We start from the raw sequence: 210,850 nt of genomic DNA, 5'->3' as shown, positions 1-210,850 counted from the left end.
ATATAGAATTATAATAAAAAATAAATGTATATATAAATTAAAATATCACATTAACGTAAAATATGCAAATACATACAAATATTCAATCACTTATTTTACATCTGTGGGTAAATTATTTTATTTATTATCTTATGGTGTACTTAAATATTTTCTATTATATATAGAGTATTAAATATTTAACATATAATGCTTCAAAATATAATTTTATATATATACGTTTTTATAATAAAATCTATGTAGCATTTCAACCCTTACAGTAAGCCAGTCTCCCGCTAGCCTTCACATCGGTAGGACGCGTTATTCTCTTTCGGATTGTTAACTAAAATGTGAGTGTAAAACATAAATTACAATATATTTAAAATAATCTTATATATATTTATGGTTGTTTAATTCATTATATATTATATGTTGAAGTGAATTTCCATATTAAAATTTTGATTCTTATTTAAAAAAAAAAATATTCTGCTATCCTAATAAGATGCATTTTGTGAGTATAAGAATAGATATATATAATGTTTTTTTTTTTAAGTTTTCTTATCTGTAGATTATAATATATAAATAACCATAGATAATATATGAATTATTAACATTTAGCTTTTTGAAACATGATTGAGCTTTTCATATAGAAATGATTTTAAGTCAAAAATTAAGGGTGAAGCGGATAGCTTTCCACAATTCTACACGGACCTCGATTTAAACGTACAAATCTTTGTTCATTTTAATATTCTTGTACATATTATATCGAAAGATTTCATGAATTTTACAAAACAAATAATAATATTTTTATAATGATATAATATTATATTAATTTTGTTTATCATTTGTACATAGCGAGGAAATGCTTTCGGTTGGTATTTCATATGTTTGTATTTTTGTATGAATGTTACGAAACATATGTCAATCAAATATCAAATATTATTTATTTTTATTTAAATTAAATAAAAACAACGGATACATTATTCTAAAAAAAAAAATTTTAAACGTTTTTCATTAGGTCGTTCTGAAATATATCAATGGAGATAAAATCGAGGCGCGCCCATGTATTTAGCACTTGTTTCGGATGTAGAATTCTTTTCTAAATTAAATCAATATAATGAGGGTTGTGACCCCCGACAGCGTTCCATTAGTCTGGGGTTTCACAAAGTTGATTTTCTCATATAGAAAAATTCTTAGTGCTCGTCGGGGGCTATAATAGTGAAGAATTTATTATATTCTATATGGAAATCAAAAAAATAATAATCGTATAATAAAATAATAAAGCCACAGATATAAAAATAATTCAAATGATTCTGATACAAATGTTCCGTATATTAATATATATACATATATATATTTTACACAACAAACATTTTGATAATTATCGTTTCATATATGTGTTAACAAGACGAGCGAAGCCGAAGTATATGTGTAGTGTTAGAATAAATGTAAAAATCATGTCGGCGTTAAGTGTCTTAACTGGTCCAGCGGTAAATGGGAATCTATTGACAAATTAAAACCGTGACGTCACAAATATTTTTTTTTTATTCGAATTTAGTTTTATCATGTGTCTGTTTAAAATAAAACCTTATTATAGCGAGATTTGTGATAAATCAATTAAAATTCCACAGTTTATTCTTCTTTTGTGTAAAGATCTTTTACGTCTATGTTACTCAAATATAAAAAAAAGTCATAATGTTTCCCATACTAAAAACATTCTCAGTTAAATGTATTCGACATTCTCATTTATAAAGTTAAATTAATATTTTTTGGTTCAATTACGTATTAATTATTAATATATCGCAACGAATCAAGCTAGTTACGTAGTTGATGTGTATAATAAAACAAACACATATATTTTTATGAAGACATTAAAAGGATATACGTGCCTTATTTATAAAACAATTTTTAAAGACATTCATATGAATAAAAAGACATGCACTTTGTCCTAATAAATATTTATAGATATTTTTTAATTATTTAAAGTATATAATGTATACATTTCAACAATTAAATGCAAGCAGGCATTCATAGTTACTCTTAAGTCATTCCTTTTTTCACTTTTAATACAGATCATTTCAAATGATTAGACAAATTTTAAGACTATAGATAAAAATTTGAAATTTTTAGTCTAATTAAAAACAGAATACGCTATTTATTATAAATTTTAAAATTGAAATAAGGAGCGTACTTTTAATTTTGAAAGCAATTACTGTTGAATTTAAAACTTTCTCTCTCTCTCTCTCTCTCTCTCTCTCTCTCTACATATATAGATATATATATATATATATATATATATATATCTGATATAAATAACGTATTAAGTAACACATAAGATCATTACAACTTTTCAAATCGCAGACTCCGTTTGAGACCACTTCAGTTGAAGTGGAATATATCGCTCCTCAGCTTCATATTCGACTTCGGCTACAAGGATTCCTATAAATAATAAAATAAATACTAAAATGGCCTAGAAAAGAGTTCTAACTCTTTGTATTTTTGTTATGAAGTAACAATTTTAAATAAAAAAATGTCACAAAATTATTAAATTTTTTCTCGTGATCGTTTTTGAAATGGGTCAGACTATGCGACTAAATTATATGATTTTTATATTCAAAGACATGATGTCTGTTAGTTCTTAAACAAAATAAAACTAGTACAAAATTTATTAATTTATTACATTACTAAGGAATTTTTTGTTATCAAAATTGTCAAACTTATTATTATATAGCTATGATTAATTTAAATGCATCAAGTCTTCATCTAATTTTAAATTCTTTCTTCACATGCACATGTTTTTCTGTCAATGTTAAAACTTGTGTCTCACAATCTGAATTAATTTCCTCTCTCGTTCAGTCCTAACGGACGTGACGTCACGTTTAACCAGACACAGCCTCCGCGTACATTGTGCAGATGAACATTTCAAGTGTCCCAATTAACATTTGTTCGCATCCAACAGAAAGTACAGGGGTAAATGACATAAATTGATAGAGTATTAACATTTTTTTATTATTACGTGTATATATTTTGACATCAAATAATATATTATCTATGGTTTCAATGTAAACGTGTTTAAACTCAAAATGTATACAAAAAATTTAAGTATTTCGACATTTTTATATAATATGAGGATTTTCTCTTCCAATATTTAGTTATGTTACTTGTTATTGGTCGATCGTGCATTGATTTGAAACTGAATTTTTAATGTTGCTTTAATGTATTTTATACAAATTACAAATAGACATTTTTTTGTCAATATGTTCATGACTGGGTTATAAAGGTTTCGTCTCAGTTATTGTTAGTTTCGAGAGAGCCCAGCCCAAATCATTCCTTAGGAAAATAACGAAATGATTATTGTGTTGTATTGTAATGGAATTCTGAAAATCCATTATTTTATTTTGATTAAAAAAAAACATATTTTATAAAAACAAAAATTGAATAATTGTTCAATTGTTATAAGACATTAAAATATTCATAAGATAAATGTGATGCGCGAATAAAAACGATATAGTAATAGAGACGTCTGCTAAACAAAAATTAGGAATAGATTTCGAATGAAAATGTCCGTACCTGTAACCTTATTACTCTCCCGGGATGTCGATGTACGCAATAGCCTTCTATCTTGCATGAACCTTAGTTTTGAGATGTTGAGCGTGTTTCATTGGTATGGGGTCCATTGAGATTTTGCAACTGCGGTTCGTATCAGGGGCTCTTCTGTACCCTGTGCCAGCGACACACAAAACTCGACTCTGGTTTCAGACAACGGGCAAAGCTCTTTGATGGGATGGTTATTGGACTATCAGTATGCTTTCATAACTTTTTTTATGAGAAAGGTGGCAAACGACCAGACGGCTTACCTAATGGGCAGAGTCACCCATGGACATTAGCAACAAAAGAGACGTTGCGGGTGCGTTGCCAACCTTGGTTGTTGAGAAAGAGAGAGGGGTGGGAATAACGAAATGGCAGGACACGGTGGGAACAGGGAAAGGGCAATTCATTCCCTTCACCTCAATGGCGACAACACATCCGCAACCATTTTGCAGATGTCCACAGGCGACTGTAACTACCTCCCATTAGATACCATCTGCTAGTTTGCCCCCTTACCATGAAAATAAGAAATCTTTTGTTAATTTATAAGTGTCGAAGAAACATACGAGCTTGTTTAATACTGTGAGCTTGAAACATTTTAAAACGCTATTATAAGGTACTAATATTTAAATTATTTTATCGATAAGCTTTATTGATAAATAATTGCTTCTCATTCGATAAAATATCCAATAAATTTGGGAATTACATCCCAGCTGGTTTTAACTGTTGAGGTTAACTGATGAGGACCATTTAACTAAGGGATTATTCCATTAATAACACTTCCCGTATTGGATATGAAGATAAGTGATTTCCTATAAATTTTTATTTATATATATATATATTATTAAATTAAATTTTTAATAAAAATTAAGTGACAATTAATTTATAAAAATCTTATATTGCTTTATATGTGGAGTTGTAATATTTTCTTTTTAATGGTATGGCTTCATTCGCACCGATATTAAATCTTACTTACAATAACCTTAGAAATGTCATGATTGTGTTTAAAGAGACAAGTTAGGGCGACAATAACATGGTATTGGAGTGGAAATCGTTTGAATTGCTTTTGATCTTTAGACGTCTGTATTAAAATCTCGTGGTATTTTATTTATTTCTAACATAGAAAATATTAAACTGAATGCATCAGACGCTCGGTTCGTTTGGAAGGCGTTTCATAATTTGTTTTTGTGACAGTTCATTGACAGACGCTGGGTGACATTGACGTTAGCGCTTTTTCTTTGTATTATCTATGGATTGAATTTTTGTATCTATATTTCATTCTTAAAAACGTACATAGTATATTCTGCCAATGTTAATGGGGGGGGGGGGGGGGGTAAAATGTAAGACTGGCCGGTTTTATTATATTGCGTGTTTCATTAAAGTCATTTAATTTTAATAAATGACATATATTAGAAAACTATGAGGTAGAATTTATTAATGTATTCAAAATTAATAAAAAATTACGGTAATAACTAAACATATATCAACAAAAATTCGTTAAGCATAAAAACCTGTTCCTAATTTACGAATCAAATATAGATGGTATAAAGATATAGAATGTTCCTTGGCCCAGACGAAATCCAGACGGATTATGACTTAACCTCTCCGAAGGTTAAAAGGTTGTAGTGGTAACGCCTATAACTCTCTTCTAAGAAGGTTCTTGAAAGAAGAGTCTTAGAATAATGATGTTTTTAATAAACAACAAATAATTACAATATCGTGATGATTAATTTCTTAGTTTTTTTTTTGAGAAAAAGAGATTTATTTAATCGAAATAATCACATTAATTGATGCTGATCATTATTATTATTATTATTATATTTTATTACAAAGTGTACTTATGTTTGTCGTAAAGAGATTACACTAGCTGAACCATTAAAAGCCTTGCAACATGAGTAAGCCTCTAGTTTTCAATTATATATGTACATTATATATAAGGTTTTCAATTTATATACCAATCATTTCGCTAAATCATATCCTGTTCCATTTTCTGTACATATTATTAGTTATGAAACAAGTAATAATTCATTTAGCTATTTGTATTCAAAACGGATTAAACAGATTTCTATGTAGAATTATACACACACATACACACACACACACACACACACACATATTATATATATATATGTTACATGTAATAGGTATAGAAACTTTTTATAACATATGTTTTTTTATTAATTTATGTTTACTCCTAAGACAATCTAATAGCACTGTTTAAACTTAGAAAACAACACTCTACAACTGAAAGCAATTGTTTTGTTTGTCTATTTTATAGGAAACTATAAATGTCTGCGTGTTTGTTTGCGATAAATCCACATTCTATAGTAACTTTCGAGGTCAATCATCTTCGATTTGTGTATACTAAGTTTTGACAGTGACGTTTGACAATGAATTGAAAATTGAAGTTTATGGTATATGGTCCTTACAAAAGACATAGCTGTACGGACTTTCTTCTGTTGCCTATTCTGAACGGAACTAATTTAACCAAAACAAAAGGTCTACGGTCCTACAAATAAAAAATTGGAAAAATATTTCAAGAATCAAGTGCGAATGAGGCCATAACACAAAAAATTAGATGTGTCTTTCTTAAAAATTAAAAATATTTAAATTCATCTCGATATTTAGAATTTTTATTATACAAAATTTATTTTAAGGCTCTGCAAAATGTTTCAATTTGTAAAATGAACTGATGTTGTGAAAATATGACTTATCGGACTTTATTTTCCCTCATTTTATTATTACTATAGTATTTCTTTTCTTTTTTTTTTGAATATTTATTCAATAACTAACCTGAATTGCATGTTTTCGATTTCAAAACTGCTTAATTTGTAATATTTCAATCGAATCATGGTGACGTCTTTTGAATTTAGAATTTCGAATAAAAGTTTTTTCCTGCAATTTTCATAATAATTTAAAATATTTTAAATATAAGTACCATACGATGGACCGTTTTCAAATGTAAAAATTATTATCAAAGCCTTTATGTTTACGTATTAGGTTAATATTCCTTAACTACACACGTAGCTCTGTGTTGTCATAAAGTAGAGTAATCAATATTTCGAAGTACAAGACATGTTAATACAGACCCTTACTATATATATATTCTGTCAACATAATAATCATCCGATGATTGCACAGCAAAGGCCTCTTCTTCCTCACATGGAGAAGGTTAGAGCATTAATCACCAAGCTTGCTCAAAGCGGAATGGCGATTTGAAACTTATAATTTGAAGTTATAAGTCCAGGTTTCCCCACGATGTTATCCTTTACCGTCTGTCAGTGGTGTCTAAATAGTCTTACAAGAACATATGACTCGGAAAATTCACATTGGCACTTACCAGGTTTCGAACTCGCGCCCTCATGCACGAGACGGGCCTTTAACCTCTACGACACCTAGAATCCATTTACTTTTAACTGCATTGAAACATCAATAACCGATTTTTCGATACATCTATCATACTAATTGATAACTTGTACACAGCTCCCCTATGAGACAATATACTTCTATACTCAATCGAAAAAAAATTCCGAATCTACATCACATATTTTTTATTTAAACGAAGCAAATAGGGTGTGAATTAAAAGAGGTCTAACAATTTTACGCTCATGGACTTATAATTGTTAAAATTTTGCATAAATTACACGTTCGTTGCTATTGAATAAAATTTTATATTATATTAATAAATTCAATAAAAATTTTGTGTCAGTAATAATCCAGAATCGTTTAAATTATTGAGTCTAAATTAAATAATTATAGGTAATAAATAGGTAATTGCTAACAGTTGGTAATAAATACATTTTCATAAATCCTATACAATAAAACTCATATATTATTTTGTCTCTATTCTCTTCCACGTTGTACTAAATTTGAAGTTTGGTGTAGAATACTGAAGTATTTTAAATACTGTTTTTGGTCTTGTGACAAATTTATTGAAATTTTAATTACAGCAGGTCGAAGGTTACAACCAGATTCATTATTATGATCTAATCTATGATCACGTTAGTTATAATATATATCTAAACAATAAAATTAGAATAGAATGAGAATGAAAATAAACATATATATTTTTATTAATTAAAATTGTGAAAGAAGAAAAATTTTGATATAAATATTTTCTTTGAATTTGGATATGTTTGTCGAAATGGCTTACTTAATTTTATGATATGTAGTATATATACGTATATATATATATATATATATATATATATATATATACGTATATTTTCTTATTGGAATTATTGTCTTTCATTGTAAAGTTAGTTCTAAAGTTATCTCGTAAACATTGCATTTATGTTCACGTGGTTAAAGTTATCTATCGTTGTCATTAATTCAAGTTATCACGGAACGAATATACAAAAAGTTTGATAGGTTCTACGTTATACAAAAAATATCGAATCTAACATATTTTAAGAATGTATTAATTAGTAACAATCACTTTATTTTCATACATTTTCTTTATTCAATTCACAACTCAGACTCGCTGGTTATATAATCAATATAAGGCTCCGTAAAGTAATGTAAGACAAAACTTAAAACAAAACCACTTATTTGTCACGTTTTATTTATAATCTTCGGTTATAATTAGTATATTGTTATGTTTGGAAAGCATTTTATAGTCACAAAATGGCGTGATTGAAGACAATTTGTACAGTACGACCTCACCTTCTCTAATGCTATATCATTTTGATATTATTGCTTCGTTAAATCCATCTTTAGATTAAAATTTACTTATTAATTTCTAATTGTATATACTCTGATTATATGCGGTTTGTATGTTTGTTTGTTGTGAATATATACAGAATTTTGCTAAATAAATTTAATGTTAAAGTGATATTGTATTTCTATTTCATTAACTACTGATATTATTTTTTATAAAAGTTGCTACGAAGTTAGATAGGTTTTTGGAGACGGAGATAGGATTTTAGTTCGTAAGTAGGTACTAGGTTGATAAGTAAGTTGTATTCCTATAAAAAATGTGAAGGACTACGTTAACAACGGTCATTTTCCTATTAATTAAATTATCCATCAAATAATGTATTTTAATATATTTTTTTATTTACTTTCATAGTTTAAAATATTACCAAATGAGAGATATTTTCAGCTTTAACCTTATAATTTCATAAAATATTTAATTCTTTAGATACAGTGAATAAATGTTCGTGAAAAAAACTTTTCCGACTATTTTGATATACATAAAATTTAGGTCGTAATTATAATATCATGGGAACACATTGAATTAAGAAATGTATTGTTTATTAAAAATATTGAATTATATTAAAAATAATTATAATATACAAATTATTGATAATACGCAATTATCTTAAGGAACCAACACTTCCGATAAAACTAAATATAATAAATTATGAAGATTTTTTAGGCTTCGTTCTTGATATATAAAGTAAGCGGAAACTTACTTAATTTTACTTCGCAGATAAACGCGACAGGTTTAGGTAATCAAAAGAATTTGGAAGAAAAATGAGTTGTAATATAAATGCTATGATAAAATGAAAACATGCTTTGAGCTGATATTTATTAACTTATGGCTTTGTCCGTTTATGAATTTTGTTCTTCGTTAATGTATATACAACTGTTCAAATGCATTTGGATTTCCTTTATGCATTAAGTAATAAAATGTTTTTTGGACTATAATGATGGATATATTTGAAAAAACGTGCGTGCGTCGGTGTCCAGACCAGATATGTTTAAGTATATTTTAAAGCGAATCGTGACAGAGCCCACGGTTCCTTGAGAAACCAAGATGCCCAAAGACTATACCATCAAGGTCAATAAATATTACGAGCTCACTAACGAACTCACTAGAAATACGTTCGTCGTGGATTTGTACGCGCTAGTCTCACTTCTACTGCGAGAGGTATAACAGCTAAATATCTCTCCAACCAAGAGACTTGGGCCTGTCCAGAACTAATATCAATCTATTCTTGGATCATATTTTGAAGGCAGCCCTTGAAGGTTTGTTTCAAATTTGGTTAAGTAGAGAGAGGAGCTTGGACGATGGAGGTGAGCGTTTAAGGCGCGTTAGATAGGGGCCCCTTAAACCTATACCTGGGTCGCAAATCTCAGGCACTGTTGAAGCTCCTCTCCCTGAAACGCAATGGACCCAGCACCCGGCACGTGAATCCATGGAATGCTGAGAAGTTTTGTTATCTCTGTTTAAATCGCTACTATATTTATACGAGTGTTATTATTACTAATTAATTTATAATATTTGTTTTAATTTCTTCTCTTAAATGAAATTATCGTTTATTAAAGATCCATGGAAATCGGTTCAATAATTTCGGAATTTAGCTAACATCAATCTAATAAAAATAGACATTTATAAAATTACTCTATGTTTTGGTATCATGGATAAAATTTTAACTAGTGTCATGTCACAAACGGACTAGTTTTTTACATATATGTCGAAGAATGAGAGCATTTTAAAATCCGTATTCGACGTCACAGCCCGACATGTTGAATTTCCTTTAAACAATCAGCACACCCAACGCAGACATGAATGCACTACTGACAGTCATAGTGACATCGATAGCTAGCAAGACAATTTGACATTAAAGTATCCATGGAGGCTTCACAAGCTGCCAATGAATAAAACGATTGACTATACATTTATATCAGCTAAATCGAACTAATATTTTTCAGTCTTAAAAAACTACATATCAAGATGTTTCGGTTACTTTGCGGCGCTACATTAAAATGAATACTCGTGAAAGTCTTACATCTCATAGCTATCAGCTACTAACGTTTATATCGGATTTATTACAAATTCATTATTTTAAAGAGAGGACGCCAGCCTCGCTGACGTCACTAATGTCACTTGTTTCAGTACGTTCCAGATATTTTAAAATGAAACTTCAATTCTTCTAAATGTTCTTGTATTTCTCGAAGGTTCTTCATAATCACATTCTTTATGATCCGCACTCGCTGAATTCTGCAGTCCGCTGTCGTGCGTCCAGACGTCATATTTATACCAGAATTCAAACATAGTTCTATTCTCTTTGATTTCGTTTTACTTTTAACAATAGTAACGACGACCAATAAGTTGTTATAATAATTGATGACAGCCTTAAGTTTCCATGTTTAGTTTATTTCCATGTTGCATCCGTCATTGAAGCTGATAACGCCGATATATATAATATATTTTCTATTGTCCTATTATATATCATGCAAATTATTTTCCCTTATGCGCCGTCATTAATATTAATATTAATTGAAATTTATGAAAAATGAACGACTTGTCGGTTTATACTTAAAATATATAGAGTTCATTGTGAAATATTTGTAAGGTCGGTAATTTAATTTGCATTTTGAAGCACGTCGGTTCTTTTGGTAATTTTTGATCCTCACATAAAACTGGTTGTGCCTTTATTTATTATTTACTGCATGGGCTCACTGAAAACTTTGTGCGGATATTGTGTTATATAGAGAAATGTTTATAAAAATACTATAAGTATATTCTCTATATACTTATGGTTAGTTTTTAATGTTGTATGTAAAATTTCATTATGTATTATATACGAAAAAATCAATTTAATCTATATTTCTATTGAAACGAAAAATATGTTTCTTTTTACAAATATATGGCAGTAGGTGGTCTTAAAACTGTGTTCTAAATAGTGATTGAGTCCGTTTGCAGAGTTAATTTGTGATATTACTTAAGTTTAAATATTTGATAAAAAATCACAAGCGAAGAACGAAAATTATGGGTATTATATTGAAATCTTTAAGATCCTTTTGTTATAGTATCCTGTATGTAAATTGAATCAGATTGCTGACGAAGCAAATGTTTCCTGACGAGCTTTATCCTGCAGATTATTAAGGATCTAATCGAGAAACTGTAATCCTTAGTTTTTGAGAAGTAAATTCTTTTCATCATTAATTAAAAAGCTAAAAAAAAAATATACTCACATCACGTTTTTGTAGCTTCGGTTTGTGGTGGCTCGATTTCGCGTTTTTATTTATAGTGGAATTCAATATGACTTGATTTTTTTAAAAGTAAAAGTATAATATATAGCAATTTGCTTTTAATGCCAAAGGTGGAAAATGAGCAGACGGCCTACCTGATGGAGGTAGTTACCGTCGTCCATGGACATCCGCAACATAGAAAAGCTCTTTGGCTTTGGTCTGGAATAAGCAAAGAGTTTGGTTTAGAATAAGTCTAGACTCATATAAGCATATGAATCTTGTTGTTATATAATATTAGCTATAATAGTATATGTCATACGGGTGAATAAACTGAAATATTCCTTAAAATTGTGCGTTTAATCTTAGTGTTTTGTTTTATCCTTGTCAATTAGATAACTATGGGAATATTTATATATATATAGATATATCAACTAAATATAAGAGGAATATTTAAAGGGTCACTCATATAAATTTATATTTTACATTAGATTTCGAATGATTATTATTTACTCGTTACTTATTCGTGCATGATTTTACAATAAAGTTCTGTAAGACCGAATAAAATATTGACAATTAGTGATGTTATTCAGGATTTAATACAAATATTGACGAAATATGTTGTTTATTGGAAACCTTTATTTGAATATAGACTTTGATTTGATTTTGCTGAGTTTAATTTATCTATGGTGTGAATATTAAGAAATTTACAATTAGCAAAACTCATTTTTGTATGTTTTTTTTTTTTATAACATTATTAATAGATATTTGGTTAATAATAAAATCTTATTTTAACGGTTGCAACTGTTTTTTTTTAGTTAAAAATATATACATATATAGATTATAAGAAACACGTTTTCGTAGACATCGTAGAGCGTTGCTACGTTGTCGTAGCACTTTAGATTTTTTGTTACGTATTACGTGAATTCCACTTTGTGATTACAGCCTTCGACCCCATCAATATTATAGAAACTTTTCTACTTGACACTTCAGAGGTTGCGATTTAACTCTCTTAAAGCCTTTTTGGGAAAACCAATACATTTACTTTTCGTGAGTGGAATAACTTTGTTAATATTTGCTTCAGATTTACTTCAGATTTATAAATAATAAAAAAAAATATATATAATATTTACATATTATGAAAAATCAGTATCATTATATGTTTTTCATATATTAAACCACATAGAAATAAAAATTTACTTAGATTCAATTAATGACTTTGATTTTGACCTCACTCACTCACATAAAAAGATCGATCAGGTCTATTTACATTCTGAAGCCTAATCCTCGATCTATCCCAATATTCACCAATTTTCCCAGTCCTGAGCAGGCTGTATCTAGCAACTAATCACAACCTTCCATAAAATATCGCTCCACAATACATCACATGATATTCTACATTTACCTAAACATCCATCCATTGTCTCAGCGTCTGGGGGTGACCATCGCGCATTTTCACTTCAACTTACTTATCTTTTGTGTTATCTGCAACTTAAATTTTATATTATAAAATTCTTATATCACCTCATCTATATACGTTTTACTATTACTGTCCAAGTATTTGATATTTTCAAGCTTACATGTTTTTTTTCCGTACTGTTTTTTAGCGAATATCAATTAGATTTGGAGAATATATGTAAAAACCTTATGGATCTTATTGAAGTTAAATATAGATGTTAACCAGTGAATTAACTGAATTTAGAGTCCCTTATTTAGTTACGTGTAAGCTGTTGACTTTGAAAACCTTTTTGCTTTTTAGAGTCAATACGAAGAGATAGAGAACAATACGATACTTTCTTGTCTAACAATCTAAAGGAACTGTCAAAGTCAAATGAGTTTGTGACGAAGGACTTAAGATAAATAATGGTACGAAATAGCGAAAGTGAATACTTCTCTATTTTTATTTAAGAAAATCATTATTATATGATAAATATTTGAAAGGCACTATACGCGTTTTAGAAAAATAAATATTTTATTATAATTGTTGATTTTTGTTGCGATACTCAATATATTTAAGGTAAATATATCACCTGTATGTCGATGGTCTCGCAAAAAAATCTCGCATCAGTGGCAGTCTTAATAAATCCACTTCTATAGCTTTGAAGCTAGCAAAGACTTATGGAACGTGTCTTTGAAGACATGTTCCATAACTCTTTGGATTAATGTAAAGAATATATGTGCAAAATAAAAAAAAAATATCTGTGCATTATGAAAATTTAAATTTTATTTATGTGTATTTATTATAATACAATTTTTTCACTTTAAAAACACTCAGGTGAGATATAAATGAGTTTTTACAACAAATTAATTACAATAGTACTATAAAAAAAATAGATTTGTAATATTTTTTTCAAATTAATGACTTGTTTCTGATTTTTTGTTTAGTTTAAGCGAAACTCTAACAGCCTTCAGGATTTAAAAATAAGGGATGCCCTTAGATGTTAATATTACATAATGATTACGTTTTAAAAATATAATGTGTGTGTTATATATTTTAGTAATTACCTAAACGATATTGTTACAAGTATAATATAATAATTAAAATCTATTGGATCTGGATTCGTGTACATTGCTCTGAAATCGATTCCAGTACAGCGAGACACACGAACCGACCGTCTCAAGGTTAGACCACGTTAAAGTAATTAATAAATTTTAAAGTTTTACAACGTACTTGTCACGAACGAATACATTAATAGTTTAATATAGTATGAGTGATAACTACGACCGACGTCTGTTATACGATGAAGTGGAGCGTAACGTGTTGGTGTTGGTAATGTTATGGGCAGTTTAAGACTCGTGGTAATGCATTCAGTACTAATGTGATACATTCGTCATAGTGTGGGCCCTCATTGTAATAAGTTGGCGCGAGACAGTGGCGAGTTAGCCTTGCCAAATACACTGACTGTGTTTCACTCGTCTAGAGTTGAATGAACCCGATAAATTGGGTAACGTATTTTCATTTACGTCATATAATTTTTTAACAATAAGTAATATATTCTAATAAATTGATATTAGCAGAATTTAATAATATTGAAATAAAATATTTTTGGCTTGTATAAAATTAAGGAAGCCAAAGTTAAATATTTTAAATTAGGTCTTTATACGGTAAATATTATCAAGAATCTTGATTAAACTGCTCGGTTCTTCAGTGAAATATATTTTTAAAATGAACATTTCAACATTCAATAAAAAAAAAACTGTTTTATAAAAGGATACTATTTAGGTCACGGAGATTCTTCGCTTTTAATTTGTAACGTATTTCAACTTAATTATAATTTAATTTCTTATTTAAACATTCATAAAAAAATTATAATCAAACCTGGATATAAAGGAAGTCTTTAAATAAATCAAGATATTATAAATCTGTTTTAATATTTAGTGTTTAAGAATAGCAAGAAGGTCTGTTCATAGATTATGTATTAAATTGTATTATTTATCAGAAATCCTTCCATATTTTCCCAAATTGTTATCTGTCTTAACGTTTGTTTACTGTGAAGTAACCGTGATCAAGGGAATACGGGTGAGAATGTCTGTCAGACAAGCTATTTGTCACATAGCGTCAAAGATTGAACAGCTCGCTGATTCGCAACAATATGTAATATTACAAAATCAATAATTTTTATTTTAAGCCGAAGTATATAATAACATATTTGTCATTATTAATAAATAAATCGGTAAGATTTTAAAATGAAAATATCTAACTATTATCGCTCTGTGAATAAATAGCACAAGCTCTTTGAATACATACTAAAAGCCAAACATGTTTATGTATTTTTTATATCAAACATAGTAAATATATTTTAAATTAATATAAATCTTTATTCATTTAGATTTATTCGTATTGAAATCGCTTTCATTTCAAACGAGCCCAGCTGTGACCAAAACCAAATCTCTTATCCTTTACCAATGTATTAGTGTGCTTACTTAATACAAGTCTTGCGTTTTGAACTCGTCACTGATAGTTTGAACGTTTTTCGTTTATTTATCATCTGCGATATATATATCTGCGATATATATATATAATTTCTACGTACATCCAAAAAGCATTTTTTAATGTCTGTCCGTCTGTCTGTTCAGACTAATCTCTGGAAATAATCAACCATTATAAATGGATTTTAAGGGAATTTTACTTGCAAATTGGTAACCCTTTAATTTAAAAGCCTTTTTCGTAACTATTTTTTTAATCAAAAGTTCATTGTGCTGAGGCAATTCAGTAGTTACCCAGGCAGAATCTGATTGAGGAAATTGCGGAAAATCATTTAAAGCATTATAACGATAACGCGGATGGTTGATTTAGCGTAAAATGAGGGCAAAACCGTAGGCAATAGCAACTTTTAAGTAAAAATTTTGAACTGTCCATTCACCACAGCGAAATTAGACTATAATATAAAAAATAGACTATTTTGGCATACACATAAAATTACTTCAAAAATTAGTTTCATATTTTTAAGAATGAACAACAAACATGACTCTTCTCAATTTTATTTTAAAATATGCTTCTCCATTATAGTGTTACAACTTACCCGGTCGATACTTTGAACAGAGAAGTCTTAACATGAGCATAAAATTTTAAATATGGCTAAATAAAATACAATAAGTATGAGAAATTAATTAATATTAATAATTGAATATTTAATACATATAATATCATGTTGCCAGCTCTCGATGTCAATAGGAGGAAAGTTCCAAGAAGTGTTGTGAGGAAAATAATAAAAATTCAAGTCGGCAACATTCAATAAAACGGGGACTAACTTTTTGTATAAAAAAGAAAACTTTCAAAACTTGTTATTGGAACTTAATATACAAATATATATTGAATTTAATAAAACGGCAGTTTATTTGAACACAGAGACACGACTTATTTATTTGTACCGGATGACATTATATATCCTTAAGGATAATTATTTAAGATGACGGTAGTAGATTTATTTTATTTGATAGGTATAAAATTTTAACAGAATTATATTATACGTTTAATTGAAACTACTATTTTTTCGGATAAACTACGCGTGATTTATTTTTGTAAAAAACTACATACTCCCAACATTTCGGTTACTTTTCAGCAATCATGATAACGGGCAGACGAGATCTCGTCTCATCTCGAATAAAACTCGCGAAAATCTTAGATCAAATTATATTATACGTATTGGTTGATTTATAACGAGCCCATAACTTTTCACGATGTTTATTACAACAAGCGACATTTCCATCATTATTATGCTCGCTCCAGCTATCCAAGGTGACTACATCGAGGTCTTTGATAGTCATCTGTGGTAAAACTTCCCACATTATAGTATTAACGCAGGTATTTACTGAATGAGAAACGGGGAACGCTTCGTATCTAGTGTGACGAACTTGTGTTAAGCGGATACGACGTTAATGAAGAATATTTACCATTTGGTACTGGTTCATAGAACATTTACTCTTTACTTAAACGAATTATTTTGAAATATCTTTCTATCTTAAATTCATAAGATAGTTCGAAAAATCATTTTACTGCCCAACATATATCACATTATACATCGAGTACACTGAATAACAATAAAAAATCAAGTAAAACTTTGAGGTTATGTAGAAAAAGTTTAATCATAAAATGTACAATCATTTTTATTTCTCATACTTTTAGATAAAACGTATTTTGTCTGTGTGCTAAATAGTCGCCTCTGTTTTTAACGCTCCAACGATCCTCTGAACTAAACCACCTCATTAGAGACGCTAACACGTTTGTGATGCTTATCTAATTAGCTAGTTCGGTTATTTAGCTAGAAAACGTCCTGTTTAGTAATAAATTATATAAGGTGGCAACCGGAGGTTCCAGGAAAACTACGAAACATACTTATATGTGTATTATAATAAAAATTACATATTAAAACTTATAACCTACACCTAGGACTACATGATTGCCCCGATGTTAGGATAGCAATGCCATTCCATAGCTTGTTTGGTATCAGGAATCTTCTGATTCACACGGCTTGGTGTACGTTCCGCGGAGTCAGCGGCGTCACTCGTTATATGATATTTCATCCCTACAATGATGTTGCCCCGGCGATGTTCATTTATTTTATAATATGTAACGCGTACGTAACAAATACAAAAATGCTTATTTATTTTATTCATATCTACTTCTCTTAGGAACACTATGTTGTGACTGTTCGTTGTCCGATCTGAGCCTATAATTTTCTCTTATTTGTTATGTAAGTTCATATTTGTTTTCAAGTTTATATAGTTTTCATATTTCAAATAATTTTACAGTTTATATTCCATATTTATGTTTTATAAATTTCGACTCAACCTTTTCTATCAATCGACCGATTTAATGATTATTTTAAAGGACATTTGCAATTTCAATCCTCGTTGACAATTTCTCGAGTTCGTTGTTAGAGAGCTCGTAGACGATTTTCTAAGATATCATTATTAAATAATTCCGCGTTTCCTCGTTAAAGCACTCCGTTATTCGTTATTCTCTCGAACGCATTGATGCGTTCACAAACTTCGTCTTTTTTTGAACTGTGAAATTGTAGTGATTCATTTAGTTCCCGTTATTATTTTTAATAACTATTTCTACTTCATTGGAAATATTACTAATATCTTGTCACTGATCTCTAATTGAGTATCTAGCTATTTGTCTTCCTCTTCCGGAATAATGACAGAGCCTTTTCCTGGCGATTCTTCTTGACAGTCATGGCAAATCCAATCAAGATTGAATGTCGCCGATTCAGAGTACTTTTTGTACTATTTTATATACTAAACCATATATTTTTTGGATCCCAATATTACAGATGTACTGTTTAATATATATATATATATATATATAGCTATATATATAGCTATGATGAAGTTTAACTAAACGGAATAATTAAGTTTTTTATTATAGTAACATTTTAAACTTTGTCAATTCAATCGAATATTAAATAACAATGTACTGCAATATAAAATCATAATAAATATATAAAAACAACCAATATATTGCAAGTGTTAAAAACACATATGCGAATATATCAAAATCAAACTGTATAGACTAGTTTCAGCAACTGGCGATGCTCACACAACAGTACTATAGCCTAATTTATCATGGAATAATTGTCTCCAAGCGCGCTCTGTTCTCTGCGATATTGAATTATAAAGTTTCTCAATATCAAACTCGTTTACTTCAAGCGAAATATCAAGTTTTGTTATAAACGATATCTCAATTCGCGAGTCTATACACAGGTTTTTTTTATTCTGTAATAGAAATATTTAATTATTTTGTTTCCTTCGAGACAAAACTTTGATTTTGTTAGGAATGACGATTCGTTTTTTATTTATATATATAAAAAAATATTATCAAGAAATTCACAACTTCATAGGATTGTGATTTTTTTAATTTGATTTACCCTTATCGTTTTAGCTTTTCATTCTGAAGCCGTAAAGTAAAGCGAAATCAAAGTTTAAGATTTACGAGTGTTAAGCTATGATCTGCAAAATATATTTTTCTTTTGAATTACAATAGTAACTGTTGTTAGATATTTTAAGTCTCAGTTATTGTGGGTGATATCTATAACAAATCTACAAGTTCCAAAGGTCATTATAAAACTATATGCATCTTTTTTTAAGTATTGTTGTTGTAAAACCATATCCGTTATCTACTTTAGAAACAGGAGGTTAACTACTAAACAAAATTTCCTTTAGTATAAAGAAACTATGTCTTAAAAAAAATTGTAATTGCGTTTTTTAAAAATAATAATATAAAGAGTCAATAATAATGAGATCCTAATGAACTAACGGAGCACAAAAATATGCAAAATCAACTGCAAAATACATAACAACAATTATCAGTCCTACCAATATAATAATACATTGAAATAAAATTGTAATTACTACCAATTACAATATACATCACGACACCAGCAGTGCTACCAACATCATAGTGAATGATAGCTTCAATCGAATCAATTATCCCTGATGTATTTCAGCGCCTGTGGATGACAACTGCCAGTATAGTTAATGACTTTACAGTTAGTCAAATTATTTCTAGATTATACTTAATGTATGTTGTGTAGTAACTGAAGTATTATTTATTTTATTTATCGAAATATCGATTTTTGTCTATTGGGGGAGTGATAAGAAATCTTTAAAATAACATAGCAGTATCAGAATAGTTTATGACAGTAGTGTACTGGCAGCCTTATCTTAAAAAAAAGGTGCGCAATAATAAAGCATAAAGCTAAAATAAATAGAATAAAGCTCATGTCAAATAGTTTGTTAATTTTGAGTGGGCTGAGTGAGTTTATATAGAATCTGTTTGGCTTTCTTCCTTGATCATGGACTACTGACGCTTTATTGAGCTTTTTGCAAATTATTCCAAAATATAGACTTCCGCATAAAAACTTGCATATATTCGTAAACTTGAAGGCATACAATAGTGTTCCACAAGAGGCTTAATGGGTGGGCTTTCAAAGTAAATCCAGTCCAGAGAGGTAACAGCTCATAAAAGATAGATACAGCGGTCACGTCTGCTGTGGGCAAAAGTGACAAGTTCAAGGTCAACAGTGAGCAATAAAGCCTTAGTAATAGAAGAATTAATATCAGATAAACAAGAGGGTAAAAATTCCCCTCAGGCTTTAGGTTCAAACAAACAAATTGATCAAGATCTGTTGTATTGTATGTATCTGGGTGCTGGGCTATCAAATGTAGGATGAGAAGAGATTCTGTGAGTTAAAGATGGAGTGGAGAGTGTGGATAAATCCATGAACGAAAGTATATTAGTGGAAGTTTGAAAGTTATAACCAGTAACAAATAAATTTAGGAGCAACAGTAGGGCATGGGTGGTTTAGGGGAATTTATAGGACACATAATAAAAGGAGCAATGAGAATTAATGTTGGTGGAGAGAAGGTGTTAGAGATTATTTGATTAAAAAACTGAATTCAAATATGACGTGATATGCAAGATAAGTATATATTGCCACGACCCTAAATAAATGGAAAGGTATACGGGAGATGATGGTATATATTTTATTTCCTAAAATTCCGTGTGATTCCCCCGGAAATACGTCATAACAGATATCACGTGACACAATCTGTTGTAGCTGCCGGGTATAAAACATCACTATTATAACAATAGTCTGATCATATTCGAAGAATAATTATATCATACTGATATAATTGATGCGAAAGTTTGTGTGGATGTATGGATGTTTGTAGAGCTTTTACGTGAAATTACTAAACTCATTTAAATGAAACTTAACAATAATGTAAGGGGCATAGGCGGTAGAGCTTAGCTGTGGTCAAATAACTACAGCTCAAATATGGGCTGGCTCAACCGGGGAAGAACCACCCTCTCACAGAAGATCGGCGTGAAGTAGTCATTAATAGACTGCGTTTCGTCCGATGAGTGAGAGAGCCGGTTGCCCTTACCTAGTTCCCACCTTTTCCTGTCATTTCCTTATTCCCACCGTTCCCTTTTTCTTAACAACTAAGGTTGGCAACGCATCCGTAACATCTTTATTGCGGATGTCCATGGGTGACAGTGACTACTGCCCATCAAGTAGGCCGTCTGCTCGTTTTCCAACTTTTACATAAAAGAAAAACTAAACATCAAAATCAGATAAAGGTTATATTTTATCCCAAAATTCGATATAGCTACAGTATCCGGCAGAGAGTTGTATTGACTGAAATCATAGATATAACTGACAGATAGTTAACATGTTTATTCTGTAACACAATCTATACATTTTCCTCTGAACCTAAATCCAAAGATCACGCGGAAGAAGTCGCAAGTAAAAGTAGTAAACTATAATAATGAGTATTGCATAATTTAATCCTCACAATGAAATGAGATGATAAAATATAAATATTTTTTTGATAATAATATTTTTATTTTCATCATATATTTATTCAAACAAAAGTACCGAAGAATTTTTTGCTCTCTCATTACAATTGAGATATTGGGTTAAAGTTTTTAAAAAGTAAAAAAAAAGTGTCAGCAACTATTAAATAATAATAATAGTATTTAAGTTTCAATTCCTCATATCACTGATTGATATGCTATACGTATAAAAAAAATTATAAAATGTTTTACGCTCAAAGTTGTAAATACAAAGGATCTTTAATTAAACGGGAAAGGTTTGGTATAACTTTTACGAGCAAACTTTGAATTGGGCTTTTAAGACTCTTATTATAGTCTTAATGAGAAGTCTTGCAGCTCATCATACATAGAATGTAATCATTAGTCCAGGTTCACACCAGATTCCGGTTTGAGGAAATGTTAATAAATATATTACCTTTATCAAATGAAAAACAGGCCAATGAATTTCTAAGGGAACTTCTAGATCTCTTGAATATATATATAACTACCAAAGATTATAAAAAAGTAGACAGCTATCACTGCTTTTCCGCTATAGTTAATTTAGTTGAAGCTGTTATTAGTAGAGCATTAAAATCAGAAAACTTTGAAAGCCATGATTACATTTCACCTCATAGATATGAGATATTACTTAATGAAGTTTTTATAAAGAATACCATAAAATAAACGGCTGCAATAGTAATTTATTATGACATCTAAATTTAATCGAACTAAATAAATATAGAGCAGTTGTCTAGTTTCAAGGAAAATCAATTAAAATCAGAAATCAATGACAAAAGATTTGCAAAATACTAACGATATTATCAGTTATTTATATATTTTCAAAAAAAAAATAATAATAAACTAAACAAAATTTCATAAATATTCCTCTGGTTTTTGCTTCTTTTATATATAAGATAAAAAAATCTATACAACATTTTTGCAAATTTCAAAAATGTTATATTTTTTTGGAAAAAAATATAATCTTTATGCCACTCTGATTACGTGTTTGAGATTATATACTTTTGCGTACAAAATTATCACATAAAAAAACCATACATATGCATTAGTAGTTCTAGTATATACAACGTTAAAGAAAAGCTGGTTAAATTCACAGCCTAACAGTTACGTTTTCCACGAACAATTATACTTAACTATTAATATGAAATAAGTCCTTACAATAAAAGAACTTCAACGAAGAATACTAATATATGTATGTCAATTCATAACCTTGTTATTTATGTTATTTTTCTTACTTATATTATATTTTTTTTACTTTAACAGTACAATAATTTTTTATTATTTAAATATGAACTTTGTTAAGATACTTATATAATGATGATATCAATAATCTTTTTCCTTCTTATATTACAATTTACAAAAATTCTATGACAATGATAACGTAGCATTAGTAGTACGCAGAAGTAACATGTTTTAATAATTATGTTATGTTAAGTAAATTAAGCTGAAAGTTTCCACAAACCAGAACTAACTTGACGCTAACTGTCTTCATCACGTCATCAATGAAGGAAACGTCTTTCCGAGTCATTACAAACATCCTTGAACAATTAGGTCATGTTATAAACAGACAAACATAATATCTAAGACTTCCACGAGTATTAACTTAAATATAAATGAATATTTTCGTATTTACTACGCTTTTTATTTTATTTTACATACTCCCGACATTTCAGGCCAATTAAGAGTACAATTTCTTTACAAAGAGCGGATGTATACCAACTTCATTGTCAGTGTGACTTGTCATACATTGGACAAACAAAGCATCGGTATAAGAATGAAATATTAGTTTTAATATAATATAGTTTTGTTTTTAATAAATACTCGTTATTATACTTATTATATTGAAATGCGACTTTGTTAATTCAATATTAATCATTTTATTTAATGATATAATTAACTGAAATGTCAGCTTAAAGTAATACTTAGTTGCATCCTTTGAACACTTTAAGTTAGGCCGTTAGTTTTTATTTTAACTTATTCCTGTTATATTAATTACTCAAATTATGTAAAATAAAGTGAACTTATATTACATGTTATATTCAAGGACAGTACGTAAATAAAACAAGGCTCTGTAGCGAAATACGTTACCATCGATCTAACAAGTAGAGTTCAGTATACTTACCTTGAGTTCTTCGTTGCAATAAATACGAAAGTTTAACAGTTTGTCATTCATAAGGATCCCAAATTATAGTATTAACTTTGGTCACTTAATGTGAAACTGAAAACGCTTCGTGTATAGTATGACGATGCCGACTTGTACTAAGAACGCTGATTCAAAACATGTCAATATATTAAAAAAGCTATTACTGATTTTATTATATCAGAATTTAATCAATTATAAAAATTATGACGTAATATCTTTGATTTGAAAGAGTGATCTAAATTTCTTAAAGATTCTGAATCATTAATGAGTTTAAACAAAATTATCAAATATTACAAATGTTAAGAACAAGTCAATTCGTTTTACTATTAGCACAATAAGCAGGGTGTATTTACGTGTTTTTAGAAGTCGCTCTCGACTGTACAGACATGTGATCTCCATCGGCCTTTCGAAGCCCACTACTGAGCATATGGAGAAGGTTTGAGCAATCACCACGCTTGCACAAGGCGAATTGTCATTGCGAACGTATAATTTGAAATTAGCAGGTTTCCTCACGATGTTTTCCTTCACCGTCCGTCAGTGGTGTCTAAATACTCTTAGAAAGTACATATTACTCGGGAAAATCACATTGGTACTTGCCAGGTTTTGAACCCGCACACACATGCACGATAGTATATATATATATATTAATTGATTTATTATCTATTAAATATTGCTTTCATCGATTGAATTTCCTTTAATTATATTTTACATTGAGTAACCACAAACATACATTCTCGTCCTACCAAAATTGTTAATTTATATTAAATATTGAAATACAGAATTCTTAAAATCCAAAGTGTATTTTAAATGACTGTCTACTCAAAGTAACATAATTCCTCTGCGTATAATATACTTAAAGTTAAGTTAATAATTATATTGCTTAAAATTTCTTCCAGAGTCAAAGTAAAACTTATATAATGATGTCCAAGATTTTCACATGTATTTAAATGAATCTAAGTTTGCACTTTCCTCTCCTGTGCCCGTGATCAAGGTTGCTGTGAACGAACTGAAACGAAGGCATTATTTATATATAAAATAATAATTACGTAGCATTGGTAAAACTTAGTTTTATATAAATGAAGCTTTTAATTTCATTCGTTTACAAAAATATTTATTTCTCACTTTAAAACCCTTTCCTAGTTATATATTATACAATATCAGCCCCGGCTTTGAAAGTGCTCCTTACCAAAAATATAAAATAGCCTATTTAATTTTAAGAATTATTAAACTTATATTATGATAACTTTCACATGGTACGCCCGATTTAAATGATTTTAAAAGTAATTTACAGATACTAATGTAGGCTTGAAAACGAAAATGAAATTAATTTATTATGATAAAACTCAATACCGTATTTATGTAAATAGCTTTCCAATAAACGCTTTAGGAATGCCAATTTTTAAAAGTTGTAAAATGAATATAGTATGTTATCCTTAAGGTATAGATATATTTCACCGAGGACTTTTTTGTAGACCTATATTGAGACAAAATTCTACTATATATTATTTTGTTATATCTCAAAGACTTAAGGCAGTGTTTTCGTTAAAAGCTCTCAGACGGCTCATGTTTTCCCAAAATCTTCAACAAATATCGTTAATGTACATACAGGTAAATACAAAACCTTAACAAATTATATACTAAAACCTTCCTCGAGAATCACGCTATCGAGTGCTGATAACTGTTTGATAATCGGTGCAATAGTTTTTCCGTTTATCGCGAACATACAGACAGACAGACGCGGCGAGCGACTTTGTTTTATAATATGTATTGATACATATGTATATAATTATTTGACTTTAACTAAATAATTGTATAGTATTTTTTTTATATTGAAGCAATGCTTTCAATTTCAATTCCAAATTCAAATAGATAATATTCTCTGCCAAATCTATATACACGAGCCGGATCCGAACCCGCAGCATCCAGGACTTAGATGTCGTATCCGTAAATTTAAATTATTCAAAGAACTATTATAAAATAAAATAATTAATAAAATAAATGATGTAAATGGAATTAAAAGTATAATTAACGTATACTCATAACATATATAATGTTATTATTATTTAGTAAAATTTTATTATATCCTTATAAATATATAATTTTTTAGAAAACTCTAGAACTTTGTTTGAGATAAGAATAATGATAATGACTTATAATGATTCTTTTAAATTGATATTTTTCTGTTTTTAATTCTTAATTATATAACGAAGTATCGGATATCTTGTGTTTAAATACACATACACTTGAAATATGAAGATGCGTCGCCCAATTCATCGGGTTCATTCAACTCTAGACGAGTGAACCACAGTCAGTCTATTTGGCAAGGCCAACTCGCCACTGTCTCGCGCCAACTTATTACAATGAGGGCCCACACTATGACGAATGTTTCACATTAGTACTGAATGCATTACCACGAGTCTTAAACTGCCCATAACATTACCAACACCAACACGTTACGCTCCACTTCATCGTACAACACACGTCGGTCGTAGTTATCACTCATACTATATTAAACTATTAATGTATTCATTCGTGACAAGTACGTTGTAAAACTTTAAAATTTATTAATTACTTTAACGTGGTCTAACCTTGAGACGGTCGGTTCGTGTGTCTGTACTGGAATCGATTATAAATAAAGTCATTCGACTTAAAAATGTCCTTAAAAACATTAGTATATTTAATTTAAGTTTTTAACAAGACTGAATTGTTGCCAGCATCTTTCAGGGCATATTGTGGAAATAATATAAACTTAATTTCAGCAGACTGCTTAGGAAATTACGTATTAATTTCTTTATTTTCATCAAATACTATCTGCATTGGAATTTTATATTCTGATTTTCTTACATTTCATAATAAAAAGCATAACATTAATAGTGAAATATAATATATTTTACATATAAGTATATTTTTCACGCGCTCAGATGATTTTGAAAATATTTGAATGAGGATGCTGGCAGACATTTTAAGGTTTGGTGACTGACATTTACGATTAATTTAAAAGCTTGCTTGCTAGCTTCGATAGTAGATTGCTTCATACATACGTATGTGTTATTATATAATATTTATGTACATAAAGTAATTGTATTCTGGTTAACATATATTTAATAGTTAATGATTGGATAGAACCTCTCTTAGAGTAATAACCTTCAAACTTCTATAAACGAAATACTGATTATCTAATAAGCTTCAACATGTAATTATTTACTGATTTCAGTATTGTTTTATTGTTATTTAGATCAAAATAGTTTATGCCATATAAAATTTAACGCTAGAATGTATCCAACATAAAATTTACCTCATGGATATGAATTATTTTGATAGACAATATCTATTGAAAAATTCTTTCCAATATATTGATTTTCTGTGTCAACATTTATAAAGTAATGAGATCTAAGATTTTTGAGAGTATTCATTGAAATAAAAATAATATTTTAGGATTAACTACGTTATTTTTGTTGTATTAACTACATACACCCGAAGTTTTGGTTACTTTTCAGTAACTGTGATCGCGGGCAGACGAGATGAGAAATAAGATAACTATTAAAAACTAGCATAAAATTGGGGGACATCTTATTAATTAGAGTATTTGTATTTATGTATATATATATATATATATATATATATATATATATATATATAGAAGAAAAGAAGAAGAATGTGTTTCTAATTAAGAACCCAGTGCTTTAAATTATTTTTCATATGGCTTTACTTCACGCCATCTTGATAATTTTTTCCAAGGTTATTGACCTTAAATTATGAATTTAATTTAATTTAAATTTATTACCTAGTTAATGATTAAATTTTATTCATTTTCTTTCAATAACAAAATATTGTATAGCCGGCTAATGTATTAGTTACTTGTCTAAAAAGGCTTTAAGTGACAGATTAAATGGAAATCAATACCTTTTACTCCGCCTATACGACATAAAGCTGGTAAGTTAATAACTAAGTTAAGCCATCATGGCTGCCAGTTCCAGCGAGATTGTGTTATCCTTTAATGTAAGCTTTTTGTAAGTGTATGAGTGGGAAATCTTATTTCCTCAATGCAATATATGTGTATATATATATAAATAAGATTTCCACAGATAACATTTAAAAGTAAATAGGAATTAACAATTTAACTAAAGAATGTATATGCTAGTTTAACGTATTAATTACTAAATGAATGTAAAATATAGAGCGATTCTTGTTATACGTTGAACAAACTGACTCGACTTTAATAAATTATTTCTTTATATTTTATCATTAACAATTGTTTCATTCGTTTTAATATATTTCTTTGCGTAACCATTAATAATATGCCTATTATTGTTTGTAAGTATTTGAAACCAGTTCTAAAAATCGAGAGACATTCGCTGAAACATTATTTTTCACTGACAAAATTTGTTACCATCCTAAAAGAAATGTTTACGATTCGCTTCTTCGTTTTTATGTTTGTCGTGATTTTTTAGAGTATTTTCATTTAGCATTACGAGATATAAAATATATCTAAAGATATGTATATCTTCCAAAGGATAAAAATTGTCATTGTGGTTGATAAAATATTTTAAAATGTATATATAAAACCATGCGGAATTACCTGTGCTATGAAATACGGCGTTTTGAGTAGCACAGGGGCACAGATCTAACTAACGTACTGTCTTAATTGTGTACAACTTGATTTTCCTTGAGACCAAGTTATTATCATTCAAAATTTTGTTACCTGGTTGAGTAAAATAATTTAAAAGATTCTTTGTTTCAGTGAGGATTAGGGTGTAAAGATAAAAAAATTACGTTGACAAAGTTGGAATAATAAAATTAACGACATTTCAATATTATTGAGGATTTCTTTATTGTTATTTATATATTTATTTAAATATATGAACTTTAAAAAATTCAGACACATTTTAATTAAAATAATTTAAATTTGAATAAGTTATGTGTAAAAAAAAAAGAATTTTATAGTACATTCCTTTTATATCGAAATATGGTTGAAATTTAAATATATCCTCAAAGGAAATTAAAACGCGAACTCTATGCTTACTCCGGGTGTGCATCACGCGACATACGGAGCGTTAGCAGGTCTCCATTCATAAATCTTTTCAGGCATTTACGTAGGTTATTTAATGAGAACCGTGAGACGCTTCGTGTATAGTGTGACGTTGTAAACTCGTGCTAAGCAACAATATCTAGAGTAAACTACGCTTCTTCTAACTGTTATATTTTTATTTTTCAGATTTATCTCGAAGATTCTAACCAAGAATGTCAAGTTCATGTTAGTTTAAAGTGAAGTATATTGTACTGTAAGTGTAGTGAATAAGTGTCAAAATGGGTTGCAATACCAGTTCTGAGGCTAAGGCGGAAGAGAAGAATTCAGAAGAGAACAAGACTAACACACATACGGGTGAGTTATTTTCTGTATGTGTTTCTTTCAGAGTTAGATGATATTTCACTAAGAAACTCGATTAATTTTGCAATATATATTGGTGACAGTGGTGATTAAAATCCAATTTTTTTTGGCATAGTTTTGAATTCACTAAAACGAAGTTTTAAAAAAATACACATGTATTCAAATATAAAGAAACTTATTGTTTATAACGTACCTTCTTTTATTAATATTTTTCTTACTTCTTATATATATATTTATATATATATTACTTTAAAAAACAGTCTTATTTTTTACTTCATAAAAACTTGGTTTACCAATACGTATTACGCGATTTAGTAAAATACATACATATTCGTACAAAATTAATAAAAAAGTTATTCCTCAATCAGTTTTAATAACGTAACTATATTATATACACTGCAATATTTAATCTTTTTCATTCAAAAACTTTGAAAACACCTAAAAAAGGCTTATTATTTAAACAATAAACAAAGCTTTTTTCTCGCCTCATGAAAGGATTCGAGTTGCTCAAAGAAAAATTGTAAATCCTATTGCTGAAAACATTTTGTAATCTTGAATAAGTTGATATGTATTTCCTTGTGATTATAACCCTATATAAAGTATGTTTTATACACAAAGTATTAATTAATAAAGTCCAAAATTGTTAAGTACATTTAGCCCTCCTTTTGAGGATGAATTCCTTGCTAAATTTAATTTAAAATAATTCGTTCGTTCAATTATTCATTCGTTATTTATTCTTCCCCTCAGGGTAGATTATACTGACAATAAATTGCTTTTTCCCAATCAGTCCGTTTCGTCTCCTCAATGACGTTGACAGTTGGGCCGGATGGGAAAATGTCAGTCGTAACGACATCACAGTTTCCCAGCTTGTGAATTTTACGGAGTTCTGCATAGTTTTCATTTTAGTTCTCATTGACTTTTTAATAGTATATATGTATATACTTAAACATGTATTTTTTATTTTAATTATGATACAAAAAGTGTGGTGTTATAAAGGTGACCTGGACCGTCGACATCTGTGTATGTTTGTATGTCTTAAAATCTTAACTCTCTAACATAGATAATTTTCAATGCCTTTTTTATTTAAAAGCTAGTTTTCACGTTAATGTTTGATTAATATCGGTCCATCAGTGAATCATCGTCCTTCCAAAGTGATGTCAGGCATTTTCGGCCTATGATTACTCGATTAAGAGTTTTATTGCCAATATAATCGTTAAATGGTTATGTTATACATTTTAAAAGAAAATTTAACAGCCTGATCAATCAAGAACATAGGTATTGGTGACGTCACTCTTTTAAAAAATAACGAGGTGATACTAACTCCAACATATATATATATATATATAATTACTGTTATTGAGATATTTCCTTTATTAAACAGAATAAGTTTCCATAGATATAACTTAGATAGAAGGAAGCTAAATAAAAAGAGTTTAAGGACATATATTAAAAATATTTAATTTTTTGTCCTTTTATTCTCCACTAGATTTTACCCGCGACTCGGTGTGCTTAAAAAAATTTTAAGCCCCGCATGGACCCTGCGCTCCACTCGCGCGTGATAACGCATAATTTCGTAAACGGGATTCGGAATCGGGATAGCAAGTAACCTTAGATACGCCTCAGTCAAAATCGGTCCAGCCATTTCAGAGATGAGCCGGAATAAATAGATGGACAGACAGACAAAAATTGTAAAAATCGTCATTTTGGTGTATGTATGTATTTATTCATATTCACGTAGTAAAAAACGGTTACTTGAATATTACAAACAGACACTCCAATCTTTTTTGTATGTATCGATTGGGCCATTATTGAATTTTCATATTGTTTTGCATAATTTAAAATCAATTAAATAAATTTGGTAGTGACAGGCCTGTTCAGTTTATAGAAAATATCTGTTATCGCCTTAAGAAACTCATTCTGAAAATAAGGTTGTGAAAATAATATTTTATTAACGAATATCCAATTATTGAAATTAAAGAGTTAATACATAACTAATTTGGATTTTTTTAATGTAATTTAATTTTATTTTTAGTTACTATTCATAAAACAAAACATTGAATTAAGAAATAATTAAATTTTTTATTTTTTAATTTTGCCGAGTGATATAAACAAAAATGATTTAACAAAAACATAGTTTTTTTAAGAAGTTTTGAGTTCCAAGAAGCAGTTAGAACTTACTTATATAGACCCACAGACAAACACACACACAAGTGTTTGTTTTTGTGTGTGGGTGTATGAGTTTCTACGTAAAATATGTATGTGTAAGTGTACACATACCTATATATGTGAAGTCAATATAAATAACAGTAGTTTTTACTTGAAGCTTCTAGACGAACAGTAGGTAACCATTTATATAAGGTTTGTTTGATTTGTTAAAGGAGTATTGAGAAGGTATAGCAAAAGTAACTTAATGACAAAGCCATGTAGGTCGTTTATTAAATGAAATAAAACTAATATTTTTCGGTTTTGTTTCGCGTTTATAATTATTTTTATCAGCATACTCCCGACGTTTCGGTTAATTTGCAGCAACCGTAATCACATTTTCATTGTCAATGAATTTAAGGATTTTATTTTATTTACGTCATACAGACAGTACACGGCAATAAATATTTTTCGAAAAGCCATTATCTTTTATTTATTTCGAAGATTTAAATGTATATAAAAAAGGAAATTTACATCTAAAGGCGTAGGTCGAGGATCTCCATTGGCGCGTCTTAGAATTGTAATAGCCGATGAAAGTGAGAAATTTTTTAAAAGTATTTTAAGGCTTATCTAATTAGCCTTCAATTCATTCAATAAAAAGTTTAAGAAAACCACCTAAAAGCATTATGTTTCTTTAAAACAAGTCTAATTATTAAATTTAATTTTATTCGGTGATGATATCTATAGACTCTTTCTTTATATTGAAAATTTTTCTTACTAAAATTATTTTAAGTAGTAAAGTTATTGTTAAGTAGTAAGATTATTTCTTTCGATATAACTCATACCTTTTAGTAATGTCATGAGGTAGTGATAGATGTCGTTTTAAAGTTATTACCAGCGCCATCTAGTACAAAGATTGATAATTCCGGAAAAACATGGAAATTGCTTCAATGAATAGTCCAAACAATTCGGGAAAAGTCCGGTAGGTGGCGCTTTACAGAAATATAAATTAACCACAGGCACTATTAAAATGAGATTCCAAATTAAGACGTATTATTTGAATATTAAATATTAATATCACAAAATTATTGAAGCGTTAAAGTCTATGTTAATGATAAAGAAAAACTAATAATAACTAGATACAAATTAAAATAAACAGAGCCAGTAGCCAAAGCCACTAAAAACATTTAGGCAATCAATAAAAATTATATTAAATCTTTCTATCTTGTAGATATTTCAAATAAAGTAAAATAAATACGTCCAAATGTACAATTTTTTTCGTGAATAGGACCATGACATTATAAACACAAAATTTTGTGGAACAAGTAAGTTTGAGCTAAGAATACATATGAGACCCTTCTACCGTACCCTTCATTTGGGGTCACGGATATGGGACAAAAGGTAAGGCTTCATTCACAATGCCTTAAGTTTTTATGTAGGAGTTTTAAAGTATAAATTGGTTTTACGTTTTGTTATTGATTTTTATTAAGAGTTTTCGTGGTAATAACTTATTGACGACAATTTCAGTGTCAATAATTTTTTTGATGATAATCGTGTCATAAATTTTTTCATATAAATTATAAGAATTAAAGAGACTATGTTTCTGGTTGTATTTCCCTTGCTTAAAGCGCAGTATATTTAAAATATACTAACGCTAATTCATTAATTAGAATCTGATACACGTGATAATATGGCTGAACCGATTTTGATAAAACATGTCACATATGTATTCACATTAATTGAAAACGGAATGTTTTATACACATTATTTATTAAATAATAATAATTTGTCATTAAATACTACATTTTTCGTTTTGCGTGAAATAAATTAGTATTTTGCTAGCGATTTGCATTTGAATATATTAAATCTTAATGAGGTCTAATGTGTATAATATAATCCGCACTTCCTTTTAACCGACTTTCAACAAAAAATTGCTAAAGAGTAATTGTAAAATTAAAACCAAATTATTTATTTATATTTATTTTGCGTTAAAAAAATTGTATATTAATTTTCATTTTAAGGTCATTAATTTTAGGCAAATAATTTACACGTAAATAACCAGACAAATAATAATACACATTTTAATTTATTCTAAGATAATAATTTTTTGGAGGCCTTTACGAATTAAAATTATTGAAGAAGTAGTCTTATGTGGTTTTTTAAACATATATAGAAATATGTCTTAATAAAAATATTTACCTAAGTAGCTCTTACTTAGGTAAACCTTTTCTATATATATAAATTATATTAATTTTGTAAATTTTTATTTTTATTGTAAATTTATTATCGTCAAGTGTCATAATAATTAAATAAACTTGTTAATCAAAGTTACAAATTAGTCGATATACCAACACAAAGGTTCCTTTGTTTGAAGTGCTACGGTGCTACGGCGCTACGACGCTACGGAGCTACGGCGGTATAAACGTCTACAGGCGTTCTGATTTAGTCGTTTTAAAATATAATTATCTATTCTGTAGAGGAAATCTTAGTTATCTATATGACGATAATAATTTTCAATTAATATTTCTTAAATATAGTTAATATTTAAGGAAATAAATTATATATTCGATTTTGATAATGATATGAAAAATAATATCTTCTCATATAATTTGTAATAGTATTGTCATGTCGAGAAAAATACACAGAGAGGAGCCTTAACAGTGCCTGGGACTTGCGACCCAGGTATAGATTTAAGGGGCTCCTATCTAACGCGCGCTAAACGCTCACTTCCACCGTCCAAGCTCTTCTCTCTATCTAAGCCAATTTGAAAAAAACCTTCTAGGGCTGCCTTCGGAGTACGTCCCAAGGATGAATTGATATAAGTTCTGGACAGGCCCAAGTCTTTTAGTAGGTTGAAGAGAGATTTAGCCGCTATACCTCTGGCTCCCTCTTCTACCGCGTACAAATCCACGACGAACCTATTTCTAGTGAGTTCGTTTGTGAGCTCGTAATATTTATTGACCTTGATGGCATGATCTTTGGGATGTTGGTTTCCCAAGGAACCGTGAGCTCTATCATCACAACGCGCTTTAAAATTCGCGAATACGAAAATATTTAAGGTTGTTGAAAAGTGCGCATTATTTAAAACATTTTCTTTAAAATACTCTTGAATAAACCATTTTTATGAATGAGCTATATAAGAATTACAATAGTATCTTAAAATGTATCGCTAAGAGTTGAAAGCTTATTTAATCAATATAAAAGATGCATTATGTTATTGCAAACATTTTATAACGCCTATGTATCCGGCCATTTCCTTTAATACCGAAACAAGGCCGCACGGACTGCGACATAAGTATCGACCAGGAATAACCCCAGGTAATATTGATAACATTCTGTTTATATTACTTAAAACGAACATAATAATAAGCAAATCATAACTAACAAGTAGGGATAACACAATTTTACATAATAAATATATAATAAAATTCACTTTATAATAATTTATTAAAATAAAAGAATAAAATCGCATATAAGGATATGTTCAATGCAGAACTTGAGTGGACGTCCGTATGTACAACGGACCCACCATAATCGAATCTAATATGCACACTATAACGAGCTTTAAACCAGCACTAGAACGGCTATAATCGGCTGCACTGTGTCTATCAAAGAATCCGCTCACCGTATATATTCTTGGCTGTACGTCACAGTTGCTTCTGCCTCCGAACAGGAACCACGCTGCCAACGACGGCAGCGATTTTGAAGTACTCAAAAAAGTTAAAGTGGATTTATTAAGGAAATATTTGAAAATAGTGGAGGAGAAGTTATTTCCGGGTGAGTAATTTTTTCTTCTTACTCGTGCGGTATATTTTTTTACGGACGGGCTATATCCTATTTAGCTTTTAATTGTTATTATTTGAGCTGTTTAGGAAATACTTAATAATATAATATGAAAGGTTCAGGCTTTTGATATCATTTTGATTGGTGCGAGTATAACCCGCCACTTTAAAATTTTCATTGGTGGGCGATAATCAATATCAACTTTGTGACATTATTTGAACTAAAATTTAATTACCTAAAACATACAAAAATTATGTATATATTGCAAATAAATATTGGAAGATTGATTTTTATTAGAAATCCATTTTTAAAATTATACCTGTAATAATTAGGTTAGAATTAATTAAAGGCTGCGTGCTCGTATGAGGGTGAGTTATTCTTAGCCAGAGCAAGAAAATAAACGTATTTTTTTTTACTCTATAATGGTATTGTTAAATGAAGAGCTATATTTTTTTTTTTTATAAAATACTTATACAGTGACAGTTAATTTGGAAGGTATTACAAGAGCTTTGTATTATTGAAGCACTATTTGATTCTATAGTAACCCAACATTCAATGTATAATTTTTTTCGTCTTGATACATAAAATAATAATAAAAAATAAAAAGAACGCCTGAAATGCCATAAATATGGACATAAACATATTTTAGAATCGCTCTTTATAGACTTAAATAATTCATTTAAATGAATAAAACTCGCGAAAATCTTAGATCTCATTAAATAATTCAATTATATTAAAGGATCCAAAAACCACAATGATGTAATAGACATTGGACACAAGATTTATTTAGACGTAAAATTACCAAATTACAGAAAGTTTCGAATATAAATTACTGGAGTGTTCAAATGTCTTCATTAATTCGTAGCCTTCAAAGTTCACTCGCTTTTTGGATCAATAATCTTGATACATCAAAATTTTTCGGATCAAGTTACCTTGGTAGAACTCACCGTTAGAGGCTTTACTTTTATTCGGACTTAATATTATAATATATTTGAAAATTTGTTTTTCACTTACATATAAATTATTATATAAGTGTGAAAGATTTTTTTTACAATTTTGTTCCGATCAAAGTAATTACTATTTCACAACAAAATGTCCGTTTTATACACAAAATGGCGGCAGATCAAAAATGTCCGCCGCATAAAATTGTTCTTCCGATCTCTCCCACAGGTACTATCTATATTTCTCTGTATTGGATGTCATTTCTTTTAAGTGCATGTAGCCTGGGTCAAGAGTCATTAATATTGTCACCGGAAAGTCAACAGTTGGGGAGATAATTAGATTCATTGATTTCCTTGCAAGCACTTATGAGTCTAGGTAAAGGTTCATAGCAAAAAACTCTACACGGTATAACATTACCTATAACTAGTCTATAAAAGTCGTGGTGGCCTGGAGGTTTAAGGATCGCCTCTCATGCGTGAGGGCGCGGTTTCGAAACCTGGCAAGTACCAATATGATTTTTCATAGTCATATGTACTTTCTAACAGTATTTAGACGCCACTGACGGACGGTGAAGGAAAACATCGTGAGGAAACCTGGACTTATAATTTCAAATTATAAGTTTGAAATCGCCAACCCGTCTTGAGCAAGCGTGGCGATTAATGCTCAAACCTTCTCCATGCGAGAAGAGGCTTATGCTCAGCAGTGGGCTTCCGATAGGCTGATGATGATGATAACTAGTTTTATTTTAGTTTTGGGGCGTATTAATTTATATAGTATGTTTATTTAAATGAAACTAGTATTGTTCGGATTTACTACGCGGATTTTATTATTTAAAAACTACATAATCCCGACGTTTCGGTTACTTTGCAGCAACCGTGATCACGGGCAGACGAGGTGTCACCTCGTCTGCCCGTGATCACGGTTGCTGCAAAGTAACCGAAACGTCGGGATTATGTAGTTTTTAAATAATAAAATCCGCGTAGTAAATCCGAACAATACTAGTTTCATTTAAATGAATACTCGCGAAAATCTTAGATCTCAGTATGTTTATTGTTAAAATAACATTATCTTATTGTCTTCTTATCTCAATAAAATCTCTGAGCTAGTTTCTATTAGAATGTCCCGCAAACGCTACTTAATCTTGGAAATTTTTTTACAGCACTTTACGCACTGCAGTGAAATGTTCCTTTTAGCCGTAACCTTTGTGTCCCAAAATAAAGCTGGGCATGTAATTTTTTGTTTGTCAGAAATATATATAAACTTATATTACTAATAGCTTTACAAGCTGTAAGAGCTTTTGGATATGATATGACATTCAATTAACAAGAGACATATTTAAAAGATACATATGACAAATACTGTGTATAAATCTGAGAAACAAAATAATGTTATATATGAAATACCACGTAAATTGTTACCATTTATTCTTAATTAATATTAATACGAGTCCTCACAATTGCGTTAATTGGTTTAAATGGGAGGGAGAAATTAAGATATCGTCTGAAATGAAGTCATCTTCATGTGTTCAAGCGTTAAATTAGTGTGTACATCATAATACATATCTCTCTGACTTTTGTACAGTACAGTTATAAAGTTACTTACATGGAAAGAAAAAAACTAGCTCTTATTCAGTTTATTTTTATAAACTTGAGACAGTTTATATGACGAACATGAAAAAATTTCTCTGAATGTTCGCAAAAGTAAAAATAGATAAAGGATGGGACGAAGTGACTAATGTTTTTTCATAAAAAAACTTAAGATCTCTGTGGAGACGAAACAAAAAAGTTGCTGGCGATTGAAAACAGTTTTATTTCAAAGAAACTGTTCCCATCAATTATTTGATGAAAATGTTCAGTAACTATTATAGGTAGCGTTGTGTTTTTTTGCTATGTATTGTCACAACGTAATAATATATAATAAATTGCAAGTTCATTGTCTATTAAATAGAAATGTCTTTTTCGTTTGTGGATTATTTATTAAGTACTTCAATTATCAATGAATATTGACCAAAAATATGGCTGATGAGACAACAAAGGAAGCCTCGATATATATTATTTATAATCCTCGGACAATATTCTCTTGGTAAATAAAAGGGGATTCCAACATTGGAGGAACGGTTTGCTATTTTTGAACGCTGCTTATCTCCTGTGGGAATCTTCTCTGGCATGGAACAAAACCCATCCTCGATCAAAGGGCACACGACAATGGCATTACGAACCGTTCACGATGGAAAAGGATTTTAAATTGTAGAGTTTATAATATTATAGAAGTGACAATAACAGCCTTAATATTTTCTCTGGGAAAATATTTGCTAGTCTGGCTGGTCTACCGGTTTTCATTACTTTTTTTCTTAGAAATATATCTTTATATCGTATTTAGAATTGTATGTTAAGGAAATCTACAATATAATATTGATATATTACAAAAAATTGAAGGAACTAGAGGAGGATCGACATAAATAGAACCTTCTTATAAATTTACTAGCAGGATCGATAGTTCTGTATGCTAAATGAATTTGCAATTATATCGATTGGTCTTTGACGTCATTTCCTTAATAACTTAATTGCTTTAAATATTTAATTATTTATCTAGCTTTTGGTCGCAATTTCTTTGCTGAGTTTTCTATATCGCCGAAGGTGACTATTAAATAGACTTCTTTAAGCCTTTTTCCTTCTATAAAACATTACTCAAAATTATTTAAAGTGAGTAAAATTTTAACTCTGAAGTATCCCTTAGTTTTCAAACAAAGAACAAATTCGTTCGTAGTTACACTGTCAATAAGAAAGCTGAAAAATATTGTTCCATTTACTTTATCACGGAGGTCACAGGTTCGAATCCAGCTCGTATCTGTAAATTTTACATTATATGTATATTAATTGATTTTTTTTTAAGTATCACTCAATATTGCTTTTACTTATTCATGGAATATTGAAAACGATCGATAAATAAATGAGATCTAAGACTTTCGCGAGTTTTATTCATTTAAATGAAACTAATATCATTCGGATATGCGCGTGTTTTATTTTTGTATTCAACTACAAACTACCGACGTTTCGGTTACTTTTTAGCAACCGTGATCACGGACAGACGAGATCTGAATGTTCAATATAAAGTGTAATTTTTATTTTTGGAGTTTTATAACCTTATATGTACAATAAATATAATACATATGTCTATATTAATTAAGACTATTTCATGATTTGTTACATACACTTTACCTTTACGTACAATAATCTTACATAGCATGATTCTTAATAGGCTTATGAGGGTAATAGCACCACTAATACCGTGTATACTGGGCCAGTAAATTTGGCTTAGTGGATACACAGTGTGTGGCAATTTAGGCTTTATCACATCGTTTATAGGTACTTTTATGGTGTGTATATAAACGCGTTTCGGTGGTTGGGCAAAGAAATAACGTATATTGGATGTAGTGGGGGATGTTTGTTAATAATTAACGCATAAAAAATACAATTTTCCTAAGTACGAGTATTTCTTATACGAGAAATATGTTTAGATTTTTTTTATTCACTTTAAGTTAAATGTTAATAAATAAATGTTTTTACATACACAGTTTTTGAATGAAAAATCTGTATTGCTGAGAGGAAGGGTACATATAGCCGTATTAAGATTTAATGTACGATTTGAGTGTTAGTAAAAGGAATATTTTAAATCCATTGCTATTAATTTTGGCTATTAAATATGAGGCAATATAATGAATGTTTTCAATAAAGAATCAAGAGTACATTTATATCAAATGCCATAAAAATAATCCAGTATTAATTTTTAACTGTTAGTTTATAGAGTTGTTTTTTGTATTATTCATATTAATGTTTCAATAACATTTTCCAAGGAAAGACGATATTCAGCAAAAGATAATTTTATGGTAATTTAAACACAATGACCTTATTTTGATCAGAGTCATTAAATCTAATATATTTGAGTCATTATTCTCGCATACTTTAATAAAGTTGTGATGTCAGCGAAAAGCCTTTATTGGCTCTTATCGGGTTTAAGGGAGGGAAAGGTCAAAATGTTTATCGACGGTCATTGACCTTACTTAGTTATCTTAGTTGACCGATAAATAAATTGTTCCGAACCCACTAATTCTGTTAAGAATTTCCGAAATAGTTTCGTTATTGGTTGTTGAAAATCATTTGGAGTTCTATTAATGTATAAACTGTAGGGTTACGAAATAGTAACTTCAATCTATACTGACACACACACACACAAACACTTACACACACACACACACACACACAAACACATACACAAATATACACACACTCAAACACCTTTGGAATCACAAATTAGTAACAATATAATCAATCAATATGAATAAAATCAAATGTATTTATTAATTATAAAACGAGCAAAGTCGCGTGCAGAATTGATGTTTACAAAAAACAATTAATCCATTTCTCTATGAATTTAGAGTAGTAATAATTTGCGTAACTACAATTAAAAAGTATGAGTTTTAAAAGCTTAGTTTACTAGAGCTTTTATTCAACGGATTTATACAATTTTATTTTAAACTTTATCATATGATAATTTCATATATGACATATGTATGCAGATAATATTTTCATATAGAATGACATATAGTAAATTCATATTGGAATTTATTAGTTTATTTATTATTTATAATACATTTATTTGCTTTCGCTACACACATAACTTTCTCTACTCCAATTTATCGGTATCAGAACAAAGACAAACAAATTGTTAAGTAGTTTATATATATATATATATATATATATATATATATATATATATATATATATATATATATATATTCAAAGGTTATATTCAAAGGTCATATTTTTATCAGCATTGATGCAATTTATTTCATATAGATACGAGTTAATATAAAAATTGCTAATCGAAGTATATTTTTAAATTGTAACTTATATTGTTTATTTATAAACGTATGATATGATGATGGTATTTTATTATTCTGTTCGTGCTTATTGGAAAGTTCAGATGTACGCAACATTTTTTAAGGGTAAAAATTTTGTTATACTATATACAATATCTAAATTTCCTTTTATTATATACATATTTGTTTACTTATATATGGTAGAGATCTCTTTTAAGAGATAAATTATCCTTTGTACATCACTCTTCTTTTGTAACAATTTTTTTAAGTCTTGGTACATAAATAAATAAATAAATAAAATATAATGTATATATAATACGCAAATTAATATATTAAATTTTGATTTAAAATCAAGGGTGGCAACACATCCGCAAAACTATGCTGTGGATGTCCGTGGGCGAGGGTACTACCTCCATCAGGTAGGCTGCCCTTTCGCATAAAAAAAGGTTGCAGGTAGAATTTTACACCCTGTATTTTCTATTTAAATTTTAAAACAAGTACCAACACAACATTGTTTCAACGCCAGAAAACATTATCATACGAAGAGAAAGAAACGATTTATTTGCACTGTTTATATTATTTTGTATTTGGAAATAAAGCAGATTTACAGCGATAAAGAATAAAATATATTGTTAGTCGCAGGCAGGTTGCCAGCGATGAAAAGTCATTCAATCCAAGCCGGCGACATTTTGAACGTTCTAAAGCCTTTTTTGTTTTAATTTATTATACAATTACAGTTTTTTTTTACGCTTTTAAGTAAATTGTATTTGGAGTATAGAACAAATATTTTTTTATTTCCGTTAGAGAGATTTATGTTACAACTATAGTAGAGGAAAGAGGTTTTTCATATTTGAAATAATGTAAACGACATTACAACAAAAAGACCTGCTGTATTTTGTGGACAATGTTATTGATCGGAAGAAAAATTCCAAAAAAGTTTTTATCCTAAAGATTGATGTGCTTTCTAAATTGTAAAGTTCCGCTTATAATTGTTTGGGAGATAAAACAAAATATTTTCCTTCAATTTAAATTCAGTCAATACATCACTAATAAAAAAATATATTTTTTAAAATAATAACTTGAGTTCAATAACATGTTTTTTTTTAAATATATGTAACGATAAAAATAGTTCGTAAACCAATTAAAAATAAATGTCAGAATGCAAAGATATTCAATTAATAATTGAAAGCTCAGTTTTCTATAATAATGCTCAGTTCCGAGTTACTCATTTAATGACTGCTCAGTGAAGTGACGCGTTCAGTACTTTATTGTAGTGACGGTAATAAATTTTATCTGCGTAATACATATCTGTTATCTGAAGTGGTCACTTCAACACTATCGTTAAAAATAATACTTTTTTACATCTTTTATGTTTCATGCCGTAATAAAAGTATTTTAATATAAAAATAAATTTAACCGGCTTAATATTAATTAATCCGCTAGTTTTTGTGTTACTGAGAAACAGTTTCTTTTTTGTAATGTGAGTTTCAGCATTATTATAATAAGTTGTGAACAGCAAACTAAGCAGGCTTTTAAAATATTGCTCACATAAAAATGTAGTTTGTTAATTGAAAAAAAAACTTTTTATTTGACCAACTCGAAGCTCAACTTAACTGAGTAATGAACATACAAACTAATATTTTACAAATCAAATTAATATTGTCAACTGTTATTCTATATAAATATTTATTTAATTCAAAAGAACTAAGTTGTGACCAATTAAAATTACATTGAATTGTTGTTTGAAAAAAAAAAAATATTTCAACCAGAACAGAATTTATTGTAAGAGTAACAAAAAGTCCTGTATTTTTAAAAGCTTGATATATTATATTCAGAGAGTTTGAGCGGTCCTGCTATGATAAAACAGACGACAGAATTATAACTACTTGCATATTAAATAGATAACAAACGATTCAAGACAAAGGGTAAATATCACTATATATTACGTTTATATTATAAGTGTTTTTAACCACTAATTCAGAAATTGGGGTAATAAATAACTACAAAATATTGTATTCGTCAATTATATATCTACCTATAAAATTTTAATATTATATAAGTAAAGAAACATATAAATTAATCATAAAATATTCAATTAATTCAGAATTAATTTCAAGAATAAGACGTCGATAGAAATGTTTAATACGATCCAAAATTATTTTGCAATATTTATAATCTAAACATTTTAAACAAGCCGTCCTAGACGAGAGATGCTTAAAGACTTTTCTAGTTCCAACTTGTTTACAAATCGCATTTTTATCACGCTTTGATGTTGTTATTCAAAGAAATATTATTGGTACAATGTAGTTTGTAACACATAAAAGAATAACATTCGTAAACGTGAGTTATTCTGAGTAATTTAGTCTGAGTAAAACAAAAAACATGAAGCACTCTTGTATCGTATGAAAGTAGTTGAAAAAGAATGTTCTAAGAAGTGATATAAGCACAACGAACCAGGGACAAGCAATATACAGAAGAATTTCCAGGAATTTACCCTGAACATTTTGCATTCAGCTCGTGATCACAGATAAAACTTTTCTCATTATATGACGAACAATGGAAAATCGCTTTCAAAGTTAGTTAAGGGTGGCAATCATATATATTAGAGTATTATTTTAGATTTCAGTGTTCGTTAGAACAACGATTAGTTTTGATATTTAAATAATTGAGATTTAAATTAAAAATTACATATATAATGAAAAAAAAAATCATTTACACGAGCAGGATTCGAACCTGTCATCTCTGGAAATACACGTTCCATTTGCTATTCAATGAGTCTATGGAGTCATATTAGATAGTATAGAGAAGATTTGTAGACTAATCTAATTTTATTATTTATACAACATATTTATGAAGGACCCAAAATATATGTCAATATACATAGCATAATTGTATTAAAAACTGAACATAATATATATATTTTTCAATAAAATGATTTCGTCAGTCATCTGCTATTGTAAATTTTGCGAAACCATCACCTGTGTACGGTGACTTGATATATTTAATGGAAAAGCTGAAATTTTGAGCGACAGATAATTTATTAACGTAAAATTTATATGGAAATGAGGTTACATGTATAACTTTATTATAAAATTTTAATTCCCCAGCTTTCATTGTGGTATTATAACGTCATTGAATCCGATTATATTTTGTAATAATCTTATATTGAAATTTGTACCGAAAAAAGGAAAAAGGAAAAATTGATTGATGAAATTACTTATTAAAGTAAAATTTAGGACTGATATAAAGATGTTTATATGGGTGTGGAATACGCAAAGGAAATCTTATATATATATATATAGCTGTATCTGCAAATAAAAATATTAATACGCAATTGCTAAACAAGTCTCTTTTATTGTATTGTAGACAAATTGACCGAAGACTGATAGAGACGTAGACTTAACATTATGGCTGAAAGATTTCAAAATTACATGTAATTATTACAAAAAGTACACATTTACAGATCAGACAAAAAAAACATACAAAAATTTCAGTACAATTCGGTTGAAGTAATGAAATGAATTAGTTATATATGTATTCTGAGCATTTCTGTTAAATAAAACTAGCTAACAACGTAACAGAGGATCGTGATACGCCAACACAATGAACGTATAAAGAGCAAAAGGACAAAGCTTATATAGAAAATGTACTTTACTTTCGTCTTTTATACAGTTGGTTAAATTTTCTTACGTCTTAATTTAAATATATATGTTTTCATAAAACTTAAATGTACAAAAGTTAATAAACGTGAGAATATTTAGTTTAATTTTATTTTGTACAAAGATTTCGTACACACCTTCGATGAAAATTGTTGTTGAATAATTATATTACATTTTCATCCTAGTAAAGTTTAGATTTCACGTTTGATTATTGTCAAATTTTTTGCATATTTTCAATGCATAGTTCGCTTCTTCTGCTGATAACGTGATTGAATACGTAGTGTATGAAGCCTGTCTCAATAACTGTTCAATGTAACACTTGGATCGATAGTTCCTGAAATTAAATCATTCAAGAAAACAAAACACTATATATGTGTGTGTGTGTGTGTGTGTGTGCGTGTGTGACTCCAACATTGATTTTGACTTAATTCTGGTATATGATCATAAAATTAAGAATTATTTTCTTTACTCGGGCAATAGTACTATCAGCTTTCTGGAATTCCATTCATTAATGAACATTTAAATTAATTGAAAACAAACATTCCACCCTCCGTTGAAGTATTGACAAAACAAACTTCCTTTAATAGATTGAAACGAAAATGTAGGGTGGTTATGTAATGTTTAATTTAGAGAAAAAAAAAATAATAAAATTATATTAAGTCATAATTAATTAAAAGATAATATGACTTGATTAGTTTGCATTATGAATTAAACGATTTTAATGTCACTGAAAAAATATAGAAGACGAAATATTTATGAATATAGCAACCTTATACATTTACACAGAGAATAAAATTTTTGAACAAATTTTAAAGTTATATGTGGTTTGTGCTGTTAAGGGTTTTGGGTTAAATATAATTAGCCGGGGGTTATTACATTCATGAATGCGGGGCCTCACAAAAAAACCTCTCGTCATATTAAGTGTACGAAATTATGAAGTTTAGGGGAAAAACGATAACTTTCCCTTGATATGGGTATTAAAATCCACTTTTTAGGATTATGGTCGAAGGTTTCCTTTGGTTAAGTTTATTGCATAAGACAATGTTTTATTTATATTTATATAAATATAAATAAAATATGAATAAAGACTTCTTTAATTAATAATCTTAGTAATTGGAAGAATGTTCACGGCGAATTTATATTAAATAACAAATTATTTAACACAAAATAGTTCCTTAAATATAATTTCGTGATACACAATAATAATGCTTGTATTGAGCCAGTCTAGATTATCTTCTCTCACTATGACTAAAACAGTATCAAAGTGCGCATAAAATAATATTGCTTTAGCGCCAGATTTATTTGACTCTTTAAAAATATTATTAATTCAAAGGCTTAATTTATACTCATTAGAACATGTTCAGCAATGTGGAACCAGTTGTAGAATACTCGTATAATATGTCAAGTGAGGCCTATTCTTCATTAAAGAAGTATCGCTTATGATCTCGGTAAAAATATATGTAACACAAGCCTATAGGTCTTCAGACAGAACATTTAAATTATCTTAAATATAAACTAATAGGACGAGTATATCGAAAGGCATTTCCTATTTTTGAATTCCTTATACATATAAGGAATAATAAATAATGTTGTCCCATAAAAATAGCATTGGTTTAAACGAAAAAATCCTCTGTAAGGCTGCGTTTGAATCATACGAATGACGTCATCACGCCTGCCCGCTACAGGCTCAGAAAAATGAACACAATTCGTCTGAAAATTTCGATTCAATTTCTCTGTATGAAATATTTGATGACTTATATTCCTGTGTGGATTTATGTGTTGATTTCGTATAAACTGTTGATTTTATGAATGGTATACTGAAGCCAATTTTTTTAATACTCTATGTAGACTGAGAGTACAATTCATTTACTCGTAAGTTACTGGTAATATTATCAGTTACTGATTGGCTATCTGGAACAAAAATATTAAGTTATTTTAATCCAGCAATAGAAAAATGTATATGGAAAACATTAGTGTTATATATCAATAAATTATATTGTCTTACTTTATCTATTTTTTAAGATAAATCAAATGAACAATAGATATAATAGTGTTTCGATTTCTCGTCCCACATAGCATTTCAAGTTGAAAAACCAACGTCATCAGAACGGTATATTCAGATCATTAAAGCTGAAAGCTTTCTCAATTACCGGCCGTACGGCATTATGTGAGGAATAAACTGTGTATGTGATAGCATTGTTACTATTTCACAACAGATGTCGGGTAACAGAAATAGTATGAGCAACTCTATACATTTTCTAGCTTATATTAGAGACTGTCCGCGTTGTTATAATAAAATGATTGTGTATGCAAGAAAAAACATCGCTTGACATTATTATATTTGTTTTTTAATTTTTTTTTTTTTTAATAATTCAAAATGCATTAAGGTATCACTTAAAAATGTATTTCCATGGCATTTCAAAAAAATATAATTAAAATAAAGAAAAATTAAACAACCAAAGAGCTTTTTTTGCGTCAACAAATCAAATGCTATGCAGGACATCTGTGTTATCTATGAAGAAATATTATTTTGACATTAAATGCAACATTTTTAATAATGAAAATACCTATGTCTTAGATAACAAATTTATAGAAAATTTGCGAAATCTATCCGCTACTTTGTCGCGGTACACGCACAAGTGGAGACGTCCATTATCTTTTGTATATAAAACAATATTAAAAGCTTTAAATACTTTGGTTAATAATAAGTATATATGTATATTATAGGATAAATTTAATGTTTTATCACTTAAAACATTAAATATTCTTTAACCTCTATCTCTCATTTTCTTAAGACTTCCTAAATCCCTAACTACCTTCCTAAATTGCTTCTTGATTGTTCTATTCTGTAACGTAAAATTAATACAAAACTAAATTTGTCAACTATTTAAAATTTTACTACAATTTTTTTTTCCTAATCAATAGGTTTTTTCAAATATTTTTTCAAGTTTTTTTTATTTGTTATGTAGTGTATACAAATATATATATTTACATTTATAAATATAAAACAATCCCCGAATAATTTGTCCATATTACTTTTGAGTGTCCCCACAATTTCTTTTTACAGCTTTTGTAATCATCGGACAAAGATTAAATGATACGATGGTTGAAGTTATTTAAATTATATTTCATAAGAAGAGTTTCAGAGCATTTCATAAATGCTGTTCTAAATTCAAGTTAAAGTGGACAATATAGGACTATTCGATATAAAAATATTTGAATCATTTAATAAGGTTTTATATATGTATATGTATATTAAATAATATAAATAAAGCAATTTACCGGATAATTTACTAAAAATATTTTAAAACTTTGGATGAAAAGCAAAATATATTGATTAGTGTCACGTTTTTAATTGAGGTTAACTGAAGAATCCATTGCTTTTTTCCCCAAGGAGTCACTTATCGATCAGTTCCTACAGCGATTTTGTTTTTTGATTGTTACGTTTACAATATAAATTGTGTTTTTGTACTAATATAATAATATAACTTTAAGCAGGTTTTTATATACACTAATAGCTGTACAGGTCTAAATATTTTGATTTCCGCCAGCAATCTTATTATACTTTACGGAATTTTAACAATAGCTTGGGGTGTTTTTCATTATTTTATGACTACATACTCCCGACGTTTCGGTTCGTAGTAACCGTGATCACGGCCAGAAGAGATGAATGTTTACATCACTGTTCAAAACAGGCTTTCATTTATTGAAATTTGAAATACCATTGTTGTTTTTTTCACTTTTCTCTTATAAACTATATATTGTATAAACACATATTCTGTTATCTCTCTCAAACATCAACGTCAGCTTTCATGAGTCACGTACAACCAATGTTGAAGTCTGCATGCAAAGTGTTCTTTATTTATGTGAAAGCTGGCAAACGAATAGACGGCCTACTTGGTGGGTCGTAGTGACCGTCGCCCATGGACATCCAACATATACATATTATGTTGCGGATGCGTTGCCAAACTTGATTATTGAGGAGAAGGGAGGGGGGAATAAGGAAATTGCAGGAAAGGTTGGGAATAGGGAAAGGGCATCGGCTTTCGCACTTATCGGATGAAACGCAGCCACTAAAGGCTACTTCACGCCGATCTTCTGTGAGAGGGTGGTAGTTCCCCGGTCGAGCCGGCCCATGGTCGAGATATAGTAACTTGACCGCAGCTAGGCTCTACTCCCTCAAAAAATATACATAATATTTCAATAAACAAAATTAAATCATACTTACTAACACCCCTGACTTCGTATGCTATATATTGCAAATATTTGTAAAGTCAAATGAGTTTTTACGCTTTCTTAGATAGCTCACGTTAATATTCGTTAGTGTGGTATAGTATTTTAGTACAGGTTTTTTAAATTTAAGTAAAAAATATTTTTCTCTATTTTCATAACATTTTGCACTATCTATCTGCTGTAAGGTCATGGAAGGTCATCTCTATCCTGTAAAAGTTAGTAAAAGTAGATTAATATATATCCGGTCAAGATAACGTTGTTGCATTGACTATAATATATTAAAATAATCTATAATATTGATTTAATTAATAATTTTAAATAAGACTTCGTGTTTGATTAAAATAATTCATTTTTTAATTAAAATAAAATTTAATTAATTTAATTGAATTATTCCATATTATTCAAAAATAGAATGAATTAATTCTTATTTTAATCCGATTAAAGTTAATTTTTGTATTATAAATGCGTTTTCACGTTAGCTTTTCGGCGTTTATCTATAATCTATAGCTGTAATTAAAATCTTGGAGACAGAAATATTGAGTCTCAATTGGTTAGATTTTAATAGATGCCTGATTCTTAAGAGATTAGATAGAAAATAATATAAAATATAGTTTAAATGTATACATAAATAAATGGAAGTTTTTAGTTAAGGGTGCCTAAATATAACAATAAGTGAATGTGTGTATGATATTTCATGTGTGTGTGTATAGGTTATTTCATATATATAGGTTAATATAGGTTATTTCAAAAATAATTTCTGCTTTCATACATTTTATTTAAAAAATGTATAATAATAAGTTTGAATTACAGACGCTTCTTTCGGTTTGACGAAAAGTATTTCATATTAACCGTAATCCAGAATGTTTAGGACAAGAAGAAAAGATAACATAAGATAAGATAAAAATCCCTATAGCAGACTGTTTGTCTTTATACTTTCAAAGAGCGAAGTGAAATGGTTTGCAGTATGGGAATATTTTTTAAGTAATTCACAAACATATTTCGTCGAAAAGAATGTAACAAAATCGTAAGTAATTTGTGTTTTATAATAAAAAAGAAATTCTAATATTAATGTTTAACCTTTCGAGCAATCATTGGAAATATATTTACTTAAAGGTATTTTGATTTCAAAGTATAGCACTTTTAAAGTCTTTGATAGCAAAATCATTGATTAAATTTTAGCAGCCGTTAGTGAGATGAAGGACAGTCAAAGCGCAATATGGTAGGGCGTGAAATATTGACAAAAAAAAATCGACCTTTATCAGCGTAAAAGGCAACGGAGCTTTTATTTTAAGTTAATAATACTTTTTACCTTAGAGACATTCTAAAGGATCTCATAAATTTCTCCGAGCGAAATGTTTTTTACGGGTCCATTCTAGACTGTTCCAATAAAAGTAACAGTATTGTTCAAAGTAATCTTCAATTTTACAAACGAATTATTAATTCTATAGATATTTCGTTGCTCTTAATGTGTTTTTATTCAAGGCTTATTTGTTTCAATAGCAAGAAAATATAGCATGTACAGAGTACTATCATAGTAGAGGGTGACAATATCAAGAAAACGTTTTGCCAATACATTTGTTGTCTAGCTGAAATCACTGCATTGCGTATAGTCCATTCACTGCACTATGGCACTGAAGAAGGCCTTAGGTTAGTAAGGATTTTATGGATGTAGTGGAACGATATTTTTTATTGTTAAAGCTATTTCCACTTTATATATATATATATATATATATATATATTTACTATGTATTCAAATCAATTGGTACATTAGAATAGGTAGATATTAATAAATAAAAAGGTCTTAAATAATGCGCTTCCGTCGGAAAGTTTTAGTGGCTTAAAGATATATATGATTTGTTTTATGATACACTAACAAGACCACAGAATTATGAATGTGGATATCTTAAAATTATGTTGTCTGTGGAACAATGGCGATATCATTGAAAGTCAAATAGGAACTTCAAACTAATTTTGATCAATAAATCCTATCTGATAAGTCTGAGCCGTAATAAACTTGAGACCTGTAAAATGTGCTCTACGTGAACGGAGTGCAAACGACTGGCTGACTGACAAATACAATGAGAATTTTATTATAAAACACAAGTGTGTGTGCTTTAGACATATGTTAAGTATTTACGTCTTGTTATAATAGATAAATAAAAACAATGATGTGTCATTTTAAAAATAAAATAGGTATATTTTATATATTTCTCAGTCAGGTTATGATAGTTTTAAAATTATATTGTTCCTTTTCGTAAAGTAAATAATAAAAACCAAATGAATCCGTGAAATATTATATTGAATGATATTAAAAACAAGTTTGGCTCAATTAAATAGAATTTATTAAATAAGAACAGACCTTCAAGTGATGTATGTATTACGTACAATCAGGAGAAGTTTTTTCAATAATACTCAGCTAATAACATATGATGGTTGGCTCCTTAAAAGAATTTAACTCGGACAGTGTGTTCTGGCTTTACCAGGGAGTTTCAGGCTTTCTAAGAACTATGAAGTATATACATAACCTTATGTTTGACAGGATCGCAAGATTCTTATAACGTTTTTTTTATATATTAATATTATCACTTTCTTTTCCTTGTAAAATTTACTCATTTTTAATCATAGCACACCTGATATATCTTTTCTAAATATATGACCCCAATAACTAAAGATGCCATTTATATTAAGTTACTGGCTAAAGGCTTTCTTTCTCAAACTAATATATTTATTTATGTTTTATCTAAATGTATATAATATTTTTTTATTTGAAAAGCAAAACCTTGAAATTTTATACCATACTATGTCTTATAAGGAAACTGGAAAAGTAAAAAAAAAATCACTTGTGTAAAATAGCACATATTCCTTTTATATCGTAAATATTTTAACCTACATTTATATTATAGAAATATGGTTTAAACCAAACGTAAATTTAACGGCTGTAGAAGTTGAATCCGTTTTGGTAATCACTGGATTCTTTAACCGAACGTAATTTAGTTTGAAAAGTTTTCAATAGGATATTAAACCTTCAGGCACAATGCTCTAGAAATAACCTGACCAGTGTTGTAATGCCGTAGTTTCGACCTCGATATTTCGGTTTGGTGTGTAAATAAAACAGTTATGCGGAACAAAACACTTTGTTTTCAATAACTTATAAGGGTTTTGATTTTATTTCAACACAGGCCAATACTATATACATACATACATACATACATACATACATACATACATACATACATACATACATACATACATACATACATACATACATACATACATACATACATACATACATACATACATACATACATACATACATACATACATACATACATACATACATACATACATACATACATACATACATACATACATACATACATACATACATACATACATACATACATACATACATACATACATACATACATACATACATACATACATACATACATACATACATACATACATACATACATACATACATACATACATACATAGTGAATTTTCTTATATTTATATATTAATAGAATATAAACTATCTGCAACAACAAAAAAATTCTAACACTAATTTTTTTTACGTTTTTTTAAAGAAGTTATGTGTTTGTCATAGGTAACTAGTGTACGTGAACGATGAAAAATAAAATAAATTACGAAGCGATAATGTATATACAGCTTAATAGTCTAACAAAACGATCGCTTGCTTCGTGTTTATTTATGACGAACATATTTTTCGTGTTACATTTCATTAGAACAAGGGCCGTTAAAATTGTTGCAATCAGTGATTTACTTTCAAACAATTCATCGAGATAAAATATATATATATAATAAATAAATGCCATATATAACAAAGAGATTTTCAACAGTGAGTTGTTTAAAACCAAATTGATACTTATATTATGGAATGTTTATATAAGTGTTTATTAATTTTTGTAATTCTAATTAAATAACTAACCTTTTATATGGCTAGACAGATTCAGATGGAATTGATTTTATATAAATAGGATATATTATTAAGAAGCTTTAAATATATATAGTGTAGTCCAAAAATTTGAAAACATTACTAGAACTTCTATGTTTTCACGTACGACGGAAAGTTTGATGGTATTTCGATTATGGCTTTGTACGGATCACGATTCAATCAACTCCGCTCTAATAATCAACGAGGTATTTTCACCGCACCACACCGATATGAATATTTCGTCATTTGCATGAGTAATTGTTTTTTATATATCAAATAAAACGTCCCATTTATTTAAATATTCGTTTATTTGAATTTACATTTGAAATATATTAATTAATTTAACTATCTGTGCCCGCGGCTTCCGCTGCGTTTATCATGACATCGAATAAGTCTATGTAAAGTTATACGTACCTTCCTCAATAAACGGATTTTTTACCGCAAAAAAGTGGGTTATTTTGATCAAGTCGTTCCTATATCACAACTTCCAGTCAAACAGATAAAATCTTTAGCGTTATTACAATATGATATTAGCATTAAGGACGGTATGATTGTTTTGTACACTTATTAAGACTCAAAAAAATACGGATTTATGCTACAATCAATTCCGATGTTATATTCTTAACAGTTCTATAGAAACGCTTTTTGTAATTAGATATTTTGAAGTGTAAATGTTACATGAACATGTAGTTTATTTGAATGGCAGAAAAAAAAATCGGGGCGTTGAAATAATATTGGGAATACATTCGTTGGATCGATGTCCATAGGTGGTCATCATGAAACATACACACACCAACATTGCCTAGGGATATTTAATTTTTACCACATTATATTAAATTCTGTAAATATTTTGTTAAAACAATTATATGTGAAATTGAAGTTTATATTGTGGTTTATACTTGCAGTACATAAAAAGAGATGCATCAAAGATTTTTAATTAATTTTTTGGTTATTTTATTTTTGGGTGTAATTTTTACTTTGTACATAATGGATTTATGTGGGAAATTATTAAAATTAAAATCATTAATAAGAGTTCGGCGTCGGTTATTCATGTTCAAAATTAAGTTATCCAAATCGAGCTGTGGTATCCGGTCCCAGGTTCTTTTCAAGTGCAGGAAAAGTTGTTCTTCTGTTATCAAATTTGGAGAAAAATTTAAAATAGTTCTTTTTTGTAACATGTTCCATGCGAGTTCAATGGGATTCATGTCGGGGGACTCAGCAGGCCAGTCCATAACCCTGATTTCATGTTCTTATTAACTGTGGTTACGCACAGTTGATACCAGCTCAGCCGTATGGGCACGGGCACGGGCATTGTCGTGCATGAGTTGGAACTCCTGACCATTTGTACTCTGTGTGTGGTAATCACAGTTTCCACTACCTCATGGCGGTATTTCAGTGCATTCATGTTCCCTCTTATACAAATGAGATCGGTTCTCTCACCGATACGAATACCAGCCCATACCATAATAGTGCCGCCTTGATATGAATGGACTTCTTGTGGATGCTGGAGACGGCTTCATCTACCAGGAACTTGCCAAACCCTTAATCTTCGTGAATCCGGATGAAATCCAAAACGAGACTCATCAGAAAAAAGCACCATGAACCATTGCTCGTCACTCCATGCGAAATGTTCTCAATCCCACAATATTGGAGAATATATCCGCGATTGCCACGCCGTAAAGCTGGAACCCAACAAATAATGGTCAGAATGTAGCCTTTGAACCATATGGGTTGTCTCCCAGCAATATTTTGAAGAAAACGGTCCTGTCTAGGAGTGGTGATGCGACATTTGCTTGAATTCCGTTCAGCGACATCGCCTGTAGCCCGATATCGTGACCATAACCGGGAGATTGCATTTTGACCGGTTTGCAGAGTTTCAGCAACCACGCTTGGTATAGCGCCCGCTTCCAACATGCCTACAGCTCTAATCTGCTCTTCCCTTGTCAAATGTCGACGTGACATAACAATAAATGTAACACACGTTGAAATTACCAAAATTGAAGAAAGGAAAAAAATGTGTAATCACTTTAATTTTTCAGAAATTCACTGTTTTATTGTAACATGAACTAACTTTTCGACGGCCAAATTCGAATAATCGACATTATTTTGTATCAAGATGAGTTTTTTTTTACTTTTTTGAATTTGGAAAGTAGTGGTGGAGAAGAAAATATTTTATATACAAACTTTTTTTATACAGTAAATAGTTTTTAAGTTGAGAAGTCTTTCATGTAACATCCCTATATATTGTTGATGTGTATACTTACAAATACAATACATTCTTGTAAATGTCAGTCACGATAGATTAATCTAAAGATAAATATGTTTGAAAACAAACAACTATACATTTTTCTCCATTTCATTTTTACAAAAATACATTATTGTAAAGCTTACAAAATAGTCTATTTTTATTTCGCTAAGGCTCATACTTCATATAATAATAGAAAAAGAAGTTCGGATAGCATAAATTTTATAAAATTTTATAAATAGTTTTAAGCAGCTTATTAAAAATAGGTTTAGTCTTCAACCCTGTTTTCTTTATTAAACAAATAATTAAAAAATATACATTTATATAAAAAATAATCACTACCAAGAAATAAAATGAAACATAAACTCTTAAGAACTTCAATTATTTTTTCAAGCGATATGAATACTGGCTTGATTATAAAAGACTTGCGACCCAGGTGTAAGTTTGAAGGTAGTAGAACCTAGCTATGGTCAAATTACTATATCTCGCGTATGGGCTGGTGCGACCGGGAAAGTACCACCCTCTCACAGAAGATCGGCGTGAAGTAGTCTTATACAGCTGCGTTTCGTCCGATGAGTGGTAGAGCCGGAGGCCTTTTCCCACACTTTCCTGTCCTTCTAGTCCCCCCTTTCCTTTCCTCCCTCTCTTCCCCAAATAATGGTGGGACGTGTCCGCAAAACTGTTTTGCGGATGTCCATGGGCAATAGTACTACCTCCGTCAGGTAGGCCGTCCGCTCATTGGCCCCGTTTAACATAAAAAAAAATAAGGGGACCCTATCTTACGCGCGTTAAATACTTACCTCAACCGTCCAAGCTCCTCTGCACCTAGCCACTACTACTTATAGCAGAGCTACGTAATAGCACTTTTATTTAAGATATAAAAATTATGAAACACTTAAAAAAAATTCTTTATATGTTCCAAAAACTAAAAGCATATTTTTTACAATACTTATATATTACAGGTTGATAACAGATATACAGACAAATAAAAACTTTTATTCGTATGAAAGATAACAAATAAATAAATTATTCGTAACTAATTTAATTGTAATATCTGATTACATTTTATTAATTCACAAACGTTACACGAATTAATTACTACACAGTGATTATTTGCTATTTCTAATTTCATCGGATTCGTTGATTAGTGCAGAGATTATGAAGGATTATCTCAAATCAATAAACGGTAACCGTGCCTAGGTTTACAAATTTAAATGGGTAAAATAGAGCTCACTAAAGAACTCACTAGAAATAGGTTCGTCGTGGATTTGTACGCGGCAGAATTGGGAGCCAGAGGTATAACGGCTAAATCTCTCTACAACCTACTGAAAAACTTGCGCCTGTCCAGAACTAATATCAATTCATCCTTGGAACGTACTTCGAAGGCAGCCGTATTAGGTTCTTTTCAAATTTGGTTAAATAGGGAAAGGAGTTTGGACGGTGGAGGTGAACGTTTAACGCGCGTTAGATAGGGGCTCCTTAAACCTACACCTGGGGCGCAAGTCCCAGGCACTGTTAAAGCTCCTCTCCCTGCAAGCCGGCACGGCACGACACGGTGAATCCATTGAATGCTAAGAGGTTTCGTTTCTATATAATCTTATTAGTACGAGCATATTATCAGATTTTTTTGGATTATTTTGTATCTATTATCTCTTTGAAAAGCGACTATGAACTGATAGAATTTAGAAATGATATGACAATGACAGTTACTGCGATGATACTATCATAAATGTTCAAGACTTTATAGAAAAGATTTTGATGAAACTTTCCAATAATGTAGCTTTAAGATCAGAATAAGGATAGTGCGGTTTACACTGGAGCAAATCGTAATTATGGAGGTCACATATGATAAAGGTCACTGATAGTTTAAAATTTTATATTAAGTATGCATTATTTATTTCTCTTTGTACAGAACACTGAAAATAACGCTGACATAGTCCTGAAAAAAAACTAGTTTGAGATAACTTTAAGTTTTTATATACGAATAAGGTAGCCGTATATAATGAGACCAGTTGTTAATTACTATACAAATTTTGCAATTTTAATTTTAAACTGAATATTAGCAACGAGTCAGCATTTGTAAGGAGACACTAGCATAAAATTGTATTACCAGATGAAATCTGAGCTGCCTCTCACCTCGAAATGTGATTACGCTATAATTCTTCAAGACTCAGGCTCGTAATTCTTTCGCAGTTCAAATGTCAATCTTATAGAAAGACAATCCTCTACTATTTACCTATTGTCATTAACTTAGTAATATAAGCTTCCAGATATTTCAGCTTAATCTAGTTATCTACTATTAAAAAAAAATCTAGTTATTAAAAAAGTTTTTAATGAACGCATCTACATATGTAGTTTCAATGAAACAAAATTACTTGAATAAGTTTTCACATATATTCATAATAATTGATCAAAGCTTTTAATATACAGAATGTTTTCATTAAATTTTGGAACTTTTTATAAAGAGTAATGATTCTAAAAACTTAAAAAAGACACGTAAACAAAATAAAAGTATTTTATTCTTCTATATAAAGCCTGTGTGGGATTATATATAAGAATTAGGTATGCACGAAATATTTTGTTCATGACTGAGAAAGTTTGCTGGCCATTAGCTTGTTATGTTTTGTATGAAGTGAATGTGAAACAAGTAGGTTAAAATCCCGCAACCAACAAAGGCTTTATTGCATTAACGTCGGTAGTGCGCTAATGGACGGTAAATATTTCACCTTAATGAAAACTACAGTTTTAAAACAATTAAATTTTATGGCAATGAAAACATTTTCGAAATCAATTTTTTTACGTAAAATACAGTACGGACTAATAAGGGGAAATATACATAAATTTTAAGATTTTAAAAATACAGTTCTTTCACAGTACAGAATTATACGGGAAAATATACATACATAAATTTTAAGATTTTAAAAATACAGTTCTTTCAGCAAAACCTCGAGTACAAATACCTTATTTTTCTTCTTTTGTTTGCAAACAGGTCTAGTCTTGGTTTTCGTTTTTACACCACAATATGTGTTTGTGGGGCACAACAGTTTTCACGTGTAGGAGATATTTGAATATTGTACATACTAATATATATGTCTGTGTGTTTCATTAAGAAAACATGCATTTTTCAATTTTATTGTTCTTTTTACTAGCACAGAAATTAATAATATAATAAGTAAAGTAACTTGGTAAAGTAATATTAAGTAAACGCCTTATTTGTTACATAATTAATTACGTATTACCCATATGCCTACATACCTATCTTTACCTACATGCTGACATGCTTAGCTCATAACTCTGCGAACTATAAGTCTGGTTCGGCTTAGCGAGGTTTAACCTTAATCTTCTTCGTCTGTACACTTTAACCTAATTTTTCTAAATACAGCGCCATCAATCAGCAATTGTGAGCCCAAAATTCCTGTAAATTGTTAGATAAAATTAAAACAAATTGCTCAAATGATGTAATCCAAAAAGATATAAGACTCATATGAAAGAAAAATGTTCATTACAATTTTATTCACTAGTTTTGAAATCCGGATTTACAAGTATATTATATACTTATATATTATATGGACCTCATATCTCAATGAAAGCAACAGTACTCAGCGATATAGAACAAAGAACTTCAAAAATACGCCATCTTGTTGTTTTATTTTCTTTGCAACTTAAAGTTATTCCTATTTCTAGCCCATTTCTTTAGGATTTTTTAAGACTACTTTGTTAGTTTAAGATGTTATTTGAAAAATATTGTGATAACTATTACATAGTTATACAACATAAGTTATATACTTTCCATACTGTTGCCAAGAACGTCTTTGATTAAAATTTTATTTTAGCAGATACATTTACAAATCACGTTCAGTCTGATGTGGTTAATTCGTGTAAAACCTTTGATGTCAATATCATATTCATTGGCATAGAAACTTCTTGGATTATTGAAGGAATTTGCTATTATTACGTAAAACAAATCATTACTGAAACTTTTTAAATTCACACGAAGTACGTATACAAATATTTGAAAATGTAGTAGATTAAAGGAATTTGTAATGCAAAGTAATTTAAAATGTCAACAAAAACACTAATGCTAAGTAAAGAAAGGTTGTTTCAATAGGTTGGATAATAACTAAACTTATAAGGGTGGTTTCACGTTTTATTATATAACAATGTTAATATATAAAACGTGCTTGTTAAACACTCGTTGATTAAAGAGTGTTTTTGATTTTTATCTCTGTAATTTAACTCATGAGAAACTTCCTCAGAAGCAAAATATGCGGGTCTATGGAGAACTCTGGGCGTAACAGCTTGTAAAGCAAGGGAAAATACTATCTCGTTACGTTCAAAATTAGCACAAAGGCTTTTGTCAAACTTAACCTAAATTGGACTAGAGGCTTACGGGTTTATGTCGACAATTTTGGTAACTTAATCTTTTGGAAAAAAATTAATGAACAATGATTTCATAATGCACATCATATGCTAGTTTTTGGACGCTAATATAAAAAAAAAATGATATATAGTAAAATATTGATATTAAGTTTGATCACATTTTATACAAGTGATAAATTTTGATAAAAGTAATTCATTATTTTGGCAATATCGTGACAAGTCCTGAATTAAAAAATTGCGACAAGTTTTCACATGTCAAATACTTGAGCCAAAGTGAGCGAAAGTGAGCCAAAAGAAGACAAAAGAATTCAAGAGATGAGTTTTGCTCTTGATGACATACTTTGAGACGAGGTTTCTTGCTGAGATCGATAGACACAATAGCAGTCGCTGATTTATGGAAGAGCTATTCTATTCTAATGCATAAGTAAACAATCTGATGCAAGTAAATTGATGGACAAAATATGATAAGTGATGTAGCGTATAGGAAACTTAACGGACGAATAGTGGACACAGCTCACCCATGAAATTTCTTGAATAATAGTCTCGGGGAAGAAAAGATTTCTTTTTGAATTAATGCACTTAGATCCTAATGCAGGTAGTATTAGATTCAGGAGGACAAGGGCGGAATAAAATTACACCAATCAGGGTTAGTTTTTATTCAGCACTGAACAACTTTAAAATCTTTTCATATTTATTTTGACAGTTGGATGAACAAAATAAACTGAACCAACTAATAAACGAGACAATTAACCAGCGAAGCACATTAAGTGATATATTGTTTATACTTAGATTACACAGTATATTTCAGAAACAGCAATTATTACATATTTTCGAGCTTCCTAATATAAGGCTACAGGCTACAATCTTAATGAATAAAAATCATATTTTCCTTTAAATAACGTGTCACATACGAAACTTCCACGCTTGGGAACTGTGCTTAACAATTAGCTTTAGTAGTTCCATAGAAGTTGACTTCCAACGTCTAAAGTTTCTTAATGTTCTCCCAAAATTCAGAACTCTATCTCGCCTTTGTTTAACTTTCAAACAATACTTAAAATGTAAAAGATTGTTAACGTCAGTAACGCCAGCTAGCCGGAAGATAGTAATTTAACAGTTTTTTGACGAATTGTCAATACAATAAAGATGCGATTTGAGTTATCTTAACAGTACTATTCCAATCCTATCAAAAAAGATTGCATATCATTGAGACTGAGATGTGCCCTAAGTTTCTGTTTCTTTTCCTTATTTTCATAGTTTCTAGGACGAAGCCACTTGATACTTGAGGAATCTGGTGTTGATAGATTGGAAAATCATTTATTTTACCAATGTCTGAATGTTTGAAGTTGACTGTGGATTCAATCTATATTTTGTAGACACTATATTTAATTCATAATGAAAATGCAGTCAAATATGAAAAATAAACCTAGTTTTTTCGTATCCTTATCTTATGTACGGGTTTAATTTTTAGCACACACAAAACCACTTACATAAAAATGTATGAATTATTATATAATGAGCGTAAACTTGTTTCTAAAGAGGTTTTAAGAATCTCTTCCTACTAAGTTTAGAAGAATTTATGGCCTATAAAGCTTAAACATTTCCGAGGAAAAGTTCTCTTTTTCTTTAGAACAAGCTCTTATGGTCCAAATAATGTGGTTGCGTATATAATTTTCCTTTCGTAACGTGTCAATGATTTTGTGTGTTACCTTAAACGAATTTTTTTTTTAATTTTAGCATTCCCGAAATTTTCTTCCCACTCTGTTAGAATAATGAATTTTAAATATATTTATATAATATTCTTTAGACAATAAAAACTGCAAACTTTTATCCGCAAGAACTAGAATGTGGAAAGCAATAAATAAATAAAACGTATTTCTAGATTTGTCAATAAGTAGATAATATAGCTGAAAAGAATTCAATTCAATTTATTTTTTTAATAAATAGGTATTCCCCCGGCTTTGTCCTCATATTAAAACCGTTTTGAGATACGCATTATCATTATTAATTATTATCAGCCGTTAGATTTTCACAAGATTCTTTAATTAGATCCTGAATTGCTGACAATGAACTGCCTCAGAACAAGTCCCTTTCAATTAAAATATGATTTTAGATATTGGTCACTAATCAATGACTAATCTAACGAATATTTTCTCGGCTAGTAAAAAGTATCCTAAGCTATTCTCACCTCCCTGCGAACGAACGTTCCGTCAAAATAGGTTCAGTCGTTTCAGAAACAACAAAAACAAACAGGCAAAAAACGTTTTTTTTTAGGTTGCGTAAAAAAAAAACAATGAAAATAACGTCCAATGAAAAGCTATTAAATTAAACTTGTAATTGACACTTCGATTTCATTTATGAGTCTATATTTATAAAGCTTACTTTACTGTCATGTTAACATCAGCTATAAAAGCACAGCTTCTATAAGACATTTATAGCTTGACTGAAGCATAGGATACCTATATGTATATCAAGATCTAAATTACATTATATATGTGTGAACTGTACCAATTTCAATAAGTTATAGGATTTAAAGGATAAACCAATTTTATAATAATAATGAAATTCCTTATATTACTAGTACTAATGGTATTTATAATTCATTAAAAAAAAATTAATATCCTCGCTATAATAAATTAAGGAAGACTTTTATATCCAATGGCCCAGATGTTAAAACAATTTTTTTTTGCAAATGTAAAGATATGTTCATTGTAACACATTGTAAGTGAATGTAAATTCTTATGAGAAATATAATTCTTTATACCTATTTAATAAGTGATGAAGAATTAGATGTGTTCCAAATACATTTACCAATCGAAGTATGAGACGAAACCTCTCAGCATTTCATGGATTCATCCTGCTGGTTTCGGATCCATGTCGTTGCAGGAAGAGGAGCTTCAACAGTGCCTGGGATTTGCGACCCCGGTGTAGGTCTAAGGGGTCCCTATCTAACGCGCGTGAAACACTCCCCTCCACCGTCCAAGCTCCTCTCTCTTCCTCACCAAATTTGAAAAGAACCTACTAGGGCTGCCTTCGACTTCGACGTTCCAAGAATGAACTGATGTTAGTTCTGGACAGGCCTAAGTCTTTTAGCAGGTTGTAGAGAGATTTGAAACTAAATGAAACTTACGTTTCCTTTGTGAACTTAACAAATATAGGTTGAACGTATCGTGAGTGATACTAAAATATTCCGTCTTATGAAATTAAAATTAAAGACTAATTTTAAATTTTAGAGTTTATAAAATATTATAATAAAAGTTATCATTACTTTTTTAATGGAATTATATATGGATGCGTTAAATATGGGCCCCTTAAACCTACACCTGGGTCGCAAGTCCTGGGCACTGTTAAAGCTCCCTGCAACCTGATGGACCCGGCACACGCACGTTGAATTCATGGAATGCTGAGAGGTTTCGTCTCATTGGGGTATGTAATATAATAGGCGATGCCATCATCAAAGGCTTGTAATTTTCGTCTTAAAATATATAAAGGAACTTTTTAATTTGGTTTGAAAACTTTTATTAATCAAGTTATTGTTGTACATCGAGTTATTTTAATTCTTCTGTATTTAGTACAAATCGGAGTTTTTATTCAGACAATTCATTATAATATCTTCTCATACTGATATTATTAAACAAAGAGTTTGTATGCTATTCGTTACACAAAAAATAATAAATATGTTCTTATGAAATAAATTAAGAATCTAATGTCGTTTAAATAACTAATTTCAACATTTTTAAAGCACTCGAAATCTATTATTCATTTAAATATAGGGACAACATTTTCACTTGTTTTCCTTTAACTGAAATCAACCCCCTTACCATCGTTTTTGATTCCAAATATCTATTTGCTTAACAACAACCCAGTAATATTTTAATATTCATATTGTTAATTTAAGATAGTAAATAACACTGAATAATTTGTAAATGAAGCAACAGAAGGTAATGAAACGGTAAATTAATTTATCGTATTCATAATACAGGCTTTTTGTGACAAGTCTGAGTTATGATAGTAATTTTGTTTGAAATAAAATTGTCGCTGTATATTACACCGTCATTTCGCATGCGTTTTTCGTCTTAATAAAGCAAACCAACATATATATTAATGAAAATACAAATAACAATTCCATAATTTTAATAAAATTTTATTTGCAAATAAACTATATATGAAGATGTATTCACAATATAAATCTAAATTCTCAGCCTATCGGATAACTTTTCGTTCATAACTTTATATACATAGTTATAAGTTTGTTCAGGCATTTTATGAAATTACCTATAGCTATGTAAGCTGCACATTCATTTATGGGTCACGCTAAAAAAACGTGTCGTTGAATAATTTGTGAGTCTTCGCCCTAATTCTTTCCTGTTCTCATTATTATGCAAATGAATTTATACGATCCCTGACTTTGTGAAGCGTTCGTGTACTACTGAAGTATAAAGCTCTTCTGAGCAACGCATGTAAGTTTCAGTTTACAGTTGTTGGAAATAAAATCTTATAAGGTAAATGTAGTGTTTAAGGAGAACTTATATCCACTGATTTCTCGATAGAGGTTAAAATGTTACTGTCCTTAACTGAAACCAAATATGACGCAGTCCTTTCTTAAAATGAAGATATATGTAAAAAATTATTTAAAAAAAAGGAAATTTCTTTCAAAATTGTATTTTAACACAATTACTTAGATAATTAAATAAAGTACAATTAAAGGTGAAGTTGTAACTTACGAAAATTTATTGTAACTTAAAAGTACCTTGAAACGAATTCTAATAATAGATCGGGACAAAGGGGATTGCGTTAGTATTGATCGACGTTTGTCACAATGTCAGATACCTTCGGTCGAATCGTCCCTAAAATGAATGATTGATATTGTCTTTATCCGATATAATGTTATAAAAAAAAAATTTGTAAAATTTCAATTGGAAACCCCGAGTTTCATTGATTTGAAGTAATAGAAAGTAAAATGTCTTATACAAAAGAAAAAGACAAATTTGACCCAAGCAACTATACAATAAATAAATTTTAAAAGAGTTTGGTATAAGAAAGAATCTAGTAGGTACATTCATCATCGGCCTATCGGAGCCCACTGCTGAGCAAAGGCCTCTTCTCACATGGAGAAGGTTAGAGCATTAATCACCACGCTTGCTCAAGACGGGTTGGTAATTTCAGTCTTATAATTTGTAATTATAAGACCAGGTTTCCTCACGATGTTTTCCTTCACCGTCCGTCAGTGGTGTCTAAATACTCTTAGAAAGTACATATGACTCGGAACATATCACATTGGTACTTGCCAGGTTACGAACCCGCGCCCTCACGTATGAGAGACGGGCTTTTAATCTCCAGGCCACCAGGACTTATTTTCAAAAATAGTAGGTACATTAAAACACTTAATAAAGGGTTATTTCAAGACTTACAATAATAATTCATAAAAGTATTTGGTTCATTATATTTTTGTATCACATCAAGCGGAATGGCAAAGCGATGGCGTTGTAATGAAAAACGCTTTAAGATAGAATCGATACCAACTAAAGGTCTCCATTTACACGGGCGAATAGTTAGATTCACAAAGACTATTCACTTCTTCTATACAGCGCTTTGAGCACAAATTTTAATATGCCTCACATAAATACATTAAATACAATACATATAACACTAATATCTGGTTTTCAATTTCAACATCCCTATTTACTTTAAATAATGTGCAAAACCCTTTTTTTTATAAAGGGGAAAATCATCATATGTCCTCTTGTCCTGGGTGGGGCAAGAGGGAGCGTCAGACTCTTACTGACTAAAACCCCCCGTACCTTCTCCTGCTCCGAGCCAGGCTGCGGTACATCATTGCGCTTGCACCCGCAACCCGGCTTGGCAACGGCTCTAGGGCCTCATCTGTGGTGGTCTGATGTCTCTTTGAGGCGCGCGCGGTACACTAAGCGCTGTATGCTTAGGTCTGGATCTGATCGGGCGACAAGCTACCCTATGTGCATAACCCTAGATTCTTTAAAATATCAACATAATATATATATCAAGTAATATATTACTACGTAAGAAAATCGTTGACATTCTGAAATATATTCTGATATATAAAGATATGTTTCAGTTACGAGGCCGTTTTATATAAACCACTAGATTTTATGTTTTCCCCAAACTATTCTTTATCTTTTATTATTTTTGTATAAACAAACAATTGTGTCACAAATATTACTAAGAAAAATATACAAGACTTTTGCGAGTATCCATCTAAATAAAACTACATACTCCTTACATGTCAGTTACTTTGCAGCAACCGTGGTCACGGGCAGGCGAGATGAACTTTTTTTTTTAATTTTCGTCTGAAGTCTGTAGTTGAAAGTTATAAAAAACGCTCAGTACATCCAAAAATATAACTTTTATTTACTAGGATAATGTAAGTAAGGTGACATACATTTATTTTATCACTAAAACTAAGATATACAGTAATGATTTCTAAGATAAAGGTGAGTAAAAATTTTAATTAATCTTAATGAACATTATAAATTTTGAAAAGTCGCTGAGTCAAGTTAATTTCCATGCGAGAACGTTTGTGTTTGTCCTATAATTAAATTAAATTTCTAATCTAATTCATTTCAGCGTATCATAATAATCCAATGAAGCCTTTAAGGTTTTAGATTTTATTTCCAGTGAGTGGTTGGACGTCGTGAAATTCTCGTGTGATGTGATGTGTGACACATGTGATTTAGTTTCTTAACATAAGATCGTAAAGTATATATGTATTTAATATAGAACATAGTGTTTATTAAAATAATGTTATAAGTATAGCTTATAGATGTGACGATTCTTATATACATATCGTGAGTAATTAATAAAAATTTTAAGTAATTAAAAATTAAATACAATTTAAATTCACGCTATTAAAAGGTTTTTTTTTTATCTATTTTCGAGTAGAACATTAAATATTTAAGAGTATTAAAATCCCAATTATATTTTTTTTTATTTTAGATAAATAATAAATAAGTACCTAAATTTATAGGAAACCAAATTTAAACATGTCTCGCGTGTGAAAGGTCTATAACTCAAAACGTAATGAGTTCAGGCAATCAACATAAGTACTATTTTGCTTTACTGTTATTTGTTAGCATGCTCTCATTGAATAATCAATAAAAAAAAATCATTTTCAAATAAAATTACGTAACTTAAACGCAAATTACGTTTGGTGTTTGGTTTGATTTTTTTAGTGTTATTAACAAATTTTCCGTTTCGTATTATATACTTTAAAAGTTTCATCACATAGTATATAATGGTAAGTTAGTATAATATTATATGAATAAAATTGTTTCGAATTTGTTCAAAGTTTAAGTTTCAAACGTAACAATTATTTTCAATATTATCCATCCATCCGTTTTCGAATGAAAAACATTCGAAAAATTTTGTTATTTACCACTTATGTATTTAAAATTAATCAATAGTGGTATGTAATAATACTCTCTAATCAATACTTATTAACACAATAGTCTTACGAATAGTACAATTACCTTCAGAATTTTAATCTGCATGATAATACATACAGAAGAGGTTAATAGAAAATACAAGCTATTTTCTAATTCAATCTGAATTTTTAGCAACAAATTCTAAATCTGAAATTAATTAAAAAAAAAACTCTTACTAAAAATTAAAAAAAAAAAACAAAAAAAGAAAATTGTTTGCTACCCCTAGATGTATAAAGAAACTTTTAACCCAAAAAATTATGTATGTACCAAGAAAATATCATAGTTACTCAAGAAAAAGAACAAATACAAAGACTGTACTCGCTTTTCTTACTTAAATCAAGCGAGTATTTTTTTGGTGAGTATTATAAAGCATTCGTGACAGCAATCATAGATGATTTCACTTTTAATAAATGCGAGAGATTTCTTATCATGAAGCCCCATTAGCTGCTTCACGTGTATACACATCCGATCTGATTAATTACAGTACCCTCGCTGTACCCTACCGTAATTAATGTAGGCTATTATAAATTCCCTATCCAATTGTACACAAAATTCCAGCGATATTATTCTTCCTGCTAAAATATCAAGGTTTGCTTTTCTGTTCGTAGGTTTGTGGTGTAATCACAAATGCACTGGTATATCTAAAATTAAGTGTTATAAATTTAATGATATCTAAGACTTTCGCGAGTTTTATTTATTTACACGTCTCGTCTGCCCGTGATCACGGTTGCTGAAAAGTAACCGAAACGTCGGGAGTATGTAGGTTTTAACAAAAATAAAGCGCGCGTAGTTTATACGAAAAATATTAGTTTCATTTAAATGTGATAAATTTGATTTTTTTTATCTTTAAAGATGAAAAACGTGTATACGTAATAACCTATAATCAGACGTATGTTAGTATAAAAAATGTATAAAAAAGAATTGTAGTTTCTTTGGCACAACGTCAAAGTGTATATTACTGCAGAATCCTGTCATTCCAATTCTGCATTTCAGAATTATTCCCCTTTTCCTGGCAGCTTTCCACCTTAGATTTAAATTACGACATTTTCCCCAAATATATGACCGTACTTTTTGGACTGTAAGTCATCATTTTGTATTTCGTTTGATTTGCAAATTCATTAAAATGAAATATTTTAAAAACTCTTTTCAACATTCCTTCAGTTTTTAAAATGAAATGATAGAACCGTTATTAACAAAATTATCATTTATTTAAATATCGTCGTAACGTAAGTCGGTAAAGAGAGTAAAAAAGAGCTTGTGTAGAATTTAGAATTTAGTATATTTTACATTCATGTTTCTTTTACTTCATAACATACTGAGAATAATATTTTGTGTTAAATTATTGATGAGATTCTACATACTATTTGAGTTATTAAGAATATATTTTTTATAATTAACTAAGGTTTAAATTAATATTTACATGATTTCCATACCGGTACTTAAAAAGGTAGGGCGTCGCAAATTTCACTATTGTCATAGAGTTTGATCTAAGTTACTATATCTAAAATTATGCCAAGAAAATTTTTCTTCCTTAGTAGTTATAACCAAAAAAAACATTTATTCTTTGCGACGCACCGATGCTTGCCTACGTATTTCCCCAATACACTCTATTTCATTGTCCTGTTACATCAAGTTTTGTTTAGACTCTCTGACGTCATCAAGCAATAGTGATATTTGATCAATTAATTATAGTCATCCTTTGATCTCTCTGTGAAAGCACTTAGTCGTAGAAATCTGAATATATTATCATCTGGCTCTATATATATCGTGTCTTAATTAACTAATAGGTTTATTTGAACTTAGGCCTTCAGTTTATTTATAGACAAACATCCCTGTAAAGCATATTGTTTCAAAGGTAAAATACAGCGTACAATGTCACAATTAAATAATTTAGTTATCTTAACAATACTGTTACATGTCATTGTACTATAAATTTATGATAAAAAGATAAGTTTATGTAAAATTTTAATTTTTTCCATTACTTTTATTATCTAGTAGTGGCTTTTATAGTAATAATGTAGTCTTGAATTGTGTTTTAAAGTAGCTCCCGAGAGAATACTTGTAGTCTGAGATGTTCTATAACGTCTCCCGAATGCAATAAAAAAGACAATAAAGATGTTTTAACAGACTTTTAATGTTCTATTCAAGGTCCTAGTTGAAGTCGCTTTTGTAATATCTTAATTATAGTTTTTGTTTTATGTGTCTAGTGCAGTCCTGCGGTTTTTCCTTTCGTATAAAAGTGGTATTTTTGATGGATTTTAAAGTAATTAGTGATATAAACAAGATATTAGTTCTCGCTGAATGTTTAAGGACAAAAAAGTGTTGCCTTGTGTTAGTAATATTTTTCTTACAGTAAGTCGTATTTTAAATTTCTAATTTATTTTTACTTCCATCGGAACACAATCCTTTTCGCTGTAATTATAGAGCAAAATAATCGTTACTTATTGTAAAATATTTTTTATTATACTACAGGTATTTAAACGCTACTTCATCTGCGTAAAACTGGAAATTGAATTCAAAGAGACATGTATATATTGTATTAATATAATAAATATGTTAAAAAATCGTCAGCAACATTCATGATCTAACTTTTATGATCCTGTGCTAGTGATACGGAATTACGAGCTAAAATATAAATTAAGTGTTATTGTTCAAACTATAGTTTCATCAAAATCCGCTCAGTAACTTATACTTGAGAGAGCAACACATAGCCTTACATACGTATAAACTTTCTCATTTAAAATATTAGCGCGACAAGGGATATCGTTAATGTAGAAAAAATATAAATACGACTTACACAACTATGACAATCGTACATAGGTTTATAAGACCTTAATGTTATTTTACAAGTATCAGTATGAAAAACGTTCCGTTATAATAAGCTATACCTATAATTATAATATTTTCTTAAAAATTCTATCAATAGTCTAAGTGTGAAATATCCAATATTAATATTTACAAAGCCTCTTCCATTTAAGTATTTATAATTTCAATTGAATTGATAAACAACCAAGGTGTTGCAGGAATAAGTATCTAAAATACTTCAACCTTTTGTTCCGTATCTAGTACTTGGCCTAATTAATACGAAAGAGTAATGTTGGTGCCAAAATATTCCGTTTTTGGTATCCATTTTGCTTTGGAAACATCTTGACAGGCCTTTTTAGGGCTTCATTTACGGAAATGAGTCTTTTGTCGAACGAATACAAGAGCGCCGCTGTTTGAGTCGGCTTAAAGAATATTTTTTATGTACAATTACTTTATGAATGTCAATAAAATTATCAGGTTTGTAGGATTAAGTGATGCGTATATAGCCAATTAGATAAATTTAAAGCTTACCAAAAAATATAACTGTTTTTTGAACAAGTTAATTACGTAAAAAATATATCTCGCATATATTTTATTTCATTTCATCTTTTACATTTAAAATAAAACAAAATAATTCAATTTTCTCGTTGACAATTTTAAATTCGTCGTTTTTTCGGTGGACTTCACTGTGATTTTTCGGAATTTCAATCATAAAATATCTGACTGCAATGTTTGATGACATCGACTAACTATGTTTAATGAATTGTAATATAATAACATTCTGAACTTTATGATTCATACCTATATTTTTACGAATCCATCATCATAACAATTGAAAAGGCATAAGCTGAAATAAAATATATAATTAATTAAGTTTTTAGGATTTTTTTTATATTATTCTTCATACCTTATGAAGTATGATATGAAAAAAGAATTAAACATACAAAAACACCTTCAGCTTTGATAGTAATGGAATAAAATCACATTAACTTTCCAGAGGAGAAACAAAAAGAGACAGCGCAGGAGAGTAAGTCCGAAGAAGAAGCGGCGACGAAGATACAAGCGGCTTTCCGAGGTCACAAGACCAGAAAGTCAATCAGTATGAAGGCTGCCAACAAGAATGATCCCGAGCCGGAGCCAACAAAGGCTGAATTGGAAGCTGAGTTCCGAGCTGATGATAAAGGTAAGGGTGATAGAAACTTCGTAAAGTCTAGCAACAAAATCTCTTTCATGAATTGTCAGTGATTGATTAATGGTAAGTAACCTAATACCCTCTTCAATTCCAATACGTCTGATTCCCATTTCTTTGAATCTGTGAATTAAAATCAGCGTAATTGATTGTGTCCTATAAGGACACCGAAATTGATATGCGTAGTTTTATTTTTATTATTAATATTGAAACTATTCTTGTTTACGTTTTACAATATAAGTGTGATAATATTGTTAAGTTTGATTGTTGTTAGTAACAGTATACAAATATTTTCCCACGTAAATGTTTTTGTCTATTTTTTTTTTATATCTTCTTTATTTGTATGAGGCCAGTATCTTTAGCTCCCGTGTGTTAAACTTATTGGTAGATTTTCGTCAAACGTTTTCCATTCCTTCATTTTAATTAAAAATGTATTTACAACTGATTATAATTAAATATGTTAAACTAAGGAGTAATAGAAGGTTACTATTTGGAGCTTTTGACTAGGTCAATACTTACAAGTTTTGTTCAATAATCCTTTTCATTACATTTGTTTTATTGTATATTACCGGGTGACTATAAATCTAATCTATTGATTTAAAAAAGGCTGAAACACACACATACGCATAATAACACGCGCACACACACACACGCGTGATATAGTCCAGTTCTGGTCAAGCTACTACAGCTCGAACATGGTCTGGCTCGTCCGGGGAAGTACCACCCTCTCACAGAAGATCGGCGTGAAGTAGCCTTTAACGGCTGCGTTTCGTTTCATGACTGAAAGAGCCCGTGGCCCTTTCCCTTTTTCCACCCTTTTCTCCCCCTCTTCCATAATCAAGGTCGGTAATGCATCCGCAACATCTCTTACGTTGCAGATATATATGGGCGACGGTGACTACTGCCCATCATGTAGGGCCTCTACTCGTTTGCCACTTTTCTCATAAAAAAACACACACATACAAGCACACACACAAACACGTACTCAAACACACACGCAAACTTTAGGTGTAAAACAAATGAGTACAAGATTCCGTAGGTTAAATAACACAAATATCGTCCCCGCAAATCTCTCCCTGTTATTTATACGAACGAACGAAAACATGTAATAAAACATTGGCTCAAGGATTCAACATAATTTAAATAAAATTCTAAGAGCACTGATATCCTCACGTCTGATTCTGATTTTTTACAGCCTACGGATTCTTTGCAATTTAAATTGCAAATCCGGAGACTTTCAATGGATAGCTCCGACTACATTCCTTTTACGTTCTAAAAATGTTCTTATTTAAAATGTATTCATTCCCGTCTTCAAATTTTGACTTCCCAATCGTGGCATTAAGGGAATTCGAAATAAAATTTCGTTGCAAACTCTCCTTGTAACTTTCCTCATAATAATGTTGTTTCTGCTTTAAGTTGGATAATAAATGTGTACATTAAGTCTTAGTTCTTAAGGCATAAATGTCTTATAAGAACTATTTCAAATAACACGCGCTGTGTGCATATAATTTTAAGTAAATTAGATGCTAATTCCTTCATATCTTAACGAGTGCATGTACATAACGTATTTAATCCTTATCCACTTCTTTTGGGCGTGTTTTTGTTAATGATTTTCAATTAAGTAAGTCAGTTATTTTTTATATTTTCAATACTCTTATAAAAATCATGTTCACTAAAACTACATTGGAATAATTGTAGACTATAACTAGAGCATTTCTTCTATTAATAATCAACTCTGTTGTTGGTGTTTCGTAATAAATATAATTTACTTAGCATTTGTTATTCATTCCGTTTACATATTAACTGAGTTTCTGAGAGCCGACCATTTTGAATATTTAAAGGTTGTCGACGGAGGAAATGCGAATTTATTTCAAGTTTATATATAACTAGCTGTTTCATACAGTTTAGTTTGTTGTTATTTATATATAAATTATGCAATATATGCATTTGAATTTAGTGTTATTGTGGCAATAGTTTCTACATGCGCCATCACTGAACTACCCGAGAGGTTCGTGTGTAAAAAGTAGTCTGTATCGTTTTAACGACATAACTACGTCCATGGAAAGTAGTTTATGAGTTATTGAGTAACAAACAAACAAACATCGAAACTTTTCACTTGGTACTACTGAGTAACGTTAGTAGGTAGTTGGAAAAAGTAGAAAATATATGTAGTTGTAGGATTAACTGTTACCCTTGTTTCTATTGCTAATATTTTATCAGTTCAATGTTTGCCTATTCAGACTTCAGCTGTTCGTAAATACTACAAATCAATATTTATCAGGCGTTTCGCAGTTCGGTCGATAAAAAAAAGGATTTACGAAAAAACGATTAAATATTTTTTTTTTTATAAAAAAACTTGAAAAGGTTAAAACGATTTTTTTAATAAAACCGATCAAAATAATCTTCGTGAAATGAAACAACGAAATGGACATTTTAAATAAAAAAAAAAAACTAATTCAAAAGTATCAATGAATATAAATGATTTCATATTCGGAAGATAAAAAATGAAGGAGGGCTTCGATTTTAATAAAACTTTCCTTGTTCCTAAATTGTTCGTACGGACTCTTTATTGAAAGTTTCTAATTGAATAATAAATGTGACTAAGTTTGTCAAAGACAGTTTGACGAAAATAAGTTTATGTAGGATCATCATGAGCTTTTGCTTAAATATTTTCCTTTCTCGTCTTATCCAAATTCAAATAGGACGATTTATATAAAGAAATCTGATGTTACATATACGAAAGAAAAAATATAATAAACTTTTTTTTAAATTCAACTGCAAATATTTATATGAGAATTATATGGGGTGGCAACCTGAGGTTCCAGGAAAACTACGAAACTTACTTATATGTAATACATACACAATACATAATATAATATTATAATAAAAATTACATATTAAAACTTATAACCTATACCTAAGACTATGATCGCCCCGATGTTAGGATAGCAATACCATTCCATAGCTTGTGTGGTATCAGGAATCTTCTGGTTCACACGGCTTGGTGTTCGTTCCGCGGAGACAGCAACATCACTCGTTATATGATATTTTGTCCATACAAGGATGTTGCCCCGGCGATGCTCATCTATTTTTGAATATGTATCGCTTACCTAAAATGAAAAACTAAAAAATTCTCAATCTTAAAAGGACGCATTAGGTATTGTGTAATAGATAAAACAAAATAATATTAGTGACATTACAAACTGTATAGCTTTATTTTTAAATGTTCTATATTTTAACTCGTTGATATTAGATTACAATTGAGGTTATAAACTGAAATTTCTTCGGTTTCCTAAATATAATATTAAAAGTAAGACGAGATGAAATGTCATCAGCTAGTTTTGTTATTTGAGAGTATTTGTCCACTATTGCTGACCATTAATGGAAACTTTGTTTATAAACATGTAACCCGATAAATGTCTATATTTTTTTTAGCTTCAGCACTGTAAATTTAGGTTCAGATGATTTAGTAACGTTAAAGGCATCGTAAAGGACACGATATGAGAATCATATCTCAGACAAGGATCTCGTATATCGCAAACCGCAGTGGAGCGTCTAGGATTTATATTTCTACAACGTGAGGATAGCTTTGTACAATGATGCTAAGGTTATGGGGTCTTTACCCTAGTATGAGTCCAGATTATTAAGTCGGTTTTTATAAAATATGTGTAGACTGAAACGATAAAAATGAATTGTTTACGTAACAGGTATAGTGCACCATATAATCGTGTAAAGACTATTTAAATACATTTAAATTTTACTTCATATTTATGATTAAAGATTTAAATGTTGTTGGTGTAATATATTTTGAAATATACATGCTTTTTATAAATCTGATTCAACCATTACCTCGTACGTCACCTGAGACCTATTTCTTGAGGACTAATAACTTGACACACTCCTGATAAATAACTAACTGATACACAATCACCTCTTGACATTTTTCTAAACAAAAAAGCTAATAAAATAACATGGAAAATAATATTAAATTATTTATTTATTATGATATCTGTTTCTAAATTAATGAAAAATCTAAGACTTTAGCGAGTATTTATTTAAATACTGAAAAAATAACTACATACTAGACAAGATGAAAATGTTAGACACTTTAATTTCGTCTGCTCGTGATCACGGTCGCTGCAAAGTAAACGAAACCTAGGGAGTATGTAGTTCAAAATAGTAAAATACTCGTATTAATCCGAAAATATCAGTTTTGTTTTAAAATTATTTTTATTATCATGAATTCTCAAGTTAAGCGTAGAACCTAATTTGTAGTCTGCAGTTAAGTTTCCCCTATAATGTATTGTATAAATTTTACTTCCACGATGTTTTACATATTTCTAAAGAGCATTGGAGTGAATTCTATTATTTTAAGGACTGAACGTGAACAAAGACCTAAATTCTTCGTGCCATCGCTTATCGAATTCTCTTTGTTTCTCCTTCCTTGCCTAAATTTCAATAACTTATACCAAAACTACACTTACAAGTCAAAATAAAACTAATATTATATCTTATTAATAATAGTGTAAGGCACGAAAATATATTTTTGTTAATATAAATGCATTCATGAGGTTACTAACCAACATTTAAATGTGCCATTCAGTTCAGCACGTTCCAATTCTAGCTTATATTCAGAAAATTAAGCTCAGAAGTTACATTTAAAGTTAGTTATATTTGTTTCTCAATAGCGGAGTTGGAATTAGAGCCAACTAAATAAAAATAATGTAATCCCCTTATTACAATGTAGGTAATTCTCTTATAACACTATCGATGACCAATAGTTGTAGTTTGTACAAATGTTTGATAATACATTAATATATATATATATATATACATATAATTGAACCTGTTTATTCTTTACCTTTTTTATAACAGCTGTAATATTTAGAACACCACCAAAATATTCTCAGTTATTTTTTTTTGTCAATAAAAACACAGATACTTGTTTCACAACTTAAATTTGCCTTGAATGTAAGATTAAATTTTTTTTTTTTTTATAGAAAACTGTATTATTTTTGATATGATTGAAAAATCATGTAATTCACATCTTACTTTTATGATACTAGAAGTCTAATGAGATCATGCGTCTAATGAGTCAGACAGTCGAGTATTAATGTAATAAAACTAAGATTTTCGAATTAACTAAGCGTTTTTCATTATTTTAGCATTGCTATATATCGTCTGCCCGTGACAACGGTTGCTGCGAAATAACGGAACGTCGGAGTATGTAGTTTTTAAATTAATAAAATACGTGTAATAATCCGAAAAATATTAGTTTCATTTAAATGAATACTGTCAAATGTCTTAGATCTCATTAACTTAACATTTTCTGTCGTAACATTTGACTTCGTTGGGATCTAAAATTTGTGGTGTAATGTCATAATCCGATGTGCATTACCATATCCGAGAAAATAGACATAACACTACATATTTCAGAACACTAGGGGATACACCGTTTTTGATTGGTAACCTTGAAGTCCAAGAAATTTAACCTCATTAAGGTAAAACGACACGTATCTAGTACGGATAGTATTAATAGTTGTTCTGCCAATATAATTGCTGTATAATTTTATGTAACATAAAGTAAAGGCCAGTCGAAATACAACAGAATCAAATTCAGATCCTTTGTTTACCTAACTTACACCTTTTTATGCTGACAACGTATAATATTGTAGGTAAGTAAATAATTGAGATCTAAGATTTTCGCGAGTTTTATTCATTTAAATGAAACTAGCATTTTTCGGATAAACTACGCGTGTTTTATTTTTGTTAAAAAACTAGACATATCGTCTGCCCGTGATCACGGTTGCTGAAAAGTAACCGAAACGTCGGGAGTATGTAGTTTTTTACAAAAAATAAATCACGCGTAGTTTATCCGAATAATACTAGTTTCATTTAAATGAATAATTAATTTCTTTGTTCTTATATTTTTTCTTATTATGAATAATTTCTCATTACGCGGTTCTCAACTTTTCCATCCACTTGTCCTACTCCATACAATGGTAGATTTAAGAGCGCTCAGAGGTCAATAGGGACTGTCATTATATTAAGATTTTGAATCTTTTGAATCATGTAAGCAGGCTTTCCGGCTTTCCACATTTCCTTCTGACCCTTATTTTATGTTACTTTAGATGACGTAATATAAAAAGGTATACACACGCTAAAGACTCAAGAATTATGTGCCTGTTATTATTTTTATATATAATTTAACGCATTTTATGCGTAAATAAGGATTGAAATAAAAATCTTAATATTGACCTTAAGTTTCAAAGACAAACACTCTTTCAGAATCCTATACTTTTATACACAAAGCACTTATAGCTATTTACGCAACTACTTTTTAAAATGATTTAATGAATATTTACATAAAATTCTATGTTAAAACCTACTTTGTCTTTGAAAATATTATTAGTTCGTTTCTATAAATATAAATTTTAACGAGACTAAGTCGTTCAGCACTTGCTTTTAACAACAATTATTTGATTGAATAATAATACTTTACAAAATTATTGTAAGCCGAAAATATACTTTTAATGTACTAAACATTGAACCTGAATAACTACTTATATTAGTACTTGTTACGTACGCGCTACATATTATAAAATAAATGAACATTGCCGGGGCAACATCGTTGTATGGATAAGATATCATATAACAAGTGACGCCGCAGACTCCGCGGAACGAACACCCAGCCGTGTGAACCAGAAGATTCCTGATACCACACAAGCTATAGAATGGTATTGCTATCCTAACATCGGGGCACTCATGTAGTCTTAGGTATAGGTTATATGTTTTAATATGTAATTTTGATTATAATATACATATAAGTAAGTTTCGTAGTTTTCCTGGAACCTCCGGTTGCTACCTTATATAATTTACTGAATAACAAAAAAGTGTAAACATGTTTCTTATCATTTGAAAATGGTTCAACGCCTTTCCCTTAACTTCCTTTTTTGTTAAGTATTTACTTAATATAAAAAAAATAAGTAAACAAAACAATTTTAGTGTTGCTTCTTGTTGATGAATCATTTAAATGAAATAGCTATAAGTCTTACACATATATATTATCTGTTATTCCAGAAAACAGTAGTAAAAGTATAGTAATGCTCTCTTGAGAGAGACTATTTGATATTATGCCAACAAAAAATATTACTCTGGCTGCGTTCAAAATACATTTTTGTTTCTTATTTGGGTTATAAAAATGATATTGCAAGGATAAAATTATAGCTCAACGTTTTTTTTTACAATGCTGAAAGGAAAATCAATCGCTGGGTAAGATTTATGATCTGTTCCCGGCGGTTCTATCGGTTTTTCGACTTGGAGTTCGTATCCATATATTTATTTGTACAAATTATGTGCTCATCCGGTTAAATGTATTGGCTTTTACTGTTTTAGTTACAAAGAGACTTCAGCGGAATCATTAGCCGTTGAAATTCTGTTGCTGATTGTCTTGAAATAATCTTTTTTTATAGCCTTTAGTCAGATTTTTAAAGTTTTCTCTTGCAAATGGTTAGATATTAAAGTACCAAAATCAGAAAATTTGAATAATTCTTATCTAGTAACTTTTACATATAAATAATCATATTATTTAATTTTGTGATCATTGTTTATAGATTGATGAAATTAAAATTTTGTTTGTTTTTATATATTAAAGGAAAAACTTGTAAATCATTTTAAGAAATTTCAAATATTAGAATTAAGTTAGGGGAAGCATAATACTAATTCCTTAGCATTTACGAAGGAAAAATATAATGTTATGAGTATTAATGGCACCATCTGTATCTGTTGAAAAAAATACAAGAGGATTAGTGATATTTTTTAACGGGAAAAGTAATGAAAGAGCACACAAAAATCAATTTAAATATTAAGTTCATATTCTGATAGCATCATTTATATATTTTTATTGCACCTTGAGATACTGTAACAGTTGATATATTGTGAAGGAAGTGACAAGTTTATGTGCTGACCACTTCGCTACGTCGTGAAAAATTAATATCGAGAATGTGCTTGAAGGAAAAAGGCACGATACGGTACGATAGAACAATAAGATAACAATACTACACAATATCATGATTACTACAATATTTGTAGTAAAATGACTTCAATCATTCATACTGTACGGTGCAAAACTATTCAATAAAATCTGTAATATATATTTGTAGTTTTTACTAAATGGGATTTTCTTTCTTACTTAAAATGTTTTGTAAATAAATGTTTAAGAACGAATCGCGTTAACAAGTTATAGAGTTAAAATGACCCTTAGAGAAATAAAGTGTATTCAACGTCAAACAAAAAGCGTCAAGCCTGATTTATCTGAGCTGTGGTTAAAGGCTTAGAATTCCAGAGCCAGTCAGTAGATTGCTTTGATACAGCACTTACTATGGATAGATGTAATCCATTGTTACTTAAGACTAATCAACGAGGCATAGCTTAAATTGACTATCACTGAGAACTGTACAAAGTGATGTGTGTTTGTACACACATATGTACAAGAGTGCTTGTTCTGTGTATGTTTCCTTACTATTACAAATATGACTATTACTGTTTATCTATAAGTGCTTCACGAACTAAGTCCTATTATCAAAGTTAAACCTATCATTACAAAACTTGAAGTATCATTAAGGTATCAATATTTTCCGGGGGGGAGGGGTTTCTAAGAAGGACAAGTATACTTGTTTTCCTAATGACTGAGATGTTTATATATATATATATATATATATATATATAACATCTTGATGTCAAAATTAGTGCAATCTTAAAAACAAAAATCATATAGTAATTAGATTACCTTGGACTTAATTGATACTATCAAAGCAGTAAAAGCCTTGCATTGTAATAAAATTTTTCTTAACCCAAAATTTTTTGGAGAAGTGAAAGTTATCCTTCATAGTATATAAGTTCTTGAATTTACAACGCGCTAAAACAAGATTCATTCAAGAATAATTTTCTTCCATTCTAGTAAGATTTCTTAAAGAAGATGGATGGTTGTGAGTCCCAAGTGAAATTTTGCTGGTAGACGAACAACAACAATATTTTTTTACAGTACTTTTCTGAATGAAAGAAAAATGTATTATTATGTTAATAGAAAATATTTACGTTATTTTTATGCTTTGACCCGTAAATATTCGTCAGCCAGAAAGTTATAAGTAGGAAGATGAGGCACGGTTATGCAAGTTACGAGAAAAAAAAGAATATATATATATATATATATATATGTATATGTATGTATGTATGTATATACAACTCGTATTAGGTATTTATTAGAATGATTCTCGAAGAGAATATTGTTTCACAATTTGAGAATGAGATTTATGATCTGACTTAAGTAATTTCACAGTCCGACATCGGTTAAGACAAACCAGTGAGACTTGGACTGTGATCGATGGGGCTGAATAACAAGAAAATTTTATAACAATTTGTTATAGCAAGCAAGCTATTTCGTTATTCCTCCTTTGATTGACTTCTATTGTGAAAGTTAATTAAATCTACATATTCCAAATATAACAGAGTTCATTGAAGTTGCAAAATCAAATATTAAATAATAATAAAATGGGTAACACTGAATTTATAATATGAATTTTGGTTTGAAAAGTCACAAAGTTTTTGAATTGTAACAAAGACTGCAGCGGTCCGTAAATTTTACGACACACTTCAAGTGGAGTTCTCAACTGAGAAATGTAACTCACAGAAAGGAGCCTTAAATCAAAGGAAGTTCGTTAGAAATTCAAAGCATCTTATATTAATATAACCTTAAATAAAAAAATATGACTTACCTCAGGAAGTTTACTATGACTTATGACTAAATATTTTGCTCACTAAATCAATGCAGTAACCAAGTTACCCCGTACAGTTCCAATGGAAAGATGCACTGATGTAAAAAATACAGAAAGTAACAATTCAGATATCATTCATCCTAGAGAGACGGCTATATTTTAACATCAAGAGATAAAATGTTTTTATATGACTATAATTATGATAATAAGAAACAAGGCATCTCCACAATCAAGGTCGGCAACGCATCTATAACACCTATGTTGCAATGTCCATACGCGATTATAACTACTCACCATCAAATATTCCGTACGCTCGTTTGCCTCATTGGGACATTAAAAAAATGTTATTAAAATCAACTAAAGAAAAAGGAGATTTTACTATATATCTTGTTTGTTTTATTTTTACTGTATAAATTTACGTTCTAACAACGGCAATTAGAGAAACCTCAACCCATTCCTTTCTTTATTCCCAAAAGAAAAAGTTATAAAAGCTATCCTCAATACTCTGATCCTTTGAGATACATTGTTTTGTATTTATCAAATCATACAGACAATTTACAGGTATACTACGATTAGCAATCTATATTTTGATTCTTATCCTAAAGACATAGGGATTGTATTTCAATGATAATATTAAAGATGAACGTTTTCGATCTTTGTCAATGCAGAGGTAACTAAGATAGATAATGCTACGTTAGATTTCTTACTTTGTAAAAATAGCATTTTATGTGACACGATCACGTCTGTATTTATAATATTAACATTGTATTATGATGTTAAATAAGGCGTAAATTGTTTGGGGGAAATAGTTAATTAAGTTTATATATATATATGTATATATAATTTGTGTGTGTTTGTGTGTGTATATATAGTGTATTTTTTGTACTAATTAAATCATATCCACAAATGCTAAAATAAGTAAATATTCGACAATATTCTAAACGAAATATTCTCGGTCTGTTATTACTGTGAATTAAAATAGCAACATATTTTTAAAAATATCTTATCATATAGAAACATAAAAGCTGAAATCACCTTTCACCAGATTAAAATCTTATAGAATTAATTTGATAGTTTTGTAAATTTATTTAATATTTTTTTATTATTAATGAAATTTCTTAAGGTTTATCTTCTTTTAGTTTTCTTTGAGTATCTCCTGAAGTTGTTTCTAACGGTAAGCTTACTCGACTCTTATTAAATGAGTATAACCTCGTTTAAATCTGCTATAGTTTTTTTTTGTAATTATACTTTTATATTAAATAGAAGGTGTTTTATTAAATATTTTATTCATTACCTTCTTAACATCCTTGTTTTGATATAGCTATTGAATTTCTGTTCGCGTTTAGACTGGATTATTTTTTGTTATTACTGTGACTGAGGCTTACCATAAAAAAGAATCCAGAAGAACGTAAAAAATATAATTTAAGTTGTTTTGTTTTCAGTATCGTGAGATAATGGATGTCTTTTATTATTCTGTATACTTTCTGCCATCCTTTTGAATACTAGCTGGAATGGACTTTATACCTAACCTGTAGGCTACAAAATAGTTAAAAAAGTCAGGCACGGTCACGTATCCATCAAGAAATCTTATATTCCATTAGACTCAAAGCAAAATGGGAATGCATTTGTTTGAAATATACACCGAAATCGGAAATTTCGAGCTTCAGTAAGAACTATTTAATCCGGCTAGATTTACTATACGGCCAATTTGGCTCGAGCCACTTTCAACCGATGCCATCACGTTAGGTTTACAGATTTTTGTTTATTCTGTATTTGAGATCGATTTGAATGAATATTCAGCTGTAGGGATTTCATAACATTTTGAAATCTGATAGGCGAGATTTCAATTTCAACAACTGGGAATGGAAGATCATGAGATAATTTCAGAGGATTTATCTATAATTATGATCAAAAATCGTTCGTTTGTTTTTGTTACAGCTTGAAGCATTCACTTTAAATATATATCACATAATAAAACATATATATTTGATATATACATTCACAAGACTATAGTTAATATAATATTCTTAGAAAAAAGATCAGAATTGACTTCTTTAAAAATAATATTGGATACAATCTCACTATTAATTTATAAAATTTACACGAAACTAAAAAACATTTTAATTTAATAACTATAAACCATCTCGATTTAAACTTTTCGTTAAATGAAATGTGAATAAAGAAGAAACGAAAGATTTAAAAACATTGAAAAATAACTATCGATTGATCTCTCGCACGAACGCGTGTTACGAACGAAATAAAAAGTCCTGATGTCCTCTGACAATTGCTTATACGTCGTTCGAATCTCTCCTACGCTCTCATATTCTTACAATATATATAGTTATCAAGTAATGTTTTTTCACTTACAGCCTGGTAACTTAACCTACCCTCGTGTGAGTTAGTTGTCAGCTAAAAGATCGGTCATAGCTATTTAAGCTTCAATAGTTTATCAGACTGGTTGTTCTAAAGTAGAGGATCCTTGTAAAGTGACTGAGAGTAAGTGAAATTATTCTGATTAGAAATGAAGTTATTAATAAGGATATAGAAATTGATTCTACGTGATAATATAAAATATTTACAAATAATCATCAGTAAGTGTCCGACAATCTTATTCCAATCATGACAAGTTTTTAATCCAATTTAATCGAATTAATTAGTTTTAAACTAAATTTTACGTCGTTATATAAATTTATATCCCATAATACAATTGTTCTTATTGTCATTGGAGCTTGGTTATAAACATATTCTGAACGAAATAGCGTATTTTAGTTACAAGTAATACATAATGTGAAAGTTATTATATTAATTATATTTTCCTCAGAGGACGATATGAATAATGACACCCAAAGCATGTATTATGCAAGGTCAGAGCTCCTCCAATCGCGTGCTAATTAGGAGTTGGGATCTGCTCATCCCAATTCGTCCACTAACATCTCAATGAATTAACGTTATGCCTGTAATGACTTATACGTCCTATATATATATATATATATATCCTTTCAATATTGAAAAATTATTATGCGTACACGTAATAATACAATAAATCATCTAATATCTTATCTAATCTAATCTCATCTAATCTAATCTTTATTAATTTTTTTTCACAGTAATAATCTTTAACTTCCTTATAATAAAAAAAAATTGCTCTATACATCCTTTAAATGTATCAGTGAATGGAATGCGTAGTTTTATTTTCGTTTTGGAGACCCACAAATTAATCTGACAGCACAAAACAAAGCGCTTCCATTTGTATGGAGTTAAACCCTTAGTTTATTGCATAAAATATATATAGATTATAGGCCATCGACAAATCATATTAATTTAGCCAATATACATAACAAGGATACGACATTCCTTTGTTGAACAAAGAGTAACTTTTTGTTTGTTGTTTTAATAAATTTTAATACAAACACCACTTTAATCTATGATCACAATCTGTTACGCCTTAATGTTAACTGAGACACGTGTATGTATATGATGCCCTTCCTTGTAAGCGACCTTTAGACTCAAGGTTGTAGTTATTGTTGCGGTTATTTCACTTAACTGCCGCAGATAAGTTGTTCACGTTCAGCGTAATGTATGACTCTTTAATTCCTTCGCCCCTGACCTATAATATCCGGAAAATTTATCGTACTAATAGCTTCGAGATCGCTTTAATGTTACTGAATATATAATTCTATTTGATGTAAAATTTTGAATAATGAAGATATCAAGAGAAAGAAATCGTTTTTGAAAATTTTATTCCATTCCGACATCACATTTATTTCCATTGATGAAACTGAATTATTTTTAATGTGAGAGAAAAGAGATTGCAGTAATTGTAAAAAAATATATTTTTTTGAAACCCAAAAAAAAAATACTGTTTTTTTTGTGCAATTTTACAAGCAGAAATATTTTTTTATTAAACACATATTCTAACAATAGAAAAAGCAATTTTACGATTCGAATATGTTCATACAGAAAATTTTAAAAGGCCATTATGCGAAGTCATTTTTGTAAATTTCTCTTTTTAGTACAATGGAATTTTGCAGAGCGCTCATAATTTATTCTCGGCTCACAAAGCCGGCCTTCCCTCTAACAGGAATACCAAACAACGTTAAGCTCTTAACAATTTCAACACTTCAAAAGAATAACATTTTGAGAAATGCAATAAACGAAAATGCAATTCATTTTAACAATTACTATTACATAATTTTTTTTCATTTAAATTCACAAAGTTAACGCTAAGGAGCAGTTCCTTAGCGTTAACTTTCAGTTCTATTTATACTAACCTTTTTTTTCGTTTTATATCATAAATTATTTAAATATCTTTATATTTAACAGAGTAATGTGAAATACGTTATTAAAAAAAATACCTAATAATAATTTAAAATGATTACTATGAAAATTGTTAAAAAAAAAGTTAATATAATATTTTTGAAATGATTTTTTTAAATAAATATATCAAACATTTTTAAAATTATAATAAATAATTATAGGACCTGAGTATAATAGAAGATTTTTAAACAAAAACCATTGAAGTTTCCTTGAAATGTTGACATCCTACTGGAAAAAGATCAAAAATTTTAAAAACCTGTACACAGCTTCCCAATTAATGACTATATTTTAAGATAATGAGATCTGACTTTCGCGAATATTTATTGAAATGAAACCTAATATTTTTCGGATTATTATACGTATTTTATTAGTGTAAAAACTACACACTCCCGACGTTTCGGTTACTTTGCAGCAGCCGTGATCACGGGCAGACGAGATGTCAATGACTTATTTTAAGATATTATTTTTTACCAAATACATTTTGTGGCCAAACTTTTGGTTATGACATCAGGTTTTTTTCAAAGTATGATGCTGAACTGTTTCATTACGACTAATAGTGAACCAAGTCTGATAAGAACGATATATAATGGAAATCAATTCAAATATAGTAGTTAGTGGAATAATAAAAAAAAAATCTAAATTTAAACGCTGATATCATTGCCATAACCAAATATTTGATAATTGAGATCCTATAAAAGTATCGTAAGCTGAAAAAAAAGCTAATCAGTAGAACGGAATGTAAATTTGTGTTAGGAATTTAGAAAATTATTTTGCGACACAGCTTCATTACTTAGGATTCCTGACGAAAAATAGGTCAAGTTGTGAGAAGTGACTTTGGAACTGAAATTGTTGAGGTTTGGAGGAAGAGACATTCTCACAACTCAAGCGCATAGTTTGAACAACTAACTTGTGCAAAGTTTAAAGTGGAGCAGAATCTCCTTTTTATTTCATGTTACTTAACTGAAGAACTTCGATAAAAACATTAACCATGTCATTATATATATATATATATATATATATATATATAGAATAAAATATACTATATGAAAGTAATAGGAGAACTATGTATATCTTGTTATATTTATTTGTTTGTCACAATTGGATTTTGTCGCATGGAATTTATTATAAGAAAATAAATTAAAATTATAATATTAACAGCAATAAATTGTTATTTTTCTTTCGGTTCTATAAATTAATGAAAAATCCAAATGAGGCTTATTCTATATATATATAATATAAACATATAAGAGTAATTTAATTTATCAACTTACGTGATACAATGCACACGAGTATAGTTTGAGCCTATTAATCTCAAAGTTGCCATCTAAGTTAACACATTGCACCCAGCTAAGTAACTCTTAGCTTAGACTATATGAGACCAAAGTTTAGGTGCTGTGGCTTTAAATAAAAAAATTATAGAGCAATGTTTGTTTTCTACTATCGTTATAATAATTATTTTTCCTTTATTGAACTGTATATGACTTGGTTATTATCCTACCTGATACAAAGTACGAATATTAGTAGGTGGTAAACGCACTTTTTCAGCTTGCATTAAATACAACGAATTGTAAGTGTGAGAAATCACAGACACAGGAAAGCTGTTCTGATTCTTTGCTGGGTTTATAAGGAAGTAGGAAGTCATTACAATTCCTAACAAAGAATGCTTTCCTGTAGGGAAATTTGAATTATTTAAACCTAATCTTATTTGTGTAAGGTAATACACTAAAACACTTAATATATAATGTTTTTACTCTTGTTTTGAAGAAAACGTTTGTCTTTGATTGTATACTTTTTAGAAACTAATATTATCTTTGTTCGTTATTGTATGAACGATAAAATATTATTTACATATATTTTTTTAATAATTGCATGTATAAGATTAGATAAATCTTAAGTCACTTAATAATAAAAAATATTTTAAGAAAACTAAAAAACACTTTCATAGAAAATTCAACTAAAAAATGGAAAATAAATTTTTATAAATTTGAATTAAAAATAGTGTAAGAAAATAATATTTTAAAAATAGTTTAAAAAGCGTGGGGTGCTTTTCAAGACATTTATAACCATTATTGATAACAAGCACCCCACGCTTTTTAAACTATTTTTAAAATATTATTTTCTTACACTATTTTTAATTCAAATTTAAAAAAAAATATTTTTCATTTTTTAGTTTGATTTTCTATGAAAGCGTATTGTTTTAGTTTTCTTAAAATATTATTAATCTTTCATTTTTTATGTTGAATTTTCTGTAGAAGCCCATTTTTCAGTTTTTTAAAACTATTATTTATTTTTTTAAGTATTATTTTTTAAATCAGTAACTTATGCGTTAGATGAGTAAATTAAGTGCCTGCTGCCTTCCTTGGATAAGATTGGCGGTTCTCAGGTTCCCTCTTCGAAAATTTTATCTTAATTACAGTCGGTAACTTATGCGAGAAATAGGTGATCGGCGCGCGCGGTAATTTTTTCCTTTATTGGTCTTGACGCAGACTCTACCGGGTCCCGGGAAAACAAAAAACACTAATCCTGATTATCCTAGTAAGGATAACGGGTCAAACTGTTTAAAATATTGAATTGTCATCGGCCCTTAATAAGTATGGCAAATTTCGAGTTAAAACGTCGTTTTAAAGGGGGTCAAAATCATGTTCAAAGATTCCGTTACATACTAACATACTTACATACGTCTGAAGCTAATAAAAGAGAATTAAAATCAACATTTTCGACAGCACTCTTGAAACTTATTCAATGTAATTGTTTTGCTGGGGAATGTTTTTTTTCGGGTGTTTAAAATGAATGAGAGTTTCTGTTCAAGATGATTAAGTTATCTTTTGTTTGATTAAATTTCGGCAGAAATTGTTTAAGAAATTGGAAAACCTGAAATTGTGAGAACACTTTCAGAAAATATTAAACTAGCAGTATTAAAAATAATAGGCGTTTTATATTATACAAGAACGTTAATTGGAAGGAATGATTACACTATGCAACAAGGTTTTTTTTGTTTCATTAGATTTACAGTATGTAATTATTTTTGCCACCTTAAACTATGGAAAATATTGAAATAAAATTGTTCTATCACATCAAGTTTAATAGTGAAAAGCACATATTGACGTCACTTAAAATTACCTATATAATCAGATACATAACTTGTTATTCTACATTAAAAATACCTTTTATTGGAACAACAGGCTTTGCTCATATACTCCGTAGTGTTAGTATTCTTCTCGTGTCTCCAGCAGCAATCTACAAGCTTGGCTAGCTCCCCTCTACCCTGGCAACGCCTCTCGTATTCTGCTTTTCTTAATGGAATCTTTCACCGTGTTCCTCACTTACTGAAGCATAGTTATCAGGAATTAACTTAAATGGGAGTGTAAAAAAATAATTTTCAATGACATTGCAACCTAGTTTGCGATAAGCATCAGCATCTGATAAATGTTTTCATTAAAATCGGGTGTTTTGTGAGTGTTGGGATTTTTTTTTGTGACGTCAACAAAAACCAACCGTGCATTTTAATCAAAAAGATTCGAGGATCGATTAAAAAGTAGGATCACTGATAACAAATAAATTTCCTTATATCAGGACCGATGAAAATACCTTCTTTAAATTTGGCTTCATTTAGTATAGGAAATTTTTGTAATTTTTGTTCTGGGACGTGATATGTAAATGTTAATATGTTTTCTGTTGTTTTCTAAACATACCTAATACAAATCACCACCCGGAAGTCAGAGAATTTTTTAACGTTGCATAGTTTCATTTTTGTTGCTGACCAATAAGAGATATTCTAGATATATGTAGAATAACTACCTGACTATAAGATTAGTAATAATTTTTCAAACAATTCTTGGCATCCAAACATAAGATAGGTCAAGACTGTATCGTATTCATTTTAAGCTTATAGTTTATTACAAGTACTTACTGTACGCCATTCTCATTTTCTAGGGACAATTTCTACAAAATAACTTTAAGGCTATATAAAAGTTATAGACTATTGAAGAAGGCAGTAGCTCACAGATTTCGTTTAAGATATTTAAGAAAGAAGAAAGGTTATGACTTCGAATATGCCATTGATCAATGATTGTATGAATGAATGATAAAATCAATGTTACACTAAGAAAATATGTGAAAAGATTAGGATAAGGCTAAAATAATGTCAAGATCAAATACAAAACTGATTAATTGACTCTCTGTTAATAAGTCAAAAGTTTTATTAAATTATCCCAAAGAAAACAAATCCGTAAGCCCCTTACAATATCTATATAAAAGTTATTTGTAACTTGCCGGGTATTTTTTTTCTAAAAACAAAACTGAAAATAGTTTTTTTGCGAAGTTGGAGATGTTTTTTAATTGGTTTTTAGCCACACATGCTCCTGAAACTTCGTGGCTATTAAATTTGTTTAGTTTTGATAAAATAACTACGGAAAATACGAAGAAACATGAACTCATGTGATAAATGTCTGTATGTTTATTTATATGTCACTTTCCTGAGAGAACATATATATATATAAAAGGTGGCAAACGAGCAGACGCCTACTTGGTGGGCAGTAGTGACCTCCGGCCATGGATTACTGTAACATAGATCTTGCGGATGCGTTGCCATCCTTGCTTGTTGAGGAAAAAGGACGGGTGGGAATAGGGAAAGGCCATCCGGCTCTCTCACTCATCGAACGAAACTAAAGGCTACTTCACGCCGATCTTCAGTGAGACGGTTGTAGTTCGGAGTTCGAGCCAGCCCATGTTCGAGCCGTAGTAACTTGACCACAGCTAGGCTCTATCACCTAAAAAATAATATATGTAGTATTAAGTGGTTTAAAACACAACATATGCAGATGAATAGATATGTTTATATGATACATACGTTTATTTCTTCTTGAACGTTCAACGCGCGTTAGATAGGGTCCCCTTAAATCTACACCTGGGTCGCAAGTCCCAGGCGCTGTTGAAGCTCCTCTCCCTGCAACGCGATGGACCCAGCACCCTCAAGGCAAATCCATGGTACGTTGAGAAGTTTCCTCTCTAATCTTTTTACCATAAAATATACATGATTTTTTTAGATTTTTCTGTATAAGCAATTTTTTTTATCAAAATAGTCATTATTTTTTCTATAAAAAGAACTTCTGTTATTTTTATTTATAAAAAAATCTAATTGGCAGACAACAAGAGATCACTAAGACAATCTCTCAGCATTCCATGGATTCACCATGAGGGTGCCGGGTACATCGCGTTGCAGGGAGAGGAACTTCAGCGTTTATATCTTGATTTTTTATATATTCAAATGAATATTTTATTAAGAAATACATTTCAATTACATAAAAATACATTTGAATGTACGAACAAATTCTTACCTTTCTAAGTTAGGTCAATCAAAAAAAATACTATTTACAGTTTTTTTATTTAGTTTTTAAATATATATAAACATATATATAATTTGAAATTATAAATCTAGGTTTCCTCACGATGTTTTCCTACAGCCTCTGTCAGTGGTGTCTACATAATCTTTGACAGTACATTATACTATGAAAAATCACATTGGTAGGTAGGTTTCGAACCCGCTAACTCGTGCACGAGTGGCGGGCCTTTAACCTCTAGGCCACCACGACTTAAAATAATATATGTTATGCATCAAAGTAATAAATGTATCTTATGTTTTATGAAAGATGAAAAGTTTTAACAAATACAGTTAGTTATTTAAATATTAAATAACATTGCAATGTAAGGATCTATGATATAAGAAATCATTTTATTTATCCGTAATCTAAGTATACTTCTATATTATTGATTTTTCAGGATGTATTATGACCTTTAAAAAGAATTTATTCTGTTACTATTTCTATTATTAGAAAGAATTACTACTACTAAGTGTCATTAATTCCAAAAATCTGTTTGTCATTAACAGAAAGACATATAAAAAACCTGTAAAACAGACTTAAAGTTTGCTTTATGAACTCATTAGCATATTTTTTATTAAATATTTTGCTTGTCATTTAAGTAATTAGCAAAATCAGTATGACCCGCTTTTGAACAAATTAAATTTTTTCTCGCTTTTGAACTCGTTTATGGAGTAAAGCCTTTTCAAGCTACAGTAATTTGTAGAATTCTAGACTCCTTATACGAGGTATATCTTGAAGGAGAAGCAAATAAAGGATTTAAAGCGGTTAAGTGCATCGGTGCGTGGATAATACGCGCCTAAGACGTATTACTTAAACTCCCTCTTTCTCTCTCGTATTTGTTTTTACACACACATACATATGTGTAAAAATACATATATGAATTACATTTAAATGCAACTAATATATTTTCGGATATACTACGCTGATTTTATTATTTTAGAACTACATAATCCCGACGTTTCGGTTACTTTTCACCAACCGTGATCACGGGCAGACGAGATGTGAATATCTGTCAGTCGGTCCTTGTTATTTATCACCTACCGCCATCGATTTCTTAATTTTCTGGCGCACCGCTCTGGATGCCGGCAGAATGCGCTTACGGTGTCACGAGGTCCTGCGGTGTGGTCACAGACATGGGATTTTATATTTTTAAGGAGGATCCCAGGTGTTGGATAGATTCAAAATAATAAAATACGCGTAGTATATCCGAAAATATATAAGTTTCATTTAAATGAATAAAACTCGCGAAAGTCTTAGATCTCTAGAAATGATTTATATGGATGACATTGTTGAAATTCTAGTTGATAACTGTTATTGCAGAACAATGTGTATCTGTTATCTAAAAACAACAAAATATCAAAAGGAAATTTATTTTAAATATTGCTACAGCTTTCCATAACCTGCCATCAATCATTTTCTGGAATAATTTCTTGCATGCCCAAACAATCGCACGAAAGTTAAATCGATGTACTCGTATAGTTCGTGTTTAATAAAAAAACTTTTGTTCGTTTTATACAGTATAGAATTTTCTCTGTTAAATTGTTAATATTATAATGAGTGTTATATAGAGTGCGTTTCACAGACAGCTAGAGTGCTAGGAATACTACTATACTTACTTATATGAATATTATAATAAAAATTACATAATTAAAACTTATAGTTTATACCTAATATTAAATGATTGACGCGGTGTTAGGATAGCAATCATTTTCTATCTTATGTTGCGTCAGGAATCTCCTGGTTCAGACGGTCATGTGTTCGTTACGCGGAGTCAGAAATATTCAGTCAGTCAGTCTATTGTCAGTCATACTATTTTGTTGCCCGACGATGTTCGTTTAATTTTTAATACATTGCTCGTACGTAACATGAGTCATATACTTTTATTTCAATGTGTATTTGCTATAATTTTAGACATGTTTAATTATTTTATTTCATTAAAAACGTATTATTTCTCAATATTATCGTTTAACGTGAATACCTCGGGTAGTTTAACAAACATGTGTTTAATAACGTGCCAATATACATACATTAGAAGTTTATTTAGTCAAAATCATTTTCGTGTTTTCAACGATAAGGGCCGTTAAGTAGTACTTAACCTGACACGCCATATTTAACGTGAATAAATAGTTATGGTTACTTGATATAATATATCGATAAAAAAATACTAAAATTTTTTTGTTAGTATTGATAACATTATATTATGAGCAATTCGTTTAATAAAACTAATTCAAACGGGAAACAAATAATTTCTTTATTTAAATCTTTACTATTTCATTGGTCAAATTAATAATTAAGTAATAGTTACTAGTTGGAAATAAACAGAAAAACATTGTTCTTCTGTCGGAATAGATAATGTTATTGTATATTGATTCATCAAAAACATTGCACAGATGTTTCTTTAAAAATAAATAACTAAAACCCTCATTTAAATCATTTATTTTTGCTCCCTACTACTTTCTCATTTAACTAAAAGAATTCCACTCATCTAGCCAGTGAGTTTGAGTGGGTGACTTAGCGTTTCTATGCATGATTATATTTTTGTTTGAATAAATAAATTGCAATCTCAAGAAGGAAACTATTATTAAAATAAGTCTCCTTATATATAATAATTGCCTTTTACAAATATTAAAGACATATTATCCCATTTTTTAACACGCTTTCAAGTGATTTCAGAACATATTTTCTATTACCATTGCAATTTTCTTTTAACACACAATAATACCAATGTAATATAGGTTTTATTTTATTGGCGATAGGGTTAATATTTCTGTGGACCACTCTCGCGTTACTTGGGTAAATTTTGTATTGAATAGAAATGGTATTGTCGTTTAGAGGATTTCTTTGCGTTTTATTTTAGAATATTTTCATGTTACTAAAGAATATTGTCGTCTCTTCACTCAGTTACTGGTATATTACAAGAAATAAAATAATTTAATATAATATCGTATTGGAACAATCGGACGTCTGATTATAAATTTAGTTACTTTTTGACTTTATTTAAAAGCGATATAGAATATTTAAAACCAATATCAAAATCAATATCAATAGACCGATTAATTAATTAATTTAAAAATTCACATTCCTAACGGGATTTTTTTTAATATGAATATATATATATCTTAAAACAAACAACATTTTCAAAAGATTTCTCTTATTTGTAATTTATAAAGCAAAGCATATTCGTTTTAAAATTGTCCAAAAGGTTTTTATAGATTTATATTAAATTAATTAAAAGTGTTACTGGATATTTAATACAGCGTCTCCAAAGGGAATAAATTTAGAACTTTGGTTCCTTGTTCGATTTAAGGACAAAATGTTGAGATAAGTTTTGTATAAAATAACAGCCCTTTATTTTTATGGCGTGGATTATGAACAATTATGTATTTGAATTGTTCTACTGAAACAAAATATATATGGTTAATTTTTAATACGTAATTCGTTTTAAGAAAAAATTTAAGGAAAAAAAAATCTAATATTTGAATTAACAATTACAACTCCTAATAATTATTTTTCAACTAGCAATCGCGCTAGAGTAAAATTTCTTAGTAATAAATTAAGATCATATAGGTACGGGTAACCATTATTATTTTATTTTATATTAATATCTAGATATCTCAAAACGCTGATAGTATTCATCTTATCTTTCTAAGTAATGAACTATTATATCCCTAACATATTAGTGCTCAGTCTAGACTTATAATACAAGACAGTTGGGCTGAACAAACAATAGGGTAAGCGGTTCAACAGAAATGTTTGCATGACTGGAACGAAGAGGAATTAATATATGCCGTATCATCAAAATTAATTTTAACCAACAAATCATATTAAATTATATATTTATTTCTATACTATATATACTATAAAAATATTTTTATAAGCATATCATATTTTTGTAATTGAATATGACTGAAGAAGAAATATCTTAATTTTTTTTTTTTTTTATAAAATGTCAGTAAAACTATACAATGTTAACGAAACTTGCAAAAATTTTATAACAAAACTAAATTCACCATATGTATATGAATTTTAATGTTAGTTCAATATAATATAACGACAGAATTACGTTTTATATTCATTAATATTTACATGAACTTTGACGTCAAAGCCATTTAAATTTTGGTGACGGGACTGAATTTCATTTAAAACTAATATCAGACAACAAAGGCTGGATATCTATATCGGGGAAAATTATTTTATTATGCAACAAAATTTTGTAAAGTAGGTACGCTGCAGTTAAATTTTTGTTTTATTCCGAGTATAAGAAATATTTTTCGTTGACATGTAACGTAAATTTTATAACATGGTAAAAGTTAAAATCTTGTAAGAATAACGGACCTTCAAAAATTTATTAGGACATTTTTCGTCCAACAAATAAAAAATTTGACATTGTCAGATACACCACAATTCCAGTGCGAATGAAGCCATAGCATAAAAACATTAGAATGTTATGAGAATTTATGATTTAAAGCTTTGAGATTTCTTTTTGAAAACAAAAATGCAATCTATTAAAAGATCACTTCTTCGATCCTACATTGATCTAACATTTTTCTGTCAATAATATACTATTTTTGTATAAAAATGTAATCAAACTATTTATTTTTAATAAAACATTTTTATATATCTTTATGTTATTTAAATTTCTTTTTACAAATCAAAGCATGACGTAAATAAAATTATGAGTATCTTTACGAATTCATTGATGACGGTTTTGAAGAAACGGAGACCTATAGAAGATCCCTTGAGGAACCAAACGTAACTGTTTTAGAAAGAAAGGCATCTCATTTGAATATAAATAGCTGATACCTTTTATATAAACAACCATTCCTCTGTAATACTAAGTTTCTATAAATAAAAACTAATTTTAATTTCTTACTCTGCATTTCATGATGAACTACATCAAATGCTTAGGAGATACAAAAATAGATAGAGAAAATTTACTAACATTTCGCCAACAGCCCACGTGCACGAAGATTGAAAATATTGGTAATGTGGTATCCATTTATATTTTCAAGGCGAAATAAGCAATCCTATGAAGATATTACGCGATATTGAAAATTCATTCAAATATTTATGATAGCGGAATAAATTGCTCTAAAATTTTTCACATTAATATATATAACATGTCATATAAATTTGAAATACTTGTGCAATTTTATAAATTTAAGGAAAGATCTGACTGAAGCGATTTATGGGATATGATTGATGAAATAAAGTATGGCGAATAGTCGCCAGACATGTTTTTAACGATAAGTTGGTATCAGGAGGAGCAGACTTTTATTAAAAGCCAATCCACCTATCTTACGGAGCCTTTGGTAAATTATATTAATTTAAATATATATATATATTATTATATATTATTATTTACAAGGACAATTTAATAGGAGATAACTTTACACCTAATATATGTAGGTATAAAGCTGATCGAAAAAATGGACATCAAAATAATTAATCTTCAAAACTCCTGACAAACATTTCAGAGGTTATAAATAGGATAGATTGTCGTAAATTATTGTTTGTTTGTGTGCAAGATTAGGACGTTGACCTTTTTGGTAGTACCTAATGAAATCTTATAAATATTTTAAGGAATCTTTAAGTGTTGAATCAGTAAATTTAATGAAGATAATGTAGGTTTTATCAATAGATTATTCTCCTTTCTGTGAAGAAAAATACTCTGGCTAGGGTTTTCGTAAATGCAACGAAGACAGTGGTATATTTTTTGTTTTCAACGTGAATTATTATCGTTATTCGTTTTAGAGAAGCAAAATTTTTCTATAAAAAGAGTTGACGCTTTTTCAGATAGTGGTTGATATGTGATATTTTTTTCTAAACTGCATTGGAAATTTTCAATGCTCATTGCGTCTTATTGGCGTGTCCTTTTTTTCCTAGCTTTAATTTCGTATATTTGATATTAAAATAATCATATCTGTTTAGTTTAAAGGAAAAACGAAGAGTCAATAAACGCTTATTACAATACATTATACCTAATTTTAATGAATTAAACTCGTCGTTATAAAAGGAATGTGTAAATTAAAATCGAAAAAAAAAATGAAAAAGAAATTCTTTGGAATATTAATTTTAGTTATTTCAGAAAATAGTACCAAGAAACATTGTAATATTTTAAACAAATTCTTTCACTGCATTTTATATTTAAATTAACCTTTATGACCCGGTTATTCCCACCTTATCCTACTAAGCATTATGCATTAGAAGTTAGCTCCAATATTGCGCAATTTCCTTCAATATTACCTTTATTCAGGTTATATTATACAAGCATATCTGAATTTAAAATATAAATTTATTCCTTAAAATATTGAATTTTAAATACTGGATAGCATTTTCGTTAACTTCACTTCTACGTAATCAATTAAAATTTTACGCATACGAAAATAAAGGTACGATTTTTTTGATTCAATATTTATATAATTCTTGGTTGAATAAAATAAAAATGAAACATTGGTAAAAATGTCAAAATATACATTATTAATTCAATGTTCACGTAAAAAAATACGTACAAGCTAATGTCATGCAACATTGTATGTGAATAGGTTCAGCCTGTTTTTATATTCATGGAATAACATATGAAAATTAAAATTTCAGATTCCTCGTAACTAGAAGCTTCGAATTTATAACAATATAAATAAACACAATGAAAATATATACTTATATATTTAGAGGGATATTTTTGATGCTGTAATCGTCTCAACTTAAACTTAGATACAAATTATGTGACATTTTACGAAATAAAGATGTATGAATTCATATAAAATTTATCTCACTAAGATAGTCATTCGAACGACTGATAAATAAGCAAATATTTTATTCTGTTCCTCACGTTATGTACGCTAGGCCCCAGTCACATATGTTACCCGCTCTAAAGGGACATGTGCTATTTATACAGAAAGGAAATTTATATACACCTTTCAGAAGCGAAATATGTTTCAATTAAATATATTTTATTCAGTTAGGTTCAGCATCTCATCTGTAGTTAAGAGGTAGGAATAAATCATAATCATCACATACATTTTGTATTTAAATGAAACTAGTATTTTTCGGATGAACTACGCGTGATTTATTTTTGTAAAAAAAAACTACATACTCCCGACGTTTCGGTTACTTTTCAGCAACCGTGATCAAAATACTAGTTTCATTTAAATGAATACTCGCGAAAATCTTAGATCTCATCATTTTGTATTTAATTTTTTAAGTAATATAAATAAACTGAAAATAGGGAAAATTATACGACAAATGGCAACACATATACATTTTCTAATGACACTATGAGGTTAATATACTTGAATAATAATTGAAATATTATTTTTTTTATTTAATTGTAGGAAAACAAATTCGAAGCTTAATTTAAATATAATTTCTGAAATTGAAAGACGAAATATGATATTTGTCATATAAATGATAAATATAAATTTATAATTAAAATTCATAGCTATGAGAATAAAACGAAGCAGTAGAATTAATTACTTCCCTGTTAGCTGATCTGTAGACAATTACTGGAACGCTGTTATTAGTTCAAAACTTCAAAGTGAATTTCTAGTAACTGGATGCTTGGTAATAAAGCCTTAGTGCGCTCAGGCTACACGTCTAAACAAGTAGAAAATAATTTTTGTATGAAAAGTAAGAAATTAAAATATAAGACTTTAAATAGTAGATAATATAATACTTTTTTTTGTAAGTAAATTTTTCTTTTCATTAATGTATTATACCGATGACTTTGATGACTTTGATTAAGTCTCAAAATATTACCAAAAAAATGTACAAATTGATCCATGTACAAATTGATCCATATATTTATGTGTAAATTTACTTATATGTGCGGTTTATTCAGTGAGAAAAACATTAACTATAACTTATAGAATAATAATATATAATTAAAAATATAACTTTTAAAATTATTACGACCTTCACAATCGCCTACATTCTATACACGTGTGGCATTTATAGGAATATATGCCAGTTGTTCATAAGCCTGAGTACACAAAGGGGCTATTTCAGTATTTTCCTATAACCCTGCCAGTTGAACTGGAATGTATTCAATAGAAACAATCTAAGAGCTAACAGAGCATCGATGAAAATTGAATTTAGCTTTGCGACAAAGCAAGATGAACGTTCGAAATTGATAGATTTTAAAAACCATAGCGTAGAAAAGAGATTCGAAAAACACGTATAATATCAACGAAATAGAACACAATCTAGTACTGTAATAATAAATTACCTCAAGAAGAACCTTGAACTGTAAAAGTACATCAAAAGAATCGAAATGATTATCTATTCTGCCTGAGTTCACTCAATGGGTTCAAATTACAGAGAAGTGTAGCCTCAAGGTTCTTCTACAATTATCACTGAACAGAAAATTACAGCCGTAGAATTCTTGAATTTCAAATTTAATGCTATCATTTTATAACTACACATATATACACATATTCTTCACTGTATTTATTCAGACTAAATTATTGAATTATTTAATACATACGAGTATACTTCGGATGGGTATTTTATCTAATTCATTATTTATTTTCCTATGCTTAATCGTATCATATACATGTTTAGATCGAAAACTTATTTTAAAAACTGTTGCTGTGGACCAAATTTATTTTAATTACTGAACAATATAGAGTGACTGTCATATTTTTTTATAATAAAGGGGGGGAAAACGAACAGACGGCCTACGTCATGGAGGTAGTACCGTCGCCCATGGACATCCGCAAAATAATTTTGCGGATGCATCGCCACCCTCGTTTGGGAAGAGAGAGAAGAAAGGTTGGGAAAAGGGTGGGAAAAAGGAAAAGGCAACCGGCTCTCTCACTTATCGGACGAAACGCGGCCATTAAAGACTGCTTCACGCTGACCTTCTGTTTGAGGGTGGTACTTCCCCGGTTGAGCCAGCCCATGTTCGGGCTGCAGCAATTTGACCACAGCTAGGCTCTACCACAACAAAATATACTTTATACTACAAATTAGTTATGAGTGAATTGTGTATAACTGTAAATCAATGAAGTACACTCTTGGAATCATGTTTGTGTAAGTAATAAATGTATTTTCCTTAATGACTTTACACAACTTCAAGTTCTATGTAGATGAAAATGTAAGTTTGTTTGTTTTAATTGTAAGGACCTATAAATAAGTCGACCATTATAGTGTCGTATTTCCATAATAGCCTTCATAAAACATAAAATATCTATTCTTTGGCTGACAAGGTTTGCTTACAAAATATATTAAAAGCAAACTTCCATGGAAAATAAACAAAACAAATCCATATATTAAACAATCGGAACAGATAAACTATAAATAGGATTAATATTTTAGATTCAGATATACGAATTAATCTTACTTCCTATTCCTTGTTACTTTCATAAAATGATTCAAGGTAAAAATAAGATATTTACTTCCACCTCTAAATATTTCGAATACAAACTTTAATGCAACTTGAAAGGGGAAATATTAAATTATATTTCCTTTGAAACTTCAGTATAGTGAGTTGTGACAAGTTTGAAAGAGACTTCGGTACGATTGTATTGCATACATTTGCTTTTTGGTCGTGTTTATGCAGGATGAGGCATCTACTGAATTGTGTTAACATTCTATTCTATATAAATATATATCATATTTATAATTGTATGTATATTATGTTTTTTAAATAATAATCGATCATGCAAAGTGCGGAAAAATGTTAGTTTTTCTTCATTATCTCCTAGAAATCATCCATTATATCCCAGCTCATTATTCCCGTGAAACACGGAGTATAAGAAAATCTATATGTAGAAAATTTACATCCCAGAAACATATCTGCCTCGCCCAAGATTATAAGATTATTTATAAATTTATTCCTATTAATCTATATAAATTATCGTTTTGGACTAATTTATACGTGATTGTAGTAAATATTGTCTCCTATATAAAATTATTTAAAGGATTTTTTTTGTATATCATATCCATATAATGAATAATGCTACTTCCGTTCGAGTCTTGGCACGTTCCTATCAGAAGCGTCGATTAAGCGTTCATCTCAAGAGAGGCACTCGTTGAATTTTAACCAATGCTAAATCTAGAAGAAACTAAAGTCTCAAAATCTTGAAATATATTTTAATTTGTGTTCGACGGAAATGAGAACTTGGATTCCTTTGTAAGAAAATGCATTATGACATGAAGTATGAAAGAAAATTCTGGTTTGATATTCACAGAACGAGCTGACTGTGAAGTGGGTAAGCAAAACTACGTTAAAGTGTGTTACGTTACATATTATAACTGAAATGTTACCTTGATATAATTATTTTAACATAAAAACGTAATTTACTAACATTTCGTTACTTCCAAGTTCTTGTGTAACAAATTATTTAAATTAAATCTGAATTATATCAGTACGTTAGCTGCACTGCTTCATAGTTTTATAAAATCATTAAGTAATTGAATATTCATAATGTGCATTCCTTAGTGACGCAACGCAAGATATTAATATTGCATTACTTTTGCTTCTTTCACGTCGAATATGTGATAAAATTTTTAAAAATATAAAAAAATTTTATATTTTTTTATAAAGAAATTATGTTTAAGGAATATCTGGTATTTTAAAACAAAAAGCCTTGAAACAAAAATGCTTTATAGACTCGAGTAAACCTTCGCGAGGAAAGTTTTCCAATAATAGTTGGTGGGCCGCTCTTCATAGCGGTAACAAGCAAGTTCATGGAAGAATAGCTTTGTTGTGGTTATTTTGTTAGCATAGTATAAAAGGTTTAAAATTTTTTTAAATTTTATTTATTTTAGGAATATAACAAGATTTTTAAGGTTTCAAGTAATAACTACGCCGTTCGATAAAAAAAATTCCCGCCAATGTGGACAGTTTAGTGTAAGTGAAATATTTGATAAGCTTTAAATAGTTAAAATTCTATAAATAATGTTATTATAAATATAAAAAGCCTTATGCCGGAATTGTCTACAAAAAAAAAAATTTCGGTATTTTTTTCCCACAAAAAGCAAATCATTTGCTTCCGACCTTCCTCGACGGGAATTTATGAATTTGGGAGATAAAAAATAATGAAACGGAATTTATTCGACGAAGAGGTACGAAATATATATATTTTTTACCAAAATAAATGTTTATACTTAATAGTATTTCAAGAGTAAGTATGTATAAATTATACACGTAAGCACTACTAATGAATTATATGAAACTTCACTTATAAGTCAGGCTGAAAATGTTCATATTTTTCATAAAAAAAAACATAGAGCAGTATATATTAATTTATTATATTTTAATTTAAAATGTTTATTTTTCTTATCACAAATTACATTATTAAGGTAGTTTGTTAAAGATTAGATTATACTTAGTTCTTAAATGTCACTTAAAGAAAATAGTTTTATCCATTAATATGTCTTTCTAAAAGAATTTTTTATTTATATATTAGTTTTATTTCTCATATTAAAATCATATATGCTATTGACATTACTTCCATGAGTTATATTTTTATTGTTCTTATTCCAAAAATACCCAATGTCTACGTTTATACCTAAGCATCAAAATATAGAAGACTAGTGGAAAATTAATCAAATCTTATAATTTTTAAATAACGCCCTGTCATCTTAGTCCTAACTCCTTCAACAATGTAACCCACAAATGGATCGACTTTCAAACTTACCTTTTTTATAAAAGACTTAAGATTTTGCTACCATTTTGTTTTTTGAAAACAATAGACTGAGCCTGATGTTGTGTTTAGAAGAGAACGATCTGTTATTAATTTTAGAAGTACTATGATAAATTGTTTATATTAAGAGCTATACACAGCCAGCGTTTTGATCTAGAGTATTAGTCACTTTGACGCCTCGAAAATTGTTACGTTGTTTCAAATTTTTATAATAAAATAGAGCTGTGTCGTTTAGTTAATGATAATGTCAGTATGAATGTACCGATTTATTAACAGAATTTATTAATAAATACAATGAAAGTGCTGTCAATGATAGATTTATACAAACCTAAATATACGGGTTCCCTCACGCAAATCCACTCACACATGCACGATAGTTAGCGCACGCACGCACACACATACGTACACCGTGTCTATGTGTTTGGATCATTACAACATAGATAAATGGCTTCTTTAAAATTATCGTTTGTCATAAACTATAAAAGTCAAACAATATAAAATAACTAAGCTAAAACAATAAACCAATGAAATCTAGATGAACATGAAGGTTTTTACGCTAAATAATGTTTAAATTTGGAAGCCTTTTATATCCAATGGCCCAGATGTTAAAACTATTTTTTTGCAAATGTATAGAAATGTTCATTGTATCTCATTGTAAGTGAATGTTAAATTCTTATAAAAAATAAAGTTCTTTATACCTAAATATGTCAAATAATTCTACCAAAACATTTAAATAATTCATTCGCATTACTGTTTAAAATAAGTAAAGCTCATTTGTTTGGGCACATAAGCTGTGGTACTAAATGATGGATTTATTTGAGTATTAATTTGAGGAAAATTAAAAAAAAAACCTGTAATAAATTATTCCTTGTAACTGATGGTGAAATCAAAAAAGTTATTTGTTTAGAATGTATAGTTATAAAAAAAATTGTGTTCAAATGACCGTTCCTCTTTCTAAGGCACGTTAACCAAAATTGTAAGTTTGTACACCGATCAATGTTAAAGATTTATAAAAATGTACTGATTTTTGCTACTCTTTGGTATAAAAACTATTGAACAAATTTTAATCAAACTTGCCAATGATGTAGCTTGGACGTGAGAATAACATATAGGGTCAATTTATCCAAAAATACCCTAAAGAACATTTCATACAGTTCTATGTCGTTTGAAGTCAAGAATATTTATAGATAATGCTGCCAGTTGGTAAAATATATTTTAGGTATACATTATTAATTTTTCTGTTAATCAAATTCTTAAGTCAATATGGACGAAGTCGAGGTCATAAGCTAGTGAAATATCCCATAAAATAATTCATTAAAACATAAATTTTAATATATCAAGGGAAAAATAATAAAATTATTTGTCTTGGTACTGCTGAAGTGCTTTCGAAAAGTCTTGAGCATTATTGACCTATATTGACCGGTATGGATGATTCGATGGTTAATATGAAAAGCAATTATTTAACCGATATAGGTCATATTGCAGTTTCCTTATCCTTTTTTTATAAAATTACAGCAATTGATGAATATACTCATAAAGTATTACTCGATTTTTTTTGTTTCAACACGAATCCAAGCAGACAAAAACAATTCAATTGATGTTGAGATATTTATCTATTATAATTTTAGTATACCTGGAATTTTTTGTACGTTTGATGTAATAATAAAATGACTTTTGAAATATTCGTCAGTTATTGCAATAAAATATGACACTTGTTAAATGGAATGGAATGTAATACATAGAATTCTCTTATAATAAACTCTGCAAATGCGGTCAGTCAAACAACCCATCTTTATTTTCTCTGAGAAAGAAAGTACATATCTCTATAGTAGAATTTTGTGAATAAAATTACAAAAAAATCTGTTTCATAGTACTCTATGTAGATCAAAATTGTTATTAATAAAGTATTTATTAAGGCATATTTCTGATATATAAAGCTTGAATTACAATCAATTGAATTCTTTATATTTTTTGAACTCCTGTATATAGCACCTATTAATTTGCCACGAATCCGGTTACAACCTACAATCAATCAACCCTATCGCTGTCAGGATTTCCAAAGTCGGAAAATGCCAACCGAAAGGAAAAAAGCGAAACTACATCCAACCATACGTTAACGTGATAAATGGAAATACAACTATTGTGAAATTTAGTAGCATTGTACAATGTGAAGGCATTCTTTTGAAAGGTCGCTTTGACCTGAATCCATGGAAGATATATCGTCCGTGGTGAATACTGTCTTTTTGATGAAGGTACTGTAATTGTTGGACATATAAAATTTAAGCAAATATTTGTAGATTTTTAAGATTAAGAGAACTTCATGAAATATCATTAATAGGAAAAAATATACGATTGTCGTTGAAAGCATAATTTAGTTAGATTTTTTTTATTATTTATTGATTTTTTTTTTCAAATCTAACTCAAATTTAGTTTTAGACTTACCTGAAATTGTAATTTTTCATTTATGTCAGCATAACTTACAATTTTGTATGTTAGCATAGTTACAATTTTGTATGTTAGCATACTTACAATTTTGTATGTTAGCATACTTACAATTAAAGATTCAAGTAAGTAAAAACGTATGTTAAGAAAAGTACAATTACTGACATATAAGAAGTCTGTCAATTTATATATGAAATTATTTTGTACTTAATGAGATCTAAGATTTCCGCGAGTTTTATTCATTTAAATGAAACTAGTATTTTTTCGGATAAACTACGCGTGATTTATTTTTGTAAAAAACTACATACTCCCGACGTTTCGGTTACTTTTCAGCAACCGAAAAAAAGAAAAAATACTCGTTTCATTTAAATTATTTTGAACTTTAAATGACTAATTGTGAAAACTACATATCGCCTTCTGTAATTGATTTATTATTTCAAGTTCAATAGTATAATAGGTGTCACTATGTTTAACATTAAGTGACAACAGACACATCGAGGAATGTATATACTATATGTGTGTGACAATGTCATCGTAGTTTGTTTTTATTACTTAAAAAAAACTAAGATGACATTGTCACATACATAAATATTTTGTAAGACATTTTATACGAGACATCTTTAGGATATAATCATGTGAACACAAACGTTTAAACTCTGACTGTGTTGAATTTCCTCAAAATGTAATACAGTTTTCGCATAACTGAAATATAAAATAAATAAAAATATTTTATTCGTGTGATTTTTTTTAAATTACAAATCATTAAATATTCAACAGGCATTGTTAAGAAACAATTGGAGCCTAAACAAACACTAAACCAAAGAAAATCCGTTGGTATTTTTTAAAACATTTTACCTCGCAGAATTTTTTAAAAGCTTTGCTACGAACAATCATCGGTTTTGTAAAAAAAAAATTTAATAGAATTCGAATGATTTTCGTATCAGCGCTTGTTCACGGGGACCATTGTTTTGGCTACTTTTATGCGGCTTAGTTAATCTCTTTTCCCATTTAATACCGACCTGGAAAAGATGGGTTTAGAGAATCAGATACAACAACGAATAAAAAGACATCTTTTTTTAATTAAAACTCCCTTTAATTTACTCTTCAATTTATCAAGTATTTTTAAACTATACGTCAAAATCATATACCGAAACAAATCCAGCACTTGCTCGGGTAATTTAATACAATTATAAAATAATATATAAATTATGTCTCGTCCATTCTACCCGACACTGGCAGAATATACTATGCACGTCTTTGAACAGACGAAGGACATATTTAAAACAACCAACCAACCAAAATAATATATTTATTAACGCGAAATCTTTGTTTTAGAATTATGCAATGCCGCTACGAAGATTCAGGCTTCATTCCGAGGTCATCAAGCTCGCAAGCAGACTCAGGTCGAGAAAACCCAGGAGCAGCAGGACAAGGTATGAACATTAAGGCCTTGCAGGTGTGAGCATATAATCCAGGCTATTTAAAGACATACATATATACGACAATAATTACTTTATTTTTATAGTCCTGTACTGTAAGTTATCAAAGCACCATTTTTATGTTTATTATATATATAATACATATTATAGGTTATATATATGTATTATGTACACTCAAATAATAGCAAGTTTAATAACAACAGATCATAAAAGTACAAGTACAATTTCTAAACGATAAATTAAACAATTGACCAAGTATTTATTTTTTTAATTTTCCATTAATTTTATTTATAATACTAGCTGTTTTCTAATAATACTTGTTTCGTCCATTAGGATTTTGTTTTATTATTTATATTAAGGAGAAAAAATTTAACTCTAAAATTAATGTAACTTAAGTTACTCCTAATTACATCAGCTATTTGATAGTGGAAATTCCATCTTAACAGACTAGTTCTCTTAGACATTAGTAGAAATAAACAGACAGACTGAAATTGTAAAATATATTCGTTGGTATCCTTACAGTATGCAATTAGTAAATAACGGTAAATTATTTTACTATAACATTGTCATTTATTTAAGGACCACATTTTTTTCACAGGAGGATATAGAAAAGATTGATTTGGCAGACCCTGAACTCAATAAAGCTGCGACCAAGATCCAAGCCTCGTTCCGGGGACACAAGGTTCGCAAGGATACAAACTAGAGTGTCCACGAGATCTTCTCTTAGCAAGAAAACCCTTTGTATTTATGGCTTAGAAAAAGGACCCGTGCACTTATCCGTAAATAATTTGATATTTTCTTCTAAATCATTGTATAATAATAACAGAAATGTTAGTATAAACACTTTAACAACTTTGAATACTTCGCATTCACTGCCAGCCGTTTCGGTTCATACATACAAAAGGTTTTTCATCATTGAGGTATCAGTAATCGAGTATTCTACGTCAATTGTCTACGCAAAATTAAAATCATATCTATAACCGATTATATTAGGTGATGTCAAGATGTGCATTATATAATTCTTTGGAATTACCTTATATAAATTATATGTATGTTATGTATTTGTTTTTTGCGTTTTTTTAATACGATATTGAATCTTGTATATTTAATTATTATGTAATTTTCGCTAAGATGTTTTTTTGTCCTTTTAGTACTCATTAAAATCACCGCGTTACATAACTTATAAATGTAATTCTACCCTCAGTAGTTAATTGACTTGTGATCAGGTTACTGAAGCGTAGAGAAGACGAGAATTGGATGATTATGAATTAATTATATATGTAGGTCAGTACTGTTTTTTCTAATACAGATTTTTTGGTCATCCTCATTAGTGCATTTATAATAATAATCTTGCTTAGAGCATTCCTAATACCAAAGATTTCTACCAAAAATAATTTTTATTTGATTGAATATTTTTCGCTTGACTTTTTTTATTAATATTATTTAAGTATTTTTTTTGTTTTATGTGATAAGTTTAATGATATAAATTTATTGTTATTATGTATAATTCAATAATCGCTTGTTAAAAACGTAGTCATAAGGAAGGTAGATTTAGAATGCTTATTTTGAACACGGTTGTATACTATTGATTTGTTACAGTTACAAAATATAAATTCATTTTGCGTATTTTTTTTTTGGGTACATTGAATTTCTTGTATATTGCCGGTTAAGTAAGTTATTGAATCATTTAAATAAATATATTCGCCTACATTTATATGTGTTTTATTTCATTTTATCCAAAAAAATAGTTATACTTATACATCGAACAAAGTACTATCCATCGCTAGTTCTAAATCACAAATGTATATCACAACGTTAAAAGTATGTCGGAGTTAATTAAATACTATATAATATGAAATTATTAATTATTACAAAAAATCGTGACAAGCACAAAGGTTGGTTTAATTATAAAGTGATGTTGTTCGTTACAATTTAATTCGACCCATGTCAATGTCAAAATGTAACAAAATTAACAGACAATATTAAGCCCGAATCCAACTCGTTATAAATAAACGAAACAAAATAAATTCATATTTATATCAAATTTATGTTGAAAATGTTAAATGTGGTATACCTTTTATATAAAGATTCTATATTATATTTCAAAGGCGACTTTTATAATAATTAATCCCGTTAAATAATTGCACAGAACCAAAATTAATTTAATGAATTTTACATTCGAATTGAGTACTAACTGTATGTTAACTTTTAGTTACGTAAAATTTTATTGTGTCATTAAATGATGAAGGGAAATAAGTAAAAACGAAGATTTATATTCTCTTCATCCATAATTTTTTTATAAAAGGCTTAAGTTTATTTCGCCTGTGAATATTCTTTAATCAATCATAGCTACCAATACCAGAAAAGTTATGTACCACTTATAGCTGTATAATATAATATTTAGGTGTTTGGTAATAACACTAAACAGATATATTACATCACTGTCTAAAGATTTAAAATAATAAAATCCGCTTACTATATCCGAAAAATATTAGTTTCATTTAAATGAATAAAACTCGCGAAAATCTTAGATCTCACACTTTATGCATCTCCTCGAGCGCAACCTTGATGTTCACGCCGACGGAGTCCAAATTAAAAATTACCTTATTTTCGAATTAAACAAAATTTACTAGAATGATATGGTGATCTGTCTGTCTCTGTCTGTCCGTGATCACGGTTGCTTAAAAGTAACCGAAACGTCGCGATAATATAGTTTTTTAAAATAATAAAATCCGCGTACTATATCCGAAAAATATTAGTTTCATTTAAATGTAGTGTGTTAAATATTGGCAGCGCCATCTGCCGGGTTGATTTGTGGATCTAAACCATCTGGGGTGCGTTCCAGACGTATACAAAAAATTACTCATATCGGTCCAGCCGTTAAGGAGTCCAGTGACATACACAAGGAGAGTAAGCAGAACTATACACATAGTCGAATATGCATATAAATATAATGCCATGGAATTATTTATAAAATTTAACCGTGTCTTAACTTTTGAACCCGGCCTTTGCTATTCTAGGCAACAAAAGCTTATTCCTATAACGAGTTCGACGTAAGTAGCGTAATGGGAAAGTTACCTGCATGATTGAATTTTATTAACGGATGTAGTCTCTAATTGACTTTGAACAGAATCACAAAGTTTCTACAGAATGTTTTAAACTGAATATATATTATGATAAATAAAATTACTTTATCGAAATAACTAACACCGTAGATAATACGGCTTGAAGTTATTATGGTTCTAATCTTTATGAAAATATAATTTATTCTTCGGCCTGCGATAATTTAAATGCAATTTGATTTTTCTTGGATTATTTCTGATTATCAAATCGGTGTTCCTTAGAGATTTACAAATTTTTGGATCATATCCATTCATTATTTTGTTCCTTGCGTCAAATAAAGTGAAGGTCTCGTATTTAATAGGAATGTCATAGTATCGATCCCTTTCCGTGTTTGTTACTATTCGATGCCCATTTGCATAATTATCTGCATTAGAAATAGAATTCGTATATTGTTCTGTCACGGAAATTCCATTATCTTGAGCTGATCTTTGTGATGAGGAATCAATATTAGAATTTCCGTTTCCATTATTCATATTTGGAAGTTCATCTTTCAGTGTTGGAGCAGTATTTACGTTGTCTTGCCTATATAACACGACATTGATATCCGGGTCTAAAAGGGTTTTTCATTAATGTAAGAATAAAGAATTAATGAGTAAAGAAAATTATAACAGTGTTATACAAACCATTTATAACGACTTCAATATCCGACGTGCTTTTAGATTCATCAGTGATGTCTTTGGATTCATCACTGTCTTTATCAATGTGGTTTTTTGAGATTTTACCTGCTGCTAATATTATATATTTTATTGTACTTGCTTCTTTAAGTTCACTATATTTTTCTTTATGTGTAGCAGATTTATTACTTTCTTCTTTTATAAGCACATCTACATCTGCTTCTTTATTTGATTTTGAGATTTCCTGTTTGAGATTATCAAATAATATAGAATCGTCTGAATACACACTCCCATTGACATTTATATCTTTATCTGTTGTCACTTCCTCATTTATTGTGTTATTATTTTTCATTTCATTTATATTAAGCTTCTTAGGGCTTTTTAGTTTACTTTGCTCGTAATTTTTATTATTTTCATCCTCAAATTTTATATTTTCGCAAATTCTCTGTTTATCGTCTTTTTGGTTTTTCGATGAAACAACTATAGGTTGGATTTGTTCATTTGGAGTTTTTTCACCAATTATGTTGTCTGTCGTCTCTAATTGTGTCACTATTTGATCCGTTATTGCATTTGGTTGGATGTGTTGATTTTGCGGCAGCGACAAAGACATATTAATTTCATGCTCAGCGTTTTGTGCTTTTGCTTGAGATATTTTTATTGGTGACTCGTAATTTGAAACATAGGGATTCAAAAAATTCTCAGATGGTTTATGGTAATTATTTAGCGCTGGTTTTGGATACTTTTTCCATTCTTTAGGGATTGTTTCTAAAACCTAAAATTACATCAACGTTCATTATAAGTTTTTAGAGAAATTCTCGTTTAAACTAAACAACAAACTTACAACACCGAACACATTTATTTTCGTTAAATGAAAACAAAAGAAAAAAACACAATAAGTCTTCATTATACCGACAAGAAAAGTAAGTGAAACAGTAATGACTGTAAAGTTTGTTTAAAATCTATAGCAGCAAAGCTATACGGTTTAAAAATATTTTATAAACAATAACTAAATTAATTTTATATGCATTATACGATGTTAGCATTATGTCTACAAAAATTATGTTCGACAATATATTTCAAAATTATACGAGTCATTAATATAAAGTTTTTCGTTCAGATTTAAAGATATCACGTTAGGAATCTTCTTACTTTCTATTCCATTAAAAATATTATAAAAAACTATTTAATAAGATTATAAAGTAATATTATCATGGTATAAATACTCCCAGATATATAATTTTATTATTTTGTGCCAACAAACATTTACTGAGGACTGAGTTGTATAGAAACAAAATATCGACTAATTTAAAAACGTTTACAAGTAAGGCGTAAATAAAATTAATTTATTAAGATTTATTGATTGATTGAACGTTTAACGAATATTGTTTTTAAGGGACTAAAACATATGCAATCAAATTTTATAGGGTGTGTTTTACTTCCAGACGAAGTTCCAGGAAAACTTACTTATATATATTATAATAAGAATTAGGTACATTTTAAAAGTTATAACCTATAAGTAAGACCACACAATTGCCCCGATGTGAGTTCAGCAATGTGATTTTGCCAATTGCTTGTGTTGTGTCATGAATAATCTGGTTCGCGAGGTAAGTTGTTCGTTCCGCGGAGCCAGCAACGTCAGTCGTAATATGACAATTTATACATACAACAGTGTTACTATGGCGATGTTCGTTTAATTTCTAATAAGTGTACATAGCACTCAAATGTAAATTAAAACGTAGGAATTTTTAAAGAAATAAACAATTTAAATATAGCAAATTCAATTCAAACAAATAGAATGATAATTTATATTTTTTTGGAAGAAAACTTTATAGAAGACATTTGCAAGATGACAGTGGATTTTAGGTCAACAATGAGAATAATTAATAACTCCATTAAATAAACTTTATAAAAGTGTATTATTTTTAAAAACATATAATTTTTCGTCACTATAAGACATTGCTACCTTGCCTACGGTTGATGTATTACGTCTAAAAGCCGTCAAGAAAATTGATAACTTTTATATCAATGTTATGTTCTTTTAAGTTGTCTGTGAGAATCTATTAACCTACAATTATTACTTCTTTTCAATGCTTTGTAAAATTTTGATGGAATTATTAAATAAATTGATGAAAATTATACCAACAAAAAATATCAGTTGTAGAAGATAATACAAAAATATATGTATAGTTAAATTAATTTTCCATCATAAAATATATTTTTATAATCACTAGAGTGGATCTTTTTAAAGATGTATTCCATTACGCCCACAGAACCGACGAGTTAAGCCGATCGGGTAATTCTGTTGGAAATATTATAAATAAGTTCTTAGGAAAATGTTTTCAAGATTTATTTTCCAGGAAAAATGTATATTTTAAATTCATCAAAGCTTTAATATTTACTAAAATATATAAATTCGTACATTATGTTATATAACTGATAGAAAACTGGATAGAATTCAACAGCAGCTGAGAAAAGTAGCACAAGTAGAGTTACGACTCTACTGATGGCTCTAACTAAATCCAGACGAGAATTAAGAGGTAAAGACTTCCGAAGCGACCTTCCCTCGTAAAGCACATCCTTTGGAGGAACCACCTGTAATCATAAAAACTATTTATATACGTAATATCCATACAAATATATGAATTATAGATAGTTTATTTAGTACCTGGAATACTGTACCATCTTCTATATTAGATGGAGGAATCCCTAAGTATACTTTGAAACAAGGCTGAAATTAAGGATGGCCAAATGTTGCAAAACAATTTCCTTTACTTAAAACAACTTGATGTCAAGAGCTATTTGGTTTATAAGACACAAACGAACTCATTTTTGATGATAAGTATTTGCAAAATTATAAACCGGGGCGTTTCTGGTTAGGTTGGAAACTAGGCAGTAAGTGAATTGAATTTGAGAGCTATTTTATGTTACTAAAGCAAGTCTCTTTAACGTAACATTAAAATGCTCAAACCTCCATTCTGAATATTGAAAGGATTTAAAAAGGAAAGTGTCCTAAGCTTCACGGGTCTTATCCAGTCTAAGATCGACCACGTAGTGCCTACTGTTTTAAATGCTTTTCCTAATAACCTCATCAAATACTTTCAATCGAGCAACAAGATAACTATATAATTTTGTAGTTCAAATTTAAGTACAATGTATGCAGTAAAAAAGCTTCATCAGTTACATGTACATAAGTTAGTTGTTACCTTTTCGTTATCTCCTTTCACATCAGCATGGATGGGTTGTGCATGGTTTGTTAGAATATTAAGTACGCCAGATTCATCGCGTTTCCATCTCGGGACAAGCGCACCCTGGAAACATCTCTTGTATTAATAATGAGAGCTACCTATAACTTACACTAACAATACGCCGTTTAAATTTTAATTTATTATGCAGCTAAGATATTGTTACAAGTGGATCCATCCGTGCCGTACTAATTATAATATACTATAATCCTTAGAATTATTTTTTTATCACTGATTATATTTACTTATAATACAGGACCATTGTTATTTTGTGATGGCAACATTTAAGTATCAACCTATGTGTGAAAACTATAAATACTGGCTTCAGCCATTTTGCAGGGCATTACTGGAAGTAACGCTGAACATTTAAAAACAAATCTGAAACTAACTCTGTAACTCGAACAATATACATCAAGAAAAATATCTGCTCTGGTTTGAATTCATCAATTATTTTTTTCATTAGTTCTAAAAGGTGTATGGGTAGAGTAATATACTTAACAAAATAAATACAATGAGATATACTTGTATATTTTGAAGTAAGCGACCGGACGTAATTGCTGTATAAAATTAATTTAAAATTTTTAATTTTATTAACGAAATGAAATGAAGCGAAGCATGAGACAGAATTAATGCTAGTTGGGTTTTTTAACACCACTAAAATGATATTAAGCTATTGATATTAAGGATCCAAAAACTTTCAGACAAGTAACGAGTAATGTTAATGAATATTGCGAGTGAAAAGTTTTAATTTCTTCACTCTTGTATTATTCGTGTACCGAATAGTGAAGGCTTTAGCGTTATAGTCTTATACCAAGAATTAGACATAAAAAATTACCATTAATAAATAAAGTAAATAAAATACTTAAATGTTTTTAAATTCATATTATTAATACAATACTTACTCCGTCAATTTGTCCTATTTCAACAAAAAATAGTACACATAAAACTGCCTTAAGCATTTTGTTTCACAACATTGTTGGCAACAAATTAAATGTATAAAAATAGTTTTTATTGCTTGTATAAAAAAAATCAATTTATTTTTTATAACACGTTCTATGAAAGAAATTTACCAAAATGTTGAAAATATTCTCTCTGTTGATACTCTTCGTAGTTGTTAAAAGTCATCAGGGTGTAAGTATTTAAAAAATTATTAATAAAAAACAATTGTACATATTTTCTTATTACTTCTTGTTCAAACTTTTCGTATAAATATATATAAGATTTTTTATATTGAAAAAATTTATATATGTATCTAGAATTATTTAAAAGTTGAAAACAAATGTGAATCTTCAAGACTGAAGACAAATTGTTACATAGCAATTATAAATATTTTTTTATAGCAAAGAGTACTTTACAACGATTATAGCATGTGTCACAAGCATATCAGTGGTTCTGAGAGACGTTTTTATTACTAGTAGATAAAATTTATTATACCAGTGAATTTACTTTACACCAATTTGGCTATAAACAACAAAATACGTGATTGGATCAAAAATCAGTAAAACATTGCCATGCCATACAAAAATTTCGTTGAAATGATTTAGACGCTTCAGAAACTTATTTCATTTGATTGAAAACAAAATTATCTTGATTTGACTTGATCAAAAAAAAAAAATACATTTTATTTAAAAGCTGAAGTTGTAACCAAATATTTAGCTAGGATTATCCTCACATTAATTTAACCTTCCTGTATCGTAATCAGTAATAATAAATCAAATTACCTCGAGCCTTTTCAAAAACTAAATTTCCTTTTAAGTAATCTCTTAATAACCAGAATTTAGATCCTTCTGAGGCTTATAAGTCAACAGGTTTAGGCAATAGCCAAGGAAGCAAGTCTTCAAGGTTGTCTTACGTCTTATTTTTGTTCCAAGAAATAAAAAGATCCATACACTGTAAACATTTAAAAATTTTCTGTTGCATTAATGATTTCTCGTCACGACGATATATTTAAGTTATGTAATTCTTAACACCAACTAAATATATTAAATGCTTTTCATTGCTTTAAATGTGTATTGATTGATGAAAATTAAAAGATTTTGCTTACCGCATAACACGATCAACCAGGTAAATAAAATAGCAATATTTCTTTACTAAGGATAAAACGTATTTTGTGAAATTAGATGTGTTTTTCGAATGATATATTATTCTGCATATCCCCTTATCTCTGTTGGGACAAATTCTATTCAAAATAACGTATGAATATCCATAAATTTACGCTCGTAATACCCCGAAACATCAAACAAATTAGAAGAAAAACTTGTTTATTTTCATAACTTTCTGATTAATTCCTTATACAGTGTTTTATTAAGGCATATGTTAAGACACGACTCGTCTCGTTATTCGTTAATTTGGACAACACTGCTTTAGTTTTGTTACATCAAAACGCATCGGGTATTTCTAGAACGAATGTAGAAAGTCCGTTTTCACATTTGTGAAGTGGAATATCCACGTATAATTTTCATCCAAAGCCTTAATTATTTTATGAAATTTCGTTGTAAATAAGGTCTGTTTTATAATGCACTAGGTTTATACTGACAACTCTGGGCCAATGTATTTATACTAATAAACATAAATTAATTAACTCGCAATGTGTAACACGTTGATGAACGTATACAGAGTAAATTTAAGCTCTGGAGGTCGTGACCTAATTTAATAATAATTTTGATAAACCGACTAGCGGGAAAATGACCGGTTTTTGCTTGCCTTCAGGAGGTATATGCCTTAAACAGAACATATATTGTGTTGTCTAGAATTGTTTCAGCTACCCAAGTTAATGACCCGATCTCGTAAAAGCCAGGAAGGATGATTGAAAGTAATTTGTTTTACTATTTGTAACAAGACAGACATATAATTACTTTACTTTATATTTATATCTCGATCATCAAGTGTCGAGTTTCAATTAAAAGAATGCTTCATAAAACAAACCCGTTAAAATAAAGTTTCGTGGAATTGGTAAAGTTCATGTCGCAGTAACATAATTTGTAATTTTATTAAATGTCCGTAAAATTATATTAAAAGCTTGACTCTGTTCTGACGTCGAAATACATCTGATTATATTGAAGTATGGTTCATGCAAGCTGATTTCTCTTTATTAAGACTTACCAGTTATATTCCAAAATGTCTTATTACTAAGTTGTGTAAGCTACATCTATTTTCTGATATAGCCTGTTGTTTGCACTTTGCTTTTTAATTGATTTACCTAGATTGAGGTCCTCTACATATATATATTTTTTTTAATTAAAGAATAAAACTGAGTAATTTTTTTTTATCGTTATTCGATATTCAAATTGTGTAATCTTTCATGAATAGAATGATTACGAATTCTATGAATTTTTTTTGAAATAATAGTTATTGTTTGTAATATTACACGTACCTGTAGCTGATTTTTTATTATACATATGTATATATTGAAAGGTTTTGAAGTGTAAAATAGTAAATGTCGGAGTGGGGTCCAGGCCGTGGGTTTTAAAACAAGTGACGTCAGCATAACTGACGTCATCAATTACTTTATTCGCGACTGTCGTCAGGCGCTGAGGTATTGAAGGTAGCCTCGTAGACAATTAAAGGAATCTGTTACTTCCTCGCCTCTATTTATTCCAACATACACTCATTATTGTGACTACACTTGCGCTGGTGGCTATGCGGGTGGCACCTGATAATTTCAACTACCCTCAATTATTAGTTATTCAGATAATAAGAATTGCGCCTACATATATTTTTCTATTAGTAAGGATATTATTCTGTAGCTGAACCTATTAATAATACGTAAGTTTTATGATACAAATCGGAGTAAGAAATATGATGGCTTTTACAGAAGATAAAAAATGAAGGAGATGCCCAGACGGCTTTGATGCCACAGGAATTAAATCCAGAGTTTGCGTCGGATAAGGTAAATCATTAATATTAGGAAACTTACTAACCTAACATCAAACTTAGATCATTATCCCCTAAACAAGGTTTTGTTCATCAATGTATAGGAATTATATTATTAATGTATTTTTGTTTTGTTCTTTATTAACGACCACGAAGAATTATGTATGTACTTTCAAACGATCGGTATCAAAGTTAATGATTATAATTACGTATTAAACTTATATTTTTCATATAAGTATAATACGTAATTATATATATATATATACGTATAAAATATACGTATATATACGTATAAAAAATATTAATTACAATGAGTAGTAAAATAATGTAGGCATCGTTATTTTACTACTCATTGTAATTAATATTTTTTTCTTACTCATTAAAATTATAATGCCATTTCTAAGACAAACCACTCTAACTTTTTCGAACTGTCAAACAATCAAGTAAATAAATATAACACTATATACGATTCCGTCAACAATATTATCGTTCAAAATATAATATAATATATTTGAAAAATAAGAAACTGTAAAAATTACAGTTACTAACGTTTAAAAATCATAGTTTTTTTTTTTTATTAAAATAGTATAAAAAAATTTGAAACTTATAAATGAAACTAATATTTTTCGGATAAACTACGCGTGATTTATTTTTGTACAAAACTACATACTCCCGACGTTTCGGTTACTTTTCAACAACCGTGATCACGGACAGACCACAGACGTGGTACAGACGTGGTAGTATCAAAATAAATCACGCGTAGTTTATCCGAAAAATATTAGTGTCATTTAAATGAATAAAACTCGCGAAAATCTTAGATCTCATTAAATTAAAATATTTCCATACAAACTGCGCAGTGAATATCACACAGCACAAGCCCAGTCATTGCACGCCCAACAGTAATTGTTCACAATATAAATGTTGTTCTCATAAAATTCGCTTTGAACTTGATAGTTTTAATTACAACAGTTATTTTATCTTGTCTTATATTCTTTAATTTTAAGTTTACAATACTTTTTTGTTTAGAAATTATAAAGGCATGGGTTAATTTTGTCTTGTTTTTAGGATTCCCCTTGGCGTGCTGTTATTCCTATACGACAAAGACGAGATGTCGAATCGGACACAACATTGTGTAAACTGAAAAAATACAGTCGCGTTATAGCTTGTGTAGTACTAGCTGCCTCGGCTGTAGTCGAGATAGTTGTTTACTTCATTGAAATGTATTCCTTGTAGTTACAAGAATAATATTGATATTATTAATCTGTTTTGATACGTGTTTTATTTCTAACATAACAAAAAAGACTTCCATAACAAAGAAGTCTTTCATTACAGATTAGCTTCTCAACTATTAAGCAAAATACCAATACCTGCTGTTCTATTCTGTAACTTATCGTAAATATAATACGATTAATTTTTAAGTAAAAATTCTGCTATGCATATTCTCTATATAGGGGATGAAAATTATAATTTTGTGCAATAACAATGAGGCTTTTTTTTCAAAAAATTTTTTGAGCATATGATCCACTATTCATATGCTGGATTTAAAACTTCAATATTATCTCTCAAATTAGATAATGGTGTTGATCTTTCATATTCATTACTCGAAACAGTAAAGTTATACCAAACACAGTTCAATAAAACTTGGTGATTAAAATAATTCTTGTCTTACCCCTAAAACCAGTCGGAGCTTATTTTTTCAACTGTCTGGCCGATACAGCGACCTTTTTGTCGTATATCTTATTTTTTCATGAATCCGTTGCCGAAAATACCTGCTCATTAGCTTATTGATTTTACTCTATTTTTATGAACTCTGAACTGTCTGAGAGAACAATAAACTTGGATAGCTTTTTGTAGGTTTTTTAGGGTGGGACTAGTTAGGAAATATTACTTTTAAGTCAGTACTGAAGTTTGCATGATTTAAAATGATAATATTTTATGAAAGACGTGACAACTTATGTATGATGTCTTTAAAAATAAGAAAATAGATGTTTACTGAGCTTGTACAATGATTTTTAACAACATTAATATAATGGTTCCGTGACATAGTGGGTTTTAATTCAATTAGAAAATTGTTTTTATGCATGTGTGAGTTGCAAGCAACGGGAAATATATAAATCAACTTAATATAGTCTTGATTATGTTATTAAATTATAAATATGAAAAGATTAATTTAAAGATGCCTTTTTTTTAATAACTTATGGATTATGAACTTAAGCATTACGATCAAGCATATTTAAATTTATTAAACAATAAAATTTCGTTGTCATTTTAACGGTGTGATAGAGTAATGTATAGCCAGGGAGTGTTGTCTAGTTAGGAACTTTTTTATTACATTGGAAGTAAAAGATTAACTAATTATTACTATATAAATTTAGTTTTTTCCGACCGTTGTAATTGAGTGTATGATTTAGTCTATTGGCTACTACATCATTAACTCAACTTATCAAATTAAATGCTTATATATGACAAGGTTATTAGATGTTGCGGAGACTTTTTCATTCAACACGGATATTTACCAATGAATACATTTTGCAATATTTTTTAAGTAGATCCAAGGAAGGCTGGTATGTTCACATTTTTTTTTGTTTCTCTGATAGTGTAATAAAACAGTGCCAATTTCCAATCACTCGTTTGTGCAATTAAAGTCACAACACACTTAAGCCAACACCTAAGTTTTAAAGTGTATAAAAAACAAAATTTTAATTATCCTTGTAACGTTTTGTTTGAAAATCATATTAAAATATATGTCTTATTGCTTCTAAAACCAGGTATAGTTAAGTTTGTTAATTTTTTTTATCAATTTTCGCCTTTAATTATTTCATACCTACCATCCAAATGAAATCGTAGGCCGTGAAAGCACTATGTCAATAAAAATTAAGATTTTTCACGTAAACTAATGCTAAAATCTTTTTTTTTATTATTTTATTGCTATTCTTTATCTTTTTTAAACATATAAATTGTTTTAAATATTTCTTTTTTGTGTCAACTAACAAAAAACTTTAAAAGATAAGATTTAATTTGTTTGAAAAAACCTGATTCGATAATCCACTAATTTTGGACCGCGACTCTCTTCGAAAATTAATGTATAAATTTGGGTCAAGAGGTGTGTACAGATGAAATTACATTAGGGGTTGTTAGAACGAGAAGTTAAATCGATTCACAATAAGAGTGAAAGGGATGGTGCATGATCAAATACAAAAAGCAGCCTTTTGTGTTAGAATTGTAATAAATTGATGAATATTTTAATAGAAACCTACAGGAAATAAATAAAGGTCTATAGACAATGTTGAGTACGAGTAGACATATCTTGGTATACGTAATCAGTAACATTGCATCAACTCATTGCTAGTGGAAATGGTGTTATACCTAAGATATCTTATAGGGAATAATAAGAAAAAATCTTCATTAGCCACATACTAATTCAAAACACTTTATTTCTCAATGCGTTTCTTTCACTTTACGGCTTTGATGAAGCAATAAATCCTTTGAAAAGGAAATTTAATATAGTATTAATGTTCCATAGATTTAAGCTAGTTTGATTATCATGACTCAGTGCATAGTATTCTTGATATATCATCATTTATTCACACGGACTGTGTATAATCAATCAAATCGTGAATTCGATCACTTAGCGTATTCAATTTGGAGCGTAACAGATGTGCTCTATAAATTATATTAACGTCAAACATTCGATATAAAACGGAATAGTCTTAAGGAGAGTCACATTAGTTTGTCACTGAGATCATGAAGTGGCTGCTGTTCTGCGCGTTCCTTGTACTTGTTGCACATTGCTGGGCGATGGTAAATATATAGTTATAAAATTGTTGGTAATATTTGCTCATCATCGTGGCTAGAGTCTTTGCAGACTCGTCGTGGTCATCACGTATTAGTGATTTTGGGTCTATTTAGACCCCAAGACTTGCTATAGCCTGTTCCAGCCAGTGGTGTTTAAATACTCTTAGAAAGTGCATATGACTCGGAAAATATCACATCGGTACCTGCCAGGTTTCGAACCCGCGCCCTCACGTATGAGAGGCGGGCCTTTAATCTCCAGGCCACCATAACTATACATTTGGTAACGGTTGGTAACAGTATTAGGAATATTTGTCGATAAAAAAAATGGGATTAAGCTCACCAGCTTCGTTCTTATACGATTGTATATTATTACAGCATTAAAAGGCAATAATATCATCTTTAACTTGTTTGGAATAAATATTCCGTGTTAAATAGTGAGGGAAACCATCTAAGTCCTCTTATTTTTGTCAGTATTATGTTTCAAACGAGAAATTCTTTTGAATTTCTTTCATTAGCTCAAAAGTCAGGATTATTTTATCATAAGAACCCTTTTTACCCAATAAAAAGCCCAATTGTAAAAGCTATTTATATGACTTACAACAATTATGGACTTTCTCTATTTTGCGATTCGATTCAAAGTAATATGTTCAAAATTTTTCATTTCTTATAATTACTAATATAAATGAGATTCTCTCTCTCCAGATATAAAAATTTATTAACGAATCCATAAATCCAAAGACCCATATACTGCGATTAATAAGTTTAAAATTTAAATTTGATTTATACCCGTGGAGGTTACTTCCATTTATTTCTGAATTACATTCTAATTCAGAAAATTGGGGAGTGCGATTGTTCAATTAAAGTAAAAATTCACCAACCAAAATATCAGTCGGACCAAATTTAGCTGTTCCTCCATACGAAATTTATGAATTCTCGGTACTCAATTCTAAAAAACTTATATTTTTATCATGTACTTTAGCGCATACAATTATTTTCAATACCACAGTCCTAAAACCGACTCCGAAACATTTTTCACTTTAATACTACACGTCTTCAAGTACTCTTCAAATGCCACGCAGATGCTAACAAGACGCGAAACATTTTCACCTTTTATACATTAAAATATATATGCTTTCCTTCTGAGGTTTACTGCAAGGTAACGCTTAAGATATTTCAGCAAAAAAAAAAACTTTATAAAATAAGATTCGAGTTGAATTTTAACTCCTCCAAATTAAAATCACATGATATGTATTAAGGACATTCTTTGTGTCCTTTTAAAATAGAAATCAATCAAATACAGAGCCATATATTTAGTTTTAAATATTTATGTCATGGATAATTTATATAGACTAATTTAAATATTTAAAAACATCATGAGACTAAGATTAGCGCTTTCTTACTTTGTGATCTGCAAGAAACCTAACCAAATTTAACCGAACTTAGAAATCACTATTAACTTATTTTTTCTTAATACCTTCCGTCTACTTGTGTATTTTATCAACTAGAATGTTTAAAAATATAATATTAAATCAGCGGAAATGACACGTTCATGTATTATGTATAAACACATTGTGACATTGTAAGTGCAACGTGGCATAAACGTCGTGTAAAGTAAATAGTACATAATATATGGTCCCGGTATACCGTGTCTGCATATTATATTTCTAATCATTCAGCGAGAAAATCTCATGAATAGCATGAATATTTAACTTTAAATATTCATCGAAATTAATATATAAAAATTAAACAGATCATCGCAAAGATGTGTTGAAATAGCTGACAAATAGAAGTTATATACATACTATATATATATAACAATTATATATTTGTTCTGTTACAGAACCAGGATGAGTACAACGTAGACTATACTGGCAGATACGCCGAACTCGCCTCTCCCGTACCGTCTCATGTCAACGTAGACGAGCTTGTAGCAAGTCTGCGAGCAGCAAGCGGCCCTAACTAGTTCATATTTATCATTAAGATTATCCCACTTATATTTAAGTACAATGTAATTTTTATACCTATTATAATAAAGTGAAGCGTGCTATTGTCTGAATTATGATTTATTCATTTTTATAGCCAACGAAAGAAGATAGAAGCTGTAAATAAACTGTTGATATAGCCTATAACAATCATAAAAAGTTATTGACAATACATATTGCTCAAACCTTTGAGCAATAGAACACTCATGACATCGACAAGAACATAGGCAGCTTTGGAAAACCAAATCCGAGACTGGTTTGACGATTTCCGCCTCTCTCGTAGGAGGACCGACTTAGTTGGATAGTTTTACCAAAGTAAACATATTTGGCAACAACTATGAGAACAGAACCTCCGTTGGCAATTGAAACAGGCCTAATATATATATGTATGTATAGGCCAATGAATATAATCTTAGTTGTTACCACGTTTGTTTTCCAGTGGACTCGTTGAGGAACTGTGAATTTATCCCTTAACATAGGATCAGATCACCTAAAATTTCGACCATAATTATGACATATTGACTAACCAAAATTAAGTAAGGTTATTAATAAATTGAATGTTCTTAATACCTAGAAAAAATTAAGGTTTCACTTGAGTAATAAATAAAAAACCGGCAAATGAATACAAACATCATATTTTTTTAATCGTCAACAACAATGATTGATATTAAATTACTTTAAAAAATAATACAACTGTAACCTTATCTACCTATTGTGATTTTAAAACGAAATTTTATTTTGTTTATAACACGAACATATAAATAAATATAATGAAACTTAGTAACATTTTGCTGCATCGAGTTGTAATACTGACGTGTTATGCATTAAATTGGGGCAAATATAATAGAACTAATCAAAGCCTTCGCGTCGCATAGGGAAAAGCCTCTCATAATTTAGATTAATATCGGAAGGATGAGGTTGCTGGCGGTCCCTACGAGCTTGTCGACCCAAAGGTATGTAGTCATACGGAACCTGAAATAATAATCTTCATTAAACAATAACGACATTAATAACTTTCTTATAAAGGATTTCTCAGCTTTAAATATTACAATACGATATTAAATATAATAATATTTTATAAAAAAGTTATAACTCCTAAATCTATAAGAAGTAAAACGTGTAAAATGAAACGCTGTATCCAACCAGTTTATAAGTTTTATATAAAATATACAATAAATCCAAAGAACAAAATAACAAATCCCTAAATAACACAATACTATTTTTATTTATTCAAAAGACGATTGTATGGATTCTGTTCAGTAAATATGAATGAAAGTATCACAAAACACTTCCTGGAATAAGGAGATTGCAATCCTATTTCTGGTAACATCAAAGGCAGCAATATGAGACCATATTTTATACCTATAGTTTGTTTGAATACATAAATAGAATATTTGAGTTACTTTATTTTTATATATAAATAACAGTTATATTTATTTATTTATTTATTTATTTATTTATTACAGTACAGTAATTACAAAACTAACCTGCGCAAATACCTCCACTACAAAAATTATGCCCAGAATTAAAAACGACAGCAAATTCATTTTAGTGCACTAAATTAAAATTTGTCTTGACTTCTTCGAGTTAACGCCCAAGAATCCTATTAATGTCTAGACGTAGGTAAATGCGTGATACTTTTTAGATTAGTGAAATTAGATTTTAATTAGCAATTACGGTTTCGTTATTTTCTACCTAATAACTTAAATAAACAACAGGTTCCGAATATAACTATAGACAAAGTAACCGATAAAATGAAATCGCAAATTGCATTTACACTCCTTATACGAAATAAATATATTGGCTGCGAGATTATAAATGTATTTATGATATGTAAAAAAATAAAAAAATAAAAATTGTACCAAATGTTTATTACAGTTCTCAATATAAATAAGCATTGTTACTTGCTACAAACGACTTTTACAATAACAAATGTAAAATTTACCGTATCGTATATAGAATATGGAATTATATATAAAAATTATCCTATTCCTTTTGAGTTATGCTCGAGGTGTAAGTATTAAGATAATTGTATGATATAAAAGAATCTGTATGTATGATATTTAGTCGTATATAATTTACATCGCATATATTGTAGACAGAGGAAATTAACTTTACAAAAGCAAACGATCATCCAGACACATTCAATGAAAGTCGGGTTACATATAATAAATCAGAGAAATCGAACATTATTGACGTTCACAGCGATGCGATAGAAGAGATAGATGAAGCTAATCTCACTGATGTAACGCAAGAGCAAAACCCAATAAAGAGTTTTTATGACATTCTCAAACTGCCAGTGGAAAAAATTCTATCATCGCAAAAAGTAAATACAGTCCTTCATAATATAGGTACGTGCATGGTCAATGGGGTCATGGAAATAGTAGCGTACTATCTGCCAGCTCCACTAATACCACTGATAGCTACCGCTGCGGGAATGGTGATACCGTTTGAACCTGTCGTGATGCTGAGACGAAGAATGCCGGTAACCAGTTACAGGCGAGCGTTCAAAACTGCGGTCAATGGATTCCTGAACACATTCGATACTTACAAAGTCGATAATTACTACGAAGATCCATATATGACAAGGAGATTTAATAGAAGATTCATGAATGAAGGCTCAAAGGAAATCAAAAAAGATGACACTTGATCTATTTATTATTGTTTTTGATTCTGTTATTTATAAATTAAAGTTATAAGTTCCTATCGTTTTCCTTCTAATTCTAAGAAGAAATAAAACTTCTTTTTTTTTTGTTATTGTCATACAAAGATTATACGAATTCTTTGATTTCTTCGTAATTGGTCACATGGGTGGTCATCCTCACGACTCCGAAGAAAGGGCAGTAGAATGTGGTTCTTACAGCAACAGAACCTTCTCTCAAATCAGGTTTTGGGGGTACATATTTCTCTTCTATTCTTTTTTTCCTTCTGGGTTTATCTTTAACTACATTAATTGTTTCCTTAGTCACGTTTGTTTTTAAATCAGTTTTTCTCAAACTTTTAGCTTCAGGAATTTCCATGTGACGCCAAGTGTGTCGAAATCCATTTTTATCCAAAAATATTTTCTGATCTCCAATATTGCTGCTTCTTTTAAGAATAAAATCTTTAAAATGATCTCGAACCTCATGTATCGTTGGCTTTAAAATGTTGTATTTCTCATTTCTGAAAATAATTTCGGAAATTTTCTGGAAATCTACGTGGTTTTCAAACTGGGCTTGAGTTGGATATATCTGAAACACGTTTATGTATTAACAGAATAAGTATTAAGGCATTGAGAAAAAGAAACCCACACTATTCCCTATACTCTTGAATCAAAATTTAAAGAAATAAAAATAGTGATACTATAAAAAGAGACAAATTTATAGATCACTTTCGATAATTATAGAACATTATAGATACGGAAATAATAGATTTAAGAGTAAAACGATAAATTATAAATACTCAGTTGCTTCTGTAAGCAATACTCTCTGCTTTAGTATTATAAAGTGTTGAATTTTTGAAACGTCATAATAATTGGGAGGGTTGTAACTATTAAAACCGATTTCTCGAGTTCAATTATCCTAAGCATACCAATCCCTTTCCTTAGTTAACAGTGTGTTAATAGGTAATTATAGTTTGTATCTCGTCCAAGGGCAAAATATCGTAAATATCTATGTCAGTGGTAATTAGGAGGTTAGTATTTTCAAATATATTGACAACTGGATCCAGAAAAATAAGTTTTATGGCTTCAGTTGTCTCTGGGTTACGGGTGTGTGGTGACAGTTGCTCAACGTCATTGTCAATGTCACCCAGTTGACAGATTAGTTTGCTTCGTGGCCAATCAGTATGTAAAATAATTGGAATTTAAACGAAATCTATATAAAATCAATAATGATATGATTTTTCATGTATCTATTGAGTGTTCTTTAGAAATGTTTTTATATTATATATACGATATATAATATTCAAATGATATATTTCATTATATAACGACTCTGTTGCAGAGTCCAAAACTTTTTGTGAATCTACTAATTAAATCGTCAGTCAGACAGACAGCGAAATTTATCTTTAAATTTTCTCAGCTTTCAGATTGACAATTGAGTCGATTTTTTGATATTTCAAACCAGAAAAAAAAATCTCGACTATATCATATTGGGGCCAATTTTGTGTCTTCTTTCAATGCTATGTTCTCCTCTTATTAACTTCCTCACAAAAATGTATTCAAACTTATATGGGATTTAAATATAATTTTATAAAAAACATTATAAAAATATTACGTAAGACATATTAAAATATTTCTAGACTTACATACGTAAATGTTAGGTAAATAAAAGTTATCGTGTGTATCCAATCGCTAAGAAATTCTGTTACGCTGCGTTTAAACATGATTGTCATATGAGTAAAGCACAGTTTTTTAATTAAAAAAACCATAATATATTTTATGGTCACCGCAGATTGCATTTTTACGCTGCAAGATTATTAATACTCCGTACGGGAATTGAATACACAATAACTTTCTAACGCCAGAAGAAATATTATTATGCGTAGGGAAATAAGTAAATTCTCAATTAATTAAATATAATGTATGGAAAATTAAAAAAAAAAAACAAGTATAAAGCTTATCTAATGGTGACTCTTTTATAATCATACATTGAAGATAATCGCGTCACAAAACTGAAATATTTTAATGTTAAAAAACTTTATATTCGATTTAAAAATGTCAGCAAAAAACTAGATAGGTATTTTCACTTGAAATGTTGTTTTATATAAAATTTGGACTTAATTTTTGATTCTCGTGTGTAAACATATATATATATTTATATATACATATTTAGTTTATATAGCCCCTATAAGCCTGAGTTATATTGACATTCGCAAAATATTCAACAATTCCAGTGTTAAGTATGGATTCAGAAGCAATAGCATAATGTAATAATAATTAATAAATAGGCCAAGGTTTGAGATATGTCAGTGTCATTCTAAGTTTTTGTGTTATGACAAGGCATAGCATAGAAAAAAAATAGGAATATTGTTTAAAAATATTTAATGTAATAAAATTGCCATGGCTTTTATTTCATATTTTTGCGGTTTTAAAATATATACGTAGCATAATATCACAGGGTACACTCAAAATAATGCATCGACTGTCAGTTAGATTAATATTATCATATGGCAACATTATATGGAAGTTGGTAGGAGGTGAGCGTTTAACGCAATGCTAATGAGGCCATACAATAAAAAAAAAGAAAAAAAGTCTTACAAGTTCCAAAGACAGGTCATCGATTTATGATTTAACTAATTAGATATAACAGTTCTATGGCAAATTTTCCATATTTTTGTTTTGTGAATCTTAATTTCCTAAAATTTTAAATATTTATAACTGTTATTCGGTTTTAAAATAAAAATAAAAATATATCGTATATGCGTTTAAAGGGCTTTAGGTGAAATTGGTACTAAAAATTAAATAATTTCAAACACATATATCTTTGTTGTGATTAGATTACATATGGATGAGAAAATGTTGGGGAAAAAATGAAAGTCAGTTATCGATTTACTTAAATATATTTTGAAACATATCTTTAAAGCGTAAAACAAGTCTAGCCTCCCGATTATTTAAGCCAAAGGAAATAAAGTGTCTCAGCTATAGAATGACGTAATTACATGATCCACCGTTGTTGCCATATACAGAAAAGTCAATAAACATTGTTGCTATATGATAAAATATTATAATAAATTACAGTTTATATATTATTAAGTTGAAAGTGATAAATATGTGACGAAAAAAAATAACATATTGAAATTGTCTGTTACGCATATATGTAATATAATTTATATTTTAATTATGATATTCAGTATTTTTTTACTCAAACAGAGCTTCAAGGTTGAATGAGTTTTGGAAGTTCTAAAGCGTCACTAGTTCTTGTTATTTAGATCACGAAGTAGAACAGCACTTTAGGAATATCTTTTTTTAATTATTATTATTATTAATAATTTAATATAATTTAATAATCGAAAAATTCTAAAAATTTTTTTTTTTGAATTTTATAACCGTTAATATCTTATAATTTATAAGAAAAGAAACAAAAAATATACCGAATGTGTTAGGGCAGAATTTTAATCTAGTTGGAAAACTTCACTCATTCCTTTCACCGTCTACAGTGTGCACTTATCTTAAATCCCCTCACAATTGTCGCCCGTCATTTTGTTTCAAAACTTCCGAACGACAATCGCATAGCTGGTGGATATGTCCTCATCTAGTATTAGTTATTGTTATATTTATAACAAATCATAAAGCGAAATTAAGACTAGCCGTATTAAAATCTATCCATCAGTCAAACATTCACGCAATATTTAACAAATCCATTAGAAAAATATCATGAAAAGATCAAATACAAAGACCTAAGCTCAGTAAATTACCAGTTCTATATACAATTAATTAAATTTAGTATTGCGTATCATAAGTCATTGTCGAGATTAATCGGCATAGAAAAAATATATTTGACATATTATATAATATGAAATAATTATGACGATACATATCATATATATATTTACATTACAAAAATACTGAGAGCACTGGAAATTATTACATAGCGAATAAATATATAGCTCGTTATTAAACTATAATACTATACGTTTATCGTCGACGTGAAAAAAAAATATTTACAAAAGATTCGATTGTCAAAAAAATTTTACTAATTTTTTTTTTTATATAGAATATAAAACTACCCGCGGATTTTTATATCTTGTGTTGGGTTTTCGAACCGAACTCGTGGAGTATGTCGCAGGCCATCTCCAGATCGTTCCTGGTGATTCCTAGCGCCCTGACCACTATGTCCTTGGGGTATCCTTCACCCACCAGACGAGCTATGTAGTCCAGATTAATGTTCTCATAGGAAACATTGTCCAGATATTTTCTTCCGTGCTTGTCGTGGGTTAGGGGGTTAATTTTTTTCGCTGTAATAAAAAATTTTACTTATTATTATTGCTTCATATATATATGATGTTGACTGTGATATGAATAGAAAAATTTAAGATTACATTGTAGAATTCATGGTGTTATGTGATTTTCATTCGGAAAGAAGCAAATTTCGCTTACAGATTTAAATATAAACTTATACTAATTTCATAATATTTTGTCCTTTGAGGTTTTCGATACATTTTAAGTCATAACCTATGGTTATGAATTTGAAATATTTTAATTTTCTATTATTCTACTTACGTGCAACCGCTAATTCGTTTTCCACTGCAACATTCTCGTACGGTGGATTCTTTACGTCTTCAGGTGGAAATTTTGGCATTGTTGTGGATTTGGTGGGCTGGTCTATGCTACCACTCGTTGTAGACGGCAAGGACCTCTGTCTTGGCGGTGCCTTATCCAATCTAGTCTCTCTATCAAAGCTGGATCTATCAGAATTCTGCATGCGATCCTGTCTGTCAGGCCTGTCAGGTCTTTCTGGTGGATTCCTGAAGTCTATATGCCTATCGTGGACGTATCTGTCTGGATATCGATCCAGTAATCTGTTCTCGGAGTTGGATCGTTCGTTTCTGTCCACTATTTCAGTTCTTTCGTGTTTGTCTTTGTCCAGTCTGTCGTGAACTCTGTCTGTTTGTCTGTCAGGAGGTGGTGCGGGGAGAGGACGACTGTTTGATTGTGGAGTGCAAGCTCTTCTGGGTTTCTCAAACGCCCTTGGATCTGGTGGCACCTGGATATTAAAATGGAATTGTCTCAACGATTACAATCTATTTACAACAAAACAGTTTAATGAATAGATTTACTATAAAAATTCTAACAGCTTCGTAACATTTATCAATATATCAATTTTTTTTATAATTTTCATATATTTCTTATATTATTATCTTAACTTCCTCCATGTAACAAAACTATAATTTAAACCGGTCACCATTTAATTTATGTAGTCGAGATCTCTTAATATTTTATTTACAGAGTAAAAAAAAATATTCTATAAAATTGAGTGCAATTAAACACTTTAATTAAAATCTCACGTAAAAGGTATGTAAGATATTTATAGTCAATGCTTATGTATGTGTGTCCGTCTGAGGCATAATACCTCTCAAACAGAATCACCTATTCCGATACTGTTTTTTCACATGAACTCAAATGTTTCCTGTTAAGAATATAAAAATATATGACCATGTTTTGGTTAATATCAGTCCAGCAGTGTAGGAGTACCTAGTCCTTTCCAAAATGATGTAATCATTTTTTAATTTTTTACGTGGGATTATTTAAGTGGGTAATTTACGCGTGCTAGTATTATTAAAAGCTCTCAAGTATTTTCAATTTAAACATTAAATTGCTTGATTGTGTTACCTCGTGTCTGGTGTCGATCAGGCCGGTGATAGTTTCGGTGGAGCCGGTGATGACAGACGTGAGATGGTGACGTGAATCCGGTTCCGGTTCAAGCGATGAACGACGACGTGGTTCTACACAACATACTCATATTGAATATTGAATTAAAACTGATATTATTGGGATATATACGCGTTTATAATTGTTTTTAACAGCACCCTCCCGACGTATCAGTTACCTTGCAGCAACTATGGTTACTGTTGACTAAAGATAATAAATCCGAAAAATATTGGTTTGATTTCGATGAATATTCGGGAAAATCTTTGATCTCATTATAGCAATGTCTGAGCGAATGCGTTTTTTGCTCTATGAAAATCTTGATGTTAAAATATATATGTCTTTTTTCTGTTTGGCAATCGATCAGCTAGCGTTATAAGCTGGTATTGGCTCTTATTTGATTGTAATATTTAATGTATTCTTAGGCTGAGATTGATTTAGGATTTTCTTTTAGCTGAACACGTTTACTCACCCATAATACTAGCCGAGGCTATATCTTGAACACTTGAAGCGGCAATACTTTCTGCGGGCGAGAGGCTTTTCCGTGGCGGTAAAGGGGGCGCCAATTCTCCATAGGCGTTTTCCGCACTGGGGGCCTTGCGAGGTGCCCGCGGTGAGTGGCGGGGCGAGGCCCCCGCTGAACGGGCCCCCGGTCGAAGGGCATCGATTGTTGATGTAGCAGCGTTGAACTCAGCCCAATCCTGTTTGTTTGGGGGCCTTGTAATTTGTGGGTTTCATAGCTAAGTGTTGCTTTTTTGCTTTTAGTCATTGCAGTCTCGATTTCTAGGATGGAATGGTTTTGAGATTTTTCGGTAATTTAGTGAGTTTGCTAAACATTCTTGAGTACTTAGTGTACGTTTGAACAAAAACCTTTGGGGGTTTGAGATATAACCTTTCGTTAAAACAAAATTTCTTAGCGAGAAATTTGCTCTGTATGGGCAAGATATATTGAGGTATTATAGGCGAGATATATTACTAAAAGTACATATTTGATTGTAGGTGTTTTTATTATATAAATACTTCCGCAATTTTAGGAGTATTTGATAGCAAAATAATTGGGAAAACAAAACTAAAATGGGGTTGTATACAGCGTGTTCACAAAAAATAGTTTAAAATTTAAGCAAAGGATTAAAAACTATGGTAACTATGTATCAGACCTAACCTATTTGTTGGTAATTATGTAACCTGACCTAACGCTTATAATCTCTGGGTTTCGCAACCCGTGTGCATTTAATTAGTTACATTTACGGACTATATTTAATGTACCGGCCTAGTTAGCTTTGGATGGTAAATTTTTTGTACTATGAATTTGCTCGATGCATTTTATATCTACATTTATTTGAATATTATTTTTTCTTCAATTATAATAAAATTTTAAGAATAAGCGACTATTGATTTTGATTTAACTAAATTTAATTTTTCAAAGAAAATTGTTTGAAAAAAACAATCTTACTACTCTTATGGACTAACATAGATCATTTTCAAAAAATGTTATAAAACTTATATATGGTTTGTATTTATGTAGATTAATAAAAAGGGATAAATTTTACTTATTATAAATTTATTGAGGGAATAATTTTATTAAATGTGAATTAAATATTGAACTCTCTATTACACAAAGAAGTTATTGAATTTTTATGCTCAAGTTAAAATCATATTTTACAGATACTCATAGATTTTTTATACTATATATCCGTTTAATTTGTTAACTTTGTTCATGTTTCAGAGTATATCTGAAATTTATATAATGGTAGATGAAATTTAAATTTTAATTCTTGAAAGATTTTTCATATTGTTTTTTTTTTTTAATATTCTAAAAAAATATATATATTCAAAAGTAAAAATTAACGCCATGCACGATACCCAAAAATGATTTAATGTAATTAGGACCTTAACACTCGGACTAAACAACAGAAAATAGAACAATACAGTACTTAACAAAACAAAAATATATATATTTTTTGTTTCTCGCTGATGATGAATGACAAAACGTGCAAGATTAAAAAAAAATAACCCAATTCTTTTTTTACCAAAGCAAGGAACACGATGCAAAAGAAAACACAAAAAGCGAATTCATCCAAGCATATATTCAGCGATACACTTAGTAATAAATAATGATATATATATATATTAAAAAAAAAAAACAAAAATATTCCATGTAACATAGAAAATGTGATGCTACGTCTAAAAACACGATAATATAAGTCCACAGATACACAAACAACGCAGCACAAAATATCGATACTGACAAAAAAAAAAAAAACTAACTAATAATTTAAATTATAATATAAAAACTTAATTAACAATTATATCATCACAATAAATTCATTTAAATTCACTGGCAAATAAAATGAAATATATAAAGCATATCGTAATAAAAAAAAAACATGGGATTTAAAAAAAAAAATACAGAAGAAACAATTTTTTTTTTGGTAAAAAAAATATTACACTGGCAACAAAAAATTAAAGGCAGGTGTATTAAAAAGTCGTTTCGATAAAAACATACTCCTATCATATATAATTTAAATGGAGTCTAAAATTTCAGTTTTGACTTTTAAATAATAATAATCTATATTTAATTAAAAATTATAATGTATTGTTTGTCTAATATATGTATATATATATTTAAAAAAGTAGATCTTTGTGACAAAAACATTATGATTTTTTTATAACATATATTAAACCAACATATATATCAAAGCGTGTAATGTCGTCGTACAAGCTAAGCATGCTGATTTCTCGACCCCTGAAATAAACATTCTCGTGATAATTCAATTGCATTTTATTATTGAATTAATTCTATATACACTGAGACATTTAGATATTTAAAGATCTGAGCAGAATATTTTAAATTTGAGCTCAGTTTAAAAAAAATATTTTTTCATGTAAAAAAAAAATATTTTTTAAATCTATATCCTTTATATATACATATGGAAAGGTATGCAAGACCCACACAATTAATCTGACTTTTAACAAAGAACTAGCAAATATTTTTTTTTTTTCATCTATTACAAATTATAATAAAAAAATTATCACTCAATTTGGATAAGAATAAAATGCAATTAATTCTCATTACTATAACTATAACAATGTTTACGAAACGAGACAAACATCATGCATTCAAAAAATGCATAAACATAAAACATGCACACTAAACATTCCAGATGAATTAACGGACAAACAAAAAAAGATAAGCTCGAAAGATAACTCCTTAAAGGATATAAAAGATAACTGGTGAAAAATATGATTAAATAATAAAAAAAAAAAACTATCGAGTACTGACATTTATTATGAAGAAATTGAAACCGGTCAACAATATAAAGCCAAGATCATTTTTTATTTCATATAAATAATTTTCTCTGAAAATTGCCAATATCGAGGAACTCTTAATAATTCCATATATAATGATGAATATTTTATATATAATTTACAAAAATTAAGTATAATATTCATAATATAATTAATCTAATAGTTTTCTAATTACCTTTTAATTGTGAAATTATGTATATATATATATAGTTTTTTTTTGTACTGTATTTCTCTTTATAATATAATTACCTCAGAATCATCTATGTCATCCGTCAGGCCGTTGAAAGTATTCCTTGACCATCCGTTGGAATGACTTGATGACGTCACCTCCGACCCTGGAACAACCATCACACATATATATAGACACAAACACACACACACATATATATTTATTAAGATTGTTAAAATAATAGATATGTTTACGAATCATAAGCAATACACAAAACAACTTTCATTCTATTTCCCTAACAGCATTCTATTAACAAACTATCAAAGAAACTAAGGAACCAATTAAGCTGTTTTCTCATACAATAAAATAATTAAACCCATACATAATAAATCCTATTAAAAATATAAAGCATACTGTTATTATAAATTTCCTTGTCATATAATATATATGTATACCAGAGGTCTAGACAAAGTGGTTTAAAAAATTTTGTATGGAAAATCGTTTATTACCATTACAACCGGATGAACCGGAAGAACCGGATGAATTAGACGACACAGGCTTCACAACCGTCTTAGTGTTTGGTATTCTGAAATTGAAATTAATAACAATATAATATCACATAAAAACGTCGAAACGTCCAATGAGTCAAGATAGAAAACGTAAACAGGATACACAAATGTATAAATTATGACATCTTTGATTGGTTGTAAAATATCTTTATGAGTGTTAGCGAACAATTATGGAATTTTATATTATAAATAAGAAATACACGAAATGTTACTGTTCCTTTACAATAAGAAACATATTTAATTTAATATATATATATATAATATCTCTCGTTGATTATTCCGCCAAATCTTATTTTTAATATTAACAAAGTATTTCTTTTCACGTTAATTTAATTTTCACAAATCTGTATGGCATTCCTTTCGAGACGGTCCCACAATTAATAATCAAGCCTCATGACCTTTTGTCCGTAGACAGTAACAGCGCTAAGCGATTCGAAATTGAAATTAAAGAAATAGAAATTTCTTTTACACACACACAGACACACGCACGCACGCACGCACGCACACACACACACACACATATATATTATACAGACTCACTTGGATTCATTTGGTGGTCGTGGTGGTACAAACGCGTCCACCACCACTTGCTCTGTTCCTTTGATTTCAGCCCTACAGAAAGGACAACCCTGGCCCTCGGAATCCTGAAGCAACATAGTATAAATATAATAAAATAAAATTTAAATAAGCAATAGTATGAGTAGATTATTTGTAGTTATTACAATAAAAAGGGATTTTTATATTATGAAAAACTTCATTTATATATAAATCTATACAAATTTAATAGATTTAAACAAAACTTATAGTAGTGTTTGTTCGAAATATATAGCGATTAGTAGAACATCACTAACTAGCAAGGGAATGCGCGAGAGAGATAGCAATAGTAATCACATTTACGTGCGACAGAGATAGAGATAGTAACAATCAATTCTAAACCAGTATATCTGTGAGAGAGATGGCAATAGCGACAATCATTTCCTTATAAGTGTGCGTGATAGAGATAGCAATACTCACAATCTGCCAGGCTGTAAGGCATGGTGTACACAATAGATGTCCGCATGGTTCTATTCTAATGTCCTTGTCGTTTTCCGCACATATCTTGCACAGTTGAAATGTACTGCCTGAAATAAAAAAAAATCATTACAAAAAACCTGTTTTATTTAATATAAAACAAAGCAGTGTACAGATAGCAAAATACTTCATACAATAAGCATAAATCATTCAATTATATATATATATATATATATATATACATATACATATACATATACATATACATATACATATACATATACATATACATATATATATGTATATGTGTACGATTATTCTCATATACAATTTCTATTATGAAATTTTGTAAGCACTTAATACTATAGGATAATAAATAATGCACTTTACCCATTTCACAATAGAGTTCATATTGCTCCTGTGTCACTGTTATGTGATCCTCAGCCGGTGATATTATAGCACTACTGAGATCTGGGTTCGCGTCACGGCCGTCGGGATATAAGTAACTGGAAATTATATTATTAATACAAGTCTCTTCTTTAATGAAACTATTGAATAAAATGAGACCGTATACATTTCCTGGTGAAACACCCAATAATTTATTTCCCATTAAAAACTTAAAATATAAGTAATTTTAAATTGATCATAATGTTTGAGTTGAATGAAAATGGGACAGTTTTGATTAATAGGAAATTATTTAAGACTTTGTCATGTTTTTGATGTGAAAAGCTATGTTGTTGTGTGCTGACGTTGCTCTCTTAAATGCCTTAGTGAGACTTAAGTTAGCTATTCTTATGCCATGTTAGTGGACAGTTTTTTTGATATGAAGAAGATTATTATAATTTATTTATAAAATATTAGCAATATGTACTAAAGTATCCATAGAATGGAATTATGAGATTACATTGAGTTCTCTATGTGTGTATGTATGTGTATATATATATATATATATATTTAACTTACAATCCTTCTCTATAACCGTCCAGTAAAGCCTGAACCAGACTCTTGTTCTGTGGTATGGTCTGCAAGATCTCACCATCAACGGTCACATAACCTATGGCCCATTGACCCAATCTCGTACAAGATAATCTGAAAATATTTAATTTACATTAATTATCATGCTCTGTGTGTACAAGGAGAAAAAATAATAAAATCAACCTAGTTTTTCCAGGGTATATGTCTATTTTTTTTAATATATACACTTTTTGGTCAAGCAACGATATTTGCCCAAAGCTAAAATCGCTATTATGACAGTGAGATTCAGACACACAACTCCAAGTAGGTTTTATATTTTATTTACTTAAATGATAAAAAAAAATATCATCGTTTATCAAACATTTTACCAGCTATTTCAATTTTTATTAGACGAAATTTATTTTTTATATAACACAAAAGTAATTGAACCATTTTTCACCTAAAGACGTAGCTGCCGGCTTTATGTATGTATTTCTGCAGTCTAGCTTTGACTTCGTCGTACGTTAGGAACGCGACATAACCAGGATGGGTGACCGCTAATAGCTGCCAATTACGAAGAAGTGTGCTCCATGGCTGGAATAATCTGGAATCATGGAAATTATATTGAATTATTACTTACCTAATATATATATATATATATATTTCCTTCGGTAACATTGAAAATGAAACCAATTTTTTTTGGACGAAAGGAGAAAAATTACGTAAAAGATAATTTGTTAATTATAACAGTAAAATTAATTTCTTTAAACGAACAATAGTCAATAAAACTAAATTAAACAATGATATCAAAACAACCAGTCTCATGTATACAAAAAAATATATATATATATTTTTTTAATTAAAGATAACCGCTGCAGGTCGAAAAATATAAAGAGAGATTTAAATTTTGTATGCAGACATTTCCCTTTTGTTAGAACCTAAATGCGTGCGTCGTTGTGATAAAAATATTTTCAATGGGACACAGCGCCCCAAAAGAAAAGTTTAATAGCTGGCTGAGACTACAATACGCAGACAGTACAAATATACAAAAAATAACCAAAAAATGTCCAGGAAATATACAGAACTTTAAACAGTATCAAGGAGTTCGGAAACATGTTCTTGTAGTCGGCATTACATATATAATCCAACACTTAAAAGTTAAATCAAATATTTTCCTGCATACAAAACTCAAACTACTATTAGAAGTCAATAGAAAAGTTTTCTCAATAACTTTTTCAGAACTAAGTCTGAAGCGAGCGAAGAATCTTTCGTTATATAGGACTTCCTTCGTCTCAAACTTTACGTTCGTCTGCTTATTTTAAGCGATTTATATATGTAACAAAATATTAGCAATACACTCTACAAAAACTGTGATAGAAAATTTATAGACTTTTATTTAATTTAGTATAAATATCGTACAGGTAAACAATCTGGATTTATAGAAGCACTATCATTAAATTAGCGCACTAGCAGCGATGAATCAATTTGTATGAAAAATAGTGGCCATGAGACGATTATTTTTGTCAGCCACATTTAATTCTAGCAGATTGTCGTACGAATTGTACCTAGTTTCTAGTCTCTTGATTTTAGAACTAATGTTATGTGAGGGCATCAAATATAGTTGAAGGTTTAATCATTTTTATCCCACTCTCCCCTGAACTGACGGATCAGTTACCGCCATATAAGACGAAGCTAAGATATAACAAAGAAAAATTACAAAAATGTTGTTAGCATTTTTTTTGGACATGATTCTCCTTACCTCGTGAACACGTCAAATTCGAAGTTGGATATAAAATCGTTGCACGTGAGATCGATGGTTGTTTTCAACGCCATCGTCTCCAAGCCTGATGATAACGGATGGACATTGTTCAACTCCTCGCGGAACAGCTTCCACGGTACAAGGGTACTGTGAAGAAATATTAAATTATAACTAAAATGTACCAAGCAATATTAACTAAAATCACTTTCATATTACGTAAATTAAAGTCGTGGGTGGAGAGAAATTATAACTTACACTAGATTTGCTACATCCAAATCTTCCCCACCACGATAAATTCAGAAAAAAAAATCAAATAAATGTTTAAAAAAAATATGTAACTAAAGGCCTAAATAGGACAGAATAAAAACAAAACAATAGAAATGGTAAACAGGGAGCTTTGTGCTTGGAAACTTTTGTCTGGCAATGAAATGTTAACTTCAGTCCATTGTTGTTGAAGCGTAATGAGTTATAGAATATTAAATATATATGATATTAATATGTAGACGAAATTCAAATCAACCGACTTGAGACTGATTTTATTAATTTCACCATAATATATTAATATACATCATCATCAGCCTATCGGAGCCCACTCATGAGCAAAGGCCTCTTCTCACACGGAGAAGGTTAGAGCATTAATCACCACGCTTGCTCAAGACGGGTTGGCGATTTCAATCTTATAATTTGAAATTATAAGACCAGGTTTCCTGACGATGTTTTCCTTCACCGTCCGTCAGTGGTGTCTAAATACTCATAGAAAGTACATATGACTCGTAAAAGATCACATTGGTACTTGCCAGGTTTCGAACCCGCGCCCTCACGTATGAGAGACGGGCCTTTAACCTCCAGGCCACCACGACTTCTAATATATATCTCAGACATATTTCTTATACGAATCCTGTTAGAAAGAAATCTGTGCTTAATGTAAATATCTTTCTAAATTCCTTCATGTAACTAAAGTTATATTCAAACTACATAAAAAGTATAAGGTTCTCAAGCTCTCGGCGTAGGTTGGTGAGGCAGGATAAAAAAGCAATTTAATTTAATTTACACCGAATAGAAAGTATTTACACTTGTCAAGGTGAGACCTTAATTGGTTGTATTACGGTGTAAGGTTTCGCTGACATTATCACGATAATATGAAAGATCATGAAATATTTTGATCTATACACAGTTTATATATATTTATTTGACAGTAAAAATACTTATTTTGAAAAAGATTTTCGCATTTGAAAAATTTCGTTAGCGTCATATAAAATATTTTAAGATAGATTCTGAAATTTTCAAATCTAAACAGATTTAGATAATTCTTGATTGTTATTCTAATTCTAATGTTATAAGTTTATTTGTTATGAAAATGAAATGAAAATTTTCTTTAGTAAATCAAATATCACGTAAGTTATTTATTCTCTTGATATTAAGATTTTAGATATCAAAATTTCAAATAATCAAATCCAAAGTAACCACAATATACTGGATTATAATTAATCTATAACATTTCCTCTGTTTTGCTAAGTTTTGTTAAAAAAAAATCATATTTTTTTTTTTTAGAGCTGTGTGAAAAAACCAAGCTTTTCCCTAGATCATTAAGGATTAGGTACTATATATTGTAATAAAGAAAAAAAATTAATAGCTATACATTGAATTCGTCAATAGTAATGTCAAAGCTAGAATCTGATTAACAATTTTTTAATATATTTTTGTCCTGTCAGTTATCTATATTACTACCTTTGAAAAAATGAGTCATTGGAATGATTCAGTTCAAAAGAAATGATAGTAACAATTATTATAATGAAAATAAACGTAAAAAATACTGGATCGATTAATTAAATTTGATCACTAGACTCGCATCGGAATAATGAAAGGACATTTTGATTATTTTTTGTTTTGTTACCATTCTTGTTAATAAATATCTCTTTATATGATATTGTACTTAAATTCATTTATTAGTTACATTAAAGTTTTTATATACATAAATATATATATCAAGTTTCGCATATAATAATCAAACGATAAGTTTACAAACATTGCTTATATAAACATATATAGATGGATTGAAATAGGCTGTAGGTATTTTTATGCAAATTTTAATTTGGTTGCATTCAAGGCCAGACTGGATAGACTGTTAGTGAGATAGTGCGTTCACTACACACACACATAGACATACACACACACACACATGCATACATACACACACACTCGCATGCATACATATATATATATATATACGTCTAAATATGCTGCATAGAGACACTAAGACACTCATAAACTCTAGCAATACTTAACCATAATATCGTTTAGTTCACGCTGCCAATGAAAAGGCACTTGTGCGGAAACAAAAGGTATCAGATAACAATAGCTGAACCTCGCTGGTGAGTATGTACAGTGTGAAAATCGTATACATCCGTACACGATTTAGGTGAAGGGAAACTTACTGAGACATTGAGACGCAGAGTAGGAAACGACTGTGAAATGCGGTGAGGACAAAAAACTGAATAAAATAATATTAATTTTAAATCTGATATTGCAGCTATATTTTTATATCAAAGTATAAGTATAGGACTGAATTTGAAAAAAATATCTAATATACCTTAATTATACCTTCTATATACCTTAATTATATATATACTACATGTCAGATTTATGCATCTTCCGCCTCTTACAATAATGTATCTTATCATTTTTGATTTTCTTGTTTAAACTAACTATCCCATAAGACAACCTTTTGTATACTTTTTTTTTTTTATTTATTGTAAAAAACATTTTCATTATTATCTTAATAAGACTAGATAGATCAACCTAATATTTCAGCTAATCGTTTGACTGAGAAAAAAAATATATAAATATCTAGGCTGACATGATAAATAAGGATTTTCGTTAATATTATTCAATTTTCTTCATAAAATTTTAATTTTATTTTCGTCTAATTATTACTTAGACTATAAAAAAAAACTATTATAATCTTTTAAGTAAAGATACCATAATTTTAATTAACGCTATATCCCTTTATCTTCAATATATTGTTCAACACTTATTTTAACCCCGATTAAGTTATCGTAATTCAAAGAAATGATGCTTTGATATTTTATGTTGAGGCTATTAAAAAAATAAATATTATAAACTGAATATAATTCTAATAAAGACACTTGAATGAGAATACATTTAACAATAATTTCGACCGTGTCAGAGGTCGGATATAAGCCACCGCTTGCTTTCAAATTAGCTAGCATATATACTCGTATACCCACTTAAGACGCAAACACCATTAACCTATATGGGAAATGTTGGTGAAGATGAAATTGTAGGTCAATTATATTTATATAAGAACATTGTCATTAGAGTATATTGTTACGTTTTATATATAAGGTTAATTTCTTTTCAATGTACAGAATTAAGTAAGGCGTTGTTTCTAGACCTCGCTCGCGACGACCTAGTTAGACATTTGGAGCCCGAGTTAGTTTTGAACTTTGTCTTCTCGTACGAAAGTTTCATGTTGTCACTACAACCTCACCTTTGTCTTACTGATACTGTTGCGAGCCAATTAATTTGTTACATTACAGTTTGTTTACTTTGTCATATAAATTTTAGATATTTTCAAATTAAATTTCAAATTAACTGAAACTTTTATTATAATCCTAACTGATTTTGAGGCCGAGACATTTTTTAGATTACAGAGCTTTAAAAAGCGGACTGTTAGAAGGCTTACAGGAGCCACGTGACAAACGGAACCCCAAGTTTATTGCCAGTATTAAAATTCAAACTAATCCACCTATACATAAACCACAAAATATATTTAAAATACATAATGTACACTGTCCAAATGTGGTATGGTTTTGCGAAACTCTTTTGTTGTTATATATATGGACGTTCGATATGACTGTTTGTCACGATTCTAATACGTTTATGGTGTTGGTTCGGATTGCTTTAGCGAGTGAGTTAGTCACACTATTCAGAATGCAGATACCTTCAACGTTAATATTAGTGGTTGGATAATAATTACAGAATACTGAATAAAACAAATATTTTTCTGTTTTACTAAGATTTTTTCTTATTACTATGATTACTGTTGATGATAAGAACCGAAACGTCTAAAAATACAAAAAAAAAAGCGTAGTAAATACGAAAATATTAGTTTAATTTAAATGAACACTCGCGAAAATCTTAAATCTCATTACAGAATACTACTTCTATACTAATAATATTATAAAAGAGATAAGTTATTGTCCGATTCAATATAGATGTCTTTAGTGAGATGTATCTTAATATCAGAATAACATACGGGTTATAGTTTAACCCGCAATCCTGAATTCCAGTTGAAACTAAGGTCAAAATTGTGTTTTGTATGAAGTCACGTCAAACAGACATTAGATGTCGCTGGTGGTTGGTTAAAATATTTAATTTTTAGACCCAATTACAAAATCCTCGCAGATAAAAACGAGGATAAAAATTAATATCTATTATGTAAGTAGTGTAATGGGGTGATAAAAAAATAAGAGGATTTCTTAATTAATATTGTAAAAAAGCTCAGTTTTGAAATGAGAAAAAAACAATTTCTGGTTTGAGAGTTTTTTCCTGGTCAATTCAATTGAAATATCGTATGGCTAAAAATCGATATAAAAAATCATAGGGCCGGTGGCCCTTACCCCGTTCCCAACCTTTCCTCCCTTACTCCCTTTCCTCAACAATCAAGGTCGGCAACGCACCCGCAACATCTACGTTACGGATGTCCATGGGCGATTGTCACTACTGCCCATCAAGTAGGCCGTCTGCTCGTTTGCCACGTTTCACATAAAAAAAATATTCAAACAAGCTTTTATCCTACGCGTTTCCTCCGTCTTGTTCATTGGGAAGTCATTAACACGTGCTAGTGAGTACTTAGTAGTGGTTTTGGAAGTTTGTTTGTCATCATTCCATACCATACCTGTTTGTTTAAAATGTATGAAGTATTTTAAAACATCACTCATATGACTATATTTTGGAATCGCGACTTCACTCGCATGTTTAAATATAACATAGTATATTAAAGTTTTTCAGACAAAAAAACTATTTTATTTCTATACTAACTACAAATACAGACATTAATTTAGCGTAGTTTTGGCAATATTTAACAAGTTCAAGGTTTAGAACGAAGGCAGTTGGATGCCATTGATGAATTTGTTTCCTTACAACTATATAGATAAAGAAAAACAAAGATATCTGAATACGATACTTAAAGAAAATGTTGAGCAAACTCCATGGAAAATTTTCCATATTTTAACAGTAAATCTGTATAGTTCCTAAGATAATGGCTTTAACCTCTAATATTATAGAATATCCAAGTCTAGTTTGGTACCAAAATTTTTATTTATTTATGTTTGTGCCTCCAGATAACCCTATAGAAAATAAGCTCTTACTTCACGAATGACTCTTCTAATATTTCAATATTAAACTCGGTAAGTTATATCAACAACAATAACAATACAACCACCGTGATCATACAGAAGCGAAACAACAGAATTAATTTCGACCAAATATAACTTATAGGGGTGTACAACAATTATTTAGATTTACATATTAAAAACTGAAGTTATACTAAGAAAAAACTTCTTTACAATGACTGAAACTAAGTTCGTATACTATGCGTTTTTTAGTATTTTATATCTATATAGTCCCGACGTTTTTTTCCCGACGTTCCTTTACATCAACCGTGATCACGGGTACATGGGTTGAAAGTGTATGTACAATACCCCTTAAAAACATCCACAATTTCCTCCAAAAATACAAATATATGTACGAATTATGTTTATATTTCAAGGAATTGAAATATAAGGAATTCTTCGACTGGAGCAGGTTTCAAACGGTAAGTTAGCTACATTTATATACTATAATACATATCAATTATTCATTAAGCCTTGAAATTCAATATAACTACAATAAACATATAGAAATTAATATATAAATTCGATATATGTTAACCTATGATGAAACTAGTGTTATTCGGATTGACGAGGTGACCTCGTCTGCCCGTGATCACGGTTGCTGCAAAGTAACCGAAACGTCGGGATTATGTAGTTTTTAAATAATAAAATCCGCGTAGTAAATCCGAATAACACTAGTTTCATTTAAATGAATACTCGCGAAAATCTTAGATCTCATTATGTTAACCTATGACAAAAACTAGTTCTGTATATAGATTTACAATTTACATACACAAAATCTTATCACGCATTCATTCACTAAGTACTTAATAAAATATTTAACATATAAAATAGTCGAACTTATGACTAAAGAAAACAAATTTTTCATCATCAAATCAGATTGGAATTAAACAAATCTGTTTAATTTGAAAAAAAAAAAATATTAAGTGCTACAAGTATCCGGTGACCCAATTTCATCAAAAGCCTCCTACTGAACCCTCAGGCCACAATAGTACGATTCAATTAGATCTTTAATTAACTAACTTTATTTTTAGATAGGTTTTGTATTCTGTGACCTAGCTTCTTGTTTACTTGACATTTATAAATTTATTAAATTTAATGTCAAATGCAGAAATCTGTATATATATTTATCTATTACTCATTATTAATACGAAAACGACGTACAAAAGAATGTAACAGGAAATGATTCAATTTTACAATGTATTGCCTCAGTGTATAAAACAGAAGGCTTTCATAGAACGTATGTATGTACGAAAAACATGACTTAAATTAAAAAAAAAAGTATAGATATGTCTGAATAATATTAAACTATTGCGTTTAATTGAACGTCATAAAAATTTTATACTGTCATAAATAATTACAATTTTAATCTTTTTACAATTAAAAATATATTTATTCAAAATTCTGTTATGATGTTTAATTCATTTTTATATACATATATATTAATCGATATATATATATATATATATGTTCACTTTTAATAATGTCAACACTGCGCTGTAATTTTTTTCATACACTTCGACATATCCTTTGACTGACATGTTTTTATAGATCACATCGAGACTGTCCATTTTGTTGTATGATTAATTTTAATATCAAATATATAACAAATTGTGAATATGTCATGACTATAAATGAGCGTCTGAATGACATGAAAATCCGAGTGACAAAATCTGTTAGGTTTATATGTTCACCATGTTACAAATTTTTACTAAAGGAAAAAAATAAACATTAAAAGAGCAGAATTTTGAAATACATTTTATATATACAAACATACACATGTATATGTATGTATATATATATGAGAGTAAAAAAAAACACAAAACTACTTCATAAATACTAATAAGTTTATTGTAAATTTCATTAATCTGGGTCTGTATGTTAATAGGCAGAGCCACCAAACGTAATCAACATTGCTTAATGAGATCACGGAAGACAATTACTTTTGAGTGACATTCAATTACTATAGCTATTGTAATTATTTTATTTCGTATTCAATTCAATTCAATACAATCCAATCAATTTATTTATATGACATAAAAAAATTGCATTATTCGATTATATATAAAACATTATTTAATGTTATTCATATTAAGGGAATAAATAATTTAGAATATGCCTGGGATATATGCTTTGTTACTAAGCTTATATGTATTTGATTTTTTTGTGACAATTTTTTATTTAAATATTTATTTTTCGCATGTGCACATCGCAACAGAAAAGATTAATTTTAAATTTCAATGGTTATTACGTTTACAATCTATATAAGTTTGTCCACAAACACATTTACCTAGCTATTATTTCTATATATACTAGGAAACAGGAAACTATTTATTTTTACAAAGAGTAATATATATATGAAGTAGAAAAGATCCACTAAAAAAATAACTTCTTTAGAAATCAAAGACATTTCCTCAAAAATTTCACAATGAAAAAAATAAACATCCAAAATCTAATTTTAAGGACTGTTAAAAAATATTTCAGTACCAAAAAATAAAATAAAACTTCCTATCGAGAGATAAAATTTCTTAATATAAAACTATTATCAGCTAACCCACTGCTCTGTTGGAGGTAGTTTTAAATTTCTCATGATGTGACATCCGAACACTTGCAACCAGAGACCCTATACAACGAAACGCCAAACATCATTAGACTGTTACACGAATCACCATGCAGCTTGAGTCTTATGTAGTTTTTTGATAGCATAGATGGAATTTACCACCTTTATTACCTATTAACAAGCGTAGTTAAACTGAAAACGAGTAGTTAGCAGTTTAAAATTTATATAAAAACGTTGATTACAACGTGAAATAAAATCTTATTTAGAAACAGAAACTGCAAACTCGGAGTAAGGTTTGATGAGTTTAGAGAAATTGATTTCTTAAATATAATACAATTGTTTGTTTTTGAAGATCTATTTAGGCTATTTTAAAGTCTCATATACGTAATTTATTGTCTACCTGTATTGACAATTTGCGATAGTTACTGGGAGCTCGTTAAAAATATTGGCCAGGTTAAATTTCACTCATAATTATCCGTTCGAATAGACTTAAATGTAATCGTATTGACCTAGAGTTTTATATAAAAAAAGCTATTTCGTTTGTTGAGATAATTTGTAAACTAGTAATAAAATCGAAATCTAAAATAGCAGCAAATGCGATAATTGTCGTAAACATGACAGTGCCATCAATTTTCCTTTAACTTTAGTACGAGTTATCGTCAAATAAAATAGCTGTAGTATCAAAGTTGGTAATATAAACTTCTGAAATAAGATTATGTGTCAACGAAAAACTACCAAACTGTCCGTATTTAACGTTACAATATATCGTTGATTGAAACTGTATCTAAAAGAAGCTTTAATATCGTCTTTATGTTAAGTGAGTAGTATATGTATATAATATATACAGTTGAAACCTTTGCATTATATTTACTTATATTTTAATTCTAATTTCTATATATTATATAATGTGAACACCATGTATATATGAATCTGAACATAAAATGTGCACTAAGGTCATTGCACCTGTGACTTTTGTATAGTGCTGTATAACGGCTTAGCTATTAATTGATCCGGCTCTGCTAGCTTCTTTATAACTGTACTCAGCTATGTTTTATGTATGTGTGTCTGTTGCACTAGCTTGTATAGTTGTTACGAAAACTTTCTTATAAATTATATGACACTGAGAAATATTTACTTGTAACCTAATCTAACCAATCCGGTACAAAAAATAAGGTATGAACTACAATAACTACATTAGTGACCAAATTATATCAATCTGTTTCGTAGGTTGTATGAAATAGAAACAAACACACATCAACTGTTTATGTCGTAGCACAGCACACTTAATAGGAGTTTTGTATCGTCAATCGACTAACTGACAGTTTCAACGTTTCTCACAATAAAAACATTCGTAAAAAGCATTCACTTGGTTACATACATTTGAAAATGACAAGTTATGTCAATAGTCCTACGTCTTGAAAAACTATATTCTCTGTTACGACTCACAGGATTCATGTAAAAATAAGTTTTGACATTTTACTGTAATTAATAAACAAACACACAACAGAAATCCAATCGAAATAATACCTTCCTTCCTTCTAATACTAAATATATGATATATTAAACAGAAAACATAGCACTATTTACATTAACTGCAATCTGAATTACTTTATTAAAAAAAATATATATTACGGAACAAATAATTCCATGTGGCTATTGTTGTCTGCACTGCGGAACCCCAAAATAATGATCTCCTTTGAAAAAGCTATATCAATGTGCAGCGCCGCTGGGGGAAAGGACTGCACTTACACAGCAATTATTGAACCTCAATTGTTTCCGCGTACATAGTTAGGGTTTGAATGTTTTAGCACCCTAAATAACTCCGTTACGTCTGAATTGTTCTAGAATATATATATTTTTCATTTATTCCTTCACTTATAAAACTTACTCTATTTTTTTGTAAACATCAAAGGCTATTAAGAGACGACAATAAGATTATGGAAAACGATTTTTTTTTAGATGAATAAAATTTTAATATACCATTTTAAAATGACAACCAAAAAGACACAAATAAGATTTATTTAATATGTCACTCATATAACTTTAAACATTATAGTATCAACGTAGGTTATTGAATGTGGGACAACAAACGCTTCGTATGTATTGTGACAATACGGTCGCGTGGTAAACTTACTAACCCGATCAGAATTCGCAGTAAAATATTTTATAAATTTAAATATTAACAGTACTTTTTTTATGTTTACAATAAATTGGGCGATGCTACACGAAGACGGTGAAAAATCAGGTTTCGAGATCGTGAAATCAAAATGCCAACAAAAAAAAAAGTCTACCATTATTTGTATAAAAAATGGTGTCCAGACTTCATTACTATACTTGGGAGGTCATTAAACTAATTAAATTCGAAAATATTTTAGTTTAATCCATAACCTTGATATATATATATATATAGGTACTTATGAATATTTACTCATATAGGAACTTATTGAAACTTGAACTCTGATTATTTACAAATTATAATCACCTAAATCATATCAAAAATTTTGTGTTAATATAATTAAAGCGAACGAATGCACTTTTTAATTCCACTAATATAACAAACGCAAAATATATCTGTCTATAGATTGATTTGTGACAGTTTTAGAAACAAAAGTTTCTAGGAAAAAATACCATTGGAATATTTACAACTGTCTGACTAACAATTGCCTTAAATTCGGCATTTTAATTAACAACATCATTTTAATTATTGTTGTCGTATTTCGCTTCACAGACAACACTCTTTACAATTCAGAATTCAAACTCGACCTTTAGGATAAATGGCATGTTATGAAAAAAGTTACAAGATAAAAATAATCATGAAATAAAAATACCGAATAGGGGAAAACTGATCGCCTTTTGTTTCGACGCAATCGGTTAAAATTTCAATTCCAACTGGAAAATTCCTAAGTGCTAACAAAAATATGTGTATCTAAAATAGTTTATAGTACATAGTACTTATTATTTATTAATTTATAATATATACACAACGAAATATGTACTTTAAATGAAATTATTAAATATGTTGTAAAAGAATATATTGATGAAGACATTATTTCTGTTACTTGTAGGATACAAATGTCTTTGTTAATTCAAAAAGATATATTTAATAATTAACAATATCTGTCTATAGAGAGACGAAACTTCTCAGCATCCCATGGATTCACCGTGCGGGTGCCGGGTCCATCGTTGCAGGGACAGAAGCTTCAACAGTGCCTGGGAATTGCGACTCAGGTGTTAGTTTAAGAGGCCTACCTAACTTGAGTTAAACTCCCACCTCCACTGTCCAAAAAAATCTCACTACTTAACCAAATTTGAAACGAAATTTACTTTTTACATTCCAAATTTCGTATCTGCTTTAACGAAACCTGGTTGGTACCTTAGTACAACGTTTTATAACCGAACTGGACATCGATTGTTTTGAGTTAATTAAAATTTGAACTATCCGTGTTGAGTTGAGGGTAATACATTAAGGACTAAGGTTAAATATATTAAATTAAGATTTTGATTAAGTTTATCTTTTATTTCTTGTTATTACGTAGTGAAATGTTTGATAGTATTTCTTATTTATTCCACCAAAAGTTCGGACCTTTCTCTTTTACAAGGCGATCGAATAAAGATATTTTTTAAACCGTTTATAATAATCGTTATATTTTAAAGAACAGAAAGATTATTACAATTTTAACTATAGGGGTCGACCGCTTTCCACTGCTTTGACACTGGAATGTTGTATTAATGCCTTACATTATATTGTATTTAATATAGATACATATTTGTTAAACGAAATTCCATAAAACCATTAACAATCAAATTTCGGTTTAAATCATTGAAAACACATATATATTTTCAATATTAATCAAATATGTATTTTATGAAAAATAAATTAAAATGCTCGCGGTATATTTCGTGTTCAAAAAAAATAAAATTTTTAAGTGAAAATTATAAACCCTTATTATATATATATAATATTTTTTCCTCGAACATATTGTATTCAATTAAAAAAAACCCGCAAAACACGAAATCAATTTCATCCCCTACATTTTCAATTCTAGACAATGGCCCTAATGCGTTTCGCGACGATTGACGGTAATTAAAATGAGAGCGTGTAGTTTCTTTGTACAAGTTATTTATGAACAGCCAGTGGGATAGTAATTATCTAATGGAAAAAAATATATATATATACATATATATATAAAATTGGTTTCCTCATAAATTTTCCAAATAATAGCAAAATGGTTTCACGAAAGCTTCATGATTTAAACGGACGACTCGAAACCTTCTGGGAAAATTTCTTATTTTCGTACCAACAGAGCCACAAACATGTGCCGCAATTACGCCAAAGAAATATTTGGTGGAAACAAAATTTAGCCTGGGGCTATACGTAATTTTAACAAGCGATTACGTGTATAATAAATTATATTATTTAGGTTAATTCGTTCAAAAAATCCTACGTACTTTGTAATTTTGGAGAAGAATAAATTCATAAAACAATTGGCCTGATGTATTGAGAGAATCCGAGAGAGAGCAAATCAAATCTTCGCCATCGCTACAGTTAGAAATCAGTGATATTCTTTGTACTTGACCTTTCAAATCCACTCCACACAAATGGAATTCCCAAAGGATGAAATTCTCAAAAGAATGACTTTGTACCTCACTGATTTAATTTTAATATCAATTATAATGCAATGATCACTTTACTCAGTTTTGGCCTAAAATCTCAATAAATTTTAAGTATTCGACGTAATAGTATACTATAGAAAATATAAAATAAAAATCTCGTCACATAGCCAAGCATCATATAAGAGAAAAATAGTGATAAAAATAATAAAATGATAAAAAAAAAATTTAAATCACAAATGATTATTTATTAAGATAAACAATTATACGTTTCTATAAAATTTCAAAAATTCACATTTACATATTGTTAGTTGTTTGGTGCTTCGTTATCTTATAAAAATATTTTAATATTAAGTAATGAAATTATTTAATAAATATGCAATTATATATTAAAATAATTTTTGGCACATTTGTGTGTATGTTAGTCCGAAAGTGTCCGTTCAGCTCCATCAACGTCTCTAAATTCTTGGGCTTCGGTTAACAAATGATGTATCTATTTAATTGAATAATCAAAATAGCGATTAAAAAGAAATCTTTGAAATATAATATCCATATAGTTCGTTTTTATTCGATCCATAATGTTATATCCCTGATTAAATTCCATGTTAAAATAAGAAGGTGGTAGAGCCTAGCTGCGGTCAAGTTACTACAGCATAGGCTGGCTCGACAGGGATAGTACCCTCTTACAGTAGATCGGCGTGAAATTGCCTTTAATGGCTGCGTTTCGTCCGATAAGTGAGAGAGCCGGCTGCCCTTTCCCTGTTCTCACCCCTCCCTTTCCCTCAACAATCAAGGTTGGCAACGCATCCGCAACAGAGATGTTGCGCTAGTCCAAGGGCGACGTTGACTACTGCCCATCAAGTAAGTCATCCGCTCGTTTGGCACCTACCCCATAAAAAAAAAATTGGCTTGGATATTTTCTACAATAAAAATTCATATGGATAGCTTTATTTACCGAATCGAATCCAGTAAAAGCACTGTTATAATTGGAGAAGCAAAAGATATTATACATTACGAAGGTTGTACATGCCAATCTTTGTCGCGTTTTTATTTTATTTTCTATTTGAAATCAAATTAGTGTATAACATGAACGTTGCTATTATCTCAAAACCATAAGAATTCGAACATTCAATTCGCAAAAATGTTATATTTATTTTTAAACACATTTCAGTTGTTTTTCTGATAAAAATATTTTCAATCAACTCGTATGAAGATATTATACCCTCCTAGGAAACAATCTTTTCAGATCTGTTTCGTTCAACGTAGGTGTGATTTGAGAAACAACGTAATTATAACAGCTATGCAAAATAAATTTTATACTGCTCTAGATATTTAAATACTCCGGTTAAACTAATATATGTATGCCTTAAAGAAGTATTTATATAGTAGGTACAATAATAATAAAAAAGTGGTTAAAATTACCCTGAGGAACACTAGAAGTTTGTATGACCAACAATTATATGAGGTTGCAAATTTTTTTAGACGTATAGTTAACATATTAATTGCGGTTTTTCTTACACTTAGAATTAACTGTTACGACTACGGCTTTTGGTAGATATAAAATGATTTAATGATTTTTTGTAGCGTTAAATCGTTTTAGAAGTAATGAGGTTATTACTTAAAAAAACATATACATGCATATATATTACTAGCAATTGTGTGATTTGCTCTAAATCTCATTAGCTTCATAAAATTAATAACATAAAATTATATAAGGTTTTACGAGTATCGTAATACAGTTTTACTTTTCACTTAGAATTATTTTGTTTGACGAGTAGTTTGAAGGCAAACAAAATTATTTAGAAAGTTTGAAAATCAGCATTAAAGTTTTACCACTCGAGATCTTTCCTGGAAGGAAGTTTGTAAATTTTAGTAAAATTTGTATTAGAGGTCTTGTTATATACTATTTTTATTCTGAGTCTGAAAATAATTCAAGTATTTTTTTATTTTTAATAGCAGTATATTTAATAAGAATATATGTATAATATATATATCGATAAAGGTATTTATGAATTTTGGTTACTTTAGTGTAACCTAACTAAACCTAACCTAACATTCAAAGCGAGTCCACAGGACTGCGGGTAGTTTCGTAAAAGAAAAACTATTTGGAGGATTAAAATTTGAACATACCTTTTAAAGGTTCACATAATGATTTTTGGTCTCAAAAGCAACACTTTTTTACAACGACATTCAACATACACTTGAAATTAACATAACATTTTACGCCAAAAAATCCTAAAGTATAAATTCCTTTAACAAAAAAAAAAATATATTTAATTGAATTTTTTGTTAATAGTATTTTCTATGTGGTGTTTTATTTCAAAATCTAAATAGAAATGGTTTGTTACAAAAATGTATCTTTATAAGAAAAAAAAAACTATTCTACCTACATAATTTACATGTAGATGGTGCTATATGAGAATATTTTAATACGAATTCCATAATCGCTCATATATTAAATTTTGTCATTCCTTTAATCAGGGTATCTGTGCAGTAATTTTATATCAATGTGATGCAATTTACTCATGCATAGTATCAAGAGACAGCACAGTTATATATTTTTTTAAATTTTCCTCATTTTGCCCATAAAATGACTATATTACACTCTTCAGATCTTCCCCTATCCGATCCCAAAAATTATAAAGAGAATTAAATAACGTCCTCAAAAAAAAACAAACGTGGCAAAATAATGACCATTGACTAAGACAAATACATAAAATCAAAAAAATCTGTCCCGTTTTTTGAAACGTACTCTCGTCATGTCTCATTGAAAGTAGTTTTTTTACATCAAAGAGGAACAGAAATTTAATCAAACAATCAATTATAATATAATTAATAAAAGACATTAAAAGAAAAAACATCACAAAAATCTTTAACTCAATGTATTTTTAAAACTTTCGATAGAAATACTATAACAGTTTATCGCTTACAATTTTTTTGTTTAAATCTATCGGAATAAAACGATCGATGTAAATATTTTGCACCACAATAGGTAAACATAGTTTTAATGATACCAACTCGACAAATGTTCATAAAAAGTTAGCTATTCTCCCGTAAAAGATATAAAATGTATGGATTGAAAAGGCAAACTGAGTCCCATTATAAAACATGATTGCTTACTAATGAATTATTCATTAAAGAGTTCTGCAATTACAAAGAAATAACATCAAAGGTTTATGAGTAGCGATTTTTAATTCGATAACATGAAAAGAAAGATGATAAATATATAATGATAAAATTTTCCATATCGAGATAGCTCGAGAATTAAAAAGGATCTTTAAATAAAAAAACTGTTTTAATTTATATAGAGTATGATAATATAAACGAAGTAAATTTATCTGCGTGTTGCTAATATATGGTGAAAATAATTTCTCCTCAGAATACCATATGCAGGAAGAGTGAGATGTGAGTAAGAAAAAGAGTGGAACTGGAACAATATATATATATATATAAACTTTGTAGAAATTCAGCATTAAAAAAAAAATATTATCGCATATAAAGACACTAACAGGTTACTTATATAGGAAAGTATATATTTTTTAAAAAGTATTTGTTATAGTATATAGTATTGAAATGTAATGTTTATGTTCAAACGTTTAAAATAAAGATATTATTGTCTCCTTACTAACTTAAAACTACACATCCTTATTGAGTTCATAGATAACTTAACATACAAACTAATTAGGATCAACTACCGATGAGGCAGTTCAAAAACTATTAGACATTAAATACGGAACGTGCAAAGGATGCGATGGGATATAGCAATTTTATTTGATTATTTATTAACTCGCAACACTGACATACGGTTTGAAGGGAGCTCGTCCCGTTCGCCGACACAAAAGAAAAAAATCCACCGGTAATGACCGGCGTCATCTGGACCAGAGATCTTACTGTTTCCGTTCGTGATCACGAGATCTGAACGTCTATGTGAATGAAGGTGAATCTCACAGCTTTGATGCATAGATTTAAATATGTCAGATCAATGCGAAAAAAATCCATTACCTAGGACCAAATATATCCAAAATGTAAGAATATATGTCTGTTAGACGAAAAAATAATCGTCTAAAATTTTGTTAGGATAATATTTGAGGAATTTATATTCTCCAGCGCAATTCAGAAATGTTTATAAGAAAACATTTCTTTAAAAATCAAATTGATCGTATGTCTTAGTCATACAGGGAGTAAGATTAGAAAAAAAAAGTTGTGACAAAATTTAATGACAGGGGAGAGATATTTTTCTTTGCATATACATTCCCTGAACCAATTACTAAAGTAACGATCGAGGCGCGGCGTCGTTAAGCCTCAACATTAAGGTAATGCAAAATTACATTTGCGTGCCGGCCAAATAAATATTTAGACCACAGATCTGTCTACGAATCAAGTTAAATCAGACAGTACTAACTGTCATCAAAACTGGAGCTAGTTCTAAAATTGTGGATATCGTTGTTGCTTTTTTAAACAAAAATTTAAACAAAAAAAAAACCGCTTAAAATATATACAATATTAATATATTACCAACAAAGCAATATGACCAATTTAAGCAAATAAGAGTAAAATCGCATTTTATTTTAAAATTACGTGCGACAGTAGAATAATCTTTATTACCAATTCGACAGAACTCTATAAAGATAGAAAAATTTTATAAACAACATACCATAATGGCTACACAAAAAAAAATCTCTAATAACATTAAATAATTACATCAAGTAAGGCTTCTACCACCATAAACGGCAGGAATGAGAGCCACACATGAGACATATCCTGGTTACCATTCAATTATGGTAGATTTATACAGACTGGTTTAATGGTGCCCATATATTTTTTTGTTATATACTATACTTGCTTTCGCTCATTACATCCTTCATTTTCAGAATTTAATTCAGGGAAATGAAAGTGTAATACAAAATTTGATCAGCTAACTAATATCTATAGACTGTGTCACGAGACTATAAACTGTTATGATTATTCTATGACACTAAGCAGAAGCGAAATACATTATAACCTGTATGTTTAATCTAATACCGAAGCTATATTTATTCTTTTACTTATTTCGATTTCTTGGTTTATTTTCTTGCGTGGGGATTAACAAACATACAACAAACAAACACAAGCTCTTGATATTTATTTTTTTACAATACATTGCATCTCATAAAAGACAAGAAAAAATCATTATACCTATCTCTTTCCTTGTTCTTTGTTATTGAATTGAGAAATTCATTAAGTACTTAACACGTCACAGACAAAAAATACAAAAAATAAATAAATAAAGAACACGAATGAAGTCACGGAAAAGAACACGTAGTTATTTATAAGTATAGGTAGTTTTATGCCAATAACATTAACAATATCCTAACATCTGTTCCGATCCAGGTAAGTACATAATACATCCTTATTTACATAACTTATATAGAGTTCAATGACCTCTTGAACTTTAGCGATTGGCAGAGCAACAAGGTCGAGCTAAGCCTGAGGCCATTGATAGATTCATTCAGTTTAGCGTGTGACTCAGATAACCTCAGAGCCATACAGACAGATTGACGTATTGAATTGTTTTCATTTATCATAATTTATATACAAAAATATATACTTAATATTTACAATGCATTATAAAATTTTATTCATCATATCCTGTGATATTATATATATATATATATATATATTTGTACGATTAAAACTTCAAGGTTCTTTGTAAAAAGCGTTCGTGCAACATTAGTCTTGTTTTATACGTTAAATAAGTTTACGTTAAGTCTCTATTGTGTTAATAAAACATTATATATTAAAGTGTCTTCGTATATGTAGCAGCATAAAGTATTTGTTTTAGACTCAATGGATACTTGCATGCAATACGCGTTACATTTCAGACGTAATAGCTTCCTACACTGACGTCGACCTCAAAAACAAATACGTACAAAGTCATTAACGTCGTGCTGGTGAACATTTTAGACGAATGAAAACAATATATCAAGGAAACCGGTCATTCATGGTGATTGGTTTATATTCATTCATTCGTGAATGATGTATCTCAAACTCCCACGTTAAGACAAAACTGTGAACAAATCTCTGTGGAATAATTTATTACGATTCTCTTCCATTCCACAGAATACGAGCTTACTGAGGTATTGACTTAATCGAAACAAAAAAAAATCTGTATACAAATTTTATATGAAAATTTTCAATATATGTACCTATTTATATGCGTGTGTTTTAACGATGGCAACGTTTTACCGTTACCCACTTATTCAAGGGAATAAGTGAGTAACGGTATCAACCTAAATAATAAAATCCTTTTGATGAAGCCCCATAAATCACGCTCTGGTTACACTATACTAACTCCGTACCATATTCTCCCGTCCGTCCTTAATTTATGATTTAACATTTTATTCAATGAAATCAGTCGTCACTTATATTAATTTAAAAGACAAAACAAACGAAACATTTTAATATATTTAAAATCTTAAATATATAGCAATTTAATGTACATACATATATAAATAAAAAGTTTTTTTCATCAGTTCCTATCGATGTCATTATCGATTACAATTCCACTGTATATTTTTCTTAATATAGTAAGCCTTCCAAATTTTTTACAAGTGTAAAGTACCTATATGATAAAAAATACAAGTCCTTATATACGATTATTATTTAATAAGTATCTTATTAGTTGTTACGTTTTAATGAAACATAGATGATACCGAACCGAACATATTAGCTAAGTAAAAAACAAACATACATGCGACGTACGAAGGTCGCGATATATTTTAAGCAGGTCACAAATTACACTAACACTGTCCTATATGTGAGGTTAACTTTCGTTTATAAATAGCTTGGACACGCCCATGCAGCACGTCTATGAAGCCATACTCATTCATAAATTGGCGTACGTGATCCAAGGTTGAAAATATTCCAAGCGGTACCACTGTCCACCACCGAATATTACCACGGTAATAATATTTAATTTTCGTAATATTTACATACATATTTATATAACGGCGTTATCTATTGAATATTTGCTATGAAAGCTAATATTTGCTGTGACGATTGAAAAGATAATATTATTCATAATGCCCACGATATGCAATAATATTTATTGGATAATACAAGGGATGATAAACGTCTGGAAAGGTACAGTATTGAGTATATCATATCAATTTTAAAAAATACTCCATAAACTAGACAATTTGTAGTCATTCAGCTTTAGTTACTAGAAGAAAATTAACGGAGGTATGTATATTAATAAAAAAAAAATTACCAGAGTATTTCATCGTAAAACGAGATAAAGTTAAACGGATTGTGATGGAAAGTGAGAATAATATAAATATAAATATATAATCGTATAGACATTGAATAACCAAAAAGCCCTTGGCATACATCCAGAGTCAAACATTTAAAAGTAGCCACACAGGGAACAAAAATAAATCCATTCAAGAATATGTGACTACCAATAGCAGCGTATGGATGTCACTGCCAAAGGAAATAGCACTCAATGGGGATGACATAGAGCTGTTTCTCACACAACCAACACACTTAATGGTGTTTCCATTGAGAAGTTTGTATGCGAAATGCTATATGCAATTTTCAACAGCGCTGACCCTTCATATCAAGTCGTGGTACGAAGGCACTCAATATTTTGGGTTCGTGAGGTCAAATCGATGTATCAATTAGTTACATAACTGTATAATGCTCATAATGTACAGTGGGCAATTTTATTGGTGCCATTTATAGTATTACTACGTCATATCTTTAATGTTTTAGACATTATTATTAGACGTACATATATAGCGATGTGTATTTCATGTATGGAGATATGTTATTTCTGATATCTATATATAATGAACATATTTTTATAATGAACACCGTAATTATAACTTATGTCTGCTACGGTTGATTCTTAACACCTATAAATTAATTTAACGAAATCGAGTGACGTCATTTTGTTGTCTTTACCTTTACAGAGGCCTCTTGCATATCGTAAAATTAAAATCATTGCACACAAAGAAAGCTGTAATATTTCTTTTTGGAATACCTTGACATAGTCGAGTCGAAATGCAAAATTTGACAAAAATTCAGCGTGTAACACACCGACAATGGGCTTATTTCTGTGGGAATCTCAGACCTTTGTTATTATCCCAAAACACGAACACATAGTTTTGTTCAAAACATTTTATGCATAATTTCTTAAAAATGCATAACGAAAACTTTAATTGGACAATCGTCTGGGAATTTACGAAGGAAGTTTAGTAAGAAAAAACTTAGATAACTTAGGCATATCACATCAAACGCAAGTCACACTATAATATTATATGTAATACAACATATCTTTATCTTAATATGATCAGTACATCATTTATCTTAAATTTATCAGACATAAAACCGTGTAAATCCATTGAACGTAACCGACGGGCATCCAATGCAATTCACCTTGAGAGTTTATTGATCTCTTCGGATTACGTGAAGTACATGCTGTGTCCTTTTATTGACAGAACTTGTCTTACGTTCATACAAAGCTGTGTAGCCTCATTCCTAACTTATATACACATATAACTTCACTTTGACTAGTTATTTATTACGTTATACACTTATAGTTATTGTAAACAGGGTATAGAGCATGGAATTCCATACGATTTTATGGATAATAGCTTCAATTATATGCCATTTATAGTTTAGATTTGCTTAAATTTATTTCAAATGTCAAATACGTAATATGACATTTAACCGATCACGAAGCAGATCCGCTTTTATCAAGGTTTTGCGTAACTTTTACTATTGTTGAATATAATTTCAATGTTTACAATATTTTTTTGTAACATTTAATTGATGTGAAATTTTTTTTTATTTGTTTCGGAAAGTTTTTATGGAATCTCTCACGTTAAATATAAGATTAAATTAATTGTTTGAGATTTTTAATTTTTCAGTGTTGATTATAATTTTATGTGTATCAAATGTTTTGAAAATACAAATAGATAGCTATTTCACATTTTTAGATATAAATGGAGAGTAATAATAATAATTTTACTTGCAAAAAAAATACAGAATTAAAGTTAACAGATTAATCGTGTTATATCAGGAACAAGATATGCTCTTCAAAAATATAAGATTTGATTACTTTGAAATATAAAATTTTGGTAAATTTAAAACTGTGACTGATCATAACGAAAACACTCACTACTTAGTCCCAATATCGCGACCGATATTACGTAAATTTATTATTTACTTTATATATTTACATTAGATTCTCATCAAATTTTTATAAAAATTTATACAAAAAAAAACAAAATTAATAACACTACAATGCTTTGAAGTAAATCACGACATAACTGTTCACAAATCAAACGACAAAACCCCGCCCAATCTTCCAGGGAGGTCTTATATTTTACACGTCAGAATTCTATTATAGGCTGTATTTAAAAATAAGCCAACTCCCCGTAATAATAACATTATATCTGTCGTTAGGAAGAAAGAAAAAAAATTGTCTGCCCGTCATCAACATCAGGAACTACATCCGCTGAACATCCGGGTGATTGAAGCCACATGACATCACTAGTTGGATGTTTAATGTCACATCTAGCAGCACATCTGTAGTATCTACAATCTAAACACATCTATATCTAATCTATCTTTTAGAGGATATTAAATTTTTTAAAATAATGATACCCTCGTATCTATCATCTATTTTAGTTACGGAATTATTAAGACGAAATATTTCCACGTTACCAATTAATGTATAGATAAATTTTATATTGCGATTTTATAAGAATAAGTATCAGACTATTACGAAAATTTACCTAAAATTATTCAAGGTTTAAAGGGATACAGATGTTATATAACCTGCGACTTTTTTAACGTATCTTATTGTTAGTATTTTTAGGATACAAAAACATTAAATTTATTAAAATTAAACTCTTTACAATGATATAATGATACGGACAATAAATACGAGGTTTTTTTTCCATATAAACATCTATACTGAATGGTCTTTGTAATGTTCCTTGGTTTCGTTAGACGCTGACACGATTCTATAGAAGCCTTTGATGATTTCAATTTCATAGTGGCTTCTGGAAGACTAATTATATCAGTGCTAATGTGATGCACGAGTACTGTTTTGCTTTGAAGAGTTATCAATGCAATATTTCTAAGAAAAAAATTGAAAAAAAAAATTGTTTCTATTTTGGTTGGGAATCCCCGTATAATTTGGACGCGCATTCCGCTGTTGTGCTGCTAACTATGTCTTAAAGCCCCATACCTATGACCTGGAATTTCTTATACTACATGTAACAGTAATGTAAACATGTAACAGCCTTAAACACACTAACAACGATCTATAAAAGATAAATAATTAAATTCTTATCCAACGACCTTTTAACCTTTCACAAACAAGTCATGTAATTTTTTGTAACAACAACGCCCTATTATTTACACCCGATTCCCTAATTACTTGGCCTGTTTTAGTTACGAATATTTTTATTTGTATATGAATTAAATAGCGCTGTTTAGAACTTAAAAATTTTACGTAGAATTCATTTTAATCTATCACTAATAAGTAAACTTTTAAACTGAATGTCGGTAGATTATATGTTATTGTGTACAAATGAAGCGAAATTTAATTAACCGAAAAAATAAAGATTTCTTTAAATCAACCTAAATTTAAACATACAAACGAACCTAGAATTTTTATATACGGTTATGTTTGAATTGAAATAATTGTCTATTGAACAAAATTCACTTGAGGTATACATAAAAAAAAACATTCAATTGATATTTTGAAACAAAAAACGGTCACTTGATTGTATATGAATAAAAGAGCATACAGACAAGACCATTATTATATAACACAGGGACGAGGAGTCAACAAAGCATGTTAAAACGAATCGAGGGTAGATCTAAAACAACGTCGAGTATATTTAGGACCAAATAATAAAAATATCCGCTTACATGTGCATTTTCATTAATAAAATTGGGTTAAATTTTTTGTGTTTCATAGTTCTTGACCAGGAAACGGTTTGAATATTTGATTCGTGAACAAATTTTGCCCATGTTCTGGATCTATGGGACGCTTCTTAATAACTCATGCCCATCATCTTAAATTGTTGATATATTGATTATATTCTTTCGATTTCCTTATTCGTATTTAAAATATAAATTATAAAAGATAATATAGTAAACTATCTCTTAAATATTAATTGTTAAAGGTAAATGAGATATTTCTAACTAAATTTCATGTAATATTTAGAATTTTTTTTCTTTTTTAACGTTATGCAAATAAAACTCACCTATGTATATTTATGTTTAAAAATATTGAGCTAGTGAGAAAAATAAATAAACAGTTTTTATTAAGTACTATTATAGTACAAAAGTTCGGAAGAAAAACATATAACGATAGGAAATTAAAAAAAAAATCTTGTCATTTCACAAAATAATTATATAGCATATGTTTATTGCAAATAAATTTATATAAAGAGTGTGAAAAAAAAAAAATAATCACCTCACATCTAAGGAATATGATTCACACATGTCACTGTAAAGATAAAATATTAGTACAAACGTACCAATAAATGATATCAGATCGATAAAATATGTTATCAGCAGAGAATGTTATTAACAAACGGAAAACACAATGATATGATAACAAGTTCCTGAATGAAAAGTTCAGATAACATCTATCTGACGATAAATTTATCAATCAAATTTCCTTTTACATATAATTTTAATGATAAAATAGACTATATTAGTTTCAGTGATTAATCTTGTATAGGATTAAATTTTATAAACACATATATATATATATATATATACTAATATAGCTAATTGCATACTAAAACGGTATTACAAAGTAAATAAAGATGTTAACATGTAACAGAAATTATTTTTAATGAAATTTGCAATAAAAATGGCATCCTAATAATTTATCTCGCACCATATTTATAAGAAAAGTATTACGTCCCAACATCTGAAACAGTCATAAGTTTAGACAATTGAAACTACTTCCTTTTACGGTCGGTTAGGAAACAGTTAAACAATAGTGTGACTTATGAATTATCATTCAGTATTATAGCATGGGAATAGTTATCAGTGATCGGTGGGAATTTTTATATAATAAACACAATTACAATAGATACGTTAAAAAAATATAGTTTTCATAACATATGTATATATATAAAACCTACATTGAGTTTTCAAACTAGGTACCTATAAAACATGCTGTATATCATTTTAATATTTTTATAATCTGTGAAGATTTATGAATGAAAAACTGTTAATTATTTATATTTATAAGAACTAAGACTTTCGCGAGTTTTATTCATTTAAATGAAACTAATATTCTTTTCGGATATATGATATGTGCTTCATTTTTTATTAAAACTACATACTCCGTATTTAGTGTGATTATGCTTACTTGAAATATCTATAATATTAATTTAGTTATTACTACTTATTCTTTTTCAACTCTCTAATTATTTGGTTTAAAAATGTATACGAGTAAAAGAGGTAACAAAAGAGTAATGTTTTTTTTTTATTACACTGATTGTATCGTGTAGGAGCATTCAATGGTTTACATAAAACCTTTTTTATTATTGATTTCTCTGTTACTAATTAGGATATTTAAAGAAGAAAATAAAACTATTTGATAATTTATAAGGTCATTGACATCACTTCCTGTTATTAAGAATTAATTTAAAAATTATATATATATATATATATGTTTGATTTATTATTAATCAACATAGATTATTAAAATTGCTACTATTAACAAATATTGGTCACATCATATGCATAATTCAAATTATTTGGTGCAAAAACAAAATGTAGTATGAATTTAATTGAGGAATTAAGTAATTTATGAATTATGAGCAATTTTTTAGAATCCTGTATATATAACTAAAACATAGATATTTAAATTTGTATAAAAATTTGTGAAGGTAACAAGTGAATTTTTTTTTTTTGATTTAGATATTTGTAGTGAAATATTATTGAAAAATTTCTCCAAGCCTGTGTTTATTAAGAGTTTTTGGTTGTTTAACATAAAAAAAAAACATGTTTCGTTTATTTGAACGGTTGTTTTCGTGTTAGCAATCTTACCTGTTACCGAAATTCGCTCTCCAGAATTCGGCGGCATCGCTTTTCGTTATACGGAACTGGTCGCCAGCGAAGGTACCGTTCGGGAACATAGCTTTCAACTCGCTCAACATGTGACTAAAAACAAGGCTCAACTTTGTCAAATTACGTCTGAAATGTGAGTTTTCGTCGAACATCTTTTCCTTGCCCTCCTTGAACAATTTTATAGCTTGCTTACATTTTCTTATTAAATTTATTATAAATATATTAAAATGTTCGTTGCTATTCAACTCCTGCATGTTGTTTTCGTAATTGGAGTAAATAATACGCAACCTCTGATATGTGTCAGGTAAAATATCGAGAATAAACGGCGGACTATTTTTTAAATTCATTTTGTGATGCTGGCATAGTTTTACCACTTTGTCCATCAACTTCCAAGTTTTGTCTAGAGTCCGTTTGTCTGTCGTCAGCTTTGTTTGACACATAGCATCAGAGAAAGCACCATGTAACTTAGAAAATATCGAAGATATATTTTTCTGTTGTGATTTGTGACGGGGAGCCGCCATATTGAAGAGCTCGATGACATACAAAATAAAGTAACTTTTTAACAAAACACTGAACTTAAAACACGTTTATCACTTTATAATTATATAGTCTAACATATGTTTTCTCATTATTACACAAACACACCACATTTACGAAACAAATGTTTTACATCACGTAGCAAAACGATCGCTCACTGACACATCCCCGACGCGTATGACAAGTGACAACCTTATAGTTTGTTTGACAAAATTACAAAATGACAACATGGTCTTTCAGCTTGGGATTAAACGCAAAAGATAGTATTGCCAATAATGAAAAAGTGTTCCAGAGAGAAATATGGTATGTAAAAAACACAGTGTTTCAAAATATTTCCTAAATAATCCAATTTAATTATATATTTCTGAAGATCTGAACATAAGTCTCATTAAATATTTGCTGTATTTTTTTTAATTTTCACAATAATTTGGGAAATAATATTTTTTTCAGATCATGTATTTTATGTCATTAATATTTTGAAAGGATTGGTACAAAATAACTTTATTTGAAACATATAATCGTGCTTAGTAGTAGTTTATAGCCTATAGAAAATGCCTTATTACAGTTTTAAAACTCTTTATTGAAAAAATCCATACTGTTTTAAAATAAAACCGTATAGTTAGTTTAATAATAACAATTGTATAGTAACATTAAAGCTATAATATAAAATAATATTTGGAAAGTTCTCAGTATTTAATATTTATTCTTTGTATCAAAAAGAAATATGACAAGATGATGTTTGATCGGAACTAGACGTTACACACGCCATCTTGTAGATTTATTTGTAATTATGCAAAGAGATCCCTTATAATTTTTTTTATTAGTTAACAATAATACCATTAGATGGCGCAAATCATAATAAGATATTTTTCGAATATACATTAATAATGCAGAGAATATAATAAAATTATTCCTCTTCATCATCAATTCCTAGAAATAGCTCTGATGCAACAGTGGTTGTTGTCGTTAAACGTCGGTGCTTGCGACGCCTGCTGTGACGTTTGCCAACTTTGTTGTGCCTCCTACTAAAATTGTTTATTTGAATACATATTTCTCTTAATTATTGTTTATACTACACACACTGCAAATAGCGTGTCGAAAACAAACACTTGTTTGAAATTGTATGTTTATAGGCCTCTAAATTTTTTACAAATGTCCTTTAAATAAACTAAAATAGGTCTAAACTGAAATTAATTATAGCTATAATTACATTAATAGATATAAATAAAAACGAGATATATGGTTAATGTTCAGATTACAAAAATAATGCTAACTTATATTTTAAATTAGTTTTTTACGAAATCATATTAATTTATTGTTGTAAACTAACCTTTTCCGTGTTGTGGTTGCAAGAGGCATCAAATGAGAGGCGTGTTTTGGCTTGAAACTTCCGGAGAACCTTGATTTAATTATTTATAATTTTAAAAAATAATATTTTATCAGAATATTATAATATAATAAAATATTTTATCAGATTTATCTAATATATGAATAATAATAACCGAATAGCGAAGATTTAGAGTATTTTAAGTACATGTATAAAGTTCAAAGAGGTAAATAATAATAAAATTGTTAATGAAATTAAAATACGTAATAGAGATTTTATTTAGGAACCACTATAATTACTTGTCATAATTCCGGCACGGGTCTTGTTCATATGCATTGAACTTTTGTATACCACCTCTGACTCCGATAAGAACATTATCAGCCGAGTCCATAGCGAATGTGTTTACGCCGCTTATATTGAAAGTGCCCAAATGTCTTGCGTTAGCATTCTCCGCGTCTATACTGTATAAGTTGCTGTTCTCGTCCATAGCGTAAATCTCGTCTGATCTACTGACAAATACACCGGTGATTCTCTCGCTCGGTAAGCCTTTTATTTTGATTGGTATGTTGTGACCATTCTTTAGTACGTGCGAAGTCTGTGTCGCCACGAAGAATATATTATTTCTGGTGTCCACAGTAATCCCGTGTCCGTTTGGTATGGCTGGGAACATTTCCTGTTTCTGTCCCTCGTTCGTTATTTTGTGTACCCTATTCTGTGGCCATGTTGCTATGTACATGACTGAGCCGTCATTGGAGACGGTTACATACATTACGTCTTCGCCCAACGCTGCATAAAGTTCTATAGAGCCGTCCTCTTTGTATTTGTAGACTCCGTTATCGGTTGCCAAATATACGACATCGTTGAGGTTATCTACAGTAGTAGATTGACCTAGACCAGCCACTTTGATAGTCTCAGCGTCACCACTGGGATGCAGAACTTGGAGGCTCATTTTCATATTATCATTTATCAGCGTGTAAAAAACGTTACCAGTCTTCCAATGCACGCTCATGTCAGCGGGGATACCTGTTACTTTTTTAGTTTCATCGAACGAATAGTACAAATTGTTAATATTTATAAGATTTTCACAGAACTGTGCTCTTTGGGCCTCCTTCAAGAGATCCTGTCTCGTCATCACTGGTGTCGCGAGGACCCTTGTGACCAATGTAATTAATATTATCCTTATCATCTGAAAATTTGATTTGTCATGAGTATTCTAACCAACATTTCCAAAACAATTTCGTCACTATACTACCTTTGATTCAATTATACTTTTATGAAAGCGTGTACAACATCACAACTACACAACTCAGCCCCTTATAAGTTAATTAACTGAGTTATCACTTATATATACAAATGAGTGATGATTCATTGCAATCGACAGTTATTGCAATACAAACCTTATTTGGTTAAACATAGAGCATTATTTTGCACGACACCGTCGAGATGAAATGTCAATTCCAGATAGTAAACAATATTTGTAAACAGCATTTCAAATGAAAATAATCACGATACGTTGTCTCAAATGGAATTCTGTTTTATTATTGATAGTATTATCCGCATCTTTTGGAATTCGCGGAAATAATAAAACTATGGAATTATTTTTTTTTTTGGGTTATTTTTCCTTTTTTTTTAATAATAACATAGTTCTTGTTAAGAAGTTTTAGTTTGTTGATTGAAGTCACTGAATATGGATCGTCAGGTTATTTCGTTGTATTTGTTGCGCGGTGAGGTGGTTAAGTGGAATTTGAGCATCGTGAATACATCTGGGACTGATGGAACCGATTCTGTGACCTTCGGAATTCCGTATTATTTGGAATCTTACGTTTAACCTTACGTTTGGAATGCATAGTAAATATATAAGGTTTGCTCTGAAACCCAACGTTGTGTTGTCAGAGGACAAGCCCTTAAGTTTCTTAATCTTTCTAAATCTACCCTCGGTACTAAAAGGAAGTTACAGGAAGAGATAAAAGGACTTTGATGTAATAAATGCTTATGAAGGATCTATTTTCAGGGTATTTCAGAACATATGGTCAAATTATAAATAAAAACGTAAAGAATACAAATACTTTTTTGTTGAATAAATTTGACAAAACATAAAATCGATTGGAAGATGAAAAATATATTTAGGTACTGCGAATAATGATTTTTTTGTTTCTAAAGCAACGATAATTTTTTGAGTCTCTTGAATTTAACTACGCTATATTAAAAACTAATGAACGAATGTTTGTAAGAATTTTCATTCTAACATTAACTTTAGTTCTAAACATGTTTTTCTTATCAGCTCTTGAACCGCATCCAGTCTGTGATATCTAAGACTTAGACTGAGTCTTTATCTTATACTGAAAGTTAATTAAGGTCTTCTCATAAGTTTTTGCAGCTTAAGTCTTTGTTAAAACCTCAAAACACTAATGAAAATAGAGTAAAATTTTGTATTTATTTAAATTCCTAAATGGAATCCTTTAATACATCCATATATACATGCGTATGTGTGTGTGTGCGCGTGTGTGTGTGTATGTGTGTGTGTTTTTTAATCATAATATTTGTCTACTTGAAATATTTTCAACATGACAGTAAGTTCAACTTGTAGAAAGCAATTTAAGAAGTTCGAGTGTTCGCGGACGGCCAAATAACCTGATTTATGAGCTCATATAAGCATAGCTGTCGTTACATTTAAGAAATTTTCGGTTAGGTTGGTTGAGACATCATTTTTCACAAACCTTCGTACGTCATGGCATATAATAAATGAAACTGCCTTCTTTATAAACAATTTTATCAAATAAATAAAAATCCGCTCTTATATCCTTGTAATAAATGTGAATGGAATGTAATTTTGTTGCAAGTATAAATTTGTTGCCAAGATCCGACGACTAATCTGGACGGACCTGTGTTAATGTGGTCACTTCATTGCATTGGAGGTTCTGTATAGATCAAGTTATATTGGACATCTTAATTTGAGTATTATGGAAATTTCTTGATGGTATTATCGCGTAAGGAAGTGTAGCAATTTTGCCATTGAAATGTTTCCATCCCTTTTTTAACTTTCCCTGAAATGTTGATCCTATTGGCGTTTGAATGTTTTATACTCTGTCATGCCTTTTAATTGCTGGGAATCGAAATTTTATACGTTAAATGGCGTAACCATAACAACAAATCGGCGTTATTACGAAAAAAATACTCGAGGTTGTTAATGTTCTTAATAAAAAAAATTTAAAGAAATGACGAAAAATCATTTACACGAAGAGGATTTGAACCCTTGATTTTTGGAATTTTAATTTCCATTATACATTTTATCCATACTTTAATTTTATATGGATTTTAATTCAGGTATTTAGGTCAACTCTTTACTGTTAAAAATACTTATTGGAAATTTTGATATTGATTTTTGCAATGTGTATAGACTCTTTGCGTTCAATGGATTCACCGTGCGGGTGCCGGGTCCATCGGACTTGTGACTGTGTTTTAAGAGGCCCCTATCTAACGCGCGTTACCTCCACCGTACAAGCTCCACTCTCTACCTAACCAAATTTGAAAAGAACCTTCTAGGACTGACTTCGAAGTACGTTCCAATAATGAATTGATATTAGTTCTGGATTATAGATTTAGCCGTTATACCTCTCGCTCCCACTTCTACCGCGTACAAATCCACGACGAACCTATTTCTTGTGAATTCGTTAGTGTGCTCGTAATATTTATTGGCCTTGATGGTTTCAGAATATATGAAAAGTAAGATCCTATTACAATTTCTTGGCAGTGGCTACATACAAGACTTGCCTTTAGTGTATTATTTTTTATTTCGTAGCAATTGCTAATAACGTTGTTATTGATATTAATATTTTATAAGGCGTTAAAAGATAATAAACATGAATATTTTTACAAAATTACTTCCCTTCCTTTCTGCTCTTTACTCTTCGAAGGAAATTTTGAGTTGAGTTTGAGTCATCATGTTGGGAAGGCGTAGCTGTGGTCAGTCAACTGCAGTTAATTTTTGGACTGGGTTGTACAAAGTAATGTATGTAATGTAATTATTCTTTTTTGAATTAGAAAAGTGGCAAACGAGCAGACGGCCTACTGGATGGGCAGTAGTCACTGTCTCCCATGGACATACTCATCATCTGTTAAGTGGCAGATGCTTTGACAAACATCATTGTTGAGGAAGAGGGACCTTTTACACAAGATTTGAGTAAAGTAGAGTTTTCATCTGCGTTTTATTCGTAGAGTGAGAGATCCCACCGTCTATTTCTGTCCTTTATCCTACTCTGTTTTTCTAGATGTTTTTGTATGCAGTGGTCATTGTTCTGTATCAGCCTAGGTCAGTTTTAGCTACTGACCGTGTCTCGTTGACATGGGATAAATGGTGACCCAATGGAACGGTGTTCTACTGGCCACTCATTGGTCCTTAATAGTCCCCAACCTAGGCTGTCTCAGTTCAGTGAGGTTAAAAAAGCCTGTCGATTGTTTGCTATGCCGAAGAATGAGATCGAAGGGAAACTCAGTCTGCAATATCGGTTCGTATTGGGAGCTATAGAGTTCCCCAAGTCTGCCACACAAAACTCAACACTGAGTTCGGACCAAGGGTAATTCGTTTTAACAGAAATATCGTGATGCCAGTGACATCTTCCTTTTTCAGGCATAAAAATATAAACATCAACGTCAACATGGAAGTTAGAAATAAGAAATGGGTTTATAAAGTACCTATGTCTTTAATGAGATTTTGTGCCAAATGGAGACCTATTTACTGTCCGAGCACATGTAGTCTATATTCGATACACTAGAATCTATGCGTGTTTTTCAGGTGGGCGTGTTTGTCTTAGGTCTTATCGCGTTAATACTGAAGTAGGTCATTTGTACCGATATGTTCAAATGGCTAAAAACTTTGCACTTCAGCCGTGTCCCAACTCAAGTTTCTAATCTTAGGTCCTCGATCTCAAAGCCCATAACAGCGATAAGCATGGATCATGTATCATAGGCTTCCCAGTGTCCCAGTGGAAACGGCGTAAAACTTTGATCTGACCTATGATCAGCTTCAATTAATTTCAGAATTACTTCAATTAATTTCCTTGTGATTCCCCAAGTTCAACACCATAATTTCTCTTAAAGGACCTTCTGCTGACTGAACGTTCATATGGTGACTAGTTAACTGTTCTAGCCATTGCATGGCCATTCCTGGGTACATAGAGGACCTGATAGTGCATATAAATACCCTCCGGGTCCATCCGGAACGAGCAAATGTGGCACTATAAGTTGGCAGTTAGGGATGCATTACTAGAGTTTTACGTATTTTATCTTGAGCTTGAGGTTAGGCTCGAGCTTAGTCAGCTTGTCTATTGTCTGTCTAAAGGTGAATGTTCCTCGCAATTATCAATTTTTAATCATCTTTTTGGTTGGTCCGACATCTTTCGTATCTACTGGACGTTCTTAATAGGAGAACAGAATGTGCGACTATGTCGTTCGTTTACCGCACGTGCAAAAAATATGCTCCCTTCTGAGCTTTTCTCTGAAAGCTTTCAGCAGCATCGGATTTTTTAAGGATGTTCAGGTTTCTCTTACAAAAACGAACTAACGTGTCTACAAATCTCCTCATGTTTTAGAAGTGAGAGACTCAACATTTGGGACGAGATCGTCCGTTTGCTCGATTACCACTTTATCTACAAAAAAAGTATTAAAAAAAAACATTCAGTGTATATTTTGCCTTATTCCTCACCTGTTACATTGTGGAACTAAATTATTAAAATTATACCATTAGAAGAAACCAATAACTTAATTGCTAATAAATATAGAGTAAGAAAAATACATTCTTCGACAAAGACATTTTGGGCAGAGATATTATAAAAGTTTTTATTTTATCACAGCTTAAAAAAAAAATCTATAAATCAAGAGTTAAGACGTGAACTTTTTTAATAATGGCCGTTTAAAAGAGGTTTAATTTCGGAATGGATTTCCAATCGGACAGTTCGATTTCTTTGAAACTATTCTAATATTAAAAAACTTTGTAAATTAAATACTTTCAGTTGTTTTGCTTATGCTTTGAGAACTTGTTCACTCTAAAATATTATAAGCACATACAGTACGTACGTTTCTAATGAAAGCATTTGTATTCTATGTGTCTGTACAGTTATAATTAAACAGATAAAAACAAGAAAAGACACTGAGCTAATATTGTTTTAAAATAATCTTAATTCTAAACACGCTGCTTATTGGATATACGCAAAGAGGTTGTATTTGGTACAGCGTAATTTCGCTCAAGACTATACTCATCTGCGATAAAGAAGTTAAAATATTTAATAGTAAATAATGTCTGTATACTAGTTTATGGACACGCTGGTTTCACTTTTGTGATGCAATGTATTAAAAAACAGACTCGAAGTAGTTTTTTATCGTGTCGTACCTGTAAATATATTACCATATTAATAATTTAAATCCCTTCATATTATTGTTTTATGTATGTTAGAAATAAATCCCGTAAATACAACTATGCACTGAAAATTATACCGTTATTTAACTTAACAATGATAGTACTAATTTATAAAATTATTTAACTCATATCTAATTTACTTCGATTTTAAATTGATAGCTATTTTAAAGAACTGTAAACTAAAATTTGTAATCAATTTAGTTATCACTTTATTATAGTGAAAAATACTATGAATTACCTATGTTATTTTTTTAAATACACGATTTTTAATTTAAAAACACACATAAAAACTATTTGTATATAATAGTTGTCTAAAGCTGAAGGAGCCACATTAAGATTTAAATATTAAGAAAAAATCTGGTAATGTCATTGTAATTTGATACTTATTGGTAATGTTTTAAGTTTTAGAATTGCTAAGAGAAATTACTTAAGTCTTATCTATAAATAATACGTAGTACTCGATGCTCAGTATCTGAGTTTTAGCGGTTTCAATTAAGATTAAGTTTTGTTTGGCTTATAGTTTCAGTTTGAGATAAATTTGTATAATTATATTTATATGTAGTTATAAATTTTCTTGCGATTTCACTCGTTTTTGATGTATACATTTTCAGTACTAATGCGACAAAAATCCAATGTCTTATTGCCAATACAGATACTTATGTGTCAGTACAAAATTGTAAATTTTCATTGATCGACAAAAAGATAGTCATAAACTATCCAAAGAAATTTTCGTTACATCTAAGATATAGTGTACTAAACTAGTCATTATTTATCGGAGGCGTGCAAAGAGATTTGGGGTGGAGTTAGCGGAAAATACGATGGAAAATTCTTGATAGTTTTCAGCACAATTTCAGTACCATCTAATCAGTTCAAGCTCTTGACGGTTTGATGTTTGGGCCCTCATTAATATCGAAATAAATGATCGTCAATATGTACCTAATAATCGAATGATTTTATTGAGATAGAACTTTGCATGTTTAACATTCGCAGACGGTCTAACGGGTCTAAAGCCAACATTCTAAGACACTGCGGTTTGGCATATGTTAGGTATATGTTATGCCATAGCTATGCTCTGCGGCTTTGCTTGATCCGTTACACCGCGGTATGTAGTCCACGGAAACGTTTTAACTTATCTATGGATTCTTAGTTAATATATCATTAATTAATTGTAGCACTTTACAAATGTATTCCTTATATAATAAAAATACAGAAAATATGCTTTTTATTCTTTTGTGACTTCAGTATTGTCGATGTTTCGTTATATATATTTTTTGTATATAATAGGTAGGTCAAGGACACTTAATTAACATATAATATGACACGAGATCTGACACACGGTAGTGCAGTCTAAACATTATCATTTTTTACGATCATAATAGCCGGATGCTGCACCGAAAGTCAGATGAAAAGATAAATATGTGTGGAGATGGATTTTATTTTTTTAAATACATTTTTTGTATGAATTTATTACATTTCGTTTATTATTTGGAATGTGTTATTTATGACAATAGGTTGTATCTATATGAAATCTATTTAAGCCATTCCCTGGGAGTCATTCAAGAAAAGTGTGAATTTTCTTTCACTGAAACACTGAGCTTACATATGTGGCTACATTTTCAAGTTAAATAAGTATTATATATAGTAATAATTTATATGTACCCATATACAATTATAATAAAAGTACTTAATAATTCTTCTAACATTATAAATTCAATGTTTCGTATTCAAAAAGCAACAAAATGATGTAGATATATCATTTGTAGCTAGGTTAGTCATGTAGGGTTCACTAACTAATACTAACGTAATCAAAATTAATTTTAAACCAGCTAGAAATATCGAGGATCGAATATAGTAATTTATATAACATAAAGATTTTTTTAAAATTAACATTAATATTAATTTATTAATAAAAAAAAATTATCGTCAAATAAATATGCGCTTATTATCTTTAATTTAAAAAACTTCCTCCATAACTTCTTAATACGTGTGGTCGTTATACCTAAATAATAAGAATAAGATGTAAAAAAAATGGGACTCATTTTAGCATCCGGTTGAAATTTACCAGTCGGAGGTATCACAGGTAACGCGGTAATTCCATAATAGGTAAGTAATAGCTAGTACGTTTACTCACGTAATGATATTTGTCCTATCATTATTATAATCATTTGCCGAAACGAAGAGGTGAAAAGTATACTTCTGAATATTTCTTTTCATTTAATTACAATTAAAAGTTACGAGTAAAAATAGTGACTGCTTAAATTATAAAAATCTTGTAACAATAGAGATCGTGTGAATTAAAAAAGTATTAATTTTTAAACGTGAAACGCATGAAAGTAACAAAATCATAAAAATTTTAATTTTCATTTAATTAAAATGAAAGCTTGAGTTAAACGATTTTTTAATCAACGATATTTTAATATCGGCGTATTTTGTATGATTTAAATTAACGGAATTTAATGAATTAATGAAAGTAATTTATTACGCGGATAAGTCTTTAGCTTGCTGGTTGGAGATTTCGTCTCATATACCACGTCATGTCTTGGTTCTGTCATAGCTTTTTAAAGAGTTATATCATATTTACGTTTCAATCGATTATATTGTTATTTAATTTATGGTAATACAATATTGTATGTGTTCTTAGTCCGAGTTCGCATATTCAAATTACAAACGGAACGTTAACAGGTATAAGCTTTTCATTTACAATACTTTGCGTATTATTGAAAGAAAAAACGGGAAACGCTTCGTTTACCGTATTACGGTGGAAGCGGACTAAACAAACAATTAGCGCTAATGTATTATTGTATTGTTTTAATTACCTAACTTAAGTATTATTTACTTATAGCTAAGGAAACTCAGTTCTCAAAAAAATTGATTTTGACGACACAGAATAATAGATTACGTCTTAATTTGGTCCTAATACGTGTGTTCTATGCCGCTTACGCTAACAATATCCGTACTCATATATAAATAAATCAAAGTGGCTTCAATTTGAACGCAAAATAATAAATCAGTTCAATTAATACCAAAACTAACAACCACTGCAAAATTTTAAGTCAACTGTATATATCGCTTTCATCAATTAGGCCTAATAGTTGGCTAGCTAGGGTTGTCACAATTTAAATTTCAAAATTAATTGAAAAGCCTAAAAAGTCAATCGATTCATGAAGACGAACGTGTTTAGTTGGTCTTTGTGATACATTTTAAACATATTGTTTATAATTTTTTTGTAAACAATATTAAATTTTATTTTAAGCCGTTATAAAAATATCATCATATTTAATTATTGATTGGGCACGCTTAAAAATTTAAGTTAAATATCTCATATGTTTATTGGAACAATTAAAATAAGTCGCCAACCCTAAACAGTACTTAATTCTAATAAAATTGCAACGTAGCATTATTTCATTATGAACGGATCATTTGGAATAGATTTTAATTGTAAATACATTTATTAGTATATTGTTTATCCTTTATAATCGATATATATTTACATATAAACATTTTTTCTGTATTTTCGTGTGTATTATCTCATTGATAATAACTGTTATTTTCAACATTAAAATAATTAAAATAGATTTGAACTAATATTAAGCCAGACTTTGAATCCGCGTGAAAATAACTGTTATAATAGGGTGTGCAATGAAAACTGTATGTTCCAAAAATTCTTATCTATGATATCAAGGTTGTAGGACTAGAAATATATATATATATATATTAAAAATATTTGTAATATTCATTTAAATGAAACTAATATTTTCGGTTCCTTAAGCTCATGCAAAGTTACATATTATATCCTGAAATAAGGCAAGTGAAGAGGCATGTAAAACTAGTACACTATTTGGCGAACCGAACAAGAGATATTTCAAATGCTGTATTTTATATTAGAGATTCAAATCACGCGTTCCGACCATCTTCTGTCTCTTATTTCAATCGATGGCTACTTTATTTGTCTTTGTGTTTATAGATAAGTCCTTCCATACGCCTTATCACTAAATTGAATTGCCGAGACACGGGCAAGATGGGGTCGTCCCAAATTTAGGGTTGCAACTTTTTGTTCGAGAGTTATGAATATAGTTTTATTTACCACTCAGGTGAGTACTACAGTGTAAATAATTATATCAGTATTGGAATTGATAGCGTATTTTTGGACCTATTTATTCATTACTAGTTTTTACCAGGGGTTTCATAGCACGGCTATGCGAAACACTATAAGTTTTCAATTATAACAATTATCTACGGTAAAGGTTTCACTGAAAAAGTTTTAGTGATTTGTGATTGAAGGATTAGAATTTTAAATATATATTTTCATAGTAAAAATTTATTACAATAATTACGTCTATGATTAGAAAGATTTTTATACGGTTTGAAGCTGCACTTAATTTTAAGGCTTATTTGGATATAAAATTAACTTCGTGATACACTGTCACTGTTGAAGCATGTATGTATGTATGTATGTATGTATGTATGTATGTATGTATGTATGTATGTATGTATTTATGTATGTATGTATAACTGGTAATGTGAGATAACATTATAATAATACTAATTTTGCAGCTCATTAATGAACTTTTGCATATAAACCAAGTCGCGAATGGAAGCCATACTAGTTTATACATATATATTTATGTTAAGGTTCTACATTTACAATTTTTAATTCTTAACTCATCCTTAGATGCATAGCATGTATTAGTTTCTGATATAAATATTGAATTGTTTGTAGTTTTTCAAATTTCTACAAGATTGTCGTTCATGACCGGTTTGTATACGTTCATTTACGTTTGACATTTGTCACTCGATTAGAAATAATTTCACCAGCACAATGAACTAATGAATTAAATTTAGATACTTTTAAGGTAAAATTTCGTAACGGATCGTTATAGAAATTTTCGTGAATGTAACTTGTTTATTCAAAATTTAATTTTAAACTATAAGCAATAAGTATCAATTTCGGCTGCAACGGATTTATAATAATATATATTACTTTGTTTAACTCGTGTATAAAAACGTTATATTAAGGCTATAATTTCAAACGGAGAACCTCATGTACAATTATGTTTTCGGGTATTAGATAAATATTTCGCATATGGGACAAATTCCTTAATCTCGAAAGCAGCATCCCTAGCTTATCTAGCGCATGATTAAACTCTCGTGCAACTCCTTGCAGATAATACAGGAAGTTTCCACTTTTCTTTCACAATTTTTTTTTTATCCCAACCACTGTACGGACAACAGAATAATGTTTGAATTATAATTAATAACACCAGTCACGGAACGTGCAAAGAAATGTCGGAGACGTAATTAGGCAGTCGTAAAAATAACTCAAAGAATTTAACTATGCAAACATAGTAATTATAATACTGTCATAAGGCGCGTGCTAGTTTACAGTTAGACGTTATAAAGCAGACAAACATAGAAGTTAAACTTTAAATAGTTTTTTGTGAACGGTATATTTTACATTTTCATGGCAGTGGAATAGCGTCTGCTAGATAGGCGTTCTCACAATGGACTCGCGTACCTGCATCAAAGAATTTTATTCTATACCATCAAGTCTCGAACAAAGGCTTTACATACGACTTTCTTTACTGAAATAGGGATCTGATAGAAATTTTCACTTTACTTAGATCATACCCATACATTTCTTAACTTTATTTTTGTTAGAAAAATTGTTAGCTTCTCAACGCTAGAGCAGACTGCTGAATTTTTAAATATATATCTTGTACTGAATATCAGTTTGCTGTAATAAAAGACATAGCATGAGGAGATTGTGAATACTTTTGTTAACAGCAATGCATTATAAAATTTTATAAGAATATGTATCTTTTATGCGACATTTGTAAGATAATATAAAGGTCAAATAACATATTATGATGAGATGAAATGCCAAAAGCTCAGATCTAATGAGAGGCTGTGTCTGGACCGCATTGTAACGTATAGGATGGTTATTGCTATATCCGACAAAGTAATTGGTCGAATATGATTATACCCTATTGATGGTCAATATGGCTGCAGAGTTGGGTTATAAGTCATAAGTTTTAAGCGTTTTAAGGAAAGTTATAACAAATATGAAGAGTTTGTCTGTTTGAGTTAATATGATAATAAAAATATACGTAAGAATTGAAAAGGCTTATTGTGTTAGATAGTCCATTTATTGGTGTAGGTTATAGGATAAACAATTTGACTTACAGCTGAAGTATATCGTATACGTAAGAACGCTGTAAGAATGAGGAAGGTAGGTGGGTAGTTGTTAAATTAAGTGTATCTGTCAGTATTGACGTTGACATTTTATCCGGACAATGTCGGGGGCTTACAATTAAATATTAAGTAATATTTATATTGTTTTTTGCAAGTAATATTCGTATATTTTTTTTGTACATTTGGACAAGTTGAAGATATTGTTCGATAGTTTGTGGGAATATTAAAAAAATTGATATAATTGGACTAAATTGTCATATGTTATAAATATAATAATTTAGATGCCAAATCTTGCAGACCTTACACACATATATAACCAAACCTTACATATATATATATAATACCTATGTACTTGATAGTTTATATTGGGTAAAATATATAAGTAATATTTAAAAAACAAAATATAATTTCACTTTATAACCTATTGATATGTTTTTGACGGCTAAGTAGTATATCATATATTATAAAGAAATATTATTCAAATATATACTATTAAAATACACGTAACATTCATTGTTGTTATCACAGAGATCTTTTTGTACGCTATACAATTTTTGTGTATATAAACTATTTTTTCTTGGTCGTAACACTTTTGTCAGAGTGATCGTAATCATCACTTGATTTTATTGGGGCAGATGTTAGCCACCTTACAAGAATACGCCATTTCTCTTTGCTTGCAGATAGTCTGGTGCAGCAGATTTGATTTGGTCGACCCATTGCATGGGTGGCCTGCCACGCGCTCGGTTGCCTTCCACTTATCCTTGCATTATATGATGCTTTATGGATTGACTATCTCCTCGCCGGGAGACGTGCCCGAAGAATTTTAATATACGACTTTGCACTAACGTTGAAAGACATTGCTTGACATTGAGTTCTTGGAGTAATAGTATGATGATCGGTCCACGAGATTCTTAACATACGTCTGCAGTACTACATCTCCAGAGCATCAAATTTTCCTTTTCGATTTTTCGCAAGGTCCATTTCTCCGCAGCGTTTAAGAATTTGGAGTAAACAAGAGTTTGTACGAGTCGGATCTTAGTGGCTTTGGTGATGTTTTTGTTGGTCCATACATTCTTTAGCCTGTCCATAGCATTACTTCCTATCACCATACGTCGCTTGACTTCATCTACGCAACCGCCACTGTTCGAAATTAAAGTACCAAGGTATATGTAGGATTGAACGACCTCACAGCTCGCAATCTTAGTAACTTCTGGCGAATTGTTATTGGCACGGTCTATAACCATTACCTTGGTTTTACTGAGGTAAATCTTTAATTAGTTGAATCTCTCTTTTAGGGACTTTAGATATTATAGTGTTCAGTTTAGAATAGAACTTCTCTATTATTTCGTCACTTGCAGTGGTAGTGGGAGCTTATATCTGCACGATGTTCAAAGTCTCTGAAGATTCTTTAAATTTGACGCTAACTATTCGGTCATTTACTGCTTCATAGCCGATCACACAGTTCCTCTGGCGCAAAGGTAATAATAGAGCAACTTCGTCTTTGCTACTGTTGTTATTTCCAGAAAAGTGTATGGCATAAAAGTCGGTAAGAAATGCCCATTACCTCTCCAGTGAGTTTCACAAATTCCACAAATGTTCAGACCATATCTAATGATTTCTTTCTCTAAGATCTTAAGTTTCCCTGGACTAATTACGCCACGCACATTCCAAGTTCCTATCTTTTGAATTTGGCGTAGTTTAGAAGGCATTCCAGTAGCTAAATTTCCATGGGGGGCCTGGTTTCCTGCAACCTTACGATGGTAGCACATTTATCACCGTCTGCCCCGGAAGCAGAGCGGCGCCGGTTGCTAAGCGGTTTACATGGCGATCGTGATCTATAGTTGTACTTTCATAATGATGATTTTCTTGGGAATATAGTCGCAGTGGTTTGTCCTTGCCTTCTGCACCAGGTTTTTTCCCCAGGCTTCTGAAAGCCTCTTCTGACAGGTTGTACAGTCAGGTTTTAGTGGTTATACCGCCACAGCTCGGTTTCGGCCTATGGACATTGGCAACTTAATAGATGCTGCCAATGCGTTGCCGACCTTGATTTTTGAGGAGAAAGAAAGCGTGGGAATAGGAAGAAGTCAGGAAAGGGTGAGAATAAGGAAGAAACAATCGGCTCTCTCACTCATCGGACGAAACGCAAATAAAGACTACTTCACGCCGATCTTCTGTGAGTATAAATAATAGTATGAGTTCGTCTAAGTTGCCATTTATCCGCTATCGCTTCTATTTACACCGAGTACTTATATAATCTCCTCATCTAGTCATTTGATTTGAAATCGTTAGATTTTTTTTATCTAATTCAATAAGTACATTGCGAGATTGAAGACCAATTAAGTTGCGTAATAAAGGGGGAATCTAAAGTAATGTGTAAGTAATAATTGGATTGGATGGTGGACTAATGATGACGTAAGGATTTCTTTACTTTGTCTTATCTATGATATGGCTTGTTTAAGTTATCTTGTTGTTCATTTAACTTCAATGTGTGTAGGTGAAGAAAAAATATTCTTTTTTTTATATTTTCTGTAATAAATGAATTTTAAATAAACTTTTTAATAACTAATAAGAAACTATAATTTAATTGATAGACAGATTATAATTTTCTTATTATTAATAAAATAATAATATTAACCTTGGAGTTTCAAATCTTTAAAGATATGTCAAAGTTGAGCATAAAATTCGTGTTGGCATATAAGATTAGGGCCCATGTTGTGTATTTAATGTAGAAACAAACGCAAGTGAATCCGCGGGCATAATATAAGCTACCAAACACTAACCAATGATTCCGTAACACATTGTATCTTTGGATAAATGCTAATCCTCAATAGAATATGCATAGGAAATTGTCGTCGTATTACCTGGGCCCGTGCCAGACCCAGGTATTACTTGCTCCGGCTGAATTTAAACGTCTATATTAACTTGGATATATATTATATATATGTGAATTATATGCTGTCCTTATAATATAAATATATGTAAAAGTTTTTGCATAGTTGTATTGGACGTAAAGGAGACATCTTTATATTTAATTCTGCATCATGAAGTAGTTGGTATATTGCTTATGTTATGGACTGTATATCGTACTTTTGATAAATATTTTTTTCTGTCACAGATTATACAATATAAAGATGGATGTGTTATGGTTAACCAGTCAGAGGTTTCAGAAACGTACGAAAGTTATTATATAATAATAAAAAACACAGAATAACAACTTATAGCCTATAACAAAGACTACACGATTTTTCCTATGTTAGGATAGCAATGCCGTCACATAGCTTGTGTGGTATCAGGAATCTTCTGGTTCACACGGCCAGGCGTTGGTTCCGCGGAGGCAGCAACGTCACTCGTTATAATCTTATCCATACAACGGTATCACCCCGGCGATATTGTTTAAATTTTTTATTATACGTTTTTGTTTACAAAAGTCTTATTTAAATGGTTAGTACTGTTTTAGTAAACACTATAATTATTATTTTTTTATCTAAACTTTCACAGAACATTGAAAATAATTGTGTTAAATATGTTGTTTTTTTTACGAAATCGACATTCTTAGGTCGGAAAATTAATGTTTGTTTGTTGGTTTCTATTTATGAAAAACTTATTCCATACATACAGATAGTTTCAGCGCCTTATATTATACCTTATAGAGTTTTATTATAACCGATTGATAGAGTTTCGAAGAGTATCTTTCTAAAAATTATTTCATGATACACTTAAGCCACAAATCCTAATATATATGGTTCATGGGTAATCGCGATTTCCGATTAAAAACTAACCCTCCTTAAAATAGTATTATAATACTTACACAGAAATTTCCTTGGACTCACATACTGTTTGTGCCAAAAGTGTGATGGTACAATGTTTACTTTAATTAACTTGATATATTAATATGCAATTCTTTATATATAAAATTTGGAAATAAATATAAACTTATAGCTTCATGTTTATACAGCAACAGTAATTTAACGGCTGGTTGAAATTAATCATATTAAAATAAACGTCTGAGACATTGAATAATATTTAAAATATGCAGCTTACTGGATTAGAGAGCTCTTTAAACCATCAAATTCAGTAACAATCCCAAGTTATTTACTCAAAATTTCAACTTCAACAATAACATCGTACTGCGGTTTTCGATAGTACTAAACTTAACCTTGAGTCAATAAGATTTACAGTTTCGTACTGAGATTAAAACGGACTAAGCTTTGGAAGAGCCCATTGTTTATATTGAGATTAATTATCGGGTTTATGACCCATTCCATGGTGTATAGTTCAGCACTTATTGCATTGTGATATCTGGTATATGTAATCCAAGCTACCCATTCTAGTTAACACACTAAAGTCATTATGCATGTTTGAATAATTTACTAAATTACTCAGAATATATCGAACATTTTTCCAACATACACGTTTTTAGGGTTACGTAGCCGAATGGCAAAAAAGGGACCCTTATAGATTCGTCATGTCTGTCGGTCCGTCCGTATGTCACAGCCATTTATTTTCGAAACTGTTGGGCTTGAATAGTTGAAACTTTGTAAGTTGATGTATTCCGGCAACTGCTATTCGAATTTTGAATAAAAATTAATAAATTTAAAAATTAAAGGGGGGCTCCATACATGGAGCTAATGCAAAAAATATTTTTTTTCAACTAACCTATACGCTATGGGTGTCTATGGATAGGGCTTTAAAAAGACATCAAGGTTCCTAAAACCATTTTTCGTAAAAAATAATTGTTTAAAAGATAGACGTTTCTAAAGTGGAAAAATTAGTGTCCTCCCCCCTCTCACTTTTAAAATAAGAGAGAAAACTAAATAAATAAATGCTGTAGATTTTCAATGGAAAATTTTAAACGAAAATTGGTTTGAATGGGATATCATTATCATTTTTTAAGAAATAATACATTTTCAAAAAAACGCATATGCAACTTCGCCGTTCGTACAAACACTATGTAAAACCAAGGTTTTTTTTTTATACACTACAGTAACTTTTATATTACGTCATCTACTTGCTGCTACGGAACCCTCCATGGGCGAGTCCGACTCGCGCTTATTACAATTTTTTTATATCTCGTCACCAATAACACCAAGATAAACACAATAATAGCACTCTTGTTATTACCTTATTTTCTTCATTTAAATACAACCGATCAATGCTAATTAAAAAATAGTTTTATTTTCGGATGGCACTAATCAGTTTGGAAAGCGTTAAAGATTGTTTTATTCACACTTTACTACTTAATGAATTTCCAAAGCAGTGAAAATCTTCACAATTTTTATTTTATATTCCTTCTCTTTTACAAGTATTATAACAATAAAAAATACTTCGTATTTATACACGAATATTATAGCAAATAGATACAAAGGTCGCAAACTATACGTCGTCTAATACAGCCGTGGTAACAACAGCGACATTTTAATATATTTAGTTTAATCTAACTTGGGTTCTCTTGAAGGTCAGATTGAGATTAATTAAGCAAGCAGATAAATTAAATATCTGAATAGTTTCGTTGTCACTTCCAAAAGTAAACGTACCTCATTTTACTCGACGTTAGATTTTTAAATGAAAGAAGGTCACTTAAATATCCTTTGATGTATATTTCACTTGTGAGATGTGGTTTAATCAGCATTAATTTATATAAAATTATTTGTTTAACATTTAACATATAAATTAAACTAATATATCACGGATTATATTAGGCGTATTTTATTATTAAAAAAAAATTGTAAAATGACATTCACATCACGGCTGCTGCAAAGTAACCGAAACGTCGGGAGTATGCAGTTTATAATAATAAAAACGCGTAGTAAATCCGAAAAATATCAGTTTTATTTTAATGAATACTCGCGAGAGTCTTAGATCTCATTAGCACCTATAATTTTTTTTATGTATTAGAAACACATTTATTTTACAATGTTTCGAAAAATAGCTATCATAATTTTTCATTATTTAAACTTTTTAAGACGTTTTTCATAAGAATCTGTTAATATTATAAAAACTTCTTTACAACCGTAATACGGTGCAATAATTTCGTAATGATATAAAAAGATAAAAGGTAAAAGTAAAAGTCATACGTAATTATACATTTACTATACATTTCATATGACATAATATTGATTACTTAATACACCAATTTACGAATATAAATATAAATATATATGTCGGCTCGCGATTGGAGTATGGGCGAGCTAGGTGGCTCTGAAGTCTCACGGTTGAGAGAATTATCCTCCATTTATAGTACTTATTAAAATAAGTAGATAATTCAGGCGGATCCCTTGACCACAATTATGAGTTGTGAACAGGACGGCTGCCGAACCACCACTGGCTCATCGACGATTAGCCCTTCTTATATAGGAGCCGTCCCCTCCCTTCACAACTCACCTGATTCACTGATTGGTGGATGAAGTCTGAGGCGTTTTACTTCTAAATAAAACTAAAATTATTATTTACAATCAAAAGTTATTTAACGAAACCAACAAATCAATTGAGTAATAATTAGTATTATTTTAATTATTACATATTTATCATTAACGCCGACACGGCCATTCTGCACAAAGGTCGCCCTCGACCTATTAAAAAATCTATTCAACAAAATTTGGAGGTTCCTCTGCTCAGCTGTTCAACTTTGCTTCTAAAATCTTGAAACCGGCTTTCCTCAGTAAAATTTATTTAAGTCATATTGTTGGAGGTCCCTGTCCTCAAAAAAAATCTATTTAACCCATAATTTTGGAGGCCCCTGTCCTCAACAAAATTTATATAACCCATGATTTAAATTTATACAACCCATGATTTTGGAGGCCCCTGTCCTCAACAAAATCTATACAAAACATTATTTTGGAGGCCCCTGTCCTCAACAAAATCTATACAAAACATTATTTTGGAGGCCCCTGTCCTCAACAAAATCTATACAAAACATTATTTTGGAGGCCCCTGTCCTCAACAAAATCTATACAACCAATGATTTTGGAGGCCCCTGTCCTCAACAAAATCTATACAACCCATTATTTTGGAGGCCCCTGTCCTCAACAAAATCTATACAACCCATTATTTTGGAGGCCCCTGTCCTCAACAAAATTTATACAACTCATGATTTTGGAGGACCCTGTCCTCAACAAAATTTAAAAGCGTAAAACTGCAAACTTTTTATCTTTTGATGAATTGATAGAATTAGTATTTTGTGTGAAACTTTGATCACCAACTTCTACGCAACTTCTACTCGAGTTAAGCTTGATCCAACAACTGACAAACCTTCCAACGCCGACACGGAACCCTGTAATTATCGCATTTTCATCTGGTATTGGAGCTAACCGCAGTTGTTCGTGAGAAACCCCTTTTTTTTCTATTCCAACTATCTCAATTTGATATTGATCGTTAGGCAATATATTTTTTTTTGATTTCATATGCATCAGGGTATTTAAGATCTAATCCAATTTCACCCTTTTCCAATGTTATAACTTTAACCTTTCCTTTACTTTAGCCTTTCCTTTGTCCAACCTTAATTTATCTTGAGTTCTCCTAACGTTAATTTTCTTCTTAATGTAATCATCGAGTTGACTTCAATTTACTATCCTTTCATCTTCGTTTATTAACGTAAGTAGTTCTACAGGTACTGCGCACTGTCTTCCAGTTAAAGCTTTTATAGGACATACATTCGTAGTTTTGTGCTTAGTGCAATTAATTGCTAGTAATTGCTAGTTCGAGAGAATTCAAACCTTTCTTCCAATCCTTAGTTCCGTAGTTTCGTATAATCGTTAACCCATTTTTGATTACTGCCATTACACGTTCAATTTGTCCATTATTGCGACTTACGCCAGGAGCTATGTAATGTTGATAAATACCATGAAATTTACAAAATTCAAATTCGACTTTAAAAGCTGTATCTTGATCATTAATTATTTGTCTAGGTGTCCTAAATAACGAAACCACGTATTCCAGTGCACGAAGCGCCCTGGTTGCTGTCTTATTAGTTGCGTAAGTCAAGGTTACATATTTTGTATAAGCATCGATTATTACGATTACATATTCATTTTTATCATGTTTCTTAGTGAGGACGCCCCGTCGCATCTATGTGAATCGTATCAAATGGGATAGATTTCTTCTCAATAGGATACATTTGTATCTGGTTGGCTCCTGATCATCTTTTGCTCGTTTTGCAAATGGCACAATTATCAATAAATCGCCTTACGGTTGTGGACATTTCAAGAAACCAATAAATTTCACGAATTTTTGACAAGTTTTCTCCTACCCGAAGTGTTCCAGAGCAGTATGATAGCAATTTATAATGCTCCACTGATATTATTTGGGAACTACATGCTTCCATTTTTTGGATCCTGGTTCTTCATTCTGGTATTTACGCTCCAAAACAAGGTCATGAAGACGTTAAGCGGTCATCGTGTCGCCACTTCCAAATTTTTTTAATTAACACGGCAAGATCAGCATCACGTCGCTGTTCGACCTTAAGTCATGGATCTATGTTTTGAATTAAGTTAATACACATAATACGATTTCTGCTGAAAAATCTTGTCGATATTCAATTTTGAAATTGTAATGTTTTAAAAATAACCACCACCTGTGAATTCTTGGTAAAAGTTCATGAGATAAAGATTATATGGCATTACAGTCAGTGACTATACTAAAATATCTTCCATAAAGGTACTGTCTGAAGTGTTTTACGGCGTGTACTATTGCAAGAGCTTCTAATTCATAAGCATGGTAGTAACTTTCTAGAATCGTTATTCTCATACTCGTATATGCTATTTGATGTTGCTTACCCTCGTTTATTTGGATAAGGATAGCGCCAAGACCTGTACTGCTTGCATCCGTATATAGTTCGTTTAGTCAATCTTCAAAATGGTTAGTATTGGTGCCAAGGTTAGACGCCAAACTACGTCAAGTCTGGTATTTCCACATTCAGCTGTCATTTCGAATTTATCATCCTTCTTGGTCAAATTATAAAGTGGTAATACACGTTCGGAAAATGATGGTATAAAACGTATAAAGTAACCTACTAATCCACAAAATTGACGTACTTACCTAACACGGGCTGGCACAGGAGACCTCTAGAGCGCTTCGACCCCTCTCGGACCCGGGCGCACAGCACCATTTGATATCAGGTCACCGAGACAATTAATTGCTGTTCTGAAGAAGGAACACCTTCCCGCGTTTTATTTTGAAAATCCAACCTCTGTCAAAGCAGCCAAAACCCCTTCAAGAGCTTGCAAACCCTCTGACATTTTATCAAGACGTCATCCATATAGACCAAAATATTATCCAGTAACAACCGCAGAGCAGTCATGACTGCCCGTTGGAACACTTCCGGAGCGCCAGTTAGTCCAAAAGGCATTCCCGTATATTCGTAGAGTCCATCCAGGGCAATGAAAGCTTGATAGAAATAGTGTTTACATTAAGTTCACGGTTACCCGTGCACATCCTATCCTCGCCACTCCCCTTCCTGACGAGAACCACAGGACTTGCGAAATTAGAAGCACTTTCACGGATCACACCACTGGCAATTAAATCTACAATAATAGTTTCAACCCTCCTTCGCTCCATTGGTGTCATCCTATAAGGTCGTCTTGAAACCACTCCAAGTGGGTCCCTGAGTTGTATGTGTCAATCTCCTGTCCCCACTTTGGCTTTTGGTATTCCGGTAGCAAATGTAGCACAGTATTTGGCCAAAAGACCCTTCAACTCCCTAATCTCCGCCTCGCTGGCCAAATCGGTGTCAATATCTGGAAAGGGTATTTCAAAAGTTAACGCTGTATCAATAGTAGAATGTCTTACCACAGCAGCACCCTCCTCCGCAATGAGCACAGTCAGTCCTGTTCCTACAACCAAATCTGCACCAATTAAAACGTCACAAAGAGTTTCATGATCTTCAACAATTGCACAAAGTCTTAACCCGTTGACACGACAATATTGGAACGCTCCCCCTACCCACCCCTTGAACATCAATAGACATTACTCTCGTTTTTGTGGAAAGGAAGAGCCCAGAGACCGTCTTACCAAAAACCGGGAAGCACCGCTGTCGTAGAATGCCACGCAGTTAAAGTTGCCCACGCTTATATTCATTGGAGTCAACATTCCGCCATATTCCCTCAATAAGTCGACCTTGTTTAAAACTTCACTAACCTTTTCCGAAACATATAGATTCTACATACCCAATTTTGCCATGGTAATTGCACGTGGTTTTGGATCCTTCCGCTCTGTCGAAACTAGAACTCAACAATGGTTGAGAATCACTCACAATATCAGTTATTATGTTACAGTTTGTCTGAATATGCCCCGCTTTTCCACACCTCAAACAAACCACAGACTCTTCACGATTTGTTCGTAATCTGGGACGCTTTATTGGTGGTTCACTTGATCTAAATTCTCGAGGTCTTATAGTAGATGGTTGTATATTTACTTGACAAAAGACGAAGCCGCAAGTATTCATTATCTACACCGCCAATTACTGCTTCAACACCATCCTTCTCCTTATCGCTGTTTATTACACGTTTCCAGATCTGCCACGCCTTTTTTTATGGGTTTGACTGGATGCGCTGTGTCCAACCTGAAATCCTTAGTTTTAATGTCATTAGAGTATCTCGCTTCAGGTTCAAATGTTTATATTAAAGCTTCTCGCGTGTCTTTTCACACTGATGACTTGACAGGCCATGTATCCCCAATGGTTTTAGCTCAGCCTTCTAACAATCTAGCTATTTTAGTACAAATTTCAGAGTCACTTATATTCCAGTGATTTTTTGCTTGGTCAACATGGAGCACCAGTCCCTTGATGCGATATAGATGTCACTTAACCTTGGCCTTTGTGTTGTTGAAATCAAATTGAAAAGTAAACCTGCAAGGAAATCGTCATTTGCTTGCATACTGGCCTGTTGTTGTTTAGATAATGTTTCCAGAAAGCTGGCCAGTGCCAGAAGGGTATCCGAGTTCTTTGGCACATTTCCTCCTTTTGCGTGAGCCGATGGACCTGTTGGACTGCTGGATCCATCCCGCTTCTGATGTCGGCTCGCGATTGGAGTATGGGCGAGCTAGGTGGCTCTGAAGTCTCACGGTTGAGAGAATTATCCTCCATTTATAGTACTTATTAAAATAAGTAGATAATTCAGGCGGATCCCTTGACCACAATTATGAGTTGTGAACAGGACGGCTGCCGAACCACCACTGGCTCATCGACGATTAGACCTGCTTATATAGGAGCCGTCCCCTCCCTTCACAACTCACCTGATTCACTGATTGGTGGATGAAGTCTGAGGCGTTTTACTTCTAAATAAAACTAAAATTATTATTTACAATCAAAAGTTATTTAACGAAACCAACAAATCAATTGAGTAATAATTAGTATTATTTTAATTATTACATATTTATCATTAATATATATATATATATATTAACATATAAATATAAATAGGATAACATATACATATATTATTGGTTAAAAGTATTTATAAGGTGTGCTTATTTTTTTAATAATTCAACAAGCATTTTTTGTTTTATTTCTCTCTCTTCCGTCGCGTCCTCATAGCTAAGTGATCAATGTCGATTACTCTTGCTACTACAGCTCTCCAGGCAGCTCGATTATGAGCCAGGTTGTGGTCCACATACGGACAGGTACCTCAATGGTAACTCACACCACCACCCTATCCAGTTCGCTACCGTTGGCAAATCTTTGTTACAGAGAGCCCAATATCTTTGTCAGGCTGACCAACTATAGGCCGAGCTGCAGCATGTAAAACATGCTCTCACCATCAACAACCTGCCCGTGCCTCGCCAGCATCGCAAGAACCACTCGAAGCCACCCAGTTGAACGACAAGCTGCGATACTACCATATGTGAAGGGAGTTACTGACAGAATAGGCAACATTTTGAAGAAGGTTTCCATGAAAACTATTTACAAACCACATAAGAAAGTGAGCCAATTCTTGAGACCAATCAAGAGTAACATTCCTTTACAACAAGCGGGTGTATACAAACTCGATTGTGACTGTGGCTTGTCGTACATTGGACAGACGAAGAGGAGAGGAGCATCGGTACAAGGGTTAAAGAACACATCTCATTTATTTAAATAATAAAAAGCCGCGTAGTTTATCCGAAAAATATTAGTTTCATTTAAATAAATAAAACTCGCGAAAATCGTAGATCTCATTAAATTCGTTTTAGGTTTAAAAGCTCGCTCCTTATCTTAGGTTTTCGTTTGACTTTAATTTTTGTGTAGTTCAAAACTAAATGCATCAAAATACTTCTACACAGAAAGGGACGAATATTTGTGATATAGCTGTCATCGTTACTTTGCATTTAAATAATATTGCCAATTATTTCAGACTAGATTAATTCAATTTGCGATATATATAAATATGTTGGAGTACTTAAAAGATAACAAAACTATATAATTGTTTTTGTATGAATTAAAATAATTATATATTTATTTAATATAAAGAATTTCTTAATTGAATTAGAACGCTGAACAACTTATTGCAGTTGAATGTTATGTTTAAATTTATTATTTTATAGTTACAAAGGAAAATATTACATTTGGTACGTTGATATAGAAATGTTTTAAAAATTGGACCTTTTAATAAATGTAGCAACTTACGAATTTTATTTACTCAAAGGAACAGAATGTTTTGGCTTCAGTCATGTGTATTAGTTGTTCACTTTTACGGAAAATTAAATGTAAAAATTTACATTCTCTATGATAAACCTAGTTTTAAGCTTGTGATTATTATTTAAAAGCATTTTCATAGTAAATTCTTTATAATTTTATTTCGCTTTTTTGATCTATTTCTTATTGACGTGCAATAAATTACAAGATAGATAAAAAAAACAACCCTTTTTCTGATATCGTAGTATTTGTTACACGTAACCTTCATTAACAATTTTTTTATCCTATTTATAAATGTGGACACATATAATCGGAATTTAAGTACTTATTGCGGGTTCAAATTAATTAAACATTCGGTCCTTTTGAGAATATTATTTAAATAACTTATCAACACTAGTTTCGTGTCACAACTATGGTCGTGATTTAGAATTTAAAAAAGCAAAATATGTATGTGTCATATTTATTCATATAAAAAGGTAGTTTAATATAACACTTTGTTTAAAATTTCGCAAGATTAAAAGACAAGTCATTAGTTTTTGCTATTACTGCCATTGGTAAATTCTCATACACTACTTATATTTTTACACTAAAACTGTACTCTAGGAAACAGAGAAGATTTGGACTTAAGTATCTTTGTAAATAAGTTAACATTGTCACAAGATCAATTGCTTACTTATTATCGAAACAACTTCAACTTGATCCATCATAATGTCATAAAAAGTAATTTTATGTACGAGCAATAAGTTATTTATTTGAAAACATATTATTTATGTTATAATTTTTTTATAGGTTTTCGTTTATGTCGTATATTGTATGAAATTAAGATGCCAAAGACCGTTCAAAGTGAAGGAGTTTAAGCAGGAAGGAAGACCCTGGCTAAAGCTGGGACAATGTCCAGGAAGAAGATTGTATGAAATTAAAATTTAATGTTTAAAAATAAATTCATATATATTGTTATTTTTTTATGGTAAAGTTTATATATATTGACGTAGTATTTAATTATTTTTTTAATTATGGTCAATTAAATATTTTAATTATATTTTATTATATATTTCAGCTAAAGTTTATAGCAAATATGTTATAATTAATGTTTAGTTTAATAAATTTAATAAATTACGGTCATTTATTACCTTCATCATCATTCATCATCAGCCTATAGGAGCTCACTGCTGAGCAAAAGCCTCTTCTCACATGGAGAAGGTTAGAGCATTAATCACCACGCTTGCTCAAGACGGGTTGGTGATTTCAATCTTATAATTTGAAATTATAAAACCTAATAATAAGAATAATTATAAATAATATTATATGATTATTTGAGATTACAATTATAATAAGATTTATTTCATATATTTTACTGTTCCTTATTGGGTATTTATAAAAAAAAATATTGGCATAACTATAGAATCAATATATTTGATTATTTTAGAGTTTACTGCCTCTGCTTGAAGTAAATGTAATAAAAGTTTTGTTTTCACAGTTGTTAAAGTAAGTTTACGAAATCAAGGCTATTAGAAAATTTTATAGTGCCACGGAAATCTCAGAATCCGTCGCTAGGTACAAATACCTTTCGTTTATTTAGTTTTACAGCTAGAACTTTTGGAACATGTAAATTTTTTTTTACTTATAACAAACAGACGTCAGAAAAATAGGGACTGTGGACTTGTTATTCGTTTTAGAATCATACAAAGCCATGCTTCATACATTAGCATAAAAAGAGTCATACTTGCCTGTTAGACGTCATAAAATGATAAAACAGCCGGATGTAGTCGTGATATAATAATGTCAGATTTTAGGAAGTTGCATACATTTAAATAAGTTGTGGTGGCCTGGAGGTTAAAAGGCCCGCCTCTCATACGTGAGGGCGCGGGTTCGAAACCTGGCAGGTACTAATGTGATATTTTCCGAGTCATATGTACTTTCCAAGAGTATTTAGACACAATTGGCTGGAACAGGCTATAGCAAGCCTTGGGGGCTAAATAGGCCCCAATAAAAAGTGCTGGTGTAGAAGGCAAGGGGAAACCACTGCAACTATCTACCCATGACTCATAATGTATACGGATCAATGATACGTGATGACCACGACGAGTCTGCAAAGACTCTGGCGACGATGATGATGATGAAATAAGTCTTTTATAGACATGTAGAGAAGAAGTATTTTTAATTATCGTATTTAAAGTTTCGATTGATTAGTTACTGTATCGGGAAAACAAGATAAAATAGCCGTCAGTTAGTCATGCTACTTTACTTCGAAAATTATTTTTGTAGCAGTAATTATTTTAACCCAAGCCAATGCAATGTATTTTTTGTAAATATTGTCAAACTCTGGTTAGCTTAAACAATGAGTAACTGAAGCAAAACTGTGAAAATCACTGGAGCTTGATACGCAAATTGATTATTCGATCCAACCGGAATTAACGCTTGATTCGATTAAAATTACTGTGATAATGGATTTGGTGAGAAAAGATATTGTGTTGGATTCCTTAATTGTTTACTTAAAGCTCTCTAAACTTTAGCGTTAATGTATTTAATTAATGAAAATTAAAAGTTTGTTTTAAGCTCATAATCAAATTGTAACCAAAATTTATTGTAACAAGCAAGTGGTGTTGGAGTCGATTTCTATTAAGTTAACTAACAGTCATACGTTCCATGTGAAGAATAGTGTAGAAGTTATAGGGCATTGCATATATATAGCATTGAAAAAGTTAATATCTGGTGTAAATCACTCGTGCAATGTCATTAAAGTTATTCTTCCTTTCAAAGTTTATCCACTTTTTTTTCAGGGATGAAATTACTTTTGCAAATATATGTACAGGAAGCCACGAGGTTTAGACCGGCAATCATAAGACATCAGATAGAGAGGCCTCTTATTCGTCACCTTGTAGCGTACAAAACTAGTTATACTGACTTTTGTTTAAAGTATAAAGAACTGTTTCGCATTGTTAAAATCTTTGTAGCATGAATTCTCGACATGAAAAATAAAAAGGGGTTATTAACGGAGTGAACGCGAACATCATGAGACCTCAAAGCTAATACACTTAAGTAAATGATCCCATAAGCCGAAATAAACAGGCAATTCCTTTACAATGCGGTCAGGAAAATGGCTTACATGATTATGACATGAATAGAAATAAGTTCTTAAATATTATATGCTACAAGGCTGTGTACCATTCATCTGTGCACTTTCTTGTTCTTTAACATATTTCAAGTCTGATATGAACATTAAAAGAGAGTTTGTTTCGCTGTCAAAATTAACTAGTTTCCGTAATTTTTCTTTCCAAATATTTTTGCACATTCAATTTTACTTGTACGTTTATTTACCCAAAACTTATTTAGTAAGATTTTCATGTAATCATTATTTGTTTTACTATGATAGAGATTTTTTTTTCATATATGTACATTTATTTTGTCCCATGTTGTATTGAGTAAGCATTATTTTCATGGCTAGTGTAGGTCGCATAAAATAGCGACACTGCACCCTCACGTATTGTTTAAAAACTTCGATGTATTTCGCTGGAATAATAAGAAAATAATCTTTTTACTTTTCTGTTAGCTAAGTACTAATAAACATTTATATGTTATTAATATCCTAAATGGATAACTTTGTGAGAATGTATGGGTGTATCGATAGATGGAGTATGCGTGTGTGTGTGCGTGCGCGCGCGCGTGTGTGTGTGTGTGTGTGTGAGTGTGTGTGTGTGTGTGTGTGTGTGTGTGTGTGTATGTATGGAGGTACAGAATAAGTCATAAGCTGTAATTGATCCCAAAATTCAACATAGTTCACGCAGAATCCAATCGTCACAGTAATATTGTCCATAACGTGACGTTTCAAGTGATATCTATTGCTTTGACCCATTTAATTAATATTGAACCTTTTATCAGAAAAAAATGCAACGTGGTTCTTTTTTTAGTTTTTATTTATCACAAATTATTTTACTATTTCAATATGTTTTAAATGTATAGGTAATAAAATATTTGTCTGTTAATTTTTTGCCGTGAAAATTATAAACATTGGCTGTACTTTTAGTGCAGGAAGCTGATGTAAAGAGAAGATTAACCTTTTCTATCAAAATATTCCAATTTCTTGTAAGATTATTTTCAATATATTTTCTGATAAACTCACATATTTTTTTACATTGGATTATAAATGATATACTCGTACCATCATCCGTTATTGGGTATAAGTAATTAATTTCCACTAAATACATATCGAAGTCATAATTAATAAATCTATTTACGAGGTTATCCGTCTCTGATGCTGATTATTTACCGAGGGAAAATTCCATTAGTACATATGCCGAAGGTTAAGCGATTTCATACAAATTTAGGGTGGTTTAATTGTGAAAACAAAAACTTTTAATGTCACGAATACGTAATTATAATTATGTCATAATATTCTGTAAAAAACGTTGCGTGTAATCGATATGTTTCTTAAAAAAATTGAACTTTTTTTTTAATTTCTTGAATATTCTTTCTTTCTTTTTAAATCTCTTTAAATGAATATTTAAAGGAATAACAATTGTTCTGTGTAATATCAAAAATCCTGTTAGATTCCTGCAATGATCTGCTATATATAGAAGTTATTATTATAATGTGACTTAAATAATAATTACGTTAACACTAAAGACATTGTTATGTTTAAAAAAGTAATTTGACGGAAATTAAATTAAATAACTATGTGTTAATAATTTTTGTGAAAATTTTGTTTTTTCCTCCGCAACGCCCCTTATATTTCGTTGCATGGGTAATGGTGACTACTTCCTGTCAGGTCGGCTGCTAGTATGCGCCCTCTTAATGGAAAGAACAAAGAATTATATCCTATTAACATTTCTACAATTAGAAAAATATTAACTCAAATAATTCTTATAAAACTATAATGATAAAATTCTATTACTTTAAAATATTTAGTAAGTTTCAATAAAAAAAAAAATACATTAACAATTGAATCTATAATTCAGAAAATACAATATAGAATACAGAAATAAAATCTTAAGTTCTGAATTATCAAATGTCTGTTAAAATTTTAACTCAACTAGATACCTTAGTATACAGATATCATAAAAATAATTACAGATCTAAAGAGATGTACCTCTATAGTTTTATCAAGACGTTGAAACTGTAGGTTTTTTGCATGAAGTAACTAGTACTAAGCACATCACACTAATGCCGATTATATCTCACGTGGATACTCAGGTACAAGATAGGACACAGTTGTTTGTGAATACACTAGCTGTCATTAAAAGTATACAACCAAATTAATTATATAAAATGATTGTTTTAGACCGTCCAAGTTTTATATAGTCAAAATTTTATATAATTGTGTTTATTTAAAAATGTGTTTCGTTATGATAAATTTATATAAACATTAAATTATCTATGGAAAAAATACTGAACAAATAAATATACGTCATATCATGCTTATAAGTAAATTGTACTGTTTGACAATTTTTTTTATACACTATATTCCAAATTGTCTCAACTGATATTTTTTTTGGATAAAGACATTAAATGATAAATAACAAGGACCAACTGACAGACATTCACACCTCGTATGCCCGTGATCACGGTTGCTGCAAAGTAACCGAAACGTCGGGATTATGTAGTTTTTAAATAAAAAAAATCCGCGTAGTAAATCCGAATAATTCTAGTTTCATATAAAGACATTGAATTGTATTGAAATATTTAATATGTATAAAATAAACATCTATTTTAAATTGTTTAACATAAAATGTCAAAGAGATGAAAGATTTTAACTGCTAGCGACGTATTCCTTATTAGCAAGGGTTTGTTTAATTTTGTGTGTGTTGTGCATAGATTTCATTCTTGTTTTATCTCATACAACTATCGGACACAAGGGTTATTTGTACACTATCTGAATTTCCAGTATTCGCTCGCCTGTCACAATAGCTATAAGCTATCCACATTGCATTGTACATTACACGAGACAGGAAATGCTATTTGAGAAAACAATTGTATTCAACTAGTAATTGATAACGTTGTATGTTTAAGCGATAATAACGTCTATGTTATAATAGTTTCGTTCTATATTTCCGTGTACCGATATATAAATTTGAATTCACTTTGTTGAGCATTTCCAGTCGATGCAAAATTCAATGTAGGAAACGCATTAGTTTCCAATACAATAATTTCGTTGTCGATTAGTAGCGTTCTGTTTCTTTTGTTGTTTAACAAACGTTTGTACTGAGTTCTGACGAAATGAATTTTCAGTTGTTCCGAACTTAAAGCACGAATTCGATGTCAGAAATATGAGAATATTATATATTATTAAACCACAATGAACACATAAAATGATAGATGTATTTTAATTCAGTAAAATATTCTTCTTTTCAAAATACAGTTATAATAATTTTTTTTAGTATTTAGTAAACACTATAATGATTACTTTAACTGAGATCAGAATAAAAATTAAGACGTATTATGTGAATGTCCTCCGTCTCTTTCATAAAAATCTCTTCGTTATGCATAAAATTTATTACATATCAATAAAAATCGTCTAAAAATTATACATTTGATATATGTCGTATCAAAGTTCAATCAAAGTGATTATCTTATATAATATTTAAGGTATAATATGTTGTTAAATTATCACGGCCGTCGGTGTAGTTAAGGCGAAGTCAATTTGTCGATGTTAGTTAACACATATCTGTCAATGGTGATCGGAGTTATGAACTGACGTTTCCATCTAAGTAATTGACAGAACCGTGTGTATTGTTCTGTATTGGCATTTGGGAATAATTACTCTACAATATTATAACGTGTAAATTCATGTATAGTTGTAACTAGTTGTTTATATACATTTTTATAAACTAGAAATTCTACAATATTATAACGTGTAAATTCATGTATAGTTGTAACTAGTTGTTTGTATACATTTTTATAAACTAGAAACTTCTACTCAAATTTTATGTCTGTTCGATTCAGTCCTACGAAAAAAAATATTTCTTGTGTTAGACTCTAATTACTTTTTGTATTTTTTGTCTTCAAATTAATCTATTTTGAAGGAAAAAGATTCATTGTGATTTCCAATATCAAATTCAAACACGAATTTCTTCTTACTCGCAAGAAACAAGGGAATATTTTGGAGCGTACGGCATTTATGGTTGACTGGGCGCACCCGAATCGGGAGCCTGATAAGGGTCCATCCCAAATTTAAATGCTTGTAAGAAAAGGTTTTCCTTTAAACTAAATTGGAAGACATGCTCTCCTGATTTTAAGATTTTTTTAACCATTTTATATTTTAGTTATTTATAATATAATTATAACTTCTTATGCATATTTTAAATGGACCTTAAAAGATAGGTTCTATATAACATTATGTAGGTTTGTTTGTTACCGATGAGTTTTTTAAACTACTGAATCGATTTAGCTATTGACTATAAACTTTAGAAGGACTATTAGGACGATTTAACTTTGTAATAAAGTATGCGTTAATAAGAGATTTTCTATGATTGTTAAAATTTTTTTAATATCATTGTTATTTTTTTGAATTTAGTTATATATATTAATATGAAGTAATATTTTAAAATATTAACTTTAATCTCGTTTGAAGGTGAAAATTGCTTGCAACCCTTGAAGGCACATTTAAGTTAAAAAGGTAGCAATGAGGTTTATGAAGTAAATTAATGCTTCGGGTCCCTTTGCCTTTAAATAAAAAACAAAGTAATAACAACATTACGTTAACTTTCTATATATATTTGATATTATAGTCGTTAAAATGTGACAACTAGAACTTTGTTCTCTTTCTTTCATACCTAATATTATATCTGTACTATATATAAAACAATTATTTGTTTGTGTCATAATTTTAATCAAAAAAGCTTATACTTAGTTTAAAGAAATCGAAATTCGTGAATAAATTCTGTTGTTAAATGATGATAATGTTACGATGTCCCTCAGACGTATCTGCACGTGCGAATTCCTGTGGTTTTTAACGGGTTAAAAAAAAACAGAAGCACTTTAACTGCTGGTCAACATACAGAAGCTATTTTTTTGGTTATTGGCTCTACATAAATACGCTTCTTTCTGTCACAAAAATTACAGTGTTTTTTGACGGTTTAAATTACCGAGTTTACAATCATTATTATGAATAAGTTTTAAATTTACTGTTCTTACGTTTAAAAGGTTTAATTGTACTGATTTTGAACCATAAATATAGTCGCAATGAAAAATGAATCATTGAAATTTCACCAGTGAATTCAGCCTTAAGTTATTTTACTGACGGCGATTATTATCTTTTATCCAATTACAACAAAAATTATTAACGATGTTTTATATAGCGAAAGAAAAAATCTGTACCTTATCTTTTCTTTAATAAACTGCTACTAAGTTTAAATTAATAAAGTGAGTTTTCTGTAGCCACAATTGATAGCACCGAAATATTAAAATATTTACATGCAATAAATGTTAGTTTTAAAATTAACGATCTGATTTGCACGAAGCTAAAGCAAAAAAAAAAAAATTTTTGGAACTAATTTTAAGATTACGAATCAATATTTTTCTTATCTTTTAGGTACTTCAAAACAATTTTTTTTACTATTATTACATTAGGATGAAATCATCGCGTTTAAAAAATTTTTGAATTCGCTAATTTCAATAGAATCAACACTTTCGTAAAAGTTATATGGAATGGCAAAACATTTTCAAAGTCAAGGAATTACAGCTGACAATTTTATGTAACTTTATCCCAAGAATTTATTTAAGGATATAATCGCAAATAGCAATCTCGTTAAGTAGGTTTTCCGAGGAATTCAAAGATTTCTCAATTTGCCAAAATGAGGATTTAAATTTCAGATTTACCCTGAATACCGGAGCTGGTTGTATTAAGATGTAAAAAAAATCATTTTAGTCTTTTCATTAACTAGCCCCAGCCGATGACTTTGTCTCCCATAACTCCCGACAAATACTTCCCAGGTGATTTGTGTGCATACAGCCTTAGATTGCACATTTTATTTATAGCAGATTTATAATTTTAATTCAACAAAACATTGGATACGTCTTGTATATTTTTTTTTATTTACCTACATTTATAATAATAACTTTGTATTCGTAAACAATCGATTCTCATTAATATTGAAAGCTTTAGTTCATTTCAATTAAATAGATCTCACTGAACGCATGTGTTTGAAACCTTTCAACAAAGGATTATCAACTCGCCTGAACTTTGGATATACTCGGATAAAACGACTTAGCCCCGGATTATGTTACTAAGACGTTTAAGCCTTTTAAAATTGTCTCACGTAAATGTACTTTTTATAAATATCTTTATGTATAACCAACGTAGGGACGTAAAAAACTTAATAATTATGGTCTGGTATTTAAATATACTATGTCAAGATTTTGAATAGCTATTTTAAATAAAAATAACATGCAGCGCATTATGTAGGTGTATAGGCTTTTTATGCTATGCTGTTTGTTAACGATGTAGTTTTTGTGCGAGATTTAACGTTGATTAAATGAAATTGAGATTATCTGTTCTACAAACGCAAAACTTATTCGTAGGAGAAACATGAGAGTAGACTAAAGAAAATACAAAATGTAATTCTTGTAAGTGCTGCCCTCAGACGGATTAATAGCTGAAGCTTGATTAAATTAATTAATTAATTAATTTATTTATTTATTTATTTATTTATTTATTTATTTATTTATTTATTTATTTATTTATTTATTTATTTATTTATTTATTTATTTATTTATTTATTTATTTATTTATTTATTTATTTATTTATTTATTTATTTATTTATTTATTTATTTAATCGATACACCACAGTATTTGAAATACAGCACTTAAAACAAGAATACGATAAAATGACAGATAAAATTTCAAACACTTAATAGGTATATACAGCATTAATAGTTACGTTAGCCTCCATTAACAATTTTTTTAACAATACTCTATTTAATAAATACTACAGACTGCAATATAACACGCTTTTTAATTATTTAACATTTAAACAATTAGCAAAAAAAAAAAATAAATGAAGTAAAAAAAAAAAATTATATATTCAATAATGATGTAAGCGTTTCATCTTTATGCGATACATACAAATTTTCTTCACAATACAACACAGTGCTGGAGTGCTGACTTAAATAAATTTAATTTTGCACGTCACTATGATATCATAATTAAGTTGAGAGATTAATAACGCATTTTTAAGTGAATTTTTGTGAGATTCAAATTATTATGATTAACACAATTATAAAAAGTACTGTGAGAAAACTCTATATATATATATATATATATATATTAACCATTAAAATAAAAAGCTTTGATAATTTTATGGTCTGTTATATATTCATTGGAAATATTTATCCGTTTTCCGTTTACCTGTTTACCTTCAGACATAATGCTCTTTGAATAGAAAGCCTTCTAATACGTCTTCGTATAAGAGCCTTTGGATTTAAAACATTTTCCAATTCCATTTAAAAATCTATTTTCTATTTAGCTTAATAAAAACTATACGGTCAAAGTTATAGTTAAATTTGTAATTTATGATTTATATTTGTATGAATTTACATGTAAAATGTATGTATTAATATGTGTGTGCAGTTTACTTCTTCCATATAACAAAAAGATTGATCTACTTGTAGTAAGTTGTTTATATCCGTTAATATTTATTCTATACTAATATATATTTCCGTGAAAAATATTTTCAATGTACAGAAGCAAGCATTACGTGCTTTAATAATAATTTACGTTTCAAAAGAATATTTAAAATGTCACGAATTGAGCGTACGTAGTTCTTGTGTCGGCGCTAATGATGCACCCACTCCGTGTGATTTATTGTGGAATTGTATTTCCGAGTCTACTGCTGAATGACAATATAATTGAAGCTTCTGAGAAAATGTGAAATTCATGCTATGCAGCTTATGAAATATTCTGAGATTCTGAGAGAGTTTTACGGAAAAATTTTTGTATCTATGACTTTGCTGAGAAGAGCGGTTGTTTTTCTTCCAAAGGTTTTACCTATATTGAAATATTTTTATATTTTCCGTTAGCTATATCTGTAAGGAATTTTTCAAGTGTTAAAAATTATCTATTATTATTTTTCTGTTTTAAATTATCCTTTCTGGCATACATTTATTGGATTTTTTCAAAAGCTTCACATGTGGAAGTAAAGTGGAATACATTGATAACAAATCGTAGTGAAAAATTTTAGAAGGTTTTTTTGACAGTTCATATAAAATACCATCTAGTTCAAACTCTTGTAGTTTTTGTCCATTAAATAAGAAAAAATATATCAGTTTTACACTAAAAGCGTTTTAACTTCGAAATCAATATCAAATCAAAAAAGCTCAAAAAAGTTTTCATATGTTTAAGAGTTGTTGAAACTATTTTTAATCAGAGATTATCATAGACATTTACCCCTATCTAATCCAGATAAATTATTATATTACCTGCCTTAGAAAAAAAGAAAATAGAGGAACTGAATGGAAAAACTCAATAGTGTCGTTTTGTTTTCTAAATTCATTGTACTATCAACAAAAAAGGTCTTAGACCAGACCCTACTTTGAAATAATATCAACGCTTACTTTTGGACTTTAGAAGAGTTAGCAAAATAATCTTAATCTTAAGATATTAAAAATAACATTTTATTCAAAAAGATGTATATGTAATGTTGTCAAGAATGACTTTGATTTTGACGAAGTGTACCCAAAAAATACATTAACATGAGAGAAAATTCACAGGTTTTATTTACCATTGTAAAAGACTTTAACAAAATTTACTTAAGGTCACTTTAAAAGTTAATATTCAACAGAATTTTATTTGGATAGTTCTAGTCATGAAGGCATGTTTTTTTGCTAGCTGTACCTAACCAGGTATCATAATATGGTAAACACAATAAATGGTGTTCGACCCTTACTGTAAATGAGAATAAAATTGAATATGCTTATCATTTTTGCAATACTTAGATTCTGTATACATATATACATACATACATATATATATATATGTACATATGTATATTTGTGTGTGTATTCATGTTTTATTTTAAGTATTTACTTAAATAATAAAGTATACACATCTAAGATTTAAAAGAGTGTCCTTAGTAATAAATGCAGTTTTTGTATTAGAGTCCGTGCTGATCTTACCCTAAAGTTCTACCTGTAAACTGGAAAAAATGTCTCGATTTATGTCGCGTACTTCAAGAAACCAACATAACGTAAATATAAGTGGTGCCTATATATGTATGTATATTGTATATGTCGAATAATCATGTCCAAGTTGATTATTAAGAGCTGTGACGTCAGCGATGCTATCGTCACTAACACTATTTCCACCTGTCAGGTTATCCATTTTCACCAATAAAGGACTCACACTTACTCGCACCACTTTATTTTCAACTATAACTAACACTTAGTAATTCCTCCTGGATAGCTCTCACACTACTGTGTCCTCGCCACCAACGTCTTCGAATATAAATGGTTTTTGTGGAGTCATTACATTTACTCTTAATTTTAAATAATAAGTTACAATGATTTTTCGTAGTAATTCAAATAATCATTAATTACATAAGTTTTCGTAATCAATTATTAAACCAACTAAACTTTATATTGTCACTTAAAATTTATATTTTAAGTGATCATATTTATATTTGATTACAGTATGATTACTGTTTAAGTTTGTGTTTTACTAAAACTTACAGAATAACTTATCTTTACATATTACAAATCACGATACGAATTGACATTTATTATCCTTCAATACAAAACATACAACGATCTATAAAACAAATAATTTTGTTACAGTAATTACTAACACCTTGACATTGTTTATGTCACATCTACCCTCTAAAGTGAAATACATATGAAACAACTACCCTTTATAAAAGTTTTTAAATGTCGTTGCGCCGAAATAAACAAATATATAGATTTATTTATTTTTAGAATTTATATATATAGGAATACATATTGTATCATTCAATGTTACTTAGTTAAGAAACAAGGTAATCGATTTTGAAAAACCTTTACTTCATACGTTATAGTTTACTCAAATCTTAATTATTTTAAGAAAAAAATTAAAGGATAATTCTTTAAGTATTCCATAGTAAAATTTTTAAATTATTTTATTTTAAGTTCCTTTCAAAAACATTATCGAAATATTAGTTTTAAGCTCATCCCACTTTTAAATTCAATTGTTTAAATAAATAATATTATAAAACATTTAATCTTAACCAGGTAAGACAATTGACACGACAATAGCATTTTCTAGTCGAGTTAATCAGAACTGCTCTCTCCGCAGTCGGTTGAAAGGTGCATTGTTCTTGTATCACAGTAGAGAACTTTGACATCGCCTAACAGGTTACCGTAAAGTTACTACAGCTAACGTTTACGTGAAACATACGAGCGGTTATCCGTAGTATGTTTTAATTCTTTATACTACAAAAAAAAATATACCTATATATATATATATATATATATAGGTATATTTTTTTATATATATATATATATATATATATATATATATATATATATATAGTTTTATTTCAGATACTATTTTCGTTTTTGTTCTCTATGTAATGGTTTATATTGAGAGAATATTATAATAGTTAAGAAACTGTTTCAAGTTTAATATATAAATTTTTATTTATTATTAAGAAGAAAAGTTAGTTTTACGTAAGGCTTTATGTACACAATATTTTTTTTTATTAACATATATATTTATTTCTAATGATTTTTCATACTAATTAAATGACCAAATTCGTGTAACCCATATATTATGCTATGTTTTATGATAAGGCATATATATGTTTTTACACTGAGGTACACAAAAACAAATATTTTTTTTGGCTCCGGAATCCTGATAAAATTTAATCATGTTTTTGAAACTAGTGGATTTTACCTACATATAAAAAAATATTTTATTATTTTAATTAATAATTTAATATATTTTTTATTACTTAACGTAATAACAGTCCGTATGACGACAGTTACTTCAGTACTTAGCGTCACTTCAGCTACAACAATGCTCTTATTACGTGGAGTATTTTCATGTTGAAGCAATAATTTTGTGTATACTTGGTAAATAGTAAGTAGAATTAATTATGTTACTGAGAATGTGCAATTTATGTACAGAGCTCTTGGCTATTTTAATTGGAGATAATGATTAGTTAATAATTATATATACATATGTATATGTCTGTTTGTTACTCAAACATTATAAAAGTATTGCAAAAACTCTTATGGATAATATTAAAGGATGAAATTTAAAACAAAATTATAGATTAAGAAAATAACTGATACAGAAAGTTTTTTTTAACTAATATTAAACTAATTTTATTTAAATTATCTCTACATTTATCCCAACTTCTTCATTTATAGAGCTATGAACATTCTTTCACGCAAATAAACAAGTTAGTGTTCAAACTTCTGACTTCAATACAAATAGGAGTACGTGTGAAGTAAAATAAAAGACAAAAGGCAAAATCTCGTCTAGAAACGGAAGTTTGTTCTTAAGATATATTATTTTCTATGTTACTGCGATTTGTAGCAATTGTTTTTGTTTCAGTCAACTGTTATGCGGTATCAACAAAATTAACACTGATTTAAATTCGTTAGAAAACCAATAGATGGCACCAAAGTTCTAATAGATGGTTGTCAAATATGGTTGAATAAAATGAATGCCTATTTGATCGATTTTCATTTCCGCGACAGGTTAGTGGCCAAAACAATTACAGGATACAGAACAGAAGTTGCGCCTTGGAATCCCATTCGCATCGGTGATTTTTTCATAGTATAGTTTCTATTTAAGTTTTAATTCATATATCAAAATATTGAGTTGAATAATTGTAACTGATATCAGTTCATTCTTGGACTGTGCATCGAAGGCAGCCCTAGCAGGTTCGTTTCAAATTTGGTTAGGTAGAGAGAGGAGCTTGGACAGTGGAGATGAGCGTTTAATGCGCATCTGAAAGGGTTCTTAAACCTACACCTGGGTCGCAAGTCCCAGGCACTGTTGAAGCTCCTGTCCCTGCAACGCAATAGACCCGCACCTACACGGTTGATCCATTGAATGCTGAGAGGTTTCATCACATAGTAATAATTACTTTATAATTTCGAGAATATTTGAAAATTTTTAAAAGAAAAAAATATTGTTTATCTAACGAATAGAATGGATTATATACTTCGAATATTAAAACTTAATTATATGATGATTATTTAATAAACAAAGTGAAAGTTTTATACATTACTTATGAGACACCCACTGTACTATAAGAATAACAAAAATATATCAAAAGTCGTGTTCAACATAATTATATCGCATAATTAAATACGTAATATATTTAAAAATAAATAAAAAGATTATATTAATTTCATTCAATATATAAAAGTCGAAAATATATTCTGAAATTGGCTGTTAAGTAAAAAATATAGGCTTCTTTTTCGTTTAAATCGCTTTAGTTAAGCTAAGGCTGTTTAGTATTGGACGACATTCTGCAGACGTACATTTAAATATAAAAGCTCAGGACTTGAAAAAGATGAGGATACTATTAAATAAAAATGTAATAAATTTATTGATTCATTCTAATTTTAATACATAATATGTTAGGTTTAATTAAAAACATGAGAATAAAATGAAAGAGGATATATAGCAAGACTGACAAACATTCACATCTCGTCTGTCCGTGATTACGGTTGCTGAAAAGTAACCGAAACATCGGGAGTATGTAGTTTTTTACGAAAATAAATCACTCGTAGTTTATACGAAAAATACTAGTTTCATTTAAATGAATAAAACTCGCGAAAATCTTAGATCTCATTATATTAATTTCATTTGAGTATATTTATCAAATTTTTTATCCTTGTTCCAATCGTAAGTTTGCAGGAGACTGAAAAGATCCTGGCATATTTCAAAGAGGTTTACAAAGTCTGGAATTTAAATACATATTAAACGAGCAATTCGAATGATTTGGTTTTCTATCACATATGTATTTATATACGATATGCGATCTGTATTACTTGAAGAGTACGTTCTAGGTCATAAGTTCGTTGCCCAAAATATTCGAGCGAAAAGTTATTGTGGTGAAAGCAAATATCACAATAGAGGTAGAGCTTAGTAGAGCTTGATACTTGATTGAATTTTCGCATACTTAAAAATTTTCTGCTTGAAGTACAGTAGAAAATAGAATATAAGTTAGATTATTTGTTTGTAAAGTTGTTAAAATAAACACTTTTCAGCCTTATTAAGCCTTAATAATATGAAATAATTTTCCTAAGTTATAAAGAAAACGAAGGTTAATTGATAGTTTAGGTTTATAATGTATTGTGATTGATTGTTTAAATGTAATACCTATAGAGTTAATAAATACGGAATAAAAAGGTTTCTGTTGAAAAAACTACAAATTGTAAACCCCGTCGTATAGTATCATATTCGAAGTCTGCGTCGTGACACTACTTATGGCAATCTGTAGTACTTTCAGTTTAGCATTAATAAATCTAATCACATGTATTGAAGAAGTCTATGAAAAAAAAACTGGAAACGTATCGTGTGTAGTGTGTAGTGTGTGTGTGTGTGTAGTGTGTCTACACTTAAGTTAGTGCTACGGACTAGAAGGTGGATTTAGGTTCATTGTTGGAAAATCTTTAGCGTAAGGTCTTGGTAAGTACTTCATACTAAGAAGACGGAATTGAGCAGAATAGTTATTACGAATATTGACGGAAATGTAAAAGATTGAAGAGATGTCTGGAGTGAGATTTAGAAATAGAAGTAGTTAGAATAACCGTGGTGACTGTTCCGGAGAACTGTTTAAATCTTGCGAAATAAATTCTTAAACAAGCTGTATTATTTCCAATAAATAAAAAAATAACTTTAAATGTGACATAACGATAAAAGCGTTGTTTTATTTATACAATAATATACAACAAAAGGATCCATTATAAACTTAACCGGAAGTTGATAAAAATAGTAAGGAAGCCATTATAATACAATAAAGCCTAAGTTTATACGTAGATTACAATGAGCAAGTTTTATACACACAGCGAGTTTGACGTCAGCTAGAGTGACTATGATTTAGTTTTGTAGTAATTAAATTATGTCAATGATTTTATAATCAAATTGAGAATACAGTATATATATAATAATAGTTATAGTTTCAGCTTTTTAAATTAAATGAGTTATTTTAATGTTGTTATTGATTTAACATAAACTTATAGTAAACAAAGTCGGAGGACAGTCTTGTGTTTTTTGTGATAATTGAAATCGTATTATTCGTTTAATTCGTGGTTTTATACAAAAAAAAAAAACAAAAACAAATATTTTCTTTTTTATGGTGGTACAAAAAATATGTATATTAATTTTATATATATTCTGATATTTATTAAAATCTAATATATTTTGATATTTTCTTATATTTTTTTTTACAAAATATACAATAAAAGTTAAAATACTTCACTATCTGATTTAGGAGATATTCGAATACTATTTCACATTAAAGACAAACACACAAACATAGGCAGAAATGTACATAAAGTATGGCCATAAGATACATTAGCGCTGTATCGAGTGGTCGGATTGAAACGAGCGAGTAACACTGTTATTGGATAGTGATGAGAAAACTATCGATATATCGATAACATAAAACTTTGTTTTGCTAATATTATCCTTAAAGGAAATTTTCATTTAATTTTTAATATGAAAATACATAACTGTATAATAATTACTTGATATATTAATTTAGTCGTATCTTGATGTGTTCAAAACTTATTGATAATAAAGCAGAGAACAAACAATAATCTCACACACGCTTAGAAATAAAATAAAGGTTCTTCAAATAAATTTTATTATTTATTCTATTTATATTTTAAGTGACATTTACACAGCTTTAAAAAATGACAGATTACAGTGTCTGTCAAAAATATATTTCCAAAAAAAAAATCTGCATTTCACATCACTGGCAACATTGATTTACACGTATGCCGCTCAATAGCACAGCACTAACCTTACTCGTTAGATATCGATCAGTGCAATTACGAATATATATACGTTAATACGTCACAGCACTATCCACTGACTTGTATCAATTAAAAGCATTCAATTAGTGTATTTTTATTGTAATTTAATCAGATATTAATGTTTTAATCAAATAATATTTTTTTATTTAATATGAATGAATGATAAATAATTCACTTTAGTTGTCTGTTGTTTACGAATTACTGTATGTACAAGTAAAATTTCAGATTTCATTTCCTATATAAATTTGACACAACTATATATCAATATATATATAAATATATAATATTTTAATTAAAATCTTATATTTTATTGTATAAATTTATTAGTATCTTTTAAAGATTAACAATGCTTTTAGATAAAATATAAGATACTAAACTAAGATATAAATAAATGTAGGAATAATCATGTATATCTATGCTAGTGCGAATTGACACTTCTAACGTAAATACATCATACTGTTTGAAAGTTTTCACTTATAAATTATTGTAAATATTTAAATATATTTATGAATTAAAGACATTCTCAAGGATGTTTCAAGGATAATGTAAATTAATACTAGGGATATTGTTTAAGTAAAGAAAAACTATAGAAGTATTGAAGTTATTACTGTTCCTAGAAAAGCCTTGAAAATTTAAGAATTTTTTATGTATTTTCAAATAACACAACTAACAATTTTACCTACTCTCCACAATGATATATTTATTTATTTATTTATCAAGAATGTATTTTACGATCAAACGAATACATTAAATCAGAGCTTAAATTTATAAAAAAAAAATATGGCAGCTTGGTTAAGCGGTTATATTTAAATTTAACTCTTTTTTTAATATTTTAACTGACGAAAATTATATATTTTTTAAATTTAATTTACAAAATTAAAAACCCGTGAGTATATTGTAAACTTGCTTGAAATTATTTAAAAAAAAAAAATATACGTGTATAATAAAAATATTATGAGTGCACGCGGTGTTCCAAATTTAAATGGTAACAAACGCTATCCACAGATTTTATCGGGAGCGTTTTTTTTTTGGTTGACAGGTGCAAGTGAAGTTTCTCAGGCTAAAACAGGTACAAAGATACAGATGTGGAATAAAATAGATTTTTATTGTATGTAGATTTAAAATTTATTTACTTTACTTGATTTCCAGTTTTATTTTGTATTTCTTCTCTATCAATATGTTTGGTTTAAGTAGGTCGGATATATAAAATTTTGCTTGAAATATGTAGCGTATATTAAAACGGTATATTGGAAATCTCGATACAAATCAAAGAAACACACCTGAGTTTCCTACAGTCATTTCAGTTTGTAATTTCTTGTATTGTTCTTGTTTATTTCAATATGAATCATTTTTAATACGGCTTAACAATGAGTGGGTACAGTTATATTTGACCACAGTTATTGTGAGTGAAGATTTAATTCATCCACGGATCATTACGAAATTACGGGTGATAAAAAAAACTATCGTTTCGTGGAAACGAAAATATAAAATCATTCGAATACCACATACAAAGCCATCTGGCACCCTCAGCGGCCATTTTTAAGAAGAAAACTGGTCAAAGAATGTACCAACTTTTGCACCTGTCACTCTCAACCAGTCTTAGCGGATGTCTCGAACGTTCACCTAGAAAGAGATAGATATATAAGTGTGCTGTGAAAGTGACGCACTTATATATAAAATAATAAGTTACAAAGAGACAGCTATAACGTCGCGTGGCGGGAAAGTGGGACGCAAAATAATCCTGCTTTGCTTGTTTTATTTAATAATCCAGTTATGAGAAAACTTGGCTGGCTTCTTAGGAAGTTAATAGCCCTTATTTATATTTGTAATAAGGTCTAAATTAAAGTA

The 210,850-nt window shown here is 29.6% G+C and overlaps 6 protein-coding genes and 3 long non-coding RNA genes across 12 annotated transcripts; 3 read left to right on the top strand and 6 right to left on the bottom strand.

Annotated features, from left to right (window-relative positions):
- Positions 1-261: 261 nt before the first annotated feature.
- LOC116775538 (transcriptional regulator ATRX) lies at positions 262-107,244 on the top strand. Its single transcript, XM_061525134.1, has 5 exons — positions 262-326; positions 28,684-28,851; positions 70,338-70,523; positions 105,429-105,526; positions 106,131-107,244. The coding sequence occupies exons 2-5, from the start codon at positions 28,776-28,778 to the stop codon at positions 106,233-106,235; spliced, it is 465 nt and encodes a 154-aa protein (XP_061381118.1). The 5' UTR covers positions 262-326; positions 28,684-28,775; the 3' UTR covers positions 106,236-107,244.
- On the bottom strand, positions 105,387-109,493 carry LOC133319736 (uncharacterized). The gene is made up of 3 exons (XR_009753253.1): positions 109,279-109,493; positions 108,611-109,205; positions 105,387-105,569 (listed from the first exon to the last, which is right to left on the bottom strand). It is a non-coding gene; the product is annotated as an uncharacterized LOC133319736 (long non-coding RNA).
- A 2,108-nt stretch (positions 109,494-111,601) lies between these two features.
- Positions 111,602-113,556, bottom strand: LOC116775793 (uncharacterized). Of its 2 annotated transcripts, XM_032668781.2 has the most exons (4): positions 113,414-113,556; positions 112,473-112,577; positions 111,935-111,997; positions 111,602-111,861 (listed from the first exon to the last, which is right to left on the bottom strand). In XM_032668781.2, exons 1-4 carry the CDS (start codon positions 113,468-113,470, stop codon positions 111,658-111,660), a joined length of 429 nt encoding a protein of 142 aa, XP_032524672.1. In that variant the 5' UTR covers positions 113,471-113,556; the 3' UTR covers positions 111,602-111,657. The 2 variants fall into 2 exon arrangements, with proteins under 2 accessions (XP_032524672.1, XP_032524674.1); XM_032668783.2 differs by lacking the exon at positions 111,935-111,997 and having other exon boundaries at positions 113,414-113,523.
- A 6,161-nt stretch (positions 113,557-119,717) lies between these two features.
- On the top strand, positions 119,718-122,235 carry LOC116775771 (uncharacterized). Its single transcript, XR_004353860.2, has 2 exons — positions 119,718-120,185; positions 122,020-122,235. It is a non-coding gene; the product is annotated as an uncharacterized LOC116775771 (long non-coding RNA).
- Positions 122,236-122,780: 545 nt separating this feature from the next.
- LOC116775772 (uncharacterized) lies at positions 122,781-123,879 on the bottom strand. The gene is made up of 2 exons (XR_004353861.2): positions 123,649-123,879; positions 122,781-123,133 (listed from the first exon to the last, which is right to left on the bottom strand). It is a non-coding gene; the product is annotated as an uncharacterized LOC116775772 (long non-coding RNA).
- A 148-nt stretch (positions 123,880-124,027) lies between these two features.
- LOC116775769 (uncharacterized) lies at positions 124,028-124,869 on the top strand. Its single transcript, XM_032668752.2, has 2 exons — positions 124,028-124,174; positions 124,260-124,869. The coding sequence occupies exons 1-2, from the start codon at positions 124,124-124,126 to the stop codon at positions 124,809-124,811; spliced, it is 603 nt and encodes a 200-aa protein (XP_032524643.1). The 5' UTR covers positions 124,028-124,123; the 3' UTR covers positions 124,812-124,869.
- Positions 124,804-126,633, bottom strand: LOC116775770 (uncharacterized). The gene is made up of 2 exons (XM_032668753.2): positions 126,449-126,633; positions 124,804-125,391 (listed from the first exon to the last, which is right to left on the bottom strand). The coding sequence occupies exons 1-2, from the start codon at positions 126,599-126,601 to the stop codon at positions 124,933-124,935; spliced, it is 612 nt and encodes a 203-aa protein (XP_032524644.2). The 5' UTR covers positions 126,602-126,633; the 3' UTR covers positions 124,804-124,932.
- A 1,050-nt stretch (positions 126,634-127,683) lies between these two features.
- On the bottom strand, positions 127,684-164,692 carry LOC116775611 (E3 ubiquitin-protein ligase CBL). Of its 2 annotated transcripts, XM_061525107.1 has the most exons (13): positions 163,942-164,692; positions 138,280-138,426; positions 136,981-137,124; positions 136,530-136,655; positions 135,957-136,072; positions 135,570-135,676; positions 135,096-135,199; positions 134,496-134,572; positions 134,067-134,152; positions 130,981-131,209; positions 130,473-130,585; positions 129,363-129,846; positions 127,684-129,097 (listed from the first exon to the last, which is right to left on the bottom strand). In XM_061525107.1, the coding sequence occupies exons 1-13, from the start codon at positions 164,481-164,483 to the stop codon at positions 128,880-128,882; spliced, it is 2,493 nt and encodes an 830-aa protein (XP_061381091.1). In that variant the 5' UTR covers positions 164,484-164,692; the 3' UTR covers positions 127,684-128,879. The 2 variants fall into 2 exon arrangements, with proteins under 2 accessions (XP_061381091.1, XP_061381093.1); XM_061525109.1 differs by lacking the exons at positions 127,684-129,097; positions 129,363-129,846; positions 130,473-130,585; positions 130,981-131,209 and adding an exon at positions 132,576-133,254.
- Positions 164,693-165,182: 490 nt separating this feature from the next.
- LOC116775763 (uncharacterized) lies at positions 165,183-167,147 on the bottom strand. Of its 2 annotated transcripts, none has more exons than XM_032668746.2 (4): positions 167,079-167,147; positions 166,126-167,012; positions 165,830-165,898; positions 165,183-165,524 (listed from the first exon to the last, which is right to left on the bottom strand). In XM_032668746.2, the coding sequence occupies exons 2-4, from the start codon at positions 167,010-167,012 to the stop codon at positions 165,407-165,409; spliced, it is 1,074 nt and encodes a 357-aa protein (XP_032524637.2). In that variant the 5' UTR covers positions 167,079-167,147; the 3' UTR covers positions 165,183-165,406. The 2 variants fall into 2 exon arrangements, with proteins under 2 accessions (XP_032524637.2, XP_032524638.2); XM_032668747.2 differs by having other exon boundaries at positions 165,183-165,521.
- Between the last annotated feature and the right edge of the window lie 43,703 nt (positions 167,148-210,850).

The sequence above is a fragment of the Danaus plexippus genome, chromosome 27 (genome assembly GCF_018135715.1).
Source record: "Danaus plexippus chromosome 27, MEX_DaPlex, whole genome shotgun sequence".
Lineage (NCBI taxonomy): Eukaryota > Metazoa > Arthropoda > Insecta > Lepidoptera > Nymphalidae > Danaus > Danaus plexippus.
The sequence above is the reverse complement of the archived record's forward strand: the minus strand, read 5'-3'. Positions and strand labels throughout refer to the sequence as shown.

Excerpts from the sequence above, each read along its gene's own strand:
- LOC116775538 (XM_061525134.1), top strand. The coding sequence starts at position 28,776 with ATGGGTTGCAATACCAGTTCTGAGGCTAAGGCGGAAGAGAAGAATTCA. Across the intron at positions 28,852-70,337 it reads CAAGACTAACACACATACGG|AGGAGAAACAAAAAGAGACA; the intron begins GTGAGTTATTTT and ends TTAACTTTCCAG. Across the intron at positions 70,524-105,428 it reads GTTCCGAGCTGATGATAAAG|AATTATGCAATGCCGCTACG; the intron begins GTAAGGGTGATA and ends TCTTTGTTTTAG.
- LOC116775793 (XM_032668781.2), bottom strand. The coding sequence starts at position 113,470 with ATGCTTAAGGCAGTTTTATGTGTACTATTTTTTGTTGAAATAGGACAA. Across the intron at positions 112,578-113,413 it reads AAATAGGACAAATTGACGGA|GGTGCGCTTGTCCCGAGATG; the intron begins GTAAGTATTGTA and ends AGATGTTTCCAG. Across the intron at positions 111,862-111,934 it reads AAGATGGTACAGTATTCCAG|GTGGTTCCTCCAAAGGATGT; the intron begins GTACTAAATAAA and ends TTATGATTACAG.
- LOC116775769 (XM_032668752.2), top strand. The coding sequence starts at position 124,124 with ATGGAATTATATATAAAAATTATCCTATTCCTTTTGAGTTATGCTCGA. Across the intron at positions 124,175-124,259 it reads TTTTGAGTTATGCTCGAGGT|ACAGAGGAAATTAACTTTAC; the intron begins GTAAGTATTAAG and ends CATATATTGTAG.
- LOC116775770 (XM_032668753.2), bottom strand. The coding sequence starts at position 126,601 with ATGCAATCTGCGGTGACCATAAAATATATTATGGTTTTTTTAATTAAA. Across the intron at positions 125,392-126,448 it reads TTTACCTAACATTTACGTAT|ATATATCCAACTCAAGCCCA; the intron begins GTAAGTCTAGAA and ends AACGTGTTTCAG.
- LOC116775611 (XM_061525107.1), bottom strand. The coding sequence starts at position 164,483 with ATGGCGGCTCCCCGTCACAAATCACAACAGAAAAATATATCTTCGATA. Across the intron at positions 130,586-130,980 it reads AGCCTCGGCTAGTATTATGG|AACCACGTCGTCGTTCATCG; the intron begins GTGAGTAAACGT and ends TATGTTGTGTAG. Across the intron at positions 129,847-130,472 it reads TGATCGACACCAGACACGAG|GTGCCACCAGATCCAAGGGC; the intron begins GTAACACAATCA and ends TTTAATATCCAG.
- LOC116775763 (XM_032668746.2), bottom strand. The coding sequence starts at position 167,012 with ATGATAAGGATAATATTAATTACATTGGTCACAAGGGTCCTCGCGACA. Across the intron at positions 165,899-166,125 it reads CCGTGCCGGAATTATGACAA|GTTCTCCGGAAGTTTCAAGC; the intron begins GTAATTATAGTG and ends AATTAAATCAAG. Across the intron at positions 165,525-165,829 it reads GCAACCACAACACGGAAAAG|TAGGAGGCACAACAAAGTTG; the intron begins GTTAGTTTACAA and ends AAACAATTTTAG.